Source organism: Scyliorhinus torazame, chromosome 14, assembly GCF_047496885.1.
Source record: "Scyliorhinus torazame isolate Kashiwa2021f chromosome 14, sScyTor2.1, whole genome shotgun sequence".
In the NCBI taxonomy this organism is placed as follows: domain Eukaryota; kingdom Metazoa; phylum Chordata; class Chondrichthyes; order Carcharhiniformes; family Scyliorhinidae; genus Scyliorhinus; species Scyliorhinus torazame.
The window spans coordinates 219,986,062-220,265,836 of NC_092720.1; the positions used below are offsets into that span (position 1 = coordinate 219,986,062).

At 49.8% G+C, this 279,775-nt stretch overlaps 1 protein-coding gene and 1 long non-coding RNA gene across 2 annotated transcripts; one reads left to right on the forward strand and one right to left on the reverse strand.

Moving 5' to 3' along the window:
* Positions 1-12,499: 12,499 nt before the first annotated feature.
* On the reverse strand, positions 12,500-234,469 carry LOC140390537 (zinc-binding protein A33-like). Its single transcript, XM_072475709.1, has 6 exons — positions 234,030-234,469; positions 23,207-23,302; positions 17,801-18,034; positions 15,588-15,610; positions 15,379-15,494; positions 12,500-13,078 (listed from the first exon to the last, which is right to left on the reverse strand). Exons 1-6 carry the CDS (start codon positions 234,402-234,404, stop codon positions 12,513-12,515), a joined length of 1,410 nt encoding a protein of 469 aa, XP_072331810.1. The 5' UTR covers positions 234,405-234,469; the 3' UTR covers positions 12,500-12,512.
* Positions 234,470-251,493: 17,024 nt separating this feature from the next.
* LOC140389433 (uncharacterized) lies at positions 251,494-263,973 on the forward strand. Its single transcript, XR_011934392.1, has 2 exons — positions 251,494-251,614; positions 263,760-263,973. It is a non-coding gene; the product is annotated as an uncharacterized lncRNA (long non-coding RNA).
* The last annotated feature ends 15,802 nt before the right edge of the window (positions 263,974-279,775 follow it).

The window sequence follows — 279,775 nt, forward strand, 5'->3', positions numbered from 1 at the left end:
CTTAGAAATGAAGTAGAAGTTGCCCTTGGAGACGATTTGCAAAATTTAGAAGCTGGTTGGCTAACAATCAAGAATTGGCTGTTACAATTTCGCCCCCCGAGGACCAATTGGTCTAAGATCACAGCTTGCTTTCAAAAAAATGATGAAGATATTCAGGATTTTGAGGAAAGATTTTTACGTACTTGGATGGAATATTCAGGGATGACACTCGACCAGGAAAATGACACATGGGATGCAAGCACTTTAAGTCCATTAAAAACGGCTTTTATAGCCGGTGTTAAACCTGGAGTTTCTGCTGCCTTGAATTTGGTTTTACCAGCTTGGGCCACAGCTGGCACATACCGAGACATAGTTGACCGATGCATTCAGTAGATCGTGGTTTGCACAATCAGGCAACTTTTAACACTGCAGCTGCTCAAATACAGCCTATTGCTCAAATCCAGCCCATGTTACCTGCTGCTCCAGCGGCGGCTGTTGCAGCACCTGCAGGAATATCAGCAGTAACTACAATTTCACCACCAGCGCTAGAACAAACATGTACCCTTGCTCCATTAAAATCACGTAAGAAAATACCACAATGTCTTTCCTGTGGTAGAGTAGGACACTGGATGGCAAAATGCTATCAAAAACAACGGATAGATTCAAGAGTTGATAATGAAGTAGACAATGTTCACTACAATACATCTCCACCTCGTGGTCAACCATGTAACACGTACCAACAAGACACACCCAGTATGGCTTCTGGTCAGCAACACTGGCTAAGCAACTACAACCATGGTTTGCTTTTACAGTTAATCAACAACAGTATCATAATAGCCCAACTGTTTACCACATGGCTTTACAGAATCATCTCAGGCAACTGCCTGTTCGGCCTTCCACTATTATCCAATATGAAGATGATGTTCTGATAACCTCTATCAATAAAGATGATCATGACAAAGATTTACGGATGGTCTTGAACCACCTCAGTACTAACAGTCACAAAGCTAGCTTTCACAAAGCACAAATTGCCCAGAAAGATGTTTACTTGGGACAGAAAATTTCCAAACGAAAAAGAGAACTTACTCAGAAGAGAACAGCTGCCATCAAAGCAGCTAAAGAACCCTCAATGTATCGCTAAAAAGTTGCCAAGAACAGTCAACTTAAGAAAACTGTCATTCTGAACGTTGCTTTATTAATTTAAAGAAATTAACATATCTTGTTAGCTGTGTTTCCTTTAACAGAATCGACAAATTCATCTACAGAAAATCAAGATACAGCACAAGATTGGTTCAGTTATATATTTAATAAGTTATTGTATTTGATATTTTAAAATAAATGTTTAAAATTAGCCTGGAAATTAAAACTTCAAACAATGTGGAAGCTGGTTTTTAAAAAAAAAAACAACAATCTTTGATTAAAAGCCAAAAGAACATATCGTTCAAAGAAATTTGATAACGGGAATTTGGCAGCAATCCAACTTTTACTCCCAGTCCATTTGAGTGACAAAAAAAAAAGTTTAAAGATGCGAATGGCATCATTCCAAGCTATACGCCTCTTTTTGTCTCTGCAAGAAAATTAACCCTTTCAACAAGCTTTTGTGTATAATCCAGAAGATGTCAAAGACTTGACATCAATTTTGATAATCATTTTACCATTTATTACTAGATCATATGTTCAACTTTTATTGTATAATCATTTTACAAGAAGTTATTATTAATTACCAATGTGATCAAATTTGATTAATTTATTAATTATAATAATTATTTTGAAATGCCTGTTGTATTTTAAGAGTCAATTTTATTGTTTAAAACTGCAATGATTCTTTGCGCTTTTACCTATCCTATCGCATTAATGATGTATTTTAATCTTTTCTGATATATCTCAATTTTTTGATTTATCAAAGGGCCGACTGTAGAAGCCAGGTATTTCGAATACAACTAGTATAGGTAAAAGATAGCTGTTTAAGCATAAATGTTGAGCCCCAGTTTTAAATACCCATTTATACAGCATAATTCACTTTTACTGAGGTCCGTTGTTCTGGCAAATGCATATTTTCAAAGACAGTGTGACATTAAAAAAGCACAGTTGCAAGATAATTTGACACTGTCTTGTGCTAATTGTCAAGGTCAAGGGATTGAATACACAGCAACATGAAGGCACCATTGTTCACAATGCAGATAACAGCTAGGTCAGAAAAGCTGATGTTGCACATTGAAGATGGACGGCTTGCCATCAAATCAAATGTGTTTGAGTCTAACCCAAACCAATTAGGATTATATTGGGGTGTAATTAGACGACTTAAGACAGATATGAAAGTGTATAACTAAAAAGTTTCTCCCGGCCATTTTAGGTTAGGTTTAGTTTTTAGTGTGTTGTCTGTGGTGTATTGTCTTTGGGGGTGTGTTGTGCTGTGTTGTCTTTCTGTTAGTTTAGTGTTTTTTTTGCCTTTGATTCTCGTCTCCAGTTGTTTTTTGGTTTTGGTGTTTAGTTTTTAGGTAATTGTCTTTGGGGGTTCTGTCAGCCTAACAGTCTGTGTCAGTGATGTTAGTCCACTTTTGACTTTGAGTTTGAGTTTAGCTGAAGATTAGCTCTCTCTCTCTCTCTCTTCATGTTTCATTGCCAGACTTTGACCGTTTAAAAGTTACTTTCGAGCTGTCTGCCTAAGCAAAGAAAGATAATGTCTGTAATTCTCTGAAAGCTTCGAATTGTCTACAAATTGCCTTTTAAATGACTTTCAAATTGTAATCAAGCGACTACAAATAAAACAATTCTTTTTGGCACCTGAGGAGTTTATACTGCAAATTTCTGCTGAGTTCCAGTATTGGCAAAGTGCTACTGATAACCAAATAGCAGAGATGATATAAATTCCTTCAACTATACACTGTCGAATAATACAAGGAATCAAACAACTTAACACAGTCTACAAATAGTACAAATCTTACAACTTGTCGTATTGCGCCAGGACTTGATTCATCAACTAAGCTTCCCCCAAACTTGGCGTAGTTCGACAGGTTAAGATCCCATAAATTATAGATTCCTTCACTCTTTACCGCCCCCCCCCCCCTTGTCGATTAGCCATCCCCTTTTATCCAGCTCCTCACCCGGTTCCCACGCAGCTGTGTCCCCCTCAGGCGGTGCCCCCCCGCCCACCCCACCCCACCCCATACCAGCTCCCCCTTCTCCCCAGCAGCAGCAACCCAGTAAATCCCCCCTCCCTCCCCCCCCCCCCGCTAGATCCCCCACTAGCGTAGTTGCACCCCCATATTGCTCCCAGAAGTCAGCAAACGCTGGCCGACCTCGGCTTCCCCCCGTGACCTCGGCTCGCACCATGCGACGCCCCCTCCTTCCTGCTTCCCTATTCCCGCCATAATTATCATAGCGCGGGAACAAAGCCCGCGCTTCCCTTTTGGCCCCGCCCCCAATGGCCAACGCCCCCAGCTCCTCCACCTCCCTTCCTCCCTCCCCCACAACCTGTGGAAGAGAGAAAAGTTACCGGGTCACAGGATTAACAACATAAAAATCATCTCTCCCCCCTTTTTCCCCCCTCTTCGCCCCCCATATTCGCCCCACTACTTTGTCTCAAACGTTCTTTTTTAATAACCCACTTATTCCAATTTCTCTTCAACAATAAATGTCCACGCCTCATCCGCCGTTTCAAAGTAGTGATGCTTCCCTTGATATGTGACCCACAGTCTTGCCGGCTGCAGCATTCCAAATTTAATCTTCTTTTTATGAAGCACCGCCTTGGCCCGATTAAAGCTCGCCCTCCGTCTCGCCACCTCCGCACTCCAGTCTTGATATACGCGGATCACCGCGTTCTCCCACCTACTGCTCCGAGTTTTCTTTGCCCATCTGAGGACCATCTCTCTGTCCTTAAAACGGAGGAATCTCACCACTATGGCTCTGGGAATTTCTCCTGCTCTCGGTCCTCGCGCCATCACTCGGTATGCTCCCTCCACCTCCAACGGACCCGTCGGGGCCTCCGCTCCCATTACCGAGTGCAGCATCGTGCTCACATATGCCCCGACGTCCGCCCCTTCTGCACCTTCAGGAAGACCAAGAATCCTTAAATTCTTCCTCCTCGCATTATTCTCCAGCACCTCCAGCCTTTCCACACATCGTTTATGGTGTGCCTCGTGCATCTCCGTCTTCACCACCAGGCCCTGTATATCGTCCTCGTTCTCGGCTGCCTTTGCCTTCACGACCCGAAGCTCCCGCTCCTGGGTCCTTTGCTCATCTTTTAGCCCTTCAATCGCCTGTAATATCGGGGCCAACAGCTCCTTCTTCATCTCCTTTTTAAGCTCTTCCACGCAGCGTTTCAAAAACTCGTGTTGTTCAGGGCCCCATATTAAACTGCCACCTTCCGACGCCATCTTGGTTTTTGCTTGCCTTCCTTGCCGCTGCTCCAAAGGATCCACCGCAATCCGGCCACTTTCCTCTCCGTATCCAGGGGGGACTCCCTTCTGGTTTACCGCACAGTGCTTTTAGCCGTTAAAATTGCCGTTGGAGCTCTTATTAAGAGCCCAAAAGTCTGTTCCACCGGGAGCTGCCGAAACGTGCGACTTAGCTGGTCATCGCCGCACCCGGAAGTCGTTTCCCTGTTCAATTAACCAGCAGATCAAATTAATAATAAAAACAGAAAGTTCTGGAAAAATGTTCAGCAGGTCCGGTCTGTGGAGAGAGAAACAGAGTTGACATTACTTGTCAGCAAAACAGTAAACCTAAATCCACAGACTGTCTGTGGATTTATTTTTAACCCAGTCATTTCTCAGAATCTTTGTTATTCAGGCCCCCAAATTTATTTCACATTTCAATTAGTTCACAAAACTTTATTTCAGTCACTAATATCTGATGATATCTCTCCAGGGTTCCTCTGTTTTGATCTTTATTCAGGTAAATGATTAAAAACATTTTAAACATAACAATCCTGTTTTGCATGGAGCAGCACTGCCACCCGCTGGCAGTGATCGGGACTCCACAGATTTATTGGTCCTGCATTACTGACTATGGCCACATGGTGGTGCTAGAACACAGCTGTTTCTTTTTGGGGAGACGATTCTGTTGACTGTTTACCAAACTTAACAATAACTAGCGAAGGGAGCTTTGTGTCAGTGAATGGCTCCATTAGTCTGTGTAGATATTAGGGATGGACAACAAATGCTGGCTTTGCCATTGACACGCGCCTGTTCTGAGCTGCCACCATGTTCTGAGATTGGGTTCTTTGGCTCGGACTCTGGGTCTGGGACGTGGTTCTCAGACAGACTGGAGACAGACTTTAGTATCCGCTTCAACACTTGTTTATTAGGATTACTTCTGAACCGGTTACAGAATAGGCACGTAGCTCTTAGGCATGATTCCAAACTCTCCCTTGTGAGTCCAACTCATAACTGACTCGTGTCAGTGGCAGATCATCAACGTCACACAATAGAATATCGCACCTGTTAAACTTTTAAAGAACACGTGAATGTTTTATACATATTAACCCTTTATACAACATGCGACACGGTAGCACAGTGGTTAGCACTGTTGCTTCACCACACCAGGGTCCCAACTTGGGTCACTGTCTGTGCAGGTGCTCCGGTTTCCTCCCACAAGTCCCGAATTCTCCCTCTGTGTACCTGAACAGGCGCCGGAATGTGGCGACTAGGAGATTTTCACAGTAGCTTCATTGCAGTATTAATGTAAGTCTACTTGTGACAATAATAAAGGTTATTATAATAGCAAGAAACGGCTGAAGGCACTGGATACTGCAAAGGCTCTGGGCCCTGACAATATTCCGGCAATAGTACTGAAGACTTGTGCTCCAGAACTTGCGCACCCCGAGCCAAGCTGTTCCAGTACAGATCCAACACTGGCATCTACCCGGCAATGTGGAAAATTGCCCAGGTGTATCTGTACACAAGAAACAGGACAAATCCAACCCAGCCAATTACCGCCCTATCATTCTACTCTCCATCATCAGTAAAGTGTTGGAAGGAATCATCAACAGTGCTATCAAACTGCACTTACTCAGCAACAACCTGCTCACGGACGCTCAGTTTGGGTTCCGCCAGGGTCACTCAGCTCCTGACCTCATTGCAGCCTTGGTTCAAACATGGACAAAAGAGCTGAATGCCGGAGGTGAGGTGGGAGTGACTGCCCTTGACATCAAGGCAGCTTTTGACCGAGTGGGAACAAGGAGCCCCAACTAAACTGGAGTCAATGGGAATCAGAGGGAAAACTCGCCGCTGGTTGCAGTCATACCCGGCACAAAGGAAGGTGCTTTTAGTGCTTGGAGGTCAATCATCTCAGCTCCAGAACATCACTGCAGGAGTTCCTCAGGGTCGTGTCCTGGGCCCAACTATTTTCAGCTGCTTCATCAATGACCTGCCTGCCATCAAAAGGTCAGAAGTCGGGATGTTCGCGGATGACTGCACAACAAGGGGCTGGTTTAGCATACTGGACTAAATCGCTGGCTTTGAAAGCAGGCCAGCAGCACGGTTCAATTCCCGTACCAGCCTCCCCAAACAGGCGCCGGAATGTGGCGACTAGGGGCTTTTCACAGGAACTTCATTTGAAGCCTACTTGTGACAATAAGGGATTTTCATTTCATTTCAATGTTCAGCACCATTTGCGACTCCTCAGATAATGAAGCAGCCCGTGTCCAAATGCAGCAAGACCTGGACAATATCCAGGCTGGGCTGACAAGTGGCAGTGTCAGGCAATGACCATCTCCGACAAGAGATGATCTAACCAACGGCCCTTGACATTCAATGGCATTACCATCGCTGAATCCCCACAATCAACATCCTGGGGGTTACCATTTAACAGAAGCTGAACTGGACTAGCCACATTCATACTGTGGCTACCAGGGCAGGTCAAAGGTTAGGAATCCTCCGGCGAGTAACGAAACCGTTGACCCCCCAAAGCCTGTCCAGCATCTATAAAACACAAGTCAGGAGTGTAATGGAATACTCTGGATGAGTGCAGCTCCAACAACACTCAAGGAGCTCGACACCATCCAGGACAAAGTAGCCCCGCTTGTTTGCTCCTCCTTTCACAAACGTTCAAACCCTCCAGCACTGATGTACAGCGGCAGCCGTGTGTACCATCTACAAGATTCACTGCAGTAACTCACCAAGGTTCCTTAGACAACAGCTTCCAAACACATGGCCACTACCATCTAGAAGGACAAGAGCAGCAGATATTTGGGAACCCACCACCTGGACGTTCCTCTCCAAGCCACACACAACCCTGACTTGGAAATATATCGCTGATCCTTCGCTGTTGCTGGGACAAAATCCTACAGCTCCCTCCCTAACAGCATGGTGGGTGTACCTACCGCTAAAGGACTGCAGCAGATCAAGAAGGTAACTCACCACCACCTTGTCAAGGGGAAACTAGAGATGGGCAACATATGCTGGCAGAACCAGCATCACCCACATCCCGTAAATGAATTTTTAAAAATCTTTAAGTTTACGCTAAAATTGTCTCTGCGGGTTAAGGGTTAAGACTTCAGTTTTGTTTCATGTTGAAAGATACAAGTCTGTAGGTTTAGTTTCACTTTAAACATTGCCTGCATTGCAATGAGGATTTTACTACTCTAAAAGCAAACACAGGGTATAAACAAAACTAATCTATTGCTTAGAAACCAGAGGGTCACACTGAAAAGCAGAAGTACTTGAGTTTCAGTTTGGAAACAGGCAACCCAGAGGTAAGAAGCATTTCACAGAAACTGCTCGAACAGACAGGACAATGCAGAGGGACAGAGAGCCAGTCGCAAACTAAAGAACAGGAAGTTCCAGAATGGGACACAGTAAAGTCTCTGAAGTGTGAAGTCCACAAAAGCTAAATTAATGAGTGGAGAAAGGTAGACCTGGAAATGCAGACCTGGAGGCGCAGACCTGGAGATGTCGGCTCGCGAGAAGCCAGGTATCCGGGATAATCAAATGTTTGGTGACACCTTAATCCAGCCTGTGAGGCAGTGGTGGTCCATTGGAGTAGCTGGGCCTGAGAGATGGTGTGGAAGCTTGAATGTACGTGGTGATCCAGGGTAGAGGAATTCCAAATGGAGAGGTTGAAGTCCTGGAGGTGGATTCTTGGTGAAGCTATCCGAGGGAGGGTAAGTGGGGGATGATTCCAATATGTTTTCTTTGGAAGTGGAGTTTGGAAATTCTCGTGTGAAAGTCAGAGTTTCAGTCAGTCCAGATGGCTCACAGTGACAAGAATCTGGGAGAATTGGGAATCCCATAGAAGTTGTCACTTGGATTCAGAGTGTGGTGTGTCTGACCACATTTCACCTGGTGCTTTACATGGACTGTGTACTTACTGAGAACATTAGAGTAAAAGCCTGTAACTTGTGTTATCCTTACAAATCTGTAAATATCTGTAAAGGTACAGCTGGGATGAAGGAATTGTGAATAATAGGGGGCAGCACGGTGGCATAGTATTTAGCACTGCTGCTTCACCTCTGGGTGCTCTGGTTGCCTCACACAGTCCGAAGATGAGCAGGTTCTGTGGGATTGTGGGTTTTGGGTGGGGGAGTGGGACTCGGTTGGGTGTTCTTTCAGAGGATCAGTGCAGACTCGAAGGGCCGAATGGCCTCCTCCTGCACTGCAGGGATTCTATGGATAGTTAATATTTTCTTGCTTAATAATTGTTTTGTTCAAAGTTCATCGTCCTGTGACTCTGTTCATCCACGTCTCTAAACTTAACCAGGGGACACAAAATACTTTCCATCCGCAAAATACCCTTTATTCATAACATATCTGAAAGAACATTACAAACATTTCAAAGTGGCCGTCACACAAAGTGCAATAATATTCAGCTTCTCTACATACATCATGTTGCTCTCTGAGGTGCTTCAATACAGTCAAAGAAACATTACAGACATTTCAAAATGGTCGTTACAAATGGTGTAAAACTATTTCAGTGTCGACAGAGATCAAGTTGGACTCTGAGGAGCTCCAATGCTATTGTGACCCATGGAATGGTTCTATTTCTCTAGTTGCTGCAAAGGGAAAAGAATTTGAGATTCCTCGCTCTCAGTTCATCACAAACACAGAGCAGGGTTTATTTGGCGATGTTGCTCTTACAGAACAAGATGGTGAACTGAAAACCCACGTAAACACTCTGCTGACGTCACTACAGATCACGTGACGTTCCACCAGCAGCTGGATTACTGAATACAGAACATAACTATTGATAATGAGACATCTCCAATTGTAGAATTATTGTTGTGGTGGGGGAGGAGGGAAAGGTGCGGGAGGCTTCTCAGCCAGCTGAGATTTTCCCTATCTGCTCACCTCTTCCAATGTCCCTCCAAACAGTCAGCCCCCAGAGGGCACGGCCATCGGTAACTGTCTCCCAGTTGTCAGACTCAATGTCCATCATCTTCATATCTCACTGGCGGTGTCCTTGTAGCGGAGATATGGACTTCCAGCAGTGACTCAGTGTCCAGCTCACTGTACAGAAGATCTTTGGGGAAATGGCCGTCATCCACCTGATGAATGTGACTGAGCAGCAAAGACGTCACTGACTGAGTAATGAGTGTCTGTTCATAGAGCTCATCGAATTTCACACATTTTAATCAATGTCTTGTCAAAAAATATGTGTTGCTCTAAGTTTGCTAATTGTTTTCTCTTTGTCTGTATGTATTTAAATAGTAATTTATTAATGCAGAACTTGAGTATTTGTGAAAAGAGAGACATGCTGTCAAAGCTTTTCATTTCACACTTATCAGTTCAGACACAAGAATGCCAAGAATACTCGCCTTTTTGAATTTAAATAAAACCTTTGGGGGAACTGTTACCTGGTATATTCTCCATGACAACGTCTTAATCAATCAATGTCCCCCTGCCAAACAATCAGCACTCTTTTTCTCATGTGGTATTATTTGTTGTTCCCTTTGAAATTTGGAATTTTTGCCTCTGTCCTGATGAGTCAAGATGAAAAGCTTTGACAGCCTGTCGCTTTTTCAGCAATACTCATGTTTGTATTTCTTGCATTCATGGCCTGGGAATGTCAAATAAAAATTGGCACTTGGAGTTCCTGACACAATGGAAATGTGACCGATTGAGTTTATTCATTTCAATTTCAGATTTGGAAATAACTTTGAATGACATTCAAGTGAAAGATTTGGAGTGAATTTATTCCAACTAAAGTTTTCCTGTGTAAAGGTGAAAAGCTGTGTCTTTGGCCAATCTAAACAGTTCAAATCATTTTGTCCGGGTTTATTCTAAAATCATCCCAGGGTCAGTGACAGTAACAAGACAGAGCAGCGAGTTAAAGTTTGGGAATGGAATGGAAGTGCAGGCGAGATAAATGATGGCAAAGTGAAACATCCCCTTTTAACCATTCAGTGATGCCGGGTCACACTCTGTCCTGGGAACAACACCAACCAAAGCTTCTTTTGTGGAGGATTCACTGTCACACTCCCCCAAAGTGTGATATTCCAGAAAGACAATGGTGAAGGATAGAACTGGAGCCAATCTTTACACACTTTTATATCATTTATTTACAGAATTAGGCAATACAAGCATGTACCTCCTAACCCAACAAGGACAGTTTCAGTCTGTATCTATTTTTTCTTTTGCAGAAATCCTAAACAAGAAGTTCCCCATCTGAAAGGGGCAGGAATAACCCATTGTGACAAAAATCCACAACATTTAAAAGAAACTTTAAAACTCAAATTACAATGGCTTTCCCAGAGTTGATGATGAACACCAGGCATCATCCCATTCCCCACCCCCACCCCACCATCACCCCCACCGCTGCCCCCCTCCCACCCCGTACCCACTGGCCATGCGTGCCATCAAGCGTACCAGTGGAATCAACTGCCCACTGTCTGGACCTGTTAATGGTCACCTTTACCAGGCCCAGGAGCAGGAGGACAAGGGGGTCCTCTGCCCGATCTCCTCAGCACCGGGTGGTCAATGATCAGTAAGGTGGGACTGAACTATAACCAGAAATTGAGGATCAGCCCCTTCAGATAATGGAAGAGGAGCTGGAATCTCACACACTCTGTATAAATATTAAACACAGACGTTTCCCACCCCCACCCCCCGCCGTCCCCCCCCCCCGCCGTCCTCCCCTGCCCCCCACCCAGTGACCCAGTGTGTGGGGCCTTCCCCTCCCCCACCCCGTGGCCCAGTGTGTGGGGCCTTCCCCTCCCCCCACCCAGTGACCTCGTGTGTGGGACCTTCCCCTCCCCCACCCAGTGACCCGGTGTGTGGGGCCTCCCCCTCCCCCACCAGTGGCCCAGTGTGTGAGCCTTCTCCCGCACGGTGGCACAGTATTAGCACTGCTGCCTCATAGCGCCAGGGACTCAGGTTCAATTTTGGCTTTGCGTGACTATGTGGAGTTTGCACACTTTCCCCGTGTCTGCGTGGGTTTCCTCCGGGTGCTCCGGTTTCCTCCCACAGTCCAAAGATATGCAGGTTAGGTGGATTGGCCATGATCAATTTCTGAAAGGTTATGGGGTTAGGGTGGGACATTGGGCCTAGGTAGGGAGCTCTTTCACAGGGTCAGTGTGGACTCGATGGGCCAAATGGACTCCTTCCGCATTGTAAGGATTTTATGATATCCCCATTACTGCCCAGTGTGTGGGGCTTCATCCGCACGGTGGCACAGAGGTTAGCACTGCAGGACCTTGCCCTCCCCCACCCAGTGACCCAGTGTGTGGGGCATCCCCCTCCCCCACCCAGTGACCCAGTGTGTGGGGCCTTCCCCTTCCCCACCCAGTGACCCAGTGTGAGGGCCCCCCTCCCCCACCCAGTGTGTGGGGCTTTCCCCTCCCCCACCCAGTGACCCAGTGTGTGGGGCCTTCCCCTCGCCCACGCAGTGACCCAGTGTGTGGGGCCTTCCCCTCTCCCACCCAGTGACCCAGTGTGTGGGGCTTTCCCCTCTCCCACCCAGTGTCCCAGTGTGTGGGACCTTCCCCTCCCCCCACCCAGTGACCCAGTGTGTGGGGCCTTCCCCTCGCCCACGCAGTGACCCAGTGTGTGGGGCCTTCCCCTCTCCCACCCAGTGACCCAGTGTGTGGGGCTTTCCCCTCTCCCACCCAGTGTCCCAGTGTGTGGGACCTTCCCCTCCCCCCACCCAGTGACCCAGTGTGTGGGGCCTTCCCCTCCCCCACCCAGTGACCCAGTGTGTGGGGCCTTCCCCTCTCCCACCCAGTGACCCAGTGTGTGGGGCTTTCCCCTCCCCACCCAGTGACCCAGTGTGTGGGGCATTCCCCTCCCCCACTCAGTGACCCAGTGTGTGGGGCCTTCCCCTCTCCCACCCAGTGACCCAGTGTGTGGTGCCTCCCCCTCCCCCACCCAGTGACCCAGTGTGTGGGGCTTTCCCCTCCCCATCCAGTAACCCAGTGTGTGGGGCCTCCCCCTCCCCCACCCAGTGACCCAGTGTGTGGTGCCTCCCCCTCCCCCACCCAGTGACCCAGTGTGTGGGACCTTCCCCTCCCCCACCCAGTGACCCAGTATGTGGGGCCTCCCCCTCCCAGTGACCCAGTGTGTGGGGCCTCCCCCTCCCCCACTCACAGGAAACAGTCTTTATTTGGATGAAGGGATAGAACCCTCATCCTCCTGGATTGTTACTGTCCGCGGACAGATTTTCAGGGGTTCTCTGTTTTTACCCCCAGCAGTGAGTTCTGGATTGAAATAAGGATAGAGTTTCTCAGTGAATGTCCCAGTGAAAGTGTAGATATGGGACTTGTTATCTGAGTTATAAAAGGAAACCTTCCCTCCCTCATAATCCAGACAGACTCGAATCTTTCTCGGCTGCACACTCAGATTGAACCAATTCTTCGCCCAGTATTTATTCCCCTGTCTCAGAATCAATGTCCAGAATCCGTTATCTGGATCCAGGGTGAATTCCCCCTTCCTGTTTATGGATTCCTTGGCCACACCCACACTCCAATCAGTCTGGTTTCCCACCTCCACCTCCCAGGAATGTTTTCCTGATGTGAATCCCTCTGATCCCAGGACACAGGGACAGCGATCGAATCTCTCCGGATTGTCGGGAAGCTGCTCCCGTTTCTCGGTGTATCTCACGGTGCTCAGCTCCTCAGACAGGAGAAGGACAGGATGGGCTGTATTAGGGTCGAAGGTCACTGGAGCTGGGAACAGATGGACACGGATAAAATGTTAGTCCCTCTCACTGGAACTTTCACAGCCGGTTCGTGATTGGCAAAATCAGCAAGGACCCAGAATTAGAAATTCATCTCCCGGGGAAGAGTTTAACCAGAGTACAGTGGAAACGGGAAGACACGGGAAACGGGGAAGGTTTTACCCGGAGACCACACCCTGCAGTGAGGGTGAGGAAACCCCGTTACAGAGAGAGAGAGAGAGAGAGTGACAGACAGAAAAGGAGAGATAGAAAGCACAAGACATACAGAGAGGAGAGAGTGGGGTAAAGCGAAAGAAAATGTGAGGGACAGCACGGTAAGAGAGAGCGAGCGGGAGCAAAGGAGAGTGAGGGAGAAAGAGGGAGAGAGCAAGAGCGATGTAGAGGGAGAGAGCGAGGGAGAGAGAGGGCAAGGAAGAGTAAACGGGGAGAGCGAGGGGTAGGGAGAGTTGGGGACGGTGAGCGAGGGGGAGGGAGGAAGAGCGAGGGAAGGGAGGGAGGGTGAGAGTGACAGTGAGGCAGAGGGTGAGGGCAAGGGGGAAAGCTAGGAAGGGAACGAGGGTAGAGTGTGAGGGACCGAACGAGAGAAAGATCGAGGGAGAAAGCGAGGGAGAGTGAGGAAGAGCAAAAATGAGGAAGAGAGTGAAAGGAGAGCATGAGGGAGAGAGTGGGATCGAGGGAGAGAGCGGGATCGGGGGAGAGAGCAAGAGCGAGGGAGAGGGTGAGGAAGAGGGAGAGCGAGGGAGAGGGTGAGGAAGAGAGCGAGATAAAGGGAGCAAAAACATGGGAGACTGAGGGAGAGTGCAAAAGAGAGGGAAAGAACGAGGGAGTGAGTGAGATCAAGGAAAAGAGCGAGGAAGAAAACAAGAGCGAGGGAGAGAGCGAGAGAGAGAGCGAGAGTGAGGACAGAGCAAGAAGGAGCACAAGAAGAAGAGCGAAGGAGAGGGAGAACCACAGGGAGGGAGTGCGAGGGGAGAGCAAGAGCGAGGGGTTGAGAGTGAAGGGGAACGAGAGCGAGATGGAGGAATGGTGATCAAGGGAGAGCGAGAATGAGGGAGAGTGAGGGGGAATGTGCGAAACTGAGGGAGCAGGCGAGGGCGAAGGAGAGCCAAGGGGTGGGAGTGGAAGGGGGGAGGGAGGCCGAGGGAGAGAAAGCGAGGGTGAGGAAAAGTGCGAGATGGAGTGAGAGGAAAGGTCGGGGAAGAGCGAGGGAGAGGGCAAGAGCAAGCGAGGGAAGGCAAGTGATGGCGAACGGGAGCAAGGGATTTGGCGTGCAAGGGACAGGGAGACCAAGGGAGAGGGAGTGTGAGAAGGGGGAGAGCGAGAATGAAGGAGACTGAGAACAAGGGAGAGCTAGCAGCAGGGAAAGCAAGGGGCCTGGAGAACGAGGGAGAGGGAGAACAAAGGGGAGGGAGAGTGAGAGGGTGGAAGAATGAGGGGTCGGAAGAACAGGGCGAGGGAGAGCGAGGGGCAGGGAGGGTGTGTGAGAGCGAGAGGGAGGGAGAGTGAGCAGGAAGGCGGGTGTGGAGGAGGGAGGGAGAGCGAGGGGGAGGGAGAGAGAAGGGCGGAGAGCGCGGGGGGAGTGATAGCGAGGGGGACAGAGAGTGTGAGGGGTGAGAGTGAGGAGTAAGGGGGAAACCATTACAGACTCAAAATGAAAATCTCAACCTGAAAGCCTCGATTGAAGAAAGCTGTGCTAGAAACAGCCATCTGCAACAAAGTCTCTTTCGTTTTACTTTCAGCATTATTTTTACACCCATCTTCCTCCCTCTGTGTTTGTCTGTCTTGTGTGAGTGAGTGTCTGAGTGAGTATGTGTGTGTGAGAGTGTCTGAGTAAGTGTGTGTATGTGTGAGTAGAGGATGGGCCGAGTTTAAGTGGGGGTGGGGGTGGGGGGGGGGGGGGGTTAGGAATTAGACAACCTTTTGCATTTGCTGCATATTTAACTATAGTTAGTGTCATTAATAAAATTAATTGTTTTTAAATTTACAAACCTGGTGAGTGTAATTATTGGGTGGTGAAGGGCCAAAGACTTTGGGTGTTTTTCTCTGAATTATTTATTAATTTAAGTTGTGTTGTTATTCTGGGTCAAGTGGGGCTGAATTGACGGCGCACTCGCCCAGGGGGTCGTAACAATAGCTGATCTGACAATTCTGTATTTTAACAGAAAACTGACTGAAGTAAAATCTAATCTGTTACAAATACAATTCTGTATTTAATATAAAGAGACCGGTCCCTTCTACTAATAACCGAGAGAGCTGTTTAATAGCTGGGGTCAGGAAGCTCACACCCACCTGTATTAATCACCGTCAGCATCTTTTTCCACACTCTGTACTGCAGTGAGCCAATGTACTTCCCCACATTTATTAACGGGTAAACCTCCTGTGGCTCTGGGAGAGTTCGCTTCAGTCTGAAACAGGAGATAAAGGTCAGTGTTGGATCATTCCAGGCTGGGCGAGAAATAGGTTAGAAATTAAAATCAAATCAAGGGGGTGAATTTTACCTTTTCTGTAAATCCGGAAATTTCTGTGAAATCAGAACAATTATTACTGTTTGTGTCTGGAGAACATTTTATCACAAAAAGTAAAGTTACAGACTGGATTGCACAGAAAAGTACACTTTAAATATAGAAAGTTATTGGACTGCCTCTTGCTGTCCTCATTGGACTGTGAGTTACTCCACAATATTACAAATGACTCAATCTTACTGCACAACACAACTCACAGAGTTACAATCCAATTATAAAATCCTCATCAATGTCCAATTACTGGAATTAATTTATTAACACTCACGTGGTGGAACAGATTTTAAATATTGCTGAAAATACAGACATGTTACTGATGGAAAATGACCAGATGAACGGGAATTCCATTGTCAGGAAGTACAGGTTATTAAACAGACAGGGTCAATTATATACATGTTGTAAACGTTAAGCAGTCCACAGGGAGAAAAATGTCCGGTTGGTGGACAATTCCGGTTTGTGGACAATTCCGGTTTTTGGACAATCCCCGTTTGTGGACAATTCCGGTTTTTGGACAATCCCGGTTTGTGGACAATTCCGGGTTTGTGGACAATTCCGGTTTTTGGACAATTTCGGGTTTGTGGACAATTCCGGTTTTTGGACAATTCCGGGTTTGGGACAGCCGGATTTGGGGGACTGTACCTGTACCAGTGTCCAATAGAAATCAACTAGAAACTGGGGTAAATCTGCAATGTTAGTTTAACCTTCAGTCTTGGGACTCATCAAACTTGTGTTTGAATCTTTGTCTGCAGTGATACTACAGACAGAGTGTCAGACCACTCTGTGTAAGCTGAAGCAGACAGAATGATTTCGAATGTCAGCTCCACTTGCTGTGAGTCACACTGAGCTCAATGAGCAACCAGCTGAGTGGGAACTCTATTGTCAGAGGCAGTGGCTTTCCGCTGACATCTTAAACCCAGCTCTCTTCTGTCTGCTCAGGTGAAGGTAAAATATCCCAAGGCTCTATTCCAAGAAGAGCACAGGATTTCTCTCAGTGTCCTGGTCAACATTTATCCCTCACCCAACACTGTTCAAATAGGTTCATCAGCATCTCAATACACAGCAGAGAATTCACTAAAGTAAATACTCAGGGGTTCACTGAACTTCCTGGGACATTCTGAAAATCAAATTGATCTTAATTTAAATGTTTTCAGTGTGGAGACTCTCCCCTCTCACTCTCTGAACATTGAACTATTTAACTGCTGGGAGGAAGCTTTACCTATCTGTGTATCTGAACCTGTGGAGAGCGCTCTCCTGGACAGAATCATTCCAGTTCTAGCCGGGGAGGAGCCAAGCATTGGAAACATGGTCCTGCCTGGCTGGATCCTGGACTGTAGTTCCCAGTCTCAGACCAACAGCTGGAAATGTCCACTCGGGGGAGAATGGTCTGACCATTCGGAGGGTTCCTCACTCTGGATGAAGCTGATTTTCTTCATTGTTTAAATTGATGAAACTATCCCTCTATAATATTACAGTAAACAAGCTCCAGATGTGGTCATTTCCGTGTTAAAGAGCCGTCAGTGATCCTGGGTGTGAGACAGAGGAAACCAAATGTGACAGGTGATTGGGGTTGTTTTGGTCGGTGAGTTTTATATTCTACGGACTGTTTCCAGGGACACACACCGAGACAAATATCAACTGCTGCTGGAAGGTCATCAACTCGGTAAAAGACACTCTTTGGTCTGCCCGAAACTTGCTGATCTTCCAGTGCAAAGAATTGTCCTCGACCGAGTGTTGCAGACTGGCACATTCCAAGGTCCAGGACTACGTGCTGAGGGATGCACTCAAGCTTGGGGCAGCTGCCGCCAAGGCGCAATGGGGAAAGACCACTGTGTAAGGTCTTTCCAGCAAATGTACACGAGGGGCGGGTAACAGTGTAAACCCCCCTCGGTCTGGGTCAGTAACACTCCAATGTACAAAACAAACATGACAATGTAAATATTTAAGAAGGAATTGTAATGTAAAGAGTGATGTGTGTATAATATCAAAATTGAGTCGAATGGAAGAAAGTCAAGGCAATGTGTAGCTCTGATGGAAATGTACAGTCAAGACAATTCGAAATGCTCTGTAATGCTTATGATAAATTTTATGAATATAGTATATTTTTTGAATTAAAAAAAAAATTCTAGATTATGATGACACAACCTGCTCATTCTTCAAGACGGTGAAGGAGAGAAAAATAAATAAACAGTTACCGTTAAAAACTTGATGTTGTCCTGTTCCCTCAGCTCTTGTTCAATCTCCTTAACAGTGACTGAAAGCAATGAGATTTCCTCCGTTATCTTCTCAATCCTCTCCTTCATCTCCTGACTCTTTTTCTCTTTCTCCAGTTTCAGATCTTCCAACTCAATCCTCTCTTCCTCACGGAGAAACTGGTGAAGCTTTTCAAATTGGGCTTTAATCTGTTTCTCTGTCTTTACACTTTGGTCCTTTGGGAAATATCAGTGAGATTGAAAATTAATGAGGATTTTTAAAAGGCTGTTCAGCCTGAACAGTTCTGTTCAGATCAGAATATTCCAGAGAAAAACATTCCCAATCTAATTCCTTCCCAACCTGATCATTTATTGAGATGTATCTGATTTATTGTTTACAGAGTGAGTTCTCTCTAAAGCGGTGAGATTTAGTTAATACATTAGGGCCGGGATTCTCCAGCCTTTCGCTGGGATTCTCTGGTCGTGCCGGCAGTGCACCCCCCACTCCCGGGATTCCCGTCACCCCCCCCCCCCCAGGATTCCCGTCAGCGCAACCCCCACTCCCGGGATTCCCATCAGCGCCCTCTCCCAGGATTCCCGTCAGCGCAACACCCACCCCCGGGATTCCCGTAAACGCACCCCCCCTTCCGGGATTCCCGTCAGAGGCCCCCCTCCTGGGATTCCCGTCAGCGCCCCTCCCCCACTCCCGGGATTCCTGTCAGCGCCCCCCCCGGGATTCACGCCAGTGCAACCCCCACTCCCGGGATTCCTGTCAGCGCACCCCCCACTCCCGGGATTCACGCCAGCGCAACCCTCACCCCCGGGATTCCTGTCAGCACACCCTCACCCCCGGGATTCCCGTCAGCGCCCACCCCCTCCCCCTCTCCCGGGATTCCCGTCAGCGCACCCCCCACTCCCGGGATTCCCATCAGCGCCCCACCCCCTCCCGGGATTCCCGTCAGCGCAACCCCCACTCCCGGGATTCCCAGCAGCTCACCCCCAGGCGCAGTACTCACTTCAGTGCACTCCCCACCCCTGAGACTCCCGAGAGAACCACCCACCTCCGGGATTCCTTGCAGCTCTACCCCAGCCCCAAGATTCCCAGCAACTCACCCACACCCACAGTATTCTCAGCAGCTCACCCCCGCCCCGGTATTCCCAGCAGCCCCCCCCACTCCCGGGATTCCCGTCAGCGCACCCCCCACCCCCGGGATTCCCGTCAGCGCACCCAACACCCCCATGGATTTCTTGCAGCTCATCCCCACCCCCGGGATTCCTTGCAGCTCATCCCCACTCCTGGGATTGCCAGCAGCTCACCCCCACCCACAGTATTCCCAGCAGCTCACCCCCACTCCCGGGATTCCTGTCAGCGTACCCCCACCTCCGGGATTCCTGTCTGCACACACCCACCCCTGGATTCCCGGCAGCTCACTCCGAACCCCGGGATTCCTGTCAGCTCACCCCCGCCCCCGGGATTCCCAGCAGCTCACCCCCAACCCCGGGATTCCCGGTAGCGTACCCCCGCCTCCGGGATGCTTTTCAGCACATCCCCAGCCCCGGGATTCCTGTCATCGTACCCCCACCCCCGGGATGCCTGTCAGCACATCCCCACCCCCCGGGATTCCTGTCATTGTACCCCCACCCCCGGGATTCCTGTCAGCGTACCCTCGCCCCCGGGATTCCTGTCAGCACCCCCTGACCCCCGGGATTCCTGTCAGCGTACCCCCACCTCCGGGATTCCTGTCAGCGCACCCTCACCCCCGGGATTCCTGTCAGCGTACCCCCACCCCTGGGATTCCTGTCAGCACCCCCTCACCCCCGGGATTCCTGTCAGCGTACCCCGCCTCCGGGATTTCTGTCAGCATACCCCCACCCCCGGGATTCCTGTCAGCGTACCCCCACCCCCGGGATTCCTGTCAGCACCTCCTCACCCCCGGGATTCCTGTCAGCGTACCCCCACCTCCGGGATTCCTGTCAGCACACCCCGACCCCCGGGATTCCTGTCAGCTTACCCCCACCCCCGGGATTCCTGTCAGCGCATCCCCACCCCCGGGATTCCTATCAGCACACCCCCACCCCCGGGATTCCTGTCAGCATACCCTCACCCCTAGGATTCCTGTCAGCACCCCTTCACCCCCGGGATTCCTGTCAGTGTACCCTCACCCCCGGGATTCCTGTCAGCGTACCCCCGCCTCCGGGATTCCTGCCAGCGTTTCCCCACCCCCAGGATTCCTGTCAGCGTAACCCCGCCTCTGGGATTCCTGTCAGCGCACCCCCACCCCCGGGATTCCTGTCAGCACACCCTCACCACCGGGATTCCTGTCAGCGTACCCCCGCCTCCGGGATTCCTGTCAGCGCACCCCCACCCCCGGGATTCCTGTCAGCGCACCCCCACCCCCGGGATTCCTGTTAGCACACCCTCACCACCGGGATTCCTGTCAGCGTACCCCCACCTCCGGGATTCCTGTCAGCACCCCCCCACCCCCGGGATTCCTGTCAGCGTACCCCCGCCTCCGGGATTCCTGTCAGCGTACCCCCACCTCCGGGATTACTGTCAGCGTACCCTCACCCCCGGGATTCCCGTCAGTGTGGGATGGCTTCAATATGAATTCCCATTGACAACTGTCCGCTACCAATATTCTCCGACCTTGCTAGCAGTGATAACTGGGCGGAGTCACAATGGAGATTCCCGGCCGAGATACAATAGATAACAGATTACCAGATGACACCGATTCAGAGGAAGGAGCTCTGTGAGGAGATTAATATGATTAATTTTCTATCAAGAAAATTAATTTAGTGAAATCTCGTTAATTGTTTATAGATTCGATACATTGGACAATAGATTACCTGATGGGAATTTGGAAATATCAGAAGATGGAGCTCTAACTGAGGCTCGAGTTTCTGATTTCTCTATTTGTTTTATTGGATTATTGGTCTGGAGGGAAGAATCCATCTCCACTTGGAGAGGCAAGGTTTGATCAGGAATAGTTAGCATGGCTTTGTCAGAGGGAGGTCATGCCTCACAAATTTGATTGAATATTTTGAGCAGGTGACTAGGTGTGTAAATGAGGGTAGTTGGATTTAGATTTGGATTTGAGAGATTATTACGTGTACTGAGGTACAGTGAAAAGTAATGTTCTGCGTACAGTCCATACAGACCGTTCCATACATGAAAAAAGACAGGACTTACATAAATACACAATGTAAATACACAGGCACAGACATTGGGTGAAGCATACAGAGTGTAGTGCTACTCAGCAGAGAAGATGCGTGAAGTGATCAGTTCAGTCCACAAGAGGGTCATTCAGGAGTCTGATAACAGCGGGGAAGAAGCTGTTTTTGAGTCTGTTAGTGTGTGTTCTCAGACTTTGTACTCCTGCTCAATGAAAGAGGTTGGAAGGTAGAATAACCTGGGTGGGAGGGGTCTTTGATTATGCTGTCCACTTTCCCAAGGCAGCGGGAGGTTGTAGCCATCTGGGATGGCCACTTCCCGATTACAAAATGGACACTTTGCAAAGATTGCAGGGAAAATGGACAATGCTGAGAAAACAAGCAGGTTCAGGGCTTGTCTGTATATTGGAGCCGCAGCTCCCAGACAAGACCAAAACTCAGCCATTAGCATACTAATGGCCCATCTCTGGGAACAAAGGGTAACATTTGAGTAACCGATACTAAGGCAGATACCCCGGCGCCAGAGGAGACCGAAACAAAGCAGGCCAATGGCCACCTAGGACACGCCCAGTCATCAGGGCACCCACCCCTTTATTGGATAAAATCGATAAGAGTGATCAAGAAACGGCCCAATTAATTGGGGCCAAGTTCAAGGCCCGCCCAAAAGAGCACAAAGCCCCTTTGGGTATAAGAAGGAGCCCCCAAGAGCGAATCATTCTCTTGGACCCGGCTCTCACCGAGGGGAGACCTGTCCATCAGCTGCACCAGAAACAAGTAAGTCCAAGGTCAACGCACGCTACCAGACAGACGACCTTAGCTGTATCCCGTACCAGTCGATCCCCAGCAGCCTCAGAACTGAACAACGGCCATTGTTCCTCTAACTGACTGGGCGCCCGAAGCTAAGTATAGGCTTTAGCAGCAGTGATAGTTTAGTTTGTAGGTTTAGTGCATGATTATATTTAACTGTGTGTGTAAATAAACAAGCATTGACTTTGAACTAACTAACTGGTGTATCGCGTCTTTGATCAGTATTCGGTTTTGAATCTTGTGGCAGTATCGAAAGATACCTGGCGACTCTAAAGCAAACAAAATTAGACTTAAGGAAGGCAACCATATTGACCGCCATATTCAGAGCCAACCAAAGAGAGCAACAAGGTGTCGACAGGGTCAAGGAAGGCCGGTTTGCATGATGGGCTGGATGTTCACGACTTTCTGTAGCTCCTTATGGTCTTGGGCCGAGCAGTTGCCATACCAAGCTGTGATGCAGCCAGGTAGGATGCTTTCTATGGTGCAACTGTAAAAATTGTTAAGAGTGAATGTGAACATGACAAATTTCCTGAGTTTCCCCAGGGAGTACAGGCGCTGTTGTGCTTTCTTGATCGTCGCATTGCCATGCGTGGACCAGGATACCGAGGAATGTGAAGCTGGCAACCATCTCCACTTCAGCACCATTGATGCAGACAGGGGTGTGTACGATATTTTGCTTCCTGAAGTAAATGACCAGCTCCTGTCATAATTTGGCGGCATGGTACCACAGTGGTTAGCACTGTTGCTTCACAACGGCAGGGTCCCAGCTCCAATTCCAGCTTGGGTCACTGCCTGTGCGGAGTCGCACGTTCTCCCCGTGACTGCATGAGGTTCCTCTGGGTGCTCCGGTTTCCTCCCACAGTCCAAAGACGTGCAGGTTAGGTGGATTGACCATGCTAAATTGCCTTATTGTGCAAAAAGTTTAGGTGGTGTTCCTGGGTTACGGGGATAGGGTGGAGATGTGGGCTCAGGTAGGATGCCCTTTCTAAGGGCCGGTGCAGACTCGATGGGCCAAATGACCTCCTTCTGCAATGTAAATTCCATGAAACTCTATCAGGCAACCTCACAGCTTCTCGTTTAATCGTTCCCAAAAGGTACAACTTCTCAGTTCCTGTATCATCTGTACAAATGTAGATTTTTGCACCTTTTCCAATTTACAATATGGAGACCAGAATTCTGCACAGAACAATTCTGGACGTCTACAATTCCATACAGAATACAAAACAAAATAAGATCGGGGCGGAATTCTCCGGTCCCCCAGCCGCGTGTTTCTCAGCGACGCACCTCCTGGCAGGACTTTCTCTTCCCGCTGCTTGTCAATGGGGTTTCCCATTGAAACCACCGCACGCCGCTGAAAAACCCGCGGGCTGGGGTGTGCTGCCAGCGGGAAAAGAGAATTCCAGAGATTAGAGAATTCCAGCCCAGAATTACCTGAATGTGGGTTAATGTTTCCTCATAATCACTTTTTACATCTTCACATTCTTCCTCCTGCTCCTCGATCAGCTTCAGTGAGGTTTGCAGTTCCTCCTGAACAAAGAATAATATTAGTTTGTACATTTTCACAATTAAACACCCAAAATAGATTCCACACTGTTCAAAATAAAAATCTGAAGGACTTATTTTGAAGCTCCTTTGCTTCACAATCAGCAGTTTTACTGAAAAAAAAGAGACATGCTATCAAAATTGTTTGTCTTGCACTCATCAGGACAACTTGCAAGAAATTACCAACAGTAAGGGAACAGCAATTTATATTGCATGAGAAGAGAGTGATGAATGGTTAGCAAGTCAACTCGGATTGCTGAAGGCATTGCCATGGAGAGTGCACCATGAAATTGTAAACTTCCTGGAACTGATCCTGCAACTGGCCAACATCTGGGAACAATCCTGAAGATACTCAGAATTACACTGAAATCCAAATTTAAGATTGTCAGTCAGCTCACAGTGTGGCTCACTTACACATGCTAGAAACACATATTATCACAAACTGGGCCTTAACAGACAGAAGGAGCATGACCACACATTGCGCATTTTACATCCAAACAAAAGCGTGGGGAAAAGCCTGGTTCACCCTTCAGGAACATAATTCTGTAAGTCTCAAAGTCACTGTGCAAAAGAATAAGGATAGTCCAGAAGTGTCTGCATTGGGGTAAGGCCGGTTTCAATATCATTGGACAATATTTGGCAAACATAGACTGGGAACAGCTACTTGCCGGGAAACCTACATTTGGAAAGTGGGAGTCTACTAAAAGTGAAATAATGAGAGTTCAGGAATGTGTTCCTCTCAGAGTGAAGGGCAAGGGCAGCAAGTCCAGGGAACCAGTGTTATGGGCGAGGTGTTTTCAGAACCCCAAAATGTATCATGGAGTTCAACCAACCTCCCCCTTTAATGGATTGTTGTTTTTGAAGCACACGGCTTGTTCCCCAGGTGTGGTATTACAATTATGGACACGTGGTTTTTAACCAAAACAATGTTTATTCCATGAATTGAACTTAACCTTTTAAATAAACATTGGATCACTTAACACCCCTTACTTCAAAGATAACCCCGAAAATAATACAACACTAAATAATCCCTCAAAATGTTCCTTCAAACCTCCAAAAGACTTCATCTTTAACAACAGACATGAGGTTACATTCAGTATACTTATAGTCTTTGTATTTGCAGACATCCACAGACTAGTTCTGTGTTTTTCTTCCTGCAACTCTTTTCAAACCACCCAGACACTCCCAGCTTTCTCCTCAAACTGAAACCAAAAGCAGAAGTGAGCTCAGCTCAGCTCCCCACACACTCTGACATCACTTCAGTAATATGATCAGCTTCATTTGTTAAAGGTACATTTCTTCAACATCCAATTCTTAAAGACACTCTTGCATGACACCAGGAATATAGAGGGTTATTAAAAAGGAGGGATATAGTGGATATAGAGAACCAAAAATAGGGGAGGTCATTCAGAAGGATAGAGTGTGTAGGGGGAGCTTAAGGAAAAAATTAGGGGTCAGCAGGGTGGTGCAGTGGTTAGCATTGCTGTCTCACGGTGCTGAGGTCCCAGGTTCGATCCCGGCTCTGGGTCACTGTCCGTGTGGAGCTTGTACATTCTCCCCGTGTCTGCGTGGGTTTCATCCCCACAACCCAAAGATGTGCAGGGTAAGTGGATTGGCCATGCTAAATTGCCCTTTAATTGGAAAAAAATGAATTGGGTACTCTAAATTTTTTTTTTTAAAGTCTAGTTGGAAATTTGGATCCAAAATTGCCTTGTTAATAGGAGACAAAGGGTGATGGTGGAGGGTCACTTTTGTGATTGGAAGCCTGTGACCAGAGGTGTACAACAGGGATCAGTGCTGGAACCCCCGATGTTTGTTATATACATTAACGACTTGGATGTGAATATAGACGGTATAATTAGTACATTTTCAGATGACACGAAAATAGGTGGTGTTGATAATGAGGAGGATAGTGTGAGGCTTCAGACTGATATTGATCAGCTGGTAAGTTGGGCAGAGCAATGGCAGATGGAATTTAATCCTGAAAAGTGTGAGGTGATGCATTCTGGGATGTCTAATAAGGGTTGGATATACACAGTGAACGGTAGGTCCCGAGGGAATATTAGGGAACAAAGGGACCTTGGTGCACAAGTCCATGGGTCCCTGAAGGTGGCAGCACAGGTATACAGGGTGGTGAAGAAGGCACACGGAATGTTTGCCATCATTAGCCGGGGAATAGAATATAGGAGCAGGGAGGCCTTTGTACAACTTTATAGAACATTGGTTAGGCTGCAGGTGGAATATTGTGTGCAGCTCTGGTCGCCACACCATCGGAAGGATGCGATTGCACTGATATGGGCGAGGCATTTTCAGAACGGCAAAATGTATCATGGAGTTCAACCAACCTCACCCTTTAATGGATTGGTTGCTTTTCCGAGCACACGGCCTTTCCCTAGGTGTGGGATTACAATTATGGACACGTGGGTTTTAAACACAAAACACTGTTTATTCCATGAACTCAACTTAACATCTTAAATAAACATTGGATCTCTGAACACCCCTTACTTCAAAGATAATCTCTCAAAATGTTCCTTCAAACCTCCAAAAGACTTCACCTTTAACAACAGACATGAGGTTACATTCAGTAAATATTGCAACAGTAAATACTTCCTTAAAATGTTCCTTCAAACTTCCAAGAGACTTAACACCTTTAAACAGTATCACATCAGGTTAAAGGATATATATAGTTTCTGTAGAATGGCAGAGATATATTAGCTTGGTTGCCGTCAGCTCCAGCAAAACAGCCAGGCACTTTTAAACTGCTCTCAGCAAAACCAGCCAGGACTTTCTAAGCTGCAAAACCAAACTGCAAAACTTGCAGCTCTCTGGAAACTCACAGACACACAAACACTGCTGTTAAACTGAAACTAAAAACCTGCAAAATGGCGGAACTGAACTGAGCTCCACCCACTCTAAGACATCACTGTTTTCTTAAAGTTACATTGCTCAAACATCCAGTTCTTAAAGGCACTCTCGCATGACAGCACCGGAGGGGGTGCAGAGGAGATTCACCAGGATGTTGCCTGAGATGGAAAGTATCAGCTATGAGGAGAGACTGGATAGGCTGGGGTTTGTGTTCCCTGGAGCAGAGGAGGCTGTGGGAGGGATCTGATGGAGGTATACCAAATTATGAGAGGCGTAAATAAGGTAGATCATAAGAATCATTTCCCCTTGGAAAATAACAGAGGACACAGGTTTCAGGTGAGGAGTCAGTGGTTTAGAGGGGACTCGAGGAAATATTCTTTCACCCAGAGGGTGTTGGGAATATGGAAAGTGCTGTCTGAGAGGATGTGGAAATATGGAACGTGCTGTCTGAGAGGATGTGGGAATATGGAACGTGCTGTCTGAGAGGATGTGGGAATATGGAACGTGCTGTCTGAGAGGATGGGGGAATATGGAACGTGCTGTCTGAGAGGATGTGGGAATATGGAATGTGCTGTCTGAGAGGATGTGGGAATATGGAACGTGCTGTCTGAGAAGATGTGGGAATATGGAGCGTGCTGTCTGAGAGGTTGTGGGAATATGGAACGTGCTGTCTGAGAGGATGTAGGAATATGGAACGTGCTGTCTGAGAGGATGTGGGAATATGGAACGTGCTGACTGAGAGGGTGATGGGAATATGGAACGTGCTGCCTGGAGGATGTGGGAATATGGAACGTGCTGTCTGAGAGGTTGTGGGAATATGGAACGTGCTGTCAGAGAGGGTGATGGGAATTTGAAACGTGCTGTCTGAGTGGGTGATGGAAATATGGAATGTGCTGTCTGAGAGGATGTGGGAATATGAAACGTGCTGTCTGAGAGGATGTGGGAATATGGAACGTGCTGTCTGAGAGGATGTGGGAATATGGAACGTGTTGTCTGAGAAGATGTGGGACGATGGAACGTGCTGGCTGAGAGGTTGTGGGAATATGGAACGTGCTATCAGAGAGGGTGATGGGAATGTGGAACGTGCTGTCTGAGAGGTTGTGGGAATATGGAACGTGCTGTGAAAGAGGATGTGGGAATCTGGAACGTACTGTCTGAGAGGATGTGAAAATACGGAATGTGCATTCTGAGAGGATGTGGGAATGTGGAACGTGCTGTCTGAGAGGGTGATGGAAATATGGAACACTCTGTCTGAGAGGGTGTGGGAATAAGGAACGTACTATCTGAGATTGTGTGGGAATATGGAACGTGATGTCTGAGAGGGTGATGGGAATATGGAACGTGCTCTCTGAGAGGATGTGGGAATATGGACCGTGCTGTCTGAGAGGGTGATGGAAATATGGAACGTGCTGTCTGAGAGGATGTGGGAATATGGAACGTGCTGTCTGAGAGGATGTGGGAATATGGAACATGCTGTCTGAGAGGATGTGGGAATATGGAACGTGCTGTCTGAGAGGGTGATGGGAATATGGAACGTGCTCTCAGAGAGGATGTGGGAATATGGAACGTGCTGTCTGAGAGGATGTGGAAATATGGAACGTGCTGTCTGAGAGGGTGATGGGAATATGGAACGTGCTGTCTGAGAGGGTGATGGGAATATGGAACGTGCTGCCTGAGAGGGTGATGGGAATATGGAACGTGCTGTCAGAGAGGATGTGGGAATATGGAACGTGCTGTCTGAGAGTATGTGGGAATGTGGAACGTGCTGTCTGAGAGGATGTGGGAATATGGAACGTGCTGTGTGATAGGATGTGGGTATATGGAACATGCTGTCTGAGAGAGTGTGGAAATATGGAACGTGCTGTCTGGTAGGGTGATGGGAATATGGAACGTGCTGTCTGAGAGGGTGATGGGAATATAGAACGTGCTGTCAGAGAGGATGTGGGAAAATGGAACGTGCTGTCTGAGACGATATGGGAATGTGGAACGTGCTGTCAGAGAGGATGTGGGAATATGGAACGTGCTGTCTGAGAGGGTGTGGAAATATGGAACGTGCTGTCTGAGAGGATGTGGGAATATGGAACATGCTGTCTGAGAGGAGGTGGGAATATGGAACGTGCTGTCTGAGAGGGTGTGGGAATATGGAACGTGCTGTCTGAGAGGGTGATGGAAATATAGAACACTCTGTCTCAGAGGGTGTGGGAATAAGGAACGTACCATCTGAGATTGTGTGGGAATATGGAACGTGATGTCTGAGAGGGTGATGGGAATATGGAACGTGCTCTCTGAGAGGATGTGGGAATATGGAACGTGCTGTCTGAGAGGATGTGGGAATATGGACCGTACTGTCTGAGAGGGTGATGGAAATATGGAACGTGCTGTCTGAGAGGATGTGGGAATATGGAACGTGCTGTCTGAGAGGATGTGGGAATATGGAACGTACTGTCTGAGAGGATGTGGGAATATGGAAGGTGCTATCTGAGAGGATGTGGGAATATGGAACGTGCTGTCTGAGAGGATGTGGGACTATGGAACATGCTGTCTGAGAGGATGTGGGAATATGGAACGTGCTGTCTGAGAGGGTGATGGGAATATGGAACGTGCTGTCTGAGAGGGTGATGGGAATATGGAACGTGCTGTCTGAGAGGGTGATGGGAATATGGAACGTGCTGTCAGAGAGGATGTGTGAATATGGAACGTGCTGTCTGAGAGGATGTGGAAATATGGAACGTGCTGTCTGAGAGGGTGATGGGAATATGGAACGTGCTGTCTGAGAGGGTGATGGGAATATGGAACGTGCTGTCTGAGAGGGTGATGGGAATATGGAACGTGCTGTCAGAGAGGATGTGGGAATATGGAACGTGCTGTCTGAGAGTATGTGGGAATGTGGAACGTGCTGTCTGAGAGGATGTGGGAATATGGAACGTGCTGTGTGATAGGATGTGGGTATATGGAACATGCTGTCTGAGAGGGTGTGGAAATATGGAACGTGCTGTCTGGGAGGGTGATGGGAATATGGAACGTGCTGTCTGAGAGGGTGATGGGAATATAGAACGTGCTGTCAGAGAGGATGTGGGAATATGGAACGTGCTGTCTGAGAGGATGTGGGAATGTGGAACGTGCTGTCAGAGAGGATGTGGGAATATGGAACGTGCTGTAAGAGAGGGTGTGGAAATATGGAACGTGCTGTGTGATAGGATGTGGGAATATGGAACGTGCTGTCTGAGAGGGTGTGGAAATATGGAACGTGCTGTCTGAGAGAATGTGGAAATATGGAACATGCTGTCTGAGAGGAGGTGGGAATATGGAACGTGCTGTCTGAGAGGGTGTGGGAATATGGAACGTGCTGTCTGAGAGGATGTGGGAATATGGAACGTGCTGTCTGAGAGGGTGTGGGAATATGGAACGTGCTGTCTGAGAAGATGTGGGAATATGGAACGTGCTGTCTGAGAGGGTGTGGGAATATGGAACGTGCTGTCAGAGAGGTTGGGGGAATATGGAACGTGCTGTCTGAGAGGGTGTGGGAATTTGGAACGTGGTGTCTGAGAGGGTGTGGGAATATGGAACGTGCTGTCTGAGAGGACGTGGGAATATGGAACGTGCTGTCTGAGAGGGCGTGGGAATATGGAACGTGCTGTCTGAGAGGATGTGGGAATATGGAACGTGCTGTCTGAGAGGGTGTGGGAATATGGAACGTGCTGTCTGAGAGGATGTGGAAATATGGAACATGCTGTCTGAGAGGAGGTGGGAATATGGAACGTGCTGTCTGAGAGGGTGTGTGAATATGGAACGTGCTGTCTGAGAGGATGTGGGAATATGGAACGTGCTGTCTGAGAGGGTGTGGGAATATGGAACGTGCTGTCTGAGAGGATGTGGGAATATGGAACGTGCTGTCTGAGAGGGTGTGGGAATATGGAACGTGCTGTCAGAGAGGTTGTGGGAATATGGAACGTGCTGTCTGAGAGGGTGTGGGAATTTGGAACGTGGTGTCTGAGAGGGTGTGGGAATATGGAACGTGCTGTCTGAGAGGACGTGGGAATATGGAACGTGCTGTCTGAGAGGGCGTGGGAATATGGAACGTGCTGTCTGAGAGGATGTGGGAATATGGAACGTGCTGTCTGAGAGGGTGTGGGAATATGGAACGTGCTGTCTGGGAGGATGTGGGAATAAGGAACGTGCTGTCTGAGAGGAGGTGGGAATATGGAACATGCTGTCTGAGAGATGTGGGAATATGGAACGTGCTGTCTGAGATGATGTGGGAATATGGAACGTGCTGTCTGAGAGGGTGTGGGACTATGGAACGTGCTGTTTGAGAGGATGTGGGAATAAGGAAGGTGCTGTCTGAGAGGTTGTGGGAATTTGGAACGTGCTGTCTGAGAGGGTGTGGGAATATGGAACGTGCTGTCTGAGAGGATGTGGGAATATGGAACGTGCTGTCTGAGAGGGTGTGGGAATATGGAACGTGCTGTCTGAGAGGATGTGGGAATATGGAACGTGCTGTCTGAGAGGGTGTGGGAATATGGAACGTGCTGTCAGAGAGGTTGTGGGAATATGGAACGTGCTGTCTGAGAGGGTGTGGGAATTTGGAACGTGGTGTCTGAGAGGGTGTGGGAATATGGAACGTGCTGTCTGAGAGGACGTGGGAATATGGAACGTGCTGTCTGAGAGGGCATGGGAATATGGAACGTGCTGTCTGAGAGGATGTGGGAATATGGAACGTGCTGTCTGAGAGGGTGTGGGAATATGGAACGTGCTGTCTGGGAGGATGTGGGAATAAGGAACGTGCTGTCTGAGAGGAGGTGGGAATATGGAACATGCTGTCTGAGAGATGTGGGAATATGGAACGTGCTGTCTGAGATGATGTGGGAATATGGAACGTGCTGTCTGAGAGGGTGTGGGAATATGGAACGTGCTGTCTGAGAGGGTGATGGAAATATGGAACCCTCTGTCTGAGAGGGTGTGGGAAAAAGGAACGTGCTGTCTGCGAGTGTGTGGGAATATGGAACGTGATGTCTGAGAGGGTTACGGCAATATAGAACGTGCTGTCTGAGAGGATGTGGAGATAGGGAACGTGCTGTCTGGGAGGGTGATGGGCATACGGAACATGCTGTCCGTGAGGGTGTGGGAATATGGAGCCTGCTGTATGAGATGAAGTGGGAATATGGAACGTGCTGTCTGAGAGGATGTGGAAATATGGAACGTGATGACTGAGAGGGTGGTGGGAATATGGAACGTGCTGTCTGAGAGGATGTGGGAATATGGAAGGTGCTGTCTGAGATGAAGTGGGAATATGGAACGTGCTGTCTGAGAGGGTGTGGGAATATGGAACGTGCTCTCTGAGAGGATGTGGGAATATGGAACGTGCTGTCTGAGAGTATGTGGGAATGTGGAACGTGCTGTCTGAGAGGATGTGGGAATATGGAACGTGCTGTGTGATAGGATGTGGGTATATGGAACATGCTGTCTGAGAGGGTGTGGAAATATGGAACGTGCTGTCTGAGAGGGTGTGGGAATATGGAAGGTGCTATCTGAGAGGATGTGGGAATATGCAACGTGCTGTCTGAGAGGATGTGGGACTATGGAACATGCTGTCTGAGAGGATGTGGGAATATGGAACGTGCTGTCTGAGAGGGTGATGGGAATATGGAACGTGCTGTCTGAGAGGGTGATGATAATATGGAACGTGCTGTCTGAGAGGGTGATGGGAATATGGAACGTGCTGTCAGAGAGGATGTGTGAATATGGAACGTGCTGTCTGAGAGGATGTGGAAATATGGAATGTGCTGTCTGAGAGGGTGATGGGAATATGGAACGTGCTGTCTGAGAGGGTGATGGGAATATGGAACGTGCTGTCTGAGAGGGTGATGGGAATATGGAACGTGCTGTCAGAGAGGATGTGGGAATATGGAACGTGCTGTCTGAGAGTATGTGGGAATGTGGAACGTGCTGTCTGAGAGGATGTGGGAATATGGAACGTGCTGTGTGATAGGATGTGGGTATATGGAACATGCTGTCTGAGAGGGTGTGGAAATATGGAACGTGCTGTCTGGGAGGGTGATGGGAATATGGAACGTGCTGTCTGAGAGGGTGATGGGAATATAGAACGTGCTGTCAGAGAGGATGTGGGAATATGGAACGTGCTGTCTGAGAGGATGTGGGAATGTGGAACGTGCTGTCAGAGAGGATGTGGGAATATGGAACGTGCTGTAAGAGAGGGTGTGGAAATATGGAACGTGCTGTGTGATAGGATGTGGGAATATGGAACGTGCTGTCTGAGAGGGTGTGGAAATATGGAACGTGCTGTCTGAGAGGATGTGGAAATATGGAACATGCTGTCTGAGAGGAGGTGGGAATATGGAACGTGCTGTCTGAGAGGGTGTGGGAATATGGAACGTGCTGTCTGAGAGGATGTGGGAATATGGAACGTGCTGTCTGAGAGGGTGTGGGAATATGGAACGTGATTTCTGAGAGGATGTGGGAATATGGAACGTGCTGTCTGAGAGGGTGTGGGAATATGGAACGTGCTGTCAGAGAGGTTGGGGGAATATGGAACGTGCTGTCTGAGAGGGTGTGGGAATTTGGAACGTGGTGTCTGAGAGGGTGTGGGAATATGGAACGTGCTGTCTGAGAGGACGTGGGAATATGGAACGTGCTGTCTGAGAGGGCGTGGGAATATGGAACGTGCTGTCTGAGAGGATGTGGGAATATGGAACGTGCTGTCTGAGAGGGTGTGGGAATATGGAACGTGCTGTCTGAGAGGATGTGGAAATATGGAACATGCTGTCTGAGAGGAGGTGGGAATATGGAACGTGCTGTCTGAGAGGGTGTGGGAATATGGAACGTGCTGTCTGAGAGGATGTGGGAATATGGAACGTGCTGTCTGAGAGGGTGTGGGAATATGGAACGTGCTGTCTGAGAGGATGTGGGAATATGGAACGTGCTGTCTGAGAGGGTGTGGGAATATGGAACGTGCTGTCAGAGAGGTTGTGGGAATATGGAACGTGCTGTCTGAGAGGGTGTGGGAATTTGGAACGTGGTGTCTGAGAGGGTGTGGGAATATGGAACGTGCTGTCTGAGAGGACGTGGGAATATGGAACGTGCTGTCTGAGAGGGCGTGGGAATATGGAACGTGCTGTCTGAGAGGATGTGGGAATATGGAACGTGCTGTCTGAGAGGGTGTGGGAATATGGAACGTGCTGTCTGGGAGGATGTGGGAATAAGGAACGTGCTGTCTGAGAGGAGGTGGGAATATGGAACATGCTGTCTGAGAGATGTGGGAATATGGAACGTGCTGTCTGAGATGATGTGGGAATATGGAACGTGCTGTCTGAGAGGGTGTGGGAATATGGAACGTGCTGTTTGAGAGGATGTGGGAATAAGGAAGGTGCTGTCTGAGAGGTTGTGGGAATTTGGAACGTGCTGTCTGAGAGGGTGTGGGAATATGGAACGTGCTGTCTGAGAGGATGTGGGAATATGGAACGTGCTGTCTGAGAGGGTGTGGGAATATGGAACGTGCTGTCTGAGAGGATGTGGGAATATGGAACGTGCTGTCTGAGAGGGTGTGGGAATATGGAACGTGCTGTCAGAGAGGTTGTGGGCATATGGAACGTGCTGTCTGAGAGGGTGTGGGAATTTGGAACGTGGTGTCTGAGAGGGTGTGGGAATATGGAACGTGCTGTCTGAGAGGGTGATGGGAATATGGAACGTGCTGTCAGAGAGGATGTGGGAATATGGAACGTGCTGTCTGAGAGTATGTGGGAATGTGGAACGTGCTGTCTGAGAGGATGTGGGAATATGGAACGTGCTGTGTGATAGGATGTGGGTATATGGAACATGCTGTCTGAGAGGGTGTGGAAATATGGAACGTGCTGTCTGGGAGGGTGATGGGAATATGGAACGTGCTGTCTGAGAGGGTGATGGGAATATAGAACGTGCTGTCAGAGAGGATGTGGGAATATGGAACGTGCTGTCTGAGAGGATGTGGGAATGTGGAACGTGCTGTCAGAGAGGATGTGGGAATATGGAACGTGCTGTAAGAGAGGGTGTGGAAATATGGAACGTGCTGTGTGATAGGATGTGGGAATATGGAACGTGCTGTCTGAGAGGGTGTGGAAATATGGAACGTGCTGTCTGAGAGGATGTGGAAATATGGAACATGCTGTCTGAGAGGAGGTGGGAATATGGAACGTGCTGTCTGAGAGGGTGTGGGAATATGGAACGTGCTGTCTGAGAGGATGTGGGAATATGGAACGTGCTGTCTGAGAGGGTGTGGGAATATGGAACGTGATTTCTGAGAGGATGTGGGAATATGGAACGTGCTGTCTGAGAGGGTGTGGGAATATGGAACGTGCTGTCAGAGAGGTTGGGGGAATATGGAACGTGCTGTCTGAGAGGGTGTGGGAATTTGGAACGTGGTGTCTGAGAGGGTGTGGGAATATGGAACGTGCTGTCTGAGAGGACGTGGGAATATGGAACGTGCTGTCTGAGAGGGCGTGGGAATATGGAACGTGCTGTCTGAGAGGATGTGGGAATATGGAACGTGCTGTCTGAGAGGGTGTGGGAATATGGAACGTGCTGTCTGAGAGGATGTGGAAATATGGAACATGCTGTCTGAGAGGAGGTGGGAATATGGAACGTGCTGTCTGAGAGGGTGTGGGAATATGGAACGTGCTGTCTGAGAGGATGTGGGAATATGGAACGTGCTGTCTGAGAGGGTGTGGGAATATGGAACGTGCTGTCTGAGAGGATGTGGGAATATGGAACGTGCTGTCTGAGAGGGTGTGGGAATATGGAACGTGCTGTCAGAGAGGTTGTGGGAATATGGAACGTGCTGTCTGAGAGGGTGTGGGAATTTGGAACGTGGTGTCTGAGAGGGTGTGGGAATATGGAACGTGCTGTCTGAGAGGACGTGGGAATATGGAACGTGCTGTCTGAGAGGGCGTGGGAATATGGAACGTGCTGTCTGAGAGGATGTGGGAATATGGAACGTGCTGTCTGAGAGGGTGTGGGAATATGGAACGTGCTGTCTGGGAGGATGTGGGAATAAGGAACGTGCTGTCTGAGAGGAGGTGGGAATATGGAACATGCTGTCTGAGAGATGTGGGAATATGGAACGTGCTGTCTGAGATGATGTGGGAATATGGAACGTGCTGTCTGAGAGGGTGTGGGAATATGGAACGTGCTGTTTGAGAGGATGTGGGAATAAGGAAGGTGCTGTCTGAGAGGTTGTGGGAATTTGGAACGTGCTGTCTGAGAGGGTGTGGGAATATGGAACGTGCTGTCTGAGAGGATGTGGGAATATGGAACGTGCTGTCTGAGAGGGTGTGGGAATATGGAACGTGCTGTCTGAGAGGATGTGGGAATATGGAACGTGCTGTCTGAGAGGGTGTGGGAATATGGAACGTGCTGTCAGAGAGGTTGTGGGCATATGGAACGTGCTGTCTGAGAGGGTGTGGGAATTTGGAACGTGGTGTCTGAGAGGGTGTGGGAATATGGAACGTGCTGTCTGAGAGGACGTGGGAATATGGAACGTGCTGTCTGAGAGGGCATGGGAATATGGAACGTGCTGTCTGAGAGGATGTGGGAATATGGAACGTGCTGTCTGAGAGGGTGTGGGAATATGGAACGTGCTGTCTGGGAGGATGTGGGAATAAGGAACGTGCTGTCTGAGAGGAGGTGGGAATATGGAACATGCTGTCTGAGAGATGTGGGAATATGGAACGTGCTGTCTGAGATGATGTGGGAATATGGAACGTGCTGTCTGAGAGGGTGTGGGAATATGGAACGTGCTGTCTGAGAGGGTGATGGAAATATGGAACCCTCTGTCTGAGAGGGTGTGGGAAAAAGGAACGTGCTGTCTGCGAGTGTGTGGGAATATGGAACGTGATGTCTGAGAGGGTTATGGCAATATAGAACGTGCTGTCTGAGAGGATGTGGAGATAGGGAACGTGCTGTCTGGGAGGGTGATGGGCATACGGAACATGCTGTCCGTGAGGGTGTGGGAATATGGAGCCTGCTGTATGAGATGAAGTGGGAATATGGAACGTGCTGTCTGAGAGGATGTGGAAATATGGAACGTGATGACTGAGAGGGTGGTGGGAATATGGAACGTGCTGTCTGAGAGGATGTGGGAATATGGAAGGTGCTGTCTGAGATGAAGTGGGAATATGGAACGTGCTGTCTGAGAGGGTGTGGGAATATGGAACGTGCTCTCTGAGAGGATGTGGGAATATGGAACGTGCTGTCTGAGAGTATGTGGGAATGTGGAACGTGCTGTCTGAGAGGATGTGGGAATATGGAACGTGCTGTGTGATAGGATGTGGGTATATGGAACATGCTGTCTGAGAGGGTGTGGAAATATGGAACGTGCTGTCTGAGAGGGTGTGGGAATATGGAAGGTGCTGTCTGAGATGAAGTGGGAATATGGAACGTGCTGTCTGAGAGGGTGTGGGAATATGGAACGTGCTCTCTGAGAGGATGTGGGAATATGGAACGTGCTGTCTGAGAGGATGTGGGAATTTGGAACGTGCTGTCAGAGAGGATGTGGGAATATGGAACGTGCTGTCAGAGAGGGTGTGGAAATATGGAACGTGCTGTGTGATAGGATGTGGGAATATGGAACGTGCTGTCTGAGAGGGTGTGGAAATATGGAACGTGCTGTCTGAGAGGATGTGGAAATATGGAACATGCTGCCTGAGAGGAGGTGGGAATATGGAACGTGCTGTCTGAGAGGGTGTGGGAATATGGAACGTGCTGTCTGAGAGGATGTGGGAATATGGAACGTGCTGTCTGAGAGGGTGTGGGAATATGGAACGTGCTGTCTGAGAGGATGTGGGAAATGGAACGTGCTGTCTGAGAGGGTGTGGGAATATGGAACGTGCTGTCAGAGAGTTTGTGGGAATATGGAACGTGCTGTCTGAGAGGGTGTGGGAATTTGGAACGTGGTGTCTGAGAGGGTGTGGGAATATGGAACGTGCTGTCTGAGAGGACGTGGGAATATGGAACGTGCTGTCTGAGAGGGCGTGGGAATATGGAACGTGCTGTCTGAGAGGATGTGGGAATATGGAACGTGCTGTCTGAGAGGGTGTGGGAATATGGAACGTGCTGTCTGGGAGGATGTGGGAATAAGGAACGTGCTGTCTGAGAGGAGGTGGGAATATGGAACATGCTGTCTGAGAGATGTGGGAATATGGAACGTGCTGTCTGAGATGATGTGGGAATATGGAACGTGCTGTCTGAGAGGGTGTGGGAATATGGAACGTGCTGTTTGAGAGGATGTGGGAATAAGGAACGTGCTGTCTGAGACATTGTGGGAATTTGGAACGTGCTGTCTGAGAGGATGTGGGAATATGGAACGTACTGTCTGAGAGGATGTGGGAATATGGAACCTGCTGTCTGAGAGGATGTGGAAATATGGAACGTGCATTCTGAGAGGATGTGGGAATATGGAACGTGCTGTCTGAGAGGGTGTGGGAATATGGAACGTGCTGTCTGAGAGGGTGATGGAAATATGGAACACTCTGTCTGAGAGGGTGTGGGAAAAAGGAACGTGCTGTCTGCGAGTGTGTGGGAATATGGAACGTGATGTCTGAGAGGGTTATGGCAATATAGAACGTGCTGTCTGAGAGGATGTGGAGATAGGGAACGTGCTGTCTGGGAGGGTGATGGGCATACGGAACATGCTGTCCGTGAGGGTGTGGGAATATGGAGCCTGCTGTATGAGATGAAGTGGGAATATGGAACGTGCTGTCTGAGAGGATGTGGAAATATGGAACGTGATGACTGAGAGGGTGGTGGGAATATGGAATGTGCTGTCTGAGAGGATGTGGGAATATGGAAGGTGCTGTCTGAGATGAAGTGGGAATATGGAACGTGCTGTCTGAGAGGGTGTGGGAATATGGAACGTGCTCTCTGAGAGGATGTGGGAATATGGAACGTGCTGTCTGAGAGGATGTGGGAATATGGAATGTGCTGTCTGAGAGGGTGATGGAAATATGGAACGTGCTGTCTGAGAGGATGTGGGAATATGGAACGTGCTGTCTGAGTGGATGTGGGAATATGGAACGTACTGTCTGAGAGGATGTGGGAATATGGAACGTGCTGTGTGATAGGATGTGGGAATATGGAACGTGCTGTCTGAGAGGGTGTGGGAATATAGAACGCGCTGTCTGAGAGGATGTGGGAATATGGAACGTACTGTCTGAGAGGATCTGGGAATATGGAACGTGCTGTCTGAGAGGGTGTGGGAATATGGAACGTGCTATGTGATAGCATGTGGGAATATGGAACAAGCTGTCTGAGAGGGTGTGGGAATATGGAACGTGCTGTCTGAGAGGATGTGGGAATATGGAACATGCTGTCTGAGAGGTGGTGGGAATATGGAACATGCTGCCTGAGAGGATGTGGGAATATGGAACGTGCTGTCGGAGAGGGTGTGGGAATATGGACGTGCTGTCTGAGAGGATGTGGGAATATGGAACGTGCTGTCAGAGAGGATGTGGGAATATGGAATGTGCTTTCTGAGAGTGTGATGGAAATATGGAACGTGCTGTCTGAGAGGGTGGTGGGAATATGGAACGTGCTGTCTGAGAGGGTGTGGGAATATGGAACGTGCTCTCTGAGAGGATGTGGGAATATGGAACGTGCTGTCTGAGAGGATGTGGGACTACGTAACGTGCTGTCTGAGAGGGTGATGGAAATATGGAACGTCCTGTCTGAGAGGATGTGGGAATATGGAACGTGTTGTCTGAGAGGATGTGGGAATATGGAAAGTACTGTCTGAGATGATGTGGGAATATGGAACGTGCTGTCTGAGAGGATGTGGGAATACGGAACGTGCTGTCTGAGAGGTTGTGGGAATATGGAACGTGGTGTCTGAGAGGATGTGGGAATATGGAACGTGCTGTATGAGAGGATGTGGGAATATGGAACACTCTGTCTGAGAGGGTGTGGGAATATGGAACGTGCTGTCTGAGTGGGTGATGGGAATATGGAACGTGCTGTCTGAGAGGGTGATGGGAATATGGAACGTGCTGTCTGAGAGGATGTGAGAAAATGGAGCCTGCTGTCTGAGAGGATGTGGGAATATGGAACGTGCTGTCTGAGAGGATGTGGAAATATGGAACGTGCTGTCTGAGAGGATGTGGGATATTGGAACATGCCGTCTGAGAGGATGGGGGAATATGGAACACTCTGTCTGAGAGGGTGTGGGAATATGGAATGTGCCGTTTGAGAGGATGTGGAAATATGGAACGTGCTGTCTGAGAGGATGTGGGAATATGGAACGTGCTGTCTGAGAAGGTGGTGTGAATATGGAACGTGCTGTCTGAGAGGATGTGGGAATATGGAACGTGATGTCTGAGAGGATGTGGGAATATGGAACGTGCTGTCTGAGTAGATGTGGGAAGATGGAACGTGCTGTCTGAGAGGGTGTGGTAATATGGAACGTGCTGTCTGAGAGGGTGTGGGAATATGGAACTTGCTGTCTGAGAAGATGTGGGAAGATGGAACGTGCTGTCTGAGAGGATGTGGGAATATGGAACGTGCTGTCTGAGAAGATTTGGGAAGATGGAACGTGCTGTCTGAGAGGATGTGGGAATATCGAACGTGCTGTCAGAGAGGATGTGGGAATATGGAATGTGCTTTCTGAGGGTGTGATGGAAATATGGAACGTGCTGTAAGAGAGGGTGTGGAAATATGGAACGTGCTGTGTGATAGGATGTGGGAATATGGAACGTGCTGTCTGAGAGGGTGTGGAAATATGGAACGTGCTGTCTGAGAGAATGTGGAAATATGGAACATGCTGTCTGAGAGGAGGTGGGAATATGGAACGTGCTGTCTGAGAGGGTGTGGGAATATGGAACGTGCTGTCTGAGAGGATGTGGGAATATGGAACGTGCTGTCTGAGAGGGTGTGGGAATATGGAACGTGCTGTCTGAGAAGATGTGGGAATATGGAACGTGCTGTCTGAGAGGGTGTGGGAATATGGAACGTGCTGTCAGAGAGGTTGGGGGAATATGGAACGTGCTGTCTGAGAGGGTGTGGGAATTTGGAACGTGGTGTCTGAGAGGGTGTGGGAATATGGAACGTGCTGTCTGAGAGGACGTGGGAATATGGAACGTGCTGTCTGAGAGGATGTGGGAATATGGAACGTGCTGTCTGAGAGGGTGTGGGAATATGGAACGTGCTGTCTGAGAGGATGTGGAAAAATGGAACATGCTGTCTGAGAGGAGGTGGGAATATGGAACGTGCTGTCTGAGAGGGTGTGGGAATATGGAACGTGCTGTCTGAGAGGATGTGGGAATATGGAACGTGCTGTCTGAGAGGGTGTGGGAATATGGAACGTGCTGTCTGAGAGGATGTGGGAATATGGAACGTGCTGTCTGAGAGGGTGTGGGAATATGGAACGTGCTGTCAGAGAGGTTGTGGGAATATGGAACGTGCTGTCTGAGAGGGTGTGGGAATTTGGAACGTGGTGTCTGAGAGGGTGTGGGAATATGGAACGTGCTGTCTGAGAGGACGTGGGAATATGGAACGTGCTGTCTGAGAGGGCGTGGGAATATGGAACGTGCTGTCTGAGAGGATGTGGGAATATGGAACGTGCTGTCTGAGAGGGTGTGGGAATATGGAACGTGCTGTCTGGGAGGATGTGGGAATAAGGAACGTGCTGTCTGAGAGGAGGTGGGAATATGGAACATGCTGTCTGAGAGATGTGGGAATATGGAACGTGCTGTCTGAGATGATGTGGGAATATGGAACGTGCTGTCTGAGAGGGTGTGGGAATATGGAACGTGCTGTTTGAGAGGATGTGGGAATAAGGAAGGTGCTGTCTGAGAGGTTGTGGGAATTTGGAACGTGCTGTCTGAGAGGGTGTGGGAATATGGAACGTGCTGTCTGAGAGGATGTGGGAATATGGAACGTGCTGTCTGAGAGGGTGTGGGAATATGGAACGTGCTGTCTGAGAGGATGTGGGAATATGGAACGTGCTGTCTGAGAGGGTGTGGGAATATGGAACGTGCTGTCAGAGAGGTTGTGGGAATATGGAACGTGCTGTCTGAGAGGGTGTGGGAATTTGGAACGTGGTGTCTGAGAGGGTGTGGGAATATGGAACGTGCTGTCTGAGAGGACGTGGGAATATGGAACGTGCTGTCTGAGAGGGCATGGGAATATGGAACGTGCTGTCTGAGAGGATGTGGGAATATGGAACGTGCTGTCTGAGAGGGTGTGGGAATATGGAACGTGCTGTCTGGGAGGATGTGGGAATAAGGAACGTGCTGTCTGAGAGGAGGTGGGAATATGGAACATGCTGTCTGAGAGATGTGGGAATATGGAACGTGCTGTCTGAGATGATGTGGGAATATGGAACGTGCTGTCTGAGAGGGTGTGGGAATATGGAACGTGCTGTCTGAGAGGGTGATGGAAATATGGAACCCTCTGTCTGAGAGGGTGTGGGAAAAAGGAACGTGCTGTCTGCGAGTGTGTGGGAATATGGAACGTGATGTCTGAGAGGGTTACGGCAATATAGAACGTGCTGTCTGAGAGGATGTGGAGATAGGGAACGTGCTGTCTGGGAGGGTGATGGGCATACGGAACATGCTGTCCGTGAGGGTGTGGGAATATGGAGCCTGCTGTATGAGATGAAGTGGGAATATGGAACGTGCTGTCTGAGAGGATGTGGAAATATGGAACGTGATGACTGAGAGGGTGGTGGGAATATGGAACGTGCTGTCTGAGAGGATGTGGGAATATGGAAGGTGCTGTCTGAGATGAAGTGGGAATATGGAACGTGCTGTCTGAGAGGGTGTGGGAATATGGAACGTGCTCTCTGAGAGGATGTGGGAATATGGAACGTGCTGTCTGAGAGTATGTGGGAATGTGGAACGTGCTGTCTGAGAGGATGTGGGAATATGGAACGTGCTGTGTGATAGGATGTGGGTATATGGAACATGCTGTCTGAGAGGGTGTGGAAATATGGAACGTGCTGTCTGAGAGGGTGTGGGAATATGGAAGGTGCTATCTGAGAGGATGTGGGAATATGGAACGTGCTGTCTGAGAGGATGTGGGACTATGGAACATGCTGTCTGAGAGGATGTGGGAATATGGAACGTGCTGTCTGAGAGGGTGATGGGAATATGGAACGTGCTGTCTGAGAGGGTGATGGGAATATGGAACGTGCTGTCTGAGAGGGTGATGGGAATATGGAACGTGCTGTCAGAGAGGATGTGTGAATATGGAACGTGCTGTCTGAGAGGATGTGGAAATATGGAATGTGCTGTCTGAGAGGGTGATGGGAATATGGAACGTGCTGTCTGAGAGGGTGATGGGAATATGGAACGTGCTGTCTGAGAGGGTGATGGGAATATGGAACGTGCTGTCAGAGAGGATGTGGGAATATGGAACGTGCTGTCTGAGAGTATGTGGGAATGTGGAACGTGCTGTCTGAGAGGATGTGGGAATATGGAACGTGCTGTGTGATAGGATGTGGGTATATGGAACATGCTGTCTGAGAGGGTGTGGAAATATGGAACGTGCTGTCTGGGAGGGTGATGGGAATATGGAACGTGCTGTCTGAGAGGGTGATGGGAATATAGAACGTGCTGTCAGAGAGGATGTGGGAATATGGAACGTGCTGTCTGAGAGGATGTGGGAATGTGGAACGTGCTGTCAGAGAGGATGTGGGAATATGGAACGTGCTGTAAGAGAGGGTGTGGAAATATGGAACGTGCTGTGTGATAGGATGTGGGAATATGGAACGTGCTGTCTGAGAGGGTGTGGAAATATGGAACGTGCTGTCTGAGAGGATGTGGAAATATGGAACATGCTGTCTGAGAGGAGGTGGGAATATGGAACGTGCTGTCTGAGAGGGTGTGGGAATATGGAACGTGCTGTCTGAGAGGATGTGGGAATATGGAACGTGCTGTCTGAGAGGGTGTGGGAATATGGAACGTGATTTCTGAGAGGATGTGGGAATATGGAACGTGCTGTCTGAGAGGGTGTGGGAATATGGAACGTGCTGTCAGAGAGGTTGGGGGAATATGGAACGTGCTGTCTGAGAGGGTGTGGGAATTTGGAACGTGGTGTCTGAGAGGGTGTGGGAATATGGAACGTGCTGTCTGAGAGGACGTGGGAATATGGAACGTGCTGTCTGAGAGGGCGTGGGAATATGGAACGTGCTGTCTGAGAGGATGTGGGAATATGGAACGTGCTGTCTGAGAGGGTGTGGGAATATGGAACGTGCTGTCTGAGAGGATGTGGAAATATGGAACATGCTGTCTGAGAGGAGGTGGGAATATGGAACGTGCTGTCTGAGAGGGTGTGGGAATATGGAACGTGCTGTCTGAGAGGATGTGGGAATATGGAACGTGCTGTCTGAGAGGGTGTGGGAATATGGAACGTGCTGTCTGAGAGGATGTGGGAATATGGAACGTGCTGTCAGAGAGGGTGTGGGAATATGGAACGTGCTGTCAGAGAGGTTGTGGGAATATGGAACGTGCTGTCTGAGAGGGTGTGGGAATTTGGAACGTGGTGTCTGAGAGGGTGTGGGAATATGGAACGTGCTGTCTGAGAGGACGTGGGAATATGGAACGTGCTGTCTGAGAGGGCGTGGGAATATGGAACGTGCTGTCTGAGAGGATGTGGGAATATGGAACGTGCTGTCTGAGAGGGTGTGGGAATATGGAACGTGCTGTCTGGGAGGATGTGGGAATAAGGAACGTGCTGTCTGAGAGGAGGTGGGAATATGGAACATGCTGTCTGAGAGATGTGGGAATATGGAACGTGCTGTCTGAGATGATGTGGGAATATGGAACGTGCTGTCTGAGAGGGTGTGGGAATATGGAACGTGCTGTTTGAGAGGATGTGGGAATAAGGAAGGTGCTGTCTGAGAGGTTGTGGGAATTTGGAACGTGCTGTCTGAGAGGGTGTGGGAATATGGAACGTGCTGTCTGAGAGGATGTGGGAATATGGAACGTGCTGTCTGAGAGGGTGTGGGAATATGGAACGTGCTGTCTGAGAGGATGTGGGAATATGGAACGTGCTGTCTGAGAGGGTGTGGGAATATGGAACGTGCTGTCAGAGAGGTTGTGGGCATATGGAACGTGCTGTCTGAGAGGGTGTGGGAATTTGGAACGTGGTGTCTGAGAGGGTGTGGGAATATGGAACGTGCTGTCTGAGAGGACGTGGGAATATGGAACGTGCTGTCTGAGAGGGCATGGGAATATGGAACGTGCTGTCTGAGAGGATGTGGGAATATGGAACGTGCTGTCTGAGAGGGTGTGGGAATATGGAACGTGCTGTCTGGGAGGATGTGGGAATAAGGAACGTGCTGTCTGAGAGGAGGTGGGAATATGGAACATGCTGTCTGAGAGATGTGGGAATATGGAACGTGCTGTCTGAGATGATGTGGGAATATGGAACGTGCTGTCTGAGAGGGTGTGGGAATATGGAACGTGCTGTCTGAGAGGGTGATGGAAATATGGAACCCTCTGTCTGAGAGGGTGTGGGAAAAAGGAACGTGCTGTCTGCGAGTGTGTGGGAATATGGAACGTGATGTCTGAGAGGGTTATGGCAATATAGAACGTGCTGTCTGAGAGGATGTGGAGATAGGGAACGTGCTGTCTGGGAGGGTGATGGGCATACGGAACATGCTGTCCGTGAGGGTGTGGGAATATGGAGCCTGCTGTATGAGATGAAGTGGGAATATGGAACGTGCTGTCTGAGAGGATGTGGAAATATGGAACGTGATGACTGAGAGGGTGGTGGGAATATGGAACGTGCTGTCTGAGAGGATGTGGGAATATGGAAGGTGCTGTCTGAGATGAAGTGGGAATATGGAACGTGCTGTCTGAGAGGGTGTGGGAATATGGAACGTGCTCTCTGAGAGGATGTGGGAATATGGAACGTGCTGTCTGAGAGTATGTGGGAATGTGGAACGTGCTGTCTGAGAGGATGTGGGAATATGGAACGTGCTGTGTGATAGGATGTGGGTATATGGAACATGCTGTCTGAGAGGGTGTGGAAATATGGAACGTGCTGTCTGAGAGGGTGTGGGAATATGGAAGGTGCTGTCTGAGATGAAGTGGGAATATGGAACGTGCTGTCTGAGAGGGTGTGGGAATATGGAACGTGCTCTCTGAGAGGATGTGGGAATATGGAACGTGCTGTCTGAGAGGATGTGGGAATGTGGAACGTGCTGTCAGAGAGGATGTGGGAATATGGAACGTGCTGTCAGAGAGGGTGTGGAAATATGGAACGTGCTGTGTGATAGGATGTGGGAATATGGAACGTGCTGTCTGAGAGGGTGTGGAAATATGGAACGTGCTGTCTGAGAGGATGTGGAAATATGGAACATGCTGCCTGAGAGGAGGTGGGAATATGGAACGTGCTGTCTGAGAGGGTGTGGGAATATGGAACGTGCTGTCTGAGAGGATGTGGGAATATGGAACGTGCTGTCTGAGAGGGTGTGGGAATATGGAACGTGCTGTCTGAGAGGATGTGGGAAATGGAACGTGCTGTCTGAGAGGGTGTGGGAATATGGAACGTGCTGTCAGAGAGTTTGTGGGAATATGGAACGTGCTGTCTGAGAGGGTGTGGGAATTTGGAACCTGGTGTCTGAGAGGGTGTGGGAATATGGAACGTGCTGTCTGAGAGGACGTGGGAATATGGAACGTGCTGTCTGAGAGGGCGTGGGAATATGGAACGTGCTGTCTGAGAGGATGTGGGAATATGGAACGTGCTGTCTGAGAGGGTGTGGGAATATGGAACGTGCTGTCTGGGAGGATGTGGGAATAAGGAACGTGCTGTCTGAGAGGAGGTGGGAATATGGAACATGCTGTCTGAGAGATGTGGGAATATGGAACGTGCTGTCTGAGATGATGTGGGAATATGGAACGTGCTGTCTGAGAGGGTGTGGGAATATGGAACGTGCTGTTTGAGAGGATGTGGGAATAAGGAACGTGCTGTCTGAGACATTGTGGGAATTTGGAACGTGCTGTCTGAGAGGATGTGGGAATATGGAACGTGCTGTCTGAGAGGATGTGGGAATATGGAACCTGCTGTCTGAGAGGATGTGGAAATATGGAACGTGCATTCTGAGAGGATGTGGGAATATGGAACGTGCTGTCTGAGAGGGTGTGGGAATATGGAACGTGCTGTCTGAGAGGGTGATGGAAATATGGAACACTCTGTCTGAGAGGGTGTGGGAAAAAGGAACGTGCTGTCTGCGAGTGTGTGGGAATATGGAACGTGATGTCTGAGAGGGTTATGGCAATATAGAACGTGCTGTCTGAGAGGATGTGGAGATAGGGAACGTGCTGTCTGGGAGGGTGATGGGCATACGGAACATGCTGTCCGTGAGGGTGTGGGAATATGGAGCCTGCTGTATGAGATGAAGTGGGAATATGGAACGTGCTGTCTGAGAGGATGTGGAAATATGGAACGTGATGACTGAGAGGGTGGTGGGAATATGGAATGTGCTGTCTGAGAGGATGTGGGAATATGGAAGGTGCTGTCTGAGATGAAGTGGGAATATGGAACGTGCTGTCTGAGAGGGTGTGGGAATATGGAACGTGCTCTCTGAGAGGATGTGGGAATATGGAACGTGCTGTCTGAGAGGATGTGGGAATATGGAATGTGCTGTCTGAGAGGGTGATGGAAATATGGAACGTGCTGTCTGAGAGGATGTGGGAATATGGAACGTGCTGTCTGAGTGGATGTGGGAATATGGAACGTACTGTCTGAGAGGATGTGGGAATATGGAACGTGCTGTGTGATAGGATGTGGGAATATGGAACGTGCTGTCTGAGAGGGTGTGGGAATATAGAACGCGCTGTCTGAGAGGATGTGGGAATATGGAACGTACTGTCTGAGAGGATCTGGGAATATGGAACGTGCTGTCTGAGAGGGTGTGGGAATATGGAACGTGCTATGTGATAGCATGTGGGAATATGGAACAAGCTGTCTGAGAGGGTGTGGGAATATGGAACGTGCTGTCTGAGAGGATGTGGGAATATGGAACATGCTGTCTGAGAGGTGGTGGGAATATGGAACATGCTGCCTGAGAGGATGTGGGAATATGGAACGTGCTGTCGGAGAGGGTGTGGGAATATGGACGTGCTGTCTGAGAGGATGTGGGAAAATGGTACGTGCTTTCAGAGAGGATGTGGGAATATGGAATGTGCTTTCTGAGAGTGTGATGGAAATATGGAACGTGCTGTCTGAGAGGGTGGTGGGAATATGGAACGTGCTGTCTGAGAGGGTGTGGGAATATGGAACGTGCTCTCTGAGAGGATGTGGGAATATGGAACGTGCTGTCTGAGAGGATGTGGGACTACGTAACGTGCTGTCTGAGAGGGTGATGGAAATATGGAACGTCCTGTCTGAGAGGATGTGGGAATATGGAACGTGTTGTCTGAGAGGATGTGGGAATATGGAAAGTACTGTCTGAGATGATGTGGGAATATGGAACGTGCTGTCTGAGAGGATGTGGGAATACGGAACGTGCTGTCTGAGAGGTTGTGGGAATATGGAACGTGGTGTCTGAGAGGATGTGGGAATATGGAACGTGCTGTATGAGAGGATGTGGGAATATGGAACACTCTGTCTGAGAGGGTGTGGGAATATGGAACGTGCTGTCTGAGTGGGTGATGGGAATATGGAACGTGCTGTCTGAGAGGGTGATGGGAATATGGAACGTGCTGTCTGAGAGGATGTGAGAAAATGGAGCCTGCTGTCTGAGAGGATGTGGGAATATGGAACGTGCTGTCTGAGAGGATGTGGAAATATGGAACGTGCTGTCTGAGAGGATGTGGGATATTGGAACATGCCGTCTGAGAGGATGGGGGAATATGGAACACTCTGTCTGAGAGGGTGTGGGAATATGGAATGTGCCGTTTGAGAGGATGTGGAAATATGGAACGTGCTGTCTGAGAGGATGTGGGAATATGGAACGTGCTGTCTGAGAAGGTGGTGTGAATATGGAACGTGCTGTCTGAGAGGATGTGGGAATATGGAACGTGATGTCTGAGAGGATGTGGGAATATGGAACGTGCTGTCTGAGTAGATGTGGGAAGATGGAACGTGCTGTCTGAGAGGGTGTGGTAATATGGAACGTGCTGTCTGAGAGGGTGTGGGAATATGGAACTTGCTGTCTGAGAAGATGTGGGAAGATGGAACGTGCTGTCTGAGAGGATGTGGGAATATGGAACGTGCTGTCTGAGAAGATTTGGGAAGATGGAACGTGCTGTCTGAGAGGATGTGGGAATATCGAACGTGCTGTCAGAGAGGATGTGGGAATATGGACTGTGCTTTCTGAGGGTGTGATGGAAATATGGAACGTGCTGTCTGAGAGGATGCGGGTATATGGAACGTGCTGTCTGAGAGGGTGTGGGAATATGGAACGTGCTCTCTGAGAGGATGTGGGAATATGGAACGTGCTGTCTGAGAGGGTGATGGAAATATGGAACATGCTGTCTGAGAGGATGTGGGAATATGGAACGTGCTGTCTGAGAGGGTGTGGGAATATGGAACGTGCTCTCTGAGAGGATGTGGGAATATGTAACGTGCTGTCTGAGAGGGTGATGGAAATATGGAACGTGCTGTCTGAGAAGATGTGGGAATATGGAACGTGCTGGCTGAGCGAATGTGGGAATATGGAACGTACTGTCTGAGAGGATGTGGGAATATGGAACGTGCTGTCTGAGAGGATGTGGGAATACGGAACGTGCTGTCTGAGAGGATGTGGGAATATGGAACACTCTGTCTGAGAGGATGGTGGGAATATGGAATGTGCTGTCTGAGAGGATGTGGGAATATGGAACGTGCTGTCTGAGAGGATGTGGGAAGATGGAACGTGCTGTCTGAGAGGGTGTGGGAATATGGAACGTGCTGTCTGAGAATATGTGGGAAGATGGAACGTGCTGTCTGAGAATATGTGGGAAGGTGGAACGTGCTGTCTGAGAGGGTGTGGGAATATGGAACGTGCTGTTTGAGGCGATGTGGAAATATGGAATGTGCTGTCTGAGAGGATGGGGGAATATGGAACGTGCTGTCTGAGAGGGTGTGGGAATATGGAATGTTTTGTCTGAGAGGATGTGGGAATATGGAACGTGCTGTCTGAGAGGTTGTGGGAATATGGAACGTGCTGTCTGAGAGGGTGATGGGGATATGGAACATGCTTTCTGAGAGGGTGGGGGGAATATGGAACGTGCTGTATGAGAGAATGTGGGAATATTGAATGTGCTGTCTGAGAGGGTGTGGGAATATGGAACGTGCTGTCTGAGAGGGTGATGGGAATATGGAACGTGCTGTCAGAGAGGATGTGGGAATATGGAACGTGCTGTCTGAGAGGATGTGGAAATATGGAACGTGCTGTCTGAGAGGGTGATGGGAATATGGAACGTGCTGTCTGAGAGGGTGATGGGAATATGGAACGTGCTGCCTGAGAGGGTGATGGGAATATGGAACGTGCTGTCAGAGAGGATGTGGGAATATGGAACGTGCTGTCTGAGAGTATGTGGGAATGTGGAACGTGCTGTCTGAGAGGATGTGGGAATATGGAACGTGCTGTGTGATAGGATGTGGGTATATGGAACATCCTGTCTGAGAGGGTGTGGAAATATGGAACGTGCTGTCTGGGAGGGTGATGGGAATATGGAACGTGCTGTCTGAGAGGGTGATGGGAATATAGAACGTGCTGTCAGAGAGGATGTGGGAATATGGAACGTGCTGTCTGAGAGGATGTGGGAATGTGCAACGTGCTGTCAGAGAGGATGTGGGAATATGGAACGTGCTGTCAGAGAGGGTGTGGAAATATGGAACCTGCTGTGTGATAGGATGTGGGAATATGGAACGTGCTGTCTGAGAGGATGTGGAAATATGGAACGTGCTGTCTGAGAGGATGTGGGAATATGGAACATGCTGTCTGAGAGGAGGTGGGAATATGGAACGTGCTGTCTCAGAGGGTGTGGGAATATGGAACGTGCTGTCTGAGAGGGTGATGGAAATATAGAACACTCTGTCTGAGAGGGTGTGGGAATAAGGAACATACTATCTGAGATTGTGTGGGAATATGGAACGTGATGTCTGAGAGGGTGATGGGAATATGGAACGTGCTCTCTGAGAGGATGTGGGAATATGGAACGTGCTGTCTGAGAGGATGTGGGAATATGGACCGTACTGTCTGAGAGGGTGATGGAAATATGGAACGTGCTGTCTGAGAGGATGTGGGAATATGGAACGTGCTGTCTGAGAGGATGTGGGAATATGGAACGTACTGTCTGAGAGGATGTGGGAATATGGAACGTGCTGTCTGAGAGGATGTGGGAATATGGAACGTGCTGTCTGAGAGGATGTGGGACTATGGAACATGCTGTCTGAGAGGATGTGGGAATATGGAACGTGCTGTCTGAGAGGGTGATGGGAATATGGAACGTGCTGTCTGAGAGGGTGATGGGAATATGGAACGTGCTGTCTGAGAGGGTGATGGGAATATGGAACGTGCTGTCAGAGAGGATGTGGGAATATGGAACGTGCTGTCTGAGAGGATGTGGAAATATGGAACGTGCTGTCTGAGAGGGTGATGGGAATATGGAACGTGCTGTCTGAGAGGGTGATCGGAATATGGAACGTGCTGTCTGAGAGGGTGATGGGAATATGGAACGTGCTGTCAGAGAGGATGTGGGAATATGGAACGTGCTGTCTGAGAGTATGTGGGAATATGGAACGTGCTGTGTGATAGGATGTGGGTATATGGAACATGCTGTCTGAGAGGGTGTGGAAATATGGAACGTGCTGTCTGGGAGGGTGATGGGAATATGGAACGTGCTGTCTGAGAGGGTGATGGGAATATAGAACGTGCTGTCAGAGAGGATGTGGGAATATGGAACGTGCTGTCTGAGAGGATGTGGGAATGTGGAACGTGCTGTCTGAGAGGATGTGGGAATATGGAACGTGCTGTCAGAGAGGGTGTGGAAATATGGAACGTGCTGTGTGATAGGATGTGGGAATATGGAACGTGCTGTCTGAGAGGGTGTGGAAATATGGAACGTGCTGTCTGAGAGGATGTGGAAATATGGAACATGCTGTCTGAGAGGAGGTGGGAATATGGAACGTGCTGTCTGAGAGGGTGTGGGAATATGGAACGTGCTGTCTGAGAGGATGTGGGAATATGGAACGTGCTGTCTGAGAGGGTGTGGGAATATGGAACGTGCTGTCTGAGAGGATGTGGGAATATGGAACGTGCTGTCTGAGAGGGTGTGGGAATATGGAACGTGCTGTCAGAGAGGTTGTGGGAATATGGAACGTGCTGTCTGAGAGGGTGTGGGAATTTGGAACGTGGTGTCTGAGAGGGTGTGGGAATATGGAACGTGCTGTCTGAGAGGATGTGGGAATATGGAACGTGCTGTCTGAGAGGGTGCGGGAATATGGAACGTGCTGTCTGAGAGGATGTGGGAATATGGAACGTGCTGTCTGAGAGGGTGTGGGAATATGGAACGTGCTGTCTGGGAGGATGTGGGAATAAGGAACGTGCTGTCTGAGAGGAGGTGGGAATATGGAACATGCTGTCTGAGAGATGTGGCAATATGGAACGTGCTGTCTGAGATGATGTGGGAATATGGAACGTGCTGTCTGAGAGGATGTGGGACTATGGAACATGCTGTCTGAGAGGATGTGGGAATATGGAACGTGCTGTCTGAGAGGGTGATGGGAATATGGAACGTGCTGTCTGAGAGGGTGATGGGAATATGGAACGTGCTGTCTGAGAGGGTGATGGGAATATGGAACGTGCTGTCAGAGAGGATGTGGGAATATGGAACGTGCTGTCTGAGAGGATGTGGAAATATGGAACGTGCTGTCTGAGAGGGTGATGGGAATATGGAACGTGCTGTCTGAGAGGGTGTGGGAATAAGGAACATACTATCTGAGATTGTGTGGGAATATGGAACGTGATGTCTGAGAGGGTGATGGGAATATGGAACGTGCTCTCTGAGAGGATGTGGGAATATGGAACGTGCTGTCTGAGAGGATGTGGGAATATGGACCGTACTGTCTGAGAGGGTGATGGAAATATGGAACGTGCTGTCTGAGAGGATGTGGGAATATGGAACGTGCTGTCTGAGAGGATGTGGGAATATGGAACGTACTGTCTGAGAGGATGTGGGAATATGGAACGTGCTGTCTGAGAGGATGTGGGAATATGGAACGTGCTGTCTGAGAGGATGTGGGACTATGGAACATGCTGTCTGAGAGGATGTGGGAATATGGAACGTGCTGTCTGAGAGGGTGATGGGAATATGGAACGTGCTGTCTGAGAGGGTGATGGGAATATGGAACGTGCTGTCTGAGAGGGTGATGGGAATATGGAACGTGCTGTCAGAGAGGATGTGGGAATATGGAACGTGCTGTCTGAGAGGATGTGGAAATATGGAACGTGCTGTCTGAGAGGGTGATGGGAATATGGAACGTGCTGTCTGAGAGGGTGATCGGAATATGGAACGTGCTGTCTGAGAGGGTGATGGGAATATGGAACGTGCTGTCAGAGAGGATGTGGGAATATGGAACGTGCTGTCTGAGAGTATGTGGGAATATGGAACGTGCTGTGTGATAGGATGTGGGTATATGGAACATGCTGTCTGAGAGGGTGTGGAAATATGGAACGTGCTGTCTGGGAGGGTGATGGGAATATGGAACGTGCTGTCTGAGAGGGTGATGGGAATATAGAACGTGCTGTCAGAGAGGATGTGGGAATATGGAACGTGCTGTCTGAGAGGATGTGGGAATGTGGAACGTGCTGTCTGAGAGGATGTGGGAATATGGAACGTGCTGTCAGAGAGGGTGTGGAAATATGGAACGTGCTGTGTGATAGGATGTGGGAATATGGAACGTGCTGTCTGAGAGGGTGTGGAAATATGGAACGTGCTGTCTGAGAGGATGCGGAAATATGGAACATGCTGTCTGAGAGGAGGTGGGAATATGGAACGTGCTGTCTGAGAGGGTGTGGGAATATGGAACGTGCTGTCTGAGAGGATGTGGGAATATGGAACGTGCTGTCTGAGAGGGTGTGGGAATATGGAACGTGCTGTCTGAGAGGATGTGGGAATATGGAACGTGCTGTCTGAGAGGGTGTGGGAATATGGAACGTGCTGTCAGAGAGGTTGTGGGAATATGGAACGTGCTGTCTGAGAGGGTGTGGGAATTTGGAACGTGGTGTCTGAGAGGGTGTGGGAATATGGAACGTGCTGTCTGAGAGGATGTGGGAATATGGAACGTGCTGTCTGAGAGGGTGCGGGAATATGGAACGTGCTGTCTGAGAGGATGTGGGAATATGGAACGTGCTGTCTGAGAGGGTGTGGGAATATGGAACGTGCTGTCTGGGAGGATGTGGGAATAAGGAACGTGCTGTCTGAGAGGAGGTGGGAATATGGAACATGCTGTCTGAGAGATGTGGCAATATGGAACGTGCTGTCTGAGATGATGTGGGAATATGGAACGTGCTGTCTGAGAGGATGTGGGACTATGGAACATGCTGTCTGAGAGGATGTGGGAATATGGAACGTGCTGTCTGAGAGGGTGATGGGAATATGGAACGTGCTGTCTGAGAGGGTGATGGGAATATGGAACGTGCTGTCTGAGAGGGTGATGGGAATATGGAACGTGCTGTCAGAGAGGATGTGGGAATATGGAACGTGCTGTCTGAGAGGATGTGGAAATATGGAACGTGCTGTCTGAGAGGGTGATGGGAATATGGAACGTGCTGTCTGAGAGGGTGATGGGAATATGGAACGTGCTGTCTGAGAGGGTGATGGGAATATGGAACGTGCTGTCAGAGAGGATGTGGGAATATGGAACGTGCTGTCTGAGAGTATGTGGGAATGTGGAACGTGCTGTTTGAGAGGATGTGGGAATATGGAACGTGCTGTGTGATAGGATGTGGGAATATGGAACGTGCTGTCTGAGAGTATGTGGGAATGTGGAACGTGCTGTCTGAGAGGATGTGGGAATATGGAACGTGCTGTGTGATAGGATGTGGGTATATGGAACATGCTGTCTGAGAGGGTGTGGAAATATGGAACGTGCTGTCTGAGAGGGTGTGGGAATATGGAAGGTGCTGTCTGAGATGAAGTGGGAATATGGAACGTGCTGTCTGAGAGGGTGTGGGAATATGGAACGTGCTCTCTGAGAGGATGTGGGAATATGGAACGTGCTGTCTGAGAGGATGTGGGAATGTGGAACGTGCTGTCAGAGAGGATGTGGGAATATGGAACGTGCTGTCAGAGAGGGTGTGGAAATATGGAACGTGCTGTGTGATAGGATGTGGGAATATGGAACGTGCTGTCTGAGAGGGTGTGGAAATATGGAACGTGCTGTCTGAGAGGATGTGGAAATATGGAACATGCTGCCTGAGAGGAGGTGGGAATATGGAACGTGCTGTCTGAGAGGGTGTGGGAATATGGAACGTGCTGTCTGAGAGGATGTGGGAATATGGAACGTGCTGTCTGAGAGGGTGTGGGAATATGGAACGTGCTGTCTGAGAGGATGTGGGAATATGGAACGTGCTGTCTGAGAGGGTGTGGGAATATGGAACGTGCTGTCAGAGAGGTTGTGGGAATATGGAACGTGCTGTCTGAGAGGGTGTGGGAATTTGGAACGTGGTGTCTGAGAGGGTGTGGGAATATGGAACGTGCTGTCTGAGAGGACGTGGGAATATGGAACGTGCTGTCTGAGAGGGCGTGGGAATATGGAACGTGCTGTCTGAGAGGATGTGGGAATATGGAACGTGCTGTCTGAGAGGGTGTGGGAATATGGAACGTGCTGTCTGGGAGGATGTGGGAATAAGGAACGTGCTGTCTGAGAGGAGGTGGGAATATGGAACATGCTGTCTGAGAGATGTGGGAATATGGAACGTGCTGTCTGAGATGATGTGGGAATATGGAACGTGCTGTCTGAGAGGGTGTGGGAATATGGAACGTGCTGTTTGAGAGGATGTGGGAATAAGGAACGTGCTGTCTGAGACGTTGTGGGAATTTGGAACGTGCTGTCTGAGAGGATGTGGGAATGTGGAACGTGCTGTCTGAGAGGATGTGGGAATATGGAACCTGCTGTCTGAGAGGATGTGGAAATATGGAACGTACATTCTGAGAGGATGTGGGAATATGGAACGTGCTGTCTGAGAGGGTGTGGGAATATGGAACGTGCTGTCTGAGAGGGTGATGGAAATATGGAACACTCTGTCTGAGAGGGTGTGGGAAAAAGGAACGTGCTGTCTGCGAGTGTGTGGGAATATGGAACGTGATGTCTGAGAGGGTTATGGCAATATAGAACGTGCTGTCTGAGAGGATGTGGAGATAGGGAACGTGCTGTCTGGGAGGGTGATGGGCATACGGAACATGCTGTCCGTGAGGGTGTGGGAATATGGAGCCTGCTGTATGAGATGAAGTGGGAATATGGAACGTGCTGTCTGAGAGGATGTGGAAATATGGAACGTGATGACTGAGAGGGTGGTGGGAATATGGAATGTGCTGTCTGAGAGGATGTGGGAATATGGAAGGTGCTGTCTGAGATGAAGTGGGAATATGGAACGTGCTGTCTGAGAGGGTGTGGGAATATGGAACGTGCTCTCTGAGAGGATGTGGGAATATGGAACGTGCTGTCTGAGAGGATGTGGGAATATGGAATGTGCTGTCTGAGAGGGTGATGGAAATATGGAACGTGCTGTCTGAGAGGATGTGGGAATATGGAACGTGCTGTCTGAGTGGATGTGGGAATATGGAACGTACTGTCTGAGAGGATGTGGGAATATGGAACGTGCTGTGTGATAGGATGTGGGAATATGGAACGTGCTGTCTGAGAGGGTGTGGGAATATAGAACGCGCTGTCTGAGAGGATGTGGGAATATGGAACGTACTGTCTGAGAGGATCTGGGAATATGGAACGTGCTGTCTGAGAGGGTGTGGGAATATGGAACGTGCTATGTGATAGCATGTGGGAATATGGAACAAGCTGTCTGAGAGGGTGTGGGAATATGGAACGTGCTGTCTGAGAGGATGTGGGAATATGGAACATGCTGTCTGAGAGGTGGTGGGAATATGGAACATGCTGCCTGAGAGGATGTGGGAATATGGAACGTGCTGTCGGAGAGGGTGTGGGAATATGGACGTGCTGTCTGAGAGGATGTGGGAATATGGAACGTGCTGTCAGAGAGGATGTGGGAATATGGAATGTGCTTTCTGAGAGTGTGATGGAAATATGGAACGTGCTGTCTGAGAGGGTGGTGGGAATATGGAACGTGCTGTCTGAGAGGGTGTGGGAATATGGAACGTGCTCTCTGAGAGGATGTGGGAATATGGAACGTGCTGTCTGAGAGGATGTGGGACTACGTAACGTGCTGTCTGAGAGGGTCATGGAAATATGGAACGTCCTGTCTGAGAGGATGTGGGAATATGGAACGTGTTGTCTGAGAGGATGTGGGAATATGGAAAGTACTGTCTGAGAGGATGTGGGAATATGGAACGTGCTGTCTGAGAGGATGTGGGAATACGGAACGTGCTGTCTGAGAGGTTGTGGGAATATGGAACGTGGTGTCTGAGAGGATGTGGGAATATGGAACGTGCTGTATGAGAGGATGTGGGAATATGGAACACTCTGTCTGAGAGGGTGTGGGAATATGGAACGTGCTGTCTGAGTGGGTGATGGGAATATGGAACGTGCTGTCTGAGAGGGTGATGGGAATATGGAACGTGCTGTCTGAGAGGATGTGAGAAAATGGAGCCTGCTGTCTGAGAGGATGTGGGAATATGGAACGTGCTGTCTGAGAGGATGTGGAAATATGGAACGTGCTGTCTGAGAGGATGTGGGATATTGGAACATGCCGTCTGAGAGGATGGGGGAATATGGAACACTCTGTCTGAGAGGGTGTGGGAATATGGAATGTGCCGTTTGAGAGGATGTGGAAATATGGAACGTGCTGTCTGAGAGGATGTGGGAATATGGAACGTGCTGTCTGAGAAGGTGGTGTGAATATGGAACGTGCTGTCTGAGAGGATGTGGGAATATGGAACGTGATGTCTGAGAGGATGTGGGAATATGGAACGTGCTGTCTGAGTAGATGTGGGAAGATGGAACGTGCTGTCTGAGAGGGTGTGGTAATATGGAACGTGCTGTCTGAGAGGGTGTGGGAATATGGAACTTGCTGTCTGAGAAGATGTGGGAAGATGGAACGTGCTGTCTGAGAGGATGTGGGAATATGGAACGTGCTGTCTGAGAAGATTTGGGAAGATGGAACGTGCTGTCTGAGAGGATGTGGGAATATCGAACGTGCTGTCAGAGAGGATGTGGGAATATGGAATGTGCTTTCTGAGCGTGTGATGGAAATATGGAACGTGCTGTCTGAGAGGATGTGGGTATATGGAACGTGCTGTCTGAGAGGGTGTGGGAATATGGAACGTGCTCTCTGAGAGGATGTGGGAATATGGAACGTGCTGTCTGAGAGGGTGATGGAAATATGGAACGTGCTGTCTGAGAGGATGTGGGAATATGGAACGTGCTGTCTGAGAGGGTGTGGGAATATGGAACGTGCTCTCTGAGAGGATGTGGGAATATGTAACGTGCTGTCTGAGAGGGTGATGGAAATATCGAACGTGCTGTCTGAGAAGATGTGGGAATATGGAACGTGCTGGCTGAGCGAATGTGGGAATATGGAACGTACTGTCTGAGAGGATGTGGGAATATGGAACGTGCTGTCTGAGAGGATGTGGGAATACGGAACGTGCTGTCTGAGAGGATGTGGGAATATGGAACACTCTGTCTGAGAGGATGGTGGGAATATGGAATGTGCTGTCTGAGAGGATGTGGGAATATGGAACGTGCTGTCTGAGAGGATGTGGGAAGATGGAACGTGCTGTCTGAGAGGGTGTGGGAATATGGAACGTGCTGTCTGAGAATATGTGGGAAGATGGAACGTGCTGTCTGAGAATATGTGGGAAGGTGGAACGTGCTGTCTGAGAGGGTGTGGGAATATGGAACGTGCTGTTTGAGGCGATGTGGAAATATGGAATGTGCTGTCTGAGAGGATGGGGGAATATGGAACGTGCTGTCTGAGAGGGTGTGGGAATATGGAATGTTTTGTCTGAAAGGATGTGGGAATATGGAACGTGCTGTCTGAGAGGTTGTGGGAATATGGAACGTGCTGTCTGAGAGGGTGATGGGGATATGGAACATGCTTTCTGAGAGGGTGGGGGGAATATGGAACGTGCTGTATGAGAGAATGTGGGAATATTGAATGTGCTGTCTGAGAGGGTGTGGGAATATGGAACGTGCTGTCTGAGAGGGTGATGGGAATATGGAACGTGCTGTCAGAGAGGATGTGGGAATATGGAACGTGCTGTCTGAGAGGATGTGGAAATATGGAACGTGCTGTCTGAGAGGGTGATGGGAATATGGAACGTGCTGTCTGAGAGGGTGATGGGAATATGGAACGTGCTGCCTGAGAGGGTGATGGGAATATGGAACGTGCTGTCAGAGAGGATGTGGGAATATGGAACGTGCTGTCTGAGAGTATGTGGGAATGTGGAACGTGCTGTCTGAGAGGATGTGGGAATATGGAACGTGCTGTGTGATAGGATGTGGGTATATGGAACATGCTGTCTGAGAGGGTGTGGAAATATGGAACGTGCTGTCTGGGAGGGTGATGGGAATATGGAACGTGCTGTCTGAGAGGGTGATGGGAATATAGAACGTGCTGTCAGAGAGGATGTGGGAATATGGAACGTGCTGTCTGAGAGGATGTGGGAATGTGCAACGTGCTGTCAGAGAGGATGTAGGAATATGGAACGTGCTGTCAGAGAGGGTGTGGAAATATGGAACCTGCTGTGTGATAGGATGTGGGAATATGGAACGTGCTGTCTGAGAGGATGTGGAAATATGGAACGTGCTGTCTGAGAGGATGTGGGAATATGGAACATGCTGTCTGAGAGGAGGTGGGAATATGGAACGTGCTGTCTCAGAGGGTGTGGGAATATGGAACGTGCTGTCTGAGAGGGTGATGGAAATATAGAACACTCTGTCTGAGAGGGTGTGGGAATAAGGAACATACTGTCTGAGATTGTGTGGGAATATGGAACGTGATGTCTGAGAGGGTGATGGGAATATGGAACGTGCTCTCTGAGAGGATGTGGGAATATGGAACGTGCTGTCTGAGAGGATGTGGGAATATGGACCGTGCTGTCTGAGAGGGTGATGGAAATATGGAACGTGCTGTCTGAGAGGATGTGGGAATATGGAACGTGCTGTCTGAGAGGATGTGGGAATATGGAACGTACTGTCTGAGAGGATGTGGGAATATGGAACGTGCTGTCTGAGAGGATGTGGGAATATGGAACGTGCTGTCTGAGAGGATGTGGGACTATGGAACATGCTGTCTGAGAGGATGTGGGAATATGGAACGTGCTGTCTGAGAGGGTGATGGGAATATGGAACGTGCTGTCTGAGAGGGTGATGGGAATATGGAACGTGCTGTCTGAGAGGGTGATGGGAATATGGAACGTGCTGTCAGAGAGGATGTGGGAATATGGAACGTGCTGTCTGAGAGGATGTGGAAATATGGAACGTGCTGTCTGAGAGGGTGATGGGAATATGGAACGTGCTGTCTGAGAGGGTGATGGGAATATGGAACGTGCTGTCTGAGAGGGTGATGGGAATATGGAACGTGCTGTCAGAGAGGATGTGGGAATATGGAACGTGCTGTCTGAGAGTATGTGGGAATATGGAACGTGCTGTGTGATAGGATGTGGGTATATGGAACATGCTGTCTGAGAGGGTGTGGAAATATGGAACGTGCTGTCTGGGAGGGTGATGGGAATATGGAACGTGCTGTCTGAGAGGGTGATGGGAATATAGAACGTGCTGTCAGAGAGGATGTGGGAATATGGAACGTGCTGTCTGAGAGGATGTGGGAATGTGGAACGTGCTGTCAGAGAGGATGTGGGAATATGGAACGTGCTGTCAGAGAGGGTGTGGAAATATGGAACGTGCTGTGTGATAGGATGTGGGAATATGGAACGTGCTGTCTGAGAGGGTGTGGAAATATGGAACGTGCTGTCTGAGAGGATGTGGAAATATGGAACATGCTGTCTGAGAGGAGGTGGGAATATGGAACGTGCTGTCTGAGAGGGTGTGGGAATATGGAACGTGCTGTCTGAGAGGATGTGGGAATATGGAACGTGCTGTCTGAGAGGGTGTGGGAATATGGAACGTGCTGTCTGAGAGGATGTGGGAATATGGAACGTGCTGTCTGAGAGGGTGTGGGAATATGGAACGTGCTGTCAGAGAGGTTGTGGGAATATGGAACGTGCTGTCTGAGAGGGTGTGGGAATTTGGAACGTGGTGTCTGAGAGGGTGTGGGAATATGGAACGTGCTGTCTGAGAGGATGTGGGAATATGGAACGTGCTGTCTGAGAGGGTGCGGGAATATGGAACGTGCTGTCTGAGAGGATGTGGGAATATGGAACGTGCTGTCTGAGAGGGTGTGGGAATATGGAACGTGCTGTCTGGGAGGATGTGGGAATAAGGAACGTGCTGTCTGAGAGGAGGTGGGAATATGGAACATGCTGTCTGAGAGATGTGGCAATATGGAACGTGCTGTCTGAGATGATGTGGGAATATGGAACGTGCTGTCTGAGAGGATGTGGGACTATGGAACATGCTGTCTGAGAGGATGTGGGAATATGGAACGTGCTGTCTGAGAGGGTGATGGGAATATGGAACGTGCTGTCTGAGAGGGTGATGGGAATATGGAACATGCTGTCTGAGAGGGTGATGGGAATATGGAACGTGCTGTCAGAGAGGATGTGGGAATATGGAACGTGCTGTCTGAGAGGATGTGGAAATATGGAACGTGCTGTCTGAGAGGGTGATGGGAATATGGAACGTGCTGTCTGAGAGGGTGATGGGAATATGGAACGTGCTGTCTGAGAGGGTGATGGGAATATGGAACGTGCTGTCAGAGAGGATGTGGGAATATGGAACGTGCTGTCTGAGAGTATGTGGGAATGTGGAACGTGCTGTTTGAGAGGATGTGGGAATATGGAACGTGCTGTGTGATAGGATGTGGGTATATGGAACATGCTATCTGAGAGGGTGTGGAAATATGGAACGTGCTGTCTGGGAGGTTGATGGGAATATGGAACGTGCTGTCTGAGAGGGTGATGGGAATATAGAACGTGCTGTCAGAGAGGATGTGGGAATATGGAACGTGCTGTCTGAGAGGATGTGGGAATGTGGAACGTGCTGTCAGAGAGGATGTGGGAATATGGAACGTGCTGTCAGAGAGTGTGTGGAAATATGGAACGTGCTGTGTGATAGGATGTGGGAATATGGAACGTGCTGTCTGAGAGGGTGTGGAAATATGGAACGTGCTGTCTGAGAGGATGTGGAAATATGGAACATGCTGTCTGAGAGGAGGTGGGAATATGGAACGTGCTGTCTGAGAGGGTGTGGGAATATGGAACGTGCTGTCTGAGAGGATGTGGGAATATGGAACGTGCTGTCTGAGAGGGTGTGGGAATATGGAACGTGCTGTCTGAGAGGATGTGGGAATATGGAACGTGCTGTCTGAGAGGGTGTGGGAATATGGAACGTGCTGTCAGAGAGGTTGTGGGAATATGGAACGTGCTGTCTGAGAGGGTGTGGGAATTTGGAACGTGGTGTCTGAGAGGGTGTGGGAATATGGAACGTGCTGTCTGAGAGGATGTGGGAATTTGGAACGTGCTGTCTGAGAGGGTGTGGGAATATGGAACGTGCTGTCTGAGAGGATGTGGGAATATGGAACGTGCTGTCTGAGAGGGTGTGGGAATATGGAACGTGCTGTCTGGGAGGATGTGGGAATAAGGAACGTGCTGTCTGAGAGGAGGTGGGAATATGGAACATGCTGTCTGAGAGATGTGGGAATATGGAACGTGCTGTCTGAGATGATGTGGGAATATGGAACGTGCTGTCTGAGAGGGTGTGGGAATATGGAACGTGCTGTTTGAGAGGATGTGGGAATAAGGAACGTGCTGTCTGAGAGGTTGTGGGAATTTGGAACGTGCTGTCTGAGAGGATGTGGGAATATGGAACGTGCTGTCTGAGAGGATGTCGGAATATGGAACCTGCTGTCTGAGAGGATGTGGAAATATGGAACGTGCATTCTGAGAGGATGTGGGAATATGGAACGTGCTGTCTGAGAGGGTGTGGGAATATGGAACGTGCTGTCTGAGAGGGTGATGGAAATATGGAACACTCTGTCTGAGAGGGTGTGGGAAAAAGGAACGTGCTGTCTGCGAGTGTGTGGGAATATGGAACGTGATGTCTGAGAGGGTTATGGCAATATAGAACGTGCTGTCTGAGAGGATGTGGAGATAGGGAACGTGCTGTCTGGGAGGGTGATGGGCATACGGAACATGCTGTCCGTGAGGGTGTGGGAATATGGAGCCTGCTGTATGAAATGAAGTGGGAATATGGAACGTGCTGTCTGAGAGGATGTGGAAATATGGAACGTGATGACTGAGAGGGTGGTGGGAATATGGAACGTGCTGTCTGAGAGGATGTGGGAATATGGAAGGTGCTGTCTGAGATGAAGTGGGAATATGGAACGTGCTGTCTGAGAGGGTGTGGGAATATGGAACGTGCTCTCTGAGAGGATGTGGGAATATGGAACGTGCTGTCTGAGAGGATGTGGGAATATGGAATGTGCTGTCTGAGAGGGTGATGGAAATATGGAACGTGCTGTCTGAGAGGATGTGGGAATATGGAACATGCTGTCTGAGTGGATGTGGGAATATGGAACGTACTGTCTGAGAGGATGTGGGAATATGGAACGTGCTGTCTGAGAGGATGTGGGAATATGGAACGTGCTGTCTGAGAGGATGTGGGACTATGGAACATGCTGTCTGACAGGATGTGGGAATATGGAACGTGCTGTCTGAGAGGGTGATGGGAATATGGAACGTGCTGTCTGAGAGGGTGATGGGAATATGGAACGTGCTGTCTGAGAGGGTGATGGGAATATGGAACGTGCTGTCATACAGGATGTGGGAGTATGGAACGTGCTGTCTGAGAGGATGTGGAAATATGGAACGTGCTGTCTGAGAGGGTGATGGGAATATGGAACGTGCTGTCTGAGAGGGTGATGGGAATATGGAACGTGCTGTCTGAGAGGGTGATGGGAATATGGAACGTGCTGTCTGAGAGGATGTGGGAATGTGGAACGTGCTGTCAGAGAGGATGTGGGAATATGGAACGTGCTGTCAGAGAGTGTGTGGAAATATGGAACGTGCTGTGTGATAGGATGTGGGAATATGGAACGTGCTGTCTGAGAGGGTGTGGAAATATGGAACGTGCTGTCTGAGAGGATGTGGAAATATGGAACATGCTGTCTGAGAGGAGGTGGGAATATGGAACGTGCTGTCTGAGAGGGTGTGGGAATATGGAACGTGCTGTCTGAGAGGATGTGGGAATATGGAACGTGCTGTCTGAGAGGGTGTGGGAATATGGAACGTGCTGTCTGAGAGGATGTGGGAATATGGAACGTGCTGTCTGAGAGGGTGTGGGAATATGGAACGTGCTGTCAGAGAGGTTGTGGGAATATGGAACGTGCTGTCTGAGAGGGTGTGGGAATTTGGAACGTGGTGTCTGAGAGGGTGTGGGAATATGGAACGTGCTGTCTGAGAGGATGTGGGAATTTGGAACGTGCTGTCTGAGAGGGTGTGGGAATATGGAACGTGCTGTCTGAGAGGATGTGGGAATATGGAACGTGCTGTCTGAGAGGGTGTGGGAATATGGAACGTGCTGTCTGGGAGGATGTGGGAATAAGGAACGTGCTGTCTGAGAGGAGGTGGGAATATGGAACATGCTGTCTGAGAGATGTGGGAATATGGAACGTGCTGTCTGAGATGATGTGGGAATATGGAACGTGCTGTCTGAGAGGGTGTGGGAATATGGAACGTGCTGTTTGAGAGGATGTGGGAATAAGGAACGTGCTGTCTGAGAGGTTGTGGGAATTTGGAACGTGCTGTCTGAGAGGATGTGGGAATATGGAACGTGCTGTCTGAGAGGATGTCGGAATATGGAACCTGCTGTCTGAGAGGATGTGGAAATATGGAACGTGCATTCTGAGAGGATGTGGGAATATGGAACGTGCTGTCTGAGAGGGTGTGGGAATATGGAACGTGCTGTCTGAGAGGGTGATGGAAATATGGAACACTCTGTCTGAGAGGGTGTGGGAAAAAGGAACGTGCTGTCTGCGAGTGTGTGGGAATATGGAACGTGATGTCTGAGAGGGTTATGGCAATATAGAACGTGCTGTCTGAGAGGATGTGGAGATAGGGAACGTGCTGTCTGGGAGGGTGATGGGCATACGGAACATGCTGTCCGTGAGGGTGTGGGAATATGGAGCCTGCTGTATGAAATGAAGTGGGAATATGGAACGTGCTGTCTGAGAGGATGTGGAAATATGGAACGTGATGACTGAGAGGGTGGTGGGAATATGGAACGTGCTGTCTGAGAGGATGTGGGAATATGGAAGGTGCTGTCTGAGATGAAGTGGGAATATGGAACGTGCTGTCTGAGAGGGTGTGGGAATATGGAACGTGCTCTCTGAGAGGATGTGGGAATATGGAACGTGCTGTCTGAGAGGATGTGGGAATATGGAATGTGCTGTCTGAGAGGGTGATGGAAATATGGAACGTGCTGTCTGAGAGGATGTGGGAATATGGAACATGCTGTCTGAGTGGATGTGGGAATATGGAACGTACTGTCTGAGAGGATGTGGGAATATGGAACGTGCTGTCTGAGAGGATGTGGGAATATGGAACGTGCTGTCTGAGAGGATGTGGGACTATGGAACATGCTGTCTGACAGGATGTGGGAATATGGAACGTGCTGTCTGAGAGGGTGATGGGAATATGGAACGTGCTGTCTGAGAGGGTGATGGGAATATGGAACGTGCTGTCTGAGAGGGTGATGGGAATATGGAACGTGCTGTCATACAGGATGTGGGAGTATGGAACGTGCTGTCTGAGAGGATGTGGAAATATGGAACGTGCTGTCTGAGAGGGTGATGGGAATATGGAACGTGCTGTCTGAGAGGGTGATGGGAATATGGAACGTGCTGTCTGAGAGGGTGATGGGAATATGGAACGTGCTGTCAGAGAGGATGTGGGAATATGGAACGTGCTGTCTGAGGGTATGTGGGAATGTGGAACGTGCTGTCTGAGAGGATGTGGGAATATGGAACGTGCTGTGTGATAGGATGTGGGTATATGGAACATGCTGTCTGAGAGGGTGTGGAAATATGGAACGTGCTGTCTGGGAGGGTGATGGGAATATGGAACGTGCTGTCTGAGAGGGTGATGGGAATATAGAACGTGCTGTCAGAGAGGATGTGGGAATATGGAACGTGCTGTCTGAGAGGATGTGGGAATGTGGAACGTGCTGTCAGAGAGGATGTGGGAATATGGAACGTGCTGTCAGAGAGGGTGTGGAAATATGGAATGTGCTGTGTGATAGGATGTGGGAACATGGAACGTGCTGTCTGAGAGGGTGTGGGAATATGGAACGTGCTGTCAGAGAGGATGTGGGAATATGGAACGTGCTGTCTGAGAGGATGTGGAAATATGGAACGTGCTGTCTGAGAGGGTGATGGGAATATGGAACGTGCTGTCTGTGAGGGTGATGGGAATATGGAACGTGCTGTCTGAGAGGGTGATGGGAATATGGAACGTGCTGTCTGAGAGGAGGTGGGAATATGGAACGTGCTGTCTGAGAGGGTGTGGGAATATGGAACGTGCTGTCTGAGAGGATGTGGAAATATGGAACATGCTGTCTGAGAGGAGGTGGGAATATGGAACGTGCTGTCTGAGAGGGTGTGGGAATATGGAACGTGCTGTCTGAGAGGATGTGGGAATATGGAACGTGCTGTCTGAGAGGGTGTGGGAATATGGAACGTGCTGTCTGAGAGGATGTGGGAATATGGAACGTGCTGTCTGAGAGGGTGTGGGAATATGGAACGTGCTGTCAGAGAGGTTGTGGGAATATGGAACGTGCTGTCTGAGAGGGTGTGGGAATTTGGAACGTGCTGTCTGAGAGGGTGTGGGAATATGGAACGTGCTGTCTGAGAGGATGTGGGAATTTGGAACGTGCTGTCTGAGAGGGTGTGGGAATATGGAACGTGCTGTCTGAGAGGATGTGGGAATATGGAACGTGCTGTCTGAGAGGGTGTGGGAATATGGAACGTGCTGTCTGGGAGGATGTGGGAATAAGGAACGTGCTGTCTGAGAGGAGGTGGGAATATGGAACATGCTGTCTGAGACATGTGGGAATATGGAACGTGCTGTCTGAGATGATGTGGGAATATGGAACGTGCTGTCTGAGAGGGTGTGGGAATATGGAACGTGCTGTTTGAGAGGATGTGGGAATAAGAACGTGCTGTCTGAGAGGTTGTGGGAATTTGGAACGTGCTGTCTGAGAGGATGTGGGAATATGGAACGTGCTGTCTGAGAGGATGTGGGAATATGGAACCTGCTGTCTGAGAGGATGTGGAAATATGGAACGTGCATTCTGAGAGGATGTGGGAATATGGAACGTGCTGTCTGAGAGGGTGTGGGAATATGGAACGTGCTGTCTGAGAGGGTGATGGAAATATGGAACACTCTGTCTGAGAGGGTGTGGGAAAAAGGAACGTGCTGTCTGCGAGTGTGTGGGAATATAGAACGTGCTGTCTGAGAGGATGTGGAGATATGGAACGTGCTGTCTGAGAGGATGTGGGAATATGGAACATGCTGTCTGAGTGGATGTGGGAATATGGAATGTGCTGTCTGAGAGGGTGTGGGAATATGGAACGTGCTCTCTGAGAGGATGTGGGAATATGGAACGTGCTGTCTGAGAGGATGTGGGAATATGGAATGTGCTGTCTGAGAGGGTGATGGAAATATGGAACGTGCTGTCTGAGAGGATGTGGGAATATGGAACATGCTGTCTGAGTGGATGTGGGAATATGGAACGTGCTGTCTGAGAGGATGTGGGAATATGGAACGTGCTGTCTGAGAGGATGTGGGACTATGGAACATGCTGTCTGAGAGGATGTGGGAATATGGAACGTGCTGTCTGAGAGGGTGATGGGAATATGGAACGTGCTGTCTGAGAGGGTGATGGGAATATGGAACGTGCTGTCTGAGAGGGCGATGGGAATATGGAACGTGCTGTCAGACAGGATGTGGGAGTATGGAACGTGCTGTCTGAGAGGATGTGGAAATATGGAACGTGCTGTCTGAGAGGGTGATGGGAATATGGAACGTGCTGTCTGAGAGGGTGATGGGAATATGGAACGTGCTGTCTGAGAGGGTGATGGGAATATGGAACGTGCTGTCAGAGAGGATGTGGGAATATGGAACGTGCTGTCTGAGAGTATGTGGGAATGTGGAACGTGCAGTCTGAGAGGATGTGGGAATATGGAACGTGCTGTGTGATAGGATGTGGGTATATGGAACATGCTGTCTGAGAGGGTGTGGAAATATGGAACGTGCTGTCTGGGAGGGTGATGGGAATATGGAACGTGCTGTCTGAGAGAGTGATGGGAATATAGAACGTGCTGTCAGAGAGGATGTGGGAATATGGAACGTGCTGTCTGAGAGGATGTGGGAATGTGGAACGTGCTGTCAGAGAGGATGTGGGAATATGGAACGTGCTGTCAGAGAGGGTGTGGAAATATGGAATGTGCTGTGTGATAGGATGTGGGAATATGGAACGTGCTGTCTGAGATGGTGTGGGAATATGGAACGTGCTGTCTGAGAGGGTGTGGGAATATGGAACGTGCTGTCTGAGAGGGTGTGGGAATATGATACGTGCTGTCAGAGAGGTTGTGGGAATATGGAACGTGCTGTCTGAGAGGGTGTGGGAATTTGGAACGTGGTGTCTGAGAGGGTGTGGGAATATGGAACGTGCTGTCTGAGAGGATGTGGGAATATGGAACGTGCTGTCTGAGAGGGTGTGGGAATATGGAACGTGCTGTCTGAGAGGATGTGGGAATATGGAACGTGCTGTCTGAGAGGGTGTGGGAATATGGAACGTGCTGTCTGGGAGGATGTGAGAATAAGGAACGTGCTGTCTGAGAGGAGGTGGGAATATGGAACATGCTGTCTGAGAGATGTGGGAATATGGAACGTGCTGTCTGAGATGATGTGGGAATATGGAACGTGCTGTCTGAGTGGATGTGGGACGATGGAACATGCTGTCTGAGAGGATGTGGGAATATGGAACGTGCTGTCTGAGAGGGTGATGGGAATATGGAACGTGCTGTCTGAGAGGGTGATGGGAATATGGAACGTGCTGTCTGAGAGGGTGATGGGAATATGGAACGTGCTGTCAGAGAGGATGTGGGAATATGGAACGTGCTGTCTGAGAGTATGTGGGAATATGGAACGTGCTGTCTGAGAGTATGTGGGAATATGGAACGTGCTGTCAGAGAGGGTGTGGAAATATGGAACGTGCTGTGTGATAGGATGTGGGAATATGGAACGTGCTGTCTAAGAGGGTGTGGAAATATGGAACGTGCTGTCTGAGAGGATGTGGAAATATGGAACATGCTGTCTGAGAGGAGGTGGGAATATGGAACGTGCTGTCTGAGAGGGTGTGGGAATATGGAACGTGCTGTCTGAGAGGATGTGGGAATATGGAACGTGCTGTCTGAGAGGGTGTGGGAATATGGAACGTGCTGTCTGAGAGGATGTGGGAATATGGAACGTGCTGTCTGAGAGGGTGTGGGAATATGGAACGTGCTGTCAGAGAGGTTGTGGGAATATGGAACGTGCTGTCTGAGAGGGTGTGGGAATTTGGAACGTGGTGTCTGAGAGGGTGTGGGAATATGGAACGTGCTGTCTGAGAGGATGTGGGAATATGGAACGAGCTGTCTGAGAGGGTGTGGGAATATGGAACGTGCTGTCTGAGAGGATGTGGGAATATGGAACGTGCTGTCTGAGAGGGTGTGGGAATATGGAACGTGCTGTCTGGGAGGATGTGGGAATAAGGAACGTGCTGTCTGAGAGGAGGTGGGAATATGGAACATGCTGTCTGAGAGATGTGGGAATATGGAACGTGCTGTCTGAGATGATGTGGGAATATGGAACGTGCTGTCTGAGAGGGTGTGGGAATATGGAACGTGCTGTTTGAGAGGATGTGGGAATAAGGAACGTGCTGTCTGAGAGGTTGTGGGAATTTGGAACGTGCTGTCTGAGAGGATGTGGGAATATGGAACGTGCTGTCTGAGAGGATGTGGGAATATGGAACCTGCTGTCTGAGAGGATGTGGAAATATGGAACGTGCATTCTGAGAGGATGTGGGAATATGGAACGTGCTGTCTGAGAGGGTGTGGGAATATGGAACGTGCTGTCTGAGAGGGTGTGGGAAAAAGGAACGTGCTGTCTGCGAGTGTGTGGGAATATGGAACGTGATGTCTGAGAGGGTTATGGCAATATAGAACGTGCTGTCTGAGAGGATGTGGAGATAGGGAACGTGCTGTCTGGGAGGGTGATGGGCATACGGAACATGCTGTCCGTGAGGGTGTGGGAATATGGAGCCTGCTGTATAAGATGAAGTGGGAATATGGAACGTGCTGTCTGAGAGGATGTGGAAATATGGAACGTGATGACTGAGAGGGTGGTAGGAATATGGAACGTGCTGTCTGAGAGGATGTGGGAATATGGAAGGTGCTGTCTGAGATGAAGTGGGAATATGGAACGTGCTGTCTGAGAGGGTGTGGGAATATGGAACGTGCTCTCTGAGAGGATGTGGGAATATGGAACGTGCTGTCTGAGAGGATGTGGGAATAAGGAACGTGCTGTCTGAGAGGAGGTGGGAATATGGAACATGCTGTCTGAGAGATGTGGGAATATGGAACGTGCTGTCTGAGATGATGTGGGAATATGGAACGTGCTGTCTGAGAGCGTGTGGGAATATGGAACGTGCTGTCTGGGAGGATGTGGGAATAAGGAACGTGCTGTCTGAGAGGAGGTGGGAATATGGAACATGCTGTCTGAGAGATGTGGGAATATGGAACGTGCTGTCTGAGATGATGTGGGAATATGGAACGTGCTGTCTGAGAGAGTGTGGGAATATGGAACGTGCTGTTTGAGAGGATGTGGGAATAAGGAACGTGCTGTCTGAGAGGTTGTGGGAATTTGGAACGTGCTGTCTGAGAGGATGTGGGAATATGGAACGTGCTGTCTGAGAGGATGTGGGAATATGGAACCTGCTGTCTGAGAGGATGTGGAAATATGGAACGTGCATTCTGAGAGGATGTGGGAATATGGAACGTGCTGTCTGAGAGGGTGTGGGAATATGGAACGTGCTGTCTGAGAGGGTGATGGAAATATGGAACACTCTGTCTGAGAAGGTGTGGGAAAAAGGAACGTGCTGTCTGCGAGTGTGTGGGAATATGGAACGTGATGTCTGAGAGGGTTATGGCAATATAGAACGTGCTGTCTGAGAGGATGTGGGAATATGGAAGGTGCTGTCTGAGATGAAGTGGGAATATGGAACGTGCTGTCTGAGAGGGTGTGGGAATATGGAACGTGCTCTCTGAGAGGATGTGGAAATATGGAACGTGCTGTCTGAGAGGATGTGGGAATATGGAATGTGCTGTCTGAGAGGGTGATGGAAATATGGAACGTGCTGTCTGAGAGGATGTGGGAATATGGAACATGCTGTCTGAGTGGATGTGGGAATATGGAACGTACTGTCTGAGAGGATGTGGGAATATGGAACGTGCTGTCTGAGAGGATGTGGGAATATGGAACGTGCTGTCTGAGAGGATGTGGGACTATGGAACATGCTGTCTGAGAGGATGTGGGAATATGGAACGTGCTGTCTGAGAGGGTGATGGGAATATGGAACGTGCTGTCTGAGAGGGTGATGGGAATATGGAACGTGCTGTCTGAGAGGGCGATGGGAATATGGAACGTGCTGTCAGACAGGATGTGGGTGTATGGAACGTGCTGTCTGAGAGGATGTGGAAATATGGAACGTGCTGTCTGAGAGGGTGATGGGAATATGGAACGTGCTGTCTGAGAGGGTGATGGGAATATGGAACGTGCTGTCTGAGAGGGTGATGGGAATATGGAACGTGCTGTCAGAGAGGATGTGGGAATATGGAACGTGCTGTCTGAGAGTATGTGGGAATGTGGAACGTGCTGTCTGAGAGGATGTGGGAATATGGAACGTGCTGTGTGATAGGATGTGGGTATATGGAACATGCTGTCTGAGAGGGTGTGGAAATATGGAACGTGCTGTCTGGGAGGGTGATGGGAATATGGAACGTGCTGTCTGAGAGAGTGATAGGAATATAGAACGTGCTGTCAGAGAGGATGTGGGAATATGGAACGTGCTGTCTGAGAGGATGTGGGAATGTGGAACGTGCTGTCAGAGAGGATGTGGGAATATGGAACGTGCTGTCAGAGAGGGTGTGGAAATATGGAATGTGCTGTGTGATAGGATGTGGGAATATGGAACGTGCTGTCTGAGATGGTGTGGGAATATGGAACGTGCTGTCTGAGAGGGTGTGGGAATATGGAACGTGCTGTCTGAGAGGGTGTGGGAATATGATACGTGCTGTCAGAGAGGTTGTGGGAATATGGAACGTGCTGTCTGAGAGGGTGTGGGAATTTGGAACGTGGTGTCTGAGAGGGTGTGGGAATATGGAACGTGCTGTCTGAGAGGATGTGGGAATATGGAACGTGCTGTCTGAGAGGGTGTGGGAATATGGAACGTGCTGTCTGAGAGGATGTGGGAATATGGAACGTGCTGTCTGAGAGGGTGTGGGAATATGGAACGTGCTGTCTGGGAGGATGTGGGAATAAGGAACGTGCTGTCTGAGAGGAGGTGGGAATATGGAACATGCTGTCTGAGAGATGTGGGAATATGGAACGTGCTGTCTGAGATGATGTGGGAAAATGGAACGTGCTGTCTGAGTGGATGTGGGACTATGGAACATGCTGTCTGAGAGGATGTGGGAATATGGAACGTGCTGTCTGAGAGGGTGATGGGAATATGGAACGTGCTGTCTGAGAGGGTGATGGGAATATGGAACGTGCTGTCTGAGAGGGTGATGGGAATATGGAACGTGCTGTCAGAGAGGATGTGGGAATATGGAACGTGCTGTCTGAGAGTATGTGGGAATATGGAACGTGCTGTCTAAGAGTATGTGGGAATATGGAACGTGCTGTCAGAGAGGGTGTGGAAATATGGAACGTGCTGTGTGATAGGATGTGGGAATATGGAACGTGCTGTCTAACAGGGTGTGGAAATATGGAACGTGCTGTCTGAGAGGATGTGGAAATATGGAACATGCTGTCTGAGAGGAGGTGGGAATATGGAACGTGCTGTCTGAGAGGGTGTGGGAATATGGAACGTGCTGTCTGAGAGGATGTGGGAATATGGAACGTGCTGTCTGAGAGGGTGTGGGAATATGGAACGTGCTGTCTGAGAGGATGTGGGAATATGGAACGTGCTGTCTGAGAGGGTGTGGGAATATGGAACGTGCTGTCAGAGAGGTTGTGGGAATATGGAACGTGCTGTCTGAGAGGGTGTTGGAATTTGGAACGTGGTGTCTGAGAGGGTGTGGGAATATGGAACGTGCTGTCTGAGAGGATGTGGGAATATGGAACGAGCTGTCTGAGAGGGTGTGGGAATATGGAACGTGCTGTCTGAGAGGATGTGGGAATATGGAACGTGCTGTCTGAGAGGGTGTGGGAATATGGAACGTGCTGTCTGGGAGGATGTGGGAATAAGGAACGTGCTGTCTGAGAGGAGGTGGGAATATGGAACATGCTGTCTGAGAGATGTGGGAATATGGAACGTGCTGTCTGAGATGATGTGGGAATATGGAACGTGCTGTCTGAGAGGGTGTGGGAATATGGAACGTGCTGTTTGAGAGGATGTGGGAATAAGGAACGTGCTGTCTGAGAGGTTGTGGGAATTTGGAACGTGCTGTCTGAGAGGATGTGGGAATATGGAACGTGCTGTCTGAGAGGATGTGGGAATATGGAACCTGCTGTCTGAGAGGATGTGGAAATATGGAACGTGCATTTTGAGAGGATGTGGGAATATGGAACGTGCTGTCTGAGAGGGTGTGGGAATATGGAACGTGCTGTCTGAGAGGGTGTGGGAAAAAGGAACGTGCTGTCTGCGAGTGTGTGGGAATATGGAACGTGATGTCTGAGAGGGTTATGGCAATATAGAACGTGCTGTCTGAGAGGATGTGGAGATAGGGAACGTGCTGTCTGGGAGGGTGATGGGCATACGGAACATGCTGTCCGTGAGGGTGTGGGAATATGGAGCCTGCTGTATGAGATGAAGTGGGAATATGGAACGTGCTGTCTGAGAGGATGTGGAAATATGGAACGTGATGACTGAGAGGGTGGTAGGAATATGGAACGTGCTGTCTGAGAGGATGTGGGAATATGGAAGGTGCTGTCTGAGATGAAGTGGGAATATGGAACGTGCTGTCTGAGAGGGTGTGGGAATATGGAACGTGCTCTCTGAGAGGATGTGGGAATATGGAACGTGCTGTCTGAGAGGATGTGGGAATAAGGAACGTGCTGTCTGAGAGGAGGTGGGAATATGGAACATGCTGTCTGAGAGATGTGGGAATATGGAACGTGCTGTCTGAGATGATGTGGGAATATGGAACGTGCTGTCTGAGAGCGTGTGGGAATATGGAACGTGCTGTCTGGGAGGATGTGGGAATAAGGAACGTGCTGTCTGAGAGGAGGTGGGAATATGGAACATGCTGTCTGAGAGATGTGGGAATATGGAACGTGCTGTCTGAGATGATGTGGGAATATGGAACGTGCTGTCTGAGAGAGTGTGGGAATATGGAACGTGCTGTTTGAGAGGATGTGGGAATAAGGAACGTGCTGTCTGAGAGGTTGTGGGAATTTGGAACGTGCTGTCTGAGAGGATGTGGGAATATGGAACGTGCTGTCTGAGAGGATGTGGGAATATGGAACCTGCTGTCTGAGAGGATGTGGAAATATGGAACGTGCATTCTGAGAGGATGTGGGAATATGGAACGTGCTGTCTGAGAGGGTGTGGGAATATGGAACGTGCTGTCTGAGAGGGTGATGGAAATATGGAACACTCTGTCTGAGAAGGTGTGGGAAAAAGGAACGTGCTGTCTGCGAGTGTGTGGGAATATGGAACGTGATGTCTGAGAGGGTTATGGCAATATAGAACGTGCTGTCTGAGAGGATGTGGAGATAGGGAACGTGCTGTCTGGGAGGGTGATGGGCATACGGAACATGCTGTCCGTGAGGGTGTGGGAATATGGAGCCTGCTGTATGAGATGAAGTGGGAATATGGAACGTGCTGTCTGAGAGGATGTGGAAATATGGAACGTGATGACTGAGAGGGTGGTGGGAATATGGAACGTGCTGTCTGAGAGGATGTGGGAATATGGAAGGTGCTGTCTGAGATGAAGTGGGAATATGGAACGTGCTGTCTGAGAGGGTGTGGGAATATGGAACGTGCTCTCTGAGAGGATGTGGGAATATGGAACGTGCTGTCTGAGAGGATGTGGGAATATGGAATGTGCTGTCTGAGAGGGTGATGGAAATATGGAACGTGCTGTCTGAGAGGATGTGGGAATATGGAACGCGCTGCCTGAGTGGATGTGGGAATATGGAACGTACTGTCTGAGAGGATGTGGGAATATGGAACGTCCTGTGTGATAGGATGTGGGAATATGGAACGTGCTGTCTGAGAGGGTGTGGGAATATAGAACGCGCTGTCTGAGAGGATGTGGGAATATGGAACGTACTGTCTGAGAGGATCTGGGAATATGGAACGTGCTGTCTGAGAGGGTGTGGGAATATGGAACGTGCTATGTGATAGCATGTGGGAATATGGAACAAGCTGTCTGAGAGGGTGTGGGAATATGGAACGTGCTGTCTGAGAGGATGTGGGAATATGGAACATGCTGTCTGAGAGGTGGTGGGAATATGGAACATGCTGTCTGAAAGGATGTGGGAATATGGAACGTGCTGTCGGAGAGGGTGTGGGAATATGGACGTGCTGTCTGAGAGGATGTGGGAATATGGAACGTGCTGTCAGAGAGGATGTGGGAATATGGAATGTGCTTTCTGAGAGTGTGATGGAAATATGGAACGTGCTGTCTGAGAGGGTGGTGGGAATATGGAACGTGCTGTTAGAGAGGGTGATGGGAATATGGAACGTGCTGTCTGAGAGGTTGATGGAAATATGGAACATGCTGTCTGAGAGGATGCGGGTATATGGAACGTGCTGTCTGAGAAGGTGTGGGAATACGGAACGTGCTGTCTGAGAGGATGTGGGAAGATGGAATGTGCTGTCTGAGAGGATGTGGGAATATGGAATGTGCAGTCTGAGAAGATGTGGGAAGGTGGAACGTGCTGTCTGAGAGGATGTGGGAATATGGAACGTGCTGTCAGAGAGGATGTGGGAATATGGAATGTGCTTTCTGAGAGTGTGATGGAAATATGGAACGTGCTGTCTGAGAGGATGCGTGTATATGGAACGTGCTGTCTGAGAGGGTGTGGGAATATGGAACGTGCTCTCTGAGAGGATGCGGGAATATGGAACGTGCTGTCTGAGAGGATGTGGGACTACGTAACGTGCTATCTGAGAGGATGTGGGAATATGGAACGTGCTGTCTGAGAGGATGTGGGAATACGGAACGTGCTGTCTGAGAGGTTGTGGGAATATGGAACGTGGTGTCTGAGAGGATGTGGGAATATGGAACGTGCTGTATGAGAGGATGTGGGAATATGGAACACTCTGTCTGAGAGGGTGTGGGAATATGGAACGTGCTGTCTGAGTGGGTTAGGGGAATATGGAACGTGCTGTCTGAGAGGGTGATGGGAATATGGAACGTGCTGTCTGAGAGGATGTGAGAAAATGGAGCCTGCTGTCTGAGAGGATGTGGGAATATGGAACGTGCTGTCTGAGAGGATGTGGAAATATGGAACGTGCTGTCTGAGAGGATGTGGGATATTGGAACATGCCGTCTGAGAGGATGGGGGAATATGGAACACTCTGTCTGAGAGGGTGTGGGAATATGGAATGTGCCGTTTGAGAGGATGTGGAAATATGGAACGTGCTGTCTGAGAGGATGTGGGAATCTGGAACGTGCTGTCTGAGAAGGTGGTGTGAATATGGAACGTGCTGTCTGAGAGGATGTGGGAATATGGAACGTGATGTCTGAGAGGATGTGGGAATATGGAACGTGCTGTCTGAGTAGATGTGGGAAGATGGAACGTGCTGTCTGAGAGGGTGTGGTAATATGGAACGTGCTGTCTGAGAGGGTGTGGGAATATGGAACTTGCTGTCTGAGAAGATGTGGGAAGATGGAACGTGCTGTCTGAGAGGATGTGGGAATATGGAACGTGCTGTCTGAGAAGATGTGGGAAGATGGAACGTGCTGTCTGAGAGGATGTGGGAATATCGAACGTGCTGTCAGAGAGGATGTGGGAATATGGAATGTGCTTTCTGAGGGTGTGATGGAAATATGGAACGTGCTGTCTGAGAGGATGCGGGTATATGGAACGTGCTGTCTGAGAGGGTGTGGGAATATGGAACGTGCTCTCTGAGAGGATGTGGGAATATGGAACGTGCTGTCTGAGAGGGTGATGGAAATATGGAACGTGCTGTCTGAGAGGATGTGGGAATATGGAACGTGCTGTCTGAGAGGGTGTGGGAATATGGAACGTGCTCTCTGAGAGGATGTGGGAATATGGAACGTGCTGTCTGAGAGGGTGATGGAAATATGGAACGTGCTGTCTGAGAGGATGTGGGAATATGGAACGTGCTGGCTGAGCGAATGTGGGAATATGGAACGTACTGTCTGAGAGGATGTGGGAATATGGAACGTGTTGTCTGAGAGGATGTGGGAATACGGAACGTGCTGTCTGAGAGGATGTGGGAATATGGAACACTCTGTCTGAGAGGATGGTGGGAATATGGAATGTGCTGTCTGAGAGGATGTGGGAATATGGAACGTGCTGTCTGAGAGGATGTGGGAAGATGGAACGTGCTGTCTGAGAGGGTGTGGGAATATGGAACGTGCTGTCTGAGAATATGTGGGAAGATGGAACGTGCTGTCTGAGAATATGTGGGAAGATGGAACGTGCTGTCTGAGAGGGTGTGGGAATATGGAACGTGCTGTTTGAGGCGATGTAGAAATATGGAATGTGCTGTCTGAGACGATGGGGGAATATGGAACGTGCTGTCTGAGAGGGTGTGGGAATATGGAATGTTTTGTCTGAGAGGATGTGGGAATATGGAACGTGCTGTCTGAGAGGTTGTGGGAATATGGAACATGCTGTCTGAAAGGATGTGGGAATATGGAACGTGCTGTCGGAGAGGGTGTGGGAATATGGACGTGCTGTCTGAGAGGATGTGGGAATATGGAACGTGCTGTCAGAGAGGATGTGGGAATATGGAATGTGCTTTCTGAGAGTGTGATGGAAATATGGAACGTGCTGTCTGAGAGGGTGGTGGGAATATGGAACGTGCTGTTCGAGAGGGTGATGGGAATATGGAACGTGCTGTCTGAGAGGTTGATGGAAATATGGAACATGCTGTCTGAGAGGATGCGGGTATATGGAACGTGCTGTCTGAGAAGGTGTGGGAATACGGAACGTGCTGTCTGAGAGGATGTGGGAAGATGGACTGTGCTGTCTGAGAGGATGTGGGAATATGGAATGTGCAGTCTGAGAAGATGTGGGAAGGTGGAACGTGCTGTCTGAGAGGATGTGGGAATATGGAACGTGCTGTCAGAGAGGATGTGGGAATATGGAATGTGCTTTCTGAGAGTGTGATGGAAATATGGAACGTGCTGTCTGAGAGGATGCGTGTATATGGAACGTGCTGTCTGAGAGGGTGTGGGAATATGGAACGTGCTCTCTGAGAGGATGCGGGAATATGGAACGTGCTGTCTGAGAGGATGTGGGACTACGTAACGTGCTGTCTGAGAGGATGTGGGAATATGGAACGTGCTGTCTGAGAGGATATGGGAATACGGAACGTGCTGTCTGAGAGGTTGTGGGAATATGGAACGTGGTGTCTGAGAGGATGTGGGAATATGGAACGTGCTGTATGAGAGGATGTGGGAATATGGAACACTCTGTCTGAGAGGGTGTGGGAATATGGAACGTGCTGTCTGAGTGGGTTAGGGGAATATGGAACGTGCTGTCTGAGAGGGTGATGGGAATATGGAACGTGCTGTCTGATAGGATGTGAGAAAATGGAGCCTGCTGTCTGAGAGGATGTGGGAATATGGAACGTGCTGTCTGAGAGGATGTGGAAATATGGAACGTGCTGTCTGAGAGGATGTGGGATATTGGAACATGCCGTCTGAGAGGATGGGGGAATATGGAACACTCTGTCTGAGAGGGTGTGGGAATATGGAACGTGCTGTCTGAGTGGGTTAGGGGAATATGGAACGTGCTGTCTGAGAGGGTGATGGGAATATGGAACGTGCTGTCTGAGAGGATGTGAGAAAATGGAGCCTGCTGTCTGAGAGGATGTGGGAATCTGGAACGTGCTGTCTGAGAAGGTGGTGTGAATATGGAACTTGCTGTCTGAGAAGATGTGGGAAGATGGAACGTGCTGTCTGAGAGGGTGTGGTAATATGGAACGTGCTGTCTGAGAGGGTGTGGGAATATGGAACTTGCTGTCTGAGAAGATGTGGGAAGATGGAACGTGCTGTCTGAGAGGATGTGGGAATATGGAACGTGCTGTCTGAGAAGATGTGGGAAGATGGAACGTGCTGTCTGAGAGGATGTGGGAATATCGAACGTGCTGTCAGAGAGGATGTGGGAATATGGAATGTGCTTTCTGAGGGTGTGATGGAAATATGGAACGTACTGTCTGAGAGGATGCGGGTATATGGAACGTGCTGTCTGAGAGGGTGTGGGAATATGGAACGTGCTCTCTGAGAGGATGTGGGAATATGGAACGTGCAGTCTGAGAGGGTGATGGAAATATGGAACGTGCTGTCTGAGAGGATGTGGGAATATGGAACGTGCTGTCTGAGAGGGTGTAGGAATATGGAACGTGCTCTCTGAGAGGATGTGGGAATATGGAACGTGCTGTCTGAGAGGGTGATGGAAATATGGAACGTGCTGTCTGAGAGGATGTGGGAATATGGAACGTGCTGGCTGAGCGAATGTGGGAATATGGAACGTACTGTCTGAGAGGATGTGGGAATATGGAACGTGTTGTCTGAGAGGATGTGGGAATACGGAACGTGCTGTCTGAGAGGATGTGGGAATATGGAACACTCTGTCTGAGAGGATGGTGGGAATATGGAATGTGCTGTCTGAGAGGATGTGGGAATATGGAACGTGCTGTCTGAGAGGATGTGGGAAGATGGAACGTGCTGTCTGAGAGGGTGTGGGAATATGGAACGTGCTGTCTGAGAATATGTGGGAAGATGGAACGTGCTGTCTGAGAATATGTGGGAAGATGGAACGTGCTGTCTGAGAGGGTGTGGGAATATGGAACGTGCTGTTTGAGGCGATGTAGAAATATGGAATGTGCTGTCTGAGAGGATGGGGGAATATGGAACGTGCTGTCTGAGAGGGTGTGGGAATATGGAATGTTTTGTCTGAGAGGATGTGGGAATATGGAACGTGCTGTCTGAGAGGTTGTGGGAATATGGAACATGCTGTCTGAAAGGATGTGGGAATATGGAACGTGCTGTCGGAGAGGGTGTGGGAATATGGACGTGCTGTCTGAGAGGATGTGGGAATATGGAACGTGCTGTCAGAGAGGATGTGGGAATATGGAATGTGCTTTCTGAGAGTGTGATGGAAATATGGAACGTGCTGTCTGAGAGGGTGGTGGGAATATGGAACGTGCTGTTAGAGAGGGTGATGGGAATATGGAACGTGCTGTCTGAGAGGTTGATGGAAATATGGAACATGCTGTCTGAGAGGATGCGGGTATATGGAACGTGCTGTCTGAGAAGGTGTGGGAATACGGAACGTGCTGTCTGAGAGGATGTGGGAAGATGGAATGTGCTGTTTGAGAGGATGTGGGAATATGGAATGTGCAGCCTGAGAAGATGTGGGAAGGTGGAACGTGCTGTCTGAGAGGATGTGGGAATATGGAACGTGCTGTCAGAGAGGATGTGGGAATATGGAATGTGCTTTCTGAGAGTGTGATGGAAATATGGAACGTGCTGTCTGAGAGGATGCGTGTATATGGAACGTGCTGTCTGAGAGGGTGTGGGAATATGGAACGTGCTCTCTGAGAGGATGCGGGAATATGGAACGTGCTGTCTGAGAGGATGTGGGACTACGTAACGTGCTGTCTCAGAGGATGTGGGAATATGGAACGTGCTGTCTGAGAGGATGTGGGAATACGGAACATGCTGTTTGAGAGGTTGTGGGAATATGGAACGTGGTGTCTGAGAGGATGTGGGAATATGGAACGTGCTGTATGAGAGGATGTGGGAATATGGAACACTCTGTCTGAGAGGGTGTGGGAATATGGAACGTGCTGTCTGAGTGGGTGAGGGGAATATGGAACGTGCTGTCTGAGAGGGTGATGGGAATATGGAATGTGCTGTCTGAGAGGATGTGAGAAAATGGAGCCTGCTGTCTGAGAGGATGTGGGAATATGGAACGTGCTGTCTGAGAGGATGTGGAAATATGGAACGTGCTGTCTGAGAGGATGTGGGATATTGGAACATGCCGTCTGAGAGGATGGGGGAATATCGAACACTCTGTCTGAGAGGGTGTGGGAATATGGAATGTGCCGTTTGAGAGGATGTGGAAATATGGAACGTGCTGTCTGAGAGGATGTGGGAATCTGGAACGTGCTGTCTGAGAAGGTGGTGTGAATATGGAACGTGCTGTCTGAGAGGATGTGGGAATATGGAACGTGATGTCTGAGAGGATGTGGGAATATGGAACGTGCTGTCTGAGTAGATGTGGGAAGATGGAACGTGCTGTCTGAGAGGGTGTGGTAATATGGAACGTGCTGTCTGAGAGGGTGTGGGAATATGGAACGTGCTGTCTGAGAAGATGTGGGAAGATGGAACGTGCTGTCTGAGAGGATGTGGGAATATCGAACGTGCTGTCAGAGAGGATGTGGGAATATGGAATGTGCTTTCTGAGGGTGTGATGGAAATATGGAACGTGCTGTCTGAGAGGATGCGGGTATATGGAACGTGCTGTCTGAGAGGGTGTGGGAATATGGAACGTGCTCTCTGAGAGGATGTGGGAATATGGAACGTGCTGTCTGAGAGGGTGATGGAAATATGGAACGTGCTGTCTGAGAGGATGTGGGAATATGGAACGTGCTGTCTGAGAGGGTGTGGGAATATGGAACGTGCTCTCTGAGAGGATGTGGGAATATGGAACGTGCTGTCTGAGAGGGTGATGGAAATATGGAACGTGCTGTCTGAGAGGATGTGGGAATATGGAACGTGCTGGCTGAGCGAATGTGGGAATATGGAACGTACTGTCTGAGAGGATGTGGGAATATGGAACGTGTTGTCTGAGAGGATGTGGGAATACGGAACGTGCTGTCTGAGAGGATGTGGGAATATGGAACACTCTGTCTGAGAGGATGGTGGGAATATGGAATGTGCTGTCTGAGAGGATGTGGGAATATGGAACGTGCTGTCTGAGAGGATGTGGGAAGATGGAACGTGCTGTCTGAGAGGGTGTGGGAATATGGAACGTGCTGTCTGAGAATATGTGGGAAGATGGAACGTGCTGTCTGAGAATATGTGGGAAGATGGAACGTGCTGTCTGAGAGGGTGTGGGAATATGGAACGTGCTGTTTGAGGCGATGTAGAAATATGGAATGTGCTGTCTGAGAGGATGTGGGAATATGGAACGTTCTGTCTGAGAGGTTGTGGGAATATGGAACATGCTGTCTGAAAGGATGTGGGAATATGGAACGTGCTGTCGGAGAGGGTGTGGGAATATGGACGTGCTGTCTGAGAGGATGTGGGAATATGGAACGTGCTGTCAGAGAGGATGTGGGAATATGGAATGTGCTTTCTGAGAGTGTGATGGAAATATGGAACGTGCTGTCTGAGAGGGTGGTGGGAATATGGAACGTGCTGTTAGAGAGGGTGATGGGAATATGGAACGTGCTGTCTGAGAGGTTGATGGAAATATGGAACATGCTGTCTGAGAGGATGCGGGTATATGGAACGTGCTGTCTGAGAAGGTGTGGGAATACGGAACGTGCTATCTGAGAGGATGTGGGAAGATGGAATGTGCTGTCTGAGAGGATGTGGGAATATGGAATGTGCAGTCTGAGAAGATGTGGGAAGGTGGAACGTGCTGTCTGAGAGGATGTGGGAATATGGAACGTGCTGTCAGAGAGGATGTGGGAATATGGAATGTGCTTTCTGAGAGTGTGATGGAAATATGGAACGTGCTGTCTGAGAGGATGCGTGTATATGGAACGTGCTGTCTGAGAGGGTGTGGGAATATGGAACGTGCTCTCTGAGAGGATGCGGGAATATGGAACGTGCTGTCTGAGAGGATGTGGGACTACGTAACGTGCTGTCTGAGAGGATGTGGGAATATGGAACGTGCTGTCTGAGAGGATGTGGGAATACGGAACGTGCTGTCTGAGAGGTTGTGGGAATATGGAACGTGGTGTCTGAGAGGATGTGGGAATATGGAACGTGCTGTATGAGAGGATGTGGGAATATGGAACACTCTGTCTGAGAGGGTGTGGGAATATGGAACGTGCTGTCTGAGAGGGTGATGGGAATATGGAACGTGCTGTCTGAGAGGATGTGAGAAAATGGAGCCTGCTGTCTGAGAGGATGTGGGAATATGGAACGTGCTGTCTGAGAGGATGTGGAAATATGGAACGTGCTGTCTGAGAGGATGTGGGATATTGGAACATGCCGTCTGAGAGGATGGGGGAATATGGAACACTCTGTCTGAGAGGGTGTGGGAATATGGAATGTGCCGTTTGAGAGGATGTGGAAATATGGAACGTGCTGTCTGAGAGGATGTGGGAATATGGAACGTGCTGTCTGAGAAGGTGGTGTGAATATGGAACGTGCTGTCTGAGAGGATGTGGGAATATGGAACGTGATGTCTGAGAGGATGTGGGAATGTGGAACGTGCTGTCTGAGTAGATGTGGGAAGATGGAACGTGCTGTCTGAGAGGGTGTGGTAATATGGAACGTGCTGTCTGAGAGGGTGTGGGAATATGGAACTTGCTGTCTGAGAAGATGTGGGAAGATGGAACGTGCTGTCTGAGAGGATGTGGGAATATGGAACGTGCTGTCTGAGAAGATGTGGGAAGATGGAACGTGCTGTCTGAGAGGATGTGGGAATATCGAACGTGCTGTCAGAGAGGATGTGGGAATATGGAATGTGCTTTCTGAGGGTGTGATGGAAATATGGAACGTGCTGTCTGAGAGGATGCGGGTATATGGAACGTGCTGTCTGAGAGGGTGTGGCAATATGGAACGTGCTCTCTGAGAGGATGTGGGAATATGGAACGTGCTGTCTGAGAGGGTGATGGAAATATGGAACGTGCTGTCTGAGAGGATGTGGGAATATGGAACGTGCTGGCTGAGCGAATGTGGGAATATGGAACGTACTGTCTGAGAGGATGTGGGAATATGGAACGTGTTGTCTGAGAGGATGTGGGAATACGGAACGTGCTGTCTGAGAGGATGTGGGAATATGGAACACTCTGTCTGAGAGGATGGTGGGAATATGGAATGTGCTGTCTGAGAGGATGTGGGAATATGGAACGTGCTGTCTGAGAGGATGTGGGAAGATGGAACGTGCTGTCTGAGAGGGTGTGGGAATATGGAACGTGCTGTCTGAGAATATGTGGGAAGATGGAACGTGCTGTCTGAGAATATGTGGGAAGATGGAACGTGCTGTCTGAGAGGGTGTGGGAATATGGAACGTGCTGTTTGAGGCGATGTAGAAATATGGAATGTGCTGTCTGAGAGGATGGGGGAATATGGAACGTGCTGTCTGAGAGGGTGTGGGAATATGGAATGTTTTGTCTGAGAGGATGTGGGAATATGGAACGTGCTGTCTGAGAGGTTGTGGGAATATGGAACGTGCTGTCTGAGAGGGTGATGGGGATATGGAACATGCTTTCTGAGAGGGTGGGGGGAATATGGAACGTGCTGTATGAGAGGATGTGGGAATATTGAATGTGCTGTCTGAGAGGGTGTGGGAATATGGAACGTGCTGTCTGAGAGGGTGATGGGAATATGGAACGTGCTGTCTGAGAGGATGTGAGAAAATGGAGCCTGCTGTCTGAGAGGATGTGGGAATATGGAACGTGCTGTCTGAGAGGATGTGTAAATATGGAACGTGCTGTCTGAGAGGATGTGGGATATTGGAACATGCCGTCTGAGAGGATGGGGGAATATGGAATACTCTGTTGAGAGAGTGTGGGAATATGGAATGTGCCGTTTGAGTGGATGTGGAAATATGGAACGTGCTGTCTGAGAGGATGTGGGAATATGGAACGTGCTGTCTGAGAAGGTGGTGTGAATATGGAACGTGCTGTCTGAGAGGATTTGGGAATATGGAACGTGATGTCTGAGAGGATGTGGGAATATGGAACGTGCTGTCTGAGTAGATGTGGGAAGATGGAACGTGCTGTCTGAGAAGATGTGGGAAGATGGAACGTGCTGTCTGAGAGGATGTGGGAATATGGAACGTGCTGTCTGAGAAGTTGTGGGAAGATGGAACGTGCTGTCTGAGAGGATGTGAGAAAATGGAGCCTGCTGTCTGAGAGGATGTGGGAATATGGAACGTGCTGTCTGAGAGGATGTGTAAATATGGAACGTGCTGTCTGAGAGGATGTGGGATATTGGATGTGCTGTCTGAGAGGGTGTGGGAATATGGAACGTGCTGTCTGAGAGGGTGATGGGAATATGGAACGTGCTGTCTGAGAGGATGTGAGAAAATGGAGCCTGCTGTCTGAGAGGATGTGGGAATATGGAACGTGCTGTCTGAGAGGATGTGTAAATATGGAACGTGCTGTCTGAGAGGATGTGGGATATTGGAACATGCCGTCTGAGAGGATGGGGGAATATGGAATACTCTGTTGAGAGAGTGTGGGAATATGGAATGTGCCGTTTGAGTGGATGTGGAAATATGGAACGTGCTGTCTGAGAGGATGTGGGAATATGGAACGTGCTGTCTGAGAAGGTGGTGTGAATATGGAACGTGCTGTCTGAGAGGATTTGGGAATATGGAACGTGATGTCTGAGAGGATGTGGGAATATGGAACGTGCTGTCTGAGTAGATGTGGGAAGATGGAACGTGCTGTCTGAGAAGATGTGGGAAGATGGAACGTGCTGTCTGAGAGGATGTGGGAATATGGAACGTGCTGTCTGAGAAGATGTGGGAAGATGGAACGTGCTGTCTGAGAGGATGTGGGAATATCGAACGTGCTGTCAGAGAGGATGTGGGAATATGGAATGTGCTTTCTGAGAGTGTGATGGAAATATGGAACGTGCTGACTGATAGGATGCGGGTATATGGAACGTGCTGTCAGAGAGGGTGATGGGAATATGGAACGTGCTGTCTGAGAGGGTGATGGAAATATGGAACGTGCTGTCTGAGAGGGTGATGGAAATATGGAACGTGCTGTCTGAGAGGATGCGGGTATATGGAACGTGCTGTCTGAGATGGTGTGGGAATATGGAACGTGCTCTCTGAGAGGATGTGGGAATATGGAACGTGCTGTCTGAGAGGGTGATGGAAATATGGAACGTGCTGTCTGAGAGGATGTGGGAATATGGAACGTGCTGGCTGAGCGAATGTGGGAATATGGAACGTACTGTCTGAGAGGATGTGGGAATATGGAACGTGCTGTCTGAGAGGATGTGGGAATACGGAACGTGCTGTCTGAGAGGATGTGGGAATATGGAACGTGCTGTCTGAGTGGGTGATGGGAATATGGAACGTGCTGTCTCAGAGGGTGATGGGAATATGGAACGTGCTGTCTCAGAGGATGTGGGAAAATGGAGCCTGCTGTCTGAGAGGATGTGGGAATATGGAACGTGCTGTCTGAGAGGATGTGGAAATATGGAACGTGCTGTCTGAGAGGATGTGGGATATTGGAACATGCTGTCTGAGAGGATGGGGAATATGGAACAGTCTGTCTGAGAGGGTGTGGGAATATGGACAGTGCTGTTTGAGAGGATGTGGAAATATGGAACGTGATGTCTGAGAGGATGTGGGAATATGGAACGTGCTGTCTGAGAAGATGTGGGAAGATGGAACGTGCCGTCTGAGAGGGTGTGGGAATATGGAACGTGCTGTCTGAGAGGGTGTAGGAATATGGAACGTGCTGTCTGAGAAGATGTGGGAAGATGGAACGTGCTGTCTGAGAGGATGTGGGAATATGGAACGTGCTGTCTGCGAAGATGTGGGAAGATGGAACGTGCTGTCTGAGAGGATGTGGGAATATGGAACGTGCTGTCAGAGAGGATGTGGAAATGTGGAATGTGCTTTCTGAGAGTGTGATGGAAATATGGAACATGCAGTCTGGGAGGTTGTGGGAATATGGAACATGCTGTCTGAGAGGATGTGGGAATAAGGAACGTGCTGTCTGAGAGGTTGTGGGAATATGGAACGTGCTATCTGAGATTGTGTGGGAATATGGAACGTGATGTCTGAGAGGGTGATGGGCATATGGAACGTGCTGTCTGAGAGGATGTGGGAATATGGAACGTGCTGTCTGTGAGGGTGTGGGAATATGGAGCCTGCTGTCTGAGATGAAGTGGGAATATGGAACGTGCTGACTGAGAGGATGTGGAAATATGGAACGTGATGACTGAGAGGGTGGTGGGAATATGGAACGTGTTGTCTGAGAGGTTGTGGGAATATGGAACGTGCTGTCTGAGATGAAGTGGGAATATGGAACGTGCTGTCTGAGAGGGTGTGGGAATATGGAACGTGCTCTCTGAGAGGATGAGGGAATATGGAACGTGCTATCTGAGAGGATGTGGGAATATGGAACGTGCTGTCTGAGAGGATGTGGGAATATGGAACGTGCTGTCTGAGAGGGTGTGGGAATATGGAACTCGCTGTCTGAGAGGATGTGGGAATACGGAACGTACTGTCTGAGAGGATCTGGGAATATGGAACGTGCTGTCTGAGAGGGTGTGGGAATATGGAACGTGCTATGTGATAGCATGTGGGAATATGGAACAAGCTGTCTGAGAGGGTGTGGGAATATGGAACGTGCTGTCTGAGAGGATGTGGGAATATGGAACATGCTGTCTGAGAGGTGGTGGGAATATGGAACATGCTGTCTGAGAGGATGTGGGAATATGGAACGTGCTGTCGGAGAGGGTGTGGGAATATGGACGTGCTGTCTGAGAGGATGTGGGAATATGGAACGTGCTGTCAGAGAGGATGTGGGAATATGGAATGTGCTTTCTGAGAGTGTGATGGAAATATGGAACGTGCTGTCTGAGAGGGTGGTGGGAATATGGAACGTGCTGTTAGAGAGGGTGATGGGAATATGGAACGTGCTGTCTGAGAGGTTGATGGAAATATGGAACATGCTGTCTGAGAGGATGCGGGTATATGGAACGTGCTGTCTGAGAAGGTGTGGGAATACGGAACGTGCTGTCTGAGAGGATGTGGGAAGATGGAATGTGCTGTCTGAGAGGATGTGGGAATATGGAATGTGCAGTCTGAGAAGATGTGGGAAGGTGGAACGTGCTGTCTGAGAGGATGTGGGAATATGGAACGTGCTGTCAGAGAGGATGTGGGAATATGGAATGTGCTTTCTGAGAGTGTGATGGAAATATGGAACGTGCTGTCTGAGAGGATGCGGGTATATGGAACGTGCTGTCTGAGAGGGTGTGGGAATATGGAACGTGCTCTCTGAGAGGATGTGGGAATATGGAACGTGCTGTCTGAGAGGATGTGGGACTACGTAACGTGCTGTCGGAGAGGGTGATGGAAATATGGAACATCCTGTCTGAGAGGATGTGGGAATATGGAACGTGTTGTCTGAGAGGATGTGGGAATATGGAAAGTACTGTCTGAGAGGATGTGGGAATATGGAACGTGCTGTCTGAGAGGATGTAGGAATACGGAACGTGCTGTCTGAGAGGTTGTGGGAATATGGAACGTGGTGTCTGAGAGGATGTGGGAATATGGAACGTGCTGTATGAGAGGATGTGGGAATATGGAACACTCTGTCTGAGAGGATGTGGGAATATGGAACGTGCTGTCTGAGAGGATGTGGAAATATGGAACGTGCTGTCTGAGAGGATGTGGGATATTGGAACATGCCGTCTGAGAGGATGGGGGAATATGGAACACTCTGTCTGAGAGGGTGTGGGAATATGGAATGTGCCGTTTGAGAGGATGTGGAAATATGGAACGTGCTGTCTGAGAGGATGTGGGAATATGGAACGTGCTGTCTGAGAAGGTGGTGTGAATATGGAACGTGCTGTCTGAGAGGATGTGGGAATATGGAACGTGATGTCTGAGAGGATGTGGGAATATGGAAGATGCTGTCTGAGTAGATGTGGGAAGATGGAACGTGCTGTCTGAGAGGGTGTGGGAATATGGAACGTGATGTCTGAGAGGGTGTGGGAATATGGAACTTGCTGTCTGAGAAGATGTGGGAAGATGGAACGTGCTGTCTGAGAGGATGTGGGAATACGGAACGTGCTGTCTGAGAGGATGTGGGAATATGGAACACTCTGTCTGAGAGGATGGTGGGAATATGGAATGTGCTGTCTGAGAGGATGTGGGAATATGGAACGTGCTGTCAGAGAGGATGTGGGAATATGGAATGTGCTTTCTGAGGGTGTGATGGAAATATGGAACGTGCTGTCTGAGAGGATGCGGGTATATGGAACGTGCTGTCTGAGAGGGTGTGGGAATATGGAACGTGCTCTCTGAGAGGATGTGGGAATATGGAACGTGCTGTCTGAGAGGGTGATGGAAATATGGAACGTGCTGTCTGAGAGGATGTGGGAATATGGAACGTGCTGTCTGAGAGGGTGTGGGAATATGGAACGTGCTCTCTGAGAGGATGTGGGAATATGGAACGTGCTGTCTGAGAGGGTGATGGAAATATGGAACGTGCTGTCTGAGAGGATGTGGGAATATGGAACGTGCTGGCTGAGCGAATGTGGGAATATGGAACGTACTGTCTGAGAGGATGTGGGAATATGGAACGTGCTGTCTGAGAGGATGTGGGAATACGGAACGTGCTGTCTGAGAGGATGTGGGAATATGGAACACTCTGTCTGAGAGGATGGTGGGAATATGGAATGTGCTGTCTGAGAGGATGTGGGAATATGGAACGTGCTGTCTGAGAGGATGTGGGAAGATGGATTGTGCTGTCTGAGAGGGTGTGGGAATATGGAACGTGCTGTCTGAGAATATGTGGGAAGATGGAACGTGCTGTCTGAGAATATGTGGGAAGATGGAACGTGCTGTCTGACAGGGTGTGGGAATATGGAACGTGCTGTTTGAGGCGATGTGGAAATATGGAATGTGCTGTCTGAGAGGATGGGGGAATATGGAACGTGCTGTCTGAGAGGGTGTGGGAATATGGAATGTTTTGTCTGAGAGGATGTGGGAATATGGAACGTGCTGTCTGAGAGGTTGTGGGAATATGGAACGTGCTGTCTGAGAGGGTGATGGGGATATGGAACATGCTTTCTGAGAGGGTGGGGGGAATATGGAACGTGCTGTATGAGAGGATGTGGGAATATTGAATGTGCTGTCTGAGAGGGTGTGGGAATATGGAACGTGCTGTCTGAGAGGGTGATGGGAATATGGAACGTGCTGTCTGAGAGGATGTGAGAAAATGGAGCCTGCTGTCTGAGAGGATGTGGGAATATGGAACGAGCTGTCTGAGAGGATGTGTAAATATGGAACGTGCTGTCTGAGAGGATGTGGGATATTGGAACATGCCGTCTGAGAGGATGGGGGAATATGGAACACTCTGTTGAGAGAGTGTGGGAATATGGAATGTGCCGTTTGAGTGGATGTGGAAATATGGAACGTGCTGTCTGAGAGGATGTGGGAATATGGAACGTGCTGTCTGAGAAGGTGGTGTGAATATGGAACGTGCTGTCTGAGAGGATTTGGGAATATGGAACGTGATGTCTGAGAGGATGTGGGAATATGGAACGTGCTGTCTGAGTAGATGTGGGAAGATGGAACGTGCTGTCTGAGAGGGTGTGGGAATATGGAACGTGCTGTCTGAGAGGGTGTGGGAATATGGAGCTTGCTGTCTGAGAAGATGTGGGAAGATGGAACGTGCTGTCTGAGAGGATGTGGGAATATGGAACGTGCTGTCTGAGAAGATGTGGGAAGATGGAATGTGCTGTCTGAGAGGATGTGGGAATATCGAACGTGCTGTCAGAGAGGATGTGGGAATTTGGAATGTGCTTTCTGAGAGTGTGATGGAAATATGGAACGTGCTGACTGAGAGGATGCGGTTATATGGAACGTGCTGTCAGAGAGGGTGATGGGAATATGGAACGTGCTGTCTGAGAGGATGTGGGAATATGGAACGTGCTGGCTGAGCGAATGTGGGAATATGGAACGTACTGTCTGAGAGGATGTGGGAATATGGAACGTGCTGTCTGAGAGGATGTGGGAATACGGAATGTGCTGTCTGAGAGGATGTGGGAATATGAAACGTGCTGTCTGAGAGGATGTGGGAATATTGAACACTCTGTCTGAGAGGGTGTGGGAATATGGAACGTGCTGTCTGAGTGGGTGATGGGAATATGGAACGTGCTGTCTCAGAGGGTGATGGGAATATGGAACGTGCTGTCTGAGAGGATGTGGGAAAATGGAGCCTGCTCTCTGAGAGGATGTGGGAATATGGAACGTGCTGTCTGAGAGGATGTGGAAATATGGAACGTGCTTTCTGAGAGGATGTGGGATATTGGAACATGCTGTCTGAGAGGATGGGGAATATGGAACAGTCTGTCTGACAGGGTGTGGGAATATGGAATGTGCTGTTTGAGAGGATGTGGAAATATGGAACGTGATGTCTGAGAGGATGTGGGAATATGGAACGTGCTGTCTGAGAAGATGTGGGAAGATGGAACGTGCTGTCTGAGAGGGTGTGGGAATATGGAACGTGCTGTCTGAGAGGGTGTGGGAATATGGAACGTGCTGTCTGAGTAGATGTGGGAAGATGGAACGTGCTGTCTGAGAGGATGTGGGAATATGGAACGTGCTGTCTGCGAAGATGTGGGAAGATGGAACGTGCTGTCTGAGAGGATGTGGGAATATGGAACGTGCTGTCAGAGAGGATGTGGAAATGTGGAATGTGCTTTCTGAGAGTGTGATGGAAATATGGAACATGCAGTCTGGGACGTTGTGGGAATATGGAACATGCTGTCTGAGAGGGTGTGGGAATACGGAACGTGCTGTCTGAGAGGATGTGGGAATATGGAACGTGCTGTCTGAGATGGTGTGGGAATATGGAACGTGCTCTCTGAGAGGATGTGGGAATATGGAACGTGCTGTCTGAGAGGGTGATGGAAATATGGAACGTGCTGTCTGAGAGGATGTGGGAATATGGAACGTGCTGGCTGAGCGAATGTGGGAATATGGAACGTACTGTCTGAGAGGATGTGGGAATATGGAACGTGCTGTCTGAGAGGATGTGGGAATACGGAACGTGCTGTCTGAGAGGATGTGGGAATATGAAACGTGCTGTCTGAGAGGATGTGGGAATATGGAACACTCTGTCTGAGAGGGTGTGGGAATATGGAACGTGCTGTCTGAGTGGGTGATGGGAATATGGAACGTGCTGTCTCAGAGGGTGATGGGAATATGGAACGTGCTGTCTGAGAGGATGTGGGAAAATGGAGCCTGCTGTCTGAGAGGATGTGGGAATATGGAACGTGCTGTCTGAGAGGATGTGGAAATATGGAACGTGCTGTCTGAGAGGATGTGGGATATTGGAACATGCTGTCTGAGAGGATGGGGAATATGGAACAGTCTGTCTGAGAGGGTGTGGGAATATGGACTGTGCTGTTTGAGAGGATGTGGAAATATGGAACGTGATGTCTGAGAGGATGTGGGAATATGGAACGTGCTGTCTGAGAAGATGTGGGAAGATGGAACGTGCCGTCTGAGAGGGTGTGGGAATATGGAACGTGCTGTCTGAGAGGGTGTAGGAATATGGAACGTGCTGTCTGAGAAGATGTGGGAAGATGGAACGGAACGTGCTGTCTGAGAGGATGTGGGAATATGGAACGTGCTGTCTGCGAAGATGTGGGAAGATGGAACGTGCTGTCTGAGAGGATGTGGGAATATGGAACGTGCTGTCAGAGAGGATGTGGAAATGTGGAATGTGCTTTCTGAGAGTGTGATGGAAATATGGAACATGCAGTCTGGGAGGTTGTGGGAATATGGAACATGATGTCTGAGAGGGTGTGGGAATACGGAACGTGCTGTCTGAGAGGATGTGGGAATAAGGAACGTGCTGTCTGAGAGGTTGTGGGAATATGGAACGTGCTATCTGAGATTGTGTGGGAATATGGAACGTGATGTCTGAGAGGGTGATGGGCATATGGAACGTGCTGTCTGAGAGGATGTGGGAATATGGAACGTGCTGTCTGTGAGGGTGTGGGAATATGGAGCCTGCTGTCTGAGATGAAGTGGGAATATGGAACGTGCTGACTGAGAGGATGTGGAAATATGGAACGTGATGACTGAGAGGGTGGTGGGAATATGGAACGTGTTGTCTGAGAGGTTGTGGGAATATGGAACGTGCTGTCAGAGATGAAGTGGGAATATGGAACGTGCTGTCTGAGAGGGTGTGGGAATATGGAACGTGCTCTCTGAGAGGATGAGGGAATATGGAACGTGCTATCTGAGAGGATGTGGGAATATGGAACATGCTGTCTGAGAGGATGTGGGAATATGGAACGTGCTGTCTGAGAGGGTGTGGGAATATAGAACTCGCTGTCTGAGAGGATGTGGGAATATGGAACGTACTGTCTGAGAGGATCTGGGAATATGGAACGTGCTGTCTGAGAGGGTGTGGGAATATGGAACGTGCTATGTGATAGCATGTGGGAATATGGAACAAGCTGTCTGAGAGGGTCTGGGAATATGGAACGTGCTGTCTGAGAGGATGTGGGAATATGGAACATGCTGTCTGAGAGGTGGTGGGAATATGGAACATGCTGTCTGAGAGGATGTGGGAATATGGAACGTGCTGTCGGAGAGGGTGTGGGAATATGGACGTGCTGTCTGAGAGGATGTGGGAATATGGAACGTGCTGTCAGAGAGGATGTGGGAATATGGAATGTGCTTTCTGAGAGTGTGATGGAAATATGGAACGTGCTGTCTGAGAGGGTGGTGGGAATATGGAACGTGCTGTTAGAGAGGGTGATGGGAATATGGAACGTGCTGTCTGAGAGGTTGATGGAAATATGGAACATGCTGTCTGAGAGGATGCGGGTATATGGAACGTGCTGTCTGAGAAGGTGTGGGAATACGGAACGTGCTGTCTGAGAGGATGTGGGAAGATGGAATGTGCTGTCTGAGAGGATGTGGGAATATGGAATGTGCAGTCTGAGAAGATGTGGGAAGGTGGAACGTGCTGTCTGAGAGGATGTGGGAATATGGAACGTGCTGTCAGAGAGGATGTGGGAATATGGAATGTGCTTTCTGAGAGTGTGATGGAAATATGGAACGTGCTGTCTGAGAGGATGCGGGTATATGGAACGTGCTGTCTGAGAGGGTGTGGGAATATGGAACGTGCTCTCTGAGAGGATGTGGGAATATGGAACGTGCTGTCTGAGAGGATGTGGGACTACGTAACGTGCTGTCGGAGAGGGTGATGGAAATATGGAACATCCTGTCTGAGAGGATGTGGGAATATGGAACGTGTTGTCTGAGAGGATGTGGGAATATGGAAAGTACTGTCTGAGAGGATGTGGGAATATGGAACGTGCTGTCTGAGAGGATGTGGGAATACGGAACGTGCTGTCTGAGAGGTTGTGGGAATATGGAACGTGGTGTCTGAGAGGATGTGGGAATATGGAACGTGCTGTATGAGAGGATGTGGGAATATGGAACACTCTGTCTGAGAGGATGTGGGAATATGGAACGTGCTGTCTGAGAGGATGTGGAAATATGGAACGTGCTGTCTGAGAGGATGTGGGATATTGGAACATGCCGTCTGAGAGGATGGGGCAATATGGAACACTCTGTCTGAGAGGGTGTGGGAATATGGAATGTGCCGTTTGAGAGGATGTGGAAATATGGAACGTGCTGTCTGAGAGGATGTGGGAATATGGAACGTGCTGTCTGAGAAGGTGGTGTGAATATGGAACGTGCTGTCTGAGAGGATGTGGGAATATGGAACGTGATGTCTGAGAGGATGTGGGAATATGGAAGATGCTGTCTGAGTAGATGTGGGAAGATGGAACGTGCTGTCTGAGAGGGTGTGGGAATATGGAACGTGATGTCTGAGAGGGTGTGGGAATATGGAACTTGCTGTCTGAGAAGATGTGGGAAGATGGAACGTGCTGTCTGAGAGGATGTGGGAATATGGAACGTGCTGTCTGAGAAGATGTGGGAAGATGGAACGTGCTGTCTGAGAGGATGTGGGAATATGGAACGTGCTGTCAGAGAGGATGTGGGAATATGGAATGTGCTTTCTGAGGGTGTGATGGAAATATGGAACGTGCTGTCTGAGAGGATGCGGGTATATGGAACGTGCTGTCTGAGAGGGTGTGGGAATATGGAACGTGCTCTCTGAGAGGATGTGGGAATATGGAACGTGCTGTCTGAGAGGGTGATGGAAATATGGAACGTGCTGTCTGAGAGGATGTGGGAATATGGAACGTGCTGTCTGAGAGGGTGTGGGAATATGGAACGTGCTCTCTGAGAGGATGTGGGAATATGGAACGTGCTGTCTGAGAGGGTGATGGAAATATGGAACGTGCTGTCTGAGAGGATGTGGGAATATGGAACGTGCTGGCTGAGCGAATGTGGGAATATGGAACGTACTGTCTGAGAGGATGTGGGAATATGGAACGTGCTGACTGAGAGGATGTGGGAATACGGAACGTGCTGTCTGAGAGGATGTGGGAATATGGAACACTCTGTCTGAGAGGATGGTGGGAATATGGAATGTGCTGTCTGAGAGGATGTGGGAATATGGAACGTGCTGTCTGAGAGGATGTGGGAAGATGGAACGTGCTGTCTGAGAGGGTGTGGGAATATGGAACGTGCTGTCTGAGAATATGTGGGAAAATGGAACGTGCTGTCTGAGAATATGTGGGAAGATGGAACGTGCTGTCTGACAGGGTGTGGGAATATGGAACGTGCTGTTTGAGGCGATGTGGAAATATGGAATGTGCTGTCTGAGAGGATGGGGGAATATGGAACGTGCTGTCTGAGAGGGTGTGGGAATATGGAATGTTTTGTCTGAGAGGATGTGGGAATATGGAACGTGCTGTCTGAGAGGTTGTGGGAATATGGAACGTGCTGTCTGAGAGGGTGATGGGGATATGGAACATGCTTTCTGAGAGGGTGGGGGGAATATGGAACGTGCTGTATGAGAGGATGTGGGAATATTGAATGTGCTGTCTGAGAGGGTGTGGGAATATGGAACGTGCTGTCTGAGAGGGTGATGGGAATATGGAACGTGCTGTCTGAGAGGATGTGAGAAAATGGAGCCTGCTGTCTGAGAGGATGTGGGAATATGGAACGAGCTGTCTGAGAGGATGTGTAAATATGGAACGTGCTGTCTGAGAGGATGTGGGATATTGGAACATGCCGTCTGAGAGGATGGGGGAATATGGAACACTCTGTTGAGAGAGTGTGGGAATATGGAATGTGCCGTTTGAGTGGATGTGGAAATATGGAACGTGCTGTCTGAGAGGATGTGGGAATATGGAACGTGCTGTCTGAGAAGGTGGTGTGAATATGGAACGTGCTGTCTGAGAGGATTTGGGAATATGGAACGTGATGTCTGAGAGGATGTGGGAATATGGAACGTGCTGTCTGAGTAGATGTGGGAAGATGGAACGTGCTGTCTGAGAGGGTGTGGGAATATGGAACGTGCTGTCTGAGAGGGTGTGGGAATATGGAGCTTGCTGTCTGAGAAGATGTGGGAAGATGGAACGTGCTGTCTGAGAGGATGTGGGAATATGGAACGTGCTGTCTGAGAAGATGTGGGAAGATGGAACGTGCTGTCTGAGAGGATGTGGGAATATCGAACGTGCTGTCAGAGAGGATGTGGGAATTTGGAATGTGCTTTCTGAGAGTGTGATGGAAATATGGAACGTGCTGACTGAGAGGATGCGGTTATATGGAACGTGCTGTCAGAGAGGGTGATGGGAATATGGAACGTGCTGTCAGAGAGGATGTGGGAATATGGAACGTGCTGGCTGAGCGAATGTGGGAATATGGAACGTACTGTCTGAGAGGATGTGGGAATATGGAACGTGCTGTCTGAGAGGATGTGGGAATACGGAATGTGCTGTCTGAGAGGATGTGGGAATATGAAACGTGCTGTCTGAGAGGATGTGGGAATATGGAACACTCTGTCTGAGAGGGTGTGGGAATATGGAACGTGCTGTCTGAGTGGGTGATGGGAATATGGAACGTGCTGTCTCAGAGGGTGATGGGAATATGGAACGTGCTGTCTGAGAGGATGTGGGAAAATGGAGCCTGCTCTCTGAGAGGATGTGGGAATATGGAACGTGCTGTCTGAGAGGATGTGGAAATATGGAACGTGCTTTCTGAGAGGATGTGGGATATTGGAACATGCTGTCTGAGAGGATGGGGAATATGGAACAGTCTGTCTGAGAGGGTGTGGGAATATGGAATGTGCTGTTTGAGAGGATGTGGAAATATGGAACGTGATGTCTGAGAGGATGTGGGAATATGGAACGCGCTGTCTGAGAAGATGTGGGAAGATGGAACGTGCTGTCTGAGAGGGTGTGGGAATATGGAACGTGCTGTCTGAGAGGGAGTGGGAATATGGAACGTGCTGTCTGAGAAGATGTGGGAAGATGGAACGTGCTGTCTGAGAGGATGTGGGAATATGGAACGTGCTGTCTGCGAAGATGTGGGAAGATGGAACGTGCTGTCTGAGAGGATGTGGGAATATGGAACGTGCTGTCAGAGAGGATGTGGAAATGTGGAATGTGCTTTCTGAGAGTGTGATGGAAATATGGAACATGCAGTCTGGGACGTTGTGGGAATATGGAACATGCTGTCTGAGAGGGTGTGGGAATACGGAACGTGCTGTCTGAGAGGATGTGGGAATATGGAACGTGCTGTCTGAGAGGTTGAGGGAATATGGAACGTGCTATCTGAGATTGTGTGGGAATATGGAACGTGATGTCTGAGAGGTTGATGGGCATATGGAACGTGCTGTCTGAGAGGATGTGGGAATATGGAACGTGCTGTCTGTGAGGGTGTGGGAATATGGAGCCTGCTGTCTGAGATGAAGTGGGAATATTGAACGTGCTGACTGAGAGGATGTGGAAATATGGAACGTGATGACTGAGAGGGTGGTGGGAATATGGAACGTGTTGTCTGAGAGGATGTGGGAATATGGAACACTCTGTCTGAGAGGGTGTGGGAATATGGAACGTGCTGTCTGAGTGGGTGATGGGAATATGGAACGTGCTGTCTGAGAGGGTGATGGGAATATGGAACGTGCTGTCTGAGAGGATGTGAGAAAATGGAGCCTGCTGTCTGAGAGGATGTGGGAATATGGAACGTGCTGTCTGAGAGGATGTGGAAAAATGGAACGTGCTGTCTGAGAGGATGTGGGATATTGGAACATGCCGTCTGAGAGGATGGGGGAATATGGAACACTCTGTCTGAGAGGGTGTGGGAATATGGAATGTGCCGTTTGAGAGGATGTGGAAATATGGAACGTGCTGTCTGAGAGGATGTGGGAATATGGAACGTGCTGTCTGAGAAGGTGGTGTGAATGTGGAACGTGCTGTCTGAGAGGATGTGGGAATATGGAACGTGATGTCTGAGAGGATGTGGGAATATGGAACGTGCTGTCTGAGTAGATGTGGGAAGATGGAACGTGCTGTCTGAGAGGGTGTGGGAATATGGAACGTGCTGTCTGAGAGGGTGTGGGAATATGGAACTTGCTGTCTGAGAAGATGTGGGAAGATGGAACGTGCTGTCTGAGAGGATGTGGGAATATGGAACGTGCTGTCTGAGAGGATGCGGGTATATGGAACGTACTGTCTGAGAGGGTGTGGGAATATGGAACGTGCTCTCTGAGAGGGTGTGGGAATATGGAACGTGGTGTCTGAGAGGGTGATGGAAATATGGAACGTGCTGTCTGAGAAGATGTGGGAAGATGGAACGTGCTGTCTGAGAGGATGTGGGAATATGGAACGTGCTGTCTGCGAAGATGTGGGAAGATGGAACGTGCTGTCTGAGAGGATGTGGGAATATGGAACGTGCTGTCAGAGAGGATGTGGAAATGTGGAATGTGCTTTCTGAGAGTGTGATGGAAATATGGAACATGCAGTCTGGGAGGTTGTGGGAATATGGAACATGCTGTCTGAGAGGGTGTGGGAATACGGAACGTGCTGTCTGAGAGGATGTGGGAATATGGAACGTGCTGTCTGAGAGGTTGAGGGAATATGGAACGTGCTATCTGAGATTGTGTGGGAATATGGAACGTGATGTCTGAGAGGTTGATGGGCATATGGAACGTGCTGTCTGAGAGGATGTGGGAATATGGAACGTGCTGTCTGTGAGGGTGTGGGAATATGGAGCCTGCTGTCTGAGATGAAGTGGGAATATTGAACGTTCTGACTGAGAGGATGTGGAAATATGGAACGTGATGACTGAGAGGGTGGTGGGAATATGGAACGTGTTGTCTGAGAGGTTGTGGGAATATGGAACGTGCTGTCTGAGATGAAGTGGGAATATGGAACGTGCTGTCTGAGAGGGTGTGGGAATATGGAACGTGCTCTCTGAGAGGATGAGGGAATATGGAACGTGCTATCTGAGAGGATGTGGGAATATGGAACGTGCTGTCTGAGAGGATGTGGGAATATGGAACGTGCTGTCTGAGAGGGTGTGGGAATATAGAACGCGCTGTCTGAGAGGATGTGGGAATATGGAACGTACTGTCTGAGAGGATCTGGGAATATGGAACAAGCTGTCTGAGAGGGTGTGGGAATATGGAACGTGCTGTCTGAGAGGATGTGGGAATATGGAACATGCTGTCTGAGAGGTGGTGGGAATATGGAACATGCTGTCTGAGAGGATGTGGGAATATGGAACGTACTGTCTGAGAGGATCTGGAAATATGGAACAAGCTGTCTGAGAGGGTGTGGGAATATGGAACGTGCTGTCTGAGAGGATGTGGGAATATGGAACATGCTGTCTGAGAGGTGGTGGGAATATGGAACATGCTGTCTGAGAGGATGTGGGAATATGGAACGTGCTGTCGGAGAGGGTGTGGGAATATGGACGTGCTGTCTGAGAGGATGTGGGAATATGGAACGTGCTGTCAGAGAGGATGTGGGAATATGGAATGTGCTTTCTGAGAGTGTGATGGAAATATGGAACGTGCTGTCTGAGAGGGTGGTGGGAATATTTAACATGCTGTCTGAGAGGATGCGGGTATATGGAACGTGCTGTCTGAGAAGGTGTGGGAATATGGAACGTGCTGTCTGAGAGGATGTGGGAAGATGGAATGTGCTGTCTGAGAGGATGTGGGAATATGGAATGTGCAGTCTGAGAAGATGTGGGAAGGTGGAACGTGCTGTCTGAGAGGATGTGGGAATATGGAACGTGCTGTCAGAGAGGATGTGGGAATATGGAATGTGCTTTCTGAGAGTGTGATGGAAATATGGAACGTGCTGTCTGAGAGGATGCGGGTATATGGAACGTGCTGTCTGAGAGGGTGTGGGAATATGGAACGTGCTCTCTGAGAGGATGTGGGAATATGGAACGTGCTGTCTGAGAGGATGTGGGACTACGTAACGTGCTGTCTGAGAGGGTGATGGAAATATGGAACGTCCTGTCTGAGAGGATGTGGGAATATGGAACGTGTTGTCTGAGAGGATGTGGGAATATGGAACGTGCTGTCTGAGAGGATGTGGGAATACGGAACGTGCTGTCTGAGAGGTTGTGGGAATATGGAACGTGGTGTCTGAGAGGATGTGGGAATATGGAACGTGCTGTATGAGAGGATGTGGGAATATGGAACACTCTGTCTGAGAGGGTGTGGGAATATGGAACGTGCTGTCTGAGTGGGTGATGCGAATATGGAACGTGCTGTCTGAGAGGGTGATGGGAATATGGAACGTGCTGTCTGAGAGGATGTGAGAAAATGGAGCCTGCTGTCTGAGAGGATGTGGGAATATGGAACGTGCTGTCTGAGAGGATGTGGAAAAATGGAACGTGCTGTCTGAGAGGATGTGGGATATTGGAACATGCCGTCTGAGAGGATGGGGGAATATGGAACACTCTGTCTGAGAGGGTGTGGGAATATGGAATGTGCCGTTTGAGAGGATGTGGAAATATGGAACGTGCTGTCTGAGAGGATGTGGGAATATGGAACGTGCTGTCTGAGAAGGTGGTGTGAATATGGAACGTGCTGTCTGAGAGGATGTGGGAATATGGAACGTGATGTCTGAGAGGATGTGGGAATATGGAACGTGCTGTCTGAGTAGATGTGGGAAGATGGAACGTGCTGTCTGAGAGGGTGTGGGAATATGGAACGTGCTGTCTGAGAGGGTGTGGGAATATGGAACTTGCTGTCTGAGAAGATGTGGGAAGATGGAACGTGCTGTCTGAGAGGATGTGGGAATATGGAACGTGCTGTCTGAGAAGATGTGGGAAGATGGAACGTGCTGTCTGAGAGGATGTGGGAATATCGAACGTGCTGTCAGAGAGGATGTGGGAATATGGAATGTGCTTTCTGAGGGTGTGATGGAAATATGGAACGTGCTGTCTGAGAGGATGCGGGTATATGGAACGTACTGTCTGAGAGGGTGTGGGAATATGGAACGTGCTCTCTGAGAGGATGTGGGAATATGGAACGTGGTGTCTGAGAGGGTGATGGAAATATGGAACGTGCTGTCTGAGAGGATGTGGGAATATGGAACGTGCTGTGTGAGAGGGTGTGGGAATATGGAACTTGCTGTCTGAGAAGATGTGGGAAGATGGAACGTGCTGTCTGAGAGGATGTGGGAATATGGAACGTGCTGTCTGAGAAGATGTGGGAAGATGGAACGTGCTGTCTGAGAGGATGTGGGAATATCGAACGTGCTGTCAGAGAGGATGTGGGAATATGGAATGTGCTTTCTGAGGGTGTGATGGAAATATGGAACGTGCTGTCTGAGAGGATGCGGGTATATGGAACGTGCTGTCTGAGAGGGTGTGGGAATATGGAACGTGCTCTCTGAGAGGATGTGGGAATATGGAACGTGCTGTCTGAGAGGGTGATGGAAATATGGAACGTGCTGTCTGAGAGGATGTGGGAATATGGAATGTGCTGTCTGAGAGGGTGTGGGAATATGGAACGTGCTCTCTGAGAGGATGTGGGAATATGGAACGTGCTGTCTGAGAGGGTGATGGAAATATGGAACGTGCTGTCTGAGAGGATGTGGGAATATGGAACGTGCTGGCTGAGCGAATGTGGGAATATGGAACGAACTGTCTGAGAGGGTGTGGGAATATGGAACGTGCTATGTGATAGCATGTGGGAATATGGAACAAGCTGTCTGAGAGGGTGTGGGAATATGGAACGTGCTGTCTGAGAGGATGTGGGAATATGGAACATGCTGTCTGAGAGGTGGTGGAAATATGGAACATGCTGTCTGAGAGGATGTGGGAATATGGAACGTGCTGTCGGAGAGGGTGTGGGAATATGGACGTGCTGTCTGAGAGGATGTGGGAATATGGAACGTGCTGTCAGAGAGGATGTGGGAATATGGAATGTGCTTTCTGAGAGTGTGATGGAAATATGGAACGTGCTGTCTGAGAGGGTGGTGGGAATATGGAACGTGCTGTTGGAGAGGGTGATGGGAATATGGAACGTGCTGTCAGAGAGGTTGATGGAAATATGGAACATGCTGTCTGAGAGGATGCGGGTATATGGAACGTGCTGTCTGAGAATGTGTGGGAATACGGAACGTGCTGTCTGAGAGGATGTGGGAAGATGGAATGTGCTGTCTGAGAGGATGTGGGAATATGGAATGTGCAGTCTGAGAAGATGTGGGAAGGTGGAACGTGCTGTCTGAGAGGATGTGGGAATATGGAACGTGCTGTCAGAGAGGATGTGGGAATATGGAATGTGCTTTCAGAGAGTGTGATGGAAATATGGAACGTGCTGTCTGAGAGGATGCGGGTATATGGAACGTGCTGTCTGAGAGGGTGTGGGAATATGGAACGTGCTCTCTGAGAGGATGTGGGAATATGGAACGTGCTGTCTGAGAGGATGTGGGACTACGTAACGTGCTGTCTGAGAGGGTGATGGAAATATGGAACGTCCTGTCTGAGAGGATGTGGGAATATGGAACATGTTGTCTGAGAGGATGTGGGAATATGGAAAGTACTGTCTGAGAGGATGTGGGAATATGGAACGTGCTGTCTGAGAGGATGTGGGAATACGTAACGTGCTGTCTGAGCGGTTGTGGGAATATGGAACGTGGTGTCTGAGAGGATGTGGGAATATGGAACGTGCTGTATGAGAGGATGTGGGAATATGGAACACTCTGTCTGAGAGGGTGTGGGAATATGGAACGTGCTGTCTGAGTGGGTGATGGGAATATGGAGCCTGCTGTCTGAGAGGATGTGGGAATATGGAACGTGCTGTCTGAGAGGATGTGGAAATATGGAACGTGCTGTCTGAGAGGATGTGGGATATTGGAACATGCCGTCTGAGAGGATGGGGGAATATGGAACACTCTGTCTGAGAGGGTGTGGGAATATGGAATGTGCCGTTTGAGAGGATGTGGAAATATGGAACGTGCTGTCTGAGAGGATGTGGGAATATGGAACGTGCTGTCTGAGAAGGTGGTGTGAATATGGAACGTGCTGTCTGAGAGGATGTGGGAATATGGAACGTGATGTCTGAGAGGATGTGGGAATATGGAACGTGCTGTCTGAGTAGATGTGGGAAGATGGAACGTGCTGTCTGAGAGGGTGTGGGAATATGGAACGTGCTGTCTGAGAGGGTGTGGGAATATGGAACTTGCTGTCTGAGAAGATGTGGGAAGATGGAACGTGCTGTCTGAGAGGATGTGGGAATATCGAACGTGCTGTCAGAGAGGATGTGGGAATATGGAATGTGCTTTCTGAGGGTGTGATGGAAATATGGAACGTGCTGTCTGAGAGGATGCGGGAATATGGAACGTGCTGTCTGAGAGGGTGTGGGAATATGGAACGTGCTCTCTGAGAGGATGTGGGAATATGGAACGTGGTGTCTGAGAGGGTGATGGAAATATGGAACGTGCTGTCTGAGAGGATGTGGGAATATGGAACGTGCTGTCTGAGAGGGTGTGGGAATATGGAACGTGCCCTCTGAGAGGATGTGGGAATATGGAACGTGCTGTCTGAGAGGGTGATGGAAATATGGAACGTGCTGTCTGAGAGGATGTGGGAATATGGAACGTGCTGGCTGAGCGAATGTGGGAATATGGAACATACTGTCTGAGAGGATGTGGGAATATGGAACGTGCTGTCTGAGAGGATGTGGGAATACGGAACGTGCTGTCTGAGAGGATGTGGGAATATGGAACACTCTGTCTGAGAGGATGGTGGGAATATGGAATGTGCTGTCTGAGAGGATGTGGGAATATGGAACGTGCTGTCTGAGAGGATGTGGGAATATGGAATGTGCTGTCTGAGAGGGTGTGGGAATATGGAACGTGCTATGTGATAGCATGTGGGAATATGGAACAAGCTGTCTGAGAGGGTGTGGGAATATGGAACATGCTGTCTGAGAGGATGTGGGAATATGGAACATGCTGTCTGAGAGGTGGTGGGAATATGGAACATGCTGTCTGAGAGGATGTGGGAATATGGAACGTGCTGTCTGAGAGGATGTGGGAATACGTAACGTGCTGTCTGAGCGGTTGTGGGAATATGGAACGTGGTGTCTGAGAGGATGTGGGAATATGGAACGTGCTGTATGAGAGGATGTGGGAATATGGAACACTCTGTCTGAGAGGGTGTGGGAATATGGAACGTGCTGTCTGAGTGGGTGATGGGAATATGGAGCCTGCTGTCTGAGAGGATGTGGGAATATGGAACGTGCTGTCTGAGAGGATGTGGAAATATGGAACGTGCTGCCTGAGAGGGTGTGGGAATATGGAACGTGCTGTCTGAGAGGGTGTGGGTATATTGAACATGCTGTCTGAGAGGAGGTGGGAATATGGAACATGCTGTCTGAGACAATGCGGGTATATGGAACGTGCTGTCTGAGAGGGTGTGGGAATATAGAACGTGCTCTCTGAGAGGATGTGGGAATATGGAACGTGCTGCCTGAGAGGGTGATGGAAATATGGAACGTGCTGTCTGAGAGGATGAGGGAATATGGAACGTCCTGTCTGAGCGGATGTGGGAATATGGAACGTGGTGTCTGAGAGGATGTGGGAATATGGAACGTGCTGTCTGAGAGGATGTGGGAATATGGAACACTGTCTGAGAGTGTGTGGGAATATGGAACGTGCTGTCTGAGTGGGTGATGGGAATATGGAACGTGCTGTCTCAGAGGGTGATGAGAATATGGAACGTGCTGTCTGAGAGGATGTGGGAAAATGGAGCCTGCTGTCTGAGAGGATGTGGGAATATGGAACGTGCTGTCTGAGAGGATGTGGAAATATGGAACACTCTGTCTGAGAGGGTGTGGGAATATGGAACGTGCTGTCTGAGTGGGTGATGGGAATATGGAACGTGCTGTCTCAGAGGGTGATGGGAATATGGAACGTGCTGTCTGAGAGGATGTGTGAAAATGGAGCCTGCTGTCTGAGAGGATGTGGGAATATGGAACGTGCTGTCTGAGAGGATGTGGAAATATGGAACGTGCTGTCTGAGAGGATGTGGGATATTGGAACATGCTGTCTGAGAGGATGGGGGAATATGGAACGTGCTGTCTGAGAGGGTGATGGGAATATGGAACGTGCTGTTTGAGAGGATGTGGAAATATGGAACGTGCTGTCTGAGAGGATGTGGGAATATGGAACGTGTTTTCTGAGAGGGTGCTGGGAATATGGAACGTGCTGTCTGAGAGGATGTGGGAATATGGAACGTGCTGTCTGAGAGGATGTGGGAATATGGAACGTGCTGTCTGAGAATATGTGGGAAGATGGAACCTGCTGTCTGAGAGGGTGTGGGAATATGGAACGTGCTGTTTGAGAGGATGTGGAAATATGGAACATGCTGTCTGAGAGGATGAGGGAATATGGAACGTGCTGTCTGAGAGGGTGTGGGAATATGGAATGTGCTGTCTGAGAGGATGTGGGAATATGGAACGTGCTTTCTGAGAGGGTGGTGGGAATATGGAACGTGCTGTCTGAGAGGATGTGCGAATATGGAACGTGCTGTCTGAGAGGATGTGGCAATATGGAACGTGCTGTCTGAGAATATGTGGGAAGATGGAACGTGCTGTCTGAGAGGGTGTGGGAATATGGAACGTGCTGTTTGAGAGGATGTGGAAATATGGAACGTGCTGTCTGAGAGGATGTGGGAATATGGAACGTGCTGTCTGAGAGGTTGAGGGAATATGGAACGTGCTGTCTGAGAGGGTGATGGGGATATGGAACATGCTTTCTGAGAGGGTGGGGGGAATATGGAACGTGGTGTCTGAGAGGATGTGGGAATATGGAACGTGCTGTCTGAGAGGATGTGGGAATATGGAACACTCTGTCTGAGAGGGTGTGGGAATATGGAACGTGCTTTCTGAGAGGGTGGGGGGAATATGGAATGTGGTGTCTGAGAGGATGTGGGAATATGGAACGTGCTGTCTGAGAGGATGTGGGAATATGGAACGTGCTGTCTGAGAGGGTGATGGGGATATGGAACATGCTTTCTGAGAGGGTGGGGGGAATATGGAACGTGGTGTCTGAGAGGATGTGGGAATATGGAACGTGCTGTCTGAGAGGATGTGGGAATATGGAACACTCTGTCTGAGAGGGTGTGGGAACGTGCTGTCTGAGAGGATGTGGGAAAATGGAGCCTGCTGTCTGAGAATTTGTGGGAATATGGAACTTGCTGTCTGAGAGGATGGGGAAATATGGAACGTGCTGTCTGAGAGGATGTGGGATATTGGAACATGCTGTCTGAGAGGATGGGGGAATATGGAACACTCTGTCTGAGAGGGTGTGGGAATATGGAATGTGCTGTTGGAGAGGATGTGGAAATATGGAACGTGCTGTCTGAGAGAATGTGGGAATATGGAACGTGCTGTCTGAGAAGGTGGTGGGAATATGGAACGTGCTGTGTGAGAGGATGTGGGAATATGGAACGTGATGTCTGAGAGGATGTGGGAATATGGAACGTGCTGTCTGAGAAGATGTGGGAAGATGGAACGTGCTGTATGAGAGGGTGTGGGAATATGGAACGTGCTGTCTGAGAGGGTGTGGGAATATGGAACGTGCTGTCTGAGAAGATGTGGGAAGATAGAACGTGCTGTCTGAGAGGATGTGGAACATGAACGTGCTGTCTGAGAGGGTGTGGGAATATGGAACACTCTGTCTGAGAAGATGTGGGAAGATGGAACGTGCTGTCTGAGAGGATGTGGGAATATGGAACGTGCTGTCAGAGAGGATGTGGGAATATGGAAAGTGCTTTCTGAGAGTGTGATGGAAATATGGAACGTGCTGTCTGAGAGGATGCGGGTATATTGAACGTGATGTCTGAGAGGGTGATGGGAATATGGAACATGCTGTCTGAGAGGGTGATGGAAATATGGAACGTGCTGTCTGAGAGGGTGTGGGAATATGGAACGTGCTCTCTGAGAGGATGTGGGAATATGGAACGTGCTGTCTGAGAGGGTGATGGAAATATGGAACGTGCTGTCTGAGAGGATGAGGGAATATGGAACGTGCTGTCTGAGCGGATGTGGGAATATGGAACGTGGTGTCTGAGAGGATGTGGGAATATGGAACGTGCTGTCTGAGAGGATGTGGGAATATGGAACACTGTCTGAGAGTGTGTGGGAATATGGAACGTGCTGTCTGAGTGGGTGATGGGAATATGGAACGTGCTGTCTCAGAGGGTGATGGGAATATGGAACGTGCTGTCTGAGAGGATGTGGGAAAATGGAGCCTGCTGCCTGAGAGGATGTGGGAATATGGAACGTGCTGCCTGAGAGGATGTGGAAATATGGAACGTGCTGTCTGAGAGGATGGGGGAATATGGAACACTCTGTCTGAGAGGGTGTGGGAATATGGAATGTGCTGTGTGATAGGATACTGGAATATGGAACGTGCTGTCTGAGAGGGTGTGGGAATATGGAACGCGCTGTCTGAGAGGGTGTGGGAATATGGAACGCGCTGTCTGAGAGGGTGTGGGAATATGGAACGTGCTGTCTGAGAGGGTGTGGGAATATGGAACGCGCTGTCTGAGAGGGTGTGGGAATATGGAACGTGCTGTCTGAGAGGGTGTGGGATTTTGGTACGTGCAGTCTGAGAGGATGTGGGAATATGGAACGTGCTGATGGAGAGGAGGTGGGAATATGGAACATGCTGTTTGAGAGGGTGTGGGAATATGGAACGTGCTCTCTGAGAGGGTGTGGGAATATGGAACGTGCTGTCTGAGAGGATGTGGGAATATGGAACGTGCTGTCTGAGAGGTTGTGGGAATATGGAACGTGCAGTGTGAGAGGATGTGGGAATATGGAAGTGCTGTCTAAGAGGATGTGGAAATACGGAACATGCATTCTGAGAGGATGTGGGAATATGGAACGTGCTATCTGAGATTGTGTGGGAATATGGAACGTGATGTCTGAGAGGGTGATCGGCATATGGAACGTGCTGTCTGAGAGGATGTGGGAATATGGAATGTCCTGTCTGAGAGGGTGTGGGAATATGGAACGTGCTGTCTGAGAAGATGTGGGAATATGGAACGTGCTGTCTGAGAGGATGTGGGAATATGGAACGTGCTGTCTGTGAGAGTGTGGGAATATGGAGCCTGCTGTCTGAGATGAAGTGGGAATATGGAACGTGCTGTCTGAGAGGATGTGGAAATATGGAACGTGATGACTGAGAGGGTGGTGGGAATATGGAACGTGGTGTCTGAGAGGTTGTGGGAATATGGAACGTGCTGTCTGAGATGAAGTGGGAATATGGAACGTGCTGTCTGAGAGGGTGTGGGAATATGGAACGTGCTCTCTGAGAGGATGTGGGAATATGGAACGTGCTGTCTGAGAGGATGTGGGAATATGGAACGTGCTTTCTGAGAGGGTGGTGGGAATATGGAACGTGCTGTCTGAGAGGATGTGGGAATATAGAACGTGCTGTCTGAGAGGATGTGGGAATATGGAACGTGCTGTCAGAGAATATGTGGGAAGGTGGAACGTGCTGTCTGAGAGGGTGTGGGAATATGGAACGTGCTGTCTGAGAGGTTGTGGAAATATGGAACGTGCTGTCTGAGAGGATGTGGAAATATGGAACGTGCTGTCTGAGAGGATGTGGCAATATGGAACGTGCTGTCTGAGAGGGTGTGGGAATATGGAACATGCTGTCTGAGAGGTTGTGGGAATATGGAACGTGCTGTCTGAGAGGGTGATGGGGATATGGAACATGCTTTCTGAGAGGGTGGGGGGAATATGGAACGTGCTGTCTGAGAGGATGTGGGAATATGGAATGTGCTGTCTGAGAGGGTGTGGGAATATGGAACGTGCTGTCTGAGAGGATGTGGGAATATGGAACGTGCTGTCTGAGAGGATTTGGGAATATGGAACGTGCTGACTGAGAGGATGTGGGAATATGGAACGTGCGGTCTGAGAAGATGTGGGAATTTGGAACGTGCTGTCTGAGAGGATGTGGAAATATGGAACGTGCTGTCTGGGAGGGTGATGGGAATATGGAATGTGCTGTCTGAGAGGGTGATGGGAATGTGGAACGTGCTCCCTGAGAAGATGGCGGAACATGGAACGTTCTGTCTGAGAGGTTGTGGGAATATGGAACGTGCTGGCTGAGAGGTTGTGGGAATATGGAACGTGCTGATGGAGGGGAGGTGGGAATATGAAACATGCTGTCTGAGAGGATGTGGGAATATGGAACGTGCTGTCAGAGAATATGTGGGAAGGTGGAACGTGCTGTCTGAGAGGGTGTGGGAATATGGAACGTGCTGTCTGAGAGGTTGTGGAAATATGGAACGTGCTGTCTGAGAGGATGTGGAAATATGGAACGTGCTGTCTGAGAGGTTGTGGGAATATGGAACGTGCTGTCTGAGAGGGTGTGGGAATATGGAACATGCTGTCTGAGAGGATGTGGGAATATGGAACGTACTGTCTGAGAGGATGTGGGAATATGGAACGTGCTGTCTGAGAGGGTGTGGGAATATGGAACGTGCTGTCTGAGAGGATGTGGGAATATGGAACGTGCTGTCTGAGAGGATGTAGGAATATGGAACGTGCTGTCTGAGCGGGTGTGGGAATATTGAACGTGCTGTGTGATAGGATGTGGGAATATGGAACGTGCTGCCTGAGAGGGTGTGGGAATATGGAACGTGCTGTCTGAGAGGGTGTGGGTATATGGAACGTGCTGTCTGAGAGGGTGTGGGTCTCTAGAACATGCTGTCTGAGAGGAGGTGGGAATATGGAATATGCTGTCTGAGAGGATGTGGAAATATGGGGCGTGCTGTCTGAGAGGATGTGGGAATATGGAACGTGCTGTTAGAGAGGGTGATGGAAATATGGAACGTGCTGTCTGAGAGGGTGATGGAAATATGGAACGTGTTGTCTGAGAGGATGCGGGTATATGGAACGTGCTGTCTGAGAGTGTGATGGGAATGTGGAACGTGCTGTCTGAGAAGATGGGGGAAAATGGAACGTTCTGTCTGAGAGGTTGTGGGAATATGGAACGTGCTGTCTGAGAGGATGTGGGAATATGGAACGTGCTGTCTGAGAGGATGTGGGAATATGGAACGTGCTGTCTGAGAAGATGCGGGACGATGGAACGTGCTGTCTGAGAGGGTGTGGGAATATGGAACGCGCTGTCTGAGAGGGTGTGGAAATATGGAACGAGCTGTCTGAGAAGGTGATGGGAATGTGCAACGGGCTGTCTGAGAGGGTGTGGGAATATGGAACGTGCTGATGGAGAGGAGGTGGGAATATGGAACATGCTGTCTGAGAGGATGTGGAAATATGGAACGTGCTGTCTGAGAGGGTGTGGGAATATGGAACGTGCTGTCTGAGAGGATGTGGGAATATGGAACGTGCTGTCTGAGAGGATGTGGAAATATGGAACGTGCTGTCTGAGATGAAGTGGGAATATGGAACGTGCTGTCTGAGAGGATTTGGGAATATGGAACGTGCTGACTGAGAGGATGTGGGAATATGGAACGAGCTGTCTGAGAAGATGTGGGAATATGGAACGTGCTGTCTGAGAGGTTGTGGGAATATGGAACGTGCGGTCTGAGAAGATGTGGGAATTTGGAACGTGCTGTCTGAGAGGATGTGGAAATATGGAACGTGCTGTCTGGGAGGGTGATGGGAATATGGAATGTGCTGTCTGAGAGGGTGATGGGAATGTGGAACGTGCTCCCTGAGAAGATGGCGGAACATGGAACGTTCTGTCTGAGAGGTTGTGGGAATATGGAACGTGCTGGCTGAGAGGTTGTGGGAATATGGAACGTGCTGATGGAGAGGAGGTGGGAATATGAAACATGCTGTCTGAGAGGATGTGGGAATATGGAACGTGCTGTCAGAGAATATGTGGGAAGGTGGAACGTGCTGTCTGAGAGGGTGTGGGAATATGGAACGTGCTGTCTGAGAGGTTGTGGAAATATGGAACGTGCTGTCTGAGAGGATGTGGAAATATGGAACGTGCTGTCTGAGAGGTTGTGGGAATATGGAACGTGCTGTCTGAGAGGGTGTGGGAATATGGAACATGCTGTCTGAGAGGATGTGGGAATATGGAACGTACTGTCTGAGAGGATGTGGGAATATGGAACGTGCTGTCTGAGAGGGTGTGGGAATATGGAACGTGCTGTCTGAGAGGATGTGGGAATATGGAACGTGCTGTCTGAGAGGATGTAGGAATATGGAACGTGCTGTCTGAGTGGGTGTGGGAATATTGAACGTGCTGTGTGATAGGATGTGGGAATATGGAACGTGCTGCCTGAGAGGGTGTGGGAATATGGAACGTGCTGTCTGAGAGGGTGTGGGTATATGGAACGTGCTGTCTGAGAGGGTGTGGGTCTCTAGAACATGCTGTCTGAGAGGAGGTGGGAATATGGAATATGCTGTCTGAGAGGATGTGGAAATATGGGGCGTGCTGTCTGAGAGGATGTGGGAATATGGAACGTGCTGTTAGAGAGGGTGATGGAAATATGGAACGTGCTGTCTGAGAGGGTGATGGAAATATGGAACGTGTTGTCTGAGAGGATGCGGGTATATGGAACGTGCTGTCTGAGAGTGTGATGGGAATGTGGAACGTGCTGTCTGAGAAGATGGGGGAAAATGGAACGTTCTGTCTGAGAGGTTGTGGGAATATGGAACGTGCTGTCTGAGAGGCTGTGGGAATATGGAACGTGCTGTCTGAGAGGATGTGGGAATATGGAACGTGCTGTCTGAGAAGATGCGGGACGATGGAACGTGCTGTCTGAGAGGGTGTGGGAATATGGAACGCGCTGTCTGAGAGGGTGTGGAAATATGGAACGAGCTGTCTGAGAAGGTGATGGGAATGTGCAACGGGCTGTCTGAGAGGGTGTGGGAATATGGAACGTGCTGATGGAGAGGAGGTGGGAATATGGAACATCCTGTCTGAGAGGATGTGGAAATATGGAACGTGCTGTCTGAGAGGGTGTGGGAATATGGAACGTGCTGTCTGAGAGGATGTGGGAATATGGAACGTGCTGTCTGAGAGGATGTGGAAATATGGAACGTGCTGTCTGAGATGAAGTGGGAATATGGAACGTGCTGTCTGAGAGGGTGTGGGAATATGGAACGTGCTATCTGAGATTGTGTGGGAATATGGAACGTGATGTCTGAGAGGGTGATCGGCATATGGAACGTGCTGTCTGAGAGGATGTGGGAATATGGAACGTGCTGTCTGTGAGAGTGTGGGAATATGGAGCCTGCTGTCTGAGATGAAGTGGGAATATGGAACGTGCTGTCTGAGAGGATGTGGAAATATGGAACGTGATGACTGAGACGGTGGTGGGAATATGGAATGTGGTGTCTGAGAGGTTGTGGGAATATGGAACGTGCTGTCTGAGATGAAGTGGGAATATGGAACGTGCTGTCTGAGAGGGTGTGGGAATATGGAACGTGCTCTCTGAGAGGATGTGGGAATATGGAACGTGCTGTCTGAGAGGATGTGGGAATATGGAACGTGCTTTCTGAGAGGGTGGTGGGAATATGGAACGTGCTGTCTGAGAGGATGTGGGAATATAGAACGTGCTGTCTGAGAGGATGTGGAAATATGGAACGTGCTGTCAGAGAATATGTGGGAAGGTGGAACGTGCTGTCTGAGAGGGTGTGGGAATATGGAACGTGCTGTCTGAGAGGTTGTGGAAATATGGAACGTGCTGTCTGAGAGGATGTGGAAATATGGAACGTGCTGTCTGAGAGGATGTGGCAATATGGAACGTGCTGTCTGAGAGGGTGTGGGAATATGGAACGTGCTCTCTGAGAGGATGAGGGAATATGGAACGTGCTGTCTGAGAGGTTGTGGGAATATGGAACGTGCTGTCTGAGAGGGTGATGGGGATATGGAACATGCTTTCTGAGAGGGTGGGGGGAATATGGAACGTACTGTCTGAGAGGATGTGGGAATATGGAATGTGCTGTCTGAGAGGGTGTGGGAATATGGAACGTGCTGTCTGAGAGGATGTGGGAATATGGAACGTGCTGTCTGAGAGGATGTAGGAATATGGAACGTGCTGTCTGAGCGGGTGTGGGAATATTGAACGTGCTGTGTGATAGGATGTGGGAATATGGAACGTGCTGCCTGAGAGGGTGTGGGAATATGGAACGTGCTGTCTGAGAGGGTGTGGGTCTCTAGAACATGCTGTCTGAGAGGAGGTGGGAATATGGAATATGCTGTCTGAGAGGATGTGGAAATATGGGGCGTGCTGTCTGAGAGGATGTGGGAATATGGAACGTGCTGTCTGAGAGGGTGTGGGAATATGGACGTGCTGTCTGAGATGATGTGGGAATATGGAACGTGCTGTCAGAGAGGATGTGGGAATATGGAACGTGCTGTCAGAGAGGATGTGGGAATATGGAATGTGCTTTCTGAGAGTGTGATGGAAATATGGAACGTGCTGTCTGAAGGGTGGTGGGAATATGGAACGTGCTGTTAGAGAGGGTGATGGAAATATGGAACGTGCTGTCTGAGAGGGTGATGGAAATATGGAACGTGTTGTCTGAGAGGATGCAGGTATATGGAACGTGCTGTCTGAGAGGGTGATGGGAATATGGAATATACTGTCTGAGAGGATGTGGGAATATGGAACGTGCTGTCTGAGAAGATGCGGGACGATGGAACGTGCTGTCTGAGAGGGTGATGGGAATATGGAACGTGCTGTCTGAGAGGGTGATGGGAATATGGAATATACTGTCTGAGAGTGTGATGGGAATGTGGAACGTGCTGTCTGAGAAGATGGGGGAAAATGGAACGTTCTGTCTGAGAGGTTGTGGGAATATGGAACGTGCTGTCTGAGAGGCTGTGGGAATATGGAACGTACTGTCTGAGAAGATGCGGGACGATGGAACGTGCTGTCTGAGAGGGTGATGGGAATGTGGAACGTGCTGTCTGAGAGGTTGTGGGAATATGGAACGTGCTGTCTGAGAGGGTGATGGGAATGTGGAACGTGCTGTCTGAGAGGTTGTGGGAATATGGAACGTGCTGTCTGAGAGGCTGTGGGAATATGGAACGTGCTGTCTGAGAAGATGCGGGACGATGGAACGTGCTGTCTGAGAGGGTGATGGGAATGTGGAACGTGCTGTCTGAGAGGTTGTGGGAATATGGAACGTGCTGTCTGAGAGGGTGATGGGAATGTGGAACGTGCTGTCTGAGAGGTTGTGGGAATATGGAACGTGCTGTGTGAGAGGGTGTGGAAATATGGAACGAGCTGTCTGAGAGGGTGTGGTAATATGGAACGCGCTGTCTGAGAGGGTGTGGGAATATGGAACGTGCTGTCTGAGAGGATGTGGGAATATGGAACGTGCTGTCTGAGAGGGTGTGGGAATATGGAACGTGCTGTCTGAGAGGATGTGGGAATATGGAACAATCTGTCTGAGAGGGTGTGGGAATTTGGAACGCGCTGTCTGAGAGGATGTGGAAATATGGAACGTGCTGTCTGAGAGGGTGTGGGAATATGGAACGTGCTGTCTGAGAGGGTGTGGGAATATGGAACGCGCTGTCTGAGAGGGTGTGGAAATATGGAACGAGCTGTCTGAGAAGGTGATGGGAATGTGCAACGGGCTGTCTGAGAGGGTGTGGGATTTTGGTGCGTGCTGTCTGAGAGGATGTGGGAATATGGAACGTGCTGATGGAGAGGAGGTGGGAATATGGAACATACTGTCTGAGAGGATGTGGGAATTTGGAACGTGGTGTCTGAGAGGATGTGGAAATATGGAACGTGCTGTCTGAGAGGGTGTGGGAATATGGAACGTGCTGTCTGAGAGGATGTGGGAATATGGAACGTGCTGTCTGAGAGGGTGTGGGAATATGGAACGTGCTGTCTGAGAGGATGTGGGAATATGGAACGTGCTGTCTGAGAGGTTGTGGGAATATGGAACGTGCAGTGTGAGAGGATGTGGGAATATGGAACGTGCAGTGTGAGAGGGTGATGGGAATATGGAACGTGCTGTCTGAGAGGATGTGGGAATATGGAACGTGCTGTCTGAGAGGTTGTGGGAATATGGAACGTGCAGTGTGAGAGGATGTGGGAATATGGAACGTGCAGTGTGAGAGGGTGATGGGAATATGGAACGTGCTGTCTGAGAGGTTGTGGGAATATGGAACGTGCAGTGTGACAGGATGTGGGAATATGGAACGTGCAGTGTGAGAGGATGTGGGAATATGGAACGTGCAGTGTGAGAGGGTGTGGGAATATGGAACGTGCTGTCTGAGAGGATGTGGAAATATGGAACGTGCTGTCTGAGAGGGTGTGGGAATATGGAATGTGCTGTCTGAGAGGGTGATGGAAATATGGAACACTCTGTCTGAGAGGGTGTGGGAATATGGAACGTGCTGTGTGAGAGGATGTGGGAATATGGAACGTGCTGTCTGAGAGGTTGTGGTAATATGGAACGTGCTGTCTCAGAGGATGTGGAAATACGGAACATGCAGTCTGAGAGGGTGATGGAAATATGGAACACTCTGTCTGAGAGGGTGTGGGAATAAGGAACGTGCTATCTGAGATTGTGTGGGAATATGGAACGTGATGTCTGAGAGGGTGATCGGCATATGGAACGTGCTGTCTGAGAGGATGTGGGAATATGGAACGTGCTGTCTGAGAGGATGTGGGAATATGGAACGTGCTGTCAGAGAGGATGTGGGAATATGGAATGTGCTTTCTGAGAGTGTGATGGAAATATGGAACGTGCTGTCTGAAGGGTGGTGGGAATATGGAACGTGCTGTTAGAGAGGGTGATGGGAATATGGAACGTGCTGTCTAAGAGGTTGATGGAAATATGGAACGTGCTGTCAGAGAGGATGTGGGAATATGGAACGTGCTGTCAGAGAGGATGTGGGAATATGGAACGTGCTGTCTGAGACGGTGATGGAAATATGGAACGTGCTGCCTCAGAGGTTGTGGGAATATGGAACGAGCTGTCTGAGAGGATGTGGGAATATGGAACGTACTGTCTGAGAGGATGTGGGAATATGGAACGTGCTGTCTGAGAGGATGTGGGAATACGGAATGTGCTGTCTGAGAGGTTGTGGGAATATGGAACGTGCTGTCGGAGAGGATGTGGGAATATGGAACGTGCTGTCTGAGAGGGTGTGGGAATATGGAACGTGCTGTCTGAGAGGTTGTGGGAATATGGAACGTGCTGTCTGAGAGGGTGTGGAATACGGAACGTGCTGTCTGAGAGGATGTGGGAATATGGAACGTGCTGTCTGAGAGGATGTGGGAATATGGAACATGCAGTCTGGGAGGTTGAGGGAATATGGAACATGCTGTCTGAGAGGGTGTGGGAATACGGAACGTGCTGTCTGAGAGGATGTGGGAATATGGAACGTGCTGTCTGAGAGGTTGTGGGAATATGGAACGTGCTGTCTGAGAGGGTGTGGGAATACGGAATGTGCTGTCTGAGAGGATGTGGGAATATGGAACGTGCTGTCTGAGAGGATGTGGGAATATGGAACGTGATGTCTGAGAGGGTGTGGGAATAAGGAACGTGCTATCTGAGATTGTGTGGGAATATGGAACGTGATGTCTGAGAGGGTGATAGGCATATGGAACGTGCTGTCTGAGAGGATGTGGGAATATGGAACGTGCTGTCTGTGAGAGTGTGGGAATATGGAGCCTGCTGTCTGAGATGAAGTGGGAATATGGAACGTGCTGTCTGAGAGGATGTGGAAATAAGGAACGTGATGACTGAGAGGGTGGTGGGAATATGGAACGTGTTGTCTGAGAGGTTGTGGGAATATGGAACGTGCTGTCTGAGATGAAGTGGGAATATGGAACGTGCTGTCTGAGAGGGTGTGGGAATATGGAACGTGCTCTCTGAGAGGATGTGGGAATATGGAACGTGCTGTCTGAGAGGATGTGGGAATATGGAACGTGCTTTCTGAGAGGGTGGTGGGAATATGGAACGTGCTGTCTGAGAGGATGTGGGAATATAGAACGTGCTGTCTGAGAGGATGTGGGAATATGGAACGTGCTGTCAGAGAATATGTGGGAAGGTGGAACGTGCTGTCTGAGAGGGTGTGGGAATATGGAACGTGCTGTCTGAGAGGTTGTGGAAATATGGAACGTGCTGTCTGAGAGGATGTGGAAATATGGAACGTGCTGTCTGAGAGGATGTGGCAATATGGAACGTGCTGTCTGAGAGGGTGTGGGAATATGGAATGTGCTGTCTGAGAGGATGTGGGAATATGGAACATGCTGTCTGAGAGGTTGTGGGAATATGGAACGTGCTGTCTGAGAGGGTGATGGGGATATGGAACATGCTTTCTGAGAGGGTGGGGGGAATATGGAACGTGCTGTCTGAGAGGATGTGGGAATATGGAATGTGCTGTCTGAGAGGGTGTGGGAATATAGAACGTGCTGTCTGAGACGATGTGGGAATATGGAACGTGCTGTCTGAGAGGATTTGGGAATATGGAACGTGCTGTCTGAGAGGATGTGGGAATATGGAACGAGCTGTCTGAGAAGATGTGGGAATATGGAACGTGCTGTCTGAGAGGTTGTGGGAATATGGAACGTGCGGTCTGAGAAGATGTGGGAATTTGGAACGTGCTGTCTGAGAGGATGTGGAAATATGGAACGTGCTGTCTGGGAGGGTGATGGGAATATGGAATGTGCTGTCTGAGAGGGTGATGGGAATGTGGAACGTGCTCCCTGAGAAGATGGGGGAACATGGAACGTTCTGTCTGAGAGGTTGTGGGAATATGGAACGTGCTGGCTGAGAGGTTGTGGGAATATGGAACGTGCTGATGGAGAGGAGGTGGGAATATGAAACATGCTGTCTGAGAGGATGTGGAAATATGGAACGTGCTGTCTAAGAGGGTGTGGGAATATGGAACGTGCTGTCTAAGAGGATGTGGGAATATGGAACGTACTGTCTGAGAGGATGTGGGAATATGGAACGTGCTGTCTGAGAGGGTGTGGGAATATGAAACGCGCAGTCTGAGAGGATGTGGGAATATGGAACGTACTGTCTGAGAGGATGTGGGAATATGGAACGTGCTCTCTGAGAGGATGAGGGAATATGGAACGTGCTATTTGAGAGGATGTGGGAATATGGAACGTGCTGTCTGAGAGGGTGTGGGAATATGGAACGTGCTGTCTGAGAGGATGTGGGAATATGGAACGTACTGTCTGAGAGGATGTGGGAATATGGAACGTGCTGTCTGAGAGGGTGTGGGAATATGGAACGCGCTGTCTGAGAGGATGTGGGAATATGGAACGTACTGTCTGAGAGGATGTAGGAATATGGAACGTGCTGTCTGAGCGGGTGTGGGAATATTGAACGTGCTGTGTGATAGGATGTGGGAATATGGAACGTGCTGCCTGAGAGGGTGTGGGAATATGGAACGTGCTGTCTGAGAGGGTGTGGGTCTCTAGAACATGCTGTCTGAGAGGAGGTGGGAATATGGAATATGCTGTCTGAGAGGATGTGGAAATATGGGGCGTGCTGTCTGAGAGGATGTGGGAATATGGAACGTGCTGTCTGAGAGGGTGTGGGAATATGGACGTGCTGTCTGAGATGATGTGGGAATATGGAACGTGCTGTCAGAGAGGATGTGGGAATATGGAACGTGCTGTCAGAGAGGATGTGGGAATATGGAATGTGCTTTCTGAGAGTGTGATGGAAATATGGAACGTGCTGTCTGAGAGGGTGGTGGGAATATGGAACGTGCTGTTAGAGAGGGTGATGGGAATATGGAACATGCTGTCTAAGAGGTTGATGGAAATATGGAACGTGCTGTCTGAGAGGGTGATGGAAATATGGAACGTGTTGTCTGAGAGGATGCGGGTATATGGAACGTGCTGTCTGAGAGGGTGATGGGAATATGGAATATACTGTCTGAGAGTGTGATGGGAATGTGGAACGTGCTGTCTGAGAAGATGGGGGAAAATGGAACGTTCTGTCTGAGAGGTTGTGGGAATATGGAACGTGCTGTTGAGAGGATGTGGGAATATGGAACGTGCTGTCTGAGAGGATGTAGGAATATGGAACGTGCTGTCTGAGAAGATGCGGGACGATGGAACGTGCTGTCTGAGCAGTTGTGGTAATATGGAACGTGCTGTCAGAGAGGGTGATGGGAATGTGGAACGTGCTGTCTGAGAGGTTGTGGGAATATGGAACGTGCTGTGTGATAGGATGTGGGAATATGGAACGTGCTGTCTGAGAGGGTGTGGGAATATGGAACGCGCTGTCTGAGAGGGTGTGGAAATATGGAACGAGCTGTCTGAGAAGGTGATGGGAATGTGCAACGGGCTGTCTGAGAGGGTGTGGGATTTTGGTACGTGCTGTCTGAGAGGATGTGGGAATATGGAACGTGCTGATGGAGAGGAGGTGGGAATATGGAACATGCTGTCTGAGAGGATGTGGGAATATGGAACGTGCTGTCTGAGAGGGTGTGGGAATATGGAACGTGCTGTCTGAGAGGTTGTGGGAATATGGAACGTGCAGTGTGAGAGGATGTGGGAATATGGAACGTGCTGTCTGAGAGGTTGTGGGAATATGGAACGTGCTGTCTGAGAGGATGTGGGAATATGGAACGTGCTGTCTGAGAGGTTGTGGGAATATGGAACGTGCTGTCTGAGAGGATGTGGGAATATGGAAGTGCTGTCTAAGAGGATGTGGAAATACGGAACGTGCATTCTGAGAGGATGTGGGAATATTGAACGTGCTGTCTGAGAGGGTGATGGAAATATGGAACACTCTGTCTGAGAGGGTGTGGGAATAAGGAACGTGCTATCTGAGATTGTGTGGGAATATGGAACGTGATGTCTGAGAGGGTGATCGGCATATGGAACGTGCTGTCTGAGAGGATGTGGGAATATGGAACGTGCTGTCTGAGAGGGTGTGGGAATATGGAACGTGCTGTGTGATAGGATGTGGGAATATGGAACGTGCTGTCGCGGAGGGTGTGGGAATATGGAACGTGCTGCCTGAGAGGGTGTGGGAATATGGACGTGCTGTCTGAGATGATGTGGGAATATGGAACGTGCTGTCTGAGAGGATGTGGGAATATGGAACGTGCTGTCAGAGAGGATGTGGGAATGTGGAACGTGCTGCCTGACAGGGTGTGGGAATATGGACGTACTGTCTGAGAGGATGTGGGAATATGGAACGTGCTGTCAGAGAGGATGTGGGAATGTGGAACGTGCTGCCTGAGAGGATGTGGGAATATGGAATGTGCTTTCTGAGAGTGTGATGGAAATATGGAACGTGCTGTCTGAAGTGTGGTGGGAATATGGAACGTGCTGTTAGAGAGGGTGATGGGAATATGGAACGTGCTGTCGAAGAGGTTGATGGAAATATGGAACGTGCTGTCTGAGAGGGTGATGGAAAAATGGAACGTGCTGTCTGAGAGGATGCGGGTATATGGAACGTGCTGTCTGAGAGGGTGTGGGAATATGGAAGTGCTCTCTGAGAGGATGTGGGAATATGGAACGTGCTGTCTGAGAGGATGTGGGAATTTGGAACGTGCTGTCTGAGAGGATGTGGAAATATGGAACGTGCTGTCTGGGAGGGTGATGGGAATATGGAATGTGCTGTCTGAGAGGGTGATGGGAATGTGGAACGTGCTCCCTGAGAAGATGGGGGAACATGGAACGTTCTGTCTGAGAGGTTGTGGGAATATGGAACGTGCTGGCTGAGAGGTTGTGGGAATATGGAACGTGCTGATGGAGAGGAGGTGGGAATATGAAACATGCTGTCTGAGAGGATGTGGAAATATGGAACGTGCTGTCTAAGAGGGTGTGGGAATATGGAACGTGCTGTCTAAGAGGATGTGGGAATATGGAACGTACTGTCTGAGAGGATGTGGGAATATGGAACGTGCTGTCTGAGAGGGTGTGGGAATATGAAACGCGCAGTCTGAGAGGATGTGGGAATATGGAACGTACTGTCTGAGAGGATGTGGGAATATGGAACGTGCTCTCTGAGAGGATGAGGGAATATGGAACGTGCTATTTGAGAGGATGTGGGAATATGGAACGTGCTGTCTGAGAGGGTGTGGGAATATGGAACGTGCTGTCTGAGAGGATGTGGGAATATGGAACGTACTGTCTGAGAGGATGTGGGAATATGGAACGTGCTGTCTGAGAGGGTGTGGGAATATGGAACGCGCTGTCTGAGAGGATGTGGGAATATGGAACGTACTGTCTGAGAGGATGTAGGAATATGGAACGTGCTGTCTGAGCGGGTGTGGGAATATTGAACATGCTGTGTGATAGGATGTGGGAATATGGAACGTGCTGCCTGAGAGGGTGTGGGAATATGGAACGTGCTGTCTGAGAGGGTGTGGGTCTCTAGAACATGCTGTCTGAGAGGAGGTGGGAATATGGAATATGCTGTCTGAGAGGATGTGGAAATATGGGGCGTGCTGTCTGAGAGGATGTGGGAATATGGAACGTGCTGTCTGAGAGGGTGTGGGAATATGGACGTGCTGTCTGAGATGATGTGGGAATATGGAACGTGCTGTCAGAGAGGATGTGGGAATATGGAACGTGCTGTCAGAGAGGATGTGGGAATATGGAATGTGCTTTCTGAGAGTGTGATGGAAATATGGAACGTGCTGTCTGAGAGGGTGGTGGGAATATGGAACGTGCTGTTAGAGAGGGTGATGGGAATATGGAACATGCTGTCTAAGAGGTTGATGGAAATATGGAACGTGCTGTCTGAGAGGGTGATGGAAATATGGAACGTGTTGTCTGAGAGGATGCGGGTATATGGAACGTGCTGTCTGAGAGGGTGATGGGAATATGGAATATACTGTCTGAGAGTGTGATGGGAATGTGGAACGTGCTGTCTGAGAAGATGGGGGAAAATGGAACGTTCTGTCTGAGAGGTTGTGGGAATATGGAACGTGCTGTTGAGAGGATGTGGGAATATGGAACGTGCTGTCTGAGAGGATGTAGGAATATGGAACGTGCTGTCTGAGAAGATGCGGGACGATGGAACGTGCTGTCTGAGCAGTTGTGGTAATATGGAACGTGCTGTCAGAGAGGGTGATGGGAATGTGGAACGTGCTGTCTGAGAGGTTGTGGGAATATGGAACGTGCTGTGTGATAGGATGTGGGAATATGGAACGTGCTGTCTGAGAGGGTGTGGGAATATGGAACGCGCTGTCTGAGAGGGTGTGGAAATATGGAACGAGCTGTCTGAGAAGGTGATGGGAATGTGCAACGGGCTGTCTGAGAGGGTGTGGGATTTTGGTACGTGCTGTCTGAGAGGATGTGGGAATATGGAACGTGCTGATGGAGAGGAGGTGGGAATATGGAACATGCTGTCTGAGAGGATGTGGGAATATGGAACGTGCTGTCTGAGAGGGTGTGGGAATATGGAACGTGCTGTCTGAGAGGTTGTGGGAATATGGAACGTGCAGTGTGAGAGGATGTGGGAATATGGAACGTGCTGTCTGAGAGGTTGTGGGAATATGGAACGTGCTGTCTGAGAGGATGTGGGAATATGGAACGTGCTGTCTGAGAGGTTGTGGGAATATGGAACGTGCTGTCTGAGAGGATGTGGGAATATGGAAGTGCTGTCTAAGAGGATGTGGAAATACGGAACGTGCATTCTGAGAGGATGTGGGAATATTGAACGTGCTGTCTGAGAGGGTGATGGAAATATGGAACACTCTGTCTGAGAGGGTGTGGGAATAAGGAACGTGCTATCTGAGATTGTGTGGGAATATGGAACGTGATGTCTGAGAGGGTGATCGGCATATGGAACGTGCTGTCTGAGAGGATGTGGGAATATGGAACGTGCTGTCTGAGAGGGTGTGGGAATATGGAACGTGCTGTGTGATAGGATGTGGGAATATGGAACGTGCTGTCGCGGAGGGTGTGGGAATATGGAACGTGCTGCCTGAGAGGGTGTGGGAATATGGACGTGCTGTCTGAGATGATGTGGGAATATGGAACGTGCTGTCTGAGAGGATGTGGGAATATGGAACGTGCTGTCAGAGAGGATGTGGGAATGTGGAACGTGCTGCCTGAGAGGGTGTGGGAATATGGACGTACTGTCTGAGAGGATGTGGGAATATGGAACGTGCTGTCAGAGAGGATGTGGGAATGTGGAACGTGCTGCCTGAGAGGATGTGGGAATATGGAATGTGCTTTCTGAGAGTGTGATGGAAATATGGAACGTGCTGTCTGAAGTGTGGTGGGAATATGGAACGTGCTGTTAGAGAGGGTGATGGGAATATGGAACGTGCTGTCGAAGAGGTTGATGGAAATATGGAACGTGCTGTCTGAGAGGGTGATGGAAAAATGGAACGTGCTGTCTGAGAGGATGCGGGTATATGGAACGTGCTGTCTGAGAGGGTGTGGGAATATGGAAGTGCTCTCTGAGAGGATGTGGGAATATGGAACGTGCTGTCTGAGAGGATGTGGGAATATGGAACGTGCTGTCTGAGACGGTGATGGAAATATGGAACGTGCTGTCTCAGAGGTTGTGGGAATATGGAACGAGCTGTCTGAGAGGATGTGGGAATATGGAACGTACTGTCTGAGAGGATGTGGGAATATGGAACGTGCTGTCTGAGAGGATGTGGGAATACGGAATGTGCTGTCTGAGAGGTTGTGGGAATATGGAACGTGCTGTCGGAGAGGATGTGGGAATATGGAACGTGCTGTCTGAGAGGGTGTGGGAATATGGAACGTGCTGTCTGAGAGGGTGTGGAATACGGAACGTGCTGTCTGAGAGGATGTGGGAATATGGAACGTGCTGTCTGAGAGGATGTGGGAATATGGAACATGCAGTCTGGGAGGTTGAGGGAATATGGAACATGCTGTCTGAGAGGGTGTGGGAATACGGAACGTGCTGTCTGAGAGGATGTGGGAATATGGAACGTGCTGTCTGAGAGGGTGTGGGAATACGGAATGTGCTGTCTGAGAGGATGTGGGAATATGGAACGTGCTGTCTGAGAGGATGTGGGAATATGGAACGTGATGTCTGAGAGGATGTGGGAATATGGAACGTGCTGTCTGAGAAGATGTGGGAAGATGGAACGTGCTGTCTGAGAGGGTGTGGGAATATGGAACGTGCTGTCTGAGAGGGTGTGGGAATTTGGAACGTGCTGTCTGAGAGGATGTGGGAATATGGAAAGTGCTGTCTGAGAGGTTGTGGGAATATGGAACGTGCTGTGTGAGAGGATGTGGGAATATGGAACGTGCTGTCTAAGAGGATGTGGAAATACGGAACATGCATTCTGAGAGGATGTGGGAATATGGAACGTGCTGTCTGAGAGGGTGATGGAAATATGGAACGTGCTGTCTGAGAGGATGAGGGAATATGGAACGTGCTGTCTGAGCGGATGTGGGAATATGGAACGTGGTGTCTGAGAGGATGTGGGAATATGGAACGTGCTGTCTGAGAGGATGTGGGAATACGGAACACTGTCTGAGAGGGTGTGGGAATATGGAACGTGCTGTCTGAGTGGGTGATGGGAATATGGAACGTGCTGTCTCAGAGGGTGATGGGAATATGGAACGTGCTGTCTGAGAGGATGTGGGAATATGGAACGTGCTGCCTGAGAGGATGTGGAAATATGGAACGTGCTGTCTGAGAGGTTGTGGAAATATGGAACGTGCTGTCTGAGATTGTGTGGGAATATGGAACGTGCTGTCTGAGAGGATGTGGGATATTGGAACATGCTGTCTGAGAGGATGGGGGAATATGGAACACTCTGTATGAGAGGGTGTGGGAATATGGAATGTGCTGTTTGAGAGGATGTGGAAATATGGAACGTGCTGTCTGAGAGGATGTGGGAATATGGAACGTGCTTTCTGAGAGGGTGGTGGGAATATGTAACGTGCTGTCTGAGAGGTTGTGGGAATATGGAACGTGCTGTCTGAGAGGATGTGGGAATATGGAACGTGCTGTCAGAGAATATATGGGAAGGTGGAACGTGCTGTCTGAGTGGGTGTGGGAATATGGAATGTGCTGTCTGAGAGGATGTGGGAATATGGAACATGCTGTCTGAGAGGTTGTGGGAATATGGAACGTGCTGTCTGAGAGGGTGATGGGGATATGGAACATGATTTCTGAGAGGGTGGGGGGAATATGGAACGTGCTGTCTGAGAGGATGTGGGAATATGGAATGTGCTGTCTGAGAGGGTGTGGGAATATGGAACGTGCTGTCTGAGAGGATGTGGGAATATGGAACGTGCTGTCTGAGAGGATTTGGGAATATGAAACGTGCTGTCTGAGAGGATGTAGGAATATGGAACGAGCTGTCTGAGAAGATGTGGGAATATGGAACATGCTGTCTGAGAGGTTGTGGGAATATGGAACGTGCGGTCTGAGAAGATGTGGGAATATGGAACGTGCTGTCTGAGAGGATGTGGAAATATGGAACGTGCTGTCTGGGAGGGTGATGGGAATATGGAAAGTGCTGTCTGAGAGGGTGATGGGAATGTGGAACGTGCTGTCTGAGAAGATGGGGGTACATGGAACGTTCTGACTGAGAGGTTGTGGGAATATGGAACGTGCTGTCTGAAGGGTGGTGGGAATATGGAACGTGCTGTTAGAGAGGGTGATGGGAATATGGAACGTGCTGTCTAAGAGGTTGATGGAAATATGGAACGTGCTGTCTGAGAGGGTGATGGAAAAATGGAACGTGCTGTCTGAGAGGATGCGGGTATATGGAACGTGATGTCTGAGAGGGTGTGGGAATATGGAAGTGCTCTCTGAGAGGATGTGGGAATATGGAACGTGCTGTCTGAGAGGATGTGGGAATATGGAACGTGCTGTCTGAGACGGTGATGGAAATATGGAACGTGCTGTCTCAGAGGTTGTGGGAATATGGAACGAGCTGTCTGAGAGGATGTGGGAATATGGAACGTACTGTCTGAGAGGATGTGGGAATATGGAACGTGCTGTCTGAGAGGATGTGGGAATACGGAATGTGCTGTCTGAGAGGTTGTGGGAATATGGAACGTGCTGTCGGAGAGGATGTGGGAATATGGAACGTGCTGTCTGAGAGGGTGTGGGAATATGGAACGTGCTGTCTGAGAGGTTGTGGGAATATGGAACGTGCTGTCTGAGAGGGTGTGGAATACGGAACGTGCTGTCTGAGAGGATGTGGGAATATGGAACGTGCTGTCTGAGAGGATGTGGGAATATGGAACATGCAGTCTGGGAGGTTGAGGGAATATGGAACATGCTGTCTGAGAGGGTGTGGGAATACGGAACGTGCTGTCTGAGAGGATGTGGGAATATGGAACGTGCTGTCTGAGAGGTTGTGGGAATATGGAACGTGCTGTCTGAGAGGGTGTGGGAATACGGAATGTGCTGTCTGAGAGGATGTGGGAATATGGAACGTGCTGTCTGAGAGGATGTGAAAATATGGAACGTGATGTCTGAGAGGATGTGGGAATATGGAACGTGCTGTCTGAGAAGATGTGGGAAGATGGAACGTGCTGTCTGAGAGGGTGTGGGAATATGGAACGTGCTGTCAGAGAGGCTGTGGGAATATGGAACGTGCTGTCTGAGAGGATGTGGGAATATGGAACGTGCTGTCTGAGAGGGTGTGGGAATATGGAACGTGCTGTCTGAGAGGATGTGGGAATATGGAACGTGCTGTCTGAGAGGTTGTGGGAATATGGAACGTGCTGTGTGAGAGGATGTGGGAATATGGAACGTGCTGTCTAAGAGGATGTGGAAATACGGAACATGCATTCTGAGAGGATGTGGGAATATGGAACGTGCTGTCTGAGAGGATGTGGGAATATGTAACACTGTCTGAGAGGGTGTGGGAATATGGAACGTGCTGTCTGAGTGGGTGATGGGAATATGGAACGTGCTGTCTCAGAGGGTGATGGGAATATGGAACGTGCTGTCTGAGAGGATGTGGGAATATGGAACGTGCTGCCTGAGAGGATGTGGAAATATGGAATGTGCTGTCTGACAGGTTGTGGGAATATGGAACGTGCTGTCTGAGATTGTGTGGGAATATGGAACGTGCTGTCTGAGAGGATGTGGGATATTGGAACATGCTGTCTGAGAGGATGGGGGAATATGGAACACTCTGTATGAGAGGGTGTGGGAATATGGAATGTGCTGTTTGAGAGGATGTGGAAATATGGAACGTGCTGTCTGAGAGGATGTGGGAATATGGAACGTGATTTCTGAGAGGGTGGTGGGAATATGTAACGTGCTGTCTGAGAGGTTGTGGGAATATGGAACGTGCTGTCTGAGAGGATGTGGGAATATGGAACGTGCTGTCAGAGAATATATGGGAAGGTGGAACGTGCTGTCTGAGAGGGTGTGGGAATATGGAATGTGCTGTCTGAGAGGATGTGGGAATATGGAACATGCTGTCTGAGAGGTTGTGGGAATATGGAACGTGCTGTCTGAGAGGGTGATGGGGATATGGAACATGATTTCTGAGAGGGTGGGGGGAATATGGAACGTGCTGTCTGAGAGGATGTGGGAATATGGAATGTGCTGTCTGAGAGGGTGTGGGAATATGGAACGTGCTGTCTGAGAGGATGTGGGAATATGGAACGTGCTGTCTGAGAGGATTTGGGAATATGAAACGTGCTGTCTGAGAGGATGTGGGAATATGGAACGAGCTGTCTGAGAAGATGTGGGAATATGGAACGTGCTGTCTGAGAGGTTGTGGGAATATGGAACGTGCGGTCTGAGAAGATGTGGGAATATGGAACGTGCTGTCTGAGAGGATGTGGAAATATGGAACGTGCTGTCTGGGAGGGTGATGGGAATATGGAATGTGCTGTCTGAGAGGGTGATGGGAATGTGGAACGTGCTGTCTGAGAAGATGGGGGTACATGGAACGTTCTGACTGAGAGGTTGTGGGAATATGGAACGTGCTTGCTGAGAGGTTGTGGGAATATGGAACGTGCTGATGGAGAGGAGGTGGGAATATGAAACATGCTGTCTGAGAGGATGTGGAAATATGGAACGTGCTGTCTGAGAGGGTGTGGGAATATGGAACGTGCATTCTGAGAGGATGTGGGAATATGGAACGTACTGTCTGTGAGAATGTGGGAATATGGAACGTGCTGTCTGAGAGGGTGTGGGAATATGGAACGCGCTGTCTGAGAGGATGTGGAAATATGGAACATACTGTCTGAGAGGATGTGGGAATATGGAACGTGCTGTCTGAGAGGGTGATGGAAATATGGAACGTGCTGTCTGAGAGGGTGTGGGAATATGGAACGTGCTGTGTGATAGGATGTGGGAATATGGAACGTGCTGTCTGAGAGGGTGTGGGAATATGGAACGTGCTGTCTGAGAGGGTGTGGGAATATGGACGTGCTGTCTGAGATGATGTGGGAATATGGAACGTGCTGCCAGAGAGGATGTGGGAATATGGAACGTACTGTCAGAGAGGATGTGGGAATATGGAATGTGCTTTCTGAGAGTGTGATGGAAATATGGAACGTGCTGTCTGAAGGGTGGTGGGAATATGGAACGTGCTGTTAGAGAGGGTGATGGGAATATGGAACGTGCTGTCTAAGAGGTTGATGGAAATATGGAACGTGCTGTCTGAGAGGGTGATGGAAATATGGAACGTGCTGTCTGACAGGATGCGGGTATATGGAACGTGCTGTCTGAGAGGGTGTGGGAATATGGAAGTGCTCTCTGAGAGGATGTGGGAATATGGAACGTGCTGTCTGAGAGGATGTGGGAATATGGAACGTGCTGTCTGAGACGGTGATGGAAATATGGAACGTGCTGTCTGAGAGGATGTGGGAATATGGAACGTGCTGTCTGAGAGGATGTGGGAATATGGAACGTACTGTCTGAGAGGATGTGGGAATATGGAACGTGCTGTCTGAGAGGATGTGGGAATACGGAATGTGCAGTCTGAGACGTTGTGGGAATATGGAACGTGCTGTCGGAGAGGATGTGGGAATATGGAACGTGCTGTCTGAGAGGGTGTGGGAATATGTAACGTGCTGTCTGAGAGGCTCTGGGAATATGGAACGTGCTGTCTGAGAGAGTGTGGAATACGGAACGTGCTGTCTGAGAGGATGTGGGAACATGGAACGTGCTGTCTGAGAGGATGTGGGAATATGGAACATGCAGTCTGGGAGGTTGTGGGAAAATGGAACATGCTGTATGAGAGGGTGTGGGAATACGGAACGTGCTGTCTGAGAGGGTGTGGGAATATGGAACGTGCTGTCTGAGAGGTTGTGGGAATATGGAAAGTGCTGTCTGAGAGGGTGTGGGAATACGGAATGTGCTGTCTGAGGGGATGTGGGAATATGGAACGTGCTGTCTGAGAGGATGTGGGAATATGGAACGTGATGTCTGAGAGGATGTGGGAATATGGAACGTGCTGTCTGAGAAGATGTGGGAAGATGGAACTTGCTGTCTGAGAGGATGTGGGAATATGGAACGTGCTGTCTGAGAGGGTGTGGGAATATGGAACATGCAGTCTGGGAGCTTGTGGGAATATGGAACATGCAGTCTGGGAGCTTGTGGGAATATGGAACATGCTGTCTGAGAGGGTGTGGGAATACGGAACGTGCTGTCTGAGAGGATGTGGGAATATGGAACGTGCTGTCTGAGAGGTTGTGGGAAAATGGAACATGCTATCTGAGATTGTGTGGGAATATGGAACGTGATGTCTGAGAGGGTGATGGGCATATGGAACGTGCTGTCTGAGAGGATGTGGGAATATGGAACGTGCTGTCTGTGAGGGTGTGGGAATATGCAGCCTGCTGTCTGAGATGAAGTGGGAATATGGAACGTGCTGTCTGAGAGGATGTGGAAATATGGAACGTGATGACTGAGAGGGTGGTGGGAATATGGAACGTGTTGTCTCAGAGGTTGTGGGAATATGGAACGTGCTGTCTGAGATGAAGTGGGAATATGGAACGTGCTGTCTGAGAGGGTGTGGGAATATGGAACGTGCTCTCTGAGAGGATGAGGGAATATGGAACGTGCTATCTGAGAGGATGTGGTAATATGGAACGTGCTGTCTGAGAGGATGTGGGAATATGGAACGTGCTGTCTGAGAGGATGTGGGAATATGGAACGTACTGTCTGAGAGGATGTGGGAATATGGAACGTGCTGTCTGAGAGGGTGTGGGAATATGGAACGCGCTGTCTGAGAGGATGTGGGAATATGGAACGTACTCTCTCAGAGGATGTGGGAATAAGGAACGTGCTGTCTGAGAGGGTGTGGGAATATGGAACGTGCTGTGTGATAGGATGTGGGAATATGGAACGTGCTGCCTGAGAGGGTGTGGGAATATGGAACGTGCTGTCTGAGAGGCTGTGGGTATATGGAACATGCTGTCTGAGAGGAGGTGGGAATATGGAACATGCTGTCTGAGAGGATGTGGAAATATGGGGCGTGCTGTCTGAGAGGATGTGGGAATATGGAACGTGCTGTCTGAGAGGGTGTGGGAATATGGACGTGCTGTCTGAGATGATGTGGGAATATGGAACGTGCTGTCAGAGAGGATGTGGGAATATGGAACGTGCTGTCAGAGAGGATGTGGGAATATGGAATGTGCTTTCTGAAAGTGTGATGGAAATATGAAACGTGCTGTCTGAAGGGTGGTGGGAATATGGAACGTGTTGTCTGAGAGGATGCGGGTATATGGAACGTGCTGTCTGAGAGGGTGATGGGAATATGGAATATGCTGTCTGAGAGTGTGATGGGAATGTGGAACGTGCTGTTTGAGAAGATGGGGGAATATGGAACGTTCTGTCTGAGAGGTTGTGGGAATATGGAACGTGCTGTTGAGAGGATGTGGGAATATGGAACGTGCTGTCTGAGAGGATGTGGGAATATGGAACGTGCTGTCTGAGAAGATGCGGGACGATGGAACGTGCTGTCTGAGCGGTTGTGGGAATATGGAACGTGCTGTCAGAGAGGGTGTGGAAATATGGAACGTGCTGTCTGAGAGGGTGATGGGAATGTGCAACGGGCTGTCTGAGAGGGTGTGGGATTTTGGTACGTGCTGTCTGAGAGGATGTGGGAATATGGAACGTGCTGATGGAGAGGAGGTGGGAATATGGAACATGCTGTCTGAGAGGATGTGGAAATATGGAACGTGCTGTCTGAGAGGGTGTGGGAATATGGAACGTGCTGTCTGAGAGGATGTGGGAATATGGAACGTGCTGTCTGAGAGGTTGTGGGAATATGGAACGTGCTGTGTGAGAGGATGTGGGAATATGGAAGTGCTGTCTAAGAGGATGTAGAAATACGGAACATGCATTCTGAGAGGATGTGGGAATATGGAACGTACTGTCTGAGAGGGTGATGGAAATATGGAACACTCTGTCTGAGAGGGTGTGGGAATAAGGAACGTGCTATCTGAGATTGTGTGGGAATATGGAACGTGCTGTCTGAGAGGATGTGGGAATATGGAACGTGCTGTCTGAGATGAAGTGGGAATATGCAACGTGCTGTCTGAGAGGGTGTGGGAATATGGAACGTCCTCTCTGAGAGGATGTGGGAATATGGAACGTGCTGTCTGAGAGGATGTGGGAATATGGAACGTGCTGTCTGAGAGGGTGTGGGAATATGGAACGTGCTCTCTGAGAGGATGTGGGAATATGGAACGTGCTGTCTGAGAGGATGTGGGAATATGGAACGTACTGTCTGAGAGGATGTGGGAATATGGACGTGCTGTCTGAGAGGGTGTGGGAATATGGAACGCGCTGTCTGAGAGGATGTGGGAATATGGAACGTACTGTCTGAGAGGATGTGGGAATATGGAACGTGCTGTCTGAGAGGGTGTGGGAATATGGAACGTGCTGTGTGATAGGATGTGGGAATATGGAACGTGCTGTCTGAGAGGGTGTGGGAATATGGAACGTGCTGTCTGAGAGGGTGTGGAAATATGGAACGTGCTGTCTGAGAGGATGTGCGAATATGGAACGTGCAGTCAGAGAGGATGTGGGAATATGGAATGTGCTTTCTGAGAGTGTGATGGAAATATGGAACGTGCTGTCTGACGGGTGGTGGGAATATGGAACGTGCTGTTAGAGAGGGTGATGGGAATATGGAACGTGCTGTCTAAGAGGTTGATGGAAATATGGAACGTGCTGTCTGAGAGGGTGATGGAAAAATGGAACGTGCTGTCTGAGAGGGTGTGGAAATATGGAAGTGCTCTCTGAGAGGATGTGGGATTATGGAACGTGCTGTCTGAGAGGATGTGGGAATATGGAACGTGCTGTCTGAGACGGTGATGGAAATATGGAACGTGCTGTCTGAGGATGTTGGAATATGGAACGTGCTGTCTGAGAGGATGTGGGAATATGGAACATACTGTCTGAGAGGATGTGGGAATATGGAACGTGCTGTCTGAGAGGATGTGGGAATACGGAATGTGCTGTCTGAGAGGTTGTGGGAATATGGAACGTGCTGTCGGAGAGGATGTGGGAATATGGAACGTGCTGTCTGAGAGGGTGTGGGAATATGGAACGTGCTGTCTGAGAGGTTGTGGGAATATGGAACGTGCTGTCTGAGAGGGTGTGGAATACGGAACGTGCTGTCTGAGAGGATGTGGGAATATGGAACGTGCTGTCTGAGAGGATGTGGGAATATGGAACATGGAGTCTGGGAGGTTGTGGGAATATGGAACATGCTGTCTGAGAGGGTGTGGGAATACGGAACGTGCTGTCTGAGAGGATGTGGGAATATGGAACGTGCTGTCTGAGAGGGTGTGGGAATATGGAACGTGCTGTCTGAGAGGGTGTGGGAATATGGAACGTGCTGTCTGAGAGGATGTGGGAATATGGAACGTGCTGTCTGAGAGGTTGTGGGAATATGGAACGTGCTGTGTGAGAGGATGTGGGAATATGGAACGTGCTGTATAAGAGGATGTGGAAATACGGAACATGCATTCTGAGAGGATGTGGGAATATGGAACGTGCTGTCTGAGAGGGTGATGGAAATATGGAACACTCTGTCTGAGAGGGTGTGGGAATAAGGAACGTGCTATCTGCGATTGTGTGGAAATATGGAACGTGATGTCTGAGAGGATGTGGGAATATGGAGCGTGCTGTCTGTGAGAGTGTGGGAATATGGAGCCTGCTGTCTGAGATGAAGTGGGAATATGGAACGTGCTGTCTGAGAGGTTGTGGAAATATGGAACGTGATGACTGAGAGGGTGGTGGGAATATGGAACGTGTTGTCTGAGAGGTTGTGGGAATATGGAACGTGCTGTCTGAGATGAAGTGGGAATATGGAACGTGCTGTCTGAGGGGGTGTGGGAATATGGAACGTGCTCTCTGAGAGCATGTGGGAATATGGAACATGCTGTCTGAGAGGATGTGGGAAGATGGAACGTGCTGTCTGAGAGAATGTGGGAAGATGGAACGTGCTGTCTGAGAGGGTGTGGGAATGTGGAACGTGCTGTCTGAGAGGGTGTGGGAATATGGAACGTGCTGTCTGAGAAGATGTGGGAAGATGGAACGTGCTGTCTGAGAGGATGTGGGAATATGGAACGTGCTGTCTGAGAAGATGTGGGAAGATGGAACGTGCTGTCTGAGAGGATGTGGGAATATGGAACGTGCTGTCAGAGAGGATGTGGGAATATGGAATGTGCTTTCTGAGAGTGTGATGGAAATATGGAACATGCAGTCTGGGAGGTTGTGGGAATATGGAACATGCTGTCTGAGAGGGTGTGGGAATACGGAACGTGCTGTCTGAGAGGATGTGGGAATATGGAACGTGCTGCCTGAGAGGTTGTGGGAATATGGAACGTGCTATCTGAGATTGTGTGGGAATATGGAACGTGATGTCTGAGAGGGTGATGGGCATATGGAAGGTGCTGTCTGAGAGGATGTGGGAATATGGAACGTGCTGTCTGTGAGGGTGTAGGAATATGGAGCCTGCTGTCTGAGATGAAGTGGGAATATGGTACGTGCTGTCTGAGAGGATGTGGAAATATGGAACGTGATGACTGAGAGGGTGGTGGGAATATGGAACGTGTTGTCTGAGAGGTTGTGGGAATATGGAACGTGCTGTCTGAGATGAAGTGGGAATATGGAACGTGCTGTCTGAGAGGGTGTGGGAATATGGAACGTGCTCTCTGAGAGGATGTGGGAATATGGAACGTGCTGTCTGAGAGGATGTGGGAATATGGAACGTGCTGTCTGAGAGGATGTGGGAATATGGAACGTGCTGTCTGAGAGGATGTGGGAATATGGAACGTACTGTCTGAGAGGATGTGGGAATATGGAACGTGCTGTCTGAGAGGGTGTGGGAATATGGAACGCGCTGTCTGAGAGGAAGTGGGAATATGGAACGTACTGTCTGAGAGGATGTGGGAATATGGAACGTGCTGTCTGAGAGGGTGTGGGAATATGGAACGTGCTGTGTGATAGGATGTGGGAATATGGAACGTGCTGTCTGAGAGGGTGTGGGAATATGGAACGTGCTGTCTGAGAGGGTGTGGGTATATGGAACATGCTGTCTGAGAGGAGGTGGGAATATGGAACGCGCTGTCTGAGAGGTTGTGGGTATATGGAACGTGCTGTCTGAGAGGTTGTGGGAATATGGAACTTGCTGTCTGAGAGGGTGTGTGAATACGGAATGTGCTGTCTGAGAGGATGTGGGAATATGGAACGTGCTGTCTGAGAGGGTGTGGGAATATGGAACGCGCTGTCTGAGAGGAAGTGGGAATATGGAACGTACTGTCTGAGAGGATGTGGGAATATGGAACGTGCTGTCAGAGAGGGTGATGGGAATGTGGAACGTGCTGGCTGAGAGGTTGTGGGAATATGGAACGTGCTGTGTGATAGGATGTGGGAATATGGAACGTGCTGTCTGAGAGGGTGTGGGAATATGGAACGCGCTGTCTGAGAGGGTGTGGAAATATGGAACGTGCTGTCTGAGAGGGTGATGGGAATGTGCAACGGGCTGTCTGAGAGGGTGATGGGAATGTGCAACGTGCTGTCTGAGAAGGTGATGGGAATGTGCAACGGGCTGTCTGAGAGGGTGTGGGATTTTGGTACGTGCTGTCTGAGAGGATGTGGGAATATGGAACGTGCTGATGGAGAGGAGGTGGGAATATGGAACATGCTGTCTGAGAGGATGTGGAAATATGGAACGTGCTGTCTGAGAGGGTGTGGGAATATGGAACGTGATGTCTGAGAGGATGTGGGAATATGGAACGTGCTGTCTGAGAGGTTGTGGGAATATGGAACGTGCTGTGTGAGAAGATGTGGGAATATGGAACGTGCTGTCTAAGAGGATGTGGAAATACGGAACATGCATTCTGAGAGGATGTGGGAATATGGAACGTGCTGTCTGAGAGGGTGATGGAAATATGGAACACTCTGTCTGAGAGGGTGTGGGAATAAGGAACGTGCTATCTGAGATTGTGTGGGAATATGGAACGTGATGTCTGAGAGGGTGATCGGCATATGGGACGTGCTGTCTGAGAGGATGTGGGAATATGGAACGTGCTGTCTGTGAGAGTCTGGGAATATGGAGCCTGCTGTCTGAGATGAAGTGGGAATATGGAACGTGCTGTCTGAGAGTATGTGGAAATATGGAACGTGATGACTGAGAGGGTGGTGGGAATATGGAACGTGTTGTCTGAGAGGTTGTGGGAATATGGAACGTGCTGTCTGAGATGAAGTGGGAATATGGAACGTGCTGTCTGAGAGGGTGTGGGAATATGGAACGTGCTCTCTGAGAGGATGTGGGAATATGGAACGTGCTGTCTGAGAGGATGTGGGAATATGGAACGTGCTGTCTGAGAGGGTGTGGGAATATGGAACGTGCTCTCTAAGAGGATGTGGGAATATGGAACGTGCTGTCTGAGAGGATGTGGGAATATGGAACGTACTGTCTGAGAGGATGTGGGAATATGGAACGTGCTGTCTGAGAGGGTTTGGGAATATGGAACGCGCTGTCTGAGAGGATGTGGGAATATGGAACGTACTGCCTGAGAGGATGTGGGAATATGGAACGTGCTGTCTGAGAGGGTGTGGGAATATGGAACGTGCTATGTGATAGGATGTGGGAATATGGAACGTGCTGTCTGAGAGGGTGTGGGAATATGGAACGTTCTGTCTGAGAGGGTGTGGGAATATGGACGTGCTGTCAGAGATGATGTGGGAATATGGAACGTGCTGTCTGAGAGGATGTGGGAATATGGAACGTGCTGTCAGAGAGGATGTGGGAATATGGAATGTGCTTTCTGAGAGTGTGATGGAAAGATGGAACCTGCTGTCTGAAGGGTGGTGGGAATATGGAACGTGATGTTAGAGAGGGTGATGGGAATATGGAACAGGCTGTCTAAGAGGTTTATGGAAATATGGAACGTGCTGTCTGAGAGGGTGATGGAAATATGGAACGTGCTGTCTGAGAGGATGCGGGTATATGGAACGTGCTGTCTGAGAGGGTGTGGGAATATGGAAGTGCTCTCTGAGAGGATGTGGAAATATGGAACGTGCTGTCTGAGAGGATGTGGGAATATGGAACGTGCTGTCTGAGACGGTGATGGAAATATGGAACGTGCTGTCTGAGAGGATGTGGGAATATGGAACGTGCTGTCTGAGAGGATGTGGGAATATGGAACGTACTGTCTGAGAGGATGTGGGAATATGGAACGTGCTGTCTGAGAGGATGTGGGAATACGGAATGTGCTGTCTGAGAGGTTGTGGGAATATGGAACGTGCTGTCGGAGAGGATGTGGGAATATGGAACGTGCTGTCTGAGAGGGTGTGGGAATATGGAACGTGCTGTCTGAGAAGTTGTGGGAATATGGAACGTGCTGTCTGAGAGGTTGTGGGAATATGGAACGTGCTGTCGGAGAGGATGTGGGAATACGGAATGTGCTGTCTGAGAGGTTGTGGGAATATGGAACGTGCTGTCGGAGAGGATGTGGGAATATGGAACGTGCTGTCTGAGAGGGTGTGGAATACGGAACGTGCTGTCTGAGAGGATGTGGGAATATGGAACGTGCTGTCTGAGAGGATGTGGGAATATGGAACATGCAGTCTGGGAGGATGTGGAAATATGGAACATGCTGTCTGAGAGGGTGTGGGAATACGGAACGTGCTGTCTGAGAGGATGTGGGAATATGGAACGTGCTGTCTGAGAGGTTGTGGGAATATGGAACGTGCTGTCTGAGAGGGTGTGGGAATACGGAATGTGCTGTCTGAGAGGATGTGGGAATATGGAACGTGCTGTCTGAGAGGATGTGGGAATATGGAACGTGATTTCTGAGAGGATGTGGGAATATGGAACGTGCTGTCTGAGAAGATGTGGGAAGATGGAACGTGCTGTCAGAGAGGGTGTGGGGATATGGAACGTCCTGTCTGAGAGGGTGTGGGAATATGGAACGTGCTGTCTGAGAGGATGTGGGAATATGGAACGTGCTGTCTGAGAGGTTGTGGGAATATGGAACGTGCTGTGTGAGAGGATGTGGGAATATGGAACGTGCTGTCAAAGAGGATGTAGAAATACGGAACATGCATTCTGAGAGGATGTGGGAATATGGAACGTGCTGTCTGAGAGGGTGATGGAAATATGGAACACTCTGTCTGAGAGGGTGTGGGAATAAGGAACGTGCTATCTGAGATTGTGTGGGAATATGGAACGTGATGTCTGAGAGGGTGATCGGCATATGGAACGTGCTGTCTGAGAGGATGTGGGAATATGGAACGTGCTGTCTGTGAGAGTGTGGGAATATGGAGCCTGCTGTCTGAGATGAAGTGGGAATATGGAACGTGCTGTCTGAGAGGATGTGGAAATATGGAACGTGATGACTGACAGGGTGGTGGGAATATGGAACGTGTTGTCTGAGAGGTTGTGGGAATATGGAACGTGCTGTCTGAGATGAAGTGGGAATATGGAACGTGCTGACTGAGTGGGTGTGGGAATATGGAACGTGCTCTCTGAGAGGATGTGGTAATATGGAACGTGCTGTCTGAGAGGATGTGGGAATACGGAATGTGCTGTCTGAGAGGTTGTGGGAATATGGAACGTGCTGTCGGAGAGGATGTGGGAATATGGAACGTGCTGTCTGAGAGGGTGTGGGAATATGGAACGTGCTGTCTGAGAAGTTGTGGGAATATGGAACGTGCTGTCTGAGAGGTTGTGGGAATATGGAACGTGCTGTCGGAGAGGATGTGGGAATACGGAATGTGCTGTCTGAGAGGTTGTGGGAATATGGAACGTGCTGTCGGAGAGGATGTGGGAATATGGAACGTGCTGTCTGAGAGGGTGTGGAATACGGAACGTGCTGTCTGAGAGGATGTGGGAATATGGAACGTGCTGTCTGAGAGGATGTGGGAATATGGAACATGCAGTCTGGGAGGATGTGGAAATATGGAACATGCTGTCTGAGAGGGTGTGGGAATACGGAACGTGCTGTCTGAGAGGATGTGGGAATATGGAACGTGCTGTCTGAGAGGTTGTGGGAATATGGAACGTGCTGTCTGAGAGGGTGTGGGAATACGGAATGTGCTGTCTGAGAGGATGTGGGAATATGGAACGTGCTGTCTGAGAGGATGTGGGAATATGGAACGTGATTTCTGAGAGGATGTGGGAATATGGAACGTGCTGTCTGAGAAGATGTGGGAAGATGGAACGTGCTGTCAGAGAGGGTGTGGGGATATGGAACGTCCTGTCTGAGAGGGTGTGGGAATATGGAACGTGCTGTCTGAGAGGATGTGGGAATATGGAACGTGCTGTCTGAGAGGTTGTGGGAATATGGAACGTGCTGTGTGAGAGGATGTGGGAATATGGAACGTGCTGTCAAAGAGGATGTAGAAATACGGAACATGCATTCTGAGAGGATGTGGGAATATGGAACGTGCTGTCTGAGAGGGTGATGGAAATATGGAACACTCTGTCTGAGAGGGTGTGGGAATAAGGAACGTGCTATCTGAGATTGTGTGGGAATATGGAACGTGATGTCTGAGAGGGTGATCGGCATATGGAACGTGCTGTCTGAGAGGATGTGGGAATATGGAACGTGCTGTCTGTGAGAGTGTGGGAATATGGAGCCTGCTGTCTGAGATGAAGTGGGAATATGGAACGTGCTGTCTGAGAGGATGTGGAAATATGGAACGTGATAACTGACAGGGTGGTGGGAATATGGAACGTGTTGTCTGAGAGGTTGTGGGAATATGGAACGTGCTGTCTGAGATGAAGTGGGAATATGGAACGTGCTGACTGAGTGGGTGTGGGAATATGGAACGTGCTCTCTGAGAGGATGTGGTAATATGGAACGTGCTGTCTGAGAGGATGTGGGAATATGGAATGTGCTGTCTGAGAGTGTGTGGGAATATGGAACGTGCTGTCTGAGAGGGTGTGGGAATACGGAATGTGCTGTCTGAGAGGATGTGGGAATATGGAACGTGCTGTCTGAGAGGATGTGGGAATATGGAATGTGCTGTCTGAGAGGATGTGGGAATATGGAACGTGCTGTCTGAGAAGATGTGGGAAGATGGAACGTGCTGTCAGAGAGGGTGTGGGAATATGGAACGTCCTGTCTGAGAGGGTGTGGGAATATGGAACGTGCTGTCTGAGAGGGTGTGGAATACGGAACGTGCTGTCTGAGAGGATGTGGGAATATGGAACGTGCTGTCTGAGATGAAGTGGGAATATGGAACGTGCTGACTGAGTGGGTGTGGGAATATGGAACGTGCTGTCTGTGAGGGTGTGGGAATATGGAGCCTGCTGTCTGAGATGAAGTGGGAATATGGAACGTGCTGTCTGAGAGGATGTGGAAATATGGAACGTGATGACTGAGAGGGTGGTGGGAATATGGAACGTGTTGTCAGAGAGGTTGTGGGAATATGGAACGTGCTGTCTGAGATGAAGTGGGAATATGGAACGTGCTGTCTGAGAGGGTGTGGGAATATGGAACGTGCTGTCTGAGAGGGTGTGGGAATATGGAACGTGCTGTCTGAGAAGGTGTGGGAAGATGGAACGTGCTGTCTGAGAGGATGTGGGAATATGGAACGTGCTGTCTGAGAAGATGTGGGAAGATGGAACGTGCTGTCTGAGAGGATGTGGGAACATGGAACGTGCTGTCAGAGAGGATGTGGGAATATGGAACGTGCTGTCTGAGAGGGTGATGGAAATATGGAACACTCTGTCTGAGAGGGTGTGGGAATAAGGAACGTGCTATCTGAGATTGTGTGGGAATATGGAACGTGATGTCTGAGAGGGTGATCGGCATATGGAACGTGCTGTCTGAGAGGATGTGGGAATATGGAACGTGCTGTCTGAGAGGATGTGGGAATATGGAACGTGCTGTCTGAGAGGGTGTGGAATACGGAACGTGCTGTCTGAGAGGATGTGGGAATATGGAACGTGCTGTCTGAGATGAAGTGGGAATATGGAACGTGCTGACTGAGTGGGTGTGGGAATATGGAACGTGCTGTCTGAGAGGATGTGGGAATATGGAACGTGCTGTCTGTGAGGGTGTGGGAATATGGAGCCTGCTGTCTGAGATGAAGTGGGAATATGGAACGTGCTGTCTGAGAGGATGTGGAAATATGGAACGTGATGACTGAGAGGGTGGTGGGAATATGGAACGTGTTGTCTGAGAGGTTGTGGGAATATGGAACGTGCTGTCTGAGATGAAGTGGGAATATGGAACGTGCTGTCTGAGAGGGTGTGGGAATATGGAACGTGCTGTCTGAGAGGGTGTGGGAATATGGAACGTGCTGTCTGAGAAGGTGTGGGAAGATGGAACGTGCTGTCTGAGAGGATGTGGGAATATGGAACGTGCTGTCTGAGAAGATGTGGGAAGATGGAACGTGCTGTCTGAGAGGATGTGGGAACATGGAACGTGCTGTCAGAGACGATGTGGGAATATGGAATGTGCTTTCTGAGAGTGTGATGGAAATATGGAACATGCAGTCTGGGAGGTTGTGCGAATATGGAACGTGCTGTCTGAGAGGATGTGGGAATATGGAACGTGCTGTCTGAGAGGGTGTGGGAATATGGAACGTGCTCTCTAAGAGGATGTGGGAATATGGAACGTGCTGTCGGAGAGGATGTGGGAATATGGAACATGCAGTCTGGGAGGTTGTGGGAATATGGAACATGCTGTCTAAGAGGGTGTGGGAATACGGAACGTGCTGTCTGAGAGGATGTGGGAATATGGAACGTGCTGTCTGAGAGGTTGTGGGAATATGGAACGTGCTGTCTGAGAGGGTGTGGGAATATGGAACGTGCTGTCTGAGAGGGTGTGGGAATACGGAATGTGCTGTCTGAGAGGATGTGGGAATATGGAATGTGCTGTCTGAGAGGATGTGGGAATATGGAACGTGCTGTCTGAGAAGATGTGGGAAGATGGAACGTGCTGTCAGAGAGGGTGTGGGAATATGGAACGTCCTGTCTGAGAGGGTGTGGGAATATGGAACGTGCTGTCTGAGAGGATGTGGGAATATGGAACGTGATGTCTGAGAGGTTGTGGGAATATGGAACGTGCTGTGTGAGAGGATGTGGGAATATGGAACGTGCTGTCTAAGAGGATGTGGAAATACGGAACATGCATTCTGAGAAGATGTGGGAATATGGAACGTGCTGTCTGAGAGGGTGATGGAAATATGGAACACTCTGTCTGAGAGGGTGTGGGAATAAGGAACGTGCTATCTGAGATTGTGTGGGAATATGGAACGTGATGTCTGAGAGGGTGATCGACATATGGAACGTGCTGTCTGAGAGGATGTGGGAATATGGAACATGCTGTCTGTGAGAGTGTGGGAATATGGAGCCTGCTGTCTGAGATGAAGTGGGAATATGGAACGTGCTGTGTGAGAGGATGTGGAAATATGGAACGTGATGACTGAGAGGGTGGTGGGAATATGGAACGTGTTGTCTGAGAGGTTGTGGGAATATGGAACGTGCTGTCTGAGATGAAGTGGGAATATGGAACGTGCTGTCAGAGGGTGTGGGAATATGGAACGTGCTCTCTGAGAGGATGTGGTAATATGGAACGTGCTGTCTGAGAGGATGTGGGAATATGGAACGTGCTGTCTGAGAGGTTGTGGGAATATGGAACGTGCTGTCTGAGAGGGTGTGGGAATACGGAATGTGCTGTCTGAGAGGATGTGGGAATATGGAACGTGCTGTCTGAGAGAATGTGGGAATATGGAACGTGCTGTCTGAGAGGGTGTGGAATACGGAACGTGCTGTCTGAGAGGATGTGGGAATATGGAACGTGCTGTCTGAGAGGGTGTGGAATACGGAGGTGCTGTCTGAGAGGATGTGGGAATATGGAACGTGCTGTCTGAGAGGTTGTTGGAATATGGAACGTGCTATCTGAGATTGTGTGGGAATATGGAACGTGATGTCTGAGAGGGTGATGGGCATATGGAACGTGCTGTCTGAGAGGATGTGGGAATATGGAACGTGCTGTCTGTGAGGGTGTGGGAATATGGAGCCTGCTGTCTGAGATGAAGTGGGAATATGGAACGTGCTGTCTGAGAGGATGTGGAAATATGGAACGTGATGACTGAGAGGGTGGTGGGAATATGGAACGTGTTGTCTGAGAGGTTGTGGGAATATGGAACGTGCTGTCTGAGATGAAGTGGGAATATGGAACGTGCTGTCTGAGAGGGTGTGGGAATATGGAACGTGCTGTCTGAGAGGGTGTGGGAATATGGAACGTGCTGTCTGAGAAGATGTGGGAAGATGGAACGTGCTGTCTGAGAGGATGTGGGAATATGGAACGTGCTGTCTGAGAAGATGTGGGAAGATGGAACGTGCTGTCTGAGAGGATGTGGGAATATGGAACGTGCTGTCAGAGAGGATGTGGGAATATGGAATGTGCTTTCTGAGAGTGTGATGGAAATATGGAACATGCAGTCTGGGAGGTTGTGGGAATATGGAACGTGCTGTCTGAGAGGATGTGGGAATATGGAACGTGCTGTCTGAGAGGGTGTGGGAATATGGAACGTGCTCTCTAAGAGGATGTGGGAATATGGAACGTGCTGTCGGAGAGGATGTGGGAATATGGAACATGCAGTCTGGGAGGTTGTGGGAATATGGAACATGCTGTCTAAGAGGGTGTGGGAATACAGAACGTGCTGTCTGAGAGGATGTGGGAATATGGAACGTGCTGTCTGAGAGGTTGTGGGAATATGGAACGTGCTGTCTGAGAGGGTGTGGGAATACGGAATGTGCTGTCTGAGAGGATGTGGGAATATGGAACGTGCTGTCTGAGAGGATGTGGGAATATGGAACGTGATGTCTGAGAGGATGTGGGAATATGGAACACTCTGTCTGAGAGGGTGTGGGAATAAGGAACGTGCTATCTGAGATTGTGTGGGAATATGGAACGTGATGTCTGAGAGGGTGATCGACATATGGAACGTGCTGTCTGAGAGGATGTGGGAATATGGAACATGCTGTCTGTGAGAGTGTGGGAATATGGAGCCTGCTGTCTGAGATGAAGTGGGAATATGGAACGTGCTGTCTGAGAGGATGTGGAAATATGGAACGTGATGACTGAGAGGGTGGTGGGAATATGGAACGTGTTGTCTGAGAGGTTGTGGGAATATGGAACGTGCTGTCTGAGATGAAGTGGGAATATGGAACGTGCTGTCAGAGGGTGTGGGAATATGGAACGTGCTCTCTGAGAGGATGTGGTAATATGGAACGTGCTGTCTGAGAGGATGTGGGAATATGGAACGTGCTGTCTGAGAGGTTGTGGGAATATGGAACGTGCTGTCTGAGAGGGTGTGGGAATACGGAATGTGCTGTCTGAGAGGATGTGGGAATATGGAACGTGCTGTCTGAGAGAATGTGGGAATATGGAACGTGCTGTCTGAGAGGGTGTGGAATACGGAACGTGCTGTCTGAGAGGATGTGGGAATATGGAACGTGCTGTCTGAGAGGGTGTGGAATACGGAGGTGCTGTCTGAGAGGATGTGGGAATATGGAACGTGCTGTCTGAGAGGTTGTTGGAATATGGAACGTGCTATCTGAGATTGTGTGGGAATATGGAACGTGATGTCTGAGAGGGTGATGGGCATATGGAACGTGCTGTCTGAGAGGATGTGGGAATATGGAACGTGCTGTCTGTGAGGGTGTGGGAATATGGAGCCTGCTGTCTGAGATGAAGTGGGAATATGGAACGTGCTGTCTGAGAGGATGTGGAAATATGGAACGTGATGACTGAGAGGGTGGTGGGAATATGGAACGTGTTGTCTGAGAGGTTGTGGGAATATGGAACGTGCTGTCTGAGATGAAGTGGGAATATGGAACGTGCTGTCTGAGAGGGTGTGGGAATATGGAACGTGCTGTCTGAGAGGGTGTGGGAATATGGAACGTGCTGTCTGAGAAGATGTGGGAAGATGGAACGTGCTGTCTGAGAGGATGTGGGAATATGGAACGTGCTGTCTGAGAAGATGTGGGAAGATGGAACGTGCTGTCTGAGAGGATGTGGGAATATGGAACGTGCTGTCAGAGAGGATGTGGGAATATGGAATGTGCTTTCTGAGAGTGTGATGGAAATATGGAACATGCAGTCTGGGAGGTTGTGGGAATATGGAACGTGCTGTCTGAGAGGATGTGGGAATATGGAACGTGCTGTCTGAGAGGGTGTGGGAATATGGAACGTGCTCTCTAAGAGGATGTGGGAATATGGAACGTGCTGTCGGAGAGGATGTGGGAATATGGAACATGCAGTCTGGGAGGTTGTGGGAATATGGAACATGCTGTCTAAGAGGGTGTGGGAATACAGAACGTGCTGTCTGAGAGGATGTGGGAATATGGAACGTGCTGTCTGAGAGGTTGTGGGAATATGGAACGTGCTGTCTGAGAGGGTGTGGGAATACGGAATGTGCTGTCTGAGAGGATGTGGGAATATGGAACGTGCTGTCTGAGAGGATGTGGGAATATGGAACGTGATGTCTGAGAGGATGTGGGAATATGGAACGTGCTGTCTGAGAAGATGTGGGAAGATGGAACGTGCTGTCAGAGAGGGTGTGGGAATATGGAATGTCCTGTCTGAGAGAGTGTGGGAATATGGAACGTGCTGTCTGAGAGGATGTGGGAATATGGAACGTGATGTCTGAGAGGTTGTGGGAATATGGAACGTGCTGTGTGAGAGGATGTGGGAATATGGAACGTGCTGTCTGAGAAGATGTGGGAAGATGGAACGTGCTGTCTGAGAGGATGTGGGAATATGGAACGTGCTGTCAGAGAGGATGTGGGAATTTGGAATGTGCTTTCTGAGAGTGTGATGGAAATATGGAACATGCAGTCTGGGAGGTTGTGGGAATATGGAACGTGCTGTCTGAGAGGATGTGGGAATATGGAACGTGCTGTCTGAGAGGGTGTGGGAATATGGAACGTGCTCTCTAAGAGGATGTGGGAATATGGAACGTGCTGTCGGAGAGGATGTGGGAATATGGAACATGCAGTCTGGGAGGTTGTGGGAATATGGAACATGCTGTCTAAGAGGGTGTGGGAATACAGAACGTGCTGTCTGAGAGGATGTGGGAATATGGAACGTGCTGTCTGAGAGGTTGTGGGAATATGGAACGTGCTGTCTGAGAGGGTGTGGGAATACGGAATGTGCTGTCTGAGAGGATGTGGGAATATGGAACGTGCTGTCTGAGAGGATGTGGGAATATGGAACGTGATGTCTGAGAGGATGTGGGAATATGGAACGTGCTGTCTGAGAAGATGTGGGAAGATGGAACGTGCTGTCAGAGAGGTTGTGGGAATATGGAACGTGATGTCTGAGAGGTTGTGGGAATATGGAACGTGCTGTGTGAGAGGATGTGGGAATATGGAACGTGCTGTCAGAGAGGATGTGGGAATATGGAACGTGCTGTCTAAGAGGATGTGGAAATACGGAACCTGCATTCTGAGAGGATGTGGGAATATGGAACGTGCTGTCTGAGAGGGTGATGGAAATATGGAACACTCTGTCTGAGAGGGTGTGGGAATATGGAACGTGATGTCTGAGAGGGTGATCGGCATATGGAACGTGCTGTCTGAGAGGATGTGGGAATATGGAACGTGCTGTCTGTGAGAGTGTGGGAATATGGAGCCTGCTGTCTGAGATGAAGTGGGAATATGGAACGTGCTGTCTGAGAGGATGTGGAAATATGGAACGTGATGACTGAGAGGGTGGTGGGAATATGGAACGTGTTGTCTGAGAGGTTGTGGGAATATGGAAGGTGCTGCCTGAGATGAAGTGGGAATATGGAACGTGCTGTCTGAGAGGGTGTGGGAATATGGAACGTGCTCTCTGAGAGGATGTGGTAATATGGAACGTGCTGCCTGAGAGGATGTGGGAAGATGGAACGTGCTGTTTGAGAGGGTGTGGGAATATGGAACGTGCTGTCTGAGAGGGTGTGGGAATATGGAACGTGCTGTCTGAGAAGATGTGGGAAGATGGAACGTGCTGTCTGAGAGGATGTGGGAATATGGAATGTGCTGTCTGAGAAGATGTGGGAAGGTGGAACTTGCTGTCTGAGAGGATGTGGGAATATGGAACGTGCTGTCAGAGAGGATGTGGGTATATGGAATGTGCTTTCTGAGAGTGCGATGGAAATATGGAACATGCAGTCTGGGAGGTTGTGGGAATATGGAACATGCTGTCTGAGAGGGTGTGGGAATACGGAACGTGCTGTCTGAGAGGATGTGGGAATATGGAACGTGCTGTCTGAGAGGTTGTGGGAATATGGAACGTGCTATCTGAGATTGTGTGGGAATATGGAACGTGATGTCTGAGAGGGTGATGGGCATATGGAACGTGCTGTCTGAGAGGATGTGGGAATATGGAACGTGCTGTCTGTGAGGGTGTGGGAATATGGAGCCTGCTGTCTGAGATGAAATGGGAATATGGAACGTGCTGTCTGAGAGGATGTGGAAATATGGAACGTGATGACTGAGAGGGTGGTGGGAATATGGAACGTGTTGTCTGAGAGGTTGTGGGAATATGGAACGTGCTGTTTGAGATGAAGTGGGAATATGGAACGTGCTGTCTGAGAGGGTGTGGGAATATGGAACGTGCTCTCTGAGAGGATGTGGGAATATGGAACGTGCTGTCTGAGAGGATGTGGGAATATGGAACGTACTGTCTGAGAGGATGTGGGAATATGGAACGTGCTGTCTGAGAGGGTGTGGGAATATGGAACGCGCTGTCTGAGAGGATGTGGGAATATGGAAAGTACTGTCTGAGAGGATGTGGGAATATGGAACGTGCTGTCTTTGAGGGTGTGGGAATATGGAACGTGCTGTGTGATAGGATGTGGGAATATGGAACGTACTGTCTGAGAGGGTGTGGGAATATGGAACGTGCTGTCTGAGAGGGTGTGGGTATATGGAACATGCTGTCTGAGAGGAGGTGGGAATATGGAACGTGCTGTGTGAGAGGATGTGGGAATATGGAACGTGCTGTCTAAGAGGATGTGGAAATACGGAACATGCATTCTGAGAGGATGTGGGAATATGGAACGTGCTGTCTGAGAGGGTGATGGAAATATGGAACACTCTGTCTGAGAGGGTGTGGGAATAAGGAACGTGCTATCTGAGATTGTGTGGGAATATGGAACGTGATGTCTGAGAGGGTGATCGGCATATGGAACGTGCTGTCTGAGAGGATGTGGGAATATGGAACGTGCTGTCTGAGAGGGTGTGGGAAGATGGAACGTGCTGTCTGAGAGGTTGTGGGAATATGGAACGTGCTGTCTGAGAGGGTGTGGAATACGGAACGTGCTGTCTGAGAGGATGTGGGAATATGGAACGTGCTGTCTGAGAGGGTGTGGAATACGGAACGTGCTGTCTGAGAGGATGTGGGAATATGGAACGTGCTGTCTGAGAGGTTGTGGGAATATGGAACGTGCTATCTGAGATTGTGTGGGAATATGGAACGTGATGACTGAGAGGGCCGTGGGAATATGGAACGTGTTGTCTGAGAGGTTGTGGGAATATGGAACGTGCTGTCTGAGATGAAGTGGGAATATGGAACGTGCTGTCTGAGAGGGTGTGGGAATATGGAACGTGCTGTCTGAGAGGGTGTGGGAATATGGAACGTGCTGTCTGAGAAGATGTGGGAAGATGGAACGTGCTGTCTGAGAGGATGTGGGAATATGGAACGTGCTGTCTGAGAAGATGTGGGAAGATGGAACGTGCTGTCTGAGAGGATGTGGGAATATGGAACGTGCTGCCAGAGAGGATGTGGGAATATGGAATGTGCTTTCTGAGAGTGTGATGGAAATATGGAACATGCAGTCTGGGAGGTTGTGCGAATATGGAACGTACTGTCTGAGAGGATGTGGGAATATGGAACGTGCTGTCTGAGAGGGTGTGGGAATATGGAACGTGCTCTCTAAGAGGATGTGGGAATATGGAACGTGCTATCGGAGAGGATGTGGGAATATGGAACATGCAGTCTGGGTGGTTGTGGGAATATGGAACATGCTGTCTAAGAGGGTGTGGGAATACGGAACGTGCTGTCTGAGAGGATGTGGGAATATGGAACGTGCTGTCTGAGAGGTTGTGGGAATATGGAACGTGCTGTCTGAGAGGGTGTGGGAATACGGAATGTGCTGTCTGAGAGGATGTGGGAATATGGAACGTGCTGTCTGAGAGGATGTGGGAATATGGAACGTGATGTCTGAGAGGATGTGGGAATATGGAACGTGCTGTCTGAGAAGATGTGGGAAGATGGAACGTGCTGTCAGAGAGGGTGTGGGAATATGGAACGTCCTGTCTGAGAGGGTGTGGGAATATGGAACGTGCTGTCTGAGAGGATGTGGGAATATGGAACGTGATGTCTGAGAGGTTGTGGGAATATGGAACGTGCTGTGTGAGAGGATGTGGGAATATGGAACGTGCTGTGTGAGAGGATGTGGGAATATGGAACGTGCTGTCTGAGAGGGTGATGGAAATATGGAACACTCTGTCTGAGAGGGTGTGGGAATAAGGAACGTGCTATCTGAGATTGTGTGGGAATATGGAACGTGATGTCTGAGAGGGTGATCGACATATGGAACGTGCTGTCTAAGAGGATGTGGGAATATGGAACGTGCTGTCTGTGAGAGTGTGGGAATATGGAGCCTGCTGTCTGAGATGAAGTGGGAATATGGAACGTGCTGTCTGAGAGGATGTGGAAATATGGAACGTGATGACTGAGAGGGTGGTGGGAATATGGAACGTGTTGTCTGAGAGGTTGTGGGAATATGGAACGTGCTGTCTGAGATGAAGTGGGAATATGGAACGTGCTGTCTGAGAGGGTGTGGGAATATGGAACGTGCTCTCTGAGAGGATGTGGTAATCTGGAACGTGCTGTCTGAGAGGATGTGGGAATATGGAACGTGCTGTCTGAGAGGTTGTGGGAATATGGAACGTGCTGTCTGAGAGGGTGTGGGAATACGGAATGTGCTGTCTGAGAGGATGTGGGAATATGGAACGTGCTGTCTGAGAGGATGTGGGAATATGGAACGTGCTGTCTGAGAGGGTGTGGAATACGGAACGTGCTGTCTGAGAGGATGTGGGAATATGGAACGTGCTGTCTGAGAGGGTGTGGAATACGGAACGTGCTGTCTGAGAGGATGTGGGAATATGGAACGTGCTGTCTGAGAGGTTGTGTGAATATGGAACGTGCTATCTGAGATATTGTGGGAATATGGAACGTGATGTCTGAGAGGGTGATGGGCATATGGAACGTGCTGTCTGAGAGGATGTGGGAATATGGAACGTGCTGTCTGTGAGGGTGTGGGAATATGGAGCCTGCTGTCTGAGATGAAGTGGGAATATGGAACGTGCTGTCTGAGAGGATGTGGAAATATGGAACGTGATGACTGAGAGGGTGGTGGGAATATGGAACGTGTTGTCTGAGAGGTTGTGGGAATATGGAACGTGCTGTTTGAGATGAAGTGGGAATATGGAACGTGCTGTCTGAGAGGGTGTGGGAATATGGAACGTGCTCTCTGAGAGGATGTGGGAATATGGAACGTGCTGTCTGAGAGGATGTGGGAATATGGAACGTGCTGTCTGAGAGGATGTGGGAATATGGAACGTGCTGTCTGAGAGGATGTGGGAATATGGAACGTACTGTCTGAGAGGATGTGGGAATATGGAACGTGCTGTCTGAGAGGGTGTGGGAATATGGAACGCGCTGTCTGAGAGGATGTGGGAATATGGAAAGTACTGTCTGAGAGGATGTGGGAATATGGAACGTGCTGTCTGAGAGGGTGTGGAAATATGGAACGTGCTGTGTGATAGGATGTGGGAATATGGAACGTGCTGTCTGAGAGGGTGTGGGAATATGGAACGTGCTGTCTGAGAGTGTGTGGGTATATGGAACATGCTGTCTGAGAGGAGGTGGGAATATGGAACATGCTGTCTGAGAGGATGTGGAAATATGGGGCATGCTGTCTGAGAGGATGTGGGAATATGGAACGTGCTGTCTGAGAGGGTGTGGGAATATGGACGTGCTTTCTGAGATGATGTGGGAATATGGAACGTGCTGTCCGAGAGGATGTGGGAATATGAAACGTGCTGTCAGAGAGGATGTGGGAATATGGAATGTGCTTTCTGAGAGTGTGATGGAAATATGGAACGTGCTGTCTGAAGGGTGGTGGGAATATGGAACGTGCTGTCTAAGAGGTTGATGGAAATATGGAACGTGCTGTCTGAGAGGGTGATGGAAATATGGAATGTGCTGTCTGAGAGGATGCGGGTATATGGAACGTGCTGTCTGAGAGGGTGATGGGAATATGGAATGTGCTGTCTGAGAGTGTGAGGGGAATGTGGAACGTGCTGTCTGAGAAGATGGGGGAATATGGAACGTTCTGTCTGAGAGGTTGTGGGAATATGGAGCGTGCTGTCTGAGAGGCTGTGGGAATATGGAACATACTGTCTGAGAGGATGTGGGAATATGGAACGTGCTGTCTGAGAAGATGCGGGACGATGGAATGTGCTGTCTCAGAGGTTGTGGGAATATGGAACGTGCTGTCAGAGAGGGTGATGGGAATGTGGAACGTGCTGTCTGAGAGGTTGTGGGAATATGGAACGTGCTGTGTGATAGGATGTGGGAATATGGAACGTGCTGTATGAGAGGGTGTGAGAATATGGAACGCGCTGTCTGAGAGGGTGTGGAAATATGGAACGTGCTGTCTGAGAGGGTGATGGGAATGTGCAACGGGCTGTCTGAGAGGGTGTGGGATTTTGGTACGTGCTGTTTGAGAGGATGTGGGAATATGGAACGTGCTGATGGAGAGCAGGTGGGAATATGGAACATACTGTCTGAGAGGATGTGGAAATATGGAACGTGCTGTCTGAGAGGGTGTGGGAATATGGAACGTGCTGTCTGAGAGGTTGTGGGAATATGGAACGTGCTGTCTGAGAGGATGTGGGAATATGGAACGTGCTGTGTGAGAGGATGTGGGAATATGGAACGTGCTGTCTGAGAGGATGTGGAAATACGGAACGTGCATTCTGAGAGGATGTGGGAATATGGAACGTGCTGTCTGAGAGGGTGATGGAAATATGGAACACTGTCTGAGAGGGTGTGGGAATAAGGAACGTGCTATCTGAGATTGTGTGGGAATATGGAACGTGATGTCTGAGAGGGTGATGGGCATATGGAACGTGCTGTCTGAGAGGATGTGGGAATATGGAACGTGCTGTCTGTGAGGGTGTGGGAATATGGAGCCTGCTGTCTGAGATGAAGTGGGAATATGGAACGTGCTGTCTGAGAGGATGTGGAAATATGGAACGCGATGACTGAGAGGGTGGTGGGAATATGGAACGTGTTGTCTGAGAGGTTGTGGGAATATGGAACGTGCTGTCTGAGATGAAGTGGGAATATGGAACGTGCTGTCTGAGAGGGTGTGGGAATATGGAACGTGCTCTCTGAGAGGATGTGGGAATATGGAACGTGCTGTCTGAGAGGATGTGGGAATATGGAACGTGCAGTCTGAGTGGATGTGGGAATGTGGAACGTGCAGTCTGAGAGGATGTGGGAATATGGAACGTACTGTCTGAGAGGATGTGGGAATATGGAACGTGCTGTATGAGAGGGTGTGGGAATATGGAACGCGTTGTCTGAGAGGATGTGGGAATATGGAACGTACTGTCTGAGATGATGTGGGAATATGGAACGTGCTGTCTGAGAGGGTGTGGGAATATGGAACGTGCTGTGTGATAGGATGTGGGAATCTGGAACGTGCTGTCTGAGAGGGTGTGGGAATATGGATGTGCTGTCTGAGAGGGCGTGGGTATATGGAACATGCTGTCTGAGAGGAGGTGCGAATATGGAACATGCTGTCTGAGAGGATGTGGAAATACGGGACGTGCTGTCTGAGAGGATGTGGGAATAAAAACGTGCTGTCTGAGAGGGTGTGGGAATATGGACGTGCTGTCTGAGATGATGTGGGAATATGTAACGTGCTGTCAGAGAGGATGTGGGAATATGGAACGTGCTGTCAGAGAGGATGTGGGAATATGGAATGTGCTTTCTGAGAGTGTGATGGAAATATGGAACGTGCTGTCTGAAGGGTGGTGCGAATATGGAACGTGCTGTTAGAGAGGGTGATGGGAATATGGAACGTGCTGTCTGAGAGGATGCGGGTATATGGAACGTGCTATCTGAGAGGGTGTGGGAATATGGAACGTGCTCTCTGAGAGAATGTGGGAATATGGAACATGCTGTCTGAGAGGATGTGGGAATATGGAACGTGCTGTCTGAGACGGTGATGGAAATATGGAACGTGCTGTCTGAAAGGATGTGGGAATATGGAATGTGCTGTCTGAGAGGATGTGGGAATATGGAACATACTGTCTGAGAGGATGTGGGAATATGGAACGTGCTGTCTGAGAGGATGTGGGAATATGGAACGTGCTGTCTGAGAGGGTGTGGGAATATGGAACGTGCTGTCTGAGAGGTTGTGGGAATATGGAACGTGCTGTCTGAGAGGGTGTGGAATACGGAAGCTGCTGTCTGAGAGGATGTGGGAATATGGAACGTGCTGTCTGAGAGGATGTGGGAATATGGAACATGCAGTCTGGGAGGTTGTGGGAATATGGAACATGCTGTCTGAGAGGGTGTGGGAATACGGAACGTGCTGTCTGAGAGGATGTGGGAATATGGAACGTGCTGTCTGAGAGGTTGTGGGAATATGGAACGTGCTGTCTGAGAGGGTGTGGGAATACGGAATGTGCTGTCTGAGAGGATGTGGGAATATGGAACGTGCTGTCTGAGAGGATGTGGGAATATGGAACGTGCTGTCTGAGAGGGTGTGGGAATATGGAACGCGCTGTCTGAGAGGATGTGGGAATATGGAAAGTACTGTCTGAGAGGATGTGGGAATATGGAACGTGCTGTCTGAGAGGGTGTGGGAATATGGAACGTGCTGTGTGATAGGATGTGGGAATATGGAACGTGCTGTCTGAGAGTGTGTGGGAATATCGAACGTGCTGTCTGAGAGGGTGTGGGAATATGGAACGTGCTGTCTGAGAGGATGTGGGAATATGGAACGTGCTGTCTGAGAGGGTGTGGGAATATGGAACGTGCTGTCTGAGAGGTTTTGGGAATATGGAACGTGCTGTCTGAGAGGGTGTGGAATACGGAAGCTGCTGTCTGAGAGGATGTGGGAATATGGAACGTGCTGTCTGAGAGGATGTGGGAATATGGAACATGCTGTCTGAGAGGAGGTGGGAATATGGAACATGCTGTCTGAGAGGATGTGGAAATATGGGGCGTGCTGTCTGAGAGGATGTGGGAATATGGACGTGCTGTCTGAGATGATGTGGGAATATGGAACGTGCTGTCTGAGAGGATGTGGGAATATGGACGTGCTGTCTGAGATGATGTGGGAATATGGAACGTGCTGTCCGAGAGGATGTGGGAATATGAAACGTGCTGTCAGAGAGGATGTGGGAATATGGAATGTGCTTTCTGAGAGTGTGATGGAAATATGGAACGTGCTGTCTGAAGGGTGGTGGGAATATGGAACGTGCTGTCTAAGAGGTTGATGGAAATATGGAACGTGCTGTCTGAGAGGGTGTGGGAATATGGAACGTGCTGTGTGATAGGATGTGGGAATCTGGAACGTGCTGTCTGAGAGGGTGTGGGAATATGGATGTGCTGTCTGAGAGGGCGTGGGTATATGGAACATGCTGTCTGAGAGGAGGTGCGAATATGGAACATGCTGTCTGAGAGGATGTGGAAATACGGGACGTGCTGTCTGAGAGGATGTGGGAATAAAAACGTGCTGTCTGAGAGGGTGTGGGAATATGGACGTGCTGTCTGAGATGATGTGGGAATATGTAACGTGCTGTCAGAGAGGATGTGGGAATATGGAACGTGCTGTCAGAGAGGATGTGGGAATATGGAATGTGCTTTCTGAGAGTGTGATGGAAATATGGAACGTGCTGTCTGAAGGGTGGTGCGAATATGGAACGTGCTGTTAGAGAGGGTGATGGGAATATGGAACGTGCTGTCTGAGAGGATGCGGGTATATGGAACGTGCTGTCTGAGAGGGTGTGGGAATATGGAACGTGCTCTCTGAGAGAATGTGGGAATATGGAACATGCTGTCTGAGAGGATGTGGGAATATGGAACGTGCTGTCTGAGACGGTGATGGAAATATGGAACGTGCTGTCTGAAAGGATGTGGGAATATGGAATGTGCTGTCTGAGAGGATGTGGGAATATGGAACATACTGTCTGAGAGGATGTGGGATTATGGAACGTGCTGTCTGAGAGGATGTGGGAATATGGAACGTGCTGTCTGAGAGGGTGTGGGAATATGGAACGTGCTGTCTGAGAGGTTGTGGGAATATGGAACGTGCTGTCTGAGAGGGTGTGGAATACGGAAGCTGCTGTCTGAGAGGATGTGGGAATATGGAACGTGCTGTCTGAGAGGATGTGGGAATATGGAACATGCAGTCTGGGAGGTTGTGGGAATATGGAACATGCTGTCTGAGAGGGTGTGGGAATACGGAACGTGCTGTCTGAGAGGATGTGGGAATATGGAACGTGCTGTCTGAGAGGTTGTGGGAATATGGAACGTGCTGTCTGAGAGGGTGTGGGAATACGGAATGTGCTGTCTGAGAGGATGTGGGAATATGGAACGTGCTGTCTGAGAGGATGTGGGAATATGGAACGTGCTGTCTGAGAGGGTGTGGGAATATGGAACGCGCTGTCTGAGAGGATGTGGGAATATGGAAAGTACTGTCTGAGAGGATGTGGGAATATGGAACGTGCTGTCTGAGAGGGTGTGGGAATATGGAACGTGCTGTGTGATAGGATGTGGGAATATGGAACGTGCTGTCTGAGAGTGTGTGGGAATATCGAACGTGCTGTCTGAGAGGGTGTGGGAATATGGAACGTGCTGTCTGAGAGGATGTGGGAATATGGAACGTGCTGTCTGAGAGGGTGTGGGAATATGGAACGTGCTGTCTGAGAGGTTGTGGGAATATGGAACGTGCTGTCTGAGAGGGTGTGGAATACGGAAGCTGCTGTCTGAGAGGATGTGGGAATATGGAACGTGCTGTCTGAGAGGATGTGGGAATATGGAACATGCTGTCTGAGAGGAGGTGGGAATATGGAACATGCTGTCTGAGAGGATGTGGAAATATGGGGCGTGCTGTCTGAGAGGATGTGGGAATATGGACGTGCTGTCTGAGATGATGTGGGAATATGGAACGTGCTGTCTGAGAGGATGTGGGAATATGGACGTGCTGTCTGAGATGATGTGGGAATATGGAACGTGCTGTCCGAGAGGATGTGGGAATATGAAACGTGCTGTCAGAGAGGATGTGGGAATATGGAATGTGCTTTCTGAGAGTGTGATGGAAATATGGAACGTGCTGTCTGAAGGGTGGTGGGAATATGGAACGTGCTGTCTAAGAGGTTGATGGAAATATGGAACGTGCTGTCTGAGAGGGTGATGGAAATATGGAACGTGCTGTCTGATAGGATGCGGGTATATGGAACGTGCTGTCTGAGAGGGTGGTGGGAATATGGAATGTGCTGTCTGAGAGTGTGATGGGAATGTGGAACGTGCTGTCTGAGAAGATGGGGGAATATGGAACGTTCTGTCTGAGAGGTTGTGGGAATATGGAGCGTGCTGTCTGAGAGGCTGTGGGAATATGGAACGTACTGTCTGAGAGGATGTGGGAATATGGAACGTGCTGTCTGAGAAGATGCGGGACGATGGAATGTGCTGTCTCAGAGGTTGTGGGAATATGGAACGTGCTGTCAGAGAGGGTGATGGGAATGTGGAACGTGCTGTCTGAGAGTTTGTGGGAATATGGAACGTGCTGTCTGAGAGGGTGTGGGAATATGGAACGTGCTGTCTGAGAGGGTGATGGAAATATGGAACGTGCTGTCTGATAGGATGCGGGTATATGGAACGTGCTGTCTGAGAGGGTGATGGGAATATGGAATGTGCTGTCTGAGAGTGTGATGGGAATGTGGAACGTGCTGTCTGAGAAGATGGGGGAATATGGAACGTTCTGTCTGAGAGGTTGTGGGAATATGGAGCGTGCTGTCTGAGAGGCTGTGGGAATATGGAACGTACTGTCTGAGAGGATGTGGGAATATGGAACGTGCTGTCTGAGAAGATGCGGGACGATGGAATGTGCTGTCTCAGAGGTTGTGGGAATATGGAACGTGCTGTCAGAGAGGGTGATGGGAATATGGAACGTGCTGTCTGAGAGGGTGTGAGAATATGGAACGCGCTGTCTGAGAGGGTGTGGAAATATGGAACGTGCTGTCTGAGAGGGTGATGGGAATGTGCAACGGGCTGTCTGAGATGGTGTGGGATTTTGGTACGTGCTGTCTGAGAGGATGTGGGAATATGGAACGTGCTGATGGAGAGAAGGTGGGAATATGGAACATACTGTCTGAGAGGATGTGGAAATATGGAACGTGCTGTCTGAGAGGGTGTGGGAATATGGAACGTGCTGTCTGAGAGGATGTGGGAATATGGAACGTGCTGTCTGAGAGGATGTGGGAATATGGAACGTGCTGTGTGAGAGGATGTGGGAATATGGAACGTGCTGTCTGAGAGGATGTGGAAATACGGAACGTGCATTCTGAGAGGATGTGGGAATATGGAACGTGCTGTCTGAGAGGGTGATGGAAATATGGAACACTCTGTCTGAGAGGGTGTGGGAATAAGGAACGTGCTATCTGAGATTGTGTGGGAATATGGAACGTGATGTCTGAGAGGGTGATGGGCATATGGAACGTGCTGTCTGAGAGGATGTGGGAATATGGAACGTGCTGTCTGTGAGGGTGTGGGAATATGGAGCCTGCTGTCTGAGATGAAGTGGGAATATGGAACGTGCTGTCTGAGAGGATGTGGAAATATGGAACGCGATGACTGAGAGGGTGGTGGGAATATGGAACGTGTTGTCTGAGAGGTTGTGGGAATATGGAACGTGCTGTCTGAGATGAAGTGGGAATATGGAACGTGCGGTCTGAGAGGGTGTGGGAATATGGAACGTGCTCTCTGAGAGGATGTGGGAATATGGAACGTGCTGTCTGAGAGGATGTGGGAATATGGAACGTGCAGTCTGAGTGGATGTGGGAATATGGAACGTGCTGTCTGAGAGGATGTGGGAATATGGAACGTACTGTCTGAGAGGATGTGGGAATATGGAACGTGCTGACTGAGAGGGTGTGGGAATATGGAACGTGTTGTCTGAGAGGATGTGGGAATATGGAACGTACTGTCTGAAATGATGTGGGAATATGGAACGTGCTGTCTGAGAGGGTGTGGGAATATGGAACGTGCTGTGTGATAGGATGTGGTAATCTGGAACGTGCTATCTGAGAGGGTGTGGGAATATGGATGTGCTGTCTGAGAGGGCGTGGGTATATGGAACAATCTGTCTGAGAGGAGGTGCGAATATGGAACATGCTGTCTGAGAGGATGTGGAAATACGGGACGTGCTGTCTGAGAGTATGTGGGATTAAAAACGTGCTGTCTGAGAGGGTGTGGGAATATGCACGTGTTGTCTGAGATGATGTGGGAATATGTAACGTGCTGTCAGAGAGGATGTGGGAATATGGAACGTGCTGTCAGAGAGGATGTGGGAATATGGAATGTGCTTTCTGAGAGTGTGATGGAAATATGGAACGTGCTGTCTGAAGGGTGGTGGGAATATGGAACGTGCTGTTAGAGAGGGTGATGGGAATATGGAACGTGCTGTCTGAGAGGATGCGGGTATATGGAACGTGCTGTCTGAGAGGGTGTGGGAATATGGAACGTGCTCTCTGAGAGGATGTGGGAATATGGACAATGCTGTCTGAGAGGATGTGGGAATATGGAACGTGCTGTCTGAGACGGTGATGGAAATATGGAACGTGCTGTCTGAAAGGATGTGGGAATATGGAATGTGCTGTCTGAGAGGATGTGGGTATATGGAACGTACTGTCTGAGAGGGTGTGGGAATATGGAACGTGCTCTCTGAGAGAATGTGGGAATATGGAACATGCTGTCTGAGAGGATGTGGGAATATGGAACGTGCTGTCTGAGACGGTGATGGAAATATGGAACGTGCTGTCTGAAAGGATGTGGGAATATGGAATGTGCTGTCTGAGAGGATGTGGGAATATGGAACGTACTGTCTGAGAGGATGTGGGAAGATGGAACGTGCTGTCTGAGAGGATGTGGGAATATGGAACGTGCTGTCTGAGAGGGTGTGGGAATATAGAACGTGCTGTCTGAGAGGTTGTGGGAATATGGAACGTGCTGTCTGAGAGGGTGTGGAATACGGAACGTGCTGTCTGAGAGGATGTGGGAATATGGAACGTGCTGTCTGAGAGGATGTGGGAATATGGAACATGCAGTCTGGGAGGTTGTGGGAATATGGAACATGCTGTCTGAGAGGGTGTGGGAATACGGAACGTGCTGTCTGAGAGGATGTGGGAATATGGAACGTGCTGTCTGAGAGCTTGTGGGAATATGGAACGTGCTGTCTGAGAGAGTGTGGGAATACGGAATGTGCTGTCTGAGAGGATGTGGGAATATGGAACGTGCTGTCTGAGAGGATGTGGGAATATGGAACGTGCTGTCTGAGAGGGTGTGGGAATATGGAACGCGCTGTCTGAGAGGATGTGGGAATATGGAAAGTACTGTCTGAGAGGATGTGGGAATATGGAACGTGCTGTCTGAGAGGGTGTGGGAATATGGAACGTGCTGTGTGATAGGATGTGGGAATATGGAACGTGCTGTCTGAGAGTGTGTGGGAATATCGAACGTGCTGTCTGAGAGGGTGTGGGTATATGGAACATGCTGTCTGAGAGGAGGTGGGAATATGGAACATGCTGTCTGAGAGGATGTGGAAATATGGGGCGTGCTGTCTGAGAGGATGTGGGAATATGGAACGTGCTGTCTGAGAGGGTGTGGGAATATGGACGTGCTGTCTGAGATGATGTGGGAATATGGAACGTGCTGTCCGAGAGGATGTGGGAATATGAAACGTGCTGTCAGAGAGGATGTGGGAATATGGAATGTGCTTTCTGAGAGTGTGATGGAAATATGGAACGTGCTGTCTGAAGGGTGGTGGGAATATGGAACGTGCTGTCTAAGAGGTTGATGGAAATATGGAACGTGCTGTCTGAGAGGGTGATGGAAATATGGAACGTGCTGTCTGATAGGATGCGGGTATATGGAACGTGCTGTCTGAGAGGGTGATGGGAATATGGAATGTGCTGTCTGAGAGTGTGATGGGAATGTGGAACGTGCTGTCTGAGAAGATGGGGGAATATGGAACGTTCTGTCTGAGAGGTTGTGGGAATATGGAGCGTGCTGTCTGAGAGGCTGTGGGAATATGGAACGTACTGTCTGAGAGGATGTGGGAATATGGAACGTGCTGTCTGAGAAGATGCGGGACGATGGAATGTGCTGTCTCAGAGGTTGTGGGAATATGGAACGTGCTGTCAGAGAGGGTGATGGGAATGTGGAACGTGCTGCCTGAGAGTTTGTGGGAATATGGAACGTGCTGTGTGATAGGATGTGGGAATATGGAACGTGCTGTCTGAGAGGGTGTGAGAATATGGAACGCGCTGTCTGAGAGGGTGTGGAAATATGGAACGTGCTGTCTGAGAGGGTGTGGAAATATGGAACGTGCTGTCTGAGAGGGTGATGGGAATGTGCAACGGGCTGTCTGAGAGGGTGTGGGATTTTGGTACGTGCTGTCTGAGAGGATGTGGGAATATGGAACGTGCTGATGGAGAGCAGGTGGGAATATGGAGCATACTGTCTGAGAGGATGTGGAAATATGGAACGTGCTGTCTGAGAGGGTGTGGGAATATGGAACGTGCTGTCTGAGAGGATGTGGGAATATGGAACGTGCTGTCTGAGAGGATGTGGGAATATGGAACGTGCTGTGTGAGAGGATGTGGGAATATGGAACGTGCTGTCTGAGAGGATGTGGAAATACGGAACGTGCATTCTGAGAGGATGTGGGAATATGGAACGTGCTGTCTGAGAGGGTGATGGAAATATGGAACACTCTGTCTGAGAGGGTGTGGGAATAAGGAACGTGCTATCTGAGATTGTGTGGGAATATGGAACGTGATGTCTGAGAGGGTGATGGGCATATGGAACGTGCTGTCTGAGAGGATGTGGGAATATGGAACGTGCTGTCTGTGAGGGTGTGGGAATATGGAGCCTGCTGTCTGAGATGAAGTGGGAATATGGAACGTGCTGTCTGAGAGGATGTGGAAATATGGAACGCGATGACTGAGAGGGTGGTGGGAATATGGAACGTGTTGTCTGAGAGGTTGTGGGAATATGGAACGTGCTGTCTGAGATGAAGTGGGAATATGGAACGTGCTGTCTGAGAGGGTGTGGGAATATGGAACGTGCTCTCTGAGAGGATGTGGGAATATGGAACGTGCTGTCTGAGAGGATGTGGGAATATGGAACGTGCAGTCTGTGTGGATGTGGGAATATGGAACGTGCTGTCTGAGAGGATGTGGGAATATGGAACGTACTGTCTGAGAGGATGTGGGAATATGGAACGTGCTGACTGAGAGGGTGTGGGAATATGGAACGTGTTGTCTGAGAGGATGTGGGAATATGGAACGTACTGTCTGAAATGATGTGGGAATATGGAACGTGCTGTCTGAGAGGGTGTGGGAATATGGAACGTGCTGTGTGATAGGATGTGGGAATCTGGAACGTGCTATCTGAGAGGGTGTGGGAATATGGATGTGCTGTCTGAGAGGGCGTGGGTATATGGAACAATCTGTCTGAGAGGAGGTGCGAATATGGAACATGCTGTCTGAGAGGATGTGGAAATACGGGACGTGCTGTCTGAGAGTATGTGGGAATAAAAACGTGCTGTCTGAGAGGGTGTGGGAATATGCACGTGCTGTCTGAGATGATGTGGGAATATGTAACGTGCTGTCAGAGAGGATGTGGGAATATGGAACGTGCTGTCAGAGAGGATGTGGGAATATGGAATGTGATTTCTGAGAGTGTGATGGAAATATGGAACGTGCTGTCTGAAGGGTGGTGGGAATATGGAACGTGCTGTTAGAGAGGGTGATGGGAATATGGAACGTGCTGTCTGAGAGGATGCGGGTATATGGAACGTGCTGTCTGAGAGGGTGTGGGAATATGGAACGTGCTCTCTGAGAGGATGTGGGAATATGGACAATGCTGTCTGAGAGGATGTGGGAATATGGAACGTGCTGTCTGTGACGGTGATGGAAATATGGAACGTGCTGTCTGAAAGGATGTGGGAATATGGAATGTGCTGTCTGAGAGGATGTGGGTATATGGAACGTACTGTCTGAGAGGATGTGGGAATATGGAACGTGCTGTCTGAGAGGATTTGGGAATACGGATTGTGCTGTCTGAGAGGTTGTGGGAATATGGAACGTGCTGTCGGAGAGGATGTGGGAATATGGAACGTGCTGTCTGAGAGGGTGTGGGAATATGGAACGTGCTGTCTGAGAGGTTGTGGGAATATGGAACGTGCTGTCTGAGAGGGTGTGGGAATATGGAACGTGCTGTCTGAGAGGTTGTGGGAATATGGAACGTGCTGTCTGAGAGGGTGTGGAATACGGAACGTGCTGTCTGAGAGGATGTGGGAATATGGAACGTGCTGTCTGAGAGGATGTGGGAATATGGAACATGCAGTCTGGGAGGTTGTGGGTATATGGAACATGCTGTCTGAGAGTGTGTGGGAATACGGAACGTGCTGTCTGAGAGGATGTGGGAATATGGAACGTGCTGTCTGAGAGGTTGTGGTAATATGGAACGTGCTGTCTGAGAGGGTGTGGGAATACGGAATGTGCTGTCTGAGAGGATGTGGGAATATGGAACGTGCTGTCTGAGAGGATGTGGGAATATGGAACGTGATGTCTGAAAGGATGTGGGAATATGGAACGTGCTGTCTGAGAAGATGTGGGAAGATGGAACGTGCTGTCAGAGAGGGTGTGGGAATATGGAACGTGCTGTCTGAGAGGGTGTGGGAATATGGAACGTGCTGTCTGAGAGGATGTAGGAATATGGAACGTGCTGTCTGAGAGGTTGTGGTAATATGGAACATGCATTCTGAGAGGATGTGGGAATATGGAACGTGCTGTCTGAGAGGGTGATGGAAATATGGAACACTCTGTCTGAGAGGGTGTGGGAATAAGGAACGTGCTATCTGAGATTGTGTGGGAATATGGAACGTGATGTCTGAGAGGGTGATCGGCATGTGGAACGTGCTGTCTGAGAGGATGTGGGAATATGGAACGTGCTGTCTGTGAGAGTGTGGGAATATGGAGCCTGCAGTCTGAGATGACGTGGGAATATGGAACGTGATGACTGAGAGGGTGGTGGGAATATGGAACGTGTTGTCTGAGAGGTTGTGGGAATATGGAACGTGCTGTCTGAGATGAAGTGGGAATATGGAACGTGCTGTCTGAGAGGGTGTGGGAATATGGAACGTGCTCTCTGAGAGGATGTGGGAATATGGAACGTGCTGTCTGAGAGGATGTGGGAATATGGAACGTGCTGTCTGAGAGTGTGTGGGAATATGGACGTGCTGTCTGAGATGATGTGGGAATATGGAACGTGCTGTCCGAGAGGATGTGGGAATATGAGACGTGCTGTCAGAGAGGATGTGGGAATATGGAATGTGCTTTCTGAGAGTGTGATGGAAATATGGAACGTGCTGTCTGAAGGGTGGTGGGAATATGGAACGTGCTGTCTAAGAGGTTGATGGAAATATGGAACGTGCTGTCTGAGAGGGTGATGGAAATATGGAACGTGCTGTCTGATAGGATGCGGGTATATGGAACGTGCTGTCTGAGAGGGTGATGGGAATATGGAATGTGCTGTCTGAGAGGCTGTGGGAATGTGGAACGTGCTGTCTGAGAAGATGGGGGAATATGGAACGTTCTGTCTGAGAGGTTGTGGGAATATGGAGCGTGCTGTCTGAGAGGCTGTGGGAATATGGAACGTACTGTCTGAGAGGATGTGGGAATATGGAACGTGCTGTCTGAGAAGATGCGGGACGATGGAATGTGCTGTCTCAGAGGTTGTGGGAATATGGAACGTGCTGTCAGAGAGGGTGATGGGAATGTGGAACGTGCTGTCTGAGAGTTTGTGGGAATATGGAACGTGCTGTGTGATAGGATGTGGGAATATGGAACGTGCTGTCTGAGAGGGTGTGAGAATATGGAACGCGCTGTCTGAGAGGGTGTGGAAATATGGAACGTGCCGTCTGAGAGGGTGATGGGAATGTGCAACGGGCTGTCTGAGAGGGTGTGGGATTTTGGTACGTGCTGTCTGAGAGGATGTGGGAATATGGAACGTGCTGATGGAGAGCAGGTGGGAATATGGAACATACTGTCTGAGAGGATGTGGAAATATGGAACGTGCTGTCTGAGAGGGTGTGGGAATATGGAACGTGCTGTCGGAGAGGATGTGGGAATATGGAACGTGCTGTCTGAGAGGATGTGGGAATATGGAACGTGCTGTGTGAGAGGATGTGGGAATATGGAACGTGCTGTCTGAGAGGATGTGGAAATACGGAACGTGCATTCTGAGAGGATGTGGGAATATGGAACGTGCTGTCTGAGAGGGTGATGGAAATATGGAACACTCTGTCTGAGAGGGTGTGGGAATAAGGAACGTGCTATCTGAGATTGTGTGGGAATATGGAACGTGATGTCTGAGAGGGTGATGGGCATATGGAACGTGCTGTCTGAGAGGATGTGGGAATATGGAACGTGCTGTCTGTGAGGGTGTGGGAATATGGAGCCTGCTGTCTGAGATGAAGTGGGAATATGGAACGTGCTGTCTGAGAGGATGTGGAAATATGGAACGCGATGACTGAGAGGGTGGTGGGAATATGGAACGTGTTGTCTGAGAGGTTGTGGGAATATGGAACGTGCTGTCTGAGATGAAGTGGGAATATGGAACGTGCTGTCTGAGAGGGTGTGGGAATATGGAACGTGCTCTCTGAGAGGATGTGGGAATATGGAACGTGCTGTCTGAGAGGATGTGGGAATATGGAACGTGCAGTCTGAGTGGATGTGGGAATATGGAACGTACTGTCTGAGAGGATGTGGGAATATGGAACGTGCTGACTGAGAGGGTGTGGGAATATGGAACGTGTTGTCTGAGAGGATGTGGGAATATGGAACGTACTGTCTGAAATGATGTGGGAATATGGAACGTGCTGTCTGAGAGGGTGTGGGAATATGGAACGTGCTGTGTGATATGATGTGGGAATCTGGAACGTGATATCTGAGAGGGTGTAGGAATATGGATGTGCAGTCTGAGAGGGCGTGGGTATATGGAACAATCTGTCTGAGAGGAGGTGCGAATATGGAACATGCTGTCTGAGAGAATGTGGAAATACGGGACGTGCTGTCTGAGAGTATGTGGGAATAAAAACGTGCTGTCTGAGAGGGTCTGGGAATATGCACGTGCTGTCTGAGATGATGTGGGAATATGTAACGTGCTGTCAGAGAGGATGTGGGAATATGGAACGTGCTGTCAGAGAGGATGTGGGAATATGGAATGTGCTTTCTGAGAGTGTGATGGAAATATGGAACGTGCTGTCTGAAGGGTGGTGGAAATATGGAACGTGCTGTTAGAGAGGGTGATGGGAATATGGAACGTGCTGTCTGAGAGGATGCGGGTATATGGAACGTGCTGTCTGAGAGGGTGTGGGAATATGGAACGTGCTCTCTGAGAGGATGTGGGAATATGCACAATGCTGTCTGAGAGGATGTGGGAATATGGAACGTGCTGTCTGTGACGGTGATGGAAATATGGAACGTGCTGTCTGAAAGGATGTGGGAATATGGAATGTGCTGTCTGAGAGGATGTGGGTATATGGAACGTACTGTCTGAGAGGATGTGGGAATATGGAACGTGCTGTCTGAGAGGATTTGGGAATACGGAATGTGCTGTCTGAGAGGTTGTGGGAATATGGAACGTGCTGTCGGAGAGGATGTGGGAATATGGAACGTGCTGTCTGAGAGGGTGTGGGAATATGGAACGTGCTGTCTGAGAGGTTGTGGGAATATGGAACGTGCTGTCTGAGAGGGTGTGGAATACGGAACGTGGTGTCTGAGAGGATGTGGGAATATGGAACGTGCTGTCTGAGAGGATGTGGGAATATGGAACATGCAGTCTGGGTGGTTGTGGGTATATGGAACATGCTGTCTGAGAGGGTGTGGGAATACGGAACGTGCTGTCTGAGAGCATGTGGGAATATGGAACGTGCTGTCTGAGAGGTTGTGGGAATATGGAACGTGCTGTCTGAGAGGGTGTGGGAATACGGAATGTGCTGTCTGAGAGGATGTGGGAATATGGAACGTGCTGTCTGAGAGGATGTGGGAATATGGAACGTGATGTCTGAAAGGATGTGGGAATATGGAACGTGCTGTCTGAGAAGATGTGGGAAGATGGAACGTGCTGTCAGAGAGGGTGTGGGAATATGGAACGTGCTGTCTGAGAGTGTGTGGGAATATGGAACGTGCTGTCAGAGAGGATGTGGGAATATGGAACGTGCTGTGTGAGAGGATGTGGGAATATGGAAGTGCTGTCTAAGAGGATGTGGAAATACGGAACGTGCTGTCTGAGAGGGTGATGGAAATATGGAACACTCTGTCTGAGAGGGTGTGGGAATAAGGAACGTGCTATCTGAGATTGTGTGGGAATATGGAACGTGATGTCTGAGAGGGTGATCGGCATGTGGAACGTGCTGTCTGAGAGGATGTGGGAATATGGAACGCGCTGTCTGTGAGAGTGTGGGAATATGGAGCCTGCAGTCTGAGATGACGTGGGAATATGGAACGTGATGACTGAGAGGGTGGTGGGAATATGGAACGTGTTGTCTGAGAGGTTGTGGGAATATGGAACGTGCTGTCTGAGATGAAGTGGGAATATGGAACGTGCTGTCTGAGAGGGTGTGGGAATATGGAACGTGCTCTCTGAGAGGATGTGGGAATATGGAACGTGCTGTCTGAGAGGATGTGGGAAGATGGAACGTGCTGTCTGAGAGGGTGTGGGAATATGGAACGTGCTGTCTGAGAGGGTGTGGGAATATGGAACGTGCTGTCTGAGAAGATGTGGGAAGATGGAACGTGCTGTCTGAGAGGGTGATGGAAATATGGAACGTGCTGTCAGAGAGGATGTGGGAATATGGAATGTGCTTTCTGAGAGTGTGATTGAAATATGGAACATGCAGTCTGAGAGGTTGTGGGAATATGGAACATGCTGTCTGAGAGGGTGTGGGAATACGGAACTTGCTGTCTGAGAGGATATGGGAATATGGAACGTGCTGTCTGAGAGGTTGTGGGAATATGGAACGTGCTATCTGAGATTGTGTGGGAATATGGAACGTGATGTCTGAGAGGGTGATGGGCATATGGAACGTGCTGTCTGAGAGGATGTGGGAATATGGAACGTGCTGTCTGTGAGGGTGTGGGAATATGGAACGTGCTGTCTGAGATTGTGTGGGAATATGGAACGTGATGTCTGAGAGGGTGATGGGCATATGGAACGTGCTGTCTGAGAGGATGTGGGAATATGGAGCCTGCTGTCTGAGATGAAGTGGGAATATGGAACGTGTTATCTGAGAGGATGTGGAAATATGGAACGTGATAACTGAGAGGGTGGTGGGAATATGGAACGTGGTGTCTGAGAGGTTGTGGGAATATGGAACGTGCTGTCTAAGGTGAAGTGGGAATATGGAACGTGCTGTCTGAGAGGGTGTGGAAATATGGAACGTGCTCTCTGAGAGGATGTGGGAATATGGAACGTGCTGTCTGAGAGGATGTGGGAATATGGAACGTGCTGTCTGAGAGGATGTGGGAATATGGAACGTGCTGTCTGAGACGGTGATGGAAATATGGAACGTGCTGTCTGAAAGGATGTGGGAATATGGAACGTGCAGTCTGAGAGGATGTGGGAATATGGAACGTACTGTCTGAGAGGATGTGGGAATATGGAACGTGCTGTCTGAGAGGATGTGGGAATACGGAATGTGCTGTCTGAGAGGTTGTGGGAATATGGAACGTGCTTTCGGAGAGGATGTGGGAATATGGAACGTGCTGTCTGAGAGGGTGTGGGAATATGGAACGTGCTGTCTGAGAGGTTGTGGGAATATGGAACGTGCTGTCTGAGAGGGTGTGGAATACGGAACGTGCTGTCTGAGAGGATGTGGGAATATGGAACGTGCTGTCTGAGAGGATGTGGGAATATGGAACATGCAGTCTGGGAGGTTGTGGGAATATGGAACATGCTGTCTAAGAGGGTGTGGGAATACGGAACGTGCTGTCTGAGAGGATGTGGGAAGATGGAACGTGCTGTCTGAGAGGGTGATGGAAACATGGAACACTCTGTCTGAGAGGGTGTGGGAATAAGGAACGTGCTATCTGTGATTGTGTGGGAATATGGAACGTGATGTCTGAGAGGGTGATCGGCAGATGGAACGTGCTGTCTGAGAGGATGTGGGAACATGGAACGTGCTGTCTGTGAGAGTGTGGGAATATGGAGCCTGCAGTCTGAGATGACGTGGGAATATGGAACGTGCTGTTTGAGAGGATGTGGAAATATGGAACGTGATGACTGAGAGGGTGGTGGGAATATGGAACGTGTTGTCTGAGAGGTTGTGGGAATATGGAACGTGCTGTCTGAGATGAAGTGGGAATATGGAACGTGCTGTCTGAGAGGGTGTGGGAATAAGGAACGTGCTCTGTGAGAGGATGTGGGAATATGGAACGTGCTGTCTGAGAGGATGTGGGAAGATGGAACGTGCTGTCTGAGAGGGTGTGGGAATATGGAACGTGCTGTCTTAGAGGGTGTGGGAATATGGAACGTGCTGTCTGAGAAGATGTGGGAAGATGGAACGTGCTGTCTGAGAGGATGTGGGAATATGGAACGTGCTGTCTGAGAAGATGTGGGAAGATGGAACTTGCTGTCTGAGAGGATGTGGGAATATGGAACGTATTGTCTGAGAGGATGTGGGAAAATGGAACGTGCTGTCTGAGAGGGTGTGGGAATATGGAACGCGCTGTCTGAGAGGATGTGGGAATATGGAACGTACTGTCTGAGAGGATGTGGGAATATGGAACGTGCTGTCTGAGAGGGTGTGGGAATATGGAACGTGCTGTGTGATAGGATGTGGGAATATGGAACGTGCTGTCTGAGAGGGTGTGGGAATATGGAACGTGCTGCCTGAGAGGGTGTGGGTATATGGAACATGCTGTCTGAGAGGGTGTGGGAATACGGAACGTGCTGTCTGAGAGGATGTGGGAATATGGAACGTGCTGTCTGAGAGGTTGTGGGAATATGGAACGTGCTGTCTGAGAGGGTGTGGGAATACGGAATGTGCTGTCTGAGAGGATGTGGGAATATGGAACGTGCTGTCTGAGAGGATGTGGGAATATGGAACGTGATGTCTGAAAGGATGTGGGAATATGGAACGTGCTGTCTGAGAACATGTGGGAAGATGGAACGTGCTGTCAGAGAGGGTGTGGGAATATGGAACGTGCTGTCTGAGAGGGTGTGGGAATATGGAACGTGCTGTCAGAGAGGATGTGGGAATATGGAACGTGCTGTGTGAGAGGATGTGGGAATATGGAAGTGCTGTCTAAGAGGATGTGGAAATACGGAACGTGCTGTCTGAGAGGGTGATGGAAATATGGAACACTCTGTCTGAGAGGGTGTGGGAATAAGGAACGTGCTATCTGAGATTGTGTGGGAATATGGAACGTGATGTCTGAGAGGGTGATGGGCATGTGGAACGTGCTGTCTGAGAGGATGTGGGAATATGGAACGCGCTGTCTGTGAGAGTGTGGGAATATGGAGCCTGCAGTCTGAGATGACGTGGGAATATGGAACGTGATGACTGAGAGGGTGGTGGGAATATGGAACGTGTTGTCTGAGAGGTTGTGGGAATATGGAACGTGCTGTCTTAGATGAAGTGGGAATATGGAACGTGCTGTCTGAGAGGGTGTGGGAATATGGAACGTGCTCTCTGAGAGGATGTGGGAATATGGAACGTGCTGTCTGAGAGGATGTGGGAAGATGGAACGTGCTGTCTGAGAGGGTGTGGGAATATGGAACGTGCTGTCTGAGAGGGTGTGGGAATATGGAACGTGCTGTCTGAGAAGATGTGGGAAGATGGAACGTGCTGTCTGAGAGGGTGATGGAAATATGGAACGTGCTGTCAGAGAGGATGTGGGAATATGGAATGTGCTTTCTGAGAGTGTGATTGAAATATGGAACATGCAGTCTGGGAGGTTGTGGGAATATGGAACATGCTGTCTGAGAGGGTGTGGGAATACGGAACTTGCTGTCTGAGAGGATATGGGAATATGGAACGTGCTGTCTGAGAGGTTGTGGGAATATGGAACGTGCTATCTGAGATTGTGTGGGAATATGGAACGTGATGTCTGAGAGGGTGATGGGCATATGGAACGTGCTGTCTGAGAGGATGTGGGAATATGGAACGTGCTGTCTGTGAGGGTGTGGGAATATGGAACGTGCTGTCTGAGATTGTGTGGGAATATGGAACGTGATGTCTGAGAGGGTGATGGGCATATGGAACGTGCTGTCTGAGAGGATGTGGGAATATGGAGCCTGCTGTCTGAGATGAAGTGGGAATATGGAACGTGTTATCTGAGAGGATGTGGAAATATGGAACGTGATAACTGAGAGGGTGGTGGGAATATGGAACGTGGTGTCTGAGAGGTTGTGGGAATATGGAACGTGCTGTCTAAGGTGAAGTGGGAATATGGAACGTGCTGTCTGAGAGGGTGTGGAAATATGGAACGTGCTCTCTGAGAGGATGTGGGAATATGGAACGTGCTGTCTGAGAGGATGTGGGAATATGGAACGTGCTGTCTGAGAGGATGTGGGAATATGGAACGTGCTGTCTGAGACGGTGATGGAAATATGGAACGTGCTGTCTGAAAGGATGTGGGAATATGGAACGTGCAGTCTGAGAGGATGTGGGAATATGGAACGTACTGTCTGAGAGGATGTGGGAATATGGAACGTGCTGTCTGAGAGGATGTGGGAATACGGAATGTGCTGTCTGAGAGGTTGTGGGAATATGGAACGTGCTTTCGGAGAGGATGTGGGAATATGGAACGTGCTGTCTGAGATGGTGTGGGAATATGGAACGTGCTGTCTGAGAGGTTGTGGGAATATGGAACGTGCTGTCTGAGAGGGTGTGGAATACGGAACGTGCTGTCTGAGAGGATGTGGGAATATGGAACGTGCTGTCTGAGAGGATGTGGGAATATGGAACATGCAGTCTGGGAGGTTGTGGGAATATGGAACATGCTGTCTGAGAGGGTGTGGGAATACGGAACGTGCTGTCTGAGAGGATGTGGGAAGATGGAACGTGCTGTCTGAGAGGGTGATGGAAACATGGAACACTCTGTCTGAGAGGGTGTGGGAATAAGGAACGTGCTATCTGTGATTGTGTGGGAATATGGAACGTGATGTCTGAGAGGGTGATCGGCAGATGGAACGTGCTGTCTTAGAGGATGTGGGAACATGGAACGTGCTGTCTGTGAGAGTGTGGGAATATGGAGCCTGCAGTCTGAGATGACGTGGGAATATGGAACGTGCTGTTTGAGAGGATGTGGAAATATGGAACGTGATGACTGAGAGGGTGGTGGGAATATGGAACGTGTTGTCTGAGAGGTTGTGGGAATATGGAACGTGCTGTCTGAGATGAAGTGGGAATATGGAACGTGCTGTCTGAGAGGGTGTGGGAATAAGGAACGTGCTCTGTGAGAGGATGTGGGAATATGGAACGTGCTGTCTGAGAGGATGTGGGAAGATGGAACGTGCTGTCTGAGAGGGTGTGGGAATATGGAACGTGCTGTCTTAGAGGGTGTGGGAATATGGAACGTGCTGTCTGAGAAGATGTGGGAAGATGGAACGTGCTGTCTGAGAGGATGTGGGAATATGGAACGTGCTGTCTGAGAAGATGTGGGAAGATGGAACTTGCTGTCTGAGAGGATGTGGGAATATGGAACGTATTGTCTGAGAGGATGTGGGAAAATGGAACGTGCTGTCTGAGAGGGTGTGGGAATATGGAACGCGCTGTCTGAGAGGATGTGGGAATATGGAACGTACTGTCTGAGAGGATGTGGGAATATGGAACGTGCTGTCTGAGAGGGTGTGGGAATATGGAACGTGCTGTGTGATAGGATGTGGGAATATGGAACGTGCTGTCTGAGAGGGTGTGGGAATATGGAACGTGCTGGCTGAGAGGGTGTGGGTATATGGAACATGCTGTCTGAGAGGAGGTGGGAATATGGAACCTGCTGTCTGAGAGGATGTGGAAATATGGGGCGTGCTGTCTGAGAGGGTGTGGGAATATGGACGTGCTGTCTGAGATGATGTGGGAATATGGAACGTGCTGTCCGAGAGAATGTGGGAATATGGAACGTGCTGTCTGAGAGGGTGATGGGAATGTGGAACGTGCTGTCTGAGAGGTTGTGGGAATATGGAACGTGCTGTGTGATAGGATGTGGGAATATGGAACGTGCTGTCTGAGAAGGTGTGAGAATATGGAACGCGCTGTCTGAGAGGGTGTGGAAATATGGAACGTGCTGTCTGAGAGGGTGATGGGAATGTGCAACGGGCTGTCTGAGAGGGTGTGGGATTTTGGTACGTGCTGTCTGAGAGGATGTGGGAATATGGAACGTGCTGATGGAGAGGAGGTGGGAATATGGAACATGCTGTCTGAGAGGAAGTGGAAATATGGAACGTGCTCTCTGAGAGGGTGTGGGAATATGGAACGTGCTGTCTGAGAGGTTGTGGGAATATGGAACGTGCTGTCTGAGAGGATGTGGGAATATGGAACGTGCTGTGTGAGAGGATGTGGGAACATGGAGCCTGCTGTCTGAGATGAAGTGGGAATATGGAACGTGCTGTCTGAGAGGATGTGGAAATATGGAACGTGATGACTGAGAGGGTGGTGGGAATATGGAACGTGTTGTCTGAGAGGTTGTGGGAATATGGAACGTGCTGTCTGAGATGAAGTGGGAATATGGAACGTGCTGTCTGAGAGGGTGTGGGAATATGGAACGTGCTCTCTGAGAGGATGTGGGAATATGGAACGTGCTGTCTGAGAGGTTGTGGGAATATGGAACGTGCTGTCTGAGTGGATGTGGGAATATGGAACGTGCTGTCTGAGAGGATGTGGGAATATGGAACGTACTGTCTGAGAGGATGAGGGAATATGGAACATGCTGTCTGAGAGGGTGTGGGAATATGGAACGCGTTGTCTGAGAGGATGTGGGAATATGGAACGTACTGTCTGAGAGGATGTGGGAATATGGAACGTGCTGTCTGAGAGGGTGTGGGAATATGGAACGTGCTGTGTGATAGGATGTGGGAATATGGAACGTGCTGTCTGAGAGGGTGTGGGAATATGGAACGTGCTGTCTGAGAGGGTGTGGGTATATGGAACATGCTGTCTGAGAGGAGGTGCGAATATGGAACATGCTGTCTGAGAGGATGTGGAAATACGGGACGTGCTGTCTGAGAGGATGTGGGAATAAAAACGTGCTGTCTGAGAGGGTGTGGGAATATGGACGTGCTGTCTGAGATAATGTGGGAATATGTAACGTGCTGTCAGAGAGGACGTGGGAATATGGAACGTGCTGTCAGAGAGGGTGATGGGAATATGGAACGTGCTGTCTGAGAGGTTGATGGAAATATGGAACGTGCTGTGTGAGAGGGTGATGGAAATATGGAACGTGCTGTCTGAGAGGATGCGGGTATATGGAACGTGCTGTCTGAGAGGGTGTGGGAATATGGAACGTGCTCTCTGAGAGGATGTGGGAATATGGAACATGCTGTCTGAGAGGATGTGGGAATATGGAACGTGCTGTCTGATACGGTGATGGAAATATGGAACGTGCTGTCTGAGAGGATGTGGGAATATGGAACGTGCTGCCTGAGAGGATGTGGGAATATGGAACGTAATGTCTGAGAGGATGTGGGAATATGGAACGTGCTGTCTGAGAGGTTGTGGGAATATGGAACGTGCTGTCTGAGAGGATGTGGGAATATGGAACGTGCTGTGTGAGAGGATGTGGGAACATGGAGCCTGCTGTCTGAGATGAAGTGGGAATATGGAACGTGCTGTCTGAGAGGATGTGGAAATATGGAACGTGATGACTGAGAGGGTGGTGGGAATATGGAACGTGTTGTCTGAGAGGTTGTGGGAATATGGAACGTGCTGTCTGAGATGAAGTGGGAATATGGAACGTGCTGTCTGAGAGGGTGTGGGAATATGGAACGTGCTCTCTGAGAGGATGTGGGAATATGGAACGTGCTGTCTGAGAGGTTGTGGGAATATGGAACGTGCTGTCTGAGTGGATGTGGGAATATGGAACGTGCTGTCTGAGAGGATGTGGGAATATGGAACGTACTGTCTGAGAGGATGTGGGAATATGGAACATGCTGTCTGAGAGGGTGTGGGAATATGGAACGCGTTGTCTGAGAGGATGTGGGAATATGGAACGTACTGTCTGAGAGGATGTGGGAATATGGAACGTGCTGTCTGAGAGGGTGTGGGAATATGGAACGTGCTGTGTGATAGGATGTGGGAATATGGAACGTGCTGTCTGAGAGGGTGTGGGAATATGGAACGTGCTGTCTGAGAGGGTGTGGGTATATGGAACATGCTGTCTGAGAGGAGGTGCGAATATGGAACATGCTGTCTGAGAGGATGTGGAAATACGGGACGTGCTGTCTGAGAGGATGTGGGAATAAAAACGTGCTGTCTGAGAGGGTGTGGGAATATGGACGTGCTGTCTGAGATAATGTGGGAATATGTAACGTGCTGTCAGAGAGGACGTGGGAATATGGAACGTGCTGTCAGAGAGGGTGATGGGAATATGGAACGTGCTGTCTGAGAGGTTGATGGAAATATGGAACGTGCTGTGTGAGAGGGTGATGGAAATATGGAACGTGCTGTCTGAGAGGATGCGGGTATATGGAACGTGCTGTCTGAGAGGGTGTGGGAATATGGAACGTGCTCTCTGGAGGATGTGGGAATATGGAACATGCTGTCTGAGAGGATGTGGGAATATGGAACGTGCTGTCTGATACGGTGATGGAAATATGGAACGTGCTGTCTGAGAGGATGTGGGAATATGGAACGTGCTGCCTGAGAGGATGTGGGAATATGGAACGTAATGTCTGAGAGGATGTGGGAATATGGAACGTGCTGTCTGAAGGGTGGTGGGAATATGGAACGTGCTGTCTAAGAGGTTGATGGAAATATGGAACGTGCTGTCTGAGAGGGTGATGGAAATATGGAACGTGCTGTCTGAGAGGATGCGGGTATATGGAACGTGCTGTCTGAGAGGGTGGTGGGAATATGGAATGTGCTGTATGAGAATGTGATGGGAATGTGGAACGTGCTGTCTGAGAAGATGGGGGAATATGGAACGTTCTGTCTGAGAGGTTGTGGGAATGTGGAACGTGCTGTCTGAGAGGCTGTGGGAATATGGAACGTACTGTCTGAGAGGATGTGGGTATATGGAACGTGCTGCCTGAGAGGTTGTGGGAATATGGAACGTGCTGTCAGAGAGGGTGATGGGAATGTGGAACGTGCTGTCTGAAAGGTTGTGGGAATATGGAACGTGCTGTGTGATAGGATGTGGGAATATGGAACGTGCTGTCTGAGAAGGTGTGAGAATATGGAACGCGCTGTCTGAGAGGGTGTGGAAATATGGAACGTGCTGTCTGAGAGGGTGATGGGAATGTGCAACGGGCTGTCTGAGAGGGTGTGGGATTTTGGTACGTGCTGTTTGAGAGGATGTGGGAATATGGAACGTGCTGATGGAGAGGAGGTGGGAATATGGAACATGCTGTCTGAGAGGAAGTGGAAATATGGAACGTGCTCTCTGAGAGGGTGTGGGAATATGGAACGTGCTGTCTGAGAGGTTGTGGGAATATGGAACGTGCTGTCTGAGAGGATGTGGGAATATGGAACGTGCTGTGTGAGAGGATGTGGGAACATGGAGCCTGCTGTCTGAGATGAAGTGGGAATATGGAACGTGCTGTCTGAGAGGATGTGGAAATATGGAACGTGATGACTGAGAGGGTGGTGGGAATATGGAACGTGTTGTCTGAGAGGTTGTGGGAATATGGAACGTGCTGTCTGAGATGAAGTGGGAATATGGAACGTGCTGTCTGAGAGGGTGTGGGAATATGGAACGTGCTCTCTGAGAGGATGTGGGAATATGGAACGTGCTGTCTGAGAGGTTGTGGGAATATGGAACGTGCTGTCTGAGTGGATGTGGGAATATGGAACGTGCTGTCTGAGAGGATGTGGGAATATGGAACGTACTGTCTGAGAGGATGTGGGAATATGGAACATGCTGTCTGAGAGGGTGTGGGAATATGGAATGCGTTGTCTGAGAGGATGTGGGAATATGGAACGTACTGTCTGAGAGGATGTGGGAATATGGAACGTGCTGTCTGAGAGGGTGTGGGAATATGGAACGTGCTGTGTGATAGGATGTGGGAATATGGAACTAGCTGTCTGAGAGGGTGTGGGAATATGGAACGTGCTGTCTGAGAGGGTGTGGGTATATGGAACATGCTGTCTGAGAGGAGGTGCGGATATGGAACATGCTGTCTGAGAGGATGTGGAAATACGGGACGTGCTGTCTGAGAGGATGTGGGAATAAAAACGTGCTGTCTGAGAGGGTGTGGGAATATGGACGTGCTGTCTGAGATGATGTGGGAATATGTAACGTGCTGTCAGAGAGGACGTGGGAATATGGAACGTGCTGTCAGAGAGGGTGATGGGAATATGGAACGTGCTGTCTGAGAGGTTGATGGAAATATGGAACGTGCTGTGTGAGAGGGTGATGGAAATATGGAACGTGCTGTCTGAGAGGATGCGGGTATATGGAACGTGCTGTCTGAGAGGGTGTGGGAATATGGAACGTGCTCTCTGAGAGGATGTGGGAATATGAAACATGCTGTCTGAGAGGATGTGGGAATATGGAACGTGCTGTCTGATACGGTGATGGAAATATGGAACGTGCTGTCTGAGAGGATGTGGGAATATGGAACGTGCTGCCTGAGAGGATGTGGGAATATGGAACGTAATGTCTGAGAGGATGTGGGAATATGGAACGTGCTGTCTGAGAGGATGTGGGAATACGGAACGTGCTGTCTGAGAGGTTGTGGGAATATGGAACGTGCTGTCTGAGAGGATGTGGGAATATGGAACGTGCTGTCTGAGAGGGTGTGGGAATATGGAACGTGCTGTCTGAGAGGTTGTGGGAATATGGAACGAGCTGTCTGAGAGGGTGTGGGAATACGGAACGTGCTGTCTGAGAGGATGTGGGAATATGGAACGGGCTGTCTGAGAGGATGTGGGAATATGGAACGTGCAGTCTGGGAGGTTGTGGGAATATGGAACGTGCTGTCTGAGAGGGTGTGGGAATATGGAACGTGCTGTCTGAGAGGATGTGGGAATATGGAACGTGCTGTCTGAGAGGTTGTGGGAATATGGAACGTGCTGTCTGAGAGGGTGTGGGAATACGGAATGTGCTGTCTGAGAGGATGTGGGAATATGGAACGTGCTGTCTGAAAGGATGTGGGAATATGGAACGTGCTGTCTGTGAGGGTGTGGGAATATGGAACGTGCTGTCTGAGAGGGTGTGGGAATACAGAACGTGCTGTCTGAGAGGATGTGGGAATATGGAACGTGCTGTCTGAGAGGATGTGGGAATATGGAACGTGCTGTCTGAGTGGATGTGGGAATATGGAACGGGCTGTCTGAGAGGATGTGGGAATATGGAACGTCCTGTCTGAGAGGATGTGGAAATATGGAACGTGCTGTCTGAGAGGATGTGGGATATTGGAACATGCTGTCTGAGAGGATGGGGGAATATGGAACACACTGTCTAAGAGGGTGTGGGAATATGGAATGTGCTGTTTGAGAGGATGTGGAAATATGGAATGAGCTTTCTGAGAGGATGTGGGAATGTGGAACGTGCTGTCTGAGAGGGTGGTGGGAATATGGAACGGGCTGTCTGAGAGGATGTGGGAATATGGAACGTGCTGTCTGAGAGGATGTGGGAATATGGAACGTGCTGTCTGAGAAGATGTGGGAAGATGGAACGTGCTGTCTGAGAGGGTGTGGTAATATGGAACGTGCTGTCTGAGAGGGTGTGGGAATATGGAATGCTGTCTGAGAGGATGTGGGAATATGGAACGTGCTGTCAGAGAGGATGTGGGAATATGGAATGTGCTTTCTGAGAGTCTGATGGAAATATGGAACGTGCTGTCTGAGAGGGTGGTGTGAATATGGAACGTGCTGTTAGAGAGGGTGATGGGAATATGGAACGTGCTGTCTGAGAGGTTGATGGAAATATGGAACGTGTTGTCTGAAGGGTGGTGGGAATATGGAACGTGCGGTTAGAGAGGGTGATGGGAATATGGAAAGTGCTGTCTGAGAGGTTGATGGAAATATGGAACGTGCTGTCTGAGAGGGTGATGGAAATATGGAACGTGCTGTCTGAGAGGATGCGGGTATATGGAACGTGCTGTCTGAGAGGGTGTGGGAATACGGAACGTGCTCTCTGAGAGGATGTGGGAATATGGAACATGCTGTCTGAGAGGATGTGGGAATATGGAACGTGCTGTCTGAGACGGTGATGGAAATATGGAACGTGCTGTCTGAGAGGATGTGGGAATATGGAACGTACTGCCTGAGAGGATGTGGGAATATGGAACGTACTGTCTGAGAGGATGTGGGAATATGGAACGTGCTGTCTGAGAGGATGTGGGAATACGGAATGTGCTGTCTGAGAGGTTGTGGGAATATGGAACGTGCTGTCTGAGAGGATGTGGGAATATGGAACGTGCTGTCTGAGAGGGTGTGGGAATATGGAACGTGCTGTCTGAGAGGATGTGGGAATATGGAACGTGCAGTCTGGGAGGTTGTGGGAATATGGAACGTGCTGTCTGAGAGGGTGTGGGAATACGGAACGTGCTGTCTGAGAGGATGTGGGAATATGGAACGTGCTGTCTGAGAGGTTGTGGGAATATGGAACGTGCTGTCTGAGAGGGTGTGGGAATACGGAATGTGCTGTCTGAGAGGATGTGGCAATATGGAACGTGCTGTCTGAAAGGGTGGTGGGAATATGGAACGTGCTGTTAGAGAGGGTGATGGGAATATGGAACGTGCTGTCTGAGAGGGTGATGGAAATATGGAACGTGCTGTCTGAGAGGATGCGGGTATATGGAACGTGCTGTCTGAGAGGGTGTGGGAATATGGAACGTGCTCTCTGAGAGGATGTGGGAATATGGAACATGCTGTCTGAGAGGATGTGGGAATATGTAACGTGCTGTCTGAGATGGTGATCGAAATATGGAACGTGCTGTCAGAGAGGATGTTGGAATATGGAACGTGCTGCCTGAGAGGATGTGGGAATATGGAACGTACTGTCTGAGAGGATGTGGGAATATGGAACGTGCTGTCTGAGAGGTTGTGGGAATATGGAACGTGCTGTCTGAGAGGATGTGGGAATATGGAACGTGCTGTCTGAGAGGGTGTGGGAATATGGAACGTGCTGTCTGAGAGGTTGTGGGAATATGGAATGTGCTGTCTAAGAGGGTGTGGGAATACGGAACGTGCTGTCTGAGAGGATGTGGGAATATGGAACCTGCTGTCTGAGAGGATGTGCGAATATGGAACGTGCAGTCTGGGAGGTTGTGGGAATATGGAACGTGCTGTCTGAGAGGGTGTGGGAATGCGGAATGTGCTGTCTGAGAGGATGTGGGAATATGGAACGTGCTGTCTGAGAGGTTGTGGGAATATGGAACGTGCTGTCTGAGAGGGTGTGGGAATACGGAATGTGCTGTCTGAGAGGATGTGGGAATATGGAACGTGCTGTCTGAAAGGATGTGGGAATATGGAACGTGCTGTCTGTGAGGGTGTGGGAATATGGAACGTGCTGTCTGAGAGGATGTGGGAATATGGAACGTGCTGTCTGAGAGGTTGTGGGAACATGGAACGTGCTGTCTGAGAGGGTGTGGGAATACAGAACGTGCTGTCTGAGAGGATGTGGGAATATGGAACGTGCTGTCTGAGAGGATGTGGGAATATGGAACGTGCTGTCTGAGAGGATGTGGGAATATGGAACGTGCTGTCTGAGAGGATGTGGGAATATGGAACGGGCTGTCTGAGAGGATGTGGAAATATGGAACGTGCTGTCTGAGAGGATGTGGGAAATTGGAACATGCTGTCTGAGAGGATGGGGGAAAATGGAACACACTGTCTGAGAGGGTGTGGGAATATGGAATGTGCTGTTTGAGAGGATGTGGAAATATGGAACGAGCTTTCTGAGAGGATGAGGGAATGTGGAACGTGCTGTCTGAGAGGGTGGTGGGAATATGGAACGTGCTGTCTGAGAGGATGTGGGAATATGGAACTTGCTGTCTGAGAGGATGTGGGAATATGGAACGTGCTGTCTGAGAAGATGTGGGAAGATGGAACGTGCTGTCTGAGAGGGTGTGGGAATATGGAACGTGCTGTCTGAGAGGGTGTGGGAATATGGACGTGCTGTCTGAGAGGATGTGGGAATATGGAACGTGCGGTCAGAGAGGATGTGGGAATATGGAATGTGCTTTCTGAGAGTGTGATGGAAATATGGAACGTGCTGTCTGAGAGGGTGGTGGGGATATGGAACGTGCTGTTAGAGAGAGTGATGGGAATATGTCACATGCTGTCTGAGAGGTTGATGGAAATATGGAACGTGCTGTCTGAGAGGGTGATGGAAATATGGCACGTTCTGTCTGAGAGGATGTGGGTATATGGAACGTGCTGTCTGAGAGGGTGAGGGAATATGGAACGTGCTCTCTGAGAGGATATGGGAATATGGAACGTGCTGTCTGAGAGGATGTGGGAATATGGAACGTGCTGTCTGAGAGGGTGATGGAAATATGGAACGTGCTGTCTGAGAGGATGTGGGAATATGGAACGTACTGTCTGAGAGGATGTGGGAATATGGAACGTGCTGTCTGAGAGGATGTGGGTATACGGAACGTGCTGTCTGAGAGGTTGTGGGAATATGGAACCTGGTGTCTGAGAGGATGTGGGAATATGGAACGTGCTGTCTGAGAGAATGTGGGAATATGGAACACTCTGTCTGAGAGGGTGTGGGAATATGGAACGTGCTGTCTGAGTGGGTGATGGGAATATGGAACGTGCTTTCTGAGAGGGTGATGGGAATATGGAACGTGCAGTCTGAGAGGATGTGGGAAAATGGAGAATCCTGTCTGAGAGGATGTGGGAATATGGAACGTGCTGTCTGAGAGGATGTGGAAATATGGAACGTGCTGTCTGAGAGGATGTGGGATATTGGAACATGCTGTCTGAGAGGATGGGGGAATATGGAACACTCTGTCTGAGAGGGTGTGGGAATATGGAATGTGCTGTTTGAGAGGATGTGGAAATATGGAACGTGCTGTCTGAGAGGATGGGGGAATACGGAACGTGCTGTCTGAGAGGGTGGTGGGAATATGGAACGTGCTGTCTGAGAGGATCTGGGAATATGGAATGCGCTGTCTGAGAGGGTGTGGGAATGTGGAACGTGCTGTCTGAGAAGATGTGGGAAGATGGAACGTGCTGTCTGAGAGGGTGCGGGAATATGGAACGTGCTGTTTGAGAGGATGTGGAAATATGGAACATGCTGTCTGAGAGGATGTGGGAATACGGAACGTGCTGTCTGAGAGGGTGTGGGAATATGGAATGTGCTGTCTGAGAGGATGTGGGAATATGGAACGTGCTGTCTGAGATGTTGTGGGAATATGCAACGTGCTGTCTGAGAGGGTGATGGGGATATGGAACATGCTTTCTGAGAGGGTGGTGGGAAACTGGAACGTGCTGTCTGAGAGGATGTGGGAATATGGAATGTGCTGTCTGAGAGGGTGTGGGAATATGGAACGTGCTGTCTGAGAGGATGTGGGAATATGGAACGTGCTGTCTGAGAGGATGTGGGAATATGGAACGTGCTGTCTGAGAGGATGTGGGAATATGGAACGTGCTGTCTGAGAAGATGTGGGAATATGGAACGTGCTTCTGAGAGTTTGTGGGAATATGGAACGTGCTGTCTGAGAAGATGTGGGAATATGGAACGTGCTATCTGAGAGGATGTGGAAATATGGAACATGCTGTCTGAGAGGGTGATGGGAATATGGAATATGCTGTCTGAGAGGGTGATGGGAATGTGGAACGTGCTGTCTGAGAAGATGGGGGAATATGGAGCGTTCTGTCTGAGAGGTTGTCGTAATATGGAACGTGCTGTCTGAGAGGATGTGGGAATATTGAACATAATGTCTGAGAGGATGTGGGAATATGGAACGTGCTGTCTGAGATGTGGGACGATGGAACGTGTTGTCTGAGAGATTGTGGGAATATGGAACGTGCTGTCAGAGAGGGTGATGGGAATGTGGAACGTGCTGTCTGAGAGGTTGTGGGAATATGGAACGTGCTGTGTGATAGGATGTGGGACTATGGAACATGCTGTCTGAGAAGGTGTGGGAATATGTAACGCGCTGTCTGAGAGGGTGTGGAAATATGGAACGTGCTGTCTGAGAGGGTGATGGGAATGTGCAACGGGCTGTCTGAGAGGGTGTGGGATTATGGAACGTGCTGTCTGAGAGGATGTGGGAATATGGAACGTGCTGTCTGAGAGGTTGTGGGAATATGGAACGTGCTGTGTGAGAGGATGTGGGAATATGGAACGTGCTGTCTGAGAGGTTGTGGGAACATGGAACGTGCTGTCTGAGAGGGTGGGGGAATACAGAACGTGCTGTCTGAGAGAATGTGGGAATATGGAACGTGCTGTCTGAGAGGATGTGGGAATATGGAACGTGCTGTCTGAGAGAATGTGGGAATATGGAACACTCTGTCTGAGAGGGTGTGGGAATATGGAACGTGCTGTCTGAGTGGGTGATGGGAATATGGAACGTGCTTTCTGAGAGGGTGATGGGAATATGGAACGTGCAGTCTGAGAGGATGTGGGAAAATGGAGAATCCTGTCTGAGAGGATGTGGGAATATGGAACGTGCTGTCTGAGAGGATGTGGAAATATGGAACGTGCTGTCTGAGAGGATGTGGGATATTGGAACATGCTGTCTGAGAGGATGGGGGAATATGGAACACTCTGTCTGAGAGGGTGTGGGAATATGGAATGTGCTGTTTGAGAGGATGTGGAAATATGGAACGTGCTGTCTGAGAGGATGGGGGAATACGGAACGTGCTGTCTGAGAGGGTGGTGGGAATATGGAACGTGCTGTCTGAGAGGATCTGGGAATATGGAACGCGCTGTCTGAGAGGGTGTGGGAATGTGGAACGTGCTGTCTGAGAAGATGTGGGAAGATGGAACGTGCTGTCTGAGAGGGTGCGGGAATATGGAACGTGCTGTTTGAGAGGATGTGGAAATATGGAACATGCTGTCTGAGAGGATGTGGGAATACGGAACGTGCTGTCTGAGAGGGTGTGGGAATATGGAATGTGCTGTCTGAGAGGATGTGGGAATATGGAACGTGATGTCTGAGATGTTGTGGGAATATGCAACGTGCTGTCTGAGAGGGTGATGGGGATATGGAACATGCTTTCTGAGAGGGTGGTGGGAAACTGGAACGTGCTGTCTGAGAGGATGTGGGAATATGGAATGTGCTGTCTGAGAGGGTGTGGGAATATGGAACGTGCTGTCTGAGAGGATGTGGGAATATGGAACGTGCTGTCTGAGAGGATGTGGGAATATGGAACGTGCTGTCTGAGAGGATGTGGGAATATGGAACGTGCTGTCTGAGAAGATGTGGGAATATGGAACGTGCTGTCTGAGAGTTTGTGGGAATATGGAACGTGCTGTCTGAGAAGATGTGGGAATATGGAACGTGCTATCTGAGAGGATGTGGAAATATGGAACAAGCTGTCTGAGAGGGCGATGGGAATATGGAATATGCTGTCTGAGAGGGTGATGGGAATGTGGAACGTGCTGTCTGAGAAGATGGGGGAATATGGAACGTTCTGTCTGAGAGGTTGTCGTAATATGGAACGTGCTGTCTGAGAGGATGTGGGAATATTGAACATAATGTCTGAGAGGATGTGGGAATATGGAACGTGCTGTCTGAGATGTGGGACGATGGAACGTGTTGTCTGAGAGATTGTGGGAATATGGAACGTGCTGTCAGAGAGGGTGATGGGAATGTGGAACGTGCTGTCTGAGAGGTTGTGGGAATATGGAACGTGCTGTGTGATAGGATGTGGGACTATGGAACATGCTGTCTGAGAAGGTGTGGGAATATGTAACGCGCTGTCTGAGAGGGTGTGGAAATATGGAACGTGCTGTCTGAGAGGGTGATGGGAATGTGCAACGGGCTGTCTGAGAGGGTGTGGGATTATGGAACGTGCTGTCTGAGAGGATGTGGGAATATGGAACGTGCTGTCTGAGAGGTTGTGGGAATATGGAACGTGCTGTGTGAGAGCATGTGGGAATATGGAACGTGCTGTCTGAGAGGTTGTGGGAACATGGAACGTGCTGTCTGAGAGGGTGTGGGAATACAGAACGTGCTGTCTGAGAGGATGTGGGAATATGGAACGTGCTGTCTGAGAGGATGTGGGAATATGGAACGTGCTGTCTGAGAGGGTGTGGGAATACGGAATGTGCTGTCTGAGAGGATGTGGCAATATGGAACGTGCTGTCTGAAAGGGTGGTGGGAATATGGAACGTGCTGTTAGAGAGGGTGATGGGAATATGGAACGTGCTGTCTGAGAGGGTGATGGAAATATGGAACGTGCTGTCTGAGAGGATGCGGGTATATGGAACGTGCTGTCTGAGAGGGTGTGGGAATATGGAACGTGCTCTCTGAGAGGATGTGGGAATATGGAACATGCTGTCTGAGAGGATGTGGGAATATGTAACGTGCTGTCTGAGATGGTGATCGAAATATGGAACGTGCTGTCAGAGAGGATGTGGGAATATGGAACGTGCTGCCTGAGAGGATGTGGGAATATGGAACGTACTGTCTGAGAGGATGTGGGAATATGGAACGTGCTGTCTGAGAGGTTGTGGGAATATGGAACGTGCTGTCTGAGAGGATTTGGGAATATGGAACGTGCTGTCTGAGAGGGTGTGGGAATATGGAACGTGCTGTCTGAGAGGTTGTGGGAATATGGAATGTGCTGTCTGAGAGGGTGTGGGAATACGGAACGTGCTGTCTGAGAGGATGTGGGAATATGGAACCTGCTGTCTGAGAGGATGTGCGAATATGGAACGTGCAGTCTGGGAGGTTGTGGGAATATGGAACGTGCTGTCTGAGAGGGTGTGGGAATACGGAATGTGCTGTCTGAGAGGATGTGGGAATATGGAACGTGCTGTCTGAGAGGTTGTGGGAATATGGAACGTGCTGTCTGAGAGGGTGTGGGAATACGGAATGTGCTGTCTGAGAGGATGTGGGAATATGGAACGTGCTGTCTGAAAGGATGTGGGAATATGGAACGTGCTGTCTGTGAGGGTGTGGGAATATGGAACGTGCTGTCTGAGAGGATGTGGGAATATGGAACGTGCTGTCTGAGAGGTTGTGGGAACATGGAACGTGCTGTCTGAGAGGGTGTGGGAATACAGAACGTGCTGTCTGAGAGGATGTGGGAATATGGAACGTGCTGTCTGAGAGGATGTGGGAATATGGATCGTGCTGTCTGAGAGGATGTGGGAATATGGAACGTGCTGTCTGAGAGGATGTGGGAATATGGAACGGGCTGTCTGAGAGGATGTGGAAATATGGAACGTGCTGTCTGAGAGGATGTGGGAAATTGGAACATGCTGTCTGAGAGGATGGGGGAAAATGGAACACACTGTCTGAGAGGGTGTGGGAATATGGAATGTGCTGTTTGAGAGGATGTGGAAATATGGAACGAGCTTGCTGAGAGGATGAGGGAATGTGGAACGTGCTGTCTGAGAGGGTGGTGGGAATATGGAACGTGCTGTCTGAGAGGATGTGGGAATATGGAACTTGCTGTCTGAGAGGATGTGGGAATATGGAACGTGCTGTCTGAGAAGATGTGGGAAGATGGAACGTGCTGTCTGAGAGGGTGTGGGAATATGGAACGTGCTGTCTGAGAGGGTGTGGGAATATGGACGTGCTGTCTGAGAGGATGTGGGAATATGGAACGTGCGGTCAGAGAGGATGTGGGAATATGGAATGTGCTTTCTGAGAGTGTGATGGAAATATGGAACGTGCTGTCTGAGAGGGTGGTGGGGATATGGAACGTGCTGTTAGAGAGAGTGATGGGAATATGGAACATGCTGTCTGAGAGGTTGATGGAAATATGGAACGTGCTGTCTGAGAGGGTGATGGAAATATGGCACGTGCTGTCTGAGAGGATGTGGGTATATGGAACGTGCTGTCTGAGAGGGTGAGGGAATATGGAACGTGCTCTCTGAGAGGATATGGGAATATGGAACGTGCTGTCTGAGAGGATGTGGGAATATGGAACGTGCTATCTGAGAGGGTGATGGAAATATGGAACGTGCTGTCTGAGAGGATGTGGGAATACGGAACGTGCTGTCTGAGAGGATGTGGGAATATGGAACGTACTGTCTGAGAGGATGTGGGAATATGGAACGTGCTGTCTGAGAGGATGTGGGAATATGGAACGTGCTGTCTGAGAGAATGTGTGAATATGGAACACTCTGTCTGAGAGGGTGTGGGAATATGGAACGTGCTGTCTGAGTGGGTGATGGGAATATGGAACGTGCTTTCTGAGAGGGTGATGGGAATATGGAACGTGCAGTCTGAGAGGATGTGGGAAAATGGAGAATCCTGTCTGAGAGGATGTGGGAATATGGAACGTGCTGTCTGAGAGGATGTGGAAATATGGAACGTGCTGTCTGAGAGGATGTGGGATATTGGAACATGCTGTCTGAGAGGATGGGGGAATATGGAACACTCTGTCTGAGAGGGTGTGGGAATATGGAATGTGCTGTTTGAGAGGATGTGGAAATATGGAACGTGCTGTCTGAGAGGATGGGGGAATACGGAACGTGCTGTCTGAGAGGGTGGTGGGAATATGGAACGTGCTGTCTGAGAGGATCTGGGAATATGGAACGCGCTGTCTGAGAGGGTGTGGGAATGTGGAACGTGCTGTCTGAGAAGATGTGGGAAGATGGAACGTGCTGTCTGAGAGGGTGCGGGAATATGGAACGTGCTGTTTGAGAGGATGTGGAAATATGGAACATGCTGTCAGGGAGGATGTGGGAATACGGAACGTGCTGTCTGAGAGGGTGTGGGAATATGGAATGTGCTGTCTGAGAGGATGTGGGAATATGGAACGTGCTGTCTGAGATGTTGTGGGAATATGCAACGTGCTGTCTGAGAGGGTGATGGGGATATGGAACATGCTTTCTGAGAGGGTGGTGGGAAACTGGAACGTGCTGTCTGAGAGGATGTGGGAATATGGAATGTGCTGTCTGAGAGGGTGTGGGAATATGGAACGTGCTGTCTGAGAGGATGTGGGAATATGGAACGTGCTGTCTGAGAGGATGTGGGAATATGGAACGTGCTGTCTGAGAGGATGTGGGAATATGGAACGTGCTGTCTGAGAAGATGTGGGAATATGGAACGTGCTGTCTGAGAGTTTGTGGGAATATGGAACGTGCTGTCTGAGAAGATGTGGGAATATGGAACGTGCTATCTGAGAGGATGTGGAAATATGGAACATGCTGTCTGAGAGGGTGATGGGAATATGGAATATGCTGTCTGAGAGGGTGATGGGAATGTGGAACGTGCTGTCTGAGAAGATGGGGGAATATGGAACGTTCTGTCTGAGAGGTTGTCGTAATATGGAACGTGCTGTCTGAGAGGATGTGGGAATATTGAACATAATGTCTGAGAGGATGTGGGAATATGGAACGTGCTGTCTGAGATGTGGGACGATGGAACGTGTTGTCTGAGAGATTGTGGGAATATGGAACGTGCCGTCAGAGAGGGTGATGGGAATGTGGAACGTGCTGTCTGAGAGGTTGTGGGAATATGGAACGTGCTGTGTGATAGGATGTGGGACTATGGAACATGCTGTCTGAGAAGGTGTGGGAATATGTAACGCGCTGTCTGAGAGGGTGTGGAAATATGGAACGTGCTGTTTGAGAGGGTGATGGGAATGTGCAACGGGCTGTCTGAGAGGGTGTGGGATTATGGAACGTGCTGTCTGAGAGGATGTGGGAATATGGAACGTGCTGTCTGAGAGGTTGTGGGAATATGGAACGTGCTGTGTGAGAGGATGTGGGAATATGGAACGTGCTGTCTGAGAGGTTGTGGGAACATGGAACGTGCTGTCTGAGAGGGTGTGGGAATACAGAACGTGCTGTCTGAGAGGATGTGGGAATATGGAACGTGCTGTCTGAGAGGATGTGGGAATATGGAACGTGCTGTCTGAGAGGATGTGGGAATATGGAACGTGCTGTCTGAGAGGATGTGGGAATATGGAACGGGCTGTCTGAGAGGATGTGGAAATATGGAACGTGCTGTCTGAGAGGATGTGGGAAATTGGAACATGCTGTCTGAGAGGATGGGGGAAAATGGAACACACTGTCTGAGAGGGTGTGGGAATATGGAATGTGCTGTTTGAGAGGATGTGGAAATATGGAACGAGCTTTCTGAGAGGATGAGGGAATGTGCAACGTGCTGTCTGAGAGGGTGGTGGGAATATGGAACGTGCTGTCTGAGAGGATGTGGGAATATGGAACTTGCTGTCTGAGAGGATGTGGGAATATGGAACGTGCTGTCTGAGAAGATGTGGGAAGATGGAACGTGCTGTCTGAGAGGGTGTGGGAATATGGAACGTGCTGTCTGAGAGGGTGTGGGAATATGGACGTGCTGTCTGAGAGGATGTGGGAATATGGAACGTGCGGTCAGAGAGGATGTGGGAATATGGAATGTGCTTTCTGAGAGTGTGATGGAAATATGGAACGTGCTGTCTGAGAGGGTGGTGGGGATATGGAACGTGCTGTTAGAGAGAGTGATGGGAATATGGAACATGCTGTCTGAGAGGTTGATGGAAATATGGAACGTGCTGTCTGAGAGGGTGATGGAAATATGGCACGTGCTGTCTGAGAGGATGTGGGTATATGGAACGTGCTGTCTGAGAGGGTGAGGGAATATGGAACGTGCTCTCTGAGAGGATATGGGAATATGGAACGTGCTGTCTGAGAGGATGTGGGAATATGGAACGTGCTGTCTGAGAGGGTGATGGAAATATGGAACGTGCTGTCTGAGAGGATGTGGGAATACGGAACGTGCTGTCTGAGAGGATGTGGGAATATGGAACGTACTGTCTGAGAGGATGTGGGAATATGGAACGTGCTGTCTGAGAGGATGTGGGTATACGGAACGTGCTGTCTGAGAGGTTGTGGGAATATGGAACCTGGTGTCTGAGAGGATGTGGGAATATGGAACGTGCTGTCTGAGAGAATGTGGGAATATGGAACACTCTGTCTGAGAGGGTGTGGGAATATGGAACGTGCTGTCTGAGTGGGTGATGGGAATATGGAACGTGCTTTCTGAGAGGGTGATGGGAATATGGAACGTGCAGTCTGAGAGGATGTGGGAAAATGGAAAATCCTGTCTGAGAGGATGTGGGAATATGGAACGTGCTGTCTGAGAGGATGTGGAAATATGGAACGTGCTGTCTGAGAGGATGTGGGATATTGGAACATGCTGTCTGTGAGGATGGGGGAATATGGAACACTCTGTCTGAGAGAGTGTGGGAATATGGAATGTGCTGTTTGAGAGGATGTGGAAATATGGAACGTGCTGTCTGAGAGGATGGGGGAATACGGAACGTGCTGTCTGAGAGGGTGGTGGGAATATGGAACGTGCTGTCTGAGAGGATCTGGGAATATGGAACGCGCTGTCTGAGAGGGTGTGGGAATGTGGAACGTGCTGTCTGAGAAGATGTGGGAAGATGGAACGTGCTGTCTGAGAGGGTGCGGGAATATGGAACGTGCTGTTTGAGAGGATGTGGAAATATGGAACATGCTGTCTGAGAGGATGTGGGAATACGGAACGTGCTGTCTGAGAGGGTGTGGGAATATGGAATGTGCTGTCTGAGAGGATGTGGGAATATGGAACGTGCTGTCTGAGATGTTGTGGGAATATGCAACGTGCTGTCTGAGAGGGTGATGGGGATATGGAACATGCTTTCTGAGAGGGTGGTGGGAAACTGGAACGTGCTGTCTGAGAGGATGTGGGAATATGGAATGTGCTGTCTGAGAGGGTGTGGGAATATGGAACGTGCTGTCTGAGAGGATGTGGGAATATGGAACGTGCTGTCTGAGAGGATGTGGGAATATGGAACGTGCTGTCTGAGAGGATGTGGGAATATGGAACGTGCTGTCTGAGAAGATGTGGGAATATGGAACGTGCTGTCTGAGAGTTTGTGGGAATATGGAACGTGCTGTCTGAGAAGATGTGGGAATATGGAACGTGCTATCTGAGAGGATGTGGAAATATGGAACATGCTGTCTGAGAGGGTGATGGGAATATGGAATATGCTGTCTGAGAGGGTGATGGGAATGTGGAACGTGCTGTCTGAGAAGATGGGGGAATATGGAACGTTCTGTCTGAGAGGTTGTCGTAATATGGAACGTGCTGTCTGAGAGGATGTGGGAATATTGAACATAATGTCTGAGAGGATGTGGGAATATGGAACGTGCTGTCTGAGATGTGGGACGATGGAACGTGTTGTCTGAGAGATTGTGGGAATATGGAACGTGCTGTCAGAGAGGGTGATGGGAATGTGGAACGTGCTGTCTGAGAGGTTGTGGGAATATGGAACGTGCTGTGTGATAGGATGTGGGACTATGGAACATGCTGTCTGAGAAGGTGTGGGAATATGTAACGCGCTGTCTGAGAGGGTGTGGAAATATGGAACGTGCTGTCTGAGAGGGTGATGGGAATGTGCAACGGGCTGTCTGAGAGGGTGTGGGATTATGGAACGTGCTGTCTGAGAGGATGTGGGAATATGGAACGTGCTGTCTGAGAGGTTGTGGGAATATGGAACGTGCTGTGTGAGAGGATGTGGGAATATGGAACGTGCTGTCTGAGAGGATGTGGAAATACGGAACGTGCATTCTGAGAGGATGTGGGAATATGGAACGTGCTGTCTGAGAGGGTGATGGAAATATGGAACACTCTGTCTGAGAGGGTGTGGGAATAAGGAACGTGCTATCTGAGATTGTGTGGGAATACGGAACGTGATGTCTGACAGGGTGATGGGAATATGGAACGTGCTGTCTGAGAGGATGTGGGAATATGGAACGTGCTGTCTGTGAGGGTGTGGAAATATGGAACGTGCTGTCTGAGAGGATGTGGGAATATGGAACGTGCTGTCTGAGAGGGTGTGGGAATGTGGATCGTGCTCTCTGAGAGGATGTGGGAATATGGAACGTGCTTTCTGAGAGGATGTCGGAATATGGAACGTGCTATCTGAGAGGGTGATGAAAGATGGAACGTGCTGTCTGAGAGGATGTGGGAATATGGAACGTGCTGTCTGAGAGGATGTGGGAAGATGGAACGTACTGTCTGAGAGGATGTGGGAATATGGACCGTGCTGTCTGAGAGGATGTGGGAATATGGAACGTGCTGCCTGAGAGGATGTGGGACTATGGAACATGCTGTCTGAGAGGATGTGGGAATATGGAACGTGCTCTCTGGGAGGGTGATGGGAATATGTCACGTGCTGTCTGAGAGGGTGATGGGAATATGGAACATGCTGTCAGAGAGGATGTGGAAATATGGAACGTGCTGTCTGAGAGGATGTGGGAATGTGGAACGTGCTGTCTGAGAGGATGTGGCAATATGGAACGTGCTGTCAGAGAGGGTGTGGAAATATGGAACGTGCTGTCTGAGAGGGTGTGGGAATACGCAACGTGCTGTCTGAGAGGATGTGGGAATATGGAACGTGCTGTCTGAGAGGATGTGGGAATATGGAACGTGCAGTCTGGGAGGTTGTGGGAATATGGAACGTGCTGTCTGAGAGGGTGTGGGAATACAGAACGTGCTGTCTGAGAGGATGTGGGAATATGGAACGTGCTGTCTGAGAGGTTGTGGGAATATGGAACGTGCTGTCTGAGAGGGTGTGGGAATACGGAATGTGCTGTCTGAGAGGATGTGGCAATATGGAACGTGCTGTCTGAAAGGGTGGTGGGAATATGGAACGTGCTGTTAGAGAGGGTGATGGGAATATGGAACGTGCTGTCTGAAAGGGTGGTGGGAATATGGAACGTGCTGTTAGAGAGGGTGATGGGAATATGGAACATGCTGTCTGAGAGGGTGATGGAAATATGGAACGTGCTGTCTGAGAGGATGCGGGTATATGGAACGTGCTGTCTGAGAAGATGTGGGACGATGGAACGTGCTGTCTGAGAGATTGTGGGAATATGGAACGTGCTGTCAGAGAGGGTGATGGGAATGTGGAACGTGCTGTCTGAGAGGTTGTGGGAATATGGAACGTGCTGTGTGATAGGATGTGGGAATATGGAACATGCTGTCTGAGAAGGTGTGGGAATATGGAACGCGCTGTCTGAGAGGGTGTGGAAATATGGAACGTGCTGTCTGAGAGGGTGATGGGAATGTGCAACGGGCTGTCTGAGAGGGTGTGGGATTATGGAACGTGCTATCTGAGAGGATGTTGGAATATGGAACGTGCTGTCTGAGAGGTTGTGGGAATATGGAACGTGCTGTGTGAGAGGATGTGGGAATATGGAACGTGCTGTCTGAAGGGATGTGGGAATATGGAACGTGCTGTCTGAAGGGATGTGGAAATACGGAACGTGCATTCTGAGAGGATGTGGGAATATGGAACGTGCTGTCTGAGAGGGTGATGGAAATATGGAACACTCTGTCTGAGAGGGTGTGGGAATAAGGAACGTGCTATCTGAGATTGTGTGGGAATACGGAACGTGATGTCTGACAGGGTGATGGGAATATGGAACGTGCTGTCTGAGAGGATGTGGCAATATGGAACGTGCTGTCTCAGAGGATGTGGGAATATGGAACGTGCTGTCTGAGAGGGTGTGGGAATATGGATCGTGCTCTCTGAGAGGATGTGGGAACATGGAACGTGCTTTCTGAGAGGATGTCGGAATATGGAACGTGCTATCTGAGAGGTGATGGAAAGATGGAACGTGCTGTCTGAGAGGATGTGGGAATATGGAACGTGCTGTCTGAGAGGATGTGGGAATATGGAACGTACCGTCTGAGAGGATGTGGGAATATGGACCGTGCTGTCTGAGAGGATGTGGTAATATGGAACGTGCTGCCTGAGAGGATGAGGGACTATGGAACATGCTGTCTGAGAGGATGTGGGAATATGGAACGTGCTCTCTGGGAGGGTGATGGGAATATGGAACGTGCTGTCTGAGAGGGTGATGGGAATATGGAACATGCTGTCAGAGAGGATGTGGGAATATGGAACGTGCTGTCTGAGAGGATGTGAGAATGTGGAACGTGCTGTCTGAGAGGATGTGGGAATATGGAACGTGCTGTCAGAGAGGGTGTGGAAATATGGAACGTGCTGTCTGAGAGGGTGTGGGAATACGCAACGTGCTGTCTGAGAGGATGTGGGAACATGGAACGTGCTGTGTGAGAGGATGTGGGAATATGGAACGTGCAGTCTGGGAGGTTGTGGGAATATGGAACGTGCTGTCTGAGAGGGTGTGGGAATACGGAACGTGCTGTCTGAGAGGATGTGGGAATATGGAACGTGCTGTCTGAGAGGTTGTGGGAATATGGAACGTGCTGTCTGAGAGGGTGTGGGAATACGGAATGTGCTGTCTGAGAGGATGTGGCAATATGGAACGTGCTGTCTGAAAGGGTGGTGGGAATATGGAACGTGCTGTTAGAGAGGGTGATGGGAATATGGAACGTGCTGTCTGAGAGGGTGATGGAAATATGGAACGTGCTGTCTGAGAGGATGTGGAAATATGGAACGTGCTGTCTGAGAGGATGTGGGATATTGGAACATGCTGTCTGAGAGGATGGGGGAATATGGAACACTCTGTCTGAGAGGGTGTGGGAATATGGAATGTGCTGTTTGAGAGGATGTGGAAATATGGAACGTGCTGTCTGAGAGGATGGGGGAATATGGAACGTGCTGTCTGAGAGGGTGGTGGGAATCTGGAACGTGCTGTCTGAGGGGATCTGGGAATATGGAACGTGCTGTCTGAGAGGGTGTGGGAATGTAGAACGTGCTGTCTGAGAAGATGTGGGAAGATGGAACGTGCTGTCTGAGAGGGTGTGGGAATATGGTACGTGCTGTCTGAGAGGGTGTGGGAATATGGAATGTGCTGTCTGAGAGGATGTGGGAATATGGAACGTGCCGTCTGAGATGTTGTGGGAATATGGAACGTGCTGTCTGAGAGGGTGATGGGGATATGGAACATGCTTTCTGAGAGGGTGGTGGGAAACTGGAACGTGCTGTCTGAGGGGATGTGGGAATATGGAACGTGCTGTCTGAGAGGATGTGGGAATATGGAACGTACTGTCTGAGAGGATGTGGGAATATGGAACATGCTGTCTGAGAGGGTGTGGGAATATGGAACGCGTTGTCTGAGAGGATGTGGGAATAAGGAACGTGCTATCTGAGATTGTGTGGGAATACGGAACGTGATGTCTGACAGGGTGATGGGAATATGGAACGTGCTGTCTGAGAGGATGTGGGAATATGGAACGTGCTGTCTGTGAGGGTGTGGAAATATGGAACGTGCTGTCTCAGAGGATGTGGGAATATGGAACGTGCTGTCTGAGAGGGTGTGGGAATATGGATCGTGCTCTCTGAGAGGATGTGGGAACATGGAACGTGCTTTCTGAGAGGATGTCGGAATATGGAACGTGCTATCTGAGAGGTGATGGAAAGATGGAACGTGCTGTCTGAGAGGATGTGGGAATATGGAACGTGCTGTCTGAGAGGATGTGGGAATATGGAACGTACTGTCTGAGAGGATGTGGGAATATGGACCGTGCTGTCTGAGAGGATGTGGGAATATGGAACGTGCTGCCTGAGAGGATGAGGGACTATGGAACATGCTGTCTGAGAGGATGTGGGAATATGGAACGTGCTCTCTGGGAGGGTGATGGGAATATGGAACGTGCAGTCTGAGAGGGTGATGGGAATATGGAACATGCTGTCAGAGAGGATGTGGGAATATGGAACGTGCTGTCTGAGAGGATGTGAGAATGTGGAACGTGCTGTCTGAGAGGATGTGGGAATATGGAACGTGCTGTCAGAGAGGGTGTGGAAATATGGAACGTGCTGTCTGAGAGGGTGTGGGAATACGCAACGTGCTGTCTGAGAGGATGTGGGAACATGGAACGTGCTGTGTGAGAGGATGTGGGAATATGGAACGTGCAGTCTGGGAGGTTGTGGGAATATGGAACGTGCTGTCTGAGAGGGTGTGGGAATACGGAACGTGCTGTCTGAGAGGATGTGGGAATATGGAACGAGCTGTCTGAGAGGTTGTGGGAATATGGAACGTGCTGTCTGAGAGGGTGTGGGAATACGGAATGTGCTGTCTGAGAGGATGTGGCAATATGGAACGTGCTGTCTGAAAGGGTGGTGGGAATATGGAACGTGCTGCTAGAGAGGGTGATGGGAATATGGAACGTGCTGTCTGAGAGGGTGATGGAAATATGGAACGTGCTGTCTGAGAGGATGTGGAAATATGGAACGTGCTGTCTGAGAGGATGTGGGATATTGGAACATGCTGTCTGAGAGGATGGGGGAATATGGAACACTCTGTCTGAGAGGGTGTGGGAATATGGAATGTGCTGTTTGAGAGGATGTGGAAATATGGAACGTGCTGTCTGAGAGGATGGGGGAATATGGAACGTGCTGTCTGAGAGGGTGGTGGGAATCTGGAACGTGCTGTCTGAGAGGATCTGGGAATATGGAACGTGCTGTCTGAGAGGGTGTGGGAATGTAGAACGTGCTGTCTGAGAAGATGTGGGAAGATGGAACGTGCTGTCTGAGAGGGTGTGGGAATATGGAACGTGCTGTTTGAGAGGTTGTGAAAATATGGAACATGCTGTCTGAGAGGATGTGGGAATATGGAACGTGCTGTCTGAGAGGGTGTGGGAATATGGAATGTGCTGTCTGAGAGGATGTGGGAATATGGAACGTCCCGTCTGAGATGTTGTGGGAATATGGAACGTGCTGTCTGAGAGGGTGATGGGGATATGGAACATGCTTTCTGAGAGGGTGGTGGGAAACTGGAACGTGCTGTCTGAGGGGATGTGGGAATATGGAATGTGCTGTCTGAGAGGATGTGGGAATATGGAACGTGCTGTCTGAGAGGATGTGGGTATATGGAACGTGCTGTCTGAGAGGATGTGGGAATATGGAACGTGCTGTCTGAGAGGATGTGGGAATATGGAACGTACTGTCTGAGAGGATGTGGGAATATGGACCGTGCTGTCAGAGAGGATGTGGGAATATGGAACGTGCTGCCTGAGAGGATGTGGGACTATGGAACATGCTGTCTGAGAGGATGTGGGAATATGGAACGTGCTCTCTGGGAGGGTGATGGGAATATGGAACGTGCTGTCTGAGAGGGTGATGGGAATATGGAACATGCTGTCAGAGAGGATGTGGGAATATGGAACGTGCTGTCTGAGAGGATGTGGGAATGTGGAACGTGCTGTCTGAGAGGATGTGGGAATATGGAACGTGCTGTCAGAGAGGGTGTGGACATATGGAACGTGCTGTCTGAGAGGGTGTGGGAATATGCAACGTGCTGTCTGAGAGGATGTGGGAATATGGAACGTGCTGTCTGAGAGGATGTGGGAATATGGAACGTGCATTCTGGGAGGTTGTGGGAATATGGAACGTGCTGTCTGAGAGGGTGTGGGAATACGGAACATGCTGTCTGCGAGGATGTGGGAATATGGAACGTGCTGTCTGAGAGGTTGTGGGAATATGGAACGTGCTGTCTGAGAGGGTGTGGAAATATGGAACGTGCTATCTGAGAGGGTGTGGGAATATGGAACGTGCTGTCTGAGAGGGTGTGGAAATATGGAACGTTCTGTCTGAGAGGGTGATGGGAATATGGAACGTGCTGTCTGAGAGGGTGATGGGAATATGCAACGTGCTGGCTGAGAGGGTGGTGGGAATATGGAACGTGCTGTCTGAGAGGGTGATGGGAATATGGAATGTACTGACTGAGAGGATGGGGGAATATGGAATGTACTGTCTGAGAGGAAGTGGTAATATGGAATGTGGTGTCTGAGAGACTGTGGGAATATGGAATGTGCTGTCTGAGAGGGTGTGGGAATATGGAACGTGCTGTCTGAGAGGATGTGGGAATATGGAATGTGCTGTCTGAGAGGGTGTGGGAATATGGAACGTGCTGTCTGAGAGGGTGATGGGAATGTGCAACGGGCTGTCTGAGAGGGTGTGGGATTTTCATACGTGCTGTCTGAGAGGATGTGGGAATATTGAACGTGCTGATGGAGAGGAGGTGGGAATATGGAACATGCTGTCTGAGAGGAAGTGGAAATATGGAACGTGCTCTCTGAGTGGGTGTGGGAATATGGAACGTGCTGTCTGAGAGGTTGTGGGAATATGGAACGTGCTGTCTGAGAGGATGTGGGAATATGGAACGTGCTGTGTGAGAGGATGTGGGAACATGGAGCCTGCTGTCTGAGATGAAGTGGGAATATGGAACTTGCTGTCTGAGAGGATGTGGAAATATGGAACGTGATGACTGAGAGGCTGGTGGGAATATGGAACGTGTTGTCTGAGAGGTTGTGGGAATATGGAACGTGCTGTCTGAGATGAAGTGGGAATATGGAACGTGCTGTCTGAGAGGGTGTGGGAATATGGAACGTGCTCTCTGAGAGGATGTGGGAATATGGAACGTGCTGTCTGAGAGGTTGTGGGAATATGGAACGTGCTGTCTGAGTGGATGTGGGAATATGGAACGTGCTGTCTGAGAGGATGTGGGAATATGGAACGTACTGTCTGAGAGGATGTGGGAATATGGAACATGCTGTCTGAGAGGGTGTGGGAATATGGAACGCGTTGTCTGAGAGGATGTGGGAATATGGAACGTACTGTCTGAGAGGATGAAGAATATGGAACGTGCTGTCTGAGAGGGTGTGGGAATATGGAACGTGCTGTGTGATAGGATGTGGGAATATGGAACTTGCTGTCTGAGAGGGTGTGGGAATATGGAACGTGCTGTCTGAGAGGGTGTGGGTATACGGAACATGCTGTCTGAGAGGAGGTGCGAATATGGAACATGCTGTCTGAGAGGATGTGGAAATACGGGACGTGCTGTCTGAGAGGATGTGGGAATAAAAACGTGCTGTCTGAGAGGGTGTGGGAATATGGACGTGCTGTCTGAGATGATGTGGGAATATGTAACGTGCTGTCAGAGAGGACGTGGGAATATGGAACGTGCTGTCAGAGAGGGTGATGGGAATATGGAACGTGCTGTCTGAGAGGTTGATGGAAATATGGAACGTGCTGTGTGAGAGGGTGATGGAAATATGGAACGTGCTGTCTGAGAGGATGCGGGTATATGGAACGTGCTGTCTGAGAGGGTGTGGGAATATGGAACGTGCTCTCTGAGAGGATGTGGGAATATGGAACATGCTGTCTGAGAGGATGTGGGAATATGGAACGTGCTGTCTGATACGGTGATGGAAATATGGAACGTGCTGTCTGAGAGGATGTGGGAATATGGAACGTGCTGCCTGAGAGGATGTGGGAATATGGAACGTAATGTCTGAGAGGATGTGGGAATATGGAACGTGCTGTCTGAGAGGATGTGGGAATACGGAACGTGCTGTCTGAGAGGTTGTGGGAATATGGAACGTGCTGTCTGAGAGGATGTGGGAATATGGAACGTGCTGTCTGAGAGGGTGTGGGAATATGGAACGTGCTGTCTGAGAGGTTGTGGGAATATGGAACGAGCTGTCTGAGAGGGTGTGGGAATACGGAACGTGCTGTCTGAGAGGATGTGGGAATATGGAACGGGCTGTCTGAGAGGATGTGGGAATATGGAACGTGCAGTCTGGGAGGTTGTGGGAATATGGAACGTGCTGTCTGAGAGGGTGTGGGAATACGGAACGTGCTGTCTGAGAGGATGTGGGAATATGGAACGTGCTGTCTGAGATGTTGTGGGAATATGGAACGTGCTGTCTGAGAGGGTGTGGGAATACGGAATGTGCTGTCTGAGAGGATGTGGGAATATGGAACGTGCTGTCTGAAAGGACGTGGGAATATGGAACGTGCTGTCTGTGAGGGTGTGGGAATATGGAACGTGCTGTCTGAGAGGGTGTGGGAATACAGAACGTGCTGTCTGAGAGGATGTGGGAATATGGAACGTGCTGTCTGAGAGGATGTGGGAATATGGAACGTGCTGTCTGAGTGGATGTGGGAATATGGAACGGGCTGTCTGAGAGGATGTGGGAATATGGAACGTCCTGTCTGAGAGGATGTGGAAATATGGAACGTGCTGTCTGAGAGGATGTGGGATATTGGAACATGCTGTCTGAGAGGATGGGGGAATATGGAACACACTGTCTAAGAGGGTGTGGGAATATGGAATGTGCTGTTTGAGAGGATGTGGAAATATGGAATGAGCTTTCTGAGAAGATGTGGGAATGTGGAACGTGCTGTCTGAGAGGGTGGTGGGAATATGGAACGTGCTGTCTGAGAGGATGTGGGAATATGGAACGTGCTGTCTGAGAGGATGTGGGAATATGGAACGTGCTGTCTGAGAAGATGTGGGAAGATGGGACGTGCTGTCTGAGAGGGTGTGGTAATATGGAACGTGCTGTCTGAGAGGGTGTGGGAATATGGAATGCTGTCTGAGAGGATGTGGGAATATGGAACGTGCTGTCAGAGAGGATGTGGGAATATGGAATGTGCTTTCTGAGAGTGTGATGGAAATATGGAACGTGCTGTCTGAGAGGGTGGTGGGAATATGGAACGTGCTGTTAGAGAGGGTGATGGGAATATGGAACGTGCTGTCTGAGAGGTTGATGGAAATATGGAACGTGTTGTCTGAAGGGTGGTGGGAATATGGAACGTGCGGTTAGAGAGGGTGATGGGAATATGGAACGTGCTGTCTGAGAGGGTGATGGAAATATGGAACGTGCTGTCTGAGAGGATGCGGGTATATGGAACGTGCTGTCTGAGAGGGTGTGGGAATATGGAACATGCTGTCTGAGAGGATGTGGGAATATGGAACGTGCTGTCTGAGACGGTGATGGAAATATGGAACGTGCTGTCTGAGAGGATGTGGGAATATGGAACGTGCTGCCTGAGAGGATGTGGGAATATGGAACGTACTGTCTGAGAGGATGTGGGAATATGGAACGTGCTGTCTGAGAGGATGTGGGAATACGGAATGTGCTGTCTGAGAGGTTGTGGGAATATGGAACGTGCTGTCTGAGAGGATGTGGGAATATGGAACGTGCTGTCTGAGAGGGTGTGGGAATATGGAACGTGCTGTCTGAGAGGTTGTGGGAATATGGAACGTGCTGTCTGTGAGGGTGTGGGAATACGCAACGTGCTGTCTGAGAGGATGTGGGAATATGGAACGTGCTGTCTGAGAGGATGTGGGAATATGGAACGTGCAGTCTGGGAGGTTGTGGGAATATGGAACGTGCTGTCTGAGAGGGTGTGGGAATACGGAACGTGCTGTCTGAGAGGAAGTGGGAATATGGAACGTGCTGTCTGAGAGGTTGTGGGAATATGGAACGTGCTGTCTGAGAGGGTGTGGGACGACGGAATGTGCTGTCTGAGAGGATGTGGCAATATGGAACGTGCTGTCTGAAAGGGTGGTGGGAATATGGAACGTGCTGTTAGAGAGGGTGATGGGAATATGGAACGTGCTGTCTGAGAGGGTGATGGAAATATGGAACGTGCTGTCTGAGAGGATGCGGGTATATGGAACGTGCTGTCTGAGAGGGTGTGGGAATATGGAACGTGCTCTCTGAGAGGATGTGGGAATATGGAACATGCTGTCTGAGAGGATGTGGGAATATGTAACGTGCTGTCTGAGATGGTGATCGAAATATGGAACGTGCTGTCAGAGAGGATGTGGGAATATGGAACGTGCTGCCTGAGAGGATGTGGGAATATGGAACGTACTGTCTGAGAGGATGTGGGAATATGGAACGTGCTGTCTGAGAGGATGTGGGAATACGGAACGTGCTGTCTGAGAGGTTGTGGGAATATGGAACGTGCTGTCTGAGAGGATGTGGGAATATGGAACGTGCTGTCTGAGAGGGTGTGGGAATATGGAACGTGCTGTCTGAGAGGTTGTGGGAATATGGAATGTGCTGTCTGAGAGGGTGTGGGAATACGGAACGTGCTATCTGAGAGGGTGTGGGAATATGGAACGTGCTGTCTGAGAGGGTGTGGAAATATGGAACGTTCTGTCTGAGAGGGTGATGGGAATATGGAACGTGCTGTCTGAGAGGGTGATGGGAATATGCAACGTGCTGGCTGAGAGGGTGGTGGGAATATGGAACGTGCTGTCTGAGAGGGTGATGGGAATATGGAACGTACTGACTGAGAGGATGGGGGAATATGGAATGTACTGTCTGAGAGGAAGTGGTAATATGGAATGTGGTGTCTGAGAGACTGTGGGAATATGGAATGTGCTGTCTGAGAGGGTGTGGGAATATGGAACGTGCTGTCTGAGAGGATGTGGGAATATGGAATGTGCTGTCTGAGAGGGTGTGGGAATATGGAACGTGCTGTCTGAGAGGGTGATGGGAATGTGCAACGGGCTGTCTGAGAGGGTGTGGGATTTTCATACGTGCTGTCTGAGAGGATGTGGGAATATGGAACGTGCTGATGGAGAGGAGGTGGGAATATGGAACATGCTGTCTGAGAGGAAGTGGAAATATGGAACGTGCTCTCTGAGTGGGTGTGGGAATATGGAACGTGCTGTCTGAGAGGTTGTGGGAATATGGAACGTGCTGTCTGAGAGGATGTGGGAATATGGAACGTGCTGTGTGAGAGGATGTGGGAACATGGGGCCTGCTGTCTGAGATGAAGTGGGAATATGGAACTTGCTGTCTGAGAGGATGTGGAAATATGGAACGTGATGACTGAGAGGCTGGTGGGAATATGGAACGTGTTGTCTGAGAGGTTGTGGGAATATGGAACGTGCTGTCTGAGATGAAGTGGGAATATGGAACGTGCTGTCTGAGAGGGTGTGGGAATATGGAACGTGCTCTCTGAGAGGATGTGGGAATATGGAACGTGCTGTCTGAGAGGTTGTGGGAATATGGAACGTGCTGTCTGAGTGGATGTGGGAATATGGAACGTGCTGTCTGAGAGGATGTGGGAATATGGAACGTACTGTCTGAGAGGATGTGGGAATATGGAACATGCTGTCTGAGAGGGTGTGGGAATATGGAACGCGTTGTCTGAGAGGATGTGGGAATATGGAACGTACTGTCTGAGAGGATGAAGAATATGGAACGTGCTGTCTGAGAGGGTGTGGGAATATGGAACGTGCTGTGTGATAGGATGTGGGAATATGGAACGTGCTGTCTGAGAGGGTGTGGGAATATGGAACGTGCTGTCTGAGAGGGTGTGGGTATACGGAACATGCTGTCTGAGAGGAGGTGCGAATATGGAACATGCTGTCTGAGAGGATGTGGAAATACGGGACGTGCTGTCTGAGAGGATGTGGGAATAAAAACGTGCTGTCTGAGAGGGTGTGGGAATATGGACGTGCTGTCTGAGATGATGTGGGAATATGTAACGTGCTGTCAGAGAGGACGTGGGAATATGGAACGTGCTGTCAGAGAGGGTGATGGGAATATGGAACGTGCTGTCTGAGAGGTTGATGGAAATATGGAACGTGCTGTGTGAGAGGGTGATGGAAATATGGAACGTGCTGTCTGAGAGGATGCGGGTATATGGAACGTGCTGTCTGAGAGGGTGTGGGAATATGGAACGTGCTCTCTGAGAGGATGTGGGAATATGGAACATGCTGTCTGAGAGGATGTGGGAATATGGAACGTGCTGTCTGATACGGTGATGGAAATATGGAACGTGCTGTCTGAGAGGATGTGGGAATATGGAACGTGCTGCCTGAGAGGATGTGGGAATATGGAACGTAATGTCTGAGAGGATGTGGGAATATGGAACGTGCTGTCTGAGAGGATGTGGGAATACGGAACGTGCTGTCTGAGAGGTTGTGGGAATATGGAACGTGCTGTCTGAGAGGATGTGGGAATATGGAACGTGCTGTCTGAGAGGGTGTGGGAATATGGAACGTGCTGTCTGAGAGGTTGTGGGAATATGGAACGAGCTGTCTGAGAGGGTGTGGGAATACGGAACGTGCTGTCTGAGAGGATGTGGGAATATGGAACGGGCTGTCTGAGAGGATGTGGGAATATGGAACGTGCAGTCTGGGAGGTTGTGGGAATATGGAACGTGCTGTCTGAGAGGGTGTGGGAATACGGAACGTGCTGTCTGAGAGGATGTGGGAATATGGAACGTGCTGTCTGAGATGTTGTGGGAATATGGAACGTGCTGTCTGAGAGGGTGTGGGAATACGGAATGTGCTGTCTGAGAGGATGTGGGAATATGGAACGTGCTGTCTGAAAGGACGTGGGAATATGGAACGTGCTGTCTGTGAGGGTGTGGGAATATGGAACGTGCTGTCTGAGAGGGTGTGGGAATACAGAACGTGCTGTCTGAGAGGATGTGGGAATATGGAACGTGCTGTCTGAGAGGATGTGGGAATATGGAACGTGCTGTCTGAGTGGATGTGGGAATATGGAACGGGCTGTCTGAGAGGATGTGGGAATATGGAACGTCCTGTCTGAGAGGATGTGGAAATATGGAACGTGCTGTCTGAGAGGATGTGGGATATTGGAACATGCTGTCTGAGAGGATGGGGGAATATGGAACACACTGTCTAAGAGGGTGTGGGAATATGGAATGTGCTGTTTGAGAGGATGTGGAAATATGGAATGAGCTTTCTGAGAAGATGTGGGAATGTGGAACGTGCTGTCTGAGAGGGTGGTGGGAATATGGAACGTGCTGTCTGAGAGGATGTGGGAATATGGAACGTGCTGTCTGAGAGGATGTGGGAATATGGAACGTGCTGTCTGAGAAGATGTGGGAAGATGGGACGTGCTGTCTGAGAGGGTGTGGTAATATGGAACGTGCTGTCTGAGAGGGTGTGGGAATATGGAATGCTGTCTGAGAGGATGTGGGAATATGGAACGTGCTGTCAGAGAGGATGTGGGAATATGGAATGTGCTTTCTGAGAGTGTGATGGAAATATGGAACGTGCTGTCTGAGAGGGTGGTGGGAATATGGAACGTGCTGTTAGAGAGGGTGATGGGAATATGGAACGTGCTGTCTGAGAGGTTGATGGAAATATGGAACGTGTTGTCTGAAGGGTGGTGGGAATATGGAACGTGCGGTTAGAGAGGGTGATGGGAATATGGAACGTGCTGTCTGAGAGGGTGATGGAAATATGGAACGTGCTGTCTGAGAGGATGCGGGTATATGGAACGTGCTGTCTGAGAGGGTGTGGGAATATGGAACATGCTGTCTGAGAGGATGTGGGAATATGGAACGTGCTGTCTGAGACGGTGATGGAAATATGGAACGTGCTGTCTGAGAGGATGTGGGAATATGGAACGTGCTGCCTGAGAGGATGTGGGAATATGGAAAGTACTGTCTGAGAGGATGTGGGAATATGGAACGTGCTGTCTGAGAGGATGTGGGAATACGGAATGTGCTGTCTGAGAGGTTGTGGGAATATGGAACGTGCTGTCTGAGAGGATGTGGGAATATGGAACGTGCTGTCTGAGAGGGTGTGGGAATATGGAACGTGCTGTCTGAGAGGTTGTGGGAATATGGAACGTGCTGTCTGTGAGGGTGTGGGAATACGCAACGTGCTGTCTGAGAGGATGTGGGAATATGGAACGTGCTGTCTGAGAGGATGTGGGAATATGGAACGTGCAGTCTGGGAGGTTGTGGGAATATGGAACGTGCTGTCTGAGAGGGTGTGGGAATACGGAACGTGCTGTCTGAGAGGAAGTGGGAATATGGAACGTGCTGTCTGAGAGGTTGTGGGAATATGGAACGTGCTGTCTGAGAGGGTGTGGGACGACGGAATGTGCTGTCTGAGAGGATGTGGCAATATGGAAAGTGCTGTCTGAAAGGGTGGTGGGAATATGGAACGTGCTGTTAGAGAGGGTGATGGGAATATGGAACGTGCTGTCTGAGAGGGTGATGGAAATATGGAACGTGCTGTCTGAGAGGATGCGGGTATATGGAACGTGCTGTCTGAGAGGGTGTGGGAATATGGAACGTGCTCTCTGAGAGGATGTGGGAATATGGAACATGCTGTCTGAGAGGATGTGGGAATATGTAACGTGCTGTCTGAGATGGTGATCGAAATATGGAACGTGCTGTCAGAGAGGATGTGGGAATATGGAACGTGCTGCCTGAGAGGATGTGGGAATATGGAACGTGCTGTCTGAGAGGATGTGGGAATACGGAACGTGCTGTCTGAGAGGTTGTGGGAATATGGAACGTGCTGTCTGAGAGGATGTGGGAATATGGAACGTGCTGTCTGAGAGGGTGTGGGAATATGGAACGTGCTGTCTGAGAGGTTGTGGGAATATGGAATGTGCTGTCTGAGAGGGTGTGGGAATACGGAACGTGCTGTCTGAGAGGATGTGGGAATATGGAACCTGCTGTCTGAGAGGATGTGCGAATATGGAACGTGCAGTCTGGGAGGTTGTGGGAATATGGAACGTGCTGTCTGAAAGGTTGTGGGAATACGGAATGTGCTGTCTGAGAGGATGTGGGAATATGGAACGTGCTGTCTGAGAGGTTGTGGGAATATGGAATGTGCTGTTTGAGAGGATGTGGAAATATGGAACGAGCTTTCTGAGAGGATGAGGGAATGTGGAACGTGCTGTCTGAGAGGGTGGTGGGAATATGGAACGTGCTGTCTGAGAGGATGTGGGAATATGGAACTTGCTGTCTGAGAGGATGTGGGAATATGGAACGTGCTGTCTGAGAGGGTGTGGGAATATGGACGTGCTGTCTGAGAGGATGTGGGAATATGGAACGTGCGGTCAGAGAGGATGTGGGAATATGGAATGTGCTTTCTGAGAGTGTGATGGAAATATGGAACGTGCTGTCTGAGAGGGTGGTGGGGATATGGAACGTGCTGTTGGAGAGAGTGATGGGAATATGGAACATGCTGTCTGAGAAGTTGATGGAAATATGGAACGTGCTGTCTGAGAGGGTGATGGAAATATGGCACGTGCTGTCTGAGAGGATGTGGGTATATGGAACGTGCTGTCTGAGAGGGTGAGGGAATATGGAACGTGCTCTCTGAGAGGATATGGGAATATGGAACGTGCTGTCTGAGAGGATGTGGGAATATGGAACGTGCTGTCTGAGAGGATGTGGGAATACGGAACGTGCTGTCTGAGAGGATGTGGGAATATGGAACGTGCTGTCTGAGAGGATGTGGGAATATGGAACGTGCTGTCTGAGAGGGTGTGGGAATATGGAACGTGCTGTCTGAGAGGTTGTGGGAATATGGAATGTGCTGTCTGAGAGGGTGTGGGAATACGGAACGTGCTGTCTGAGAGGATGTGGGAATATGGAACCTGCTGTCTGAGAGGATGTGCGAATATGGAACGTGCAGTCTGGGAGGTTGTGGGAATATGGAACGTGCTGTCTGAAAGGTTGTGGGAATACGGAATGTGCTGTCTGAGAGGATGTGGGAATATGGAACGTGCTGTCTGAGAGGTTGTGGGAATATGGAATGTGCTGTTTGAGAGGATGTGGAAATATGGAACGAGCTTTCTGAGAGGATGAGGGAATGTGGAACGTGCTGTCTGAGAGGGTGGTGGGAATATGGAACGTGCTGTCTGAGAGGATGTGGGAATATGGAACTTGCTGTCTGAGAGGATGTGGGAATATGGAACGTGCTGTCTGAGAGGGTGTGGGAATATGGACGTGCTGTCTGAGAGGATGTGGGAATATGGAACGTGCGGTCAGAGAGGATGTGGGAATATGGAATGTGCTTTCTGAGAGTGTGATGGAAATATGGAACGTGCTGTCTGAGAGGGTGGTGGGGATATGGAACGTGCTGTTGGAGAGAGTGATGGGAATATGGAACATGCTGTCTGAGAAGTTGATGGAAATATGGAACGTGCTGTCTGAGAGGGTGATGGAAATATGGCACGTGCTGTCTGAGAGGATGTGGGTATATGGAACGTGCTGTCTGAGAGGGTGAGGGAATATGGAACGTGCTCTCTGAGAGGATATGGGAATATGGAACGTGCTGTCTGAGAGGATGTGGGAATATGGAACGTGCTGTCTGAGAGGATGTGGGAATACGGAACGTGCTGTCTGAGAGGATGTGGGAATATGGAACGTACTGTCTGAGTGGATGTGGGAATATGGAACGTGCTGTCTGAGAGGATGTGGGTATACGGAACGTGCTGTCTGAGAGGTTGTGGGAATATGGAACCTGGTGTCTGAGAGGATGTGGGAATATGGAACGTGCTGTCTGAGAGAATGTGGGAATATGGAACACTCTGTCTGAGAGGGTGTGGGAATATGGAACGTGCTGTCTGAGTGGGTGATGGGAATATGGAACGTGCTTTCTGAGAGGGTGATGGGAATATGGAACGTGCAGTCTGAGAGCATGTGGGAAAATGGAGAATCCTGTCTGAGAGGATGTGGGAATATGGAACGTGCTGTCTGAGAGGATGTGGAAATATGGAACGTGCTGTCTGAGAGGATGTGGGATATTGGAACATGCTGTCTGAGAGGATGGGGGAATATGGAACACTCTGTCTGAGAGGGTGTGGGAATATGGAATGTGCTGTTTGAGAGGATGTGGAAATATGGAACGTGCTGTCTGAGAGGATGGGGGAATACGGAACGTGCTGTCTGAGAGGGTGGTGGGAATATGGAACGTGCTGTCTGAGAGGATCTGGGAATATGGAACGCGCTGTCTGAGAGGGTGTGGGAATGTGGAACGTGCTGTCTGAGATGATGTGGGAAGATGGAACGTGCTGTCTGAGAGGGTGCGGGAATATGGAACGTGCTGTTTGAGAGGATGTGGAAATATGGAACATGCTGTCTGAGAGGATGTGGGAATACGGAACGTGCTGTCTGAGAGGGTGTGGGAATATGGAATGTGCTGTCTGAGAGGATGTGGGAATATGGAACGTGCTGTCTGAGATGTTGTGGGAATATGCAACGTGCTGTCTGAGAGGGTGATGGGGATATGGAACATGCTTTCTGAGAGGGTGGTGGGAAACTGGAACGTGCTGTCTGAGAGGATGTGGGAATATGGAATGTGCTGTCTGAGAGGGTGTGGGAATATGGAACGTGCTGTCTGAGAGGATGTGGGAATATGGAACGTGCTGTCTGAGAGGATGTGGGAATATGGAACGTGCTGTCTGAGAGGATGTGGGAATATGGAACGTGCTGTCTGAGAAGATGTGGGAATATGGAACGTGCTGTCTGAGAGTTTGTGGGAATATGGAACGTGCTGTCTGAGAAGATGTGGGAATATGGAACGTGCTATCTGAGAGGATGTGGAAATATGGAACATGCTGTCTGAGAGGGTGATGGGAATATGGAATATGCTGTCTGAGAGGGTGATGGGAATGTGGAACGTGCTGTCTGAGAAGATGGGGGAATATGGAACGTTCTGTCTGAGAGGTTGTCGTAATATGGAACGTGCTGTCTGAGAGGATGTGGGAATATTGAACATAATGTCTGAGAGGATGTGGGAATATGGAACGTGCTGTCTGAGATGTGGGACGATGGAACGTGCTGTCTGAGAGATTGTGGGAATATGGAACGTGCTGTCAGAGAGGGTGATGGGAATGTGGAACGTGCTGTCTGAGAGGTTGTGGGAATATGGAACGTGCTGTGTGATAGGATGTGGGACTATGGAACATGCTGTCTGAGAAGGTGTGGGAATATGTAACGCGCTGTCTGAGAGGGTGTGGAAATATGGAACGTGCTGTCTGAGAGGGTGATGGGAATGTGCAACGGGCTGTCTGAGAGGGTGTGGGATTATGGAACGTGCTGTCTGAGAGGATGTGGGAATATAGAACGTGCTGTCTGAGAGGTTGTGGGAATATGGAACGTGCTGTGTGAGAGGATGTGGGAATATGGAACGTGCTGTCTGAGAGGATGTGGAAATACGGAACGTGCATTCTGAGAGGATGTGGGAATATGGAACGTGCTGTCTGAGAGGGTGATGGAAATATGGAACACTCTGTCTGAGAGGGTGTGGGAATAAGGAACGTGCTATCTGAGATTGTGTGGGAATACGGAACGTGATGTCTGACAGGGTGATGGGAATATGGAACGTGCTGTCTGAGAGGATGTGGGAATATGGAACGTGCTGTCTGTGAGGGTGTGGAAATATGGAACGTGCTGTCTGAGAGGATGTGGGAATATGGAACGTGCTGTCTGAGAGGGTGTGGGAATATGGATCGTGCTCTCTGAGAGGATGTGGGAATATGGAACGTGCTTTCTGAGAGGATGTCGGAATATGGAACGTGCTATCTGAGAGGGTGATGAAAGATGGAACGTGCTGTCTGAGAGGATGTGGGAATATGGAACGTGCTGTCTGAGAGGATGTGGGAAGATGGAACGTACTGTCTGAGAGGATGTGGGAATATGGACCGTGCTGTCTGAGAGGATGTGGGAATATGGAACGTGCTGACTGAGAGGATGTGGGACTATGGAACATGCTGTCTGAGAGGATGTGGGAATATGGAACGTGCTCTCTGGGAGGGTGATGGGAATATGGAACGTGCTGTCTGAGAGGGTGATGGGAATATGGAACATGCTGTCAGAGAGGATGTGGGAATATGGAACGTGCTGTCTGAGAGGATGTGGGAATGTGGAACGTGCTGTCTGAGAGGATGTGGGAATATGGAACGTGCTGTCAGAGAGGGTGTGGAAATATGGAACGTGCTGTCTGAGAGGGTGTGGGAATACGCAACGTGCTGTCTGAGAGGATGTGGGAATATGGAACGTGCTGTCTGAGAGGATGTGGGAATATGGAACGTGCAGTCTGGGAGGTTGTGGGAATATGGAACGTGCTGTCTGAGAGGGTGTGGGAATACGGAACGTGCTGTCTGAGAGGATGTGGGAATATGGAACGTGCTGTCTGAGAGGTTGTGGGAATATGGAACGTGCTGTCTGAGAGGGTGTGGGAATACGGAATGTGCTGTCTGAGAGGATGTGGCAATATGGAACGTGCTGTCTGAAAGGGTGGTGGGAATATGGAACGTGCTGCTAGAGAGGGTGATGGGAATATGGAACATGCTGTCTGAAAGGGTGGTGGGAATATGGAACGTGCTGTTAGAGAGGGTGATGGGAATATGGAACATGCTGTCTGAGAGGGTGATGGAAATATGGAACGTGCTGTCTGAGAGGATGCGGGTATATGGAACGTGCTGTCTGAGAAGATGTGGGACGATGGAACGTGCTGTCTGAGAGATTGTGGGAATATGGAACGTGCTGTCAGAGAGGGTGATGGGAATGTGGAACGTGCTGTCTGAGAGGTTGTGGGAATATGGAACGTGCTGTGTGATAGGATGTGGGAATATGGAACATGCTGTCTGAGAAGGTGTGGGAATATGGAACGCGCTGTCTGAGAGGGTGTGGAAATATGGAACGTGCTGTCTGAGAGGGTGATGGGAATGTGCAACGGGCTGTCTGAGAGGGTGTGGGATTATGGAACGTGCTATGTGAGAGGATGTGGGAATATGGAACGTGCTGTCTGAGAGGTTGTGGGAATATGGAACGTGCTGTGTGAGAGGATGTGGGAATATGGAACGTGCTGTCTGAAGGGATGTGGAAATACGGAACGTGCATTCTGAGAGGATGTGGGAATATGGAACGTGCTGTCTGAGAGGGTGATGGAAATATGGAACACTCTGTCTGAGAGGGTCTGGGAATAAGGAACGTGCTATCTGAGATTGTGTGGGAATACGGAACGTGATGTCTGACAGGGTGATGGGAATATGGAACGTGCTGTCTGAGAGGATGTGGGAATATGGAACGTGCTGTCTGTGAGGGTGTGGAAATATGGAACGTGCTGTCTCAGAGGATGTGGGAATATGGAACGTGCTGTCTGAGAGGGTGTGGGAATATGGATCGTGCTCTCTGAGAGGATGTGGGAATATGGAACGTGCTTTCTGAGAGGATGTCGGAATATGGAACGTGCTATCTGAGAGGTGATGGAAAGATGGAACGTGCTGTCTGAGAGGATGTGGGAATATGGAACGTGCTGTCTGAGAGGATGTGGGAATATGGAACGTACTGTCTGAGAGGATGTGGGAATATGGACCGTGCAGTCTGAGAGGATGTGGGAATATGGAACGTGCTGCCTGAGAGGATGAGGGACTATGGAACATGCTGTCTGAGAGGATGTGGGAATATGGAACGTGCTCTCTGGGAGGGTGATGGGAATATGGAACGTGCTGTCTGAGAGGGTGATGGGAATATGGAACATGCTGTCAGAGAGGATGTGGGAATATGGAACGTGCTGTCTGAGAGGATGTGAGAATGTGGAACGTGCTGTCTGAGAGGATGTGGGAATATGGAACGTGCTGTCAGAGAGGGTGTGGAAATATGGAACGTGCTGTCTGAGAGGGTGTGGGAATACGCAACGTGCTGTCTGAGAGGATGTGGGAACATGGAACGTGCTGTGTGAGAGGATGTGGGAATATGGAACGTGCAGTCTGGGAGGTTGTGGGAATATGGAACGTGCTGTCTGAGAGGGTGTGGGAATACGGAACGTGCTGTCTGAGAGGATGTGGGAATATGGAACGTGCTGTCTGAGAGGTTGTGGGAATATGGAACGTGCTGTCTGAGAGGGTGTGGGAATACGGAATGTGCTGTCTGAGAGGATGTGGCAATATGGAACGTGCTGTCTGAAAGGGTGGTGGGAATATGGAACGTGCTGTTAGAGAGGGTGATGGGAATATGGAACGTGCTGTCTGAGAGGGTGATGGAAATATGGAACGTGCTGTCTGAGAGGATGTGGAAATATGGAACGTGCTGTCTGAGAGGATGTGGGATATTGGAACATGCTGTCTGAGAGGGTGGTGGGAATCTGGAACGTGCTGTCTGAGAGGATCTGGGAATATGGAACGTGCTGTCTGAGAGGGTGTGGGAATGTAGAACGTGCTGTCTGAGAAGATGTGGGAAGATGGAACGTGCTGTCTGAGAGGGTGTGGGAATATGGAACGTGCTGTTTGAGAGGTTGTGGAAATATGGAACATGCTGTCTGAGAGGATGTGGGAATATGGAACGTGCTGTCTGAGAGGGTGTGGGAATATGGAATGTGCTGTCTGAGAGGATGTGGGAATATGGAACGTGCCGTCTGAGATGTTGTGGAAATATGGAACGTGCTGTCTGAGAGGGTGATGGGGATATGGAACATGCTTTCTGAGAGGGTGGTGGGAAACTGGAACGTGCTGTCTGAGGGGATGTGGGAATATGGAATGTGCTGTCTGAGAGGGTGTGGGAATATGGAACGTGCTGTCTGAGAGGATGTGGGAATATGGAACGTGCTGTCTGAGAGGATGTGGGAATATGGAACGTGCTGTCTGAGAGGATGTGGGTATATGGAACGTGCTGTCTGAGAGGATGTGGGAATATGGAACGTGCTGTCTGAGAGGATGTGGGAATATGGAACGTACTGTCTGAGAGGATGTGGGAATATGGACCGTGCTGTCAGAGAGGATGTGGGAATATGGAACATGCTGCCTGAGAGGATGTGGGACTATGGAACATGCTGTCTGAGAGGATGTGGGAATATGGAACGTGCTCTCTGGGAGGGTGATGGGAATATGGAACGTGCTGTCTGAGAGGGTGATGGGAATATGGAACACGCTGTCAGAGAGGATGTGGGAATATGGAACGTGCTGTCTGAGAGGATGTGGGAATGTGGAACGTGCTGTCTGAGAGGATGTGGGAATATGGAACGTGCTGTCAGAGAGGGTGTGGACATATGGAACGTGCTGTCTGAGAGGGTGATGGGAATATGGAACATGCTGTCAGAGAGGATGTGGGAATATGGAACGTGCTGTCTGAGAGGATGTGGGAATGTGGAACGTGCTGTCTGAGAGGATGTGGGAATATGGAACGTGCTGTCAGAGAGGGTGTGGACATATGGAACGTGCTGTCTGAGAGGGTGTGGGAATATGCAACGTGCTGTCTGAGAGGATGTGGGTATATGGAACGTGCTGTCTGAGAGGATGTGGGAATATGGAACGTGCAGTCTGGGAGGTTGTGGGAATATGGAACGTGCTGTCTGAGAGGGTGTGGGAATACGGAACGTGCTGTCTGAGAGGATGTGGGAATATGGAACGTGCTGTCTGAGAGGTTGTGGGAATATGGAACGTGCTGTCTGAGAGGGTGTGGAAATATGGAACGTGCTATCTGAGAGGGTGTGGGAATATGGAACGTGCTGTCTGAGAGGGTGTGGAAATATGGAACGTTCTGTCTGAGAGGGTGATGGGAATGTGGAACGTGCTGTCTGAGAGGGTGATGGGAATATGCAACGTGCTGGCTGAGAGGGTGGTGGGAATATGGAACGTGCTGTCTGAGAGGGTGATGGGAATATGGAACGTACTGACTGAGAGGATGGGGGAATATGGAATGTACTGTCTGAGAGGAAGTGGTAATATGGAATGTGGTGTCTGAGAGACTGTGGGAATATGGAATGTGCTGTCTGAGAGGGTGTGGGAATATGGAACGTGCTGTCTGAGAGGATGTGGGAATATGGAATGTGCTGTCTGAGAGGGTGTGGGAATATGGAATGTGCTGTCTGAGAGGGTGTGGGAATATGGAAAGTGCTGTCTGAGAGGATGTGGGAATATGGAACGTGCTCTCTGGGAGGGTGATGGGAATATGGAACGTGCTGTCTGAGAGGGTGATGGGAATATGGAACATGCTGTCAGTGAGGATGTGGGAATATGGAACGTGCTGTCTGAGAGGATGTGAGAATGTGGAACGTGCTGTCTGAGAGGATGTGGGAATATGGAACGTGCTGTCAGAGAGGGTGTGGAAATATGGAACGTGCTGTCTGAGAGGGTGTGGGAATACGCAACGTGCTGTCTGAGAGGATGTGGGAACATGGAACGTGCTGTGTGAGAGGATGTGGGAATATGGAACGTGCAGTCTGGGAGGTTGTGGGAATATGGAACGTGCTGTCTGAGAGGGTGTGGGAATACGGAACGTGCTGTCTGAGAGGATGTGGGAATATGGAACGTGCTGTCTGAGAGGTTGTGGGAATATGGAACGTGCTGTCTGAGAGGGTGTGGGAATACGGAATGTGCTGTCTGAGAGGATGTGGCAATATGGAACGTGCTGTCTGAAAGGGTGGTGGGAATATGGAACGTGCTGTTAGAGAGGGTGATGGGAATATGGAACGTGCTGTCTGAGAGGGTGATGGAAATATGGAACGTGCTGTCTGAGAGGATGTGGAAATATGGAACGTGCTGTCTGAGAGGATGTGGGATATTGGAACATGCTGTCTGAGAGGGTGGTGGGAATCTGGAACGTGCTGTCTGAGAGGATCTGGGAATATGGAACGTGCTGTCTGAGAGGGTGTGGGAATGTAGAACGTGCTGTCTGAGAAGATGTGGGAAGATGGAACGTGCTGTCTGAGAGGGTGTGGGAATATGGAATGTGCTGTTTGAGAGGTTGTGGAAATATGGAACATGCTGTCTGAGAGGATGTGGGAATATGGAACGTGCTGTCTGAGAGGGTGTGGGAATATGGAATGTGCTGTCTGAGAGGATGTGGGAATATGGAACGTGCCGTCTGAGATGTTGTGGAAATATGGAACGTACTGTCTGAGAGGGTGATGGGGATATGGAACATGCTTTCTGAGAGGGTGGTGGGAAACTGGAACGTGCTGTCTGAGGGGATGTGGGAATATGGAATGTGCTGTCTGAGAGGGTGTGGGAATATGGAACGTGCTGTCTGAGAGGATGTGGGAATATGGAACGTGCTGTCTGAGAGGATGTGGGAATATGGAACGTGCTGTCTGAGAGGATGTGGGTATATGGAACGTGCTGTCTGAGAGGATGTGGGAATATGGAACGTGCTGTCTGAGAGGATGTGGGAATATGGAACGTACTGTCTGAGAGGATGTGGGAATATGGACCGTGCTGTCAGAGAGGATGTGGGAATATGGAACGTGCTGCCTGAGAGGATGTGGGACTATGGAACATGCTGTCTGAGAGGATGTGGGAATATGGAACGTGCTCTCTGGGAGGGTGATGGGAATATGGAACGTGCTGTCTGAGAGGGTGATGGGAATATGGAACACGCTGTCAGAGAGGATGTGGGAATATGGAACGTGCTGTCTGAGAGGATGTGGGAATGTGGAACGTGCTGTCTGAGAGGATGTGGGAATATGGAACGTGCTGTCAGAGAGGGTGTGGACATATGGAACGTGCTGTCTGAGAGGGTGATGGGAATATGGAACATGCTGTCAGAGAGGATGTGGGAATATGGAACGTGCTGTCTGAGAGGATGTGGGAATGTGGAACGTGCTGTCTGAGAGGATGTGGGAATATGGAACGTGCTGTCAGAGAGGGTGTGGACATATGGAACGTGCTGTCTGAGAGGGTGTGGGAATATGCAACGTGCTGTCTGAGAGGATGTGGGTATATGGAACGTGCTGTCTGAGAGGATGTGGGAATATGGAACGTGCAGTCTGGGAGGTTGTGGGAATATGGAACGTGCTGTCTGAGAGGGTGTGGGAATACGGAACGTGCTGTCTGAGAGGATGTGGGAATATGGAACGTGCTGTCTGAGAGGTTGTGGGAATATGGAACGTGCTGTCTGAGAGGGTGTGGAAATATGGAACGTGCTATCTGAGAGGGTGTGGGAATATGGAACGTGCTGTCTGAGAGGGTGTGGAAATATGGAACGTTCTGTCTGAGAGGGTGATGGGAATGTGGAACGTGCTGTCTGAGAGGGTGATGGGAATATGCAACGTGCTGGCTGAGAGGGTGGTGGGAATATGGAACGTGCTGTCTGAGAGGGTGATGGGAATATGGAACGTACTGACTGAGAGGATGGGGGAATATGGAATGTACTGTCTGAGAGGAAGTGGTAATATGGAATGTGGTGTCTGAGAGACTGTGGGAATATGGAATGTGCTGTCTGAGAGGGTGTGGGAATATGGAACGTGCTGTCTGAGAGGATGTGGGAATATGGAATGTGCTGTCTGAGAGGGTGTGGGAATATGGAATGTGCTGTCTGAGAGGGTGTGGGAATATGGAAAGTGCTGTCAGAGAGGGTGATTGGAATATGGAACGTGCTGTCTGAGAGGTTGATGGGAATATGGAACGTGCTGTCGGAGAGGATGTGGGAATATGGAACGTGCTGTCTGAGAGGGTGATGGAAATATGGAACGTGCTGTCTGAGAGGATCTGGGAATATGGAACGTGCTGTCTGAGCGGGTGATGGGAATGTGGAACGTGCTGTCTGAGAGGATGTGGGAATATGGAACGTGCTGTCTGGGAGGGAGTGGGAATATGGAACGTGCTGTCTGAGAGGATGTGGGAATATGGAACGTGCTGTCTGGGAGGGTGTGGGAATATGGAACGTGCTATCTGAGAGGGTGTGGGAATATGGAATGTGCTGTCTGAGAGGGTGTGGGAATATGGAATGTGCTGTCTGAGAGGGTGTGGGAATATGGAACGTGCTGTCTGAGAGGATGTGGGAATATGGAACGTGCTGTCGGAGAGGGTGTGGGAATATGGAAAGTGCTGTCTGAGAGGGTGTGGGAATATGAGACGTGCTGTCTGAGAGGATGTGGGAATAGGGAACGTGCTGTCTGGGAGGGTGTGGGAATATGGAACGTGCTGTCTGAGAGGGTGTGGGAATTTGGAATGTGCTGTCTGAGAGGATGTAGGAATATGGAACGCGCTGTCTGAGAGGGTGGGGGAATATGGAACGTGCTGTTACAGAGGGTGACGGGAATATGGAACGTGCTGTCTGAGAGGTTGATGGAAATATGGAACGTGCTGTCTGAGAGGTTGTGGGAATATGGAACGTGCTGTCTGAGAGGATGTGGGAATATGGAACGTGCTGTCTGAGAGGGTGGTGGGAATATGGAACGTGCTGTCTGAGAGGTTGATGGGAATATGGAACGTGCTGTCTGAGAGGATGTGGGAATATGGAACGTGCTGTCTGAGAGGATGTGGGAATATGGAACGTGCTGTCTGAGAGGGTGATGGAAATATGGAACGTGCTGTATGAGAGGATGTGGGAATATGGAACGTGCTGTCTGAGCGGGTGATGGGAATGTGGAACGTGCTGTCTGAGAGGATGTGGGAATATGGAACGTGCTGTCTGGGAGGGAGTGGGAATATGGAACGTGCTGTCTGAGAGGATGTGGGAATATGGAACGTGCTGTCTGGGAGGGTGTGGGAATATGGAATGTGCTCTCTGAGAGGGTGTGGGAATATGGAACGTGCTGTCTGAGAGGATGTGGGAATATGGAACGTGCTGTCTGAGAGGGTGTGGGAATATGGAAAGTGCTGTCTGAGAGAGTGTGGGAATATGAGACGTGCTGTCTGAGAGGATGTGGGAACATGGAACGTGCTGTCTGAGAGGGTGTGGGAATATGGAAAGTGCTGTCTGAGAGGGTGTGGAAATATGAGACGTGCTGTCTGAGAGGATGTGGGAATAGGGAACGTGCTGTCTGAGAAGGTGTGGGAATATGGAACGTGCTGTTTGAGAGGATGTGGAAATATGGAACATGCTGTCTGAGAGGATGTGGGAATATGGAACGTGCTGTCTGAGAGGGTGTGGGAATATGGAATGTGCTGTCTGAGAGGATGTGGGAATATGGAACGTGCCGTCTGAGATGTTGTGGGAATATGGAACGTGCTGTCTGAGAGGGTGATGGGGATATGGAACATGCTTTCTGAGAGGGTGGTGGGAAACTGGAACCTGCTGTCTGAGAGGGTGGTGGGGATATGGAACGTGCTGTTGGAGAGAGTGATGGGAATATGGAACATGCTGTCTGAGAAGTTGATGGAAATATGGAACGTGCTGTCTGAGAGGGTGATGGAAATATGGCACGTGCTGTCTGAGAGGATGTGGGTATATGGAACGTGCTGTCTGAGAGGGTGAGGGAATATGGAACGTGCTCTCTGAGAGGATATGGGAATATGGAACGTGCTGTCTGAGAGGATGTGGGAATATGGAACGTGCTGTCTGAGAGGATGTGGGAATACGGAACGTGCTGTCTGAGAGGATGTGGGAATATGGAACGTACTGTCTGAGTGGATGTGGGAATATGGAACGTGCTGTCTGAGAGGATGTGGGTATACGGAACGTGCTGTCTGAGAGGTTGTGGGAATATGGAACCTGGTGTCTGAGAGGATGTGGGAATATGGAACGTGCTGTCTGAGAGAATGTGGGAATATGGAACACTCTGTCTGAGAGGGTGTGGGAATATGGAACGTGCTGTCTGAGTGGGTGATGGGAATATGGAACGTGCTTTCTGAGAGGGTGATGGGAATATGGAACGTGCAGTCTGAGAGGATGTGGGAAAATGGAGAATCCTGTCTGAGAGGATGTGGGAATATGGAACGTGCTGTCTGAGAGGATGTGGAAATATGGAACGTGCTGTCTGAGAGGATGTGGGATATTGGAACATGCTGTCTGAGAGGATGGGGGAATATGGAACACTCTGTCTGAGAGGGTGTGGGAATATGGAATGTGCTGTTTGAGAGGATGTGGAAATATGGAACATGCTGTCTGAGAGGATGGGGGAATACGGAACGTGCTGTCTGAGAGGGTGGTGGGAATATGGAACGTGCTGTCTGAGAGGATCTGGGAATATGGAACGCGCTGTCTGAGAGGGTGTGGGAATGTGGAACGTGCTGTCTGAGAAGATGTGGGAAGATGGAACGTGCTGTCTGAGAGGGTGCGGGAATATGGAACGTGCTGTTTGAGAGGATGTGGAAATATGGAACATGCTGTCTGAGAGGATGTGGGAATACGGAACGTGCTGTCTGAGAGGGTGTGGGAATATGGAATGTGCTGTCTGAGAGGATGTGGGAATATGGAACGTGCTGTCTGAGATGTTGTGGGAATATGCAACGTGCTGTCTGAGAGGGTGATGGGGATATGGAACATGCTTTCTGAGAGGGTGGTGGGAAACTGGAACGTGCTGTCTGAGAGGATGTGGGAATATGGAATGTGCTGTCTGAGAGGGTGTGGGAATATGGAACGTGCTGTCTGAGAGGATGTGGGAATATGGAACGTGCTGTCTGAGAGGATGTGGGAATATGGAACGTGCTGTCTGAGAGGATGTGGGAATATGGAACGTGCTGTCTGAGAAGATGTGGGAATATGGAACGTGCTGTCTGAGAGTTTGTGGGAATATGGAACGTGCTGTCTGAGAAGATGTGGGAATATGGAACGTGCTATCTGAGAGGATGTGGAAATATGGAACATGCTGTCTGAGAGGGTGATGGGAATATGGAATATGCTGTCTGAGAGGGTGATGGGAATGTGGAACGTGCTGTCTGAGAAGATGGGGGAATATGGAACGTTCTGTCTGAGAGGTTGTCGTAATATGGAACGTGCTGTCTGAGAGGATGTGGGAATATTGAACATAATGTCTGAGAGGATGTGGGAATATGGAACGTGCTGTCTGAGATGTGGGACGATGGAACGTGCTGTCTGAGAGATTGTGGGAATATGGAACGTGCTGTCAGAGAGGGTGATGGGAATGTGGAACGTGCTGTCTGAGAGGTTGTGGGAATATGGAACGTGCTGTGTGATAGGATGTGGGACTATGGAACATGCTGTCTGAGAAGGTGTGGGAATATGTAACGCGCTGTCTGAGAGGGTGTGGAAATATGGAACGTGCTGTCTGAGAGGGTGATGGGAATGTGCAACGGGCTGTCTGAGAGGGTGTGGGATTATGGAACGTGCTGTCTGAGAGGATGTGGGAATATGGAACGTGCTGTCTGAGAGGTTGTGGGAATATGGAACGTGCTGTCTGAGAGGATGTGGGAATATGGAACGTGCTGTCTGAGAGGATGTGGAAATACGGAACGTGCATTCTGAGAGGATGTGGGAATATGGAACGTGCTGTCTGAGAGGGTGATGGAAATATGGAACACTCTGTCTGAGAGGGTGTGGGAATAAGGAACGTGCTATCTGAGATTGTGTGGGAATACGGAACGTGATGTCTGACAGGGTGATGGGAATATGGAACGTGCTGTCTGAGAGGATGTGGGAATATGGAACGTGCTGTCTGTGAGGGTGTGGAAATATGGAACGTGCTGTCTGAGAGGATGTGGGAATATGGAACGTGCTGTCTGAGAGGGTGTGGGAATATGGATCGTGCTCTCTGAGAGGATGTGGGAATATGGAACGTGCTTTCTGAGAGGATGTCGGAATATGGAACGTGCTATCTGAGAGGGTGATGAAAGATGGAACGTGCTGTCTGAGAGGATGTGGGAATATGGAACGTGCTGTCTGAGAGGATGTGGGAAGATGGAACGTACTGTCTGAGAGGATGTGGGAATATGGACCGTGCTGTCTGAGAGGATGTGGGAATATGGAACGTGCTGACTGAGAGGATGTGGGACTATGGAACATGCTGTCTGAGAGGATGTGGGAATATGGAACGTGCTCTCTGGGAGGGTGATGGGAATATGGAACGTGCTGTCTGAGAGGGTGATGGGAATATGGAACATGCTGTCAGAGAGGATGTGGGAATATGGAACGTGCTGTCTGAGAGGATGTGGGAATGTGGAACGTGCTGTCTGAGAGGATGTGGGAATATGGAACGTGCTGTCAGAGAGGGTGTGGAAATATGGAACGTGCTGTCTGAGAGGGTGTGGGAATACGCAACGTGCTGTCTGAGAGGATGTGGGAATATGGAACGTGCTGTCTGAGAGGATGTGGGAATATGGAACGTGCAGTCTGGGAGGTTGTGGGAATATGGAACGTGCTGTCTGAGAGGGTGTGGGAATACGGAACGTGCTGTCTGAGAGGATGTGGGAATATGGAACGTGCTGTCTGAGAGGTTGTGGGAATATGGAACGTGCTGTCTGAGAGGGTGTGGGAATACGGAATGTGCTGTCTGAGAGGATGTGGCAATATGGAACGTGCTGTCTGAAAGGGTGGTGGGAATATGGAACGTGCTGCTAGAGAGGGTGATGGGAATATGGAACGTGCTGTCTGAAAGGGTGGTGGGAATATGGAACGTGCTGTTAGAGAGGGTGATGGGAATATGGAACATGCTGTCTGAGAGGGTGATGGAAATATGGAACGTGCTGTCTGAGAGGATGCGGGGATGGAACGTGCTGTCTGAGAAGATGTGGGACGATGGAACGTGCTGTCTGAGAGATTGTGGGAATATGGAACGTGCTGTCAGAGAGGGTGATGGGAATGTGGAACGTGCTGTCTGAGAGGTTGTGGGAATATGGAACGTGCTGTGTGATAGGATGTGGGAATATGGAACATGCTGTCTGAGAAGGTGTGGGAATATGGAACGCGCTGTCTGAGAGGGTGTGGAAATATGGAACGTGCTGTCTGAGAGGGTGATGGGAATGTGCAACGGGCTGTCTGAGAGGGTGTGGGATTATGGAACGTGCTATGTGAGAGGATGTGGGAATATGGAACGTGCTGTCTGAGAGGTTGTGGGAATATGGAACGTGCTGTGTGAGAGGATGTGGGAATATGGAACGTGCTGTCTGAAGGGATGTGGAAATACGGAACGTGCATTCTGAGAGGATGTGGGAATATGGAACGTGCTGTCTGAGAGGGTGATGGAAATATGGAACACTCTGTCTGAGAGGGTCTGGGAATAAGGAACGTGCTATCTGAGATTGTGTGGGAATACGGAACGTGATGTCTGACAGGGTGATGGGAATATGGAACGTGCTGTCTGAGAGGATGTGGGAATATGGAACGTGCTGTCTGTGAGGGTGTGGAAATATGGAACGTGCTGTCTCAGAGGATGTGGGAATATGGAACGTGCTGTCTGAGAGGGTGTGGGAATATGGATCGTGCTCTCTGAGAGGATGTGGGAATATGGAACGTGCTTTCTGAGAGGATGTCGGAATATGGAACGTGCTATCTGAGAGGTGATGGAAAGATGGAACGTGCTGTCTGAGAGGATGTGGGAATATGGAACGTGCTGTCTGAGAGGATGTGGGAATATGGAACGTACTGTCTGAGAGGATGTGGGAATATGGACCGTGCAGTCTGAGAGGATGTGGGAATATGGAACGTGCTGCCTGAGAGGATGAGGGACTATGGAACATGCTGTCTGAGAGGATGTGGGAATATGGAACGTGCTCTCTGGGAGGGTGATGGGAATATGGAACGTGCTGTCTGAGAGGGTGATGGGAATATGGAACATGCTGTCAGAGAGGATGTGGGAATATGGAACGTGCTGTCTGAGAGGATGTGAGAATGTGGAACGTGCTGTCTGAGAGGATGTGGGAATATGGAACGTGCTGTCAGAGAGGGTGTGGAAATATGGAACGTGCTGTCTGAGAGGGTGTGGGAATACGCAACGTGCTGTCTGAGAGGATGTGGGAACATGGAACGTGCTGTGTGAGAGGATGTGGGAATATGGAACGTGCAGTCTGGGAGGTTGTGGGAATATGGAACGTGCTGTCTGAGAGGGTGTGGGAATACGGAACGTGCTGTCTGAGAGGATGTGGGAATATGGAACGTGCTGTCTGAGAGGTTGTGGGAATATGGAACGTGCTGTCTGAGAGGGTGTGGGAATACGGAATGTGCTGTCTGAGAGGATGTGGCAATATGGAACGTGCTGTCTGAAAGGGTGGTGGGAATATGGAACGTGCTGTTAGAGAGGGTGATGGGAATATGGAACGTGCTGTCTGAGAGGGTGATGGAAATATGGAACTTGCTGTCTGAGAGGATGTGGAAATATGGAACGTGCTGTCTGAGAGGATGTGGGATATTGGAACATGCTGTCTGAGAGGGTGGTGGGAATCTGGAACGTGCTGTCTGAGAGGATCTGGGAATATGGAACGTGCTGTCTGAGAGGGTGTGGGAATGTAGAACGTGCTGTCTGAGAAGATGTGGGAAGATGGAACGTGCTGTCTGAGAGGGTGTGGGAATATGGAACGTGCTGTTTGAGAGGTTGTGGAAATATGGAACATGCTGTCTGAGAGGATGTGGGAATATGGAACGTGCTGTCTGAGAGGGTGTGGGAATATGGAATGTGCTGTCTGAGAGGATGTGGGAATATGGAACGTGCCGTCTGAGATGTTGTGGGAATATGGAACGTGCTGTCTGAGAGGGTGATGGGGATATGGAACATGCTTTCTGAGAGGGTGGTGGGAAACTGGAACGTGCTGTCTGAGGGGATGTGGGAATATGGAATGTGCTGTCTGAGAGGGTGTGGGAATATGGAACGTGCTGTCTGAGAGGATGTGGGAATATGGAACGTGCTGTCTGAGAGGATGTGGGAATATGGAACGTGCTGTCTGAGAGGATGTGGGTATATGGAACGTGCTGTCTGAGAGGATGTGGGAATATGGAACGTGCTGTCTGAGAGGATGTGGGAATATGGAACGTACTGTCTGAGAGGATGTGGGAATATGGACCGTGCTGTCAGAGAGGATGTGGGAATATGGAACGTGCTGCCTGAGAGGATGTGGGACTATGGAACATGCTGTCTGAGAGGATGTGGGAATATGGAACGTGCTCTCTGGGAGGGTGATGGGAATATGGAACGTGCTGTCTGAGAGGGTGATGGGAATATGGAACACGCTGTCAGAGAGGATGTGGGAATATGGAACGTGCTGTCTGAGAGGATGTGGGAATGTGGAACGTGCTGTCTGAGAGGATGTGGGAATATGGAACGTGCTGTCAGAGAGGGTGTGGACATATGGAACGTGCTGTCTGAGAGGGTGATGGGAATATGGAACATGCTGTCAGAGAGGATGTGGGAATATGGAACGTGCTGTCTGAGAGGATGTGGGAATGTGGAACGTGCTGTCTGAGAGGATGTGGGAATATGGAACGTGCTGTCAGAGAGGGTGTGGACATATGGAACGTGCTGTCTGAGAGGGTGTGGGAATATGCAACGTGCTGTCTGAGAGGATGTGGGTATATGGAACGTGCTGTCTGAGAGGATGTGGGAATATGGAACGTGCAGTCTGGGAGGTTGTGGGAATATGGAACGTGCTGTCTGAGAGGGTGTGGGAATACGGAACGTGCTGTCTGAGAGGATGTGGGAATATGGAACGTGCTGTCTGAGAGGTTGTGGGAATATGGAACGTGCTGTCTGAGAGGGTGTGGAAATATGGAACGTGCTATCTGAGAGGGTGTGGGAATATGGAACGTGCTGTCTGAGAGGGTGTGGAAATATGGAACGTTCTGTCTGAGAGGGTGATGGGAATGTGGAACGTGCTGTCTGAGAGGGTGATGGGAATATGCAACGTGCTGGCTGAGAGGGTGGTGGGAATATGGAACGTGCTGTCTGAGAGGGTGATGGGAATATGGAACGTACTGACTGAGAGGATGGGGGAATATGGAATGTACTGTCTGAGAGGAAGTGGTAATATGGAATGTGGTGTCTGAGAGACTGTGGGAATATGGAATGTGCTGTCTGAGAGGGTGTGGGAATATGGAACGTGCTGTCTGAGAGGATGTGGGAATATGGAATGTGCTGTCTGAGAGGGTGTGGGAATATGGAATGTGCTGTCTGAGAGGGTGTGGGAATATGGAAAGTGCTGTCAGAGAGGGTGATTGGAATATGGAACGTGCTGTCTGAGAGGTTGATGGGAATATGGAACGTGCTGTCGGAGAGGATGTGGGAATATGGAACGTGCTGTCTGAGAGGGTGATGGAAATATGGAACGTGCTGTCTGAGAGGATCTGGGAATATGGAACGTGCTGTCTGAGCGGGTGATGGGAATGTGGAACGTGCTGTCTGAGAGGATGTGGGAATATGGAACGTGCTGTCTGGGAGGGAGTGGGAATATGGAACGTGCTGTCTGAGAGGATGTGGGAATATGGAACGTGCTGTCTGGGAGGGTGTGGGAATATGGAACGTGCTATCTGAGAGGGTGTGGGAATATGGAATGTGCTGTCTGAGAGGGTGTGGGAATATGGAATGTGCTGTCTGAGAGGGTGTGGGAATATGGAACGTGCTGTCTGAGAGGATGTGGGAATATGGAACGTGCTGTCGGAGAGGGTGTGGGAATATGGAAAGTGCTGTCTGAGAGGGTGTGGGAATATGAGACGTGCTGTCTGAGAGGATGTGGGAATAGGGAACGTGCTGTCTGAGAGGGTGTGGGAATATGGAACGTGCTGTATGAGAGGGTGTGGGAATTTGGAATGTGCTGTCTGAGAGGATGTAGGAATATGGAACGCGCTGTCTGAGAGGGTGGGGGAATATGGAACGTGCTGTTACAGAGGGTGACGGGAATATGGAACGTGCTGTCTGAGAGGTTGATGGAAATATGGAACGTGCTGTCTGAGAGGTTGTGGGAATATGGAACGTGCTGTCTGAGAGGATGTGGGAATATGGAACGTGCTGTCTGAGAGGGTGGTGGTAATATGGAACGTGCTGTCTGAGAGGTTGATGGGAATATGGAACGTGCTGTCTGAGAGGATGTGGGAATATGGAACGTGCTGTCTGAGAGGATGTGGGAATATGGAACGTGCTGTCTGAGAGGGTGATGGAAATATGGAACGTGCTGTATGAGAGGATGTGGGAATATGGAACGTGCTGTCTGAGCGGGTGATGGGAATGTGGAACGTGCTGTCTGAGAGGATGTGGGAATATGGAACGTGCTGTCTGGGAGGGAGTGGGAATATGGAACGTGCTGTCTGAGAGGATGTGGGAATATGGAACGTGCTGTCTGGGAGGGTGTGGGAATATGGAATGTGCTCTCTGAGAGGGTGTGGGAATATGGAACGTGCTGTCTGAGAGGATGTGGGAATATGGAACGTGCTGTCTGAGAGGGTGTGGGAATATGGAAAGTGCTGTCTGAGAGAGTGTGGGAATATGAGACGTGCTGTCTGAGAGGATGTGGGAACATGGAACGTGCTGTCTGAGAGGGTGTGGGAATATGGAAAGTGCTGTCTGAGAGGGTGTGGAAATATGAGACGTGCTGTCTGAGAGGATGTGGGAATAGGGAACGTGCTGTCTGAGAAGGTGTGGGAATATGGAACGTGCTGTTTGAGAGGATGTGGAAATATGGAACATGCTGTCTGAGAGGATGTGGGAATATGGAACGTGCTGTCTGAGAGGGTGTGGGAATATGGAATGTGCTGTCTGAGAGGATGTGGGAATATGGAACGTGCCGTCTGAGATGTTGTGGGAATATGGAACGTGCTGTCTGAGAGGGTGATGGGGATATGGAACATGCGTTCTGAGAGGGTGGTGGGAAACTGGAACCTGCTGTCTGAGAGGATGTGGGAATATGGAATGTGCTGTCTGAGAGGATGTGGGAATATGGAACGTGCTGTCTGAGAGGATGTGGGAATATGGAACGTGCTGTCTGAGAGGATGTGGGAATATGGAACGTGCTGTCTGAGAGGATGTGGGAATATGGAACGTACTGTCTGAGAGGATGTGGGAATATGGACCGTGCTGTCAGAGAGGATGTGGGAATATGGAACGTGCTGCCTGAGAGGATGTGGGACTATGGAACATGCTGTCTGAGAGGATGTGGGAATATGGAACGTGCTCTCTGGTAGGGTGATGGGAATATGGAACGTGCTGTCTGAGAGGGTGCTGGGAATATGGAACATGCTGTCAGAGAGGATGTGGGAATATGGAACGTGCTGTCTGAGAGGATGTGGGAATGTGGAACGTGCTGTCTGAGAGGATGTGGGAATATGGAACGTGCTGTCAGAGAGGGTGTGGAAATATGGAACGTGCTGTCTGAGAGGGTGTGGGAATATGCAACGTGCTGTCTGAGAGGATGTGGGAATATGGAACGTGCTGTCTGAGAGGATGTGGGAATATGGAACGTGCAGTCTGGGAGGTTGTGGGAATATGGAACGTGCTGTCTGAGAGTGTGTGGGAATACGGAACGTGCTGTCTGAGAGGATGTGGGAATATGGAACGTGCTGTCTGAGAGGTTGTGGGAATATGGAACGTGCTGTCTGAGAGGGTGTGGAAATATGGAACGTGCTATCTGAGAGGGTGTGGGAATATGGAACGTGCTGTCTGAGAGGGTGTGGAAATATGGAACGTTCTGTCTGAGAGGGTGATGGGAATATGGAACGTGCTGTCTGAGAGGGTGATGGGAATATGCAACGTGCTGGCTGAGAGGGTGGTGGGGATATGGAACGTGCTGTCTGAGAGGGTGATGGGAATATGGAACGTACTGACTGAGAGGATGGGGGAATATGGAATGTACTGTCTGAGAGGAAGTGGTAATATGGAATGTGGTGTCTGAGAGACTGTGGGAATATGGAATGTGCTGTCTGAGAGGGTGTGGGAATATGGAACGTGCTGTCTGAGAGGATGTGGGAATATGGAATGTGCTGTCTGAGGGGGAGTGGGAATATTGAATGTGCTGTCTGAGAGGGTGTGGGAATATGGAAAGTGCTGTCAGAGAGGGTGATTGGAATATGGAACGTGCTGTCTGAGAGGTTGATGGGAATATGGAACGTGCTGTCTGAGAGGATGTGGGAATATGGAACGTGCTGTCTGAGAGGGTGATGGAAATATGGAACGTGCTGTCTGAGAGGATCTTGGAATATGGAACGTGCTGTCTGAGCGGGTGATGGGAATGTGGAACGTGCTGTCTGTCAGGATGTGGGAATATGGAACGTGCTGTCTGGGAGGGAGTGGGAATATGGAACGTGCTGTCTGAGAGGATGTGGGAATATGGAACGTGCTGTCTGGGAGGGTGTGGGAATATGGAACGTGCTATCTGAGAGGGTGTGGGAATATGGAATGTGCTGTCTGAGAGGGTGTGGGAATATGGAATGTGCTGTCTGAGAGGGTGTGGGAATATGGAACGTGCTGTCTGAGAGGATGTGGGAATATGGAACGTGCTGTCGGAGAGGGTGTGGGAATATGGAAAGTGCTGTCTGAGAGGGTGTGGGAATATGAGACGTGCCATCTGAGAGGATGTGGGAATAGGGAACGTGCTGTCTGAGAGGGTTTGGGAATATGGAACGTGCTGTATGAGAGGGTGTGGGAATGTGGAATGTGCTGTCTGAGAGGATGTAGGAATATGGAACGCGCTGTCTGAGAGGGTGTGGGAATATGGAACGTGCTGTTAGAGAGGGTGATGGGAATATGGAACGTGCTGTCTGAGAGGTTGATGGAAATATGGAACGTGCTGTCTGAGAGGTTGTGGGAATATGGAACGTGCTGTCTGAGAGGATGCGGGAATATGGAACGTGCCGTCTGAGAGGGTGGTGGGAATATGGAACGTGCTGTCTGAGAGGGTGTGGGAATATGGAAAGTGCTGTCAGAGAGGGTCATTGGAATATGGAACATGCTGTCTGAGAGGTTGATGGGAATATGGAACGTGCTGTCTGAGAGGATGTGGGAATATGGAACGTGCTGTCTGAGAGGGTGATGGAAATATGGAACGTGCTGTCTGAGAGGATGTGGGAATATGGAACGTGCTGTCTGAGCGGGTGATGGGAATGTGGAACGTGCTGTCTGAGAGGATGTGGGAATATGGAACGTGCTGTCTGGGAGGGAGTGGGAATATGGAACGTGCTGTCTGAGAGGATGTGGGAATATGGAACGTGCTGTCTGGGAGGGTGTGGGAATATGGAATGTGCTGTCTGAGAGGGTGTGGGAATATGGAACGTGCTGTCTGAGAGGATGTGGGAATATGGAACGTGCTGTCTGAGAGGGTGTGGGAATATGGAAAGTGCTGTCTGAGAGGGTGTGGGAATATGAGACGTGCTGTCTGAGAGGATGTGGGAACATGGAACGTGCTGTCTGAGAGGGTGTGGGAATATGGAAAGTGCTGTCTGAGAGGGTGTGGGAATATGAGACGTGCTGTCTGAGAGGATGTGGGAATAGGGAACGTGCTGTCTGAGAGGGTGTGGGAATATGGAACGTGCTGTATGAGAGGGTGTGGGAATATGGAATGTGCTGTCTGAGAGGATGTGGGAATATGGAACGCGCTGTCTGAGAGGGTGTGGGAATATGGAACGTGCTGTTAGAGAGGGTGATGGGAATATGGAACGTGCTGTCTGAGAGGTTGATGGAAATATGGAACGTGCTGTCTGAGAGGTTGTGGGAATATGGAACGTGCTGTCTGAGAGGATGTGGGAATATGGAACGTGCTGTCTGAGAGGGTGATGGAAATACGGAACGTGCTGTCTGAGAGGATGTGGGAATATGGAACGTGCTGTCTGAGCGGGTGATGGGAATGTGGAACGTGCTGTCTGAGAGGATGTGGGAATATGGAACGTGCTGTCTGGGAGGGAGTGGGAATATGGAACGTGCTGTCTGAGAGGATGTGGGAATATGGAACGTGCTGTCTGGGAAGGTGTGGGAATATGGAATGTGCTGTCTGAGAGGGTGTGGGAATATGGAATGTGCTGTCTGAGAGGATGTGGGAATATGGAACGTGCTGTCTGAGACGGTGTGGGAATATGGAAAGTGCTGTCTGAGAGGGTGTGGGAATATGAGACGTGCTGTCTGAGAGGATGTGGGAATAGGGAACGTGCTGTATGAGAGGGTGTGGGAATATGGAATGTGCTGTATGAGAGGGTGTGGGAATATGGAATGTGCTGTCTGAGAGGATGTGGGAATATGGAACGCGCTGTCTGAGAGGGTGTGGGAATATGGAACGTGCTGTTAGAGAGGGTGATGGGAATATGGAACGTGCTGTCTGAGAGGTTGATGGAAATATGGAACGTGCTGTCTGAGAGGGTGTGGGAATATGGAACGTGCTGTCTGAGAGGGTGTGGGTATATGGAACGTGCTGTCTGAGAGGATGTGGGAATATGGAACGTGCTGTCTGAGAGGGTGGTGGGAATATGGAACGTGCTGTCTGAGAGGGTGGTGGGAATATGGAACATGCTGTCTGAGAGGGTGTGGGAATATGGAACGTGCTGTCTGAGAGGGTGTGGGTATATGGAACGTGCTGTCTGAGAGGATGTGGGAATATGGAACGTGCTGTCTGAGAGGGTGGTGGGAATATGGAACGTGCTGTCTGAGAGGATGTGGGAATATGGAACGTGCTGTCTGAGAGGGTGTGGGTATATGGAACGTGCTGTCTGAGAGGATGTGGGAATATGGAACGTGCTGTCTGAGAGGGTGGTGGGAATATGGAACGTGCTGTCTGAGAGGGTGGTGGGAATATGGAACGTGCTGTCTGAGAGGGTGATGGGAATATGGAACGTACTGACTGAGAGGATGGGGGAATATGGAATGTACTGTCTGAGAGGAAGTGGTAATATGGAATGTGGTGTCTGAGAGACTGTGGGAATATGGAATGTGCTGTCTGAGAGGGTGTGGGAATATGGAACGTGCTGTCTGAGAGGATGTGGGAATATGGAATGTGCTGTCTGAGAGGGTGTGGGAATATGGAATGTGCTGTCTGAGAGGGTGTGGGAATATGGAAAGTGCTGTCAGAGAGGGTGATTTGAATATGGAACGTGCTGTCTGAGAAGTTGATGGGAATATGGAACGTGCTGTCTGAGAGGATGTGGGAATATGGAACGTACTGTCTGAGAGGGTGATGGAAATATGGAACGTGCTGTCTGAGAGGATCTGGGAATATGGAACGTGCTGTCTGAGCGGGTGATGGGAATGTGGAACGTGCTGTCTGAGAGGATGTGGGTATATGGAACGTGCTGTCTGGGAGGGAGTGGGAATATGGAACGTGCTGTCTGAGAGGATGTGGGAATATGGAACGTGCTGTCTGGGAGGGTGTGGGAATATGGAACGTGCTATCTGAGAGGGTGTGTGAATATGGAATGTGCTGTCTGAGAGGGTGTGGGAATATGGAATGTGCTGTCTGAGAGGGTGTGGGAATATGGAACGTGCTGTCTGAGAGGATGTGGGAATATGGAACGTGCTGTCGGAGAGGGTGTGGGAATATGGAAAGTGCTGTCTGAGAGGGTGTGGGAATATGAGACGTGCTGTCTGAGAGGATGTGGGAATAGGGAACGTGCTGTCTGAGAGGGTGTGGGAATATGGAGCGTGCTGTATGAGAGGGTGTGGGAATGTGGAATGTGCTGTCTGAGAGGATGTAGGAATATGGAACGCGCTGTCTGAGAGGGTGTGGGAATATGGAACGTGCTGTTAGAGAGGGTGATGGGAATATGGAACGTGCTGTCTGAGAGGTTGATGGAAATATGGAACGTGCTGTCTGAGAGGTTGTGGGAATATGGAACGTGCTGTCTGAGAGGATGTGGGAATATGGAACGTGCTGTCTGAGAGGGTGTGGGTATATGGAACGTGCTGTCTGAGAGGATGTGGGAATATGGAACGTGCTGTCTGAGAGGGTGGTGGGAATATGGAACGTGCTGTCTGAGAGGGTGATGGGAATATGGAACGTGCTGTCTGAGAGGGCGTGGGAATATGGAAAGTGCTGTCAGAGAGGGTGATTGGAATATGGAACATGCTGTCTGAGAGGTTGATGGGAATGTGGAACGTGCTGTCTGAGAGGATGTGGGAATATGGAACGTGCTGTCTGGGAGGGAGTGGGAATATGGAACGTGCTGTCTGAGAGTATGTGGGAATATGGAACGTGCTGTCTGGGAGGGTGTGGGAATATGGAATGTGCTGTCTGAGAGGGTGTGGGAATATGGAACGTGCTGTCTGAGAGGATGTGGGAATATGGAACGTGCTGTCTGAGAGGGTGCGGGAATATGGAAAGTGCTGTCTGAGAGGGTGTGGGAATATGAGACGTGCTGTCTGAGAGGATGTGGGAATAGGGAACGTGCTGTCTGAGAGGGTGTGGGAATATGGAACGTGCTGTATGAGAGGGTGTGGGAATATGGAATGTGCTGTCTGAGAGGATGTGGGAATATGGAACGCGATGTCTGAGAGGGTGTGGGAATATGGAACGTGCTGTTAGAGAGGGTGATGGGAATATGGAACGTGCTGTCTGAGAGGTTGATGGAAATATGGAACGTGCTGTCTGAGAGGGTGATGGGAATATGGAACGTGCTGTCTGAGAGGATGTGGGAATATGGAACATGCTGTCTGAGAGGGTGTGGGAATATGGAACGTGCTGTCTGAGAGGATGCGGGAATATGGAACGTGCTGTCTGAGAGGGTGTGGGTATATGGAACGTGCTGTCTGAGAGGATGTGGGAATATGGAACGTGCTGTCTGAGAGGGTGGTGGGAATATGGAACGTGCTGTCTGAAAGGATGTGGGAATATGGAACGAGCTGTCTGAGAGGATGTGGGAATAAAAATGTGTTGTCTGAGGATGTGGGAATATGGAACGTGCTGTCTGAGAGGGTGTTGGAGGCACTTATTCTCACAACATTTAAGACGCTTCTGGACAAACACTTAAATATCCAAGGCAGAGCTGGCTATGGACCAAATACTGGTAAATGGAATTGGTACGTGATGGTCAGTTTTGACATGATGGGCTGAAGGGCCTGTTTCTGGGCTGTGTGTCTCCATGACAATGCCTTGACCAATAAGAGTTGATCTGCCTGGTTTGAATTTTGAACAGTAGCTCAGACATGCCTTTGCTCCGTCCAGACTATTCCACACACTCCAGGCTGCTCTCCCACAGTCTGCCCTCCATAAACCTGAGACCATCCAAAACTCCCATCTCCTTACTCACACCAAGTCCCATTTACCCATCACCCTGGTATCTGCTGACCTACACCAGCTCTCGTTCAAACAACACCTCAATATTACACTTCTTATCTGTAAGAAATCACTTCAGAAAATCCAAAAAAAAAGTATTGTCTAATATAGGAATAATTCTGCCTCTCTTTTTCTCTCGCTCCCCCTCTTCCACTCTGTCTCTCTCTCTCCCACTTGTAAAGAAATATCCCAGAACAGTTTCCTGAGCTGACAAACACGAGACAGTGATGGCCATTATCTCTGCCAAGGACAAGCACTGAAATAAGACATTGCCAATCCTGATGGGGTTGGTTATGAAGATGAGCTTACAAGCCATGAGTAAACCAACTTTACATAGAATTACATAGAATCCCTACAGTGCAGAAGAAGGCGATTTGGCCCATCGAGTCTACACCGACCTTCTGAAAGGGCAGCCTACATAGGCCCAATCCCCCACCCTATCCCTGTAACCCCATAACCCCACATAACCTTTGGATGGGAAGCGACAATTTAGCATGGCCAATCCACCTAACCTGCACATCTCTGGACTGTGGGAGGAAACCGGAGCACCCGGAGGAAACCCACGCAGACACGGGGAGAAAGTACAAACTCCACACAGGCATCACCCGAGGCTGGAATTGAACCCGGGACGCTGGAGCTGTGAGGCAGCAGTGCTGACCACTGTGTCATCGTGCTGCCCGAAGTTCAGAAGATTAAACAGGACATCTGAACAAGTGATGAGCCACAAGGTTACTTATTGGGTATTAACGAAATACGAAAGATGACCTTGAATATCTTTCCTTTGCTGATAAACAATCCAATATACCATTGGCATAAATGTCTCCCAGAAATAAGGACCAGGATTTTCCGACCCCTCCCACTGGTGGGATCTTACAGTCCCACTGAAGTCAATGAAGATTTAAATGGATCGCCATATCTGCCATCGGGGAATCCACTGTGATGGGGCCGGTAAATCCCAGTAAACGGACTCTCGAGAGGGGAAGACAACACTTTGGACAGGAGAGAACCTCTCGAGGTGGATCAATGCAGGCTTCTTGGTTAGCTGAAGAAAACTTTGGACAGAGGAGAACTTTTCAAATTGATCCACGCTGCTTCAAGCAGGACGACCAGTTACAACCCCCGGGGAAACGGGCAGGTAGAGAGGGAGAACGGAATGATCCTGCCCAGTTTATTAAATATTACTTTTCTTGCTGAATGATTGTTTTCTGAATTACATCACCAGATTGTCTCCTATTACCTGAATGGTTAAAGCCTCAAAAGAACAAACTAATACTGAGTGTTTTGACTCTTTCTGTTCCTGGTTTCTGAAGCAGTGACACAAATAACAGTTCATCCAAAGACTGAATAATTAAATAACAACCATTGAGAGACATTCAAACTCAAATCTGTGAATGTTCCCTGTTCAGGATTCTGGTCTCTGTTTCTGTATTTTATTTTATACAATATCTCCTCACCTTAAACTCCTCAGCAGCTTCTTCCACTGGCAGCAACTCGTGGTTTTGATGATTTTTTGAACTCTGACAAACCAGACAGATGGGCTGATTGTCAGTTTTACAAAATAATTTCAGCTTCTCCTTGTGACGGCTGCATTCCTGCTGAATTTTATCACCTTTATCACTTTTTACAAATGTCTCCACGATGTTGGAGAGGATGTGGATCGGTCTCAGGACCCTGGATGAATTCTCCTTTCTACAGATGGGACAGGAGGTGGTGTCAGCTTTCTCCCAGTACTGGGTTATGCAGGATCGACAGAAGCTGTGATCACAGTCGAGTAAGACAGGATCTTTATACAGATCATGGCAAACAGCACAGGAAAGATCATCTTCCATCTCGAAGGGCTGGTCACCTTGTTCTGAGCTCCAAGTAAAATGGTGATCAGAGTTCAGTGAAAACCTTTCAGTTTCATTTCCTGATTCCAGCAGCAACTTTGTAAACCACAGCCCAGAAAGGGATTGAGCAAATGAGTAATATAAATAGACTGCAGATAAACAGTTTTGTTCATTGATATTGTTCAGTGAGTCACCACCCTGACAAGCCTGACTCTGTCTCTGATCCTGTAAAAATGTAAATGGGTGATGCACGATCAATTAAACTCAAAGACGAGGTTGTAGCATAACTGAAGGCTTTAATAGACTAGATCTGTTCCCCAGCAGCTTCGGTACAGAATGAGGGCTGCTGGGACGGCACCTGGTCTTATACCCCGCCTGTCAGGGCAGAGCCACATACCAAACAGCCAATGGTAAACTCCTAGGCTTACCCAATGGTCTACAGCCTCTCGGGTACTGCAATACCTGATACTACCACATTCACCCCCTGTTAAAAAAGAGTCCGGCGGGGGTGGTGGCCAGTGGTTACAATTGCATTTAACATGGTATGATCAGATATGGAGGTACCGTGAGTATTTATAAGCGTGGAAGATATATACAGTCAGTGTTCATTTACAGTTACAGTGTAGCAATCAGTCAGTCGGGTGGCCTGGTCGTCCTCCTGGATCGTCTGAGCCTCTGTGGTGATTCTTGTGACGGTCCGGGCGTCTTCACCTCCGGGAGCATGGCTTCATCCTCCATGGCAGGCGCTGGTGGGGCAAACGGTTGACACGAGAGGGGGCGCCTGTAGGGGGCGTCGGTGGGTGGGGTGGCCTGGGGAGGAGCGGCGGGAGGACCGACCCTCCAGTGAGGTGCTGTGGGGGGGAGAGGGTGGGGGTAATGGTTCGGGTGCGCGTTGGGTTCCGGCGGGCGCCAGGTCCTGGAGGGAGACTGTATCTTGCCAGCCGTCAGGGAACGCCACGTAGGCGTACTGGGGGTTAGCGTGCAGCAAGTGGACCTGCTCGACTAACGGGTCCGACTTGTCGCCCGCACATGCTTCCGAAGCAGGATGGGTCCAGGTGTCGCTAGCCAGGTTGGGAGCGAGGTCCCGGAGGAGGACTTCCTGGGGAAGACAAGGAGATGTTCATGAGGTGTCTGATTGGTAGTTGTACAGAGCATCGACCGGATGGCGTGGAGGGCCTCCGGGAGGACTTCCTGCCAACGGGAGACTGGGAGATTCCTGGACCGCAGGGCCAGTAGGACGGTCTTCCAGACCGGTCCGTTCTCCCTCTCTACCTGCCCGTTTCCCCGGGGGTTGTAACTGGTCGTCCTGCTTGAGGCGATGCCCTTGCTGAGCAGAAATTGACGCAGTTCGTCGCTCATAAAGGAGGACCCCCTATCACTGTGTGTGTACACGGGGAACCCGAACAGTGTAAAGATGCTATGGAGGGCCTTGATGACAGTGGGTGTGGTCATGTCGGGGCAGGGGATAGCGAATGGGAACCGGGAGGACTCGTCAATCAAGTTCAGGAAATACGTGTTGCAGTCGGTGGAGGGGAGGGGGCCTTTGAAGTCCATACTGAGGCGTTCAAAGGGACGGGAAGCCTTTATCAGGTGCGCCCTCTCTGGCCGGTAGAAATGCAGTTTGCACTCTGCGCAGATTTGGCAGTCCCTGGTGACTGTCCTGACCTCCTCGATGGAGTAGGGCAGGTTGCGGGCCTTAATGAAGTGGAAAAAACGAGTGACGCCCGGGTGGCAGGGGACCTCGTGGAGGGCTCGGAGGCGGTCCACTTGTGCGGTGGCACACGTGCCGCGGGACAGGGCATCGGAAGGCTCGTTTAGCTTTCCAGGACGGTACAAGATCTCGTAGTTGTAGGTGGAGAGTTCTATCCTCCACTGTAAGATCTTGTCGTTCTTTATCTTGCCCCACTGTGCATTATCAAACATGAAGGCCACCGACCGTTGGTCAGTGAGGAGAGTGAATCTCCTGCCGGCCAGGTAATGCCTCCAGTGTCGCATAGCTTCTACTATGGCCTGTGCCTCTTTTTCGACCGAGGAATGGCGAATTTCTGAAGCATGGAGGGAACGGGAGAAGGCCACGGGTCTGCCTGCTTGGTTGAGGGTGGCGGCCAGAGCTACGTCGGACGCATCGCTCTCGACCTGGAAGGGGAGAGACTCGTCGATGGCACGCATCCTGGCCTTTACAATGTCTGCTTTGATGTGGCAGAAGGCCTGGCGGGCTTCCGTTGACAGGGGGAAGGTTGTGGACTGGATCAGGGGTCGGGCTTTGTTTGCGCCGTTGGGGACCCACTGTGCGTAATAACTGAAAAACCCGAGGCAGCGCTTCAGGGCCTTGGGGCAGTGAGGGAGGGGGAACTCCATAAGGGGGCGCATGCGTTCAGGGTCGGGGCCTATAACTCCATTTCGCACTACGTAGCCGAGAATGGCTAGGCGGTCGGTGCTAAATACGCATTTCTCCTTATTGTACGTTAAGTTAAGGATTTTCGCGGTCTGGAGAAATTTCCAGAGGTTGGTGTCGTGGTCCTGCTGGTCATGGTCGCAGATGGTGACATTATCAAGATACGGGAACGTTGCGCGTAAGCCGTACCGGTCAACCATTCGGTCCATCTCGCGTTGGAAGACCGAGACCCCATTAGTGACACCAAAGGGAACCCTTAAAAATTGGTAGAGCCTCCCATCTGCTTCGAAAGCAGTGTACTTGCGGTCACTAGTGCGGAGGGGTAGCTGATGGTAAGCGGGCTTGAGATCCACCTTGGAGAAGACCTTGTATTGCGTGATCCTGTTCACCAGGTCGGATATGCGGGGGAGAGGGTACGCATCCAGCTGCGTAAACCTGTTGATGGTCTGGCTGTAGTCAATGACCATCCTATGCTTCTCCCCGGTCTTCACCACCACTACTTGAGCTCTCCATGGACTGTTGCTAGCTTCAATTACCCCTTCCCTCAGTAGCCTTTGGACCTCTGACCTGATGAAGGTCCGGTCCTGGGCACTGTACCGTCTGCTCCTGGTGGCGACGGGTTTGCAATCCGGGGTGAGGTTCGCAAACAGGGAACGCGAGTAGACCTTAAGGGTCGCGAGGCCGCAGACAGTAAGGGGGGTATAGGGCCGCCGAAGTCCAACCCCAGGAGTGTAGCCGCGCAGAGGTGCAGCAGGACATAAAGGCGGAAATTGTTGAATTTCCTGCCTTGGACAGTGAGGTCTGCGAGGCAGAACCCCTTTATCTCCACTGAGTGTGACCCGGAGGCCAGGGAGATTCTTTGGTTTACAGGGTGGGTAACAGGCGAACAGCGCCTTACCATGTCGGGGTGTATAAAGCTCTCCGTGCTCCCAAAATCGATCAGGCAAAACGTCTTGTGGCCGTTGATGAACAGCATCGTTGTTGCAGTCGCGAGTGTCCGAGGTCGATTTTGGTCCAGCGCCACTGAGGCCAGATGGAGCAGTTGTGGGTTGTGATCGGGCAGCGTGTAGTCGGCCATGCTGGGGGCCTGGGGCCCCATCCAAGATGGCGTCTCCCATGGATCGCACATGGTGGTCGGGGATGGACAAAATGGTGGCGAGGATGGACAAAATGGCGGCACCCATCCGTCCAGCGTGGTGACCGAGGGGCAAGATGGCCGCGCCCGTGGGTCGGACGTCGTCCTAGGATAGGGGGGTGGCGGTGAGTGCTGCCCTCCTGGGGCCCGAAGGGAAGGTTGCCGCGGCGGTCCGGAGTCGTTAGAGAACGCGGCCACGGCTCATGCTTGGCAGACCCCCACAAAATGGCCCTTCTTGCCGCACCCTTTGCAGGTGGCGGCGCGGGCCGGGCAGTGCGTGCGGGGATGCTTCGCCTGCCCGCAGAAGAAACAGCGGGCCCAACCGAGTTAGCAGGCCGTCTTACAGCGCAGGCCTGTGGGGACACGGAGAAGGTCAGTGGGGCTGCCGCTGTGGGATGCCACGCAGCCCAGGGGGCCGCTGCGCAGTCGGGCGCATCGAACTGCGCGTTTCTGGAGGCAACATCCCTGGACCCTGCCAGGGCCCGTGCCTCTTTCAGTCCCAGGGAGTCCTTTTCTAAGAGTCTATGGCGGATCTCTGAGGAGCTCATACCTGCTACGAAGGCATCCCGGATTAGAAGTTCTGTGTGCTCGCTGCCCAAAACTTGCGGGCAGCCACAGTTTCTGCTCAGCACCAGTAGCGCACGGTAGAAGTCCTCCAGCGATTCCCTGGGGCTTTGCCGTCTGGCTGCAAGCAGGTGACGTGCATAGACCTGGTTTACAGGGCGTATATAATGCCCCTCTAACAGTTCGATCGCATCATCATAGTCCTCCGCCTGCTCGATGAGGGAGAAGATTCCAGGGCTTACTCTCGAGTGCAGGAAATGCAGTTTCTGTTCCCCTGAGGGGGTGCCTCCGGCCGTCTAGAGGTAGCCTTTAAAACACGCCAGCCAGTGCTTAAATATCGCCGCCAAGTTCTCCGCATGGGGGCTGAGTTGTAGATACTCCGGCTTGATTTGGAGATCCATTCTTTCAGCTTAAGAGTAGTCTATTAAATTGATGCACGACCAATTAAACTCAAAGACGAGGTTGTAGCATAACTGAAGGCTTTACTGGACTAGATCTGTTCCCCAGCAGCTTCGGTACAGAATGGGGGCTGCTGGGACGGCACCTGTTCTTATACCCCGCCTGTCAGGGCTGAGCCACATACCAAACAGCCAATGGTAAACTCCTAGGCTTACCCAATGGTCTACAGCCTCTCGGGTACTGCAATACCTCATACTACCACAATGTGATTTAACATTATTCTTCTGCCAAACAAAGACAGAACAGCGAATCTGGACAGAGTTAATTTAATCTGTTCTCACAGGATTTTGATTAGAGCAGTAGTGAGTATAAATTATTGCAGAGTCAATAAGACAACAGATTCCTTTCACTGTAGAATTTTGAGCCTGCGTTAGCCGCCAGCAGAAATGATGACGCTGGTGCAAAATTCCCCGAGTCGGGAAAAGGGATTCTCGCCAGTGAGATCGCGTTTCCTGATTTTCCACGCTCGTGAAGGTGGGTAACCTCATTTAATTACATTAGCATCTAATTAGTGAGCCTTCCCGCTGGGACATCCCCCTCTCTGAATATTCACTCCACACCAGTGTGACATGAACCTGCTGCCCTCACCTCCGAAGGGGATGTGGGCGGTGAGTGCGCAGGTCGCCATTACCCCCAGGGAATCGAATGGCGAGGGGGTATCAGAGAGGATGTGGGGGAACCACATGGGTTCCAGGGCCGGGAGTCTGGAGGTGGGGTTGTGTCTCGGAAGGGGGTTGGGGGGGGGGGGGGGGGGGCTCTGCTGCCCACAGGCCTTTGCGGGCCTTCATTATTGTGCACATCTCAGCCTCCAAGGGGTCTGCCGCCTGCTGTGGAGTTTGTGCTTCTCGGGCCCCCCTGTTGCTGGTGTCTAAGCGATGTTTCCTCAGAGGGATTGTCTTTCTGGAGTGACAGCTGGAAGTGGGTGGGAGTGGGTAAATTCACAGGATCAACACAAGAGGCGACTGTGAGGTCCCAGGGTGGGGTCCAGTGAAAGGCCAGGCTGCATGGACAGTGTGGGGGGATTCTCACATGAGATGGTGGTTCGCTCCATGAGGGAAAGAGGACCAAGACACAGAGGGGCTGACGAGTGCAGTCATATTGACTTCCCCACCCTCAGGCTGCAAAGTGCAGCTTCAGGACATGAGCTGTGTGGATCTGCAATCTCAGTGGTCATTGAGTCCAGCCTATCAGGGATGTAATTGTGGGTGGCTGGCGGCTCAGGATGGGAGGTTTGATTGATCCACAACCCGAGAGTTGGGGGAGTATAGGTGAAATCTACAGATGAAGTGGAGTACAAAATGGAGTCTTGAAATGATTCAGGGGAACCTCGCCTACCACAGGGGGAGCTACTTCCCGAATAACATCCCTGATCCTTCCTTGACCAGTCAATTGTGCCCATTCAGTCAGTATTGTAATGCATGATTCTGCCACTGATCGGCACCCACTAGTTAACCCCCCCCCCACCCCCCCCCCCCCCGCCCCCCGCCCCCCAAGCATTGATCTCCAAGAGTTACACATAACTCTCCATAAAAGAGAGGTGACACAGATGCAGTCCCCAATGCAAGGCGAAAATGTAACTGTGAGAACCCGCGCGAGACTTACAGTGTTGGAACTATCAGTCTGCCCATGAGTCTTGCCGAATACGAGCTCCCCCGCCATGCGGATCGTTGACCATTGCAGGAACCACCATGACCCCCGTAGTTTACGGACAACAGTTGATGTGTCTCGGGGAATCATAGAATTTACAGTGCAGAAGGAGGCCATTCGGCCCATTAAGTCTGCACCTGCACCGGCCCTTGGAAAGAGCACCCTATTTAAGCCCACACCTCCAACCTCTCCCCGTAACCCAGTATCCCCACCTAACCATTTTGGACACTAAGGGCAATTTAGCATGGCCAATCCACCTACCCTGCACATCTTTGGACTGTGGGAGGAAACCAGAGCACCCGGAGGAAACCCATGCAGACACGGGGAGAATGTGCAGATTCCGCACAGACAGTGGCCCAGCGGGGAATCGAACCTGCGGCCCTGGAGCTGTGAAACAACTGTGCTAACCACTGTGCTACCATGCTGCCCTTAACCGTAGTCAAGGACACGACCCCAGCCTGCTTGGCTGCGATTGGCTGAAGCGCCTGCATCTAGACTGGCAGCAAATTTTCCAAATGGGATCCAAAGGCATGTAACGAAGTATTAGGAAAATATCCTGAGGTTTACCAACCCGGATTAGAGTAAAATAAGGGTCCATGGCAAAAATTCAGGTCGACGTGGATGCACCACCAAGAGATTTCAGAGTTCGCCCTTACGCTTTATTAGCGAGAGTGGAGTCCGAAATTAGCCGGCTCGAAGGCCTGGGAATTGTGTGGCGCCGGTGGTCCCAGTGCCCAAACCAGATAAGGTGGTCAGATTGTGTGAGGACCAGGCCTCCCGTTTGGATCATTACTCAATGCCCCGCATAGCGGACCTATACGCAAAGCCGGCCAGTGGACACTGATTTACCAAGCTCAATATGAGCCCTGCGTATTTTCAGTTGGAATTTGATCTGGCCTCATAAAAATACGTCACTATAAACATCCATAGAGGCCTGGACAAATGCACCAGGCATCGGTGGCACTGTAGCACAGTGGTTAGCACTGTGCTTCACAGCACCAGAGACCCGGGTTCAATTCCCTGTTTAGGTCACTGTCTGTGCAGAGTTTGCACGTTCTCCCCGTGTCGACGTGGATTTCCTCCGGTTTCCTCCAACAAGTTCTGAAAGACGTGCTTGTTCGGTGAATTGGACATTCTGAGTTCTCTCTCAGTGTACCCGGACACGTGCCATAATGAGGCGACGAGGGGCTTTTCACAGTAACTTCATTGCAGTGTTAATGTCTTCGGACAGTGGGAGGAAACCGGAGCACCCGGCGGAAACCACGCAGACACGGGTAGAACGTGCAGACTCCGCACAGACAGTGACCCAAGCCGTGAATCGAACCTGAGATCCTGGAGTTGTGAAGCAACTGTGTTAACCATTGTGCTATTTCTCCACTTGCCTCCCGCAGTAACCTGGGATAAATCCCATCCGGCTTCAGGGGCTTGTCAACCTTAATACAATTTAGGATACTCAACACTTCCTCCTTTGATATATTGACGTTCTCAAGAAAGTTCACACACCCATCCCTGACCTCAACATCCATCATGTCCTTCTTCCAGGTGAATTCCGATACAAAGTACACATTAAGGATTTCACCCACGTCTTGTGGTTCCACGCATAACTTCCCTCCATAGTCCTTGAGTGGGCCTACTCCTTCTCTTGCTACCCTCTTGCTCTCAATAAATGCAGAAAAAGCCTTAGGATTCTCCTTGATCATGTTTGCGGAAGACATTTCATGACCCCTTTTAGACCTCCTAATTCCACATTTAAGTTCCTTCCTACTTTCACTGTACTTCTCAAGAGGTTTGTCAGTTTTTCGATGCCTAGACCTATTGTATGCTTTCTTTTTCCTTTTAGCTAAGTGTGGCGCACAAAGACTCCGTGAGACAAACAGAGTGAAGTCGATGAGGCTTTATTAAGCGTGTCTGTTCCCCAGCAGCCCGATAGTAAACTGGCATGCGGGGGAAGGCACCGGCTTCTTATACTTCGCCTTCAGGGCGGAGTATGAGGTCAACGGCCAACCAGGACCCGGGATCTGTCAGCCAATGACATTAGGGCTTCCAGTCCCACATGACCCCCAATACATACTACCACACTAAGCTTACAATTTCCCTCGTCATCCATGGTTCCTGAATCCTGCCATTTCTATCCTTCATTTTTGCAGGGACATGCCTGTCCTGCACTTCAATCAACTGGCCTTTAAAAGCCTCCCACATGTCAGACGTGGGTTTAACTTCAAATAGCTGCTCCCAATCGACATTCCCCAGTTCCTGTCTAATTTGGATGTGATTGGACCTCACCCAATTAAGAACCCTCATCTGCAGGCCACTCTGGTCGAATGAGAGGGGCCATATTGTTGGAGAGGACAGTGTGAAACAGACTGGTAAGCTCGAGGAGATACTTGTTTGGAAGGAAGATGAGTTGGGCATTTTGAAAAACTTGAGGACAGACAAGTCCCCCGGGCCTGACAGGACATATCCAAGGATTCTATGGGAAGCAAGAGATGAAATTGCAGAGCCATTGGCAATGATCTTTTCATCCACACTGTCAACAGGGTTGGTACCAGCGGATTGGAGAGTGGCAATGTCGTGCCCCTGTTCAAAAAAGGGAATTGGGATAACCCTGGGAATTACAGGCCAGTTAGTCTTACTTCGGTGGTCGGCAAAGTAATGGAAAGGGTACTGAGGGATAGGATTTCTGAGCATCTGGAAAGACACTGCTTGATTAGGGATAGTCGGCATGGATTTGTGAGGCGTAGGTCTTGCCTCACAAGTCTTATTGAATTCTTTGAGGAGGCGACCAAGCACGTGGATGAAGGTAAAGCAGTGGATGTAGTGTACATGGATTTTAGTAAGGCATTTGATAAGGTTCCCCATGATAGGCTTATGCAAAACGTAAGGAGGCATGGGCTTGTGGGAAATTTGGCCAGTTGAATAATGAACTGGCTAACCGATAGAAGTCAGAGAGTGGTGGTGGATGCAAATATTCAGTCTAGAGTCCAGTTACTAGTGGATTACCGCAGGGATCAGTTCTGGGTCCTTTGCTGTTTGTGATTTTAATTAATGACTTGGATGAGGGGGTTGAAGGGTGGGTCAGTAAATTTTCAGACGATACGAAGATTGGTGGAGTTGTGGATAGTGAGGAGGGCTGTTGTCGGCTGCAAAGAGACATAGATAGGGTGCAGAGCTGGGCTGAGAAGTGGCAGATGGAGTTCAACCCTGTAATGTGTGAGGTTGTCCATTTTGGAAGGACAGATATGACTGTGGATACAGGTTTTTTTTTTAATACATGTTTTACTAAAGCTTTTCCAACCAATGTTTTTACATCACAAAGATAGAAGTACAAATAATAATAAAAATAAACAAGAATTATTAAACAAAACAAGGTGGGTGTTGTCTTCCTATAAAACTTACATTATATCAACAGTTCCCCGCCCCCCCCCCCCCCCCCCCCCAGGATGCTGCTGCTGCTGACAATTACTGCTCCCCTAGAAAGTCAAGGAAAGGTTGCCACCGCCGGGAGAACCCCATCAAGGACCCTCTCAAGACGAACTTTAATCGCTCCAGGCTGAGGAACCCCGCCATATCGCTAACCCAGGTCTCCACACTTGGGGGTTTTGAGTCCCTCCACATTAACAAGATCCGTCTCCAGGCTACCAGGGAGGCAAAGGCCAGTACCTCGGCCTCTTTTGCTTCCTGCACTCCCGGATCCTCCGACACCCCAAATATTGCTACTGTTGGACTCACCTTCACCCGAGTGTCCAAAATCCTAGACATCACCCTCGCAAACCCCTGCCAGAATTCTTCAAGCGCCGGGCATGCTCAAAACATATGGACAGAGTTCGCCGGACTCCCTGCACATCTCGGGCACCTGTCCTCCACCCCAAAAAACTTACTCATCCTTGCCACCATTATGTGCGCCCGATGCACCACCTTAAACTGAATCAAGATGAGCCTGGCACATGATGAGGAGGAGTTCACCCTGCCCAGGGCGTTGGCCCACAGGCCCTCATCCAGCTCCTCCTCCCACTTGCCCTTCAACTCCTCCATTGAAGGGAATACAGGGTTAACGGTAGGGTTCTTGGCAATGTGGAGGAGCAGAGAGATATTGGGGTCTATGTTCATAGATCTTTGAAAGTTGCCACTCAAGTGGATAGAGCTGTGAAGAAGGCCTATGGTGTGCTAGCGTTCATTAGCAGAGGGATTGAATTTAAAAGCTGTGAGGTGATGATGCAGCTGTACAAAACCTTGGTACGGCCACATTTGGAGTACTGTGTGCAGTTCTGGTCGCCTTATTTTATGAAGGATGTGGAAGCTTTGGAAAAGGTGCAAAGGAGATTTACCAGGAGGTTGCCTGGAATGGAGAGTAGGTCTTACAAGGAAAGGTTGAGGGTGCTCGGCCTTTTCTCATTAGAACAGAGAAGGATGAGGGGAGACTTGATTGAGATTTATAAGATGATCAGGGGAATAGATAGAGTAGACAGTCAGAGACTTTTTCAAGCCATTACAGGGGGACATAAATTTAAGGTGAATGGTGGAAGATATAAGGGGGATTTCAGAGGTAGGTTCTTTACCTACCGAGTAGTGGGGGCATGGAATGCACTGCCTGTGGAAGTAGTTGAGTCGGAAATATTAGAGACCTTAAAGCGGCGATTGGATAGGTACATGGATTACAGTAGAATGATAGGTGTAGATTAATTTGTTCTTAATCTTGGACAAAAGTTCGCCACAACATCGTGGGCCGAAGAGCCTGTTCTGTGCTGTACTTTCTATGTTCTATGTTTAGCCATGACGATTCAAAATCGTATGGAATTATGGTCGCTGAGCCCAAAATGCTCCCCAACTGAATCATCAATCACCTGGCCAGGCTCATTCCCCAATACCAAGTCTAGTATGGCCCCCCTATGGTTGGATTTCACAGTAACTTAATTGCAGTGTTAATGTAAGCCTACTTGTGACACTAATAAAGATTATTATTGTTGTCAAGCCCCTGGCTGTTTGGGATTCCCAGTCAATATGGGGGAAGATGTCCAAAGATGTGCAGGTCAGGTGGATTGGCCATGCTAAATTGTCCTTAGTGTCCAAAATTGCCCTTAATGTTGGGTGGTGTTACTGGGTTATGGGGATAGGGTGGAGGTGTGGGCTTGGGTATGGTATTTTTTCCAAGAGACGGTGCAGACTCGATGGGCCGAACGGCCTCCTTCTGCATTGTAAATTCTATGAAATCTATGAAAGTTAAAATCGCCCATCACAACCACCCTGCTTTTTTCACACCGTTTCAGTTTCAAGTACACAACTGCTCCTCTGTCTCCTCCCGGCTGTTGGGAAGTCTATAGTACACTCCCAGCATTGTAATTTTACCCTTCTTATTCCTGAGCTCCCCCCTCATGCCTCACTACAAGATCCCTCCAATGTGTCCTCCCTCAATACCGCTGTGATCTGCTCCCGAATCAGCGATGCAACTCCCCCACCTCTTTTGTTTCCCCTTCTGTCCCGTCTAAAACAACAATATCCCCGAACGTTAATCTGCCATGATGTGGAGATGCCGGCGATGGACTGGGGTGAGCACAGTAAGATGTCTTACAACACCAGGTTAAAGTCCAACAGGTTTGATTCGAATCACTAGCTTTCGGACCACTGCTCCTTCAGGTGAATGAAGAGGTAGGTTCGAGAAACATATATATAGACAAAGTCAAAGATGCAAGACAATTCTTTAAATGCGAGCATTTGCAGGTAATTAAGTCTTTTCAGATCCAGAGATAGGTTAAAGAGGTGTGCATTGTCTCAAGCCAGCACCGTTGGTAGAATTTCGCAAGCCCAGGCCAGATGGTGGGCGATGAATGTAATGCGACATGAATCCAAGGTCCTAGTTGAGGCCAACTCCTGTGTGCGGAACTTGGCTATAAGTTTCTGCTCGGCGATTCTGCGTTGTCGCGCGTCCTGAAGGCCGCCTTGGAGAACGCTTACCCGACGATCAGAGGCTGAATGCCCTTGACTGCTGAAGTGTTCCCCGACTGGAAGGGAACATTCCTGCCTGCTGATTGTTGCACGATGTCCGTTCATTCGTTGTCGCAGCGTCTGCATGGTCTTGCATGGATCACTGGATGGGTGAGGGGATAGCCCCACACACTGGGTCACTGGATGGGGGAGGGGAAGGCCCCACACACTGGGTCACTGGGTGGGGGAGGGGAAGGCCCCACACACTGGGTCATTGGTTGGGTGGGGGGGGGGAAGGCCCCACACACTGGGTCACTGGGTGGGGCAGGGGAAGGCCCCACACACTGCATCATTGGCTGGGGGAGGGGAAAGCCCCACACACTGGGTCACTGGGCGGGGGAGGGGAAAGCCCCACACACTGGGTCACTGGGTGGGGGAGGGGAAGCCCCACACAGGGATACGACCGCCTACGTGCAGGACAGGAAGGTGGACACCTGCCTCATCAGCCTTAACCAGGAGAAGGCTTTTGACAGAATAGCGCACACCTACATGATGGATGTGCTCTCCAAAATGGGGTTTGGGGAGGGAATTCGCAATTGGATCAAACTGCTCTACACAAACATCTATAGCGCAGTCTCAATCAATGGGTGGGAATCAGAAAAGTTCCAGATCAAATCTGGAGTCAGGCAGGGCTGCCCTCTCTCCTCTGCCCTGTTTGTGTGCTGCATAGAACCTTTTGCCGAGTCCATCAGGAAGGATCCGGCTATAAGAGGAGTGACGATCCCAGGCAGTGGAGGCATGCAAGTCAAGGCCTCCCTGTACATGGACGACGTCGCCGTCTTCTGCTCGGATCCTGCGTCTGTACGCAGGCTCTTGAATGCCTGTGACCAGTGTGAACTGGCCTCGGGAGCCAAGGTATACCGTGGCAAGAGCGAGGCCATGTTCTTTGGGAACTGGGCCGACCGGTCCTTTGTCCCCTTCACTGTCAGGTAAGATTACCTGAAGGTGCTGGGGATATGGTTCGGAGCTGCTGGGGCGTGCACCAAAAACTGGGAGGAGCGCAAAGCAAAGGTAAGGCAGAAACTGGGCTGGTGGGAGCAAAGCTCCCTCTCCATTGTGGGCAAAACCCTGGTCATCAGGTGTGAGGTACTCTCGGTGTTACTGTACGTGGCACAGGTCTGGCCCATAACCCGACCCTACGCCACAGCAGTCACCCGGGCCATCTTCAAATTTATCTGGAGATCCAAGATGGACCGTGTCCGAAGGGACACCATGTACAAACCTCTGGAGAAGGGAGGGCGGAACGTACCCAATGCCGCCCTCATCCTGTTGGCCACCTTTGTGTCCAGCTGCATCAAGCTGTGCGTGGACCCCCAGTATGCAAACACCAAGTGTCACTACATACTGAGGTTCTACCTGTCCCCGGCGTTACGAAGGATGGGCCTGGCCTCATTGCCGCGGAACGCTCCAAGTAGTTGGACTGTACCGTACCACCTGTCCTTCGTGGAAAAGTTTTTGAAGAAAAACACCTTTGACCACAAGGCAATGAAGCAGTGGTCAGCACGTAATGTCCTCGAGGCCCTCAGGGAAAAGGAGACCGTGGAGGACGTTGGATGGTTCCCTGAGCAGACTGCCAGAGTCATCTGGCAGAACGCCTCATCACCAGAACTTTCAAACAAGCACCAAGACCTAGCTTGGCTGGTGGTGAGAAGGGCCCGCCCTGTCAGATTATTCATGTACACCCGAAGGCTCTGCGCCAATGCACGCTGCCCTCGGAGTGGCTGTGGGGGAAATGAGACGGTCACACACCTCCTTGTGGAATGTGCCTTTGCAAAGAAGGTCTGGAGAGAGATGCAGTGGTATATGTCAAGGTTTATCCCGAGCAGCTCTGTGACACAGGACTCTGTGCTCAACGGACTGTTTCCAGGGACACACACCGAGACAAATATCAACTGCTGCTGGAAGGTCATCAACTCGGTGAAAGACACTCTTTGGTCTGCCTGAAACTTGCTGATCTTCCAGTGCAAAGAATTGTCCTCGACCGAGTGTTGCAGACTGGCACATTCCAAGGTCCAGGACGACGTGCTGAGGGCCACACTCAAGCTTGGGGCAGCTGCCGCCAAGGCGCAATGGGGAAAGCCCACTGTGTAAGGTCTTTCCAGCAAATGTACACCGAGGGGCGGGTAACAGTGTAAACCCCCCTCGGTCTGGGCCACCAACACTCAAATGTATAAAATAAAATAAACATGACAATGTAAATATTTAAGAAGGAATTGTAACGTAAAGAGTGATAAGTGTATAATATTATCAAAATTGAACGGAAGAAAGTCAAGGCAATGTGTAACTCTGATGGAAATGTACAGTGAAGACAATTTGAAATGTTCTGTAATGCTTATGATACATTTTATGAATAAAGTATATTTCTTTGAATAAAAAAAAATAAAAAAAGACATGAATCCAAGGTCCTAGTTGAGGCCGACTCGTGTGTGCGGAACTTGGCTATAGGTTTCTGCACGGCAATTCTGCGTTGTCGCGCGTCCTGAAGGCCTTGGAGAACGCTTACCCGACGATCAGAGGCTGAATGCCCTTGACTGTTGAAGTGTTCCCCGACTGGAAGGGAACATTCCTGCCTGGTGATTGTTTCGCATTCGTTGTCGCATGGTCTTGCATGGGTCACTGGATGGGGAGGGGAAAGCCCCACACACTGGGTCACTGGGTGGGGGAGGAGAAGGCCCCACATACTGGGTCAGTGGGTGGGGGAGGGGAAGGCCTCACGCACTGGGTCACTGGGTGGGGGAGGGGAAGGCCCCACACTGGGTCACTGGGTGGGGGAGGGGAAGGCCCCACACACTGGGTCACTGGGTAGGGCAGGGGAAGGCCCCCGTTTTTATTCTCTACCACATCCTCACCCTCAGTGGCCATCTGTATATACCGTGACATTCTGTCCTGGTGTCCGGAGGAGGCAAAGGCTCCTGGTGCGATGCTCCCTGTGTGGAAGTCCTCCCTTTGTCCATTGTGGATTTTGTGTGGAGGAAAGAAGGAGAAGGATGGGTAGAGTGATCCTCCAATCACATCCTCTGTCTCTCCGGGCTGCTGACTGATCCTCCATAGAACATAGAACATTACATCGCAGTACAGGCCCTTCGGCCCTCGATGTTGCGCCGACCTGTGAACCCACTCTAAATCCCATCTACACTATTCCCTTATCGTCCATATGTCTATCCAATGACCATTTGAATGCTCTTAGTGTTGGCGAGTCCACTACTGTTGCAGGCAGGGCGTTCCACGCCCTTACTACTCTCTGAGTAAAGAACCTACCTCTGACATCTTTCCTATATCTATCTCCCCTCAATTTAAAGCTGTGCCCCCTCGTGCTAGACATCACCATCCGAGGAAAAAGGCTCTCACTGTCCACCTATCCAATCCTCTGATCATCTTGTATGCCTCAATTAAGTCACCTCTTAACCTTCTCTCTAACAAAAACAGCCTCAAGTCCCTCAGCCTTTCCTCATAAGATATTCCCTCCATACCAGGCAACAATCTGGTAAATCTCCTCTGCACCCTTTACAATGCTTCCACATCCTTCCAATAATGCGGCGACCAGAATTGCACGCAATACTCCAAATGCGGCCGCACCAGAGCTTTGTACAGCTGCAACATGACCTCATGGCTCCGAAACTCAATCCCTCTACCAATAAAAGCTAACACACCATACGCCTTCTTAACAACCTTCTCAACCTGGGTGGCAACTTTCAGGGATCTATGTACATGGACACCGAGATCTCTCTGCTTATCCACACCTTCAAGAATCTTACCATTAGCCCAGTACTCTGTCTTCCTGTTATTCCTTCCAAAATGAATCACCTCACACTTTTCTGCATTAAACTCCATTTGCCACCTCTCAGCCCAGCGCTGCAGTTTATCTATGTCCCTCTGTAACTTGTAACATCCTTCCGCACTGTCCACAACTCCACCGACTTGAGTGTCATCTGCAAATTTACTCACCCATCCTTCTATGCCCTCCTCCAGATCATTTATAAAAATAGTACGAAGTCTTACGACACCAGGTTAAAGTCCAACAGGTTTGTTTCGATGACACTAGCTTTCGGAGCGCTGCTCCTTCCTCAGGTGAATGAAGAGGTACCTCTTCATTCACCTGAGGAAGGAGCAGTGGTCCGAAAGCTAGTGACATCGAAACAAACCTGTTGGACTTTAACCTGGTGTTGTAAGACTTCGTACCGTGCTCACCCCAGTCCAACGCCGGCATCTCCACATCATTTATAAAAATGACAAACAGCAGTGGCCCCAAAACAGATCCTTGTGGTACACCACTAGTAACTGGACTCCTGTCTGAACATTTCCCATCAACCACCACCCTCTGTCTCGTTACAGCTAGCCAATTTCTGATCCAAACTGCTGAATCACCCTGAATCCCATGCCTCCGTATTTTCCGCAATAGCCTACCGTGGGGAACCTTATCAAACGCTTTACTGAAATCCATATACACCACATCAACTGCTTTACCCTCATCCACCTGCTTGGTCACCTTCTCAAAGAACTCAATAAGGTTTGTGAGGCACGACCTACCCTTCACAAAACTGTCCAATCACAGCCTCTGTCTCTCCGACCGGTGACTGAACCATCAATCACAGCCTCTGTCTCTCCAGGCCACTGACTGATCCTCCAATCACAGTGTCTGTCTCTCCGACCGGTGACTGAACCATCAATCACAGCCTCTGTCTCTCCAGGCCACTGACTGTTCCTCCAATCACAACCTCTGTCTCTCCGACCGGTGACTGAACCATCAATCACAGCCTCTGTCTCTCCAGGCCACTGACTGATCCTCCAATCACAGTCTCTGTCTCTCCGGGCTGCTGACTGAACCTCCAATCACAGTCTCTGTCTCTCCAGGCCACTGACTGATCCTCCAATCACAGTCTCTGTCTCTCCGACCGGTGACTGAACCATCAATCACAGCCTCTGTCTCTCCAGGCCACTGACTGATCCTCCAATCACAGTCTCTGTCTCTCCAGGCTGCTGACTGAACCTCCAATGATGTGGAGATGCCGGCGTTGGACTGGGGTGAGCACGGTAAGAAATCTTCCAACACCAGGCTAAAGTCCAACAGGTTTGTTTCAAACACTAGCTTTTGGAGCACTGAACCTCCAATCACAGCCTCTGTCTCGCCAGGCTGCTGACTGAACCTCCAATCACAGCCTCTGTCCCTCCGGGCCGCTGATTGATTTTCCAATCACAGCCTCTGTCTCTCCGAGCCGCTGACTGATCCTCCAATCACAGCCTCTGTCTCTCCGGGTCACTGACTGATCCTCCAATCACAGCCTCTCTGTCACCGGGCCGCTGACTGAACCTCCAATCACAGCCTCTGTGTCTCCGGGTCACTGATTGATCCTCCAATCACAGCCACTGTGTCTCCGGGCCGCTGACTGATCCTCCACTCACAGCCTCTGTTTCTCCGGGCCACTGACTGATCCTCCAATCACAGCCTCTGTGTGTCCGGGCCGCTGACTGATCCTCCAATCACAGCCTCTGTCTCTCCGGGCCGCTGATTGATCCTCCAATCAGCCTCTGTCTCTCCCACTCTCTCCAGCCGCTCCGCTCGCGCTGTGACCGTTGGGCTCTGAGCGCTGAGCTGGCGCACGCGCGCTGGCTCGCGGCCGCTCTCCAGCCGCCTTCACTCACTCTGCAGCGGGGTGGCGCGCGCGCTCCTCTGCTCGGCAGTTAAACACCGTTTAAAATCAGAGCCACCTGGTCAGAAAAGGGGCGGCGGGGAAATGGAGAAGCGCAGGTGGGGCGGCTGCACAGGGAGAGCTGCAGCTTCACCCCCCTCACTCTGTCATATTTCACTCACATCCTTCAGGGAAATGTCTGCATCCACAAACAAAACTCCCCGGCAGCCCTTTGCCGTCACTCCCACATTCAAACTGCTGCCACCCCCGCGGGAGGGGGGAGCGGGGCGGGCGGGACGGACAATTTAATGGACCATTAAAAGTTGTGGGTGAGAAAGTGTCATTTGAGATCTCTGCCCATCACATCCACCTCCCAGCACTTTGCTGATTATTCAGAGCAGACGGATGGGGCGGCAAAGAGCAAATTGCATTTGTCCCCTTTCACTTTTCACTCTGTCTTTACTCTCCTGTTGTATAACTCTATTTATTGGCGGGATATTTAGTTGCTGGTTAGTCCAGTTGCTTCTCCGCTCTCCTTCACTCTTTCCTTTATACTTACACTTCATTTACATTTCATTTGTCACAGATCCTTCCCCCAGGTGAAGCCAGTTGAATGTTTCCAGGTTCCATTCACCGGCTCCATTCAAGGAAGAAAATTCTGTGCACAGCAAGGTTGGGGCAGGAAGCCTGGGAATGAGGCTTTGTCTGCCTGTTGAGGGAGGAGGAGAGCTGAGGGCGATGGAGTCAGCTGGTTGATGCACCATCAATTACCATGAGACGAAAGTTGTGGAATAATCGAGGCTTTATTGAGCAAAGATGTTGTGCTTCCTGTAGCTGGAACCAGAATGGCTGCAGCATCGGAGAGCACACACTTTTATACTTTTATAAAGCCAGCAGGCAGGGCTTTACCATTGTACCATTAACATACGGGCAGTGCCATAATACATATAATATGCCACAAGTAGTGACTCCCACATTCACACCCTGTTAACGAAAAGAGTCCGGCGGGGGTGGTGGAAAACATTACAAGTTAAGTTTGTCGGGGGTCTTGACCCTACTCTGCGATCGTCTCAGTCCTGGTGGTGATGTGCGCGCCGACTTGGTCACCTGCAACTCCAGGAGCATGTTGTCCTCGTCTTCATCGCCCCTGAGTGGATCCTGTGGGAGGACGGTCCCGCTGGAGTGGGGGCTGCGATGAGGTTCGCTGGGGGGAGGATGAGTGGTGCAGGGGCAGAAGAGGCAACCGGGGGGCAGTGGGGGGGAGGGGGGTGGGAGGCAGCAGTGGGGGGGGGGGGAGGGGCAGTGTCAGGTCGGGGGTGGGGGTCCAGCGGGTGCCAGGTCCCGGAGGGAGACTGTGTCCTGGCGCCTGTCGGGGTGTGACATGTAGGCGTACTGCGGGTTTGCATCTAAGAGGTAGACCTTTTCGACCAATGGGTCCGCAAATGCTTCCGGAGGAGGACGGGTCCAGGAACCGTCAGCCATGTTGGGAGCAAGACCCCGGAGGTGGACTTCCTGGGGAAGGCAAACACACATTCGTAAGGGGTCTCGTTAGTCGCGGTGCAGAGGAGCGATCGGATGGAGTGGAGCGCGTCGGGGAGGACCTCCTGACGGCAGGGCCAGCAAGACGGCCTTCTAGACCGTCGCGTTCTCCCTCTCCACCTGCCCGTTTCCCCGGGGTTTGTAGCTGGTCGTCCTGCTCGAGGTGATGCCATTGCTGAACAGAAACTGATGCAGCTCATCGCTCATGAAAGAGGATCCCCGATCGCTGTGGATGTAGGTGAGGAAACCGAACAGAGTGAAGATGCTGTGCAGGGCTTTGAATACCGTGGCAGAAGTCATATCGTGGCATGTGATGGCGAAAGGGAACCGGGAGTACTCATCAATCACGTTCAGAAAGTACGTGTTGCGGTCGGTGGAGGGGAGGGGCCCTTTGAAGTCCACAGTGAGGCGAACAAAGGGGCGGGAGGCCTTCACCAGGTGCGCTCTATCTGGCCGGTGGAAGTGCGGCTTGCACTCTGCGCAGACTTGGCAGTCTCTGGTGACGGTCCTGACCTCAATGGAGTAGGGCAGGTTGCGGGCCTTGATAAAATGGAAGAACTGGGTGACCCCTGGGTGGCAGGGGTCATAGTGGAGAGCCCGGAGTCGGTCCACTTGTGCGCTGGCACATGTACCGCGGGATAGGGCATTACGGGGTTCGTTGAGCTTACCCGGGCGATACAAGATCTCATAATTATAGGTGGAGAGCTCGATCCTCCATCTCAAGATCTTGTCATTTTTGATCTTGCCCCGCTGTGTATTATTAAACATAAAGGCAACCGACCGTTGGTCAGTGAGGAGAGTGAATCTCCTGCCGGTCAGGTATAGCCTCCAATGCCGGACAGCTTCCACAATGGCTTGGGCCTCCATTTCGACAGAGGAGTGCTGAATTTCTGAAGCATGGAGAGTCTGGAAAAGAAGTCCATGGGCCTGCCCGCCTGGTTGAGGGTGGCAGCCAGAGCTACGTCCGATGCATCTCTCTCCACCTGAAACAGGAGGGATTCGTCAACCGCGTGCATCGTAGCCTTGGCGGTGTCTGCCTTGATGCGGTTGAAGGCCTGGCGGGCCTCAGCCGCCAGGGGGAAAACTCTGGACTGAATGTGTGGGCGGGCTTTGTCCGCACAATTAGGGACCCACTGGGCGTAATATGAGAAAAACTCCAGGCATTGTTTCAGGGCCTTGGGGCAGTGGGGGAGGAGTTCCAGGAGGGGGCGCATGCAGTCGGGGTCGGGCCCTTGGACTCCATTTTCCACGACATAGCCAAGGATGGCTAAGCGGTTGGTGCGGAACACGCATTTCTCCTTATTGTATGCGAGATTAAGGAGTTTGGCGGTCTGGAGGAATTTTTGGAGGTTTGCGCGTCGTCCTGCTGATTGTGGCCGCAGACGGTGACATTGTCTAGGTACGGGAAGGTGGCACGCAGTCCGTACCGATCAACCATTCAGTCCATCTCTCGCTGGGACCCCATTAGTGATGCCGAAGGGAACCCTAAGGAAGTGATAGAGGCGGCCATCTGCTTCGAACGCAGTGTATTGCCGGTCCTCCGGGCAGATGGGGAACTGGTGGTAGGCGGACTTCAAGTCCACTGTGGAAAAGACTCGATACTGCGCAATCTCATTGACCATATCAGATATGTGTGGGAGGGGGTACGCGTCGAGCTGTGTTTACCTATTGATGGTCGGACTGTAGTCAATGACCATCCTGTGCTTCTCCCCAGTCTTCACTACCACCACTTGAGCTCTCCAGGGGCTGTTGCTGGCCTCAATGGCCCCTTCCCGCAGAAGCCGTTGGACCTCCGACCTGATGAAGGTCCTGTCCTGGGCACTGTTTCATCTGCTCCTAGTGGTGACGGGTTTGAAATCCGGGGTGAGGTTCGCAAACAGGGAAGATGGATCGACCTTAAGGGTCATGAGGCTGTTGACGGTGAGAGGGGGTAAGGGTCCGCCGAATTTTAAAGTTAGGCTTTGGAGATGCCACTGAAAATCCAGGCCGAGTAACGGCAGCGCAGAGGTGGGGGAGGACATAGAGCCAGAAGTTGCTGAACTCTATGCCTTGGACGGTGAAGGTCGCGATGCAGCACACCCTGTTATTGAAAATATGGAAAGATGTGTCATTTGAAACATGGAAGTCTGGCAATATCTGGTCTGAGAGAAACATGAGTGGATACAGGGAAATATCCCACAAAGGGTTAACAGCAGCTGCTCAGGAGCAGGATTGTAAAATGCAGATATCCTTGGTCAAGCAGGCTTAGCAAACAAGACAAACAGGATTTTGAATGAAGCCAAAAACAATGGCTCACACCTTCATTGAAAGTAAATATCTTAGTAAGGAGCTGGGAAAGAATGGATGAGGTTTCTAGGTGTGAAAATTTGCTAATACCAGGTTTATCAGTCTACGAGAAACATAATTCAAAGCCAAAATCAAAGTCAAAATTATGAGCTGAGGACACAATTGGAAAATAAAACTAGAGAAATGACAGGAATTAGAAGTAACACCTCTTGAAGTCAAAGCATTTTGAACATCACAAAGGACACAATGTAATCAGATCTATGAGATGAGGTTATGTCAAAATGAATACTTAGTTGGATTAGAATGTTTAGATCAAAGATACTTTTTACAATCAAAGAGAATCAAGAGTTACTTTACAATAAAGTCATAAAAACTAGATAACTGAGAAATATATAAAAACCCGAAGAAAGGAGAGAGCCAGCTCTCACAGCTTGGTACATGGGAAAGATAGTGTTGATTCCCAAATTTCTTTATCCGTCAGTCTGGCCTCAATAAAAGTCAAGATGGATTTGCAAGTAAAAAGAAGTTATTTTATTCAGCTTGCAAGCTACCTAGTCCACAGTGATACAGATAACATGTTGCTTTCTGCAGCCCCGGGAACTAATTGAAGGTCCCAGACAAAGAGATCAGTACTCATACATTCAAATGGCATCAAGTTTCACATACTCGACACCCATAGGTCATCCTATGTCCCTCCTGACTTGTTTGATCTATTCTGATTGGCTCACTTCCAATCCCTTTCTCTGGCCCCTATCAATGCAGCATCACTCTCATAGACACACCTCTTCCTGCTTTTTCCCATGCGGTCTAAAATCCTTTGTCTCTACTTGCCAGAATCAAAGTGGCTTATTTCTACATTACATTAACTAATATCTCTAAAGTAACTATTTTATATCACATTCGTCATTCCCTCCTTTTATCATTCCATGATAACCGAACTATCCAATCCATAGCTACGGTTCCTCATCGAAAAAGATCCGTCGCTGCATTTCCAATTCCTGGCTTAGCCCCCCTTCATCTGCTTCACCCTCATGGATTTTAACAGTGAATTTTTTGGGGGCGTTGATCTGATCCAGTGCACCCCGCATTCTACCCATCACACATTTAAGGATGGCCAGGCCCACAAAGATGCAGCCGATAGCTACCACTAGATACATGGCCATATTTATCAACCAGTCCTTCCAACCTCCAAATCCCCAGTTACCCCAAGAGCCAGGATCCTGCATTCTGTCCATGTGATCCATGAATTTAGTGATGTTATCCTGAACTCCCATGATACACTTGCCCTGCACTATGGCGCATATCCCACCCTCACGGGCCAGAAGATAGTCAAGAGCATACCGGTTCTGCATTGCAAACAACCGTAGCTGAGACAATTCCTTGGTTATTGCCCCGAGGGCTCCCAAGGTTTACTACCCGGGTTTTCCTCAGTTTGGCCTTTAACTAACTTAAGTGTATCTCCCGGTAACCTACGTTCTAGCTGTACTTCCCTTCTCATACGCCCCGTCCTCTCTCTAGTCCCTTTCACTTCCTCATAGCCTCTTCCTACGCTCTTCTGACAGCCTGATATTACCTCTATTGCACCACTCTTAACACATCCAAAATCGAATTTACATGTATTCCAAAAACAAGGCAATGTCCATATAATGTTCCCTTCCCATCGCCGGGACCGGTGCAACTGCTTCATGACTCCTGCATTCTCCTTAACTTTGATGACCTTCCATGAGTCGATACCATGTCCTCGTATCTGGGGGCAGCGAAGAACATCACCTTTGCAGAGGTGATGTAACCTTGTAGATTGGTTGGGGCTACACAGATACATAATATTCCCCTTTTCCATGTCCATCGCCAATAACACGCCAAGCGAAGTGAGGCCAAATATCATACAGACGATGCGTAGCCACTCCATCATGCTCCACATCTGTAAAATAGCACTGGAGAAGGGAGGCAGGTTAGTATCCGACCTTTTACAGTAGTGGAGATGGACTCAATTTACAGTGATGTAGGTGGACCCAAGCACTTCGCCCCTCCACTTTAACTGCTGTGGGGGTGGTAAGGAGAACTTGGAAGTGCCCGTCCCATCGCGGCTCCGACCCCTTCCTAGTCCAAGTTTTGACCATGACATAACTACCGGGCTGGACTGAAAGTGAGCTAGGTACTGGGGGCAATGGCTGGTGAGCCGCGCGGACCTGGCCATGGAGTTCCTTGAGCACTTGCGTGAGGGCTAGAACATAGGTGGTCATCTCTTCAGTCATCTGATGAAACTGAACCAGTCTGGGACCTGCAGGCTCCAGGGAGTTCTAAGAGGCCTGCCATAAAGAATCTCGGCGGGAGAGAGCCGGGCCGGTCACGCAGGTGTAACCCGTAGCTGGAAGAGGGCAACGGGGAGCAACTTAAGCCATGTCAGTCCCGTGTCTGCTCTTAATTTAGCCAATTTAGTTTTGAGGGTCTGATTATGTCTCTCGACCAACCCGGCCGCCTGCGGTCTATAAGCACAGTGTAACTGCTGGCGTATGCCCAACTGGGAGCAAAACTCCTTGTTAATTTGTCCAATAAAATGAGGCCCATTATCCGAACTTAACTGAGCTGGTATACCGTACCGGGGAATGATTTCCCTCATCAAGATTTTAACCACAGTAGCAGCTTTATTATCGATAGTCGGATACGCCTCGACCCATCTGCTGAACACATCCACAATCACCAAAACATATTTATAACATTGACACCTTTCCAACTCAATGTAATCCATTTGGAGCGTCTCAAAGGGACCACTGGGCAACGGGGTTTGCCCCATCCCACAAGGGATACCTTTTCCGGTGTTATATTGCTGACAAATCAAACACCGATTACTGATACTTTGGGCCAACCCCTGCATTTTAGGGTGCCACCAAGTGTCCAGCAACAAATCACTAGTCCCTCGAGCCCCACAATGAGTTGCAAAGTGTACACATTCAATGACCCATAAAGCCAGCACATCAGACATACAAGTCTGATGTGCAGGCGTGGTCCATAAAGAGGAAACAGAATCATATGTACAACCTAACCGTTTCCACATTTGTTTATCACTCTCAGGAGCGTCCTCCTGTAACCTTATGACGTCTTGGATAGTTGGCATTGACTTGTCAGAAGCAGACATATTTATAGTAGATCGTTTAGTCTGACTTAACATCTTAGGCACCATCACTTGCTGAATTTGCGCGGCTGTTCGCGCTGCACAATCTGCTCGTTCATTACCAACGTCAACTGGGGTTGTACCATTCGTGTGGGCAGCGCATTTAATAACGGAAATCTGCGCGGGCATAAGGAGGGCCTGCAGTAGGTCATTAACTAAACCCCGGTGGGATATTTGACCACACATAATCATGTCAGGTTGTTCTGACGAAATGTCACTCAAATCGCCCCTTATTGCAGTAGTTTCCTGAATCAAGGCTAAACAGTCGTGGCCAGGTGCGTCTTCATGGACAGGGGGACCACTAAGAAAACAGGCTGGATTGATAGTGGTACAGTATTTAAATGTCAGACGTGGATTGTTCAAAAGGTATATCTCATACCTATTCTGACGAGCTGCGGTAAGATGCTGAGTCTGCAGTTGCCTCAGTAGTGCGATGACTGAGTGGGAGCTATACACCGTAATGTCCTGTTGGAGGGTGAAAGCATGTAACGGCTATGCGATGGCATTGATTGAACGTAAATCCTGTACTAATCGGTACTGGTCTGGTTTGGCTGGTTTAGGCACAGCAAGTATGGTGGTGTTACATTCTGATTGGCAAGGGACCAAAATACCCTGTTTCAACAGCTCTTGAATTAATTTATCTATTGATGGAGCAGCTTGAGATTTCAGGGGGTATTGTCGAATGGAAGGTAGCTTTACATGATCCTTAATCATCACCTTAATAGGTGTAACATTTGTCTTTCCCACTTGTGATGGGTATTCCGCCCAGACCTGTGGATTGACATATTCCAACACATCATGTCCCCTGTGATGCTGCAGTCGAGTGTTAATCGTTTCAGGGATCTCAAAATATTTTATGGTAGTGCCGTCCGGCATGACTTGAAGTGCGTAGTCTGTTGGATCTGAATGATTCACTGCCCTCCTGACCATTCGCCCCATATCCCTGGCATGGTACTGGTCGTGGACCTGACGTGTAATATGAGGGCTTACCGAAGCTGACTGTGGCCATAAATGTGGTGATATTGTAACAAAATCGGCTGTACCTTCTTTTCCCGTGACTGTGGCTGTAACCTTGACTGGCCATTCGGTCTCAAGTAATGGCCGGTATTTGTCCTCCAACTCCCTGTTTCGTCCAGTTCTGTCATAGGCCAGGGTAACGTGATGCAGTGACTGTTCAACGTCTAACGTCCACCACTGGGGGGGTGATAGAAATATAGCACTGTTGTCTCATCCTCCATGATGTAACCGTTACCCCCTCATCTCCGCATTCTAGCTGTAGCTGGAAGATACACAGTAAATCTCGGGCCAACAAGTTACAGTCCAATCCAGTAGTCACTACAACCTGATGCTCTGCAGACTTATTCTCGTAAGTGACTGTCACAGGTTCAGAAATAGGATACTCACACACCTGTCCTTGGAACCCTGACAATTGCTGCGTGTGGTCGGATAATGGTAATTTAAGTGCTGATTGCACAGAAGACATGGCTGCCCCGTCCTCTTCTTCCAGTAGACCAATGACTCAGAGGGGGCTGCGGCTGTAGAGCTATTGATTCATTCGGTGGGCCATAAAAAGGGGGTGAGGGTCCCTGTGGGTGGGTTTGGTATCCTCCTCTTCGCTGATCCACCCACCCAAAGTCACTATATTGGGGCTCCTGCTGGTAAACTACCATTTCTGCCGCTTGTTGGGGTCGCAGATCATCCTTTTTCATTACATACTCAGTCTTAACCTTTGTAACTGAGCCTCCTTCTTGGCCTACACCCTCCTTCCAATAAAATCTGACTGCCCTTGCCATCTGGGAAGGGTCGTTCTCTGTCCAATTCATGTTATTACATTTCACAGCAGTAACCACAGAAGGTGGTAGGCAATGCATTAACATAGCACAATATTGAGGGAAATTCTGACCATTTTGATACAGCAAATCGCCTGACTGCCCCCGGTAGATTTCATTAAAACGCTCCAGAAATTCCTCTGGCTCTTCAGTCTTCTTAGGTTTTAGGTCTAAGATAACAGAAAGATTTATGGGCCTTTGAAATGTGCTATTCAACGCATTCAAGATCTGTGTCCTTCTATCGTCGTCTAACGCATAGGCCTGCTGAAGTGCGGCATGACTAGCATAATTCAGGTGGTTAAGATAATTGCGGTACTCTGCTGGGGTTAAAATCTGCTGGACTAGGGCCCAGAGGTCCCTTAAATCAGCTTGATAAATTGAGATGGTAGTTCTCAAGGAATCCATGAAGGCAGCAGGAGATTTTTTCTATCTGGGATTGTAGACATAATAGCCATCATCTCACTGGGTGTCCATGGGAAGTAAACGTCTATCGTGGGGTTCGCTCCCACAGTCACTGCGTCGGGGTTTCGCATCTTCCTAATCGGTAACTGTCTCCGAATGTCACCAGGGGGCACTCTAGCTATTTCCCCTGGTTGTTCCAAGACTTCAACGTCTCTCCCTGTCACTAGGGGGAGTTCTTTCTCTTCAAAAGAAGTTGTTTCAGCTTCCTTTGTTCCCGAATCTTGTGGTTTCTCCTTAGTTTGGGGCGACTTAGGTGATATGCTTAATTGTTTCTGGTGAGCGTCAAGCCCCTCTCTCGCTCTCCGAGATCTTGTCCTAGAGCTAACTGGGCTTGTGGGACAGAGTTCCTTTTGCTCTTCCGGTTGTGAAGTTGTTAAATCAGGACCCACACTATCACCCACACTATCATCCAAAAGGGCTTGAGTTTCTGGCAGATTTGAAATCTGGGGAGCAATGACTGGGTATATATTATTGTACTCTGGTGGTTCTGGAATGAGTGCAGACCATGCTATGGGTGCAGACGGAACTTTTACTGACTTTTCCTAATTATTGAATTTTTCTTCTTCTGTCAATTCAAGGCCAGCCATTGAACTACGTACCTCATCTCTTGTGTGACCCGTGTCCTTCCTCTACTTGCGCTTTTATTTTAAAACTTAAAAATGTTTGAAAATTCAAATTGAATTACTGCAACTTGCAAGCTTAGCTCTGATCTCAACTCAGAACTAAATTTACAATTTGCTTAACACAAACTTGTACAGCATTTACAACTTAATTATTTTCTTTTAACAAGTTTTTTTTTCTTTTACATACACATAAGTATTAGCAAAATCAACTATCATCTCCAGATTTACACTTTTTTAAATGGTGTCCATGATCTTCTTTAAGTTTCTATTAATCTCCAGATAAAATGAGATAAACCTTATTTCAAGTAAGTAAAACTTAAGATTCTGGCAATTTCAATCAATTGCTTTCGAAAATAATAACTTTTATCAAAGAGGTGGAGAAACCCACTGGTTTCCTTTAATTAATTCAAAACGTAACTTTGCTGGTGTTCACTGACTCAAAGGAAAGGTATCCGATTACACTACAGACTGGTGCTGTTATCTCAAGGCCTGAGTGAGAAGCACTGTCTGTCTTTAACTTTGCCTGCTGCTGTTAACCCTTTGAGAGACTTCTGCTTCAACCAATATGCAGCATTCCCCACAATCTCAACTAGTCCTCGGAACTGCGTTTTTCGCCAATACAGTCCAAGGAGACAATTTTAGCTTAATCAACTATATATTTAAAACACTCACACATAGAGTTGAACCATCTTCAGATTTAAAAACAGTTATACTGGACTGAACCTTCAGTACTGAAGTCCCATCAGCCCCTGAACCCATATAATAGACTGAACCTTCATTACTGAAGTCCCATCAGCCCCTGAACCCATATAATAGACTGAACCTTCATGACTGAAGTCCCATCAGCCTCTGAACCCTTATACTTGGAATTGAATCATCATTTGAGATGTCACATCAACCCAAAACCCTAACCCAAGCCGAAACAACAATATGAAATCCCATCAATTAAATTGCTAATCCCCAGACTGACCTGTGATTTCGTCGAGGCGGTCTTTTTGTGCCAACCGCGAGTGACCAGACTAATCAGACGATAAGAAGAGGGGAACAATCAATGCGCGGTCATTTTCCAGTTCTACATTGAGGGCCCTCGTTCCCCATCCTCCTGTTCATAATCAGTCTAATTCTGATTTCGCAGTTGGACCAGGATCGCCCTGAGAAATCCCGGTTTTCGGCACCAAATGTTGATTCCCAAATTTCTTTATCCGTCAGTCTGGCCTCAATAAAAGTCGAGATGGATTTGCAAGTAAAAAGAAGTTATTTTATTCAGCTTGCAAGCTACCTAGTCCACAGTGATACAGATAACATGTTGCTTTCTGCAACCCCGGGAACTAATTGAAGGTCCCAGACAAAGAGATCAGTACTCATACATTCAAATGGCATCAAGTTTCACATACTCGACACCCATAGGTCATCCTATGTCCCTCCTGACTTGTTTGATCTATTCTGATTGGCTCACTTCCAATCCCTTTCTCCGGCCCCTATCAATGCAGCATCACTCTCATAGACACACCTCTTCCTGCTTTTTCCCATGCGGTCTAAAATCCTTTGTCTCTACTTGCCAGAATCAAAGTGGCTTATTTCTACATTACATTAACTAATATCTCTAAAGTAACAATTTTATATCACATTCGTCAATAGGACACAGCAACCGAGCTCATCAACGAATACATCTAAAGAAGACCAGATTTTAAAAAGAAGATTGATTGTCAAGTTGGGCCTGAAGGTCCCTTCAACCAACCAGAAGGATCCAGAAGCAAGATCTTGTTACCTTTCTGTAAAGACAGTGATTGCATCTTTTAAAAAGACAAAAATATATACAATAATAAAATAACTTAAAAGTTTTAACCTGAAACAGTGGTTGTTAGCCTACTTTACTTACTTAGCAACACAGGACCCAGGATATCAATGCTACTGAGGGGTAAGTGTTGGAATCTTTATTTGATGGATCTTAACCTGCCGAACTACGCCAAGTTTGGGGGAAGCTTAGTTGATGAATTAAAGTCCTGGCGCAATACGACAAGTTGTAAGATTTGTAATATTTCTGGACTACGCCAAGTTGTTGGATTCCTAGTATTATTCAACTGTGTAAAGTTGACGGAATTTATATCATTTCTGCTATTCGGTTACCAGTAGCACTTTGCGAATACTGGAACTCAGCAGAAATTTACAGTTAAAACTTCTCAGGTGCCAAAAAGAATTGTTTTATTTGTAGTTGCTTGATTACAATTTGAAAGTCATTTAAAAGGCAATTCGTAGACAATTTGAAGCTTTCAGAGAATCAAAGACATTATCTTTTTGCTTAGGCAGACAGCTCGAAAGTAACTTTTAAAAGGTCAAAGTCTGGAAATGAAACATGAAGAGAGAGAGAGAGCTAATCTTCAGCTAAACTCAAACTCAAAGTACTAAACAGACTGACAGATTGACAGAATCAAAGACAGAACCCCCAAAATTAAAGAAACTATTAAGGACAGACAGACTATTAAGGACAGACTTACTAAACAGACAGACTAAGAGAATTAAAGACAGCAATTAAGGACAGACTGACTGACAGACAGACAGACTAACACTCTGACAGACTACATCACTGACACAGACTAACACCCCGAAAAAGACTAAAATGGCGGGCGGAAACTTTTCAGCTATACACTTTCATATCTGTCTTAAGTCATCTAATCACACCCCAATATAATCCTAATTGGTTTGGGTTAGACTCAAACACATTTGATTTGATGGCAAGCCGTCCATCTTCAATGTGCAACATCAGCTTTTAATTGTTTCATGTCTACCTGTTATGGAATGTGATATTCTGCTAATCTTTACCAGAAATAAACTGGTTTTAAGCTAGCTTGGCTAATGTAACAATGGAGACTTCATATCGAGAAAGCTGAATCAAATATATATTTGATTCAATGCCCTACAAACTGCACTGGACCCCTGCCACCTCGTTGTCATGGAATTCAGCCCTTGTCCTTGACAATAGTACAAGCAGTGTCAAATTGTCTTGCAACTGTGCTGATTTACTCTATGATGGAATTTTATGCTGTTTCATGTATCTATTGAAGACCTGAATTTATGGGTGCTGAAATTCTCATTTTTAAATGAGTATTTAAAACTGGGGCTTAATATTTATGCTTACACAGCTATCTTTTACCTATACTAGTTGTATTCGAAATACCTGGCTTCTACAGTAAGTAGGTAAAATTCTTCGGTGAAGGTATGGGTTATATCGGGGGATAACTTGAAAATACAGTTTGACCTGAATAGCATCCACTGAAGTCTGTATCGGAGTCGAGGAGTGAGAATTCCTGGTCACCATTTAGAATATCGACCCTTTTTTTTGGTATATGGGGAATTCAAAGAATATAACTGAAGTTTTTAACTTCACCTCGGATTTCCACGGAATAGGATCTGGAGGCCAGTGAGATTTTCTGGGAGTGAGCAGCGCCTTACCGTAGTGGGGTGGATGAAGCTCTCGGTGCTCCCGGAGTCGAAGAGGCAGGTCGCCTCGTGCCCATCGATCTTCACCGTTATCGTCGCGGTCGCGAGGTTGCGGGGCCGGGACTGATCCAGGGTGATAGAAGCGAGCTGCGGCAGATGCTGGGAGGTCCCGGGCTGGTCAGCGGTGGCGGAGGTAGCGGCAGGTGATGAACGGCCAGACGAGCAGGGGTCCTGAGGCGCCGTCCAAAATGGCGCCGAAGATGGCGGTACCCACAGGGTGCACATGGCGGGTGGCATGAAAGATAGCGGCGCCCAAGGGCTGCACGTGGCTTGCGGTGAGGAAGATGGCGGCGCCCACGGGCCACACGTGACTTGCGAAAGGGAAAATGGCGGCACCCCTGGGTCGCACATGGGGGGAGTAGTAACGCCGGGCCTGGAAACAGCGGCGACAGACCGGGCCTGGCAAACGGAAACAAAGTGTCCTTTCTTCCCACACCCGTTGCAGGTCGCGCTCTGTGCCGGGCAGTGCTGCCTAGGATGTATGTTTTGCCCGCAAAAATAACACTTGGGCCCCCCAGAGTTGGCTGGCTGCCGCACGGCGCAGGCTTGCGGTGAGCTAGAGTCGGCAGCTGGTGGGGCCCACGATGCCCATGAGGGTGCCGTGCGGTCGGGGGCGTAGGACTGAACGTTACGGGAGGCCACTTTTAACGAATTAGCGAGCTGCCTAGCTCCCGCAAGATCGAGCATACCCCTTTCCAGTAGCCACTGGCGGACGTACTCAGACTTCATGCCCGTGACATAAGCGTCTCTAATTTAAAATTAGGTGTGCTGGGCAGCCGCAACTGCCTGGCAGTCACAGTTCCTACCTAGGATGTGCAGGGCACGCCGGAAATCGTCCAGAGACTCCCCGGGGAGTTGCTGTCTCGTGGCCAGGAGGTGCCTGGCTTATACTTGATTCACTGGTCGAACGTAACGTCCCTTCAGGAGTTCCATCGCTTCGGAGTAGGTAGGCACATCCCGGATGAGGGGAAAAATGTCAGGGCTCATCCGTGAATAGAGGACTTGGAGCTTCTGCGAGTCCGAGGGTTCTTCAGCGGCTGTGCTGAGGTAGCTTTCGAAGCAGGCTAGCCAGTGGTCAAAGGTGGACGTAGCATTGGCTGCTTGAGGGCCCAGCTGCAGGCGATCAGGCTTGATGTGGAGATCCATCATTTAAAAAATCTTGCTCAATACATTGATGCACCGCCAATTACCACAAGACGGGAATGGTGGAACAATCGAGGCTTTATTGAGCAAAGACGTTGTGCCTCCTGTAGCTGGAACCAGAATGGCTGCAGCACCGGAGAGCACACACTTTTATACTCCGCCTGCTGGGCGGAGACAGCAGGCAGGGATTTACCGTTGTACCCTTAATATACGGGCAGTGCCATAATACATAAAATATGCCACTAGTGGTGACTACCACACTGGTGTTCACTGTGGACCTGGGAAACAAGCCCTGGATTGCAATCCATGTCCTCAAAGTGTCAGCAAAGCCCATTTTCTCAATTGTCTTGAGGAAACATTGCACTCGCTCGAGGTGAATATCTTTTATACTTCCAGGGAGAGGATTAAGGTAGAGGTTTGTCTGTGGAGGATCACATTGAATAACCACCTCCACAAATGGCCTCACATCAAATATTATTTGTTTCCGGAGCAGAACGGAAATATCTCGGTGTTGGGATCTGGATCTAAATTTCCCAGTCAGTATTGAAGAAGAAATGAGTTTATTTTGATGATGTCACTCACACACAGTCCAATAGAATGAGTTTCCTCCCCTCAGGGCAAATCCTTTTGATGTTGAGCAACAGGAAATCAAATCAGAAAGAGTGAAATCGAGGAGAGAATCTTCCCCAACCCCAGTGAGTCTCTCCCCGATCCCCAGTGAGTCACTCCCCGATCCCCAGTGAGTCTCCCCCGATCCCCAGTGAGTCTCTCCCCGATCCCCAGTGAGTCTCTCCCCGATCCCCAGTGAGTCTCTTCCTGATCCCCAGTGAGTCTCTCCCCCCGATCCCCAGTGAGTCTCTTCCTGATCCCCAGTGAGTCTCTCCCCGATCCCCAGTGAGTCTCCCCGATCCCCAGTGAGTCTCCCCCGATCCCCAGTGAGTCTCTCCCCCCCGATACCCAGTGAGTCCTCCGATCCCCAGTGAGTCTCTCCCCCTGATCCCCAGTGAGTCTCTCCCCCCGATCCCCAGTGAGTCCCCCCCGATCCCCAGTGAGTCTCTCCCCCGATCCCCAGTGAGTCTCCTCCCCCATCCCCAGTGAGTCTCTCCCCGACCCCCAGTGATTCTCCCCCTGATCCTCAGTGAGTCTCTCCCCCCCGATCCCCAGTGAGTCCCCCCCGATCCCCAGTGAGTCTCTCCCCTATCCCCAGTGAGTCTCTCCCCCCGATCCCCAGTCTCTCCCCGATCCCCAGTGAGTCTCTCCCCAATCCCCAGTGAGCCTCTCCCCCGATCCCCAGTGAGTCTCCCCCCCGCTCCCCAGTCAGTCTCTCCCCCGATTCCCAGTGAGTCTCCCCCGATCCCCAGTGAGTCTCCCTCAATCCCCAGTGAGTCTCCCCCGATCCCCAGTGAGTCTTTCCCCCCCGATCCCCAGTGAGTCTCCCCCTGATCCCCAGTGAGTCTCACCCCCCCGATCCCCAATGAGTCTCCCCCCCCCCCCCCGATCCCCAGTGAGTCTCTCCCCCGATCCCCAGAGTGTCTCTAATTTTCTCCCAGTCTCTGTGACCCTGGATGTGGAAACAGCGAATCCCCAGCTCGAGGTGTCTGAGGATCTGAAGAGTTTGAGACGGACCCGGACTTGGAGGAGTCTCCCTGACACCAGGAAGAGGTTTACACACTGGCTCTGTGCGCTGGGATCAGAGGGATTCACATCGGGGAGACATTACTGGGAGGTGGAGGTGATGGGGAATCGGGGCTGGAGACTGGGAGTAGCCGCAGAGTCTGTGGAGAGGAAGGACTGGGTCAGACTGAGCCCAGAGACTGGATTCTGGACCATTGGGTGGTTTGATGATCAGTTTTATATAAATTCCTCTCCTCGATCCCGTCTCCCTGTCGGTCAGATCCCCGGGAAGGTGGGAGTTTATCTCAGTTATGAGTCTGGGACAGTTTCATTTTACAACGTGGACACCAAGTCCCATCTCCACACCTTCACCGGGAATAAATTCACTGAGAAACTTTATCCTTTCTTCTGGACTTGGGATGTAAACCAGTTTCTGAGAATCTGCTCCGGTTCTGATCCGGATCGGGAAAGGGGCGGGGCCTCAGGGTGGTGACATCGTCACTGACATCACAATAACTTGACCCCGTGATTCAGGTCGGGGCAGAGGTCAGGGTCGGGGTCAGAAACCACCACTGACGACAGGTTGTCACTGAATGTGTCATTTAATTTCCAAATTGTAAAATCCCAATCAGACTGTAAATAAAAACAACACAAATAGAAATGTCAGAGGATTAAAATAAAAAGCAAATTCAATATCTTGAACTTTCCCTTGCAATTCATTGTAGTGCCACTTTCAGCCAGAAGATGGTGATGTCGAGCTGTACAAAGGTCAGTAAAGTTTTACAGCGCAGTATCGCCACCTGCTGCTGGATACCTGGTACTGGCAGGAATAGCAAAAACACAAAATGCTTTTCCCCACTCGCTGATCAGACAATTCAGTCAGGACATTTCTTCACAACTGAAAGAGAATTGGATCAGAAACAAAGGAGGAAAAATAAACATCAGCCTGAACTTCCCACTTGCAGTGCAACACCACCTCTCCCAGGCTGAGAATGGTATTGCAGCTATAAAATTCGATTTTTAAAAACCAGTGCAGCAATTCCTGGTGAGACTGGAACAACAAGTTTCCCTGTTCAATTAACCAGCAGATCAAATTAATAATAAAAACAGAAAGTTCTGGAAAAATGTTCAGCAGGTCCAGCCTGTGGAGAGAGAAACTGTTTTTTTTAAATTTAGAGTACCCAATTCATTTTTTCCAATTAAGGGGCAATTTAGCGGGGCCAATCCACCTACCCTGCACATCTTTGGGTTGTGGGGGCGAAAACCACGCAGACACGGGGAGAATGTGCAAACTCCACACGGACAGTGACCCAGAGCCGGGATCAAACTTGGGACCTCGGCGCCGTGAGGCAGCAGCACTAACCCACTGGGCCACCGAACTGCCCTGCGAGAAACAGAGTTGACGTCTCGAGTGGAATATGAATCTTTATCAGATGATTTCATGCATTCGCAGTATTTTTTTTGACAGCAGATCAATTGTTAGATTGTATAAATATAGTTTACTTGGTGCAACAACATTATTTGTCAGCAAAACAGTAAACCTAAAACCACAAGCTGTCTATGGATTTATTTTTAACCCAGTAATTTCTCAGAATCTTTATCTTATTCACGCCCTCAAATATATTTCAATGTTCAATTAGTTCGCAAAACTTCATTTCCAGCTCCAAAGGTGAGTTCAGGATTTCAGTCACTAATATCTGATGCTATCTCTCCAGAGTTCCTGTGTTTTGACTTTATTCAGATAAATAAATTAAAACATTCTTGAAGTAAAAATCCTATTTTCCATGGAGCAACACCGCCACCTGCTGGCTGAGATCGGGACTCCACAGATTTATTTTCCCTGCATTACTGATTCTGGTCACCTGGTGGTGCTAGAACACAGTTGTTTCTTTTCGGGGAGATGATTCTGTTAACTGTTTACTGACAATAACTAGCGAAGGGAACATTCCTATTTGTGTCAGTGAATGGCTCCATTAGTCTGTGTAGATATTAGGGATGGACAACAAATGCTGGTTTTGCCATTGACACCCGCCTGTTCTGAGCTGCCACCATGTTCTGGCAGACGCAGGCAAGTGAAAGGGGTCCCAGTGCGGGGAGGGTAGGGGAGGCCTGGGTGGTCATCAAAGGGGAAATCAGGGTCTTGGGGATGGGCCAGAGGATAGAGAGGTCCAGAGGTCATCAGGCCTCAAGGTGGGGAGGTGACCGCAGAATTGGGGTTCTGAAGGAGACACTGCCTCCTCCACACTCCCCGACGAGAGTTAACATTCCTTAATTCCTTGTTTCCGGGTTTCCCCCATCCTGGGCTGGCATCCGCCTGCCAGTCTAAAAGTTGAGGTTGGACGTAAAACTGCCCTGAAGTGGCCATTAATTGGGGCAAGGGCAGGTTTCCTGTCTGAGGTTCTGTCCAACCCAGTGTGAAATCACTGCAGGGTCGGGATGGGTGGGAATCTGGAGGGAATTCCATCCAAGTAAATTCACGCCTCACTCCCGCCACCTCCTCAGGCCCCCCTGAGGGGAGAGAGCAGAGAATCCTGGCTGTAAAGTACGTGTAAATTCAGAAGAAAGTTGGATGCCACAGTGGTTATATTAACTGGAGCTGCTCAATCAGATATCTGTTATTTTCTTTTGAATTTTTATTTTGTGTATTTTCTTTCTGATAGTTTCTGGAATGATTTTTTGAAACTTATTTTATGGGATGTGGCCAGGCAGCGTTTGTTTCTCATCCCTAACTTCCCTTGAACGGAGTGGCTTGCTGGACCGTTTCAGAGGGAAGTTAACAGTAAACCACATTGTGTTTAAGGGACGTTGTGACAAGTACATGAAGAGGATGGGAATAGAGGGATTGGGGCCCCTGATGTGTTACTGGTGCTGAGGGGCAGCAGTGTCAACCACTGTGCCACCAATGAATAATCCAGTGGCTCAGACTAATGCTCTGGGCCATGGGTTCAAATCCCACCATCGCAGTTGGTGGAATTTAAATTGAATTGATGATTAAATTAAAACTGGAATTAAAAGTCTGTTTCAGTAATGGTGACCATGGGTGGAATTTCCCAGACCCCCTCCCTCCCCCCCTCCCTCCCTACCTCTCCCCACAATCATTGGCCACTTACAGGTCATTTCTTGATGTGGAGATGCCGGCGTTGGACTGGGGTGAGCACAGTACGAAGTCTTACAACACCAGGTTAAAGTCCAACAGGTTTGTTTCAATGTCATTAGCTTTCGGAGCGCTGCTCCTGCCTCAGGTGAATGAAGAGGTATGTTCCAGGAACATATATATAGACAAATTCAAAGATGCCAAACAATGCTTGGAATGCGAGCATTAGCAGGTGATTAAATCTTTACAGATCCAGAGATGGGGTAACCCCAGGTTAAAGAGGTGTGAATTGTCTCAAGCCAGGACAGTTGATCGGATTTCGCAGGCCAGATGGTGGGGGATGAATGTAATGCAACATGAATCCCAGGTCCCGGTTGAGGCCGCACTCATGTGTGTGGAACTTGGCTATAAGTTTCTGCTCGGCGATTCTGCGTTGTCGCGCGTCCTGAAGGCCACCTTGGAGAACGCTTCTGTTGGACAAACCTGTTGGACTTTAACCTGGTGTTGTAAGACTTCGTACTGAGGTCATTTCTTGCCCAGCCTCAATGTTTAGGCTGGTGGGAGCGGTTCCCGGGCATGGGCGAAGCCCCAAAATGATCAGGATTGGGCTTCGGGTGGGAAAGGCGGGCTGCCTCCATCAAAACTCCCCTTCTAACTTTGGGCCACCCCCAGGTTAGGTCTGGTGTTGACTGATCCTCCCTGCCAACCCCCCAGTTCTACCCTGACACCCCAATCACCCACTATCCACCCTCCAAGACCTTCCCTGCCCTCCCACCCAGAAACCACAAAAACCTACCTTCCCATCCGGCCCTGGGATTCAGGCTCTGTGCGCTTCATAAACTTCCACTTCTGTCCACTGCTGCTGCTGGCGCTGCAGGGACTAGATAGCTGCCAGCCAATCAGATTGGTCGATATCTCTTTAGGGTGGGATTTCCTCCCGAGTGAGGGGCAGAAGACCCGTTTCCAGCCAATGAACGCTCATTGGAGTGTGACATGGCTGTGGGACAGGTAGTGTCAGTGAGAAACCCCAACATCTGAAACATCCTGGCCATGGATACTGTACAGAGATGTGAGAGTGTGAGCAATAGGAAACCATGTAGGAACCATTGTGTAACATCCAAGTTAAATGAGCGAACAATGCAGAACTATTTACTGAGACACGGATTGAACCAGGCCTGAAAATGATGCTCCATTATCATTATTAATCATCTCAAATCCCCCAACTCGAGGGTGGCACATGGAGCAGTGGTTAGCACTGGGATTAAGGCGCTGAGGATCCGGGTTCGAATCCCGGCTCCGGGTCACTGCCCGTCTGGAGTTTGCACATTCTCCCCGTGTCTGAGTGGGTTTCATCCCCACAACCCAAAGATGTGCAGGTTAGGTGGATTGGCCACGCTAAATTGCCCTTTAATTGGGAAATAAAATTGGGTACTCTAAAATTAAAATTAAAATTCCCCAACTCGAAGAACATGTTCCACAAGAGTTTTCACAATAGTGAATGTGCTGCTATCACCTCGAGCTGATACTGAGAATAAACAAATCCAGCCGCTCTTTACATTGACAAACACAATGGGGGGGATTTTCTGCTGGTCTTCACCACGGGCGAGAATGACGACATTCGTGGAAAATCTCCTGAGGCTGCGGGAACGAGAATCTCGGCGGCGAGATTTTGTTCTCTGATTTTCCCGCCCCTCGCTGGTGACGTGACGATTGGGCGGGAACCTGATTTCAATCGATTTTAATAAATGTACAAGTTCTTAAAGGGCTTCCCCGCCATCTGTTCCCCCGGATAAAGAATTCCCCCCTCGCTGACGTCACATCGGTGAGGGTCACAGCAGGTATTAAAAAACTTGAAGCAGTCGAGGGGAACCCGCCAGGGGCACAAAGTGAGTATAGACCCCTGGGGAGGGGTGGGGGGGTCACAAAGAGGCACAAATAACTTCCCAGAAATGTGATGGAAGCAGGGGTCCAGTGAGAGGGTGGAATTGAAGGAAATCAGTATCAGTAAGATAATGGTGCTGGGAAATGAATGTGGTTAAAGGCTGACAAATCACCAGGGCCTGATAATCCCCATCCCAGATTATTAAAAGAATTGGCTCTGGAAATGTTGGACACATTGGTGACCATCTTCCAAAATTCTATAGGCCCTGGAGCAGTTCCTGCAGATTGGAGGGTGGCAAATATCACCCCACTGATTAAAAAGGGAGGGAGAGAAAAAAGGGAGAATTACAGAGCAGTTAGCCTGACACCAGGGGCGTCATTCTCCGACCCCCCGCCGGGTCGGAGAATGGCCGTTGGCCGCCGTGAATCCCGCCCCCGCCCCCGCCGAAGTCTCCGCTCCCGGAGATTGGGCGGGGGCGGGAATCCAGCCGCGCCGGTTGGCGGGACCCCCCGCTGGATTCTCCGGCCCGGATGGGCCGAAGTCCCGCCCAGAAACTGCCTGTCCCGCCGACGTAAATCAAACCTGGTATTTACCGGCGGGACCAGGCAGCGTGGGCGGGCTCCGGGGTCCTGGGGGGGGGCGCGGGGCGATCTGACCCCGGGGGGTGCCCCCACGGTGGCCTGGCCCGCGATCGGGGCCCACCGATCCGCGGGCGGGCCTGTGCCGTGGGGGCACTCTTTCCCTTCCGCCTCCGCTACGGCCTCCACCATGGCGGAGGCGGAAGAGACTCTCCCCACTGCGCATGCGCGGGAAACTTTCGGCGGCCGCTGACGCTCCCGCGCATGCGCCGCATTTCCGCGCCAGCTGGCGGGGCAACAAACGCCATTTCCGCCAGCTGGCGGGGCGGAAATCCCTCCGGCGTCGGCCTAGCCCCTCAATGTTGGGGCTAGGCCGCCAAAGATGCGGAGACTTCCGCACCTTTTTGCCGGCGCGATGCCCGTCTGATTTGCGCCGGCTTTGGCGCCAGTCGGCGGGCATCCCGCCGTTGGGGGAGAATTTCGCCCCAGGAGTGGGGAAGATTCTGGAGTCTATTATAAAAGATGTGATAACACAACATTTGGAAAATATTAATGGGATTGTACAAAGCCAGCAGGGCTTGTATGAAGGGAAATCATGTTTAACAAATCTACTGAAGCTTTTTTGAAGATGTCACTGTTGAGTAGACAAGGGAGAACCGCTGGATGTGGTATATTTTGATTTTCAGAAGGCTTTTGATAAGGTCCCTCATAAGAGCGTAGACAGTGGCAAAATGCCTGCAGTCACACACTTATGTTTCTTAAAGACATTTACCCAGGTACTCTGTCATATTGAAACCAACAAGGAACCACACGCCTCAGATTCCGATGAAACAGTCGGCACTTTATTCCCCAAATAATTAAAGTAAATTAATTTCACATTGACTACAATACTTCTGTCTATCTGCCCGAGAACCTTCCCACTAATACTTCCCGTGTTGTGCTCAAACTTGTCAGGTTCTGGCAACGTTGGCTCCCTCTCTCTGTCTCCCTCTCCCTCTTTCTCTCTCTCCTTTCTGTCTCTGTCTCTCTCTGACTCTGTCTCTCTCTCTGTCTCTCTCTCTCTGTCACTGCCTCAGCCGACTCTCTGGGTCGGGTGTCTGTCAGTGTTGGGTGGAGGTTTCTTGCTCGATGGAATGGATGAGAGAGAGAGATTCAGGGTCAGCCTCCAGTCTCTAGACTGTCGTCTCCTCCAGTCAGGGTGCTGCCCTGAATTGGTTTGGATGTGTGGGGAAGGTTGTCCTTTCCCTCCGCCCAGGTGCCGTTTACATAGATTACATAGAACATACAGTGCAGAAGGAGGCCATTCGGCCCATCGAGTCTGCACCGACCCACATTAATCCCTCACTTCCACCTTATCCCCGCAACCCAATAACCCCTCCCAACGCTTATGGACACTACGGGTAATTTAGCATGGCCAATCCACCTAACCGGCCGTTCTGTCCGGAGAGAGGGTTCAGATACAAATGCCTCCTTTGTCTCTGCTGAGATTCTGTTTGTCTTGTGTCCATTCGCGCTCCTTCCTTCTGCTGCTTCCAGTCAGCACCTGACTGCTGGAGTCCGGCGGGGCTGCGCTCTGTCTGCTTTTGCCAGACTGCGGATTTCAGCAGACTTTGGACAAGTCTGCTTTTAAATCCCAGCCTGTCCCGGGATGTGGGGACATTGGGAGCAGTGTTTAGCGGATTGGGATTATTTCCCAGTCTGGGGTGGAAACAAATGTCCAGGGCCCCCGCCCGCCGGCGGGAATCTCTGAGCAGAGAAGATGTTGTCATGGTGACGCCGGCCTGACACCAGCACCTGCTCAGAGCCAAGGTTGTGTGAAAATGTTTCCTTGATCCCTGCAGGAAGCAGTTGGCGGGGTTCAGATTGTTACCCAGTGACGAGCATGATGAAGGAGGGGAAGGGCAGGATGTGAGTGGCTCGGCCCCAGGAGGGCTCTGCTTGGGGGGGGGCTGACTTTAACTGGTGGACATGGTACCATCCAGTTTTTCCTGTGTCCAACAAGAGCTTATACACGGAGGGACTGGCTTTGTCAGCAATGCAGTGGGGAACCTGGGAATCTCGGAGCAAGGAAGGAGTCAGGCTGGAAAACCTGGAGCACGAGTTGCTGCCCCACTTCATATTCCAAAGGGGGGACTTTGGCATCGAAGTCGGCCTGATTTCATTCTTGCCCTTGTCCAATTCTCACCGCTGCAGACTGTTGGGCAGCTTGTATGTTCCCAAGTCGTGTTCGCAATGTGGTCTCATGAGTGAGGCGGTGACCTGTGGTTCAGAGAGGTCAAGGCCTAGGAGGGGTTCGATGCCTCTCAGGGGGATCCTGGTCATTAGGAGGTTGGGGGTGAAACCGGTGGAACTTGACACCGAGTTCCGTCCAAGCATCAGGATGAAAGTTAGCCCCATGTCCCAGGCGGGGCTGTTTTCCTGGACAGTTTTCCTGAGCGTTCCTTTAAGGATGTGATTCATTCATTCGTTTGACAATTGTCACTGGACTGGGGCTGATCGGCCAGGTGGAATTTTTAATTCATGCTGAGCAGCCACATGACTTCCTGCATCACTTGGCCAGTGAAGTGGGGGCCTTGGTCTGACTCAATACCCCGGGGGAGGCCCCATCGGCTAAAAACCTGCTGCACCAAGGTTTTGGAGGCAACTTTAGCTGTGTTTGTTGGAGTGGGGAAAGCTTCTACCCATTTGGTGAAGGTCTCCATGGTAACCAGTGCATATTTAAATGCCCCGGACAGGTGGTCAATGTGGAGATTTGTCCAGGGGTCCTTGACTGGTCGAGTGGGCCTTAGCTCACCCTGATGGGTGTATCAATGCGGTGGTTTTGTGCACAGATTAGGCAGTTGTCACTGTCGTGTCTGAGATCTTTATCAAGACCAGGCCACCAACACAGGACTTTGAATCATAGAATCATAGAATTTACAGTGCAGAAGGAGGCCATTTGACCCATCGAGTCTGCACCGGCTCTTGGAAAGAGCACCCTACCCAAGCCCACACCTCCACCCTATCCCCATAACCCAGTTTCCCCACCCAACACTAAGGGCAATTTTGGACACGAAGGGCAATTTAGCATGGCCAATCCACCTGACCTGCACATCTTTGGACTGTGGGAGGAAACCAGAGCATCCGGAGGAAACCCACGCACACACGGGGAGAACGTGCAGACTCCACACAGACAGTGACCCAAGCCGGGTATCGAACCAGGGACCCTGGAGCTGTGAAGCAATTGTGCTAACCACTGCGCTACCTGATCTTTCCCCTATGGCTTCTCCCCCCCCCCCCCCCCCAATGGCCCTGGCCATCAGGGCATTGGTAGGTTATTGATTGGGGTTTTGGGTGGGTCCAATGTCGAGTGCCCCCTTCAGGACGACTCCTCTTTTACAGTTATTCCCCCTTTCCATCGGGGTATTCCCCCCGTGTCAGTTGTTTTATTTTGCTGTCAGCACCCTGGGCCTCTTTAACATCTTCTCGGTTTGTTTGACTGCGATCGCACTGATTTGCTGCGGAATGGGCGGTTGCCATGGTTCCCCCTTTCAGACTCCCTGTCTATCGAGCCCGTCGTCTCGGATATTCCCCATCGGAGAAGTCTTGTGGTCTGATCCGCCCCCCCCCCCTCCCCCGGGGCAGGGTGAAGTCTGGATCTCAGTAAAGGGGGGGGGGGGGGGGGGGTGGGGGGGTGGTGCTGAGGGAAGAGGTTTCCCGTCTGCTGAAACGAAACCACCCCTTTGTTGCCGTGGTGACAGGAAATGTGTGCGGCTGTTGCAGACGTACATACTGTGTGAAAGTGTGTCTGTGGGTGGGGAGGATGGAGCTTGATGTCCCACTATGTCTGTTCCAGCAGCTAACCCAGCAGCCTGAGCACTCATCTTGGTGGGCAGTTTGAAAGCTCTCTCTCCCTGAACATTCCCTTGGTGATCTTCCATATAGACCCCATATCCACTTTCTCCAATCCCAGTCCCCACCATCGCTGATCTGTCAATGGAAACTTTCAGTGGTTGATCCCCCACTTTTCCACCCCCCCCCCCCCCCCTCCCCGCCCCCTTGGATTTGGGCACAAACGGTCCCTTGGGATTGTTTGGGGCTATAATCTGGCACTGCTGGTGGTCTCCGCAGTAGTTGAGGTTTTCTGCTAAATATGTGGGGATCTTATATTCGTCTGACCGTGATGTCCCTCCCCTGAAGCATGAGGGTCCATCTGGCCATCCGGTTCTGACTAACGGTCCCGTCTTTAATCTGCCCATTGAGTAATAACTGTGGGTGGGGGTCTGCTCTCTGAGGGTAGTGAGGGGGTTAAGGCCGACGATGTGGGAGAAATACTGAACGGCCCAGAAAACCGCCAGTAGATGTCGCTCACAGATCGAGTGGATGAGCTTCTGTTCAATCCCATGTTTCCCGTGGGTGATTATCATTCCCAGATACGAGATCCGGAACTTTGGCTTTTTTTTAGGATTAACCTCGAGTCCCAGATGGATCAGTAAATGTAAGAGCTCCTTTAGGAGGAGGATGTGCTCTTCCCTGGTGTCTGTTTGTAAAAAGAGGTCGGCTGCGTATTAAACAAGACCAACCGGCTTTGAAAAGGTCTCAAACCCTTTTGCCAGTCGCTGGTGAAAAATTGATGGAGAGTTGTGAAAGTCCTGTGGCAAACAGATCCAGATGCACTGTTGCCCTTGGAAAGGTGAAAGTGAATATGTCATGGCATCGTCTATCTAAGGGGATGGACCAGAAACATTGATGAGCAGCACGGTGAAGGAGCGGGCACTGTGGAGGTCAACTGTTTCCTGACACACCTCATCGGTAGAGGATAGTTATTTAGGATAAATATTAAGCCCCAATTTTACCCATTTTAAATTAAGGATTTCAACACTTTCATAACCTCAGGTCATCTCAAAACATAACAGCTTCCAAAACAGCATCACACAGCATAATTCACTTTACTACACAAAAGAACCTGATACATGGAAAAGCAGTAGAGATTAAAACAAGCACTTTAACTGAACTAATGAATATATTTTTCAGGACAGTGTCCAAGGACAGGGCAGCATCTATAGCAACAGCATGGCAAAGACAAGATAACATGAAGGCTCTATTGTTATAACAGCTAAGTCAGCAAAAGACCAGTTCAAACTGGCCTTGATAACAGCACAATATTACATTCTTTAACATACACAAGTATGCAGATACGAAACAATTAGAACTAATGTTGCATATTAAAGCTGGACGGCTTGCTGTCAAATCATATGTGTTTGAGTCTAACCCAAACCAATTAGGATTATATGGGGGTGTAATTAGATGGCTTCAGACAGAAAGGAAACAGTATAACTGTAAAGTTTTGTTCGGCCATTTTTAGTTGGAGTTGAATTTGAAGCTGGAGCTGGGCTGGATCATTAGCTCGATTTCTTTCTCTCTTTTTCATGAATCATCAATACTTTGATCTGAACTCTGTCTCCCCGTATTCATTTTTCATTTTCAGACTTTGACTTTTAAAGTTATTGCGAGCTGTTTGAGCAAGAAGATAATTTCCGTGATTCTTTGAAAACTTCAAATTGTCTACGAATTGCCTTTTAAATGACTTTCAAATTTTAATCAATAGAAAACAAATAAAACGATTCTTATTTGCACCTGAGAAGTTTTAACTTAAATTCCTACTGAGTTCTAGTAATGGCAAAGGGCAGCTGAAACCGAACGGTAGATCTATCAGGCACCCGGGGCTGACTTCATCATAGTCTCGATGGTCACGACAGTGGGTGCTGTAATTGGGGTCATCTTGCTTCGCTCTCTGGAATCAATGGTCAGCCTCCAGGAGTCGTTGGGCTTCCGTACGGGCCAAATCGGAGAGTTATTTGTCAAG

Coding starts and splice junctions, on each gene's coding strand:
- LOC140390537 (XM_072475709.1), bottom strand. CDS start 234,404: ATGGAAGATGATCTTTCCTGTGCTGTTTGCCATGATCTGTATAAAGAT. Junction 23,303..234,029: donor AAGCTGCTGAGGAGTTTAAG/GTGAGGAGATAT, acceptor TTCTTTGTTCAG/GAGGAACTGCAAACCTCACT. Junction 18,035..23,206: donor AAACATTAACCCACATTCAG/GTAATTCTGGGC, acceptor TATTTCCCAAAG/GACCAAAGTGTAAAGACAGA.